Here is a 288,358-nt window from a genome sequence, read left to right as displayed (position 1 = left end):
ATTATAAAAACTGTTCTTTCTGCCTCGAAACTGGAGATTGTCCATGGCAACCAAAAAGTGTCCCTTTATGTCAAAAGTGGGTTTCGAACAGCTAGAAAACAGTGATAATAAATTAGAATCACTTGCAGAATTGAGCAATAGCGATTTGTGGGAAAATTCGTCATCAAACACTGAAAGTAATGACTGCGCCAATTCAGAAACTGAGCAAATTTCAGTGTGTTTGATTTGATTACGTTATTGAATCATTTGTATCATTATAATATTATTATTTGTTATAATTATTTATAATTAATTTATTATATTATAATTTATGATTTTGTGTTTCAAACTTTACCATACACGGGATGTTTACTAGACTCTTGTTTGGACAGATTTAAGTGAGTTATTCCTAAGAATTACAGGCCTACAATATAAAATGCCAAATTTCCATGCAAAATAATTGTACTGCTTTCAGCACCTAAAATCTGACATAATCACACCGCCAGGGAGGTTAAAAAACATCTCCTCCCCATTGCTTTTGATAAAGCAAGGACCTGCAAGAGACTTTCCAAGCTGAATCCAGTATTTTGCTATACCAGTTGCCCTACGAGCTCTTTTGGGTCTGTGCTGAAACCCTCCTGCCTTCCCTCTTTCCCCTTTCTGGTCTCCCCCCTGAAATTCAGGGACCGGAGTTAAAATCACAATCCACAGACAATCCTATGGTAGCCCCGCACTACACAAGGCTACCTAAGCCTATTGTGAGCACCTGGGACCTAAAATAAAGCCGGGGATCATGAACCTTCAGAACTTAGCCCTGCACTCCCTGACGCCGAGTAAACTTATGGTGGTTTGGAGAAAGTTATCAGAATATGCGAAAAGGAGTCGCTTGATCCTGATGTAGCTTCTAGCTCTCAGGTGAGTGCCCCAGATACTGAACGCCGAAAAGGGGTTGCTTCATCCTGATGAATTCTCTGTAAGAATTGTCTGAAGCGCTCACCTGAGAGCTAGAAGCTACATCAGGATCAAGCGACCCCTTCTCTGTAAGAATTGTCTGGGGCGCTCACCTGAGAGCTAGAAGCTACATCGGGATCAAGCGACCCCTTCTCTGTAAGAATTGTCTGGGGTGCTCACCTGAGAGCTAGAAGCTACATCAGGATCAAGCGACCCCTTTTTGGTAAGAATTGTCTGGGGCGCTCACCTGAGAGCTAGAAGCTACATCAGTATCCAGCGACCCCTTCTTGGTAAGAATTGTCTGGGGCGCTCACCTGAGAGCTAGAAGCTACATCAGGATCATGCAACCCCTTTTCGGTAGGAGAATGTGCAGGATCTGTAGGAAGACTCTGTCCCCCTCTAAGATTTATATATATAGATCTCTGTGCCCTTCCGTGGAATTCGTCTATTCTCCGAAAAGGCCTCTCAATTCCAGCAGATCTTACTTGGCAAACACTGCACATACGGGATCGCATGATACCCATCTATAGAATATCAAAACAATTGAGTCCCATGACCCCCTTCTTTGGAACACCGGATTTTCTACCAGCCTTACACTCAACTGTGTTTGGCCCTTGGTATAAACAGGAACAAAGAAGAATTGCTCAAGTCCTTCAGTCGGATCCATTATTATTAACGGTAGCCTGATCCTGATGTAGCTTCTAGCTCTCAGGTGAGCACCCCAGACAATTCTTACAGAGAAAGGGTCGCTTGATCCTGATGTAGCTTCTAGCTCTCAGGTGAGCGCCCCAGACAATTCTTACAGAGAAGGGGTCACTTGATCCTGATGTAGCTCTCAGGTGAGTGCCCCAAACAATTCTTACCGAGAAGGGGTCGCTTGATCCTGATGTAGCTTCTCAGTAAGAATTGTCTGGGGCACTCACCTGAGAGCTAGAAGCTACATCAGGATCAAGCGACCCCTTCTCGGTAAGAATTGCCTGGGGCGCTCACCTGAGAGCTAGAAGCTACATCAGGATGAAGCAACTCCTTTTCGGATATTGTTTAGTGTAAAATTAAATCCAGCCTCCTCCACCCAACAGCCGGCCAAGCCTCTTCTTTCAGTGGTAATTGTCTGGGGCGCTCACCTGAGAGCTAGAAGCTACATCAGGATGAAGTGACGCCTTTTTGGTGTTAAGTGTCTGGGGCTGCTCACCTGAAAGCTAGAAGCTACATCAGGATCAAGCGACCCCTTCTCTAAGAATTGTCTGGGGCGCTCACCTGAGAGCTATAAGCTACATCAAGATCAAGCGACCCCTTCTTGGTAAGAATTGTCTGGGGCGCTCACCTGAGAGCTAGAAGCTACATTAGGATCAAGCGAACCCTTTTTGGTAAAAATTGTCTGGGGCGCTTACCTGAGAGCTAGAAGCTACATCAAGATCAAGCGACCCCTTTTTGGTGTTAAGTGTCTGGGGCGCTCATCTGAGAGCTAAAAGCTACATCAGGAACAAGCGACCCCTTTTCGGTAGAAGATCGATCAAAATTGTTTTGATTGGTACTCACCGCCGGCTTCCAGGCCTTCAGGGAGTTTCGTCGGAGATCCGGTGACGTCACGGACACCGGCGGGGCCTGCCGTGTCCATCTGAATGGCTCCTTTGCTGTGCCTTCATATCTGCATGACGGCGGGACCTTACTATCTGCCACACGCAAGGGCTGTTACACTTCCCTCTATCACTTCCCTCTATCAACCTGGGATTCTACAGCCATCCACTGGGAGTTGTGATAGTTCCCTTCACGGGACATCTACATGCCGACAAACTGATGTTAACCTCTCCTCATCTGGATTCAGCAGTGGTATCATTGTACCCATTTTTATACCAGTATCATACTTAGCTACATGTTTTTATGACTGCTTTTGCTACCGTTTGGTATTGCTCACACCATTTTTAGTTTATGTAGCTACATCGATTTTATCTCCAGTGTAATATTTATTTTGTTACCTAATTGAAGACTATAAAAGTTGTAATGCTATTCCCATTGAGCACTGCCTGTGTGTTTTTTGTATCCTGCTATCCATGTTTCCAGTGGTTGGTAGCTGCACTGGGAATCAGCCTGCAAGGAGATCAGCTAAAAGTAGTTGGATCTGTATGTGTGTTATAATTAATCGAAATTAGTCGATTAATTGATTTAAAAAAATCGATTAATCGAACACAAACATTTTAATCAGTAACAGCCCTAATATATTTTACATTTAATTTTTATAAATAAATGTTTTTTATTTTTTTTGCAAAGCATAAACAATTACCATTACAAACATGCTATATAAAAAGAAAATATCTGATATATTTATACCAATTTTTTTTATTTTTTTTTTATGGGGGATTTTTTTTTGTTTTACAATTTTTCTTTTTCAAATTGTTAATACAAAAACCTCTATATATAAAGAAAAAATATGTTACGTTATAGGGATCATTACCACATTAATTACCATCTTCATTACCCTGAAAGTTATAACAACTCTTCAAGGTTAATGAACCGAAAAATATAATTTCCATCTTCTTTAACGTCAAACCTCCGACGTTACTGAACCACAGATGACCATTTCCAATACGCTGAATCTCAGACCTGTACATTATCATCTCTACAAGGTTAATGACCCACATATAACCATGTCCATCACCCTGAAATTCAAACCTGTACATCATCAACTCTTGAATGTACCACACATTACCATCTTGATCAACCTCAGTTTCAAACCTGTCGTCGGTCATCTCGTCCATGTTAAACTGGATTCTGCGGCCCTGTTGGGGGATAGGAGCTCGGCACAGTGGACAGGTTAACTTTTCCTCCATCCACCGTTAAATGCAGCCCACGCAAAATTTGTGAGCGCAGGTGAGAATGGTCGTGACTTCTCCAATTTCATACCCTGCAAGACAAATCGCACAGGTCACCTGCTCCTCGCCACATGACTCCATGGCCGGAGGCGGTACTGGGAGATGTTCAACAGGCCTGACGGATTCTCTTGGCGAACGTCTCCTGGGTGGGTCCTCCTGAAAAAGGCAAAACAATTATAATTTTAATAAGAATATTATAATAAGAGTTAGTAATAGTGATAAATATCAAAAATTATACAAATTGCTGTTATTTACCGTAAGTCGCTGAAAATCGCAGTGAAATACCGGAGATATCTCTCTGAATGTCACTCTGGCAACTTACTAAGGAGAAGTGAGCTGAGAGGTCCTCAGACTAAAGTGATCAACAACCTGTGACCAATTACAGTACCTCACACTGAAGTAAACAGCCTGATACCCCCTCACACCAACAGTCATATAACACAAACCCTTATCAATGTTTATATTATTTTATTGATTTTACTTATAATTAAACAGTATTGGGTGATTTTAATGGTTATTATTGAATTTGGCCACAAGATGGCAATCTCTGTCTTCTCTGGCTGTAATACCGACCCCACCATAGATGTCTCCTATCCCAAATGCTGTGATTCTATGGTTTGATCATCAGCTGTCGGCCATATTTATTACTGGATATCTCTATGAATGCTAAGGAGAGACTGTTACTGAGGGGGAGAGCTGAGAGGAACAGTCCTGGGGGGCAGAAATGGTGGCCAGGGGGAGCAGGGCTGTGCAGGTGAGGAGAGCCGGGGAGACCGCAGGAATGGTGAGGAGGAAAGTCCGGGGGGCAGTGCTGGAGACCCCCAATCACCCCCCAGTGTTCACTTATCTGCCCCCCCATCACCGTTCACTTATCACCCCCCCTCCCCATTCACTAATCTGCCTCCTATCACCCCCCGTTCACTCATCTGTCCCCCCATCACCCCCCGTTCACTCATCTGTCCCCCATCACACCCCGTTCACTCATCTGCCCTCAAAATCTCCCCCCCCCTGTTCACTAATCTGCCCCCATCACCCCCCCATTCACTCATCTGCCCTCATCACCTCCCTTATTCACTCATTCACCCCCATCTCCCCCCCCCCCATGCACTCATCTGCCCCCCATCCACTCATCTGCCCCAATCTCCTCCCTTATTCACTCACCCCCCCCCCCCGTGTTCAGCACCCCCTGAATCAGGGAACTTGGCACAGTGGACAGGTTCTGCTTTCCTCCATCCACCGTTAAATGCAGCCCACGTGGAATTTGTGAGCGCAGGTGAGAATGGTCCGTGCCTTCTCCAACTTCATACCCTGCAAAACAAATCGCACAGGTCACCTGCTCCTCGCCACGTGTCTCCATGGCCGGCGGCGGTGCTGGGAGATGTTCAACAGGCCTGACACTTTCTCTTGGCAAACCGCTCCTGGGTGGGTCCTCCTCTTGTCTCCGCCGACGTGGGGCTCTGGATCTCGCCCGGTGGGCGGTTGGTGAGTCGTCGCCGTCTTGACGTGAGCATTATTGCCGGGATGGCAGACAAGGCATCCTGTTGGTGTTGGAGGCCTGAAAAAGGCAAAAAAATTATAATTTTAATAAGAATATTATAATAAGAGTTAGTAATAGTGATAAATATCAATAAAAATTATACAAATTGCGGTTATTCGCCGCAAGTCGATGAAAATCGCAGTGAAATACAGGAGATATCTCTCTGAATGTCACTCCGGCAACTTACTAGGGAGAAATGAGCCGAGAGGTCCTCAGACTGAAGTGATCAACAACCTGTGACCAATCACAGCACCTCACACTGAAGTAAACAACCTGATACCCCTTACACCAACAGTCATATAACACAAACCCTTATCAATTTTATATCATTTTATTGATTTTGCTTATAATGAAACAGTATTGGGTGATTTTAATGGCTATTATTGAATTTGGCCACAAGATGGCAATCTCTGTCTTCTCTGGCTGTAATACTGATCCCCGCCATCGATGTCTCCTAACCCGAATGCTGTGATTCTATGGTTTGATCATCAGTAAGGATGAGCTCTGGCGTGTTCGCATAGAACACGTGCAGATAGGGTTGCCAACTCATCCCTTTAAAACAGAACACATATTAATTACACAGGTTCTGTGGCTGATTAAGGAGGTAATTAAACTCACTTGGTGCTTTATTTGCATTAAATTAGCCTCAGAACCTGTGTAATTCATATGTGTTCTGTTTTAAAGGGATGAGGTGGCAACTCTACGTGCAGAACCCACCAGTAAGTGTGCACGGCGCTGTGCGAATCACAGGCAGAGAGACATTGTCCTGATGCTCGGCTACAGAGATCGTGAAATGTCTCCCTGGCTGTTATTAGCGCAGCGCCGTGCACACTTCCTGGCGGGCTCTGCACGTGTTCTATGCGAACACGCCAGAGCTCATTCTTAATCATCAGCTGTCGGCCATATTTATTACTGGATATCTCTATGAATGCTAAGGAGAGACTGTTACTGAGGGGGAGAGCTAAGAGGAACGGTCCCGGGGGCAGAAATGGCGGCCAGGGGGAGCAGATCTGTGCAGGTGAGGAGGAGAGACAGCGGGAATGGTGAGGAGGAAAGTCCGGGGGAGACAGAGCTGGAGACCCCCAATCACCCCCCAGTATTTACTTATCTGCCCCCCCATCACCCCATCCGTGTTCACTAATCACCCCCCCCCTCTGTGTTCATTCATCTACCCCTCATTACCCTTCCCACATTCACTCATCTGTACCCCATCAACCCCCCATTCACTCATCTTCCCCCCCCTTCCCCCCCCCCCCCCCCCGTGTTCACTTATCTGCCTCCCATCACCCCCCCCCAGTGTTCACTGATCATCCCCCCCTCCCCCCTCCGTGTTCATTCATCTACCACCCCATCACCCCCCCATTCACTCATCTGCCCCCCATTACCACCCCCTGTTTACTCATCTGCCCCCCCATAATCCCCCCGTTCACTCATCTGTCCCCCCCATCACCCACCCGTTCACTCATCTGCCCCCCGTTCACTCATCCGCCCCCCATCACCTCCCTTATTCACTCATCCGCCCCCCATCACCCCCCCCATTCACTCATCTGCCCCCATCACCTTCCTTATTCTCTCAACCCCCCCCCCCCGTGTTCAGCACCCCCTGAATCAGATCGGCACCTATTCCCAATAAGTATTTCCTGTATTACTGTTGGTGACATTTTAATTGTCAGTGTAACATTTTGATTTTACTTATAATTAAACAGAATTGGGTGATTTTAATGGCTATTATTGAATTTGGCCACAAATTGGCAATCTCTGTCTTCTCTGGCTTTAATACCGACCCCCGCCATCGATGTCTCCTATCCCGAATGCTGTGATTTTATGGTTTGATCATCAACCGTCGGCCATATATATTACTGGATATCTCTATGAATGCTAAGGAGAGACTGTTACTGAGGGGGAGAGCTGAGAGGACCGGTCCCAGGGGGCATAAATGGCGGCCAGGGGGAGCAGAGCTGTGCAGGTGAGGAGAGACAGTGGGAATGGTGAGGAGGAAAGTTCGGGGGGACAGAGCTGGAGACCCCCAATCACCCCCCCCCAGTATTCACTTATCTGCCCCCCATCACCCCCTCCGTGTTCACTAATCACCCCCCCTCCCCCCTCCGTGTTCATTCATCTACCCCCCATCACCCTTCCCACATTCACTCATCTGCCCCCCATCACCCCCCCCATTCACTCATCTCCCCCCCCCGTGTTCACTTATCTGCCTCCCATCACCCCCCAGTGTTCACTTATCACCCCCCCTCCCCCCTCTGTGTTCATTCATCTACCCCCCCATCACCCCCTCATTCACTCATCCGCCCCATTACCACCCCCTGTTCACTCATCTGTTACCCCCATCACCCGCCCTGTTCACTCATCTTTCCCCTTCATCACCCCCCTGTTCACTCATCTGCCCCCCCATAATCCCCCCATTTACTCATCTGTCCCCCCATCACCCCCCCTGTTCACTCATATGTCCCCCATAACCCCCCCATTCACTCATCTGCCCCCCCCATCACTCCCTCGTTCACTCATCTGCCCCCCCCATAACCCCCCCGTTCACTCATCTGCCCTCCCATCAACACCCCCCCCCCCACACTCATCTGCCCTCAAATTCACCATCCCGTAGACTCAGCTGCCCCCAAAATCACCCCCCCCCCATTCACTCATCTGCCCCCCATCACCTCCCTTATTCACTCATTTGCCCCCATCACCTTCCTTATTCTCTCAACCCCCCCCCCCCCCCGTGTTTAGCACCCCCTGAATCAGTTTGGCATCAATTCCCAATAAGTATTTCCTGTATTACTTTTGGTGATATTTGAATTGTCAGTGTAAAATTTTGCGGGTTCAGCTAACATTTCTATCCCCTCCATGTGATCCTCCTGGGAGGAGTCTGTTTTTTTTATCAGCAGAACAAGCTGTCCTGCAGATGTAGCAGTTAGAGGGTTGAGACAAACCATTTTTTGCCACCGATAGGTGATTGCAATGATCGGCTCTTTTATTTATTGATGTAAAACCTTTATCCCAAAATATCTTTCTCTAACTGCTTGTGAGTCTAAAGTGTGACCTGGAGATTGGCTTCAATTTGGTAGTGTATCTAAATCTGCTAGTACATCTAATACCCCCTTCCCCCCAGACCAACAATGCTGCTGTCCTAAGGTGTGCCCCCTGTGCTCCTTCATCCAGAGTGTGGGCACTCTAGTACAGGATGTGTGTTACTGGTCAGGTTACCAAGGGGAAAAGCCTTACAAAAGAAAACAAATACAGCCACCACATCTAATGATTACATTAGAATTCATTAAGTGGATTCAAATAATACAGGGGTTGACAAATTTGCTTGGAATCTAGGAGCCAGCTAAAAAAGTTAGGAGCCAGAAAACGCACCCCGTCCCGACGAGCTTGCGCACAGAAGCGAACACATACGTGAGCAGCGCCCGAATATGTAAACGGTGTTCAAACGCAATTTTGAAGCGTGACATGTTGGGTATGAATTTACTCGGCGTAACATTATCTTTCATAATATTAAAAAAAATGGGGATAACTTTACTGTTGTCTTATTTTAATTTAAAAAAGTGTAATTTTTTCCCAAAAAAGTGCGCTTGTAAGAACGCTGCGCAAATACGGCGTGACAGAAAGTATTGCAACGATCGCCATTTTATTCTCTAGGGTGTTAGGATAAAAAATATATATAATGTTTGGGGGTTCTAATTAGAGGGAAGAAGATGGCAGTGAAAATAGTGAAAAATGACATTAGAATTGCTGTTTAACTTGTAATGCTTAACTTGTAATACCAACGGCCACCACCAGATGGCGCCAGCTCACATCTGGTGGTAATAACTTGTAATACCAACGGCTCACCACCAGATGGCACCAGCTCACAAGCCAAGTCGCCAGGACACTATTTCTAGTCGCCATGGCGACCTAGCGCCCGGGATTTGTCGATCCCTGAAATAATATATGGGAGACCCATGTCGGCTGTGAAATTAGAAGGAAAGTTGTCATCGTTTTTTTCAGTTCTATAGAGGTACGAGACAGGGTTGCCCCCTCTCCCCAGCGCTCTTCGCGATAGCGATAGAGCCAGTGGCAGAGGCTATTAGGACATCTTTAAATATTCAAGGACTTCGAGTGGGGGAGTTGGAAGAGAGGGTAGCTCTGTATGCCAATGTTATGCTACTGTTTCTCAGAGAAGCAGGTACATCTTTGGAGGGAGCTTTAGAATTACTGAATACCTTTTCATCTTTCACAGGGCTTAAAGTAAACTGGGGAAAGTCCCTATTATTCCCTATTGATCAGGGTGCACAGGACACCATTGCCCCAAATATACCATTGAAATGGGTGAAGGAATTTAAATACTTGGGCATAATAATATCTAGACAGGTTGAGGATTTCCGGGCACTAAACTTGGACCCAGTGATACAGGAACTTGGGTGGAAATTAAAAATATGGATAACGTTACCACTGTCCTTGTTAGGACGCATAAATCTGGTAAAGATGAAGATTCTTCCTATGTTCCTGTATGTTTTTAGGAATTCCCCACAATGGTTACCTAAAAGTTTTTTCGTAAAAGTACATGGAATGCTTTCTACATTTATATGGGCAAACAAATCCGTTAGAATTAAATTAAGTACGCTTATGAGACCGGCAGAACAGGGCGGGGTTGGATTTTCCAGATTTTCATAAGTATTATTTAGCTACACAGCTGGTAACGGTGGGGAGATGGTTGAACCCTGACGGGTTTGACTCCGCTACTATGTTAGAAGAGGTGGTGGTCCAATCGGTAGAGGCATTGCAGGGATTGTTATATAGGGGGCTAAAATCAAGACGAGAAGTGACTCCTTCAATGAGAACAACAGTTAGACCCCTTTCACACTGACACGTTTTTCAGGCGGTTCAGTGCTAAAAATAGCGCTGCTATACCGCCTGAAAAAATCGTGCCCTGCAGGCTTCAATGTGAAAGCCCGAAGGCTTTCACACTGAAGCGGTGTGCTAGCAGGACCGCTCCAAAAGTCCTGCTAGCCGCATCTTTGGAGCGGTATAGGAGCGGGGTGTTTACCGCTCCTATACCGCTCCTTCCCATTGAAATCAATGGAAAACCGTGCTAATGCCGCCCGCAATGCGCCTCTACAGAGCTGCATTAACCCTTTTTCGGCCGCTAGCAGGGGTTAAAACTGCACCGCTAGCGACCGAATATCGCGGTAAATACGACGGTATATCGGCGCTAAAAATCGCGCAGCTATACCGTCACCGCACCTCCACTGCCCCATGTGAAAGGGGCCTTAAAATATGGAAAGCGGTTATGGCAAATGAGGGATACTCGGAAACAAATTTATCCCCAAATACCCCACTATGGAGAAATCCTAAATTGCCGCACCTGGATTCTATTCAGGACCCAGGGGCTTGGACTAAATATGGAGTAAAAAAGCTTCCTCAAATAATACAGGGCAAAAGATTTTCCTCATTTACAGAAATGAGGGAGCTTTGGAACATCCCGTAGCCCTGGTTCACACTGGGTACGATTTGGAACGATTTGACATGTCAAATCGCATCTCAAATCGGCGGCAATTGTCGGCAATGGCACTGTCCTAATCAGTGCGACGCCGCATCTGCGTTTTTAAAAAGTAGTTCCTGTACTACTTTTTGGGATTTCGGGCCGCGATTTACATTGAATTGCGGCCGAAATCGCGGCAAAATCGCAGCCGCGAAATTGCGGTAAAATCGCACATTTTACCGCGATTTTGAATTCGCAGCAGTGTGAACTTAGGCGTAGAGTTATTTTTTCAGATACAGGCAACTTACTCATGCGTTATGTGCTCAGTTTCCAGGGGGGAACTCCGCAGATAATGGAAGTAGGTCTGGAACAAATGGTAAAAAGTGGAAAAGGGTCAACTTCAATTTTGTATAAGTACCTACTGAAAGATACACTATCAGATACAAGTGAATTAAGTGAACAATGGAGAAGGGATGTTCCAAATTTGGGGGAGGAGAATTGGGAGGAAGTATGGAGGTCTCCATTTCAGATATTGGTATCACTTCGAAACAAATTCATACAATTTAAAATAATATATAGGAGTCCTTATATGCCATAAAAGCTATATAAGATTTCTCCATCAAACCCTCAGAACTGCTGGAGATGTGTAGATATTCCAGGAAATTTTATGTACACATTTTGGTTATGCCCAAAGATAGTGACATTCCGGAGGGAAGTCCTGAGAATAATTGCTATAGTAACATCAATAACCTTGGAACAGAGGGCAGAGATCTGCCTACTGGGACTGGCAGGGCCGCCATCAGGGGGGTACAGGCATTACACCTGTAAGGGGCCCGGAGGTCCCCAGGGGCCCGGATGGCAACCCCCTTTAAAAAAATGTTTTTTTTTTTTTTTAGGTCAAATTTTTTTTTTTTTAGAGGTCCGGAGGTCCCCAGGGGCCCGGAGGCCCCGGATGGCAACCCCCCTTTGTTTATTTATTTTTTATAAAAAAAAATATTTTTTATATATATTTTTATTTTATTTTTTAATAAAGAGACATTTTTTTTTTTAGAGGTCCGGAGGTCCCCATATATATATAATATTATTATTATTATTATTATTATTATTATTATGAAAGGGCCCAGAGGTCCCCAGGGCCCCGGATGGCAACCCCCCTTTTTTTATAAAAAAAAATATATATTTTTTATATATATTTTTTTTATATATATATTTTTTTGTCTTTATATATATTTTTTTATATATATATATATATATTATTATTAAAGGGGGGCTCAGAGGTCCCCAGGGCCCCATATGTGGCAAACCCCCCCTTTTTTTTTTAATAAATGTTTATTTTTTTATTTATATATATATTTTTATTATTATTATTATTATTATTAAAGGGCCCTGAGGTCCCCAGGGCCCCAGATGGCAACCCCCTTTTTAAAAAACAAATATATATATTTTTTTATATATATTTTTAATTTTTATTAAAGGGCCCAGAGGTCCCCAGGGCTCGGATGGCTACCCCCCTTTTTGTATATATTTTTTTCTTTATTTCTTCGTTTTCGTGTAAAGGCCCCCCCCCCCCGCTTCTCAATCCGCGGCAGCCCCCCCCCCCGCTTCTCAATTTATGGCGGCAGCACCCCCCCCCCCTCTGCTCCAGGGGGCCCATGCCTGAAGCTGTGTAAGGGGCCCCATAATTCCTGATGGCGGCCCTGGGGACTGGTAGGAAAGGAGATCGACCTGACAGGAAGAAGAATACAGGTGGGCCTTCTATTGTTTTATGCCAGGAAAACTATAGTTTTAAACTGGAGAAAGGTAGAAGCCCCTTCGGTAGCACGCTGGAAAAATCTGGTAAATGACAATCTGCCACTATACAGGGAGACGTACTGCAATAGAGGACATGGAGAGAAATACGAGAGGGTATGGACAAGTTGGATAGAAAATCCTATGACCGCATCAAGATAGATAGGGTATGAGGGGGAGGTTAAACACACCACTATTTAAAAAAATGGTAAGGAAGTGAATGTAAAGCTAATTGTGTTAGATGAAATTAATGTTAGTAGAATTGTTTGGAGGTTTAAGGAAGATTAGATAAAGGTTATTGTTAGGATTCATTTTCCATTTCGCCTTTGGGCTGCTTTAGCTGATTCTGTGTTAGTAAAAGACGATTCACGCTTTTTTGTCTGTTACAGTGTGATGAATGTGCTTACTCCATTATGAATGGTAGTTTTACCAGAACGAGCGCTCCCGTCTCATAACTTGCTTCTGAGCATGCGTGGGTTTTTTTACGTTGTTTTAGCCCACACACGATCATTTTTTACAACCCGAAAAATGACATAATTTAAAACGACGTTAAAAAATGCAGCATGTTCGAAAAAAAAATTGACGTTTTTCAGAACCTGAAAAATGATGTGAAGCCCACACACGATCATTTTAAATTAAGTATTTGAAAAACAACGGGGTAGATTCAGAGAGAATTTACGCCAGCGTATCTATAGATACGCCGCGTAAATTCAAATCTGCGCGGGCGTATCTTCTTTCTGTATTCTGGCCTCACCCAGGAAGAAGGGGGAGGGAAGGGGGGTAGAGGAGAACCCCGGATGGCCCGACTACCCCAAGAGGTAACGGCGCCCCCACCACTCCAGGAAAGGAGAGGCGGGAGGCCCCCTACTTACCGCTCGAGCGAAGTGCACAGGTAACACTCTGAGACAGATCCTCCTCGCCACCGAAGTGGGGGCTGTCGGCCATGAGGAACGCTGCAACACAGGCAGTATGCGACCTCGCGAGACGTTTAACTCGCACCTCGGTCGACCTAGCGGGTAGCTGAGGTCTGATCGCGCTCACTGGCCGGACTGAGGTGGCTACAAGGATCTATATTATCCAGCCTGTCACCCAGCCGACAGTTGATAGAAGAATCACAAACATAGCTAGGCAGAAAAAAACTGAGGCTGCATGCAGCAGGGCGGAGGGTTATGTCCAAAGGGACCACCACCTGGCTCCATCCCTCCACCTGCCTGCACCCCCTCCTGTCCACCTGGCTCTATCCCTCCACCTGGATCAGTTCTGGTGCTAAAATAATTGAATTAATTTAGATTTTTTTTTGGGGGTGGGGCACAAAATAATCTAGCACCGGCCCTGGAAGGTTGTGTCCGTCCATGGACAATAAGAGAATTTTTTTTTTTTCTCAGTTTAGGCTGATATGTATAAAATGTGAAAGTGTCTGCGCTGTGAAAAACCTGGGATGGGGGAGGGAAGGGAAGGGGTGAGTGGACAAAAATCCGTGGATCCGTGGACCAGTGGGATAGTAGGTGTATTGACACAATGGAAGTGACCCACAATGGAAAATAAAATAGGTGTGGTCTAGTCTAAACTGTGTAGCAGAAAACACATAGAAAAGTCTTCAAAATATCAATGGTATGTGAACAGTTCAAACAAGAAACCTCCTAAGGTGAATAGTGGGAATAAGCATATATAAAATTGGTAAGACTTGAAAAAAAGGTGGAATCTTGTAGACACAATATTGGAGTGCAGTCCAAAAAACAAACAAATAAAAAATAAAAAATAAATAAAAAGTGACTGGTAGGTAAATGAGTGATTGAGTATAGGAAATGCCAAACTCAGGTGAATGAAGGTGTGTGATCAGGTAAGTCCACACACCGTGCACCCTTCACCAATAGTGAATCAAATGGCTTACCTCTCTACTCACATACAGACCCAAATCAGTCACTGTACCAGCTGGCTGTTAAATGGATATCTGCTTGTCTCAATCGTGGTGCATACATGTAAAGACAGCGATATAGATGTTGTAGCTTTATCTTCTTACAGGCAACAAGGAGACAAAGTACCCAAAGTAAGGGGTGGCTGATTGTCCACTTAGGCACACGCTCCTTATACACTCCTGTAAGTTGTGTAAGTGCTTTGTGAAACAGGCACTTGCGATAAAAACTTGTGGCGGTGTAACGTATCTACGATACGTTACGCCGCCGCACTTCTACGTGAATCTGGCCCCAAGTGCTTTGTGAATACTGGTCTTGCCTCTCTATGTTACGTCGGCGTAGCGCATATGAGCTGTGCTACGCCCGCTCACATATACGCCGCTCTACCTGAATACGGCTAATAGTGCCTAGAAAATAGGGAGTAGTTTTATGGCATTTTTTTTTTTTTTTTTACTAGTAATGGCGGCGTTCAGCGATTAACACTGGGGGTGACTAAAATGATCCGCTATAAAGTGTGAGCTGGAGTTTGCCTTAAATGTATTGCAGATTTAAATACAGAAAATAAATTAAACATTTCCCTCCTCCCAGACTGACATTGGTGCTTTCTGCTGTGCCTCCTGTGTTTATTCATCCAGAGTTGTGTACCTAACAAAGATGGACTGGCCATTGGGACTACAGGGAGTTTCCCGGTGGGCCGATGGCTCAGTGGGCCGGCTTCAGTGACAGTGGACCGCTGCCCCCCCCCCCCCTGCTCCTCTGTCTCTCCCTCCCCGCAGAGCTCACCTCCTCTCCCTCCCCGCAGCACTCACCTGGGGGGGGGGAGAACAGAGAATCAGGGAGAGGACCAGATGAGCAGGGGGGACGGCAGAGGAGCATGGGGGAGGGGACAGACAGCTGACTCAACAGCTATGGACTGGGAGTTTCTCACTTCTGCCTAATCTTGTCCCATAAGTAAGGGGGGCACCGAACTGATTCTTTGCCCCGGGTGAAAAAATGTCTAGCTTCCCCACTTGTACTGCCTATAAGAGTACCAGTACCAGCCATTCTACTCTAATAAAGTAGAACGGCTAGTGGCTAGTGAAGGGGGAAAGGGGGCTTGGGTGGCGGGAGGGGGGTGCAGGAGTTGTCCGGCCGCCATAGGAGAGACATGTCAAAGTGGGCCAGTCTGGATGAAGTCCAGGGCCAAATTTTTGTCCCAGTCCAGCCCTGGTACCTAATATAGGAGGTGTTACTGGCTAGATCACCAAGTTATAACAGAGGGGGGGGAGCCAAAGAAGAGAGAACTGATGCAGCCATCATGTCTAATGATTGGTAAACTGCATTAGAGTATATTTTTTGCTTTTGGGTTTAACCACTTGGCGCCCGCGCTATAGCCTAATGGTTAGATTTGGGATCGGCGTGTTTAAGTTACCTCTTACTGTGTCTAGGGGTAATGGAAGTTCTGAGAGCAATAACAGAATGTCCAGGACCGTTGGTTGACTTTTTCAAATGCTTTATTTTTCCCGGTCCAACACGACCAACATGTAACTTGAGGTAGACAGGATAGGTTGGTGAAGGTAGAGCAACTTCACAGTATCAGGCTATGGATAATAAAGCCAGTCCTGCCCTTTAGCAATGGTATTTACATGCGTCGCTACTCCAGTCGGAGTGGGTGAAGTGCCCCTGGACAGACCTCTCGCACAGGCCTGGCAGCCAGAGCGCCACTTAAAGCTTCTGGGAAAGGAAAACAAGTCTCTGCCACAGACTTGGCTCTAAATTTGATTTGAGCGTCCAGATGAGACCTCTGCCACAGGCCCAGTGCTTGGAAGTTAGGACGGTAGAGCAAATCCTCCCAGTATGTTCTTTGGGGTCACCGACTGACAGCTTGAATGTTACCTGTCAGTGTCCAGTGCCCAGATCCCCGGTGGTTCGTTCAAGCCCTGTTGGATCACCTGCCCCCGGGTTCTCCTCAGACCGATCCCTCACCGAACAGCACCCAGCTTCTCAATAGAAGAGGGGACCCAGTAAGTCACTGAGGCCCCGTTGCAGCATCGGTTGTATGAGAGCCCAGAGTCAGGAACTCCGCGTAGCACGCAACCCCGGCCTGGTAGGCCATAGTGGTGGGGCCCGTGATGTGCGCACACCCTAAAGGTGGGTGCCGCACCTGGAACCCGCGAAGAACCCCGAACAACCGCCTCCGCCACAGAAATACTCCTCCCCAGCATCCCCTGCGAGGGAAAACTCCTCCAATTGGCTGCTGGGAAAAAGCGGCTCCGCCTGGACCCCTTTGGCGCCACCTTCCGCCCAGAGATGAGACCGCATCTCTGGGGCACAGACTGACCCACAGGACAATCCAGATTTGGCGACAGCCAAATTTGTAAAATTACAGAATGAGAGCAACATAACTCTCTCACTCTCCCACTAAATTTAAGCATAGCACCTGTACGAAAGTACACAGGCGCTACATAAACAAAAGCCGGTAATCGTTTTTTTTTTCCTCACACAGACAGCATGGGGAGAAAGAAAAGCTGATCACAGGCTTATGTGAAAGGGAAAAAAGGTGGAGTTGCGCTAACAAATAAAATAATGATGTGTATCCCCTAATCAAGGGAATGAATCAAAAAAATGTATCCAGTGATAAAAAAGAAAAAATGATTTTTCTCAATGGTGAAAACTAAAAAGTCTTAACACAAAATGTGATAACTGTGATCAAAAAAAAAAAAAAAAAAAAAACATAAGTCATTCGTGTAAGTAAATGAGAACATAGGTGATTTGTTCAAAGGTGGTGAAAAAATCTGGAAAGAAATCAAACGGTGAACATGGATCCCAAATGTCTGGTATTGATGACCCTTACCAGATAGATTGATCCTTAAGGATCAGGCCAAGCAAGCAGCCACACACCTGGACTGCACAGGGGATCGGAGTCTTTAGGATCCTCACAATAGGTTCTCCAGCAGAGTTTCCAAGAAAAAACAAATATACAAAAAATAGTGTGATACTGTATGGAACACTTAATGGTAAATATCACCCAGTGACTGGCAGACCAACAGTGAAACAAAAAGACCACCACCACAGTACACACTGCTCCTTACCAGAGCCCTAGGGATGGCTAGCGCAAACAGTACAAGAGATGTGTGCAGCAGGATGGGGAATGGTCAGATCGATCCTCAAACGAATGTTCAGATGGTGTATACACATGTGGAAGAGAACTCACAATAGTGTGACATCATTTAAGGATTTATTAGGTAAAAGGTAATGCACTTACAGCATAGTTGTGATAAAACAGCATAAAACAATTCCGGCCGGTAATGGAACGAATTCCTCTCTCGCGGTGACGTCAGCACGCCTCCTCCCAACGTTTCGTCCAATCAGACTTGTTCACGGGGTATGAGGAGGCGTCCCGCGTCACCGCGTTATATACACAACAGCGGGCGGAGCAAATGATGGACACATGTCCCAAATGGCAAGCCGTCCGCCATCTTAATTAAGGGAAAACTTAAGGGAAACGATCAAAACAGAAAAGGAAGTCCCATAAGCGCTGCGGACACCAATGATTTGGCATATCACTAGCATCCGTCGGAACAGAAGCCGCAAGAGTTACGGGAACCTGGGTTAATTAATAAAATATCGTCTGCCAGACTAGGGAAATATCCTCTGTCACGGACAGTCAATTATGTGAAAGGGACATCGGTCCCGAAGAGGAAGGAGGCACATCTGCCTCCTCTGTGCAGTCAGTACCCCCTGCCAGTGCCACCTATCAGTGCCCACTAGTGGTGCCAATCAGTGCCACCTATCACTGCCACCCATCAGTGCCCATCACTGTCAGCTATCAGTGCCACCTATCTATGCCACCTTTTAGTGCCACTTCTCAGTGCCGCCTAATTTGCAAATTACCCTTTTGCAAAATTTTATGTAGCGCCCCTTACTTTCAGTATGGGCACTACGCTAAAGTTAGTGGGGAATGGGAGAGTTATTTTGCTCCCATTCGCAATTTGCTAAATTGGGACTTCTGTCGTTCCAGAAATGTCCACTGGGCCAGTCTGTGCTCCAGGGATGCGGTGCCATCCCTGGCCGGCAGTTGGCACCAGAGGGGTTCTGGCAGAGCAAGTTTTCACCAGCAGCCAATCAGAGGAGTTTTTCTCTTGCGGGGCATGCTGGGGGAGAGTATATCTGTGACAGATATCATGTGCTCAAAATCTTTGCGGGGTCCCAGTTCCAGGTGCGGCATCCACCTTTAGGGTTTGCGCATCCATGGACCCCGCCGGCGCGGCCAACCTGGCCAAATTTGCAGGCTACACAGAACCTCATTCAGAGGTAAAAAGGGACTCCAATGACTTACTGGGTCCCCAGTTCTATTGAGAGGATCCCAGGCTGAGTGCCGTTCGATTGGGGGGTCGGCTTGTAGAGAACCTCAGAGGCAGGTTGTCCAACAGGGCTTGAACGAACCAATCTGGGATCTGGTGACCGGAATGCTGACAGGTATGCTTTGCTGTCATCCGGTGACCTATGCTAAAACTTACTGGGAGGATTCGCTTCAATCATCCATCTAGCTCGCTTAAAGTAATAGGCCTGTGGCAGAGGCCCTAGAGCCAGGTCTGTGAGAGAGATCTGTTTCTCCCAGCAAAATCTAAAGTGACACCTCGGCTGCCAGGCTGTGAGAGGGGTCTGTCCGGGGGCACTTAACCCACTCTGGCTAGAGTGGCGACGAACCACAATCTGATACTACTGAGAGCAGGACTGCTCGATTCATATCCAGGCCTGATACTGCAAAGTTCTTTTTTTCTTCATCAACCTTTTCTTCATATTTGATGTTGATGTTGGCCGTGTTTGGCCTGGAAATAAAGCATTGGAAAACCCTTTATTCACTGTTTGGACCTTCGCTCATTATCCTGTTTCTCCAACTGCCCCCCTAGACCACATCAAGGTAACTTAATATGCCGATCCCAACAACAAATCAGCGGCTCCTGCAGGGGTAGAGCTACATTTGTAACAAAATATAAAAAAACATTATATAATTTTTTATTTAATTGTTTTTTTTTTTTAACAAAAAATAAAAACCGCAGAGGTGATCAAATACCACCAAGCTCTATTTGTGGGGAAAAAATGATAAAAACGTAATTTGGGTACAGTGTTGTATGACCGCGCAATTGTCATTGAAAGTGCATCAGCGCTAAAAGCTGAAAATTGGTCTGGGCAGGAGGGGGGTTTAAGTGCCCAGTAAGCAAGTGGTTAAAGGTTCGGATGACGAAGCCACCCGCGATAGTGTGAACTGAGACGAAGGCAACAATACATAATCTGAAATTAAAATGGAGAACCTTTAATTGAAAGCAATAATGCATACACCAAATGAAGGGAGGGGCAGGATTTAACACTTAAAACGTGTCACCTTACTATTGTATAAATCACAACATTGGCTGGATGGAATTTTAGATTATTTATAATTCTACTCTGTTTAGCTGTTTGTGTGAGTTCAGTCTTTGAGTGTTTTGTTCCTTTTATACAATAAGTTAACCTAATGCCGTTGTATTATACCTTCTCATTGTTAGATCAGGCCAGACATACAAGTATACAAGCTCTACATCATGGGTGCCCAACCTTTTGAGGAGCGAGGGCCACTTTATCGACACAATGCGGTGGAGGCAGAGGGGGGACTCCAGGCTGGCCGCGATCACTGATGGGCCAACCCCGCTGCCGCCGCTGCACATGACCCCATTCTTGGCACTAATGCTCAGAGATGGCGGGTCGGGAACCCGCAATCTGGGCTTGCCGACCCGCCATCTCAGAGCAAGACATGGCTGGCCACATAGAAGGGCGCCGCGGGCCAGCAGTTGGGCACCCCTGCTCTACGTTATTCTCAACAACTTCCTGCTGAATGGAGGGCTATTGCACATTCCACCAGCTGGACAAGAAGAGAAAGGTCTTCAGTGTAACCATTCAGTGTTTCCATAGGAAATGCCTTCCGTTTTCAAGTGTCCAACCTCACCAAGTAGAAGCTCTGTAATTAACCGCTTCAATACCAGGCTTTTATACCCACCTCCATACCGGGCCTATTCTGGCACTTTTCTCCTACATGTAGAAATCATCATTCTTTTGCTAGAAAATTACCCAGAACCCCCAAACTTTATATATGTTTTTTTTTTTTTTTAGCAGACACCATAGGCAATAAAATGGCTGTCATTGCAACTTTTTTCTTGCACGGTATTTGAGCAATAATTTTTCAAACACCTTTTTTTGGGAAAAAAATTGCTTCATGAATAAAAAAATAACAAAACAGTAAAGTTAGCCCAATTTTTTTATAAAATATGAAAGATGATGTTGTGCCGTGTAAATAGATACCTAACATGTCGCGCTTTTAAATTGCGCACACTCATGGAATGGTGCCAAACTTCTCTACTTAAAAATCTACATAGGCGACTCTTTGAAAAATTTTACAGGTTACCAGTTTAGAGTTACAGAGGAGGTCTAGTACTAGAATTGTTGCACACGCTCTAATGCATGCAGCAATACCTCACATATGTGGTTTGAACGGCGTTTACATACGTTGGCGGGACTTGCGTTTGCGTTAGCTTCTGAGCGCGAGCTACCGGGGACAGGGGCATTTTAAAAAAAATTATGTATTTTGTTTTTTTTGTTTACTTATTTATTTATTTTTTTTACACTTTTTTTTTTTACATTTTTTTATTTTTTTTTATCACTTTTATTCCTACTACAAGGAATATAAACATCCCTTGTAATAGGAATAGTGTGTGACAGATCCTCCTTTATGGAGAGATGTGGGGTCAATAAGACCCCACATCTCTCCTCTAGGCTGGAAAGCATGAGATTGTGAAAAAAAATTCACCAATCTCATGCTTACTAGCCGCAATCGCGGCATTGTTTACTTCCGGGTACCCGGACGTGACATCATCGCATCGCGCCCGGGCCTCCGAGGGTCATAAAGATGACTGGTGACCATCTGGTCACCAGTCATCTCTATGCTTCCCATCCGGCGCTGGACGATTCTTTCTCCGGGCCCCTGATGGCACGGGAGAACCCGGAGAAGCACCTATAAGAACGATCAAGCGGCGGAAACTGCCACTATGTTCGTTTTTCTGGTGCGCAGGATCAATGATATCTGGATGATGCCTCTAGCTGCAGGCATCATTCAGATATCCCCTCACAAAGCCCAGGACGTCATATGACTGTATCCATTTTTAGGCGATCCCTGAAAATATTTATTTTCAGAGAAGCCTATTCCGCCTCCACCCAACAACTGTACTTTCATTTTCTTCATCAATTCATCGCCCACAGTTATTACCTTTTGTATCGCTTAACCCCCCCTCCCCCCTCCTAGATTGTTAGCAGGACCCTCTAAATCCTCCTGTATTGAATTGTATTGTAACTATACTGTCAGCGCTCACGTTATAAAGTGTTGCGTAAACTGTTAGCGCTATATAAATCCCGTGTAATAATACTAATAATGAAAAATAAAAAGGAGGTGGCAGAACAGAAGCTCAATTAGGGAAGGACTAGGGGTCACTTTCTCTTTTTTTGGGGGGGTTTTACGAAGATGATTTAACTAAGCACCAGAATCAAGGCCGTAAAGATGTTGTTAATATGTAGGAAAACTGTTCAGCAGATGTCCTTCCTCATCACTGAACAGATATGGAAGTATTCCCTGCAGTTTTCTCTACTGTTCCAGATAAAGACATGTGGGGAAAATGCCCTGCAGTGTACTCTTGATAATAGTGTACGAAGTGCAGATTATAGGTCCCACAGGTTCTGTGGGTGCTATTGGTGCCTTTTGTCAGACGCATTGTTGTTCCAGTATTAATCTATGCAGTATTAATACATGCAGAATTGTTATCTGTGTCAGTGCGTCACTTGTGAATACCAACTATTCCCATCGCTAGTGTAAGGCCCCTTTCACATGTGCGGACCGTATGTCCGCTTTTTCATCCATTCGTTTGCGGATGAAAAAGGGACATACATTGGTCCCTATGTGATTGCGGTTGTCGGAACACACTGACACACTTAATCACCCACCTCCGCAAAGATCCGATTTTTGCGGACAGAAGAAAACCCTATTTTTTTTTCTTCCGTCTGCGGATCGAATCGGATGAACATGGACACAAGGTCCATGTTCATCCGATCCCCCATTGGGGAGAGCGGAGAAAAGACAGGGCGGTCCCTGCACAGTGTGCGGGGACCGCCCTGTCAGCCGCCGGCTAAGCGGGGATATACGGAGCGATCCCCGCTGAGCTTACGGACACACGGAGGCGGATCATTACTGATCCGCCCCGTGTGAAAGGGCCCTAATACTAAAAAGGACACAGTTATGTGGGTGATGCTTAATACTGGTCAGGAGTATAATAATAAAGCACAATGGCCGCTAGTGATTAGGGGAGATATATTTAGTCAGAGCTGGGCAGAGTAGAAGCTTGAGTGATCTTATTATTATTGTTATATTGCAGTGTGTGTTTTTGAGGTCACCTGATCACATATGCAACATTTCTTTATATTACCAGGATGTGTTATGTGGGAGAGGGGTGAATTTCTCACTTTTTATACTTACACCCAGTAAGGCTGAATGAACTTAGGGCTGGTTCACATTAGTGCCCTGTGCGAGATCGCAAGTGATTTGCACCGCATTGCTGTTCAGATCACATGCGATGTCTGTGCAATGCGATTTCAGCCATACAAACTGTATGGCTGAAATCGCATCTCATTTGGTCCACACCAGAATCCGATTCATGTCCTGTCAGTTCGCAGTGCGATATGCGAGCTGAAATGGAGGTGACATTACCATTGTTTGACACTCCCCAGCAGTTCGCATATGGCAGTGTGAACTGCTGTGCGAGTTGGGTGTGATGTGGGAACCCGCAGTGGATTCGCAGGGTTCCCGAATCGCACCAGTGTGAAACGAGCCTTGGTGGGAGCAATCAGGTGACATTTGTAGGCTGTATGATTGGAGGCTTGGTTCACACTGGTGCGATTCAGGAAACCTGCGAATCCACTGCAGGTTCCCACATCGCACCCGACTCGCACGGCAGTTCACACTGCCATATGCGAACTGCTGGGGAGTGTCATACAATGGTAATGTCACCTCCATTTCAGCTCGAATATCACAGTTGTATGTCTGAAATCGCATCGCACAGACATCGCATGTGATCTGAACAGCAATGCGGTGCAAATCACTTGCGATCTCGCACAGCGCACAAATGTGAACCAGCCCTAAGTTTATTCAGCCTTACTGGGTGTAAGTATAAAAAGTGAGAAATCCACCCCTCCCCCACGTAACACATCCTGGTAATATAAAGAAATGTTCCATATGTGATTAGGTGACCTCAGACACACACACTGCAATATAACAATAATATCTCACTCAGGCTTCTACTCTGCCCAGCTCTGACTAAATATATCTCCCCAAATCACTTGTCTATGTATATTCTGCTGGCTGTTCATTGCACCATACATTACCTCTCACAATGAACTGTGGATCACCCCCCATATTATGATAAACATCCAGGAATGTGCATGTGTCCAAGCTAGTGCACGAGATATGTAAATAACCTGTCACTCGAAGCAAGGGGACGGAAAGGACTTTTTATTTAAACAGGTTTTTATCTGGAAGTCTGTTAATTTTTACTGAACAATAAAAGAGGATTGCTCATAGCTGGATTAACTCTGTGTGGCAAGACTGGGCACAGATGATAGGAAATCTTATTCTCTACATTGTGACATAAAAAAAAAACCTCTCTGGTAATAGAAGAAATACATTTTTAAAGGTTTGAAAGCAGCTTGAAGCTCCAACACATTAAAATGTATTAGATCTGGGCCTTAAATTCCACGAGTATGAATCCCTTGACACTTACAGGTCTTTCCACTCCCCCAGCCTGTGACTGGACATCGTGGTAAATGCATGCAGCCAGTAAACACTCTGGGCCGGATTCAGATACATTGGCGCATATTTATGCCGGCGAAGCGTATCTTATTTACACTACGCCGGACCAGCGCGGCGAGGCATGTACTGTATTCAGAAAGATATTACTCACCAAGATGCGCCAGCGTAACGTATTTTCGACCACGTAGGGCAGCGTAAGTGTAAGTGGGCGTCACCCCATGCAAATGATGGTCCGACCGCGTCGCAGTGATTTACGTTGGGCGTATCTTAAACGGCGCATGCGCTGTGACGTGGACGAATTGACTGCACCCATCTGCGCATGCTCACAACTACGCCCGGCGTAACCCCTAAGATGCGCCGGCCCAACGCCTATGCCCAGTGCATAAATACGCCCAGACATGCGCCTGTCAAGTGCAAAAGTACACAAGCATTTTTTAGGACTGCTAGTACTTTTGTTCTTTTCTTGAGACATGTCTGCACCAGTGGCTAAGACTCGGAGGAAGCTCAATTACTCCCCTGAGGAGAAGGCTCTTATTATTGAGGGCCTCAATAAGTATGGCGCGTGCCTCTATCGGGCACAGACTGGCACTACCAGCAAGGTGGAAAAAGATAGGATCCTGCTGGAAATAACCACCCAGGTAAATGCCCTTGGCGTTGCGGCTCGGACCACCAGGGATATCACAAAAAAGATGAACGATCTGCGGCGTTTTGGTTAAAGAGAAGCTGGGCAAGATCCGTAGGCATGCCAGTGGCACAGGAGGTGGACCAGCCACCAACATTACCCTCACTGCTGATGATCTGATCATTGCCAGGTGCTTGGAGAGGGAGATGGTTGAGGGCCTGGAGGGCTTTGATTCGGTCGATCAGCCCTTGAGGACAGGTAAGTGTGTTTCATCTTGTCTCCGGTGTGTAGCATGTGTGGGGGGCAAGGGAACATGTAACACGTGTGTGGGTCCACCAACATGTGAATGTTTTGTATCATCCACAGATGTCCAGGAGGTAGCTGGGCTGTCGTCGGCTGCTGGGCGACCGACCCCATCCCTGGCTGAGAGTCACCCCACCTCACCTGTAGAGGAAGTGGAGGAAGAGCAGGTCACTATTGAGGAAGGGTTCTTTATAGTGGAGGAGTCCCCCATACCTGTTCCCTCCCCAACCTCCTCCCCATCAGGGATAGCCCCTCAAGGGCCACCCCCCATCAGGGATAGCCCCTCAAGGGCCATCCCATCCAGCCTGCCCCAAGCCTCTCCTGCCCCAAGGAAGGCTACCCGTAAAACAAGGGGTGTCCCGGAGGCATTGGAGGAGAATTTGGCGAGGAACCAGGCCCGCCAAACCCATCATATGTCTGCCTTAGTGGGGGACCTGCACCATGTGGCAGAGAGCCTGGCTTCCTTGGCCCAGACCCAGGCTGCCTGTACGCTATCTGTGCAGCAGGCCCTCACCCAGCAGGCGGGTCATAATGTCGCCTTCAATGAGAGCCTGCAGGATGTGAGTGTCAATTGCACTGGGATTCTCACGTGTCTGGGGGAGCTGCAGGCCACCACATCAGGCCTTGTAACGGAGGTCGGGAGCCTGGCAGAGGCAGTCCAGGCCAATACGGCTGCCATGCAGGTGGAGGGGAGAAGGCTGGCAGAGGCAGTCCAGGCCAATACGGCTGCCATGCAGGTGGAGGGGAGGAGCCTGGCAGCTGCCGTACAAGAGGAGGGGAGGCAGACACGGCGCAACCTGCGCAATACCACCACCCGCCAGCTGTGAATGCAGGTGGTGACCAATTCATACCTCCACCGCATTGCCCTGGCAATGGAGGGCAGCCAGGGAGAGACCGGGGGATGTACCTCCACCAGACAACCCCCCCCCCCTACCTGCGCCTAGGCACCAGGTGCAGCCCACGCCAGGGCAGATGATTTTTTTTGTTGCTTTTCTTTTCTGCTCAAATGATGAGGTTTTTTTTTTTATTTGTATACTCAGGTGATGAGTGTTTTTATTTTTTTCACTCAGAGTATTTTTTATTTTATAATCCCTGCACACGGTCAGTAGTGCAGGCTACAGTGTGACTGGTGAGTGAATGTGGGGGTGACACTCCTGCCAGTAAGGGGTGTCACCCTGGCTCGTCGGGGAGAATTTATCCCCACGGCCGTGTGAATGTGATATGAATGGACAGCAACATACTTGGAGCCTTGGCGTGGCATTGCTGCTCCCAAATCCTGCATGGTGAACTTGGGCTAATCCAATGTGATGTGGATGTGGGGTGTGTGCTAGGGACCACAGTGGTGTGCATGCATGCATTCTCCTTGTGCCATGATGAATGTGTGTGTTTAACTTGTAAATATGCATTCCACGAGGTATCTCCTGACTGCTGATCCCTCAGCAGACGGGGTTGCCTTGGGCAGGGGGGCACTTTGGGGTTCGGGGGTCAGGTCATCACGTAGGTCAATCTCCAGGCCCTTTCTCATGGCGTAGTTGTGCAAAATGCAACATGCACCGATGATCTGGCACACAAAGTTTGGGGAATACAACAGGGTCCCCCCTGATTTATCCAGGCATCGGAAACGGGACTTCAGGATGCCAAATGTGCGTTCCACCACTGCACGGGTACGTATGTGTGCAGCATTGTATTTGCTCTCTCCTCTGGTTTGGGGATTCCTGAATGGAGTCATGAGATGGGGCCCAAGTGCATATGCAGAGTCACCTGGAAGGGAAAAGACAGGAGGATGTTAGTCGTGCATGTGACCCTCGTGATGTCTGCATCATGGGGTCGGACAGTCATGCCTGACTCCCATGTCACTCACCAACCAGCCAGCTGTCCCCATACACGTTCTGTTGGGATGGTGCTTTGACGGTATATGTAGCTGTCGTGGCTGGCCCCGGGGTGTTTGGCACGGACGTGCCATGTGAGGCATTGGGCATCGGCTATCACCTGTACGTTGATGGAATGCCAGTGCTTACGATTGCAGTATATGTGCTCTGTGTCACGGGGGGGGGGCCGTAGTGCCACGTGTGCAATCAATGGCCCCCGACGGTGCATGGGAATCCTGCAATTCTGACGAAATCTGCCATTGCCTTCTGCTGCAGATGCTCCTGGGTGGGTCTGATGAAGTGGTGGGACATGCGTCTGAGGATTGCGGGGACAACCTGGTGCACGCATCTGCTCATGGTGGATTGTGACATCCCAGCCACAACTGTTCTTTGAAAAGATCCACTTGCAAGGAAATGCAGTGTTGCCAGGACCTTGACCAGTGGCTGCACTGCATGTACGCGGTGTGTCTTGCTGGTGATGTCATCATGCAGAGTTGTGGCTAATTCCATGATGGCTTCAGGGCTGAATCTGAAGATGCGATACACCCCTGATTCACCCATGCCAAAGACATCGGCGTATCTCACTCATTTGCATATTTGAATACGAAATCAATGGGATTTCACAGATGCGTCCAGCGTAAATATGCACCTACGATACGCCGGCGTAAGAATTTAACGCCGGTCGGAAGAAGCCTATTTTACGGCGTATCTAGTTTTCTGGGTACGGCGCAAAGATACCACGGTGCAAATTTACACTTACGCGGCGTATATCGAGATACGTCAGCGGAAGTGCTTTCTGAATCCGGGCCTCAGAGTCCAGTTGCAGAAACAGAACTGTATTGAAGTTAAAGTTTAGCAAAGCACAACTAAACCAGTGGGGGAGACAACCCAACCGGGTACACTCACAGAACGTTACAGTGTTGGGTGTATCAATAGGCCTCAGGTGTGCAGACAGCGTCTGTATCAAAGGAGCGTAATGCATCCTGGTTGGTTTCCACCCCAAAAAGAGAGGCTTCCAGGAAGGATGGCATGTCCCTGCACTTTCCCTACTCATCTGGAACCTCTTCCTGCCGTTAATTACTGTTCCTGCCAGACAGGTGACCTGTCCTTACACTACCCACACGCAAAATGCCCGGGAGCCAGACACTTAAATAGACTCTGCCTGACTCAAGATGGCCACCAGACTCACATGGGGTACCCGTATCCAATTGGATAGTTCTCCCAGTGACCCATGAAATCATAGAGGAACTATGTTCCTGTAGAATTCCTCTCTTCTTCCTCTTTGAGCACCACCTGCAGTAGAGAAGGCATACTGCACCTACCTACACATGTGCCATCAGGGACTATGCTAACAGGAGAACAGAATGAGCATTGGCATGAGTCTTTCACTCCAATGCTGCTCCTTCACTGTGCATTCACAGACAGTAATTGTAGCAGAGAAAAGTCAGTTCTCCAGGCTGCTAGTTCTATTTGTGTAGCACTCCATGTAGCTACTCTGTCTTAAATTTATTTTTTGGCCTCCCAGGGAGAGCAGTATTTGACTAGTTAGGTCTGCTCTGGGCTCTCTAGGTATGAGCTCAATAAATTACCCTCGTCTGCCAGGGGACCCTGGGACATAGTGGGTGGGAGAATATAACCTCAGCCTGCATGTTAATATCTCCCCAGCCAATCCCTGGTCAATATGGCAGGTGACCAGCAGGGGGCTGAGGGGGGTATAAATGAGCTAGAGTCCAGAGCAGAGGCCCTTTGTTCCTGGGGTAGTAAGACTCAGCCTGAGGGAGATCTGCCCAGAACAGCCAGCATCATTTGTGGGGTCCCACCTACTGATTAGTTGGGGGACCTCCGTTCTACCTTACTGGAGCATTTACAGAAAGCCTCCTAAGGATCCAAGACACAGGCGACTGTATTACAGAAGCTGTCTGACCTTGCACATGGCTGCACTGAGATCAGGAAACAGTAAGTACCAGCCTTCTGGACCTAAAGACTTTCCTAGCTTCTCTGGGAGATCAGTAGTTTCTATTTTGTACACTCAGGACTGTATTCCTGTTGAGGAATTCCTGTTTGGTACTTGTAACGGAATGACCCGTGACACCCAAAGACTTTTGAAGGATGGGGGGTACTCCTGTGCCAGCGTCACTAATGACTCTTGGGTCACCCTGTGCCCCTTTTGGGCATAGGGTGACTGATAAATGATAATTCATGTTTTGCAGGATATCTTGAAATATTACAAGTTGTTCTGAACTCAACAGGTTAATTGAAAGATGTTAATTCCCTGGCTGTAGTGATGAAAGCTGTGATTGCATTCTGTTGTGCTAATTAGGTCTGCTCCTAAGACATTCCATTGTGTGATGCTAATGACACTGTGTGAAAAGTCTATTGATGATACTATGTGATAGGAATAGCATGTCAGAGTCATAATGTCTGACTTCTCAGGCGTAGTAATTAGGTCATGTTAATTATGTCAGACCGGTGCCGAAAAGTCTGTGGAATGTGTATGAAGTTCATTGTGTGATGCAGTGGGTGGAGTGTGTCTTTGTTCCTTTGATTAACTGTAACATGCTTGTACTGTATATAAGAAAGCTAAGATACCATTAAAAGTATTCATTCATACATTTTGAAACCAGAGAACAGAGCGTATGTCTCGTTTATTCTGGGGAAATCCATATGGATCGTGTCTGCTCGATTGTCGGACTGTCGGATAAGCTGTCGTGGGGCGATGGAATGGGAATATCGTAAACGGTGGTGACCGTTACAGTACTGTTCACTAGGGATGAGCTTCAAGTTCGAGTCGAACTCATGTTCGACTCGAACATTGCCTGTTCGCCTGTTCAGCGAACAACGAACAATTTGGGGTGTTCGCGGCAAATTCGAAAAGCCGCGGAACACCCTGTTAAAGTCTATGGGAGAAATCTAAAGTGCTAATTTTAAAGGCTAATATGCAATTTATTGTCCTAAAAAGTGTTTGGGGACCTGGGTCCTGTCCCAGGGGACATGTATCAATGCAAAAAAACACGGACGTTTTTTCGGGAGCAGTGAATTTAATAATGCTAAAAGTGAAACGATGATAAAAGTGAAATATTCCTTTAAATTTCGTACCTAGGAGGGGGTGTAAAGTTAGCATGTGAAATAGCGCATGTTTCCCGTACATAGAACTGTCTCTGCACAAAGTGTCATTTCTGAAAGAAAAAAGACATTTAAAACTGACTCACGGCTATAATGAATTGTCGGCTCTGGCAATTCAGAGAGAATTCATTCATAATTTTTTTTTAAAAAAAGCATGGGGGTCCCCCCAAATTCAATTACCAGGCCCTTCAGGTCTGGAATGGATATTAAGGGGAACCCCGCCGTCAATTTAAAAAATAAATTGACGTGGGGTTCCCCCCAGATATCCATTCCAACCCCTTCAGGTCTGGTGTGGATTTTAAGGGGAACTCCACCCCAGATTTAAAAAAAAATGACGTGGAATTCCCCAAAAATCCATACCAGACCCCTTATCCGAGCACGTTAACCTGGCCGGCTGCAGAAAAGAGGGGGCGACAGAGTGCGCCCCCCCTCTCCTGAACCGTACCAGGCCACATGCCCTCAACATGGGGAGGATGTCCCCATGTTGATGGGGACAAGGGCCTCATCCCTACAACTCCCCACAACCCCCACAACTCCCGGTGGTTGTGGGGGTCTGCGGGGGGCTTATCAGAATCTGGAAGACCCCTTTAGCTTCCTGCTCCAACGTTGTCTGTGTCCAGCGACGGGCAAGGGTTGTGGGGATGAGGCCCTTGTCCCCATCAACATGGGGACATCCTCCCCATGTTGAGGGCATGTGGCCTGGTACGGTTCAGGAGAGGGGGGGGCCGCACTCTGTCCCCCCTCTTTTCTGCGTCCGGCCAGGTTAACGTGCTCGGATAAGGGGTCTGGTGTGGATTTTTGGGGGAACTCCACACTCCACGCCATTTTTTTTTTAAATTTGGGGTGGAGTTCCCCTTAAAATCCACACCAGACCTGAAGGGTCTGGAATGGATATTTGGGGGGAACCCCACGTCATTTTTTTTAATTGACTGCGGGGTTCCCCTTAATATCCATACCAGACCTGAAGGGCCTGGTAATTGAATTTGGGGGGACCCCCACGCTTTTTTTTTTATATGAATGAAAACTCTCTGAATTGCCAGAGCCGACAATTCATTATAGCCACAAGTCCGGTTTTAAATGTATTTTTTTCTTTCAGAAATGACACTTTGTGCAGGGACAGTTCTAAGTACAGGAAACATGCAATATTTCTCATGCTAACTTTACACCCCCCCTAGGTACGAAATTTAAAGGAATTTTTCACTTTTATTGTTTCACCTTTGGCATTATTAAATTCACTGCTCCCGAAAAAACTGCAGTTTTTAAAACTTTTTTTTGCATTGATACATGTCCCCTGGGACAGGACCCAGGTCCTCAAACACTTTTTAGGACAATAACTTGCATATTAGTCTTTAAAATTAGCACTTTAGATTTCAAACGTTCGAGTCCCATGGACTTTAATAGGGTTCTAATGTTCACACGAACGTTTGGTGTGTTCGCAAGTTCTGGTGCGAACCGAACAGGGGGGTGTTCGGCTCATCTCTACTGTTCACCTATACACTTCAAATGGGGTGCCATCACCCTGAAGTCCTAAAGACTTTCCCTAGCTTTTCTGGGAGTTCACCAGCTACTACTTAGTACATTCAGGAGTGTACTCCTATTGAGGGGTCCTTGTGTGGTACCCAGTGTTGCCAACCTACCAGATTGAAATTTACTGGCACGACACCCAAAATTTACTGGAGCAGCATGTTTTTACTGGCATTTCACAAAAGTTACTAAATTACATTTTTAGTGCACATTTCAGTATTTAGGCTACAAACAAGTACACTAGGCAAACAGCAATGTGATTTAAGGTAGATATTAAGGTAAAAAACATATTTTTGTTATTTTCTATCTTATAAGGGCAAATTATTTAGTCAAATTATTTAGTCACATGACCACCTGCCTCCATCCCCCTCTGCCACCAACACCCCCTGCCCTCATTCCCCTCTGCAGTGCCACAATCTCCCCCTGCCTCCAATCTCCCCCAGGCCCCCTGCCTCTAATCACCCCTACCTCCGTCGTCCCTTGCCTCCATCCCCCTCTGCGGTGCCACCGCAGCCACCATCACCCCCTGCCTCCAATCACCATCTGGCTCCAATCTCCATGTGCAGTTCCAAGCCGAACCGATTTCGGCTATTTTTACTGGCACATTCCCGCAACCACGGACATTTACGAACGGGGGGAAAAAAGTGCCAGTTTTTACGAACTGTCCATAAAAATACGGACGGTTGGCAACACTGGTGGTACCATTCATCTATACACTTCAAAGGGTGTCCTCATCCTGAAGTCTTAGTGCAGAGTTAGTATCCTCATTTTCAATTGTATGTTGGAGTATTACTGGGCTACCCTCATCCAATCCAAGTTCTACCCAAAAATAAAAACCACAGAAAAAAACATGCACAGTCTGGTTACTGGCTCAAGTGTGTGTGGAAATGCAGTGTGCTTGGCTGCCCTGTGCCTATCAGGGAATGGAAGCTGGGATCAAACTGCCAAAACAATCCGGTCAGTGTTCTACATTTGTAAAGGCTATTTAAATCACAGGAATGGATGGTCAGAAATACAAAGCAGGTAACTTCCGTAAAAAGTGACATTAGCACACAAGTATCTAAGGTGTCGTCAGAATATTAGGGCATGAATGAGTCTCACATACTCAATGATGAAGCCCACCAAAGTCCAACTGAAAGAAAGCAGTCGACTTTGGCGAAGTTACCTAATAACGTACACGTTTTTATTATAGTCTGCAACTTATTTTTGTAACACAAGCAATGCACTGCTCTACTTATGAACACAGATTGTTCATGCACAATGGAAAAATCTATGCAAGCCTTGATGAGAAATTACTCCTAGTAGAATTGCAGCACAGATCTGGAATGTGTCCATGCTGTACAAAGCTGCTTTCCACACTTTATTGTCCGCATAGTGCGCTTCGTAAGATGTTCTGCTAAATATGATGGCCCAGCAATGGAAATAATGAGCTTTTCCAGACAGCCAGGGGTTATGGAAGCCGAATCCGTCAGCTTGTATTTTGTGAACACATCTGCCTGGATGTGGTTGGCTGCTGGCAAAGAGCTGGGAGGACTCAATGGGAAGGAATGCAGCTTAATGCTGGAGGAGGGAGCACTGCAGCTGGAGGCACAGGCTATGAAGGAGCTGATGGATAGCAGGTTGAGAAAATGTTGTGCTTGTTAGGATGGGGATACCAGCTGGTGGGTGGCGACTTGTAGTGGATTTTACACCACATGCACTGCTAGATAATAACAGCTGTCACTACACTGTAAATAGTGCCTGGGAATGTGTGAAATAGATACAAATGATCACAGTTGTAGGACTGTAATTAGTTTAAACAGTTGGGTTAAATTAACAAGATCATGCGAGTTGTGGTTAATCGACAAAGCAGTACAAACAGCAGTGCATAGTGTAAAGCCCCCATACACATGGTCGGACTTTTTGCCAACAAACTTCAAAATGAGCAAGTTTTCCAAAAAATCCGACCGTGTGTACACTCCATCGGGCAAACTTTTTCGGTTTTCATCAGACAAAAGTTCGCTCTGCAAACGGACAAACTTTTCGGGAACAAAAGTCCGATGGTGCAAAGTCCTATCGTGTGTACAGAAATCCATCGGACTTTTGTCCGAAGTGCAAATACACATGCCCAGAACCAATGTTAAAATCAACCAACAATAGCAGAAGTTGACCAAAGGGTGGTAGTAAAGAGCAGAAAAGAGGAAAAAAACCATGTGATGTTGGTAAAGTTTTAGGAAAGTTTGCAGAAAAGTCCGAGCGTGTGTATGCTATGGGTGTGCCCTGCCAACTCCCTTTGGACAAAAATCCACGGAAAAGTTTGTTTAAGCCCAGGTTCACACTGGGTACGATTTCCTTCGATTTGAGATGTGATTTCACATGTGAAATCGCATCTCAAATCGGCTGCATTTGCCGGCAATTGTCGGCAATGAGACTGTCCTAATCGGTGCGACGCCGCATCTGCGGCGCTGCACCGATTTCAAAAAGTAGTTCCTGTACTACTTTTTGCGATTTCGGGACGCGATTTACATAGACATCTGTGCAGAAACCTGCACAGATGTCTCTTAAATCGTGGCCGAAATCGGGACTGCCGGCGGGAGTGAAATCGTGCGAGTTCAGCTGAACTCGCACGGCTTCACTCCCGCAGTCCAGTGTGAACCAGGGCTGACTACCTGAACCAACCACTTACCCATATCTATGTCCTAGTCTCCCCCCTTTCCATAAATAAAAACTCCACACATATTGTCCTTGAATGGACGTAGGGGTCGGCCACAGCTTTATTTGTTAAAACATAAACAACATCTGTTTAACCTTAATACCATCTTATGGTAAATTACCAAGGGGGGGGGGGAAGCAACCAGCCAGCCGCCGGCCTAAACCGACGGGCATAAAAGCCTTCCCCCTTTTCCTTTATTATTATTACCGCCAGCTGTGACTTAACAATAAATATCTCACTTAGACCCGATAACAAGGCCTGTAAAACCAAAGCCATAAAACGTAAACCGTACGGGATAACCACCGTCATAACACCACCGTAACATTTGTTACTCGCACATTTCCATAATTTTTTTTATTTTTTTTTTTAAAAACACCTAAGCTGTTGGATAAAACGGGAAAAAAACAGGGGAGGGAGGGCGGGAATCTCACTTGCTGGGGGCTGCTGCAGGTAAGAGGAAGAAGGTGGGAGGGAAATCCCCCCCTTAAAGCCTTGGTCACATGCTCCCCAAAACCCACCCCATGAGCCGCCTGTTGTCCCCTTCCAGCTGCCTGTGCCTCACCACTACCCCTGATCTGGCCCTGACGTACCGGGACATGTGTGCATTACTTGTCCTACGAGCCCTCTCAATTGCTGCCGCATCCCTATCCTCCTGCCAGGTGACCCGAGGGATAATTTCAGACCAGACCAACATCATTTCTGAAAAAAGAAAAACCATCCGTTCCAAATCCATTCTCATCAGGGTAATGATTTCCGGAACCCGCAGGGAGCGAATGTCGTTCCCCCCTGCATGGATAACCAACACCACCGGCGTCCGAGACACGCTGCCAATTTGAATTGCTTCCATCAGTATCCGCGACCAGGGGAGACCCCCAATACCTCTCCAATGAACCTGCACCGGAAATCCCAGGGACCTGCCGCCCGGCCGACAAATGGCCCTCTGCGCGGCCCGATGGATATAAGAATGGCCCAGAATGTGCACCACCGGCGCACTAGGACCTGAAAAAGGGGAAAAAACATTATAACAACAATTCCGGGCGAACATAGCCTGCATAGCACCCCGACTTCCACCTACCAATTCTTTGAATGTCACCCATCGCCAATCCGGCCCTTGCCGCTTCCGTAGCCGCGCCAATTCTGAACGAATGTGTGCCAAAATCGCTCGCTGAAAACCCCGCAGCCACAAGGCAGCGTTTGAAAACCAAACTGAACTGGTACCGCGTAAGGGGGGGCCCCAGAAGCATGCACCAAAAACTTTTTCCCAACAGGACTCACCTTCAGGAACTCCGTTACCATGGCAACTGGACAGAGCGTCCCCCCCACCGCCCCAAGGCGTAGCCAAGAACCTTTCCCAAGCTGGTCTGTTTTGGACTTTCTCACCCGGACTTGTACCACCCCGTTAGACAGTAGGATGTCATCCCTAAAAAGGCCCCGGGACCAGTAGCCGAGGACGCCACAGGTTCGCTTACCCGTAACGCTCCGAAAAAAGCCAAGCAAAACGCCGTAGAAAAAGGAGCCCCTCGTAAGGAGAGGAACATACCGTAAACGTTGCCCCGACAAGAGAATTCAGCAAGGCAAAGGAGATTGGACGCCTACCGTCCCTTTTCCCGTGCACCTTCCGCCAACCCTTTAAAGCTTGCAAGACACTGAAATGTTTTGTGCAATCCTGTCAACCGCGAAGCTTTAGGTGAAAACCAACTCCCCCCATGCGGCGTTGAGCCACCGCAGCGGAACATCCAGAAAGCTCCAAACACAAGAGACAATCCACCGTACCTGAAAACGGACCCTCCCACAGGAAGCCACGTCCCTGTCACCCGTCACCCCCGACCAGGCATTCCATGCCTTACCATGATTGGACCAGGTAGCCGGAGTCACCGAAGCAGCAATGAGGGGCATCAAATTCCCGACACCAGGGTCCACAGGGATCTCGGGCAAGGCAGACCATCCTGATCCGCCCACGGGCAAAGATTCCGAAACTCCGGGAAACGAAAACGAGACAGTAAGTCAGCGATAACGTTATCTACACCGGGAACATGACGAGACCTGAACCAGATATTATATTCCAGACACCTGAGTACCAGGTGACGGAGCAGGGCCAAAACCGGCAGCGAAGAGGAAGACAGACCATTGATGCAATGCACTACACTGCTATTGTCGGTCCAGAAGCAGACCTTCTTGTCCCTGAACTGCTCCCCCCAAAGTTCAACCGCCACCACGATGGGAAAAAGCTCAAGGAGAGTCAGGTTGCGACATAAACCCTGCTCCTGCCACTCTAAAGGCCACGACTCTGCGCTCCAACTTGACCCGGGAATAGCGCCGTACCCAACCGAACCAGCCGCATCGGTGAAAAGAGACAATTCCTGATTGCCTACTTCGTCCGACAGGAAGCATGTGCGCCCGTTGTATGTGCCCAAAAAACGCCGCCACACTGACAGGTCCGCTCTTAGTGAAGAAGTCAGTCGTATGCGATGCTCCGGCCTCTTGGCACCCCTGGTGGCCAGAGACAGCCGACGCGAAAAAACCCGACCCATTGGCATGATACGGCATGCAAAGACGAGGAGGCCCAACAGCGACTCCAATTGGCGCAGAGTAACTTTTTCAACCGTGCAAAACCCGTTAATCAAACCCAATAGCTTCTCGAGCTTGTCCGCCGGTAACCTAAAGACCATCTCGAGGGAATCGATTTCAATGCCCAGAAAAGAGGGCCCTCCGTTTTTTCAGCGGAAAGCGGAACCCCAAACCGGCTCATCAAAGCACAGAAAGAGTCAAATAGAAAACGACACTGAGAGGATTCGGCCGGGGCAACTATCAGGAAGTCATCCAGATAGTGAATGATGGATCTACAACCCGTTGCACATCGCACCATCCATTCCAAAAATGAACTGAACATTTCGAAGTAGTGGCACGATATGGAACAGCCCATAGGCAAACAAGTGTCATAATAGAAGAGGCCATCCACACAGCAACCCAGAAGGTGGTAACAATCCGGGTGCACCGGCAGCAACCTGAAAGCAGATTCAATGTCAGTTTTAGCCATCAGGGCACCTATGCCAGCCCGTCGGACCAACAATACAGCCTTATCAAAGGAGACATAGGAAACAGACGCCTCCTCTTTAGAGATGCCGTCGTTAACCGATGAACCCCTGGGATAAGATAAATGGTGGATTAACCGAAACTTACCGCTCTCCTTCTTGGGTACCACTCCCAAGGGAGAAACCCTCAGATTAGGAAACGGCGGGGATAAAAATGGACCCTCAATGCGACCCAAATTGACCTCCTTACTAACCTTGTCCCACAGAGCATCCGGGTAAAGAGTAGCCGATATCAAATTGCCAGACAGTTGGTGTGAATCTGAGGGAATGAAGGGGATAAGAAAACCATACAAAAAGCCGATGCGCAACAATTCTGCCTCGGATCTATTGGGGTAACGGTCTAGCCAGGGGAGCATCTCTTCCACGCTCACCGGCGTCTTTCCCTTCAACAGGCCCTGCAACCCTTTGCGCCGGTTTTGCTCCGCGGGGCAGCGAACTGCTCCGTGGGCACCACCGCAAGAGGAACACTCGTGCTTAAACTTGCACAAGCCGTAGAACTTGCAATGACCCTCGTTAAAGAGCCAGCACGTTCCGGGTCTCTTTGTGGCCGCTGCGCCCTGCTGGTTTGCTGAGGAGGCAGCGGCCCCGCCAAGAAAGGGAGTCTGTCTCTGCGCCATCATAAGCCGCAGCCAGACATCCGTCGCTTTTGAACCCTCATCCCACCTCGGGTTGTAACGCCAAGCGCCTTCTGAACTCTTCATCATATTTCCACCAGGCGCTGCCGCCATGTGACTTGTAGGCATTGTATACTGAGTCCAAATAAACGAAGAGCTCCGAACAGCGTTCGGGGTGTTTTTCCCCCATAATACCCCCCAGCACAGCGAAAGCCTGCAGCCAGTTACCTATCGTCCTGGCCACCCGGGGTCTACGCTCGAATGACTTGTCAGTATATGGCTTGCGCTCCCTATCAATGGTGTGCTGATCAGCTGAAACCAAAGACCATATATCTATGTACTTATTCTCCCATATCTTTTGTTTGATGTCTTCACTAACGTGCGCCCCTAGCGGGCTAATCCCACAGAAAAAGGCCTCCTTGTGCACACCGGCCCTTGGCGGAGACGGGGGCCGTTTACCCGGAGGAGGCGAAACCACCCCCTGGGAGCCGGGCTCCAGCTGCGTCAATAAAGCCCTTAAAGCCGGTACCAAAGCATGCGCCCCACCCCCGGCCCCCCAGGCCCCTGCAAAGTCAAACTCACCGTTAACTGCCGAAGATGGAGGAGGAGGAGGGACCACTGGAGGTATGGCAGCTGACACCACCGAAGAATCGGATGCGGGAACGGGCGGAAGGAAAGCCGGAACTGAAGAGGGAGCCACCAAAACCGTCGTGGCCACGGGAGCCACAGAGGATGCTGGCACGCCGGACGGCTGGTCCGCGTGAGGCCGCCTGGAGCGCCTCGATGAACCCTGTCTAGACCTAAGCCTGCCCTCGCGGTCCCTGGATCGGCTCCTGGAGGAACCACCAGATGAGGATGGTGACCCCCACCGGGAGGATCTGGATCTCCGCCAGTACCTGTTGTGACGCCTGGGGGATCTGTGGCGACGGCTTCTGCTGTACCGGCCGTGCCGCCCAGAGCTGCGCGATGAGGATCTGGAGTGTGACCGCATCTCCCGTCTACGGGACCGATCGCTCCTGTGACTCGCGGAACGGGGGGGGGGGGATGGGGGGGACAGCGGGGGTGTTCAGCCGAGGAGAGGGAGGCACTATGTCCGGATCTGGGCCTGCAGCTGAAGGTGCCTGGGGGGGGGTTGTGAGCACATGGCCAGGATGGGACAGCACATCCACTGCTAAATCAGTGGAGGGAAGAGCTGCAGTGGAGGGGACAACTGCAGCAGCAGGGGTGGAGGGGGGGTCAGCAACTAAGCCAGCCTCCTCGCTACTCGAGGAGCTGGAACCACTCACCACAGCATTGCCCATGATGGAAAACAGGGAGGGGGGCAGGCACACACTTTGTGCAGGCACCCGAGGATCAGAAGAGGAAGGGGGCGGGGCTATGGCACCGCCGTGTGCTCGGGCGGAGGCCACGCCCCCTCCACCCGTTTTTCCAAAATCAGGTACAGCGGTGCCTCTGCGCCGCTGTAAAGCCTTGGGGGGACTGGGACTCAGCCTCACAGGCGGTCGGGATGCCCTGCGAGGAGCCCGTCGACCCCTTACCTGATCATCCGCAGTCGGGCACGGCGAGGGGGACGGTCCAGGCATCCCCAGGTCGGCGGTGATGCGAGCCAGGAAGCCTCCATCGGACCGCACCCGCTCCCGGATCAAACCCAGCAGATCTTCAGCCATGACACAGCCGAGGAAGGTAGGTAATCTCACTTGCTGGGGGCTGCTGCAGGTAAGAGGAAGAAGGTGGGAGGGAAATCCCCCCTTAAAGCCTTGGTCACATGCTCCCCAAAACCCACCCCCTCGTTCTTGTTTAATTGGTCCTGTCTGCCTTGTAAAACCCACCCTCCCAGAGGGAGGGAGGGAGGAAGGGGGGGAACTAAAGGGGAGAGACACATTTAACCCTTTCCTGGACTGTCCCATTACCTCAGGCAGTCCGTGGCACCTAGCCCTACTTGGGCCGGTGCCCACCAGAAGTCCGATCGTGTGTACGAGGCTTAAGAGTTAAAAAAAATTATACAATAGGGATAAGAGCGTCTGTGATGCTTTTATTGCTTCCCATTTGGGATATTTTACTCTCACTTGCTGTTGAAGGTGGGAGCAAAGTCATAAAAAACCAACAGTAGCTAACCGGCTATATCCAAAAAAAAAAAAAAAAAAGGTTCTGCCTAGATTTTGCTGGCCCATTCACATAAAACTGCAGTACACCACAGTCTGAGTTTTATTGTGTATTAACTCCTTCAGGAAGGATTGGTGGCCATGTAATCATTGTGATTGGCTGTAACAGTGGTCACATAATCAGGAGCCAGTCTTACCCGCTACTGATCGCTAGCAGGGATCGAGAGCTGTCTTTGGGAGCTCAGTCCCTGTGCTGGGAGTGCACAGTAAGCATGTGCTCTGCACAGAAACATTGGTCACCCAGTGATTCATATGTGCAGTGTGCGAGCGTTAAAGCATACCATTTTGTTGCTGCATAGATGTGTTAGGCTGGGTTCACACTACGGTTTTCCCGTCCGTCAGCCGCATACGATTTCAGTATTGAAAACGTACGGGCCCGGACGGGAAAACGTATAGATAGAGAATGCATTGCAAATCGTATGCACTCAGATGCATCCGGGTGCGTACGATTTGCTGGCAAAACGTTTTTTAAACGTACGCAAAACCGTGTTCAACCACGGTTTTGCGGTCGTTTTTAAAACAGTATGGCAACCGCATACGTTTTCCTTTAACATTAATGTCAATGGAAAACGTACATATGTGCGGTTCCATACGTTCCCGTCCGTTTCAGCCGCATACGGTTTTTCATATAAATCGTATGCGGCTGACGGACGGGAAAACCGTAGTGTGAACCCAGCCTTATGCGGTTAACAAGTAAAAATGCATTGTGGTGCACTGCATTAGGCAGCATATTCAAAATTAATGCACTTCAATGCAGTTAAAAAATAGGTCCTTCTATATAATTTTGCAGCACATAGTTTTGGTGTGTTGTTGCACAGCTACATTCTGAACATGCATTTGGTTGCCATTCAAAATAAGTTGACTGTAATGCACATCAATGCAGGAAAAAAATTGTCCTGCTAACCCACTGCATTTGTTTTTTTCAGTGCATTGCAACACACATCCGTGATATCTACTGTGTTAAAGTATCAGAATAACTAGTCTGTAAAATGACTCCAGCTGAACGCTGTATTATTTTATTGTTAATAATATAAATGCCTCACAAGGATCCAGGATTTATGACTGTTTTAGAACACAGTTGCTTTTGGTTGTGTAGCGCCTGGCTACTTTCATAGCAGGTGCTGCTGTAAATTTAGAGGGTGGCCAGAGAGTTAATTCCCTCTAAATGTGTTTATTTGACTAAATTGTAGGGCCTCTGTACCAGCTTTGGCTGTACTGTGTGTCCACTGTCGTTGTCTGGGGGGCCTCACACCCTGGACCGAGAGGTGGCAGCAGTGGAGTCAGGGTAGTGTGGATACTTCTCCTTGGCAGCCAATCAGGAGGGTTGATTGCCTCGCTGTGAATGCTGGGGAAGGGCATTTAGGGGGCGGACGCCATTGGTTCGGGGTCGTCTTCACCACCATCCCGCCTGGGCAGTCATCCCACCAACCCCGTGTGTCGCCCTCCTGGCCGGTGTGTGTGTTGCAGGGTTCCTGGCTCTGGGACCATGTTGGTCCGGAGCAAATGTTTTGCTTTGCAGGCTTAGTGTGTAGACTGAGTCTGCGGCTGCAGAGTTGTCCTGTGCTGTCCGTCCCGAGGGAGGAAGCTTAACGATGGAGAACCTGTCTGGGAAATACCAAGCACGTGGCTGGTATCTCAAGAGAGGCCCACTGCTTCATCAAAGGACACATCATTTATAAGAGGTTGGATGAAGGTCGCCTATCAGTATCTGAAATTTAACAAGCTGTTCACATGAGATCCAGGTGCTTAATCCAGTGTTAAGAAGGATTTTGGACCGAGAACATCTCCGCTCTTTGGGAAGGTCTGTAACAGAGACTTTGCTAAAGTTCCGAGTGACACTCTGGCTGCTAGACCGGTGAGAGCGGCCTAGCCAGATGCACTATACCCACTCTCGCTAGAGTGGCGACTGCTTCCGAAACCCTGTTATGCGCCTGAATCCATTATCTATCACTTCTTCTATCATCTTACCTACTACTACTTTTATCATTTTTACCCCGTTGGGTAGAAAAGCACAAGAAAAGATACCTACAGTGTGGACATTGACTTAATTACAGCTCTCATCCAGTACCCTAGACGGCGGAGAAACAGAGGTAACGTGCCACCCAAATTAAACCAGCAGCTCCTTTGGGGGTAGTGCTACAGTTGTTTTTTTTGGTAGTAGTTACTATTACATGACCAGAACTGAGGTTTGTGTTAACACGACCTTTCCTCAACAGACTTTAGAAGAATTAATCATTTTACTGGAAGAAATTACATCATAGAATGTTGTAAACCCACTTTGGGAAAATAAATAAAAAATAACACCTGCAAGACAAAGGCATAATGATGCATAGTATACTAGCTCATTATGCAATACTCACCTGGGATCGAATCCCCCGTTGCGGTGCCTGACACAGCACTGGCTGGCGACATGTCGTCCCGGAGTTACTTCTGGGTATCGCGGAGCCGCCGGTATGCGCATGCGTGCAGGAGCCACCGGTAACAGGATGCTCACTAAAAGCAACGGCACGTATGTGCCATTGCTTCAGTGCGCATGTGCCGATGTCAGCACATGCAAATACAGGGGATATCTCCTAAACGGTTCAGGTTTAAGAGTAATCTAGAGTTGCTACAGGTAAGCTTAGTATAGGCTTACCTATAGCATAAAGTGTGTTGTAAGGGTTTACAACCACTTTAATGGTTGAAGCCTTCCCCATGGATCACAAGTTCGATTTCTTTGTTGATTTATAGGTTGCTCTATTATGTGAAGGGGATATTAATGGCTTTATTATCTTAACATGTCCCTTGTTATCTTTCTCCAGCATCTACTCTCCAATAAACTGCCTTTATGTTGCAGGTCAGTGGAGAACAGAGGAAAGAGAAAAAATAAAGCAAAATCAAAGTGGAACTCCACTCAAATGTGACCATCGCTTATAGAAATATACAGTATAAATAAAATATCCGAGAGAGAAGAGGCAAAAAGTTCAATTCACAACAGAGCTCAAGCTATCTCAATGGATATAGGTGGAGATTCTCTCCAAGGCCATGGACAGCAGAAAAGATCTGGCAAGGGATTTTAATTTGCCCAACTCCATTCAAAAATTAAAACAAATTAATTAATTAATTTGGGGCTGAGATTGTCAGATATGGGAGTGGCAGACACTGTTATACACGAATAGCAACATTGACGGTTTTAGTATGTATATATTTTTTATGTTTTATGGAATTGTTTTATGTATAAACTTGTGTGATTAATTGACATCTTTGACAATGTTTTTGTCTATGTTTATGTATGTCTTCTATTAGACTTCCATGCTCCTGATGAAGCATTGTCACACAAAACATGTTGAGCAAAGCGAGAACTAACATCCTGCATACTAGACCCAGTTTCAAGGACACAAATCCTATATGCACTTTTATTGTTTGATGTTTATGTATTCTCATGATATGAGCGTACTTGCATTACTATAAGGTTTTGGAAGTGTTATTGGAATACCCGCTGGGTTCCCATGCTGATGTAATACTGTATTATAAGTCTAGATACTTTTTTATATACATATTTTCTACAATAAATATCTATAGATTTTTATATTCATTACTCGTGTACTGCCAAAAGTCAATTTTTTCTAGTTTAGATTAGTTTTCTTATGTCATATTTGATATGATCTAGTCAATAAACCCATTGCCTATATTATACATTCTAATTACTACTGAAACTGACTTTTGTCAGTAATTATTCCAACAAATAGAAACATTTGCCAAGACTTCTTGTTATAGAAACATTGTAGCCTGGAGCAGTGATTGAAGTGAATCTAAATTCAGGACTTTTAGAATAAGATGGAGTTATTTGAGGTTAAGTTGAAATATCAGTCGATTTTTTTTTGCTGAAAGTGCATCATTTGAAGATATTCCACCTCACTAATTGTCCAGGAAACAAGTGTCAGACATAACAGGAATAAGGAGGACATCAAAAATGCAGATGGATAAAACCCCTTTTTTTCTGTGGGAAGACTTTAGAACCCTTTGTCAGGTTTCCCCACTGAGTAGAGTTCCACCATATAGCTGCTAATAGATGACAGGCTTGAAAAAGAGGCATTGCTGCCTCCAAACATGTAGCAATGCCATCTCCACGTCCTCCAGCATCTAATGTCATCAGCTAAGTTCCCATCCTGTCAGACTGGCTCCTACTTCATGTGGCATTTATATTTTTTGTACTAATAAATTATTCAATCTGCTGCACTTAGAAGTCCTCTTCTTCATATAACTCAGGGGTGCCCAACCAGTGGCCCTCGGAGCCCTCTGATGTGGCTTGCGACCTCCTGCTCTGGAATGGCTGGTTGCCGACCTGCCACCCGAGAGCATCAGTGTTGTAAATTAAGCCAGCTGTTAAAGGAAGCAAGCGGCTTTTCAGAAAGTGCGCCACACCTGCAGGATATAATAGACGTCGTTGGCAAAGTGCAGTTAATCTGGCGGGAAAACCACATGTATGCTGCGCCGCACCCACGGTGTGGGTAGACTGCAGACATTCAGTTTAAAAGCAGCCTTAAGCCCCTTTCACACGAACGGTCTAACCCAATCGGACCCTCCATTCACCTCTATGAAGCGGCAGATGTAAACAGACTTTTGTCCATTTACACCTGCCTACCTCCAATCCGATTTGCTAAAAAAAACAGAAGTGGATCTGTCTCCTTCCATCTGATTGGGCTGTGTCTGTGTCTGCTTTGCATATGCAGACTGGACACAGATCTGTCATCTGCCCACTCTGCTCATTGTGGCCCGTGACTGGTTACTAAGTCACTTAAGTGGCCCTCGACCTTCAAAACGTTGGGCACCCCTGATATAACTTCTACTGGTTACATTTGGCTTGGTTGTCTAGAATGGCTAAGTTTTTGTGTAGGTGTTGAGATGGTTTAAAGCAAAACTAAAGGCAAAACCTTTTTTTGCTTTACTTAGAGTGGATAGGGAAGAGAACCCCTGTCAGATTTTTATTGTTGTCTGTGCCCCTGTTAGCAGGGCCAGTACAAGGCAGGGGCGGAAGGGGCGAGTTCCCTGGGCAGTACAATTTCCTATAGGAGGGGGGGGCGCAGCCGCAAGTTCTGCCACGGCCGCCAGCACGGCCAGCGGCACTGTACAAATTGTGTGCCGAGTGCGCTCCTCCGTCACCTCCCGGCTCACTTTCCTGTCTGCTGCAGCCTGCACTGTTTGTCCCTTCCAGCGGCGTGACATCACTCCACTCAGGAGAGGGAGGACTCGGAGCGCTGCGCAGGGAGCTGTGTCGGCGCTGCCGCTACCTGTGACGAGCTAGAGAGGAGGAGGACTAGTCTCGACTCTCGAGGAGCCTGCCTGGACTACTGGACTTGTGTAAAAGTAAGGAGAACCTGCTAGAACAAATAATTAAATGACTGGATTGGGGGGGGGGGGCTGACTGAGGTGAGGTGACCAGCACTTTTTTTAATATAAAATGGCAGAAAAAAAAATGTTTTTGTGTTATTTTAAATGAGCCATGCTTGCCTTCTCTGACTAGCAACAATATATATAAATTGCAGCCTCACTATGCCACCAAACGCAGCCACTGTGCCATCAATTGTCGCCACTGTGCCATCACACGCAGCCACTGTGCCAACACACGCAGCCACTGTGCCATCAATTGCCGCCAGTGTGCTGCCAGTGTGCCCCATCAGTTGCCGCCAGTGTGCTGCCAGTTTGCCCCATCAATTGCTGCCAGTGTGCTGCCAGTTTGCCCCATCAATTGCCGCCAGTGTGCTGCCAGTTTGCCCCATCAATTGCCGCCAGTGTGCTGCCAGTTTGCCCCATCAATTTCTGCCAGTGTGCTGCCAGTTTGCCCCATCAATTGCCGCCAGTGTGCTGCCAGTGGGCCCATAAATTGCCGCTAGTGTGCTGCCAGTTTTCCCCATCAATTGCCGCCAGTTTGCCAGTCTGTGGCTTTTAAAGTCCCACTCAAGGGGGGACAGTCCTTTGTTCTATTGCTTTAAGTATATTCTTGTTTTGAAACAACATTGATTCTTTCTTAAAAATGGGGGGGGGGGGGCGCAATTTGCCATCTTTGCCCTGGGCACCAAATGGCCTTGTCCCAGCACTGCCTGTTAGAATTGCTGGCCATATACTCCACGAAAAATCGTCTGAACGTACTTTCGAAAAATGAACGTTCGGTCATGAGCGCAAACGATAGTGCCATCATGTAATGACCGATAAATCGTTCAGTGGACATAAATTAAAAAACACATTAACCTTCCGATTTATCGTTCATTCGGCAGAAAATTTCCAAATGTGACCTTCGTTTTTTCGACTCAAAAACGTCCCAACGATTATCGATTTTGTGCCCATTAACTGGCCAAAAAACAAAAGAACTGTCTGAAGGACCGTATTTCGGCTGAATTTTCGTATAGTGTATGGCCAGCATTAGATTCATCCTCTATCTTTGACCTTTTTTAGTTGAAAGTGAAAGTAAAAGAAAATCACAAATTTTGGGTTGTCCCCAGAACAGTAATAAAGGGAACCACCAGATATTCTCTCACTTTGGAGGGAATCCTTTTCGCTTCGTGTTTTGGCTATGGTACAGGAAGTGAAGGGAAATCTCTCCAATAAGACACAAAAAAACTAACAGGGTTACTGCGCTCCCTTACTCTATCCAAAATGGGAAAAATAAGTTTTGCATATAGATCTACATTAAACATTTGGAGCATTTGGTTCTACTTTAATGCCTACTACAGGCAACTTTTTATGATTTTTTTTTTTTTTTACTCCCTTTGTGTTTATACCTTTCTTGCTATGTAGTATTATTTTCTTACACAAAAATAATCTGGCAGGTTGTTTTGTTGCCTGAACTGGTCAAAAAATACACTATATTACCAAAAGAATTGGGACACCTACCTTTACACGCACATGAACATTAACGGCATCTCAGTCTTAGTCCGTAGGGCTCAATATTGCTTTGGTCCACCCTTTGCAGCTATAACAGCTTTAACTCTTCTGGGAAGGCTGTCCACAAAGTTTAGGAGTGTGTCTATGGGAATGTTTGACCATTCTTCCAGAAGTGCATTTGTGAGGTCAGGCACTGATGTGGACGAGAAGGCCTGGCTTACAGTGTCTGCTCTAATTCATCCCAAAGGTGTTCTTTTGGGTTGAGGTCAGGACTCTGTGCCGGCCAGTCAAGTTCCTCTACCCCAAACTCGCTCATCCATGTCTCTATGGGCCTTGCTTTGTGCACTGGTTCAAATCATTTGGTGGGGGGGGGGGATTATGGTGTGGGGTTGTTTTTCAAAGAGGTTGGGCTTGGCCCCTTAGTTCCAGTGAAGGATAATTTTATGCTCCCAATTTTGTGGGATGGCCCCTTCCTGTTCCAACATGACTGTTCACCAGTGCACAAAGAAAGGTCCATAAATACATAGATGAGTGAATTTGTGGTGGAGGAACTTGACTGGCCTGCACAGAGTCCTGTCCTCAACCCGATAGAACACCTTTGGTAATTAATTAGAGTGGAGACTGCGAGTCAGGCCTTCTCGTCCATCATCAGTGCCTGACCTCACAAAGGCGCTTCTGGAGGAATGGTCAAATATTCCCATAGACACACTCCTAAACCTCGTGGACAGCCTTCCCAGAAGAGTTGAAACTGTTATAGTTGCAAAGGGTGGGCCAACTCAATATTGAACCCTATGGGCCTAAGCCTCGTACACATGATCGGACTTTTCCGTGGATTTTGGTCTGAAGGGCGTTGTCCGTGAACTTGGTATGCATACACGCGGCAGAACATTTTCACCCAACATTCACCAAATCACGTGTTTTTTCAGCTCTTTACCGCCACCCTTTGGGCAACTTCTGCTATTGTTGTCTGATGTTTAATATTGGTCCTGAGCATGCGTGTTTGTACTTTGGATTTTAGTCTGGTGTACACACAATCAGATGATCCTTCATTGGACATTTGTTGTTGGAAAGTTTGAGAGCATGCACAGCGAACATTTGTCAGTTGAAAAAATTACAACAATTGTCCGATGGAACATACAGACGGTCGGATTGTCCAATAAAACATGTCCGTCGGACCGTTGTTGTCGAAAAGTCCAATTGTGTGTATGGGCCTTAAGACCGGGATGCCATTAAAGTTCATGTGCATGTAAAGGCAGGTGTCCCAATACTTTTGGTAATATAGTGCATCTCTGTGTATCTCATGTGGTTTGAGGGTCAGATGAAGCTAAGAAGCTGTGTCTATGCAATCTGAGGATTTTTAAATATAACAGCTACAGAACACACTTCTACACAGATAACTTGTAGACTAGTATGGCACTAGCAACTCTAGTATATAAAATAAATCAAGTTGTAGTAGGACACAATTTCTTTTAATTTCAACACAAGGTAAATGTTTTTTTTGTTTTTGTTTTAAAAGCCACCTACAAAGAGTATTGTTCCCAAATATATTTTCTCAACTTTGCATTCTACAGACTTTGTACTTTCTGCACACTGTTTATTGGCCTGGGGTGATCTTAGGAAACTCTTTTGTGTAATACAAAAGGTAACTTCTCTATAAGGGCCTGTCTCTAGCCAGCAAGTCCACAAATTCCAAAAGAGGGTGGAAGTTCGCCAGCTTGGCTATAGCCAGAAGTTTCCCAATCTCCTGGATAGTTTGCATGATCAATTGATGGTGTGTTTGCACCCTTGGGAAAATGATGACCTGTCTAAATTCAGATTTGAAATTCAGCATTGAGCACTTGATTATGGATAATATGATATATAATAAGAAAACCTCACAGCATTTCATTTTTTAAATCCACCACCAACAGTGTGTGCTGTGAGGACAGGGAGTTCTCTAGCACAAGAGTGTTTTAATGAAGCAGTAAAAAAGGGCATTTGTCCAGAGTCTGCCAGGGGAGAGATCCAAGGAACAGAGCTTTTAGTAATTGTAACAGATCCTAATAGTTGCTTTTAACCTAGCCTGTATCCAAGCCCCTCTGTGTCCTAACAATGCAAGTGATTTTTTTTTAAAACAGTCTCTTCTTTTGTGTGGATAATTCCATGAAAACCCTAGTTGAATAAGAAAAAATATTGCTTTAAGCCCATGCAAATCACTAATGCCCTGTACACACGATCGAAATTTCCAATGGAAAAAGTCTGACTGTGTGTATGCCCCATCGGATTATTTTCAACGGAAATTCTGTTGGAGTTTAGTTCTCTTTTACTTTTTTCGGAATTCCGATGTGATTTTGGTCGGACAAAGGTCCGACCGTGTGTACGGGGCTTTAGACTGTGCAGCCTTGATCTTTTTTCACAAATTTTAACAAGAAATCATTTGCATATACAGTAGTGGGTCTGGTTTAGTTATCACTTTAGTTTTCACTTATAAATGATGGTTTGTAGACCACCAGCAAGCATTTATGCATTAAGCATTAATTAATTAAAGTGGAGGTTCACCCTAAAACCATTATATAACATTACATCCAGCAGTCGGATTTTTTTTTTCGCCGTACATACCGTTAAAATTGTTATTTCCCCCCCGGCTTCCGGGTTCCGATTCCCGCGGAACTGGGCGTCCTATTGAGAGCTTAAATGATTGACGTCTGGTGAAAAACTTTCTGTTGACGTCTGGTGAAAAACTTCCCATGGCGCATAAAGAGCATCACCAGTTTTCTGTAAATAGCCGACCTGCGAGTCGGCGCTATACGGCGCCTGTGCCCGCCATGTAGAGCTGACTGCGCAGGCGCCGTATAGAGCTGACTCGCAGGTCGGTTTATTTACGGAAAACTGGTGACGCGCTTTATGCGCCATGGGAAGTTTTTCACCAGACGTCAATCATCTAAGCTCTCAATAGGAACGCCCAGACCCGCGGGAATCAGAACCCGGAAGCCGGGGGAAAAACAACAATTAAACGGTATGTACGGCGAAAAAAATAAAATACCAGCATACTGTACATGTCATTAGTATGCTGGATGTAATGTTATATAATTGTTTTAGGGTGAACCTCCACTGTAAGTATTTATTTGAGTCACCTCTCACATCCACACTGGGACACAACTCAGACTTTTGTCCGAAGGGAGTTGGCCATGAACTTGTCTTGCATACAAACGGCACACAATTGTCGGCAAACAAACGCGAACGTAGTTACGTACTACCTGATTTTTCAGCTCTTAAGCGCCACCCTTTGGGCACCTTCTGCTAATGTCGTGTTTGGTGAGCATTGATTCGACAACAGACCATTGTCCAAGGAAAATCTTAAAGCCTGCCATCCAGGATTTGTCCGCAGAAAATCCGACAACAATTGTCCGATGGAGCGTACAAACGGTCGGATTTTCCGCACAACAGCCTGTCATCACACAATTATCGTCGGAAAATCCGATCGTGTGTACGAGGCTTTAATGTGAGTGATGTTTGCTGTTTTAAACAGGCATTATGCAGGATTTTTTAAAAAGCTTTCTAAAAGCTTGTTTAAAGTTGCTACCAACACTGCCATTATTATCTGTATTCAGCACTCCCACCCTGGAGGAGAAGGGTGTTTTTAATTTAAATTAGACCTGAAAAAAAAGGCTTTTATTGGGTCATGATAGCTGAAGTTTAAGGCCTGTTTAACTGTAACATACTGAACATTGGAGTGACCACACAGAGGGACAATGTTTATAATTATTCAACATGCACAGCACATGCAGCGTTTTTTTCACATAATTTTATTTACCCTAGTGTGCTCGAGTTCTTTGAGTTTGTTTCCAACCTTTATCAGGCTAGCAATAATAATTTGAGTTCTTCTTCTAAAGCAGGGGCCTCCAAACTTTTTAAACAAAGGGCTATTTTATTGTCCTATTAACTTTAGGGGGGCCGGACTGTGGCCAGTGGGAATGGAAATTTTCTTGGCATGAGTGGGAGTAAATATCATCACATTTGGTATTAGGGGGAGGAATAATGTCCCATTGTTGGTATCAATGAGAGGAATAGTGCCCCATTGTTGGTGTCAGCAGGAGAAATGGTACCCCATTGTTGATGTCAGTTGGCAGAATAGTGTCTCCTATCAGTAGGGGGGGGGATAGGTCCCTAAGGGCCGGATAAAGGCAATCAAAGGGTCGTAGTTTGGAGACCATTGTTCTAAACCCTGCAAAGCACAGCACAGCAGTGTCCCACTGAATATTTGCTACTTATGAACCCTTATACATGTATTTAATAAATCATTGCGAAAAGCAGTAAGTCATAGTAACCAATCACTACAGTCAGATAAGTTAAATTGATATCTGATTGGTTGATGTGAAAAACTGTTCTTTGAACATAGTGGTTGTACAACTATTAGTGCCTACTATTTGTATCAAGAGTATGGGCAAAACGATATTACAGGCATAAAATGGCATTAAAGTGTTCACAGAACATCAATCTCTAACACAAAATATGTAAAAAACACACACTTTGGGTAAAGTTCACTAATAATATTGAACATTAATTACTCCAATTCCGAAAAGTTTCTTCTTTTGGCATGGGTGACCATGTTGACAATGGGAGGCTAATGCCGCGTACACACGATCGGGCTTTTGCCTGGCCAAATCTCATTGGAATTCCGACGAAATTCCATCGGAGAAAAATAGAACATGTTCTATATCTAAACATAGATGGAATTCATCCGAATCTCCGATGAAAAAACTCAGATGGGGCTACACACGATCGGAATATCCATCGGAATATCCATCGGAAATTCCGATCGTATGTACGCGGCATAAGGATGTAAACAGTATCAACAATGCTGTGCCTTGAAAATATATCTCATTCATCTGAATGAGTAGGAAAGAGTGAATCTGCCTGGGTTTATTTTGTAATCATTTAAAAAATGTAATTCTAAGTTTGAAGTTCACAAATTTTGCAGTGAACCCTATTGAACTCTATGGGCAACAAATCATGGTATTCAGTCTGGGCACTGCCATAGGAGACCTGTACCAATGTCAAATTGACTCTCATGATTCAGTTGGCTAAGGGAATAGGTTTGCACAGCCTATTGCAGTAAGTTATGCACCCCTCACGTATATATACGGAAGTTGTCAGTAGGGTAGTGGACGGTGTCGGTAGTTTTTATTTTTATCATTTTCTTTTTTTACAATTTTTTTAGGAACCCCATTAAGGGGCTTTGACAAAGTATCAGGGGTCTAAACTGGGAAAATGTGCACAACTTGGAGTGATTAGGGTGTGCTTGGGCACACCTGGCACACTCTGCCTATGGGCATAGGGTATGCTCTAAAATAAATTATATGTGTTGCTTATTTCTGGCGGTGAACATGCAAATATAAGCGTTTTGCTAATTTTTCAGCGTTTCGGGATTTGTCACAAATGTTTGGTAGTGCTCAACCCGAACCTCATTCCTATGAATGAAAAGTGGAACTATTTTAGATCTTTACATAAACTGGCCAAAAACAAGCCAGCACCCCAAAAGTGAGGAGGATATTCAGATCCCAACTACTCTACTAAATGTAACTTTTAGTTTTGTTTTCATGGACTTAAATTTCAACTAACCGACTGAACCACCTCCATCACACATAAAGGTAAAATGTTAATACTGACTGGAAACAGCAATATGCTGTTAGTGTGGTGCTAAACATGTAACTTCACTATTATTATTAGGACCCAACTTGCCAAAAAGCATTCTGCCCAAATCCTGTCTGCGTATAGCGTGTTTGATGTAATCATTACTATCAGCTGTTTTATTATGTCTAGTATTGTCATCATGTGGTGTACCTTTTATCTATATACTTACAGGTTGTTGGATAACCAAAACATCTTTATAATCTGTACTGGGCCTCATTTATCAAAGTTTCTTAAAAGGATCTGTATGGGCTATATGCACTGTTCTCCCATTTGGGAATAGAAATATAAACCAAATGACAAATATATTGCATCTTAGCAGTCATTAGACGTGCTTGGCTGCATTCATTTTCTTATTTTTCTTTTTTTCTTTATTTTCGCCCCGTGATCCTGCCAGTAACAATTATCCTGTCCTAGAGTGCCCTCCTGATTTGGATTACAAACACCTCCATTATACAGGGAAGAGGGATTGTGTATTTCACATAAAATAAGATGGAAGGCTTTTAACATAGTTTGTAATTTTCTGTGCACAGGAAGTAACAAGGACTTTCATTTCTATCGGGAACAAGAGGTATTTTTTTTGTTAATTGAGAAAAAAACTGAGCTTAAAAAAAGTATATGAATGCAGCCATCTCCACTAAAAACATGTAATAATATATATTACCTTTTTTTTAACTGGCAATATAATACATTTTTATTCTTGAGTTTAGGTATACTTTAATCTCATTTAAAGATCTTAGCATAACAATTTTACAATTTTCTGCATTAAGATCTCCCTTTCTGATATAGCCAAATTTTCTTCCTTTACATTATTTTATTTTATCGTTCACTTTAGCAAACAGCATGAGTCTTATTATTTATTGTTTTACTGTAGCAAGAAGTGTGGCTGTTTTAGAGGTAAAACTGAAAATTAGCACTGAGACGCTACTGAGGTTGATTTACATGTTCAGCTTGCAAAATGAATGTTCTCTTAGCTTAGAAAATGAGATGAAAGTAAGTGAAAATACACTTTGCAAAGAAAATCTTACAATCATGTGCTATGAATTTTTGCTTTCACATGATTGGATTATTGAAGTCAGCACAGCTTAAAGCGGAGCTCCACCCAAAGGGGGAAATGTCACTTGTTTGCACCTTCCACTGCCACATTTGGCACTTTTTTGGGTGGGAGTGGGTACCTGGTTTTTGAGAAGTACCCTCTCTCACTTCCGCCTCAGATGGTCGTGGCATCTGTGGCTGAAGTTCGACCAGCCCTCCTTCCCCTGCAGTCTTCTGGGACACATAACCGGTCCCAGAAAACCATTCACAAAGAGCAGTGCGACTCGTGTACACGCAGTAGGAAGTTTCCCGTACTTTAGATGCCAGCAAACCTGCTGATTTAATAAATGGCTCAGGAGAGGACATTGCTGGATCCCTGGACAGGTAAGTGTCCTTATACCAAAAGGGAGCCTGGAGTTCCTCTTTAACCCCATTGTCCAGTAAAAATGTACTTGCTAAATGAACGGCCCACTGTGCGTTGTCTCATGTTTTGATATGTGTGATAGATGTCCCAAATAAGTACAGGTTTGTATTAAAAAAATTGTTTACTATTTCAATTTCACATTCTAAAATTGTTTTGACTGCCTATATTTGTATTTGCAACCAGTGAGATTCACACTGTCTCTGGGAAAATGGTGGAAGGGGATTGATATACCAAAGGATTAGAGCATGTTCGCTTCCAAAGTGAATTGTTACTGTAAGTGAAATTTTAATTTAGCTAAATGAATGAGATGAGGTTGTGCTGACGTCAATTATGCACGTGCAGAGATGCTGTTTCTTCCATTTTTCTTGTGCAGGATTGAGTATTCTTTGCAAAGCAAATTTTCATTCGTTTCATCTCATTTACTAACATAAGTAAAAATTTACGTTAAAAGGGAACATATTCTAGTCCTTTAGTAAATCAGGGTCAAAGTCACAAAAGACACTTTGATATAAAAAAAAAAATGCCCCTAAAATATGTGTAAATTACTCTTAATTTTCAGAACACAATAATCAATCTTCAAACCAGAACTAGCTTTTTTAGAGTAAGCATCTATCCAAATGTATATATTTTATTTCATTATTAAAGCGTAAGACACAGCGCAACCACAGGAAACTGAAAGGAATAAAGGAGAGAGATTTTTTAATCTTTTATTCTTTGTGGAGTCCTGTGCCTCAGTTTCGATGAATTAATGCCAAATTTTCTAGAAAAATTTAAATTAACATTCCAGATAACCCAGCCTTGTGCGTGGCTTAGATGGGAACTTCCCTACACCAAAGAATAAAGAAGCTCCTGTCTTATGTCAGATCCCGCCACCTGCCTGACCCCGGGGTATGAGTCAGGTGTTAACCCCTTCATTGCTGAAGTGTCTCTGCAATAATTGGGGGCTACTCCAGCAGGGAAGGGGTTAAAGTCCAGCTTTAACGCTCCCTTATCTTTAATTGGCTATCCCTGAACTAGAACAAAAAATGGTAAGCAACACTGGAACAGAAAAGTCTTTGCTTTCTTGAAGTTGGAGTTGAAAGCCATTCTATTCAATCTTTGTTCCCAGGAGAGTGAAAGAGCATGAAAGTCAGGAATTGAAGGGGTGTAGAAAGCAGAGAGGAAGAGAGAGAAATTTGAACTGGATGAACAATGAAATTATGAGCGAGTGGTGACATGCTGTCATCTCCTCCAATCTCTAATGCGTCTTGCTCCGAAGGTCTTTAGCACCGTTAATAGAACCTGTTCTAAGTTAGCACCATTTTTTTGTCTTTTTGCCACCCAACCCCGAGAGACAAATATTACAAACTAGAGTGTGAAAAAGGAGATACGAAATAAAAAATTACACAAATAATTTCAGATGAGACAAAAAAATAAAATAACTGGAGTGGCTTAGACGATCATGTCTTGATCCACGTCATCTGCAATAGAGAAGTAACGATATGTGTAAGTTCTTTTTTTTTTTACAGTCTCATGGCTTTAGAAACACTGTAAAACATTCATAGTAAACATTTAATTCAAACCAAACTAGATTTTGCTCTGAATTCATACTTTAATCCCTAACAACAAATGGATACAATAGGGAAATCAACCAATCAGATATTTTTTTCCTTAGACTCTAAAGCCTCGTACACACGATCAGTCCATCCGATGAAAATGGTCTGAAGCACAGTTGTCTTAGGTTAACCGATGAAGCTGACTGATAGTCCGTCACGCGTACACACGATAGGTTAAATGACGTAAAAAAAACGACGACGTCCTGAAAAAAACGAAGTTCAATGCTTCCAAGCATGCGTCGACTTGATTCTGAGCATGCGTGGGTTTTTAACCGATGTTTTTGCATACTAACGATCGGTTTTGAGCCTATCGGTTAGCAATCCATCGGTTAAATTTTAAAGCAAGTTTGCTTTTTTTTAAACCGAAGGTTAAATAACCTATGGGGCCCACACACGATCGGTTTTGACCGATGAAAACGGTCCGTCAGACCGTTCTCATCGGTTTAACCTATTGTGTGTACGCGCCCTAACATTGCTCTGATCAGTATCCAAAATGGTTACCTAAATACTCGTTTATACCTTTTTAAATTAAGTTGGAAATCCACTTTGAATTTCTTTAAATGTTTTTATCTACAGGAAGTGAAAACGACTGCTTCACTTTATGTTTGAAACTATCACAATCTGTTGTACATAAGATGTCTGCCTGTCTTGGGGCAACTGTAGACTCGGCTTAAGTACAAAAAAAAAACTACTGGACAAGTCTTATAGGAAACACTGTAAAAGTATACACTGGGGTAGATTCAGGTACCGCTGCGCACTCCTTTTGCCCTGCGCCCCCGCAAATTATTTGCGCTACGCTTCATTCACGAAGCAGTAGCCACGTAATTTGCGTGGGCGCTCCTCAAAAATGCCCGGCGTAAGGGCGCGTAATTTAAATGATCCCGTAGGGGGCAGGAATCATTTAAATTAGGCGCGTTCCCGCGCCGAGCGTAGGGCGCATGCTCTGTCGGGAAACTTTCCTGACGCGCATTGTGGCAAATGACGTCGCAAGGACGTCATTTGCTTCAAAAAGAAACGTAAATGGCGTCCAGCACCATTCACGATTCACTTACGCAAACAACGTAAAATGTAAACTTTGCGACGCGGGAACGACGGGTATTCGTAACATTGGCTGCCCCTGCTATTAGAAGGAGCAGCCTTACGCGAAACCCGACGGACGGAAACGACGTAAACTGCGTACGCAGGGCTCGTGTAACGTTGTGAATCGGCGTTAGTATGCAATTTGCATACTATACGCTGACCACAATGGGAACGCCCCCTAGCGGCCAACGTAAGAATGCAGCCTACGATATGACTGGCATAAGAGCCTTAGTCATATCTTAGGCTGCCGTCGGCGTAACGAGGTTCCTAAATCAGGAGCATTCGTAACGCCGGCGCAAGTAAGCAATTGCGCTGCGTAACTATGGTTACGCAGACGCAATTGCTTCTTGAATCTAGGCCAGTGTTTATAAACAATATTTTGGTCTGAGCTACAGGATAGGGTTGTTGAGGGAAGAGTTTAGGGTATAGGAGGGCTTCTTCCAGCACATATGTAGACATTACTGCAGTGTAAAGTGACTGTTTACAACATTGGTATACCAATTTCATTGTTAGTGGCCTGTATAAACAGTGAGGGGGGAAGGGAAAATTGGAGAATGGGTATTGAAGGCTCAGGATGCCAAAAGGTAAACAGATGGAACCAGGAGGTGAGCAATGGACAAGGACAACTTAAAGCCCCAAACACACTAGTATTTTTTTTTTTTTTACGTTCAACCCAGCAGGGCTCAACGAAAAAAAACTGGAACACATGATGCCACCCAGTACACATGATGCCACCCAACATTCGGCCCATGCGTATTAGGCTTAAGTGTGATGGTCTTATTTTTATCACTCCGGAGATCAAGACTTCAGCAGGTGAAGTCTGCTAACAGCTCACAGAAATAAATTGGAACTCCGCCAAAAATAAATAAAGTTTTTACATGTACATCCCGATTTCATGATCTAACTTTTGTTAATATTCCATACTATTCTGAACCGAAGGAGCCGGAAAATTAGGCAAGAGCGTTGTCACTCTCACAACTGGAACTTTCCTACATGTAATTTGGGTAGATGGAGTCACTTCTAAATGTAGACATGCTGTACTGTACATGTTTTGTAACACTACGTACCATCCTTGATTCCAAAGCACTTAGCCCATTCATCCAATGCAATGTATTTGTCACTGTCAAGGTCACACTCTTCAAAGAAACGGGTGGTGCAGTGCTCCATAGGGATGAGGGGGGCACGGAGAGGAGACAGCTCGGTGTGGGAGAGGTATCTGTAGGTAAATATGGGACATACAGATAAGCAGAAATAATAAAAATACATGTGACAGGGTCGTTACTCTTGTACTCCTTCCTTTTCTATAATATTACCTACTCTGCATTTACATTATGCACCCTGTCTCGTTTCTCTGGACTGAAAAAAAACATAAGCTGATAGACAATGCATCTAAAAAATACAAGCCGTACTTTTAGGAGTCCTTACTATTGCTATGAATGTACACACAAATTACTTGGCTACTTAGGACCCAATGTACATTGTTGTGGTTCAGTAACTTGTGCAATACTGCAATCCATAGTAATGGTACCCTAAGACACCTTGACAGCACACCTGTGTTGCAATACATGGTACTGCACTTGTGTGTGTTGTGATGTACTGGGTTGCAAAAAATAAAGCATGTTTAATTTTTAATGCAGTCTGGTATGGTTCACATGAATGGGCTGCCTTAACACAATACATGTAAAAACTTTGCAAAAGGTACTTTATTGCACGTGTCTTAACACAATGCACCAGAACCAAACAGTGTGAAGGGGCTCCTAAAGCCTTTGCTCCTAGAGTGACCTGACCGACTTTCCAAATCTACTTTTTTATACGACTTCTCCACAGGTTTTTGAACTATCCCTGTGGGAAATCTTCAAATTCTGCTCATGCAGATTGTAAAGGAATGGACTCATTAGTCTGTATGGCCATTCCATAAACAACAATAGATCACTGAATTAGCTGTGTCTGCAGAATCTTTATATGAGGGATCTGCAAAAAGCTTCCGCCTAAAAAAGTACACATATAATAATGTACCAAACAGAATAAATGCCATGAAATATTGCTCCCACTTATATACTTTAACTATAATAAAAGGTTTTACATACCCATCAATTGGGTGCTGGTCCAACTGTCCAAACTGCCAGTGAACTGGGAAGATGTACATGTTGTAGTTCTTCTCAAAGTCACGAGCAAGCAGCTCAACGGGGTGGCTTCCAGCCTCCAGACGCTTCTCGTTTTCATGGATTTTCTTTACCTATTATAAAGGATCATATTATTACAGTTAGAATCACTGTCAGACTTCTGGGAAGCCCACTGTGCCCTAAGCCATTAGTACACTTAATAGTATTGCTAACATATTATTGCAGTCAACATCAACGAGTGTTGTGGGCTTTTTTATGGAGGGTTTTTAAATATTAGACCATGGAATCCTAAATGTCAGTTTGACAATGCCTTAAAGTGTTTGAATGGGTCTTGCTAAACTTGCATAAAACACAGGGCGACTAATCACTGTGAATGCACCTATTTTAGTGTACCAACGTCCCGATAAAGTGACAATGGAAATTAATGGACTAATAAATTGGACTTTTGGTGGTACAGGTAGTTAATGTAAAAGGTCTATAAATATTTATTTATAAAAAACGCATAAATAGAAACTCGTATACACAATTTCATAAGATAGTGACAGCATATGATTTTAGTCCATCTAACACAAAGTAAGAAGAGGGTCTATACTTATGCAAATACATTCATAACATAGGAACGCATAGCATCAGAAAGGTAAGAAACTCTTATGCCGCGTACACACGATTGGTCAAACCGATGAGAACGGTCTGATGGACAGTCGTGCCTACACACCATCGGTTAAAAAGCACAACGACGTGCTGAAAAAAACGAAGTTCAATGCTTCCAAACATGCGTCGACTTGATTCTGAGCATGCCTGGATTTTTAACCGATGGACGTGCCTACAAACGATCGTTTTTTTTTCCTATCGGTTAGGTGTCCATCGGTTAAATTTAAAGCAAGTTGGCTTTTTTTTAACCTATGGATAAATAACCGATGGGGCCCACACACCATCGGTTTGGTCCGATGAAAACGGTCCATCAAACATTTTAACAATTGCATGACAGATGTACTTTGAGACAAGATTTCCTTATCACATCTGATTCCATACCCTCAGCTTCTGCTTCTCGTTGAGTAAATTGTTGTTATCATCGCGCTCATACAGGCTGACCAGGACGTTCTTCAGCCAGTCACGCATACGCAGAGGGAATTCAGTTAGCTCAGAATCCATGCAAGCAGGGATGTCTGAAAGACCAAGTGGAGAAAAGTTTATATTTCTTAACTAATGAGATAAACAAAGAGCTCAGCCACCTGGACAATCTTCATATACATTGTTAACGTATTTCCAAAGTATGACAATATGAGTAACCATGTCTGTACAGCTGGTTCATAAGCCCAGGTTTGTTGTATACAAAGAAGATATCAAGAAATGTCATCACTACAGGGGATTAAGCAATACACTTTGCTGAAATCCCCATTGGAACTGTTTACATCCTCCAAGGCTCCCTGAAAGGAGGTTTTTTGTTAGGTCAGTTCTTGACTCTACAGCTCAAGGTTCTCAATCGAAACAGAAGCCTCATTGTTAGAGCAGTAGCATCTACTATTCAGCCTGTTATTATCTGAATAGTTACTGTAGAAGAATTTCAGTCAAAATTGATCTTTTGTTTCCCCTCCTGATCTACTGCCTCTCTTAGTGGTTTGGAGTACTTCACTAATTGTATTTCTTACTTATGATGACAGAAACAGTTCACATACCACAGTCATTAGAAAGAATCTCATTGACAGCAAGATATCTATACCCAAGAACCCACCTTCTTAGCTAAAATGAGAATTTTACAGAGATGCAGATATCTACAGAGGAATGTTTGAAGAGGGGTTCAGTGAAATGTGTGGATTATGGTAGGATAAATCAGCCATTGGCTTCTTAAAATGTCTTGGGAACTCCAACAGTATGTCTATGCTAGTCTTCCACACTCTTAAAATAACTGTGGTAGGTCAACATAGGTGGGAACAGAGATCTTGCTACCTTTTATCTCTAGGTTTGTAGACAATGAGTGATTCAACTTGTCAACACAAAATGAAAGTAACTGAAAGTAAAATTTCAGGAGTTTAATAAACAGGACCGACCTCTGGTCATACCAGAGATGTCTATACAGCAGAGGTCTTAAATAGAGGGCTTAGGGCGTTGATGGGGAGAGGTAGGACATTTGAATGATACCTGTACTAAATGTAAAGTTTAATAGGTAGCAACATTATTTTTTTTAAAGAAAATTTGGTGCATTTTTGTAAGCATTAGAAAGAAAACTGGATTTATTTTGCACAGACATCCATCTGATTTAAAGAAACTGGAGAGAATGTTCTATATAAAGCACAGCAAGCCTAAACACATCTGTGTATTGTAGGAATTAATCCCTAAGGGTGGCTTCACTGATTGTTGGCTGAGCCAGCAGGAAACTGACGGCTGACTCCCAGCAGCTGGATATCACATCTTCCCTCTTGGGACCTACGCTTGCTGGAACCAGTCATTTAAAATTCAGTCACCCTGGGGCCCTTTTACAACATTCTATTGGAAAATGTCACTTAGGGGCTTACATTTCCAAACCATAAATGGGAGCAATCATTTTACTTTAATGACAAGGTTACTGTGTGTTATAAGTATCTAACTTTGTTCGGCTTATTATTTTTACTCTAATAAGGAAGCTTCACACGTACATCTATATTACATTTTCAACAAAGAGAGTCACCGCTCAAGGATACTAATTATGGACCTCTTCACCAAATCCAAAGCCACACTTGCTGAGATGTATTGTTCTATGGCCTTGGTCAAGATCAGATATTTGGATTTTACTATGAGTACCTCGGTCATGATGAATGCACCTCATATATGCAAGTGTGTGACATGGCATTGCATCATGTGTGGAGGTTCTGCTTTTTTCCAGGTTGCTCATCCTGTCTCTATATTTATCTTTATCCCCGTTCCTAGTGGTTATTACAACAAAGTTTACCTTCTGATTATTTACTGAGACGGGGATCATGAGACACGAAGTGCACATCTGAAGCATTCCTTTTATAGTGTGTGTATTTCTTTGTTTAGTGCTCAATGTTTAGAGAAGTTTGTGTTGTACGTGATACGTTTTAATTTACTTTATTCTTATTTATTTATCCTAGTTAGTTGGATAGCGATTTTCATGTGTAGTGTTTTTATGTGTGTTAGCTATGATTAAGCACTAAAGTTTAGTGTGAAATGCGTCAGCTTGTACCCTATTTGCTGTGGCATGTATCCTGTGTTTTTTATTTTACAATAAAAGCAACAAGTTTTGGAGTGCGGCTGTCCAGAAATCTTTCCTTCATTTTGCTATATTACATTTCATTTTGGTAAAAATGTATGATTACCTACTGGTTTTTATATTTTGACGAAAATATCAGAGTAACAACCCTGGAACCTGACATTTAAAAAACAAATTATGAATGGCAGATGCAATATTACTGTCATCATGTCCCATCTAAGTCCTAATGTTTTATGACTAAATAAGAATATGCACTTCAGCCCTATTGTCTTTTTATAATTGAAGAAGTCACAAGTTTTATAAAAATTGGACCAACCCACTTCTAGAGCTTCTTGACAGTATCTCTTTCTGTATCTCTCTGATGTGATGTGTCAACTTTATAAATCCAAATGGAGAAATCTGACACCCGGAGAGACATTGACGTTGGCAACTTGTCGTAGAGTTGAATGGCAAGGGAAATTGCCACATGCAGATTGGGGTACTAGGACCAAACAGGTAGTCAAAGTTCAATTCATCGCTCTCATTTTACAAGGCTGATGGTATTTTCATAAATGTTTTTGGTGTGATTTGATTTGCTTGTATTTATTTTCACATATATGTGACTTACAAGAATATGCTCAGTATAAAAAAAAAGGTGCACACTGATGATGCCTTCACAGGCAGAACTTTAATCAGCCAACAAACTTCCCCCAGGACCACCAAAACCTATAATAAAGCCCATCGGGTGAAATGTGTTGGAGGGTTAGTTATGGGGGGTGGCACCATGTGTTTAAGCTAGTCCACTTATTAAAGTTTTGCCTGTGACAACATCATCAATGTAAGGCTTTTCTTTTGGATTATACTGAGCCATGTGTGGAGAAGTGAGAGCCAGCACCTGATACCAGCATATGAGGGGAGCGCTTAAAGGGTTGGAGCAGTGAATTTGTCCTTGACGCTACAAACTTTTAAAATAGTACCCTGTTATTAAATAGATGCATGACTCACATTTGCATGGTCCAATGTAGTCAAGGTGCAGTTTGTGGCCCTTCTTTGTGCCCTCCAAGGTGCACTTGGTGGCAAAGAAGTGGCATGAAGAATCATAGGTCTTGTTGTCATTACCACAGACCTGCAGGAGAAAATTTAGAAAGATAATTTTGTAAGCAACAGCTTAACAATAGATACATATTAGCATAACTGACATCCATTTAATCGGACACTAAAATCCTTTTCTCTTTTATAAGGTTTACTCACTGGCACTCACTTATGTGATGTAACAGAAATTATATTCTGGATTTGTAGCACACCATTCAGAATGTACATAGTGACACTAATGAATATATACTAGTCAATTCATGACAACTTTTCTTTAATTCTTATCCCATTTTGTAGTCTGCTCTTACAGTCATATAATTTATGCCATGGTTTGTACACTAATATATTATCACTAATATACTGTAATTTTTTTTTTTTAAGTATTATTACAGTAACATGTATATGCTTTATTTTGTTTTCTTACCTTCTCAAACTCTCCTACACTTTCAGGGCAGGAAGAAGGATCTTGGCACACGCACATTGGTTTGTTGCTCTCATCAACTTCACACACCTTGCCATGTTTGCAATGGTGGTTAAGGCATGGATCTGTAAAAAATAAATAAAACCATTTGGTGAAAAAGCTGCAAAGGTCACTGTAAAACATAAGTGGAACTCCATCCAAAACATTGTTTTCTGAATTTCAATTAGAGTGAGGAAAGGTATTCCAGATTTTTATTGTTGTGCCCCTGTTGAGGTAGCTGCATGTTACAATGTGGATGCATAAGCTTTGAATTTAAAACATGGTGGTGGAGGAGAAAGTTCCAGCACCAGCATATTTTGCAGTAATCAATATCAATAGGAACATTTTCTAAATCACTTAGTTCCTTAAGAACAGTCTTGCAGAATTATTTGATGGTACCCCAACGCTGGACAGAAAAATGTCAATCTTAATGCGGCTTTCCATGGGGGCACGTGCCATAGAGGAGGAGCCTGGAGCGTGGGCAGAGGACCCCAGAAGAAGAGGATCTGGTCTGCTCTGTGCAAAACCATTGCATAGAGCAGGTAAGTATACCATGTTTGTTATTTTACTTTTACAAGTATCAAAATTCAGCCAGTTCAGAAGGAATCTGACGAATTATGATCTGTGTGTACCCCCTATGTTCAACAGAATCTAGTAAGACTGACTTCTGTGGAATAGTCCTGCTGGAAAACCAACATTGAATCAGCTGCTGCAGCCCATAGCTGCAGTGCTGATCAGTGTATGAGGGGGGGAGGGTTTGGGTGGTTAGATCCCGCTGGTGGGAGGAAACATTTTTTTGTAAGTGTATACATAGCTGTGGAGGCTATAATCTAACACCTTTGGAAACTTTAATGTAATAACTCACACATTCATTCACACCTTTGATGCTCTAACTGAACATTTAGACTAATTGAGGTTGATTTACTAAAGGCAAATCAGTTGCTCACTTTGCAGGTGGGCTTTCCCTCAGTGCCGGGTCACACTGGGGCGACCTGGCATCCCACTTCAAGTCGCCCCAAGTTGCCCCAAGTCGCGCGGTCGAGAAAATGAATGGAAGTGAATGGGAGCTGTCTTAATGTACACTACTGGAGTCGCTCCGACTTGAGAAAAGGTTCCTGTACTACTTCAATCCGACTTGTAGGTAACTTGTAGGCAACTTGTACCTATTGATTTCAATGGAAGTCGCCTCAGAAGTCTTAACTGAAGCAACAATACAGGAAGATAACATACATTTCTCAGGCAAACCCCTCCCTCCCACAGAGCTGATTGTTATTTGATTGGCCACTGGAAAGCCTCCTGTCCTGGAGGCGACTTGAAGTTGCCTTGTACGGTCCTGGAGGCAACTTGAAGTTGCCTGATGACTCATACTCAAGTCGTGTCCAAGTTGGCTCCCAAAGTCGTTCTAGAAGTCATGTTGCCCCTGTGTGAATGGGCTCTTAGCTTAGTAAACATAGTAAAAGTTCACTTAACAAAACAAAAACAAAAAAACAATATATCTGCTTGCACATAATTGGATGATGAGCTTCCCCTCATTCACTAAGCTCTGAGGATAATTTGTTATGTGTAAATCAACTCCATTAACTCTAATAACTAACTATAATTTAAGGTGACATTTTACACCATACTTACTCTCACTTGTAGTCTCCTCCTCTTCATCTTCAGCAATTGCTTCATCGAATTCGCCAACTTCTACCTGCACAGGATTTGCTCCAACTACTGCCTCCTGTAATCAGCAAAGTGTAAATGTGAAAAAACTGCATATTGTAACTTCTTCCTTTAGGAGGTTGGCATTGATGCCTTACAACATTAGCGTCCTTAGTGTAATTCCACTTGGGGGATAGCTTTCATGCAGTTTATTTGTTATCTCCTTATTTGTGTGGGACTTTTTGGGCAATGTACCCATTGTTATTACTATCAAATGTGCCGTTTTACCTGAGACCTTTTACTGCCTCTCCAATGAATGTACAGTATTTAAAACTGCCCTCCCACAACAGCCCTTTAAAACAGATAAATACACAGATACAATTCACATAGTAGTGCTTGCGCTGTTTCTCCACCAGTCAGAGCTCTGTATAGGGACTGCAAAAGGCTAATCCCAAGCCAAATTTAGGTACTTAAACTCCTTATATTTAACCAAAATTAAGAATATATTAGGGCTCATTTACATTTGCATTGCTCTCTGACGATACATAGTGGATCGCTTTTCAGAAAGCATTATGCAGGAGAAGCTGACAGGCATTCAGGAGGTGATAATGCTGCTTCCTGAATGCCTGTTTTTTTTATGGGAATACAGAGCTGCAACCGCAAGTCTAGCAATTATGGATTGGTCCAACCAACGCAAATTGATGTCAATATTCCCATTGCACAGGCTCCTGGAATGAGCTTAGGGTAGTGAGTGTTGTAGAAATAGCCAGCTGCAGACTAGAAGCATCACAAATCAGTGTACATATTTACCAGCACACCACAGATCTTCAAATAACATCTAAAGTTGTTTTTTTAGAAGAATGATCACATCATGATAGGAAAAGTGCAATGTTTCGGAGCCACGCAGAACCCCTTACTCAAGTATGTGATATCACATGCCTAAGAAAGGGGTCCTTTACGGCTCCGAAAAATTGCACCTTTCCCACTGTGATGTGACCATTCTTCAATGGAACCTTTGGACCTTATTTTAAGACTTGAAGGTATGCTGGCAAATTTGTACACTGAATCACATGAATGAATCAAGTTCAGCAACAGTCCTGCCCGCTGAATGCGAAAAGAAGGTAATTTTTGGCGTGCAACAAAACAAAGCATTGTAGTTATGGCATGTGTACGACCCTATCTGTCTGCGGGGGGGCTGCGATAAAATCTGTATTTTAAATCTGCAGCTAGACTTGGCCCTAATTTCCTATTTGAAGACAGTGCAGGACCCTCAAAACCAGGCAGACTTCATTAACTGGTATTGAATACAGCAGGTCTGTTTATAAGTTCTTTTTCCCCAGTATTTGCCTTGCTAAATAAGCATGCCTAAGACAAAGATATGTGTAATTGTACCTCTGTTACAACATCTTCAATCACCTCCTCCTCTTCCGGCAAAGCATCCTGTTGCTGTGTAAGAGAGTTAGGTTAGTTACTTAAAAAAAGACAAATTCTAACTACTATTATTTAATAACCATTACTGTAAAAAACAATTGTATAAATGCCACTTACAGGTGCAGCTAGTGCTCTGCCAGCCAGGCACAAGACGAAGAAGATCCAGACCCTCATTGTGCAGTTAGACCTGAAGACAAAAGGAACTTTTCGTGAGTATCTGGTAAAAGGTTTATGAAGATTCTCATTTATCCATCTCATGGTAGTTAGTCACATTCAACTGGACTTTTTCTATAATGTTGAAGACTTTTCTCAACTTTTCCAAACCACCTCTTCAGTTGCAACAAGTGGCAAGAAGATGTCTCAGCCTTTATTTCCACACATCTGAGGTCTGCAACACTATACAAGATATCCAGTTGAATGCGCCTTATTACAACTAGCTAGTATCCAGTTAAGAACTGACACTAGTAATATATACTCTATGATGGAAAAGTAAGTGTAATTATGATAGACACATAGGGGTTGATTTACTAAGACTGTAGTGCAAAATCTGGTGCAGCTGTGCATGATAGCCAATCAGCTTCTAACTTCAACTTGTCCGATTAAAGCGGTTGTAAACCGAAAACAAAAAAAATGCAAGACAAAGGTATAATGTGCCAGTATGCATGAATCAAGTTGACCATGTTGACTTTTTTTAGTATATACTGTATATCATGTTCAAAATCCTCAAGTGGTTAAAAATGGCTCTCAAACATACAAATACAGCGGGTGTCAAGGGACCTTTGCTGCAGTGTATCACAACACACACGCTGCAGGTCTGGATTTGGTCCCTTGATGGGTGGTTCAGGTGCCTTAAGACCATAACAGACATCAAATGATTTTAGGGGCCCTAAATACAACAAAGAACAATATGTGATGTGCAGTAACCAACAGCTACCAGTCAGTTATTATTTTTCATTATGGCACTAAATGGGTGAATCCGGAAATCTGATCATTAGCTTTGCATTATTAAGCCTGTGATTTGACTCTTAGATAAATACCAAGACAATTAAACTAGTTACAAAAATATACAAATTGTAAACACATAATTAAATTTAAAATGAAACCTATATTATAGTGATACCTGATAAAATACATTAATATCCACAATCAGGTATAATAAATCAAATATTTGGTACAAGGATTTTGAAACTTGTAGTTGGTAGTTGGGCTGAACTACAAAGCTAGAGACATAAAAATTGCCATGGATAAAGGTCCAGGACATAATCTGCATTGGACTCCAGGACAAAAAAAAAAAAGAGAGTAAATCTCTGTAACAAGATACAGCAATAAAAATCTACCAGCTATCTGGTGAGGGGTTAGACTATTCTAACCCCTCACCACCCTATGCATACGGTAAAATAGGACACTTTACAATCCACCTCCGCCTATTAATATATATCATCATTTTAGTGTGGTTTCTAGCAAATTGGGTCATATATTGGCTTCCTATACCTCTTAGGACTTCAATGGTGGAAATTTGTAGCCAGATGGAAGAGTGACACTTTCAAGGTGGCTGATGAAAGGGATGAAGTACAGCTGGGAAATCTTATTTTTGCAATGGGTGACAGAAGTAGCAAGCCAGTGGTGATTATTTCCCAGAGACAGGTGAAATAGTATTTTTTTTAATGAGTAGACCCAAAATAGTTAATTTACAAAAGCCAGGCTTGGATGGAAGGGAAGGAAGGTTAACATGTACAGAATGTGTACTCAAAAATTGAAGGCTAAATTAGTTATGTGTACATTATTATTTGCACTCTTTCATTACATAAATTCCTAAAGCAAATGTATCATATTTAAAGAATTGTATTTATAAGGACTTTTATTCTCCATATGTTAACTTAGGATTTGTCTACACATGTATCCTTAATGTTTTTTCCGGGCAGTGTTTTTCTTTGTCAGCTGCCCCATACACCATGTAAAGTGGCCTGGCTTGTACAGCCAGCAAACTTCCTTTCATCCTATTTTCTCTGGCCACACCATCCCCTCTGTGCTCTGTCTCTGTGCTTTTTCTCTCACACTGAGGTCACTTCAGCTTTTTTGAAACTTTGATGAGTGTCTGGGTGGAAAATTACTGCCACCGTTGGCAGAACTCATTGCCCCTTCCCTAGTATGCACAGGCTGGGGCACCTTGTTTTATTTGGATCCTTCCTGGCACACAGTATATGCATGCTGGGAGTACATTCCTTAAGTCCACAGCTAGAAGATAAACATGGTTATTTAATCACATTGCAGATCAGAGCGCAAAAAAACACTTTGCCTGACCAAAATCAACAGCAGGCTGGAGATGACTGTGGTGTCCCCAATATTTTCGAGACGCTGTTGGAAAGGTTTTTCTTTTAATCTCACTGCCTCTTCGAGGTTATCCCAAACATAAAAATGAACTCTGGGCTCAAATAGTTTAATTGAAATATAATCCTCTATAGCCAAAGAAGATATGCATTAACTTTGTATGCACCAATTGCATTTGCAAGTTAATTTCGTGGTTTGTAAATATAGTAGTGACATCATCACTGTGCTGCACATTGCTCGCCTAGAGATCAATCCTGTGGGAGGACCCAAACAGCTCTACCTACTACAGGCTGCCTGCAGAAAACTACAGAGGGGGCAGATACAAGACCAGTCACCCTGCATAAGGAAAGAGAGCAGCAATGACTGGTCTACAGTATATTACAGGAGGCTCTTACACAGTTTTATGCCAGATTGCTGCACAGATCTGGAAGAAATACACAAAGCACGCCATGATTCAAGTAAGAATATGCATGATTTTTGTATTTAGACAATTATTTGCTTATGAAGTTCAGCTTTAAAGTGTATACTAAGCCAACAAAAATTCCTTCCATTAGGAGTTAGTAAGGAATGACAAGAACTAGATTTTTGTTGCTATGTGGGGCTCTGTTAGAGTGATTTACCCTCACTTCCTGTCCTGCTGACAACAGTTTCACTAGGCAGGAATTGAGAAAAAAGCTGTAATGGGGACACAAAAGGGAATAAAAATCCAACAGGTGTTTTATCCCCTTCCTATGCTACTGATGAAAAACATTGGTATATCTGTATGTGCTGCTGCTGAAGAGATTCTCAGAGGCTGGATTCACACTTGTGCGATCACAGACATTGCATGTGATTCGCACTGCATTGCTGTGCAGATCGCATGCAATGTCTGTGTGATGCGAATTCAGCCATACAAAATTTATGGCTGAAATTGCATCGCATTCACACTGGTGCACACTGGAATCGAATTGCATGGGTGTTCATACCTATGCGATTCGATTCCTGCACCATTTGACAGTTCGTACTGCGATCTGTGAACCGATCAGGGGGCGTCATTAACTTTGCATTGACACACGCCGCGGTTCGCAGATGTCAGAGTGAACTGCTGGTTCCTGCATTGCATATATGTGAACCAGGACTAATGGTCACTGACTATTATGGCCAAATTGACAGCATGACACTTGCATAAGGGCCTGTGTGGATGGGCTTTTGTTCACTTCAAACAGACAAACCAGCTTTCTAGAGCGTGCCAACATCAAAAGTAAACAGAAGAAAAGATTATTTCACATGGAAACACCTGTGAGTATAGGTGGACTTTAAAAAGGCACATGAGACATGTACACACGTAATTTCTATAAAAATTCAATTTACTTAACAAATTAAAAATGTACAGTATGAGTAACAAACGGGCTTTAAGAGCAAAGCCAACAGGTGAGGGGAGAAGTAGCGCCCCCTACAAAGATGTATGTTTACCCTTAACTCAAACAGACAAGAGTGACAGTAAATACACATATAGCAACCTATAACGTTCAATCCTAATAGAATGCTTATGGTCTTCGGTTGAACGTTATACACACTAATTTCAATATCTTCTATATTTAAAACTCCCACCTGCCTCCATGCACTTACACTTGAGTTTGCCAACTTGAGCTCCTGTGTCCGCCCCACAGCATGCTTTATCAAAGACCACGAAAGTACCGCTAAATGTAAGCCATATAATTATACTACATAATCTTATAGATGGAATTATGTAAAATGATTTGTACAATTCTTTACAAATGTTTGTTTGCTTTACGATAACTTTGCCTGTACCCCCATAACCAAACGGTCTTGAAGAAGCTACTGCTCAGTGAAACGCGTTGACTGCCTATCAGACAAGAGTATTTGGATGTTATGCATCAATATTTTGTGTATTTACTATCACTCTTGTCTGTATTTGACTTGAGGGTACACATACATCTTTGTAGGGGGCTCTCTCCCCCTGCCTGTTGGCTTTGCTCTTAAACCCCCTTTTTAATGATTTCTTAAATAAATTACATTTTTATAGAAATTACTTGTGTACATATCTCATGTTGTGCCTTTAAAGCCCACCTATACTCACAGGGGTTTTCATGTGAGATAATCTTTTGTTCACTTCAAACATTTGCATTTTGCATTTCCATATAAGTCTAAGGGAAAGAAAAACCCATGTGAAGCAGATCAAATATAGGTTAAAAGAAACTGCAGGTCAAATAAACCTGCAAATGCATTCTAAATGATCTCAGAAGTGCCTTAATCTGATGTTAAACTGATGGCATCAAGCCCATCAACACAAACCCTTAAAAAATATGTGGACCGCCATTGCTGGGCTCTGATTTTGAAAATGTTAGGCCTCGTACACACGACCGAGTTTCTCGGCAAAAACCAGCAAGAAACTTGCTGGGTGATATTTTTTTGCCGAGGAAACCGGTCGTGTGTACATTTTTGTCGAGGAAACTGTCGTGAACCTCGACGAGCCAAAAAGAGAGCATGTTCTCTATTTCCTTGACGGGAATGGAGAAACTTGGCTTGTCGAGTTTCTCGACGGCTTCACAAGGAACTCGACGAGCAAAACGATGTGTTTCGTCCGTCGATTTCCTCGGTCGTGTGTACGAGGCTTTAGATGCATGGCTGTCAAGGTAACCAGAGGCCTTCAATACTTTCTCACTGCCTTGGAACAAATAAGCAGATCGGTAGTACGACCATTTTCAGTCAAGTCAACAATGGCAAGCATATTCTTTTATTCTTTACTTCTTTAAAAATAAGTTTTCTTTAAAGTGCATGTTCAGCCCAAACCTTTTTTTTTATATATCAGATAGAATTGGAGAGGGTAAGAAACTATATCAGATTTCTCATGCTATCCAGGATCTCATTTAAAGAAATTCACTCTCACCTCCTGTCCTGCTGACAGTGTTATACTAGGTAGGAAGCAAGGAGATCTCTCCAACAGCAACACCAGTAGATATAAAAAATATTTTCTTTAGTAGAGTAGGGGAAGACTAGAACCCCTGTCAGATTTATAATGATGTCCCTGTTATAGATATTCCCCCACTTCCTGTCTGATGAGACAATTGTCAGTAGGGCAGCTAATGCAGGAAAATCTCTGTAACAAAGCCTCAGGTAGCAGAAAAAAACAAAAGATTTCTAATTCTTCATCTCTATCCAAAACTAAATTAAAACTAGGCATACAAAAATCTTTTTGGCTCTTTCAGATTAGCCAGACCAATCTGCCACACTCAACTGTATTTACTATCAAATGAACTATGCCCAATAAAAAAATATATACACTTAGAAATGTATATACAACCAATGAGGGCTAAATAATCAGGAGGAATAATGTCCAATTAATTGTTTGATTACATAATCTAAAACTAGCTATTGTAATGCAATGTTTGACTCAAAAAATAGTCAGAAGTTTTGAACATGTGGTCAGGCCTACATGTTCCCAGGAAACTTAAACTAAACCTGTGTGTTCTTCTGGCATAGGGCATGTGTCATCAGTCTTGTCCTCCAAATATATATTTGTATGTGTCTAACAGAAGACTGAAGTAGCTGGGGAGGGAAGATATGAGAGGGGGTGCATTCAGGGCCAACTTAAAAGCATCATGGGCCCTTGGGCAAAGTAACGCACTGGGGCCCCAATTTACGCACCTTCAAGAAATTAAGTATAAATAGGTGATAGAATTAAACATATATTCCTTAGTACTTTTACAAAAGGAAAATATTCCATAAATCAATGACTAGGGCACAGTACAATGGGGGGGGGGGTCAGGAGGGCATGATACTGTGCTCAGGAGGGCACAATACTGGGCTCAGGAGGGCACGACCATATCGGGACAGTTTAGTAAAAAGCATGACTGTGCCAGCAAATCCTGGGCACTTGGCAAGTTTGATGTAATGCAAGATTATTGTGGGGGCTCCCCTTGTACCTGGGGCCCCTGGGCAGTGCCCAGAAGTGCCCTTGCATTAAGATGTCCCTGGGTGCATTGTGTGAACTTTTGTTTTACCCTAATAAGCCAAAGTAAAGGTAAAATAAAGGACATCCAGACACATACTTGAAACAGTCAAGAATAACATACAAAATGTAACCAGGTCAACAAGGCCAAGTCAAAACCCCTAATAACCACTAAAACTAATGACCTTGCTCTTACCCTAAAACTGATTACTTATGCTGATCTGAAATCACAAAAAATATATACTTTAAACAAATGAGAGCCAGCAATAGTAGCTCCCATAATTCTCGGAATTTAGGGTTCATCCAACTAAGTAGGACCAATCCCCGAAAAGCAAAAAACTGGTTGCTCTTGAGTAAATGTAACCAAGCAGGTATTTAATTAGGGTCTCTCCATTTACAAAATAATATTATATAGGGTGATTTTTCTTTTATTTTAAGCCATAATGTTTCATCTGTGAACACCATTATATTGAACTGTTTATTTCCAACTGCCCCCAGCAAAGTAACAGATGGTCCTTAACTGCTGAACCCATAGACACAGAAGTAAAGAACTTTGTGTGTTTTGGTTGGAAAGCTGTGAAGAGGAACCGTGTCCTGTAGCAAACAAACCTCAGGTCCACATGATCTCATTGCAAGGAAAAAACAAGTTTATTTCAGAAGAGTAAACTAAGTTTATGAAAAGAGACTTATGCCTGAGCCTCATCTATGTCTGGAAATACTTCACTTTGTACACTTCCAGGACAGAGAAATACACATTGGCTGGTTCATCATGGAAGATTGAAAAGAAGATCCAATTAACCCAATATGAACATTGCTAAGCATGAGCTTCCATAGAGGGGTAGAGATTTGACTTTCCTACTCTATAAAAAACTGAATATAACATTTGAGAAATTTCAAGTTTTTCTGTCATATAAAGCCTATAATGAATTTTTTTTTATAATTTTTTTATATATGAGTTGCAAAATGATATGAAAAATCTAATCAGTTGATGTGTAGAACACAGTTTTTAAAATACTTTTTTGGTATGTGAGGTCCACTGGGAGTTGAAAAATACTCCTTGTTTGTCACATAAATTTGGCTTCACTCCACTTTACCAAATCATATCTTCAAAGATCAGTACACAAACATCCTGATGCCATGCTTGGCAAATCAGTACATCATTATCAGTAACTAACTACAGGCATACCCCACTTTTAAGTACACAATGGGACCAGAGCATGTATGTAAAACGAAAATGTACTTAAAATGAAACAATATATTTTTTCACTTCTAGGGTGTAGTAGGGGGTCAGGGGCTGTAGTGGGGGTGTCAGGAGCTGTAGTTGAGGTCTCAGGGTCTGTATTGGGGGTGTCAGGGGCACACTGGAACAGGAAGGGCTATGCTCTCGGAGCTTTAGCTCCTTCTACTGTGGCTGCAAAATGTCTGTACAGTACTTGTAAGGCACTTTACATACACTCGCGGGTATGTCCTTACTCGCGAGTGTATGTAAAGTGAGTGTACTTAAAGCGGGGTATGCCTGTATGCAATTAGCAGACTGCAGTGAGTTCCCTGAGCCTAAATTTTCTACAATATTGTATTTTAATTGCCATTGGGAGTTTAATTAATCCATCAACAATGCATTATCATGTCTGAGTTAGGACATTTTAAGGTGTGTTCAGGTACGCATGTTGGCAAACCATTTCCTGCCTCTCACACCTCAGCCTATAAAAATAAGTATGGGGTACATCGTACCCCTGCCCATTCACCTGGGGAAACGTGTCAAGAAAAAAAAACACACTACACAGGTTTTTAAAGTAATTTATTAGGTAGCTCCGGGGGTCTTCTTCCAACTTCGGGGGTCTCTTCCGATTTCGGGGGTCTTTTTCCAAATTCGGGGGTCTCTTTCGACTTTGGGGGTCTTCTTCCAACTTCGGGGGTCTTTTCCGACTTCGGGGGTCTTATTACGAATCTGGCGGTCTCTTGCGACTCTCCGCTCTCTTCTCCGCGCTCTCCGGTGATTTATGCCGGGCCCCTCCAGTATCTTCTTGCACCTCTTTTAATAGCGGGGGCCCGGTCTTCCCTGCCGTCTTTTCCGCTGTCTTCTTCCCTCTTCTCTTGTCCCGATGTTGACTTGACGCTCTCTTCCGCTGTAATGCCGCGTGTGCGGTGCGCAACCATTTATATAGGCATGGGGTGTGGTCACCGGGTGATGTCACCCATTGACCCCGCCCGTATGATGTCACAGTCCCGGGGCATGATGGGACTGTGACATCATACGGGCAGGGTCACCGGGTGACATCACCCGGTGACCACGCCCCATGCCTATATAAATGGGAAGATAGTGGAGGGGCCCGGCAGAAAGCACCGGAGAGCGCGGAGAAGAGAGCAGAGAGTCGGAAGAGATCCCCGGAGTCGGAAGAAGACCCCCGAAGTCGGAAGAAGACCCCCGAAGTCAGAAGAAACCCCCAAAGTCAGAAGAAGACCCCCGGAGCTGCCTAATAAATTACTTTAAAAACCTGTGTAGTGTGTTTTTTTTCTTGACACTTTCCAACCAGGTGAATGGGTAGTGGTACGATGTACCCCATAACTCATTCACATAGGGTGTGGGGCCGTTATCTTGGGGCCCCCTCATTAAAGGGGGCTCCCAGATTCCGATAAGTCCCCCGCCTGCAGACCCCGACAACCAATGGCCAGGGTTGTCGGGAAGAGGCCCTGTCCTCATCAACATGGGTACAGGGTGCTTTGGGGTGGGGGGCCGCAGGGCGCCCCCCTGCCCCAAAGCACTTACCCCCCATGTTGAGGGCATGCGGCCTGGTACAGTACAGGAGGGGAGGCGCTCGCTGGTCCCCATCCCCTTTCCTGACCGGCCGGGCTGCGTACTCGGATAAGGGTCTGGTGTGGATTCTGGGGGGACCCCCACACCGTTTTTTCAGCGTAGGGGTTCCCCTTTAAACCTGTACCAGACCCAAGGGACTGGTATGCCCTTGGAGGAGAAACCCATGCCGGTTTTTTATTTAAAATTTGGCGTGGAGTTCCCCCTCAAGATTCATATCAAACACAGTGCCTGGTATTGGTAGGGATCCAAGTCGGATCCCCGTTCATTAAAAGTCGGACTAATGTCGGCTTTAAGTCGCAGGGCAAAGTCGGATCCAAAGTAGTACTAGCGTCGTGTCGCACCAGTGTGAACACGGCCTAAAAAGCTGACAGGAGTTCTAACCTTCACCTACTCAAAAAGTAATATCTGTGTCTTGAAGGGAAATCTCTTGAGCAGGGCCTTAGTCTGGCAATATATTATACAGTTTTCTTGTACAATTTGTCTTTAGATTTACTAAAACCATATAATATGAAATCAAACCTTTCAATTTGTATCCAATCAGGCAGACCCTTATATTACATTGTTGAAGGTAAATCTAAAGGAAATTGAATAAGAAAATTGTATAATGTATGGTCAGCCATGGCTGCCCATAGATTATTATTATTTTTTTTTTTTTTGGATTAGCCAGAAAATGAACAGAATCCCCCATTCACACAAGCGAGGTGGATAAAGGAATCCTCCCTATTGTGTCGCTGTAGTCTGACAGCAGACACTCCTCCACTATCAGAATACACTAATCAGTGCCACAGCCAACAGACTGCAGCCCACTGTTTGGCAAAGATTTTCGAACAGTCCCTTTTGACAAACGTCAATTGCTAGATCATCTTCTGTCAGGCGGGAAGGGTCATAGATGGATTTAAATTCAGCTGGTCTCTGCTGAACCGGTTGTCTTTCGATCCATCTATGGCCAACTTTATAAAATATAAAACAAAATGGCTGCAAATGTAAATTAAAAATTTTGACTGTCTTGTTTTGAACCTATGTTAGCAGACTTCTCCAACTTTCTTTATGTACACCGATGATAGAAAGTTGTAAGATCAGATATTATGTTCATATTCTCTTCTCCTCTGCTGGAGACAGGCAGTAAATATCATGGTTGGAAGATGCACTTCTTTGCTTATAGAATATGCTCCCTGATGAGGTGTTTGTATGTGCGTTGGTTTTACTTTTAGTCATAAAAAAAAGAAATAAAAGTTGAACACTTTATATCATCCTACATTAGGTCAAGCAAAGTTACTTTTGTTAAACTTGCTAATAATTTTGCTGTCTGGTTCAAGTTTTTCAAAGAAAAAAAAATAAAAAATAAATTTTGTCTAAAGTGACATGGCTACAAACACAAAGGATCGTTGTTTTTAGATAATAAAGGGGAGAAGGTCCTTTGAGCCTCTGGTTCTTGCAAGTAGAACTTCTATCACGTACTGCTGTTTCCTTTGGAAAAACAACCATGGCCTACTTAAATGAGACTATATGAAAATTAAAAAAGAAAATATATTAAAAAACATTGAAGAAAATATATAAAAAAAAAAAGAAGAAAGCATAGAGTCCATGTTTTAGTAGCAACCAAGGAAATACCTTTTTATCTTCTATCTTACAGACATAAAAACAACAGCTGAACTCTGATTGGTTGTTATGCCCAACAAACATTCATCAATGTAAATCAGCCCAAGTCATTTATCTGAGTGATATCAGAGCCGTAGTTTTTATTCAAGAACCACAGGTTTATTACACTTGCATGTCCATCATGAATGAGGTAAGGATGGAAAAGGAAATTTATCTTGGTCTGCAGCCCAAAGACATCCACCTGTGAAACAGAGCTGTGTGTACATTCGGATCATCGCACTAACATCATCGCCCAGCGAAGTCATAAACTGAATCATGCCAGGGAAAGTGTTTGGGCATCTCTACAAACTGAAGTGTAACATTAGATTACTAAACCATCCAGAAGTATGTTATGCTAAGATTATGTCATGGGGGCAGGGGCGGACTGACAACTCATGGCGCCCCCAGGCAATAGGAGATTATGGGGCCCCTCGGGCAATAGGAGAGTATGGGGCCCGCGGGTCAATAGATAATGGGGCCACACAGTATACACACACACATACAGTATACACTCACAGTATACATACACACAGAATACACATATACACACAGTATTCACATGCAGACACATAATATACACACACAGTATACATACACGCTGAATACACATATACACATACTGAAAAGGTACTGGAGAGGCGGGGCAGCTATAATCTTGGGATTTAAAAAAAAAAAACACAGATTTTGACATACTGTCCCTGGTTTTACTGAGGCTGTCAACCCTGATGGGGCCCCCTAGTGGCATGGGGCCCTCGGGCAGTGCCCGGTTGCCCGAATGGTCAGTCCGCCCCTGCATGGGGGTGGGTACTGGGGTGATTCAAAGAGGAGGAGAAGCCTGCACTTGAGGGATACACAGTGTGTGTATCTGTCAGCGCTGTTCTGAGGTATGTATAGGGGTGTCTGTACTGAGGGGGGTCTGCACTGAGGGGGTGTCTGTACTGGGGGGTGTCTTTACTGAGGGGGGGTGTCTGTACTGATGGGGGGTCTGCACTGAGGTGGGGGTGTCTGTACTGATGGGGGGTCTGAACTTGGGTGGGGGTGTCTGCACTTGGGTGGGGGGTCTGCACTGATGGAGGGGTCTATACTGAGGGGGAGGTCTATACTGAGGGAGGGGGTCTATATTGATGGAGGGGGTTTGTACTGAGGGAGGGGGTCTGTACTTGGTGGGGGGGTCTGTACTGAGGGAGGGGGTCTGTACTTGGTGAGAGGGGTCTGTACTGCGGGAGGGGGGTCTTTAGTTAGTGGAGGGGTCTGTACTGTGGGAGGGGGGTCTGTAGCTAGTGGAGGGGGTCTGTACTGCGGGAGGGGGGTCTGTAGTTAGGGGAGGGGGTCTGTACTGCGGGAGGGGGGTCTGTACTAAGGGGGGACTATAGTTGGTGGGGGGACACCATTTTTTTTTTCGCACCAGGTGACACCGACCCTAGTGACGCAACTGGCAAGAGGTTTCCCCTCTGCATACTAAAGAGTTTGGCACTACCACCATTCATGGAACACCTAGTATTTTTTCATTAAAAATAAGTGTTCTCTGATTTCACGAGGCGGAGAGGATGGGCAGTAATGTCACAATCTCCATCTCACACCAACTACTAGAGTGATTTTGCCCTGGGGTCCATCAGAAATGAGAAATGAGCCAAGCTGGACCAATGTCTCTATGTAACACACACAATTCCTGGAGTTCAGCTTTAATTCCAGCATAGTATTGCTGGTGTATACTGTAAATCACTTGTAAGGCCATATTTTATATGAGGTGCACTGTGTGCAGAACTTTTGGAAAGGGGACAAAGGTGGGCAACTTAATAAAAGGGTCTCATAGTAATAAGGTTAGACTAATGTATCTTGTGTTGTTTTGATTTAAGATATTATTTATTAAATACAGTTTAATTTAATAAAAATGACAAAAGGTTTTGTGACAAAAAATTATCCCAAGAACTGTACACAGAGCAAAGGGACATCAGTTTGGAATGAGCTTAGATAGCATCTTCAAAGGTGAAAACGGTTAAGTGTGGAAGGAAAGCCATACCCTAAAGAAGTATTAATGGAGAAATCTACAACATAACTTAATGACACTACAAATACCCAAACGTTATGAAAGGATTTTGTGGGAATATTTTAATCAATGGCCCAACTTTCTGTATGGACCCAAACTATTGGGATTAGTGGTGGTTGAACTAGATGAACATTGGCTTTTCTTTGTCTAGGTAACTATAGCCATCAAACAATGCTTGCATGCTGTACAACTTGTAATGAAGGTGAACAGCGGAGAAAATAACTTGTGATGGAGGTGGACAGTGGAGAAAATAAAGATTTGACATAAGCGTGCTCCGTCATACCATTTAGGACCTGACTATGTTACCACAGCAACTAGCATTCCTCAGGGCCTGAGTAATGCGAGAGGGGAGCCAGGCAGGGTGGAGCTCAACTAAGAGCAAGTTTGAAAAGTTGATTCTCTCCCACACAACATCAGCTCCCCCCCTCCTTTCTTTTCTCTCATCCCACCCATCCCCCTTTTTCTGCCTATGTGGCAGACAATGGCTGTGTTAACCCCTTTTTACAACTCTATATAGGGATCTGCCACGCAGTGACAGGCAGGCTTTATGGCTACTCTTGCTGTCCATCATCTGTTGACTATTGGCAATATATTTTGCCATTTCTGCTTCACCAATTAAAGAAAAACATGTTTAAATGTTTTATTATTATATTTAGAATTATTATTAAAATTTAACGTGATATTACAAAATAGCATAATAGTATGTCTTCTTTTTTAAAAACTTTTCTACGTAACATTGTTATACTCAATATCAGTTGTTCATCACTGGACTATTTTCCAGTCCCTGCTCCTCAAGGGCATGCTTAAAATACTTTAATAAACATTCCAGTGATAGAACACACTCCTGCTTGTCCTCATCCTTCTCTAACATCTATTATGTGATCCCCAACAGACCTCTCTATATTGCATATATCAACTAACACCTCCTATGGAACTTGCATTTCAGAGTGAGATAAAAGGTTTAAGGTTATGATCAGAGAGAGGCTAATTTTCTACACATAACAGGGCTGTAAGTCTCACCAAAATTTCTCACCGACATTTCCAAACTTATTTTAAAAAATATATTTAAAATTGTAATTTTAAATAAAGTATTTAAAATAATGGTGATAAAATCATAATTTGTGTTACGTTAAAAGACTAAGGATGTTATGTAGGTAGGCAACTATAGGGAGTAAAGTACTACATCTGACCACACCACCTGGATAAAGGGGATATTTCTAATACATACTTGTACATGTAAATAAAAGTAAGTAAAAAAAAAAAAAATCTGTATAATATTTATATAATAACTTAACCAGTTTGGCTGTTTCTTTAAAGCTTATCTAAGATCATTGGCTGACATCCTTTAGAGAAATACCCCATACATTCCAATAAAATGTTTCAGTAGATGTTTGTATATCTATCTATCTATCTATCTATCTATCTATCTATCTATATATATATATATATATATATATATATATATATATATATATACACACACACACACACATACACATATATATATATATATATATATATATATATATATATATATATTTCCCTTTACTGTTGCAATCACACCATTTTTATGAAGAGGATTTTTCAAATTCTTGTGCATCTCTCCAATGTTGCCAATATAATTCCTTATCTCTAGAATTTTTAAAACATGTCATCTTAAGACCAGAAAAAAAAAAACTTATTAACCCCTTAGGTAACTTCAAGCAAGAGTAAAAGTGTGCCTATCAGTGGCAGACAAAGAACACTGGGGTTCAATTACAATTTTTGGTGAACAATGCAAAATTATTTCCCTTTTGACATATTTAATGCAATGGATTAAAATGATATAAGCATAAATATAACAATTAATTAAGAATAATTAATGAAGTATTCCAGAAAATCAATACAATATATAAGATGGAGCTATAGTAATTATGTCGCCACACCTATAAGTCAGGTCGGTAATAGTTACGCTTCCCAAGTTGTACCTATTCCCTATAGAGCAGCATTTCTATACTTAGTTCCCAGAGTGAGAACTTGCAGTTCTACTTGGAAAGTTCCAGGATGATAGAAGCAGCTGCATTATAATGCAGATATAGGAATATAGGTATAGGGTATAGGAAGCTTGTTCAGGAGATAGTTCATACCTTGCAACACGAGAGGAGAAAGCTTGAGCCTCAGGGATGGTCTGAAGAAATCTGAAGGGTGCACAATAACTTAGCACAGAGCAGAAGCAGGATGGGTGGGACTGAGCTGTCTGTCTTTCTCATTCTCTCCCTTCTTTTTTTTTTTTTTCAGGGGAGGCTGTGAAAACTCATCCAGCCCCCTGACAAGCCTATTCTAAGGATGAAGCCAAAAGTACATAAAAAAAAAAAAAAAGTAACCGCAGATTTCAGACCAGAACAATCCATAGAGACTCCCAAATCTAGGAGAGGAAATGGGTAATATGAATAGAAGGTGTTTGGTCTTTTGGTTGAACAATGTTAGTTTGATGAAACTTGTATAGTTTGTAAGAAACAATGGCAATAAATAACAACAGTGTAACCAAACTTTATGAATGTTTTGCCAGGTGTTGGTAACAAAAGCAAATATAGTAGAAGTGTAAAAAATTCAAACAGCGTGAAGAGTTTGAAAGAGAAGTATGTGAAAAAACAAACAAACAAACAAACATACAGTACATACTCATCTAGATGGCTACATCATCAATCTGATGCTGCAGCTGTCTCCTGCTGGTTCTACAGTGTGAACTGAGCCATCAAAGACTGCTGATTGCTCAGTTCTCGGATTTGCTCTGAGCGCAGAGCCATGACAGTTAGGCCTAGTACACACGACCAGGTTTCTCTGCAAAAACCAGCAAGAAAACTGCTTCTTGCCGAGATTCCCGTTCGTGTGTACGAGGCATTCAGGTTTCTCGTCAGGAAATCTGGCCAGAATCTCGACGAGAAAAAAAGAGAACCTGCTCTCTTTTTTCTCATCGAGATTCTTGTCGGCCTGTTTCCCGACGAGAAACCCGAGAGTGTGTATACTTACCTGTCGCCGTGGAAACCTGCGCATGCTCGAAATGACTTTGACGCATGCGCGGTAGCTTCCACGGCATAGGTAGGGTGAAGCAAGATGGTGGCGACGGCATCGAATGTGACGAGCGCATGCTAGTCATACGCGATGACGTCGCCGCGTTCTTTCCTTTCAAGAGAACCGCGGTTCTTTTGAAATGAAAGTCAGTACAATCCGGTGGCAAGAGTTTCTTGCCAAGAATCTCGTCAGGGAAAACGACAGTTTTTTTCTGACGAGATTCTCGGACGTGTGTATGAGGCCTCAGTTATCGTTCTGTACTATGCCTCTTCAGCGCTCAGTGGGGCACCCGGACTGTGGAGGCAGGAGTGGCTGGCTTGGGCTCTCAATGGCTTTGTGTTGGGATCCCGATATTATTGTTTGGTATCCCTGCAGAGCCTGGACCTGCTCTGTGATGTCTAGGTCACAGAAGTGCAGAACAAAGTGTGCTCCTATGATCAGGGCTTTTTTTTATCAGAAACGTGGGGAAACACAGTTTTGGCACCTTCAGCACTGACTGTATGTAATGGTAAGGGGTGTTGGAGTGTCCTGCAGGGTCTAGTGATGCTGGCTGCTGGGGGGTCTATTCTAGCTGGAGGGGATCTATTTTTGCAGGGGAGTCTATTGTTGCTGGGGGTGGGTCTTATATTGCTGGGGTTCAGGTATTGCTAGGAGAGATCTACTGTTGAGGGAGCGATCTATTGTTGCTGGCGGCTAGAGAATCTATTGATGCTGGCTGTAGGGAGACCTGTTGTTGCTGCCAGGGGTCTATTGCTGCTGCCAGGGGGATTTTGTTTTGGATGGTCCATTGTTGTCAGGGGGGATCTATTGTCGTTGAAGGGGGCTCTAGTGTTACTGGCTACATGGGATCTATTATACTGCTTTTCTTGTTATCATTAACAAATCCCATGCAAATTACTTATCACCACAAAATAATACTTGGTTCTGTATTCTCTAAAAGGGCAGTAATGATAGGTGGGTAGGGGGTAAAACCAAGGAGCGGTCGGTAGGGGCAGGGAAAAGGGGTGACTAAGAAAGGGGGAGTACCTGCACCTATTCACTGAGGAAAAAAAACCCTGATGAGAAATATGGCCATAAGAGCTTTGTCCATACTTCTCCTTTAACAGCATAGATCTTCTGCGAGTTGGAGGCTCTTTTATGTAGGGATCATCTCACATGCTAGAGGCAACCATTTTTCCTTCTGTGGATAAAAGGGTATGGGCCTTTATGTATTACAGGTTTTTGCACAGCACCTTACATTTTGTGCATTGCCTGCAAGTCCCTGCTTCCAAGAAGTTTAGAATCTGAGGTACCTACCTCAGATGCATGCATATACTAATACCAGCATGTCTTTGGTGTGTGGGACGAAAGCCATGTAAACAAAAGAGCAAAAGCAAACTCCATGCAGGTAGTGACCTGATTGGGTTTTTCACTGAAGACCCCAGTGCTGTAAGGCAGAAGTGCTAGGCACCAAGCTGCCCCCAGTCAAATATTTTTTTTTGGGTGATTTGGATGGAGTGGGAAAGTTTCAGAACTTCTGTTAGGTTTTATTGTTGTTTTATAGTTCACCCTCACTATTTATCTTAGTGACCATTGTCACCAAGACAGATAGCGAAGGGAAATCCAAAATGTTATAGTTGTTACAAAGGCCATGTATAGACATGCAGCAAACATCGCTGCACATCTGAAAAGTAATCCATGGTGGATTTCTTTTCAAAGGCTTTTGACAGGTGATGAGAAGGCAATATGCTTGGTTCTCTACTGCTTGGGAATCTGTATGCATTACACACAGTTGCATGTGCAGCTCTGTTCACTTGAATGGGGCATGTTCGGCAGCAATACTGTCTGCGACATGGAGGATCATTTTTGCCCTGGCTTTGAAGTAATCATCATTGCCACAGTATGTATACATGCAAGTAATATTCTGGTTGGGATTTGAACTGAAGACCTAAGTGCAGCAAAGCAGACTCTAGACCAGGGGTATTGATTTAAAATTTAAGAGGTTTGTTAAGTAAAATTTTGTTCCAGTAGAGGTCCACATCTCATGTTTGTTCTATTACTCAGCCCCCTTTACATCACAGCACCAATCTTTATGCATCACAATCCCCCTCTTTACATCATAGTCCCTTTAAAATACAGTCCCCTCTTTACATCACATTAGCTACATTTTTGCATCACAGCCCCACCCCCCTTTACATTGCTTCTCCATTTACATCACATAACAATCTTTTTGCATCACAGTCCCCCCCTTTATATCACAGTCCCCCCCCCCCCTTTGCATTGCAGTGCCCCATCTTTACATTGTACATTGCAGTCCTCCATCTTTACATCTCAGCCCCTCTTTTTACATTACAGTCGCACCCCCCTTTACATCATAGCCCCCCATCTTTACATGGCAGTCCCTCTCCCCTTTACATCATAGTCCCTTTTACAATATAGTCCCCTCTTTACATCACATTCCCCTCATTTGCATCACAGCCCTGCCTCCCCTTTACATTGCAGTCTGCCATCTTTATATAACAGTCCTCCCCTTTGCAACTCCCAGTTCCCCACTTTTACATCACAGTCCCCCACTTTTGCATTACAGTCTCCCCTCATTTACATTGTCTCTCCTTCCATCAATGTAAACCATGGGCCAACATTTCGTGATGCCTGCTGTAGTCAAAGCTTTTCTGAGTTGTGGATGAGAGTTGGAAAACATTGGAACCTCTGTGACGCCGCGTACACACGACCGTTTTTCATGACGTGAAAAATGCAATTTTTTTAATTGGTCATTGAAAACGATCGTGTGTGGGCTCCAGAGCATTTTTCTCGATGTGAAAAATGGCCATTAAAAATTTAGAACATGCTCTAATTTTTCTCGTTGTGAAAAACAGTCGTGTGTAGGCGTTAACGACGGGAAAAAAACGCTCATGCTCAGAAGCAAGTGATGAGACGGGAACATTCGTTCTGGTAAAACTAGCGTTTGTAATGGAGATAGCACATTCGTCACGCTGTAACAGACTCAAAAGCACGAAGACTGAAAAGCGCGAATCGTCTCTCACCAAACTTTTACTAACAGGAAATCAGCAAAAGTAGCCCAAAGGTTGCGCCATCCAAATGTAACTTCCCCTTTATAGTGCCGCCGTACGTGTTGTACGTCACAGCTTTTTTTTTCACGAGTGTATGCAAGGCAGGCTTGACAAGAATCACTTCGAGAAAAACTTTGTTTTTCCCATGACATGAAAAATGGTTGTGTGCACGCGGCTTTAGATTTTATTGCTGTCTATGTAGTTCACCTTCACTATTTATCTTAGTGATCGTTGTCAAGGAGACTCTTGATGGAATCTGGAATACTTAGTAAGAAATATGCATGTTATTACATCCCCCCTCTCACCTGTAAAGCAGGGTACACATGGACTGAAAATCGGCCGGTTCAGCAGGATTTTCACATTTTGTTCTGTGTATACCACTACCTGTTCAACAGAAGACAGCCTAATGACTGATTTCGGTCAAACTGTCCTGTTGGAAATCCAGCATTCGATCAACAATCACAGCCTATGGCTGTAGCGCTGATCTGTGTATTCTGATGGGGGAGTAGTCCCCGCTGTCACCTGTACCAGCATTCGATCAACAATCACAGCCTATGGCTGCAGCGCTGATCTGTGTATTCTGATGGGGGAGTAGTCCCCGCTGTCATCTGTACCAGCATTCGATCAACAATCACAGCCTATGGCTGTAGCGCTGATCTGTGTACTCTGATGGGGGAGTAGTCCCCGCTGTCACCTGTACCAGCATTCGATCAACAATCACAGCCTATGGCTGCAGCGCTGATCTGTGTATTCTGATGGGGGAGTAGTCCCCGCTGTCAGAATACAATAGTGCAGAATGGGGGATCCCTGCATTCATTTGGCCAACACTCCACATCCATTTAATCATGTTCCACTATAGAAATACATTTTATTTCCACTGTCAAAAAATGTCGACCATATCCTCGATTATTCTCTTACATTAGTGGACAGTAGAGGTGTAACTAAGAATAACAGGACCCATATAAACCAAAAGTCAAACAGGTATTTAAAAATAAGGCTGGTAGGTTTTCTGTGACAACAAGACAACAATTGTCAGCAGTTCCGACCCTTCTTCACTGTACTACGATTGTGTTCTTGTCTGCGTCCCCATTGAAGAGATTTCCCATCACTTCCTGTCCTGACAGTAAAAATATAATAATAGTGTCTCCAATCCGTCTTCACTCTTTCCAAAACAACATGCACAGCCTTCTTGTTTGGATAAAGGGGGAGGGGGGGTGCAGATGGTATGGACCCATAACCTGATGGGCAATGCCTCAGATATATTTCTTCACCCGCTAGTTAAACCTCTGCAAAATAATATGCTAGTCATACTACAATTCACATTAAGACTGAGTGCGATCGTGGGAAGAACATACAGCATACAGCACTGTATACATTTTTACCTTGCTCAGAAAGTTGAACATTATACAGGAACCGTGGGTGCCCTGGCACCAGATTGTGGAGGCGGGAGAGCGCAAGAGAAGTACATTTTGACTGCTTAAAATTTGTTACCAACACTTCATATTCCTGATATGTGCCTGCTGTACCATGTACTGTTCTCTTTGTATTGTTTCCTTTATGTGAAATCTCTGGTGTTCCTGACAGTCCCCTGGCTTTCCTAATAAAAACTGACCCCACTAAGCGGAAGAACACACCATAGTCAGTTCTCAAGCTATCCTGGGAACTTAGCCTGCTCTCCTCCAATAAGATCAGGCTTGTCCCGACCCCCCCCACACACACACACAACCATTCACTGGAAAGCTCAGTGTACTGTTGCTTCTCCTCCCAGCTCATATGCAGCTAAGAACAGAGGGAATGTGATCACTATACAAAAACGTTTTGCCTTTCATTTCTATTCTAAACATAATGGGTTGTATACAATCACTTTAACATCCCTCGTGTAAAGCGGACCTGTCATCTTGCCTATTATAGGCAAAGTAAAATTTCACTGTAAGTTGTATTTATTAAACACTTCCAACCAGTTTGTGATTGTCAATGAGGCCTTACAAATCCTATGTCCTACTACAGGGATCTGAGTTTTCAATAGACACTTGCTTGTAAGAGCGGAGCTGACAGTAGTGTGAGTTATACTTCCTGCCTGGCAGTAGAAAATATACAAACCTACACCAGGCTATTCATATATTTGGTCTGAGGTTTTTCCAGATGTAAACATGTGGTTAGACATCAACCACAGCTCTTGCACCCCCATAAATAGATAGGAAGCCCATTACCTGTACTGAGACTTCAATGTCCTCTGAATGATCTGTTTGCTGCACTGCAACATTTTATTTGGCCGGAGAGTAAACGATCATATCATATAAGGGAATCGTTTATAAAAAGCATTAAATAAAAAAGGAAGTTTTGTGCATATAAATCACAAGCTGCTAAAATTTTAAAGTTACTGAGGAGTTGATTTACTAAAGACAAATAAACTGTGCAGTTGCACTCCGCAAGAGCAGTTGCTCCAGAGCTTATCAAATGAGGTGGAGCTCGGCTGACTTCCATCATCCAATCACGTGGAAGCAAATGTAGTACACCCCCGAGGGAGCTGCCTTTGTTTGTTCAGTCCGTTACTCTACCTTTCAACCCCAATGAACTGTCCCAACCCCTCTGGCACACCTAGCAATGCGATTAATGGAATAACTCAGCAGGAATACACAACACAGTTCTTCTTGTAGTTTACTTGAAGAAAAGTAAAATTCAGGTTAACATTAGTCAGCCAGGACCTGTGTAAGTACCGAGGACTTGGTTGAAACAGTTTAAAGAAAACAGTCAGGAACACTATGCAAACAACTAAAGCAATAGGTAACAATGTGTACAGATTAAATAGACTCCCCAATAACTTTTGGTGTGTGTGGGATTTTGTGGCTAAAGGGGAACCCCAGGCCGGACTCCAATACCTCTAGTACACATTAGCCTTCACCAAATCATGTACACCCTCAGCGGTCCTCCCCTGAGCGATCGATCAATCTCAGATGCAGGTGTGTCAAAGTGACATTCAGTCCTTGAGCTGTTGCAGGATGTCCTTCTTTAGCATGGACAGTCTGTTCCTCTGGGCTGGAGCTGCATGAACAATCTGTTCCTCTGGGCTGGAGGTGCATGAACAATCTATTCCTCTGGTCTGGAGCTGCATGAACAATCTGTTCCTCTGGGCTGGAGTTGCAGACTGTGTGTCCCTTGGTAGGCCGCAATTCCACACACACATAGAATAAAGATGCTCTCCTGATGGGGTGCAGGCAAAAAGAGGCTCTGGCCTAGTTTCTCTAGCTTTTTATCCTTTCCCCCACAGTCCTTCGCTGTCTAATGATTGGCTCGGGTTCTTCCAATAGGGAGTTCACACACAATTTCCAATAGGGAGTTTACAAACAAACAATTTCTGAGTGTCTGTGTGAAGAGAGAAGGGGGGGGTGAAAAAGCCCACGCTGCTGCAGCAGACAGCTGTCCCCTAATAGATTAGATCAGTCTGGAGAAGTACCTGCTACACAAAAATGCTGTTTTTTTTTTTTTATTTACTTGCACGTGATTGGATGTTCTTTGCAAAGTGAAGCTTTACTTCATTTCAACTGCACTTGGCAAAGTGCACAGTCTATTTGCCTTTAGTAAATAATCCCCTTTGTCTCAATGCTAAGTAAAGTAGAGAGAAAGCAAATACTACTGTGCTTGTGCCTCTGTCATGCATAGGCCATGTACTGTGGTGGATATAGGGACTATAACATCATAATACAGGAGAGGAAGATGTCCTTTATTGTCAATATTGGCTGTAACAATAATAGTAATAATCGGCACCGCTTGGGGCACATTTTTTAAGCCAATTAGAGCCTCGGGTTGTAATCATGTGCTTAAAAAAAAACCTCATTAAAATCCATGCATCCGGCGACCTAAATGGAGATTAGAGGCTTGGTACATGGATTAGGGGGGCGGAGCCCCATGTCCCTTATGTGTGGCCCCCAGGTCACTGGTTTGAAACCCAACCACGGCACTACCTGCCTGCAGTTTGCATGTTCTCCCTGTGTTTGCATGGGTCTCCTCCAGGTACTCCAGTTTTCTCCCACACGCCAAAGACATGCTGGTAGGTTGATTGGCTCCTGTCTAAATTAGCCCTAGTATGTATATACATGAATGTGAGTTAGGGGCCTTAGAATGTAAGCTCCTTGAGGGTCTGATGTGATTGTATAATATGGGCTAGATTCAGGTAGGGGGACGTAAGTTTGTGCGGGCGTATCGTATGTTATTTACGCTACGCCGCCACAATTTAGAGAGGCAAGTGCAGCATTCACAAAGCACTTGCTCCGGAAGTTGCGGCGGCGTAGCGTAAATCTGCCGGCATAGGCGCGCCAAATTCAAATTGTCAAGAGGTGGGCGTGTTTTATGTAAATAAAACATGACCCCACGTAAATGACGTTTCTCACGAGCGGCGCATGCGCCCGCGGTGAACGTATCCCAGTGCGCATGCTCCTAATCACGTCGCAAATAGTCAATGCTTTTGACGTGAACGTAATTTACGCAAAGCCCTATTCGCGAACGACTTACGCAAACGACGTAAAATTTTCAAAATTCGACACGCGGGAACGATGTCTATACTTAACATTGGCTATGCCTCATATAGCAGGAGTAACGTTATGCCGGAAAAAGCCTTACGCAAACGACGTTAAAAAATCCGCCGGGCGCACGTACGTTTCTGAATCGACGTATCCAGCTCATTTGCATATTCTAAAAATTCTGAAATCGACGGAAGCGCCACCTAGCGGCCAGCGTAAATATGCAACTAAGATACGACAGCGTAAGAGACTTACGCCAGTCGGATCTTAGCCTAATTTCGGCGTATCTTGCTTTCTGAATACAGAAAGAAGATACGCCGGCGCAGCTTTGAATTTACGCAGCGTATCAATAGATACGCCGTCGTAAATTCTTGCTGAATCTAGCCCTATATGTGCTGTAAAGTGTATGTAAAGTGCTGCATAACAGCACTATATAAGTACTGTACCTGTAATACATAAAGTAAAAACTGTCCAGGCCAAAGATCACTCCAACTGTCAGTTCCTCCTTTTTTTCTGTGCCAGGTGTTAGAATGCACAGAGGGGTTGAGTACCCGACACACTGTTGCTACTCTGCACACATGGCAGCAGCAGTGCACTGTTTGGGTGGTGTTTAAAAAAAAAGGCAGGGCACACGTGTGATGAGGAGGTGCGGCTTGCTACGCAGTGCCCCCTATACACATGAAAACATTGCACTTGGAGAAGCTGCCCTTCCTGGTCCCCTCCTTGACCCAGGCCTGCCTATACTGACTGTAATCACAAAAACATTTTATGATTTTAAAGGAAATACAACATGTTAACATGGTCATGTTTTAAAAAACATGGCTGTGTGGTGGGTACATAGGGGTGGAATTTGGACAGTTGAGTTGCATTTAAAGTATTGATTTTGGGAATACAAATTATGCATACAATATTTACAAGAGGTTTCCATGTACTATACTAATATTTTAAAATATAAGTCTGCTTAGGACACTTACCTGTCCTGGAGTCTATCGATGTCAGCACTGCAGCTGATGTTTCCGTCTGCTGTCGGGTGCTGCCGCTGCCATCGCCGGTAAGGGAACCCAGTAGTGAAGCCTTGTGGCTTCACGGCTGAGTCCCTAATGCGCATGCACGAAGCTCACTGCGCTCTCTTACTGCGGGGAGGAAGGAGGCGGGAGCCTGACTTCTGAACGTACCTTGCTGCGGCGAGGTCCAGCGGAAGTGGGGGCAGGGTACCTGTCAAAAAAAGGTCCTGGCTCCCCCCCAAAAGCTGCCAAATAAGGCACCAGAGGGGGGGGGGGGGTGACAGATAAGCGGAAGTTGCACTTTTTGGTGGAACTCCGCTTTAATTTTATAGTTAGGTATACAGTATGTTGCAGATGTAATAACTTGCCAGAGCGGACCTTCCATTTTCTAACAACCGGATATAGCTGACACTTTATGTTCTGTCTAAGTGCCGAAAATTGTGACCTCTTCACCTTTGTCTGCACAAGAGTTATTGCTGAGAGTAATAAACACACAGAGGAGCTCATTATACTAAGTGTTTTACACTGCATACTTTTCTAACAGTTACCTTAAAATGGATATATTTGCTTTGCTATATGTACACTGCTGATATTTTCTATTTTAACAAACACATTCATTTTATTATCAAAAAACAACGATCCAAGTGATCCACTGGGATATCCATTTTTATATAAATAAAAGCAATAACGAGTGTCAAAAGGAACTAGTATCCTTGGACCTCAAATTTGTGAGGCCCCTCCCTTAAGGCTACCAGCCAAGCACACCAGCCATATACAGTGGGTACAAAAAAATATCAACCCCCCTTTAAAATAATCACATTTTGTTGCTTTGCAGCCTGAAATTAAGACAGACACAGTTTTTGTTTTATCCAGCTGTATTTATTCAAAATAACATCCAAGTGAAAGATATAACACCAACATGTCAGAAAAAATCTAAATCGAAAAAACAAAAACAGAATCACTGAGTTGGAAAAAGGATCACCCCCTTGTGTCAGTATTTTGTTGAACCAGCTTTTGTTTTAATTACAGCTGTTAATCTGCTGGGATATCTCTCTAGGCCCGGATTCGCGTAGAGCGGCGCATCTTTGTGCCGGCGTAGCGCATCTCATATGCGCTACGCCGACGTAACTCTGAGAGGCAAGAGCAGTATTCACAAAGCACTCGCTCCCTACGTTGCGCCAGCGTAACGTAAATTGGCCAGCGTAAGGCCGCTTAATTCAAAGTAGGAAGGTAGTGGGCGTGACCTATTTAAATGAAGCTTGACCCCATGCAAATGATGGGCCAAACGAACAGCGCATGCGCGCGCATGCTCAGAATCACGTCGAATTTACGCCCTAAGATACGACGGCTCAATGCCTACGACGTGAACGTAACCTACACCCAGCCCCATTCACGTACGACTTGCGTAAACGACGTAAAATATGACGGCTGTTCCCTGGTCCATACCTTAACATGACTTACTCCTGCTTTATGAGGGATAACTTTACGCCGGACGTAAGCCTTACGTAAACCGCATATATGAATGCACCGGGCGCAAGTACGTTCGTGAATCATCGTATCTCCCTCATTTGCATATTTAGAATCGTAAATCAATGGAAGCGCCCCTTGCGGCCAGCGTAAATATGCACCCACGATACGACGGCGTAGGAAACTTACGTCGGTCGGAAGAAGCCTATTTTCAGGCGTATCTAGTTCTGTGGGCACAGCGCACAGATACGACGGTGCACATTTACACTTACGCTGCGTATCTCGAGATACGTCGGCGTAAGTGCTACGTGAATCCGGGCCCTAGACTGCAATATTTGCCCACTGTTCTTTGCAGAACTGCTCAAGTTAAGTTAAATTTGATGGTGACAGTTTGTGGACTGCAGTTTTCAAGTCATTCCACAGATTTTCAATGGGGTTTATATCTGGACTCTGACTGGGCAGTGCAAGAACATTCACCTTTTTCTCCTTCAACCACTGTGTGGCCATTTTTTCTGTGTGCTTTGGGTCATTGTCATATTGAAAGGTAAACCTTCTTCCCATTGGCAACTTTCTGGCAGAGGACAGCAGATTTTCCTCAAAATTGTTACTGTACTTTGCCCCATCCATTTTCCTTCTAAAACACCTCATAAGAGGATATTACCACTGTAACGGAACGTCCCACACTCCACTTGTGTTTCCGTCATATACCGCTTCCTATCAGTCTGGTTATAGATATTGGATATTCCAGCTGCTCTCAACACACAACGAGACGAGACTTGTTTGTGTGCTAAACATGGAGTCTTTAATAGAACCAAGAATGCAACCTTATATACAGTTTAAAGAGGAGATAACCAGAACATAAATTAACATGAGCTAATTAACTAATCATTTACCCATACGAGGCCACTCCGATATATGAACTTTCAGAGTAGACGTCACGTCTCCTCGCTCACCTGCCAAAACAATACACATTATCATAAGTGTAAACACAGGACATCTTTACACAATAGCAGAGTCAATTAGCACAGAGAACAGACAGATGGCTGGAGGTGACGGCATTAGCATCTAACAGTATGAATGAGTCACTCTTACAATTAACCCGTTGAGTTCAGAATCAACAACCATTAAATAGTTCTTTACAGATATCCCGGAATATATTGTGGATAATAATTACATAATAATGCCATCTCAGGTAGTCCAAGATATCATTTCTTAGTCATCCTATGCCCCTAGCGGACATAGGATGATTTTAGACATAAGAGGGTCCGAGTCTGTCACAACCACCTCCATGCTTTACTGTTGGAATGGTGTTATTTGGATGTTGCGCTGTACTGGATTTCCGCCAGACATTTGTGTTGAGGCCAAATAATTCAATTTTAGTCTCATCTGACCATAACACCTTTTTCCATGTGGCCTCAAAATCTTAAAGATGCGTTTTGGCAAAGCTCAGTCATGACTCCATGTGGCCTTTCTTGAAGGGTGGCTTTTTTCTTGCAACCCAGTCCCATACAAGCCACATTGTAGAGAATTTGTGATATCGTTGTCACATACACACAATGATTTCTCTTTGTCATAATTCCCTGCAATTGCTTCAGAGTTGTAGGCTTCTTGGTAGCCTCTCTGACTGGTTTCCTCCTCGCTCTTTTATCCAGTTTGGAGAGACGCCCTAATCCAGGGAGGGTCTGTGTTGTACCAAATATTTTCCACTTCTTAATAATAGACTTCACTGTGCTTCCAGGCATTGATATAGCATTTGACATTTTTTGTATCCATCTCCTGAGTTGTGCCTAATCCCGGAGATCTTTTGACAGAGCCTTGCCACCCATAGTTGTTTGCTACAGTTGAACTAAATGCTCCAGGAAAGCTTTTTTCATGCTGAGCTAATCAAAATGACCACCTTTGATCACAGTTGAATGTCAAATGGCTTTGTGTGTCATTTAGAAGGTAATTAGCTACAATTGATTGAGTTAACAGGTCACCCCCCCCCCCCCCCCCCAAAAAAATCTGACATGCTGGTGTTATTGCTTTCAGTTGGATGTTATAAGTTGCACTGAGTAAATACAGCAAGATAAAACAAAATGTGACTATTTTAAATAGGGGGGGGGGGGGTCTTTTATATACCTACTGCAGGTTGCTATTCTGATGGCTGAAATATGATTGACTTTAATTTTATTAAAAATTGAATTTTCTTTTTAATCTGCAGCGCTGTAATTTTCTGTAAAATACAATGCAATATGGCCACCTAGAGGTGTTCTAGACACAGATGGTATACAGAACACCCCCTGAAAATGTAATTTCCTGCCTGTGTGATTGGCTCACTGATTTTCCCAGTTTGCACTAAGATGCAAGTCAGAGTTTTGGCATCCCCCTGCAATAAAAATATAATTTTTTGGTAAGATACTCCCAAAAGGATATCGTGTCTAAAGGGATGCAGATCTTTCTACTTTACTCATTAGAGCCCTGCAGGCACAGCAGCTGATTGATAATTATAAAACCACTCACATACAGATTATTTTAGAACATGGACACAGACAAATAAACAGATATTTTTATCAGAATAACAAAAGGTAGGAATCTACAACAAAGCTTATTAAAAATCCCTGTACATAGTTCACCTAGAGAGGATTGTTTTTTTTCTCAATAAAAGTGGAGTTATTCTTTAAATATTAGTGTCCTTTGTATTTTTCCTTTTGATCTATCTAGATCTAGATAGATTTTTCACTAATATGCCAGGCAGCATGGTGGTGATTACCTGCGTGGAGTTTGCATGTTCTCCCTGTGCCTGCGTGGGTTTCCTCCAGGTACACCAGTTTCCTCCCACACTCCAAAGACATACTGGTTAATTGGATACTGTCTAAATTGGCCCCAGTATTTGTATGTATGAATGTGAGGGCAGGGACTGATGTGAATGTACAATATATTTAAAATGTTAAAGGAGTTGTAAAGGAAAAAAACATTTTGCCTAAAATTAATGTCTGCAAGGTAGACAGACAGAATAGTGTAATGATTCTGTTAAAAAACTAGTAAATACCTATTAAATTCCTTCATCTATATCACCTCCGGCGTTCTAGTTTCTGTTCTCTCATGCACTTCCTGGTTTGCGGTGCTCGTTCATGTAAGAACTACATTTCCCAGTATGAATTGCAGCACGCTCAGTAATTCACACCTCCTTGAAGTCTCTAACACGTAGAGAGCATGCTGCCGCACAGATGTAGTTACCAGAAGGGGGCAAGGACATCACTGACCACCGCAGTAAAGCCTCCCTTCACGGTGGTGAGTAACAATCAGACAAGCAGGAAGTGAACAGAACAAAGAAGAAATAGAGCAACTTCTGAGCAAAAATGAACAATGAGGAAGTGAAAAGAGGAATGTCTGCAGGTAAAGGATGCTTATTATGAAAAAAAAAATCCTTTACAACCCCTTTAAGTGCTGCATAGATTGTGGGCGCTGTATAAGTACCTGTAATAAATAAATAAATATGTAAAGAATGGTATTTGTCTTAATGATACATATGCAAAAAGACAATAGGGACTCAAAGAATAATGCCGCGTACACACGATCATTTTTCGGCATGAAAAAAAACATTGGCCCAGATTCAGGTAGATCCGCGCAATATTTGCGTGGGCAAAGGGCAACGATTTTTGCTCTGCGCCCACGCAAATATTTCGATTTGCCCGCGATTCACGGAGCAGTAGCTCCGTAAATTGCGCGGGCGCTATGCTAATTAGCCCGGCGTAAGGGCGCCTAATGTAAATGATCCCGCCGGGGGCGGGAATCATTTAAATTAGGCGCGCTCCCGCGCCGAGCGAACAGCGCATGCTCCGTCGGGAAACTTTCCCGACGTGCATTGCGGCAAATGACGTCGCAAGGACGTCATTTGCTTCTAAGTGAACGTGAATGGCGTCCAGCGCCATTCACGAATCACTTACATAAACGACGTGAAATTTAAATTTCACGAGCGGGAAGGGCGGCTATACTTTAGCATTGGCTGCCCCTACTATTAGCAGGAGCAACCTTGCGCTAAAGTCGCCGTACGGAAACTCCGTACCTTGCGTGCGCAGGGCCCGCGCAACTTTTGTGAATCGGTGGTAGTATGCAATTTGCATACTATACACTGATCACAATGGCCGCGCCCCCTAGCGGCCAACGCAAGAATGCAGCCTGAGATATGAAGGCATAAGGAGGCTTATGTCTGTCATATCCTAGGCTGCAGTCCGCGTAGCGATGTTCCTGAATCAGGGGCATTCGCTACGCGGGAGCAAAACAGCTATTGCGCCGCGCAACCTATGGTTGCGCGGGCGCAATAGCTTCTTGAATCTGGGCCATTGTTTTTCAGCATGTCCAAAAAACAACGTTTTTCCAACTAAAACGATGTTGCCCACACACCATAGTTTTTGAAAAATGATGAACAAAGCACGGTGACGTACACCACGTACGACGGCACTCTAAAGGGGAAGTTCTATTCGCCTTTGGGCTGCTTTTAGCTGATTCCTTGTTAGTAAAAGACGATTCACGCTTTTTTGTCTGTTACAGCGTGATGAATGTGCTTACTCCATTATGAATGGTAGTTTTACCTGAATGAGCGCTCCCGTCTCATAACTTGCTTCTGGGCATGCGCGGGTTTAAAACGTTGTTTTTGCCCACACACGATCATTTTTAACAACACGAAAAACGACATTTTAAAAAACGACGTGAAAAAAATGCAGAATGTTCACTTTTTTTTGTGAAGCCCACACACGATCATTTTAAATGACGTTTTTAAAAACGTCGTTTTTTTTCATGCCGAAAAATGATCGTGTGTACGCGGCATCAGTATTGAGGTTTTGTTTTTATTCCTTTTAGACCAAAAAATATAAATTAACACAGACCATTTAGTTTTTTTAGGCCACAACAACAGTAATGCCATGGATAGTATTTTTTATTACTTTTTTAGTTTGCATAATAATATGTTATTTTTCTACCATTATTTAGCTATATTTTATTAATATGTCATAGTTACAATCAAACTACTTTTAAAACACTCTTAAGCCCTGTATACATGATCGGATATCTGATGGAATCTTGTCCGATGGATTTTTTCGTCGGATGATCTTCAGTCTTGTCTACACACCATCAGTCAAAAATCCGACCGTGCCAAAACGTGGTGATGTAAAACACTACGATGTGCTGAAAAAAATGAAGTTCAGTGCTTCCGAGCATGCGTCGACTTGATTCTGAGCATGCGTGGATTTTTGACCAATGGACTTCCACACAGACGATCGTTTTTTTTTAATCGTTTTTTTATCCATAGGAAAAATGTAAAACATGTTCTATTTTTTTTCACCGATGGAAAAAAAAACGATGGGGCCTACACACGATTGTTTTTTCCGATGAAAACAGTCCATCGGTTTGTTTTCATCGGACAAACCGATCGTGCGTACAGGGCTTAAGTCTATGGGTTACGACCATAGTTAACAATTTGAAATGCACAAAATTGTGCCTACAGTGTTCAAGTATGTGACAATAAAGGCTAAGACTAAAAATTCTCAACCCCAGCTGTTCAATATGACACGTGCTTGCATTCTTTCCTACAACGTAACTGTATGTCCTTTAAAAAAATGTGTTTGAAGCTTGCTGAAAGCTTTGTAAATGCTGTGCAAAAGTTTGTTTTGCCCACTTCTCTTATTCAAGCTTAATCCTGTATAAGGAAGGTCTAAATGTATGGTGCAGGACCTGTGACTTTATTGCACAGGAGCCCATGATATTTTGCCATGGCCTGGATTGAGTGTTTTCCGAAATGGATTATTACAGTCTGTTCCATACACAGACCTGATTATAGCCTTTACAGCAGCAGCTGCTCATACAGTACATGTCTCTACAAGACACAAAACATCTGGGCTGAAGCTTACTTAAACATTCAGTAGAGAGCTGATTGGGCTGAGGACGTGGCAGAAGGGATATCCTCCCATTCTTGGCCCAAAGCTCACCCCTCCTTTTTTTAAACAGAACCAAATGGCTGGGATGCAGATGTCAGCCGATGTACGTGGCGTCTCTGCCACAAGATTGCAGTTTATTTTATTCGAAATTACCTTTTTAAAAATAGTCAACGTTTCTGTGTGCAATTTTAAATCCAGGCAGCTAGCGCTAACACTACAGGGATCCCTCAAAGTGTCAGATACAGTGTTAAAATATGTTCTGATTAAGGGGAAAAAATTTGTAATAAAATTGTATTCCACCATTTGTTTTGGAAGTGCATTTCATAAAAACTATGTCCATGAGTAACTAATCAGGTTCCTTGCTGAAGAATGACAGTTGGGAAGTTAAAGCCTGATTTTCACTGGTTGTTGCAGGAGAATATAGACAGATCTTATTTTTAACTCATTCATAAACTAGACCTTTAAATAATGAGTTTGCCCCTGTAGCGCCTGTGTACTTCCAAGTACTGGTGTTATTACAAGTTAGGGGATGATCAGAGTGTAATTGCAATTGATTGCAATTTTACAAAAGGGTCTCTGTTTCGGCTGGGCTGCGCTGTGGGTTCATTCTGTTGTTCCTGGGGTGTTATACCACCCCGGGGAGACAGGTGGCACCAGTGAAGTTCAAGCGGGGTGCCTCTTGCCAGCAGCCAATCAGGAGGGAGTTTCTCTTGCAGGGCATGCTGGGGGAGGGTACTTCTGGAGCAGACGCCATTAAGGCGGGGTTCTTTCCTGAGGTGGCACCCACCTTTAGGGTGACCACACATCACGGCCCCCGGCGAGATGGCCTACCAGGCCGGGGTGCGCGTGCCAATGCGGTGTTCCTGGTTCTGGGACCAAGTTGGCCCGGAGCATTTAAAGCCATGGCTGGGCCCCAGTATTCGACTGGGTCCCTAATTCTGAGGAGATCCCAAGCAAGATAGCTGTTCGGTGGGTAGTCCGCCTGAGGAGAGCCAAGAGAGGCTGGCGATCCAACAGGGCCTAGACAATCCATCGGGGATCAAGGTAACTGGACACTGGAAGGTTATATATCAGCAACCTGTCAGTCGGTAACCTGATTGAAGATACTACCTGAAGGCGATTCTAGCACAAATTCTACCAAGGAGGCTGGTCTCCATGATCTAAGTTCAAGGGAGGGTCTGTGGCAGAGATCTTTTCCCTCAAAGTTCCGAGTGGTACTCTTGCTGCAAGGTCGGTGTGAGAGGCCTGTCCAGGTACACTATACCCTCTCTGGCTAGAGTGGCGACGAAAAGTAGAGTATCGTTGGAAGCAGGACTGTTTCCGTATCGTTAAGCTTGAATCTGCTATTTCTTCTCCTCATCCATCCTTGCTATCTACCTCAAGTTTTACTGTTTACCGTGTTGGGTAAAATAAAAGCACAAGAAAAGACACCTGCTGTGTGGACATTCCATTGCTTTGGCTCTCATCAACTACCCTAGACGGCGGAGTCACAGAGGTAACATGCCACCCAATCTATAACCAGCGGCTCCTTCGGAGGTGAGCGCTACACCCCCTTCACATGAAGGGTCCATTTAAGTCTAACTGTCAGTTTTTCAGGTGGACCTCATCAGGCCCTCCATTAAGCCCTATGGACCAGTGGGTTACACAGACCTGTGTCCATTTAAACCCATCTACTGCCAATCCAATCCGGTCCACTAAATAAAAACCGAAGGGGATCTGTCCCCCTCCATATAGGCAGATCAGAGCAAAGGGTAGTCAGGTATTATTGGACAGCAGAGTCAGTGGTCGGAGGTAGAAGGGAAGCTGTCGCCACAAAGTGACCAACCACTTTATTACCAGGGACCACAGTGAGTAACTGAAGCAAGTACTGGAGCAGCATTCTCACCAAACAGGCACAGTGGAGAATCGTGAAACTTCAGGCGGTGATCAGTGACCCAACCAGCAAAGGTGACTCTTGCAGAGCAGCCTTGTGAGTCAAGCTTGAGGAGTATCTGGAGTGCCAGCTAGGGACCCAGCAGGGAAGCGTGGGTGACGCTTGTGGGAGATACCACCGCAAAGTTCGGAGGAGCTCAAGGGATTCAAAGTCAGTGAATCAGAGGGTCTAGTCAGAGAATGGGAGCTCAGTTTTTTTACATTTTAAATGGGGATACTTCAGGATTTTGCATACTTTTAAAGGCTGGCGCTACTGAAATAAGTTTGAGAAAAGCTGCTCAAGGAAACAGTAGTGATGTAGCATTCACTTTCACAATAGTTTTAAATCCCCCAACAAACAATGCTTAGAAGTCTTCACCTTATATGTTGTTCTTTTCTTGTGGCATCAAATAATCATTTTTTCACCCTCATCACATGCTTGTTACTGATTCCATTTCATACCAATGAACTTCTTTCTTGAGCTGGTATTTTGCAGCTCCGCCATGTTGCTGGCAATACACTGGCTGCTGTCAAGGCTACTCAATTTATTATAAAATAGCCAAGGACCATCTCAAGCATATCAAACACGGCTGTATCCTTCTTCAGGATTCCAAGGATTCCAGCCCTTACACTTGATAACTTTTCTATTTTCTTCCTGTCATGGTTATGCAATAAGGTCTGACAACTTACCTGTCTCATGTGTCCATTAGAGGCCTGACCCTCTTTCTGGCTGTCTTTTATCACCTTCCTCCCTGTATGGCCCCACCCAGGCCATCTCAGGAAGTCTATATTAACTGTTGCACTACATGTCTGCAGTGCTGTTCAACCTTTGTTTGTAGCTTGTTCCTGTCTGCAGTGTGTTACGTTTACCTCCCTGTGTACTGACCTTGGCTCGTCTCTGACTTCTCCTGTTTGCCTGTTTCCCTGACCCTTGGCCTGTTCCTTGTTTATCCTTGTCTGCCTGTTGCCCCGACCTCGGCTTACCCATCACTATCACTTGTCCTGGTTGCTGCTTCCCCTCTCTCCCTGCGGAGCGTGACCTTGGGGACCCCAGTGGTCGTGACCTGGATCCAGCTGCGGCGAAGGCCATCCTCACCACCAGAGGCTCTGGTGAACACAAAGCTGGGTCTTAGACTCCGAGCCCTGGGGAATCTTGGGCTCACGCTTCCTCTCTGATCGCAGCAGTCGGCCATAGGGTTCACTACCCTGTGGTGCATCCCTGACCCCAACGGATTGCACTTGTCACCTGGTCACAGGTGACCTGACACTTCCATTTAAATCCTGCCTGTAAAAATAGCAGTTTAAATGAAAATCAGTGTTATGACCTTTGGATTGAAATACTTCCAACTTGTAAATACACTATCATTTTTGTTATAATGTTTTCATAATATTTCTCCCTCCCCAAAGTATTTTAGCCTTTTCTATCTTTTTTTATATATTTGAACCAGTTAGGTGACAATTGTGTACTTTCAGGTGCCAATATCAGATTTATAGCCTTTTTGGTATTGATGTTCTCTGCAGTATGTAATGTAGCCTTATAATTGATGATGTGTCCTTTTATGTATTGAAAAAGACAGCTAATATACCTTCTTTCTGTGTTGCAGATGATAAAAGATGCATTAACTTTAAAGCCCCAGAATGCTGAGATGTGAAGGGGAGCTTAAGGTTTACCCCCTACTTGTTCATTGAATTGATGGTGCAGGAAAAAAAAGTTTGTAATTGTGTCTACATATCTTTTATAATTTTCATCCCACTATTAGATACAACAGCTATTAGACACAACATGGCAATCTTTTCCACCTCATCTATGCATATGAAATATTTGGTCTGTAGAGGATTTTATCTTTTAGTGATCTGTTCAGGCAGTCTGTGTGGAATGATGATACTGACGCCTAGACAATACAGCTAGTGTAACGTGGCTGCTGCTTTGAGATCATGGACAATCTGTACATGTAAAAGCCTTTCTGAATAATTTATGTGAGTCACTTTTATGGAATGCATTGAATGAATGTGATCTAGCTCAATGCTCTGCAATGCACTAAAAACGAACACTGCTGTGGGATTTAAAGGGTTCCAGTAAATGTATACCTGTAAACAAATCAATGGTTAATGTCTATCTGAACTTTGTTTACCACTCTAAAGCCTATTAGCTATATGCTAAATATATTCTGTATAAATATCAAAAGTTCTCACTAGCAATAGTTGCATGGTGTTGCATAAGGCATGTTTCCTGATGGTGAGAACAGTGAACAATGACTACGGTACTAATTTTGGGTTGGAACAACCACTTGTAGCCTCCATTGGAAGCTTGTGTGATGGAAGACAATGCTGGAATCCAATTTGAAGACAGAGACAAGGCATTGTCACCTTATAACAGGAAAAGAAAACTGCAGATTTAAAACAACTTTCAAAATGACTTTTGTAATTACACTAACATGTTAAAGCTTATATGAGATTTTAGTCATTGGGTTTACATAAAGTTAAAAGTGGTTGTAAACCTCAGACATGAAATATGAACAAGGCATATCCATCTATAGGGTGTACTTGTCTCAATAAGAGCACTAAGTGGAGGGGAGGGAACTCCAGCTGATTGACAGCCTTAGCTCTGTTCCTATGTACTGTGTGGAGGGAAGGGGAGCGTGCCCCTTCCCTTCTCTCTTCTCCCCTCCAATTAGCTTTCAGAGCTCTCCTCATTGAGCTCTGCAGAGTGTAACTTCAGCTCTCCCCCCCCCCCCACCCTCTGCTTTTTAAAGCTTAGACAAGCCATAAAAATTATACACTTTGACGGTAGAGGATACTGCAGATAAACAGATACAACTTATGTACTGCAGGGGTATTTGTTTCATCTCTGTGTATCACCTTTACTGGGTATATGTAAAAGTTTATAACCACTTTAAGGTGCTCACCGATATAAGATGAATCCCTCAAGAAAATTGAAAAACAGGAAAAATTGGCAACAGGAAAAGTAATATATCAAGAAACTGTCATAATAAAGGGTATGTTTTATTGTACAAATGATAAATTCACAAAAAGATTTTTTTTAAATATGAACTCTGGTCACAAATATCCTCCATTCAGCCTATCGGCCATAACAACAATAATAATACCGGCAGGTATACTTATATACAGATATACAGAATGAACATTACAGTATTGATCCTGCCCTAAGAAATGCCCCAACGCGTTTCAGTCATATGTGTCATGGTTAGGCACACCTATGGCAAGTAGTTTCCAATGTTTTGAAAACATAATATGCAAATATAAATTTGTTAAAGGATACACATGGATGCACAAAGGTGGTCTGTAAGAGTATTTCATCACTGTTCATAGCTATCTCACTGGACAGATACTAAGTAATATATCAAACGAATTGAAGTTAGTTGCCCTGATAGAGAGGCCATTAAAATCTTACTTCTGGCTGTATTTATTTTTGTTAGCCAAGGTAATATTATGTATAGCCTTTTAAGTAACATGGAGTAATGTTATATAGAGAAAAAAAATACTTTATTATTTATAAAAGCTTCATTGGTTTTATAAATGGTTTGTCTCCACTTGCTTTCTGTATGGGACTCTACTGTCCTCTTTCTGGGGGAATATCCATGGCTAATCCATTCAAGGTAAAAACAAATTGTATATAACATTACTTAAAAAAACTATACATAAAATTACCTTGGCTAACAAAAATAATTACAATCAGAAGTTAGGTTTTAATGTCCTTCTACTGGGGAAAATACCTCCAATTCTTGAATTATTTTGATATATTACTTAGTATGCGTCCAATGAGATAGCTACAGTATATAAATAGTGAATCTCAGTGATTAAATACTCTTAAGGCCCATACACACGGTCTGACTTTTTGACAACAAATTTCAAAATGAGCACGTTTTCAAAAAAATCTGACCGTGTGTACGCTCCATCGGACAAACTTTTTCGGTTTTCATCAGACAAATGTTCGCTCAGCAAACGGACAAACTTTTCGGCAACAAAAGTCCTACGGTGCAAAATCCTATCGTGTGTACAGAAGTCTATCGGACTTTAGTCCAAAGTACAAACACGCATGCTCAGAACCAATGTTAAATTCAACCAACAATAGCAGAAGTTGATGAAAGGGTGGCGGTAAAGAGCAGAAAAGTGCTGAAAAACCACATGATTTTGGGAATGTTTGTTGAAAAAGTCCTGCCGTGTGTATGCATACCAAGTTCACGGCCAACGCCCTTCAGACAAAAATCCACAGAAAAGTTTATTTGAAGTCCGATCGTGTATTTGAGGCTTAACAGACCACCTTTTTTTAATGTATACTAAACAAATTTATATTTGGATATTATATTTTCTAAACATTGGGAACTAAATGCCATAAGTGTAACTAACCCCGCCTCCCCCAAGCACCCCACACATGGTTCCTTGCAAGCCAGATATTTTGGACCCTGTTGTGTGGATGGTCAGAACATTATGAGATGGATCTTGGATGTTTTTGTACTCTCTGGTTCCAAACCTTGCCTTCCATTTGTTGGAGGTAATTATAGATTGGACTCATTGCTGCTATACCATTTATCTTGATATGTAAAATGATATGTATTCAAATGTAAACAACACGGTCCCCCTGAAGAAGACCACAACACATATGGTTGAAACATGTTGGAGCATTTCTTAGGGCAGGATTAATACTGTAATGTTAATTCTGTATATCTGTATATAAGTATACCTGCCTGGATTATTATTGTTGTTATGGCCGACAGGTCAAATGGAGGATGTTTGTAACCAGAGCTCATATATAAAAAAAAAATCTTTGTTTGATTTTAAAATTTGTACAATAAATTAACTGTAATGATAATGATATGTTTTAGGCCCTGTACACACGACCGAACATGTCCGCTGAAACTGGTCCGCGGACCAGTTTCAGCAGACATGTTCAGTCGTGTGTACGGCCGACCGGACAATTGTCCGGCGGACCGGACAGGTTTCCAGCGGACAAATGTTTCTTAGCATGCTAAGAAACATGTCCGCTGGAAGCCTGTCCGTCGGACATGTTCGGTCGTCTGTACAGACTCACCGTACATGTCCGCTCGGCCGAAAGCCCTCGCATGCGTCGTAGTGATTCGACGCATGCGTGGAAGCATTGACCTTCCAGGGCCGTATCGTGTACGCGCGGATTTCTGTCTGATGGTGTGTACAACCATCAGACAGAAATCTCGAGCGGACATGTCCGCTGAAATGGTCCGGCGGACCGTTTTTAGCGGACAGTCCGCTCGTCTGTACGGGGCCTTAGAGGCAGATCTTTAGTCAGTTGAGCGCTGGATTGATGACAAATCTTTTCTCCAGAAAACATCTGGCCAATGAGTGTAGCATTATATCCTCTCATGTGACTGGGTGGTAATTAACCCTTTACCCTGATCTGTGATCAGTTTTGTCTGAAGGACACACCGGTCACAGAGTGTTCCCGATGCATGATGCAGGAGGCCTGTGGGGGGGGAAGGGGGGTTCTGGGAGGATGTCTATGGATGTCATCCCAGAACTATAGTACCGTGCTGTAGCCGTCTTTTTGTTTTTACCTCGATACTAAAATGGTTAAAGCAGTTCTTCGGCCTTTTTAAAAAACACAAATATTGTAGCTGCTGGCTTCTAATAAAAGAACACTCACCTGTCCAGGGGTCCTGCACTGCGCTCACCTGAACCACTTTTTCACCGGCCTTTAGGTCCCTGGTGCTGGCATGTTTACTGTTGGTAGCTGACTGTGATTCCTTGCAGCTTCACAGGCGGCTGCTGATTACACATGTGGTAGCTGCAGTGCGCTTTGGTAATGGTCCCACGGCCTTTTTGGACCTGTGACGTGTCCCAAAAGTTTGCGGGTGGGAAGGGGGGAGAAAAACGTCTTGTGGATCGCTTTGGCAATCCGACTAGAAGTTGGAGCAGGTACCTCTCAAAACCAGGTACCCGCTCCTCCCTGCCCCAAAAAGTGCCAAAAATAGAAGGGGAGGGGGAGGGCATGAAGAGGAATTTTCCCTTTGGGGTAAAGTTCTGCTTTAAAGGTAAGCCATACTATCTGCCAAGGCTTGTGCTATCTTGCAAGAACTCAAGCACTATCATGCAATACTTTATTGCCTAAGGGTGTGCGAAAGGCAAGTGTTGGATAAGTTGGGGAGTCATTTGGTGGTCTTCATCTTAGGCCGCGTACACACGATAGGATCGCCAGAGGAGAACGGTCTGAAGGACCGTTTTCATTAGTCCAAACCGATCGTGTGTAGGCCCCATAGTTTATTTAACCTTCGGTCAAAAAAATGAGAACTTACTTTAAAATTAAACCGATGGACTGATAACCGATAGGCCAAACCCGATCATTAGTATGCAAAAGCATCGGTTAAAAACCTGCGCATGCTCAGAATCAAGTCGACGCATGCTTGGAAGCATTGAACTTCGTTTTTTTCAGCATGTCGTTGTGTTTTACGTCACCGCGTTCTGACACGATCGTTTTTTTAACTGATGGTGTGTACGCACGACGGACCATCAGTCAGCTTCATCGGTTAACCGATGACAACGATCCTTCAGACCATTCTCCTCTGGCGATCCTATCTTGTGTACGCGGCCTAAGTGTAGTATTGGTTAAGATTTCAGTTTGCAGGGAGAGGTGTGGGTGAAAAATGCTCATTTGTATTTTGGTGGGATTGTGGTGTGTCCTTATCTAGCTGAAGGAAAATAAATAGTGAGGTAAAGCCACAGAAAACATGTAGCAGTGCTTGTTTGAGCTCTATAGTTGCCACATGAGGTTATGAACAGCCTCAGATGTTGCAAAGGGGTCTAGCCCTGGATAAGCCTTATATTGTATCCAGGATTTGGTGCTTCCCAAGGTGAAGATTTGGCTGGAGTCTTTCTGTCTAGCATGCAGATACACCCCTGAAATATTAGGCTTTAATTGGCATAGCCCACTAGCGCTTTAATTGGAATGGACCCACAATTATCTTAAAGAGGTCTTGCTTGTATTTATACATTTTACTTAGCACATCCTTTTTCAAAATGGTCATATATTATTTATCATTTCACTTCCTTATCTATTAATGGTTCTAGGATTACATGCATGTGGCTTAAAATGCTACCAAAATGGTCTAGTTTGTCCCTCTCACACTACTTTCCTCCTGAAGCATCTGTGAGCTGCACAGTACACAGCTGCCAGTCAATATAAGGCCAGGGTAATTCAAGGACCATATTCAGGGCTCAAGTCCTGCGGGAACGCGTGGGAACGGAGTTCCTGCACTTTTTTTTACAGCAGGAACTCAGTTCCCTTTGCAGGCAGGGGCGGACTGACCATTGAGTCACTCGGGCACTGCCCGAGGGCCCCATGCCACTAGGGGGCCCCATCCGGGTTGCCAGGCTCAGTAAAACCAGGGACAGTATGTAAAAATCTGTGTTTTTTTTAGATCTGTCCCTGATATGTCCGAAAATGACATGCTTTTAATGTGAATATCCCAAGATTTTAGCTGCCCGCCTCTGCACTACCTCCTGGCGTGGTGGTCATCTGTAAGCCAGAGGGGCCCCATAATCTTCTATTGCCCAGGGGCCCCATGAGTTGTCAGTCCGCCCTTGTTTGCAGGACTAGAGCAGCCAAGCCGCTCAAGCCAATCCTTCACTAAGCGTCGATGCCCAGCTCGAGTCACTGTCAGGGGCAGGCGAACCTTATTAATCCTTTATGTTACTGGCCACTTCCTGTATATGGATTCATCGGGTAGTGTGCGGGTATTCCGTCACTTCCTCGATGCCGCAACGTCTCCTGGGAGCTTTTGTCATTGTTCCCAGGAGACATTGCGGAGGTCTTCCGTGAGTTATCCGGGATTTAGAAAGAACTTACTAAGGTACAGTGGATCGAAAAAAAAAAAATATGCGGTTTAGTAATTATGCATATGACAAAAGGTGGAGTTGCGCTAAAAAATGAATATGCCTTCACAGGTCATATAAACATAAGTGAAAGCACCAAACATATATATAATAGTCCAATAAGTGACAAAATTGATTAATGTAGATAAAGTCCAACAGTGAATTAAATCTGTGTAGTAGCGCACTACTACACAGGTGAGGGTAATGATCTGGAATCACAGCTCGCTGATAATGCTGACCCTTATCGGAATGAAAGATCCTAACGGATCAGAAAGAGCAAGTAGCCAAACACATGGACTGCAAACGAGACCTGAATCTTGATACGATCATCCCAGGAGTCCACCAGCGAAGCAACCAGAAAAACAAAACTAATATAGTGTAATACTGTATATTGTTCGAGGCACACAGAACAGTCCTTTCACTTATGTTTATATGACCTGTGAAGGCATATTCATTTTTTAACGCAACTCCACCTTATGATTTTTATGTTTGTATAACATTTTTGAGTTGGCTGCTTTTTTTGCATTGTTTATTTGGTAAGCGCACTGTCTTCACATTTCTAATTATGCATATGAGCGTATCATATTTTTTTTTGGTGGGGGAGTAGATCTTGGGTGGGAGTTCCCACACTTTTTTCCCCAGGACTTGACCCCTGACCATATTGATGGGCAAAACCTCAAATGTTGGTGGGGGATCGAATGAGCATGAAAAAGGGGAAAGGAATGTTGTTACATTAGGCTGACAAAATCAAAAATTTGCAGCAGATAAATGACATGCAGAACATGTGAAAAAGGTAAAGAGACATGACATCAGGGTGTGATAGATTGTAGGTGAATGGTCTATGAAAACATGGAGAATTCTGTTTACCTCCAGCTTTGTTTACCTTTCTCACCCCCCCTGTACTGCCAACTACCAGTCTCTATCTTCATTCTATTCAAAGGTGAGGACAGGGATTGTTCAACTCTCAATGGGAATCTGGAATGTCTGTTATTTAAACAGCTGCTCTTTCCATGTAGAATGTGCTGTGAGGCATGTGAGTGTTCTATGGTCCTTGCTGTAAACCCACCCATAGAATGTAGATGGTGGCAGGACACATACATTCTATACACACATATCTAAACCCCCTGATTTTCCACCCTTATACCGAAAAAAAATAAAGTGACTATTTTAGCCTCATAGTTGTCCATGCCTCACAGTCCTTAAAAGTTCCTGATAAACAGGAGCCTTTACTGCTAGGAGCTTAGCAATCAATGGATGTACTGGATAAATGCATTTCAAAGAGACTTTATAAAGCCCACCCCCTGAGCCATAAACATCTTTCCCCTGCATCTTATTTGTTCCATTGGAGCTTCTGAAAAATAACTTCAGCTCCTAGGTATTGGGGCTATACATGCCACCCTACCATGATTCAGTGCTTGGGTCAGGATTTATATAGTGCTCAACCAACAGTTTGTGCAGACTGAGCATTGCTAACGTGTTTCACCGAAAATAAGCCCGGGTCTTATATTAATTATGCCAACAAAAGACACAGTAGGGCTTATTTTCGGGGTAGGTCTTACCATGTAATGTGCTGTCTTCTCTCCCCCTCTCCCTCCCTGCCTGTCAGGAATCCCAAGTGTGAACCAAGTTAAAATGCTTGTACAATCCTATAATCCACTCTATTACAGTAGTATATAATGTACAATGTGTGCGTTTCTGTAATATAATTGTGCCAAATAAATTTGTTATAGCGCCGCTCTGCACTTCTGTTACCCGCCGGAGCTTTTCCCCCCGCAATTACATTACAGAAACACACACATTGTATATTATATACTACTGTAATATAGTGGATTAGAGGATTTTACAAGCATTTTTAACTAGGGCTTATTTTCGGGGTAGGGCTTATATTGCAGCCCTCCTGGAAAATAACGCTAGGTTTTATTTTCAGGGTAGGTCTTATTTTTGGGGAAACAGGGTAAGTAAAGGGAGACAGTGCAGTTACAATACAATTTAATACAGGAGTGTTCAGAGGGTCGTGCTTGTGACAGGTCACAATTTCAAATTATAACTGTAAAGAAATCCTTTGGAAAGATGTTAGAAAATATACTCTCCCTACACCAGCTTCTGCCCGCAACTCCTATGTGAACGTGAGGGCAAAATCCTTCAGTGATTTCTTGATAATGTGGAGGATCCCAAATCACACATGAAAACACTCCACCACAGTGCAAGTACATCTTTTCAAGAGCTTGGAATTCTCAGCATTCCTAAGATCTCGCCAGAGAGATTGTGATGTAATGCTTGCTTAGGTGCTGCAGACTGTAGCCAGGTTTGTTAAAGAAGTTGTAAACCTCAGACATGAAATATTAACAAAGCATATCCCTCTATAGTGTGTATGTGTCTAAATCCAGAGAAGACCACAGATAAACAGGTACAACTTATGTTTTGTTTCATCTCTGTGTATCACCCGAGGCCAGTCACTTCACTGGGTAATTGTAAGGGTTTACAACCACTTAAACCTCTTGGCTCCAGCTCCTCCTGGCCCTTTAAGGCCCCGTACACACGGTCGGACAAAACCGATGAGACTGGCCCGTCGGACTGTTTTTATCGGTTCACCTCTAAAGTGGCCGTACGGCCTGATGTGTGTACACACCATCAATTCAAAATCCGATCGGATCAGAACGTGGTGACGTAAAACACACGACGTGCTGAATAAAACGAAGTTCAATGCTTCCAAGCATGCATCGACTTGATTCTGAGCATGCGCGGGTTTTGAACCAATGCTTTTCTGTACTAACCATCGGTTTGGTCCGATCGGGCAGCGGTCCATCGGTTCGGTTTTGAAGCATGTTTTAAAATTTTGGACCGAAGGAAACCAGACTGATAGCCTATACACACGGTCGGTTTGGTCCGATGAAAATGAACTTCGGTCCATTCTCATCGGACCAAACCGACCGTGTGTACGGGGCCTAAGAGGTTTATGATGCCAGGAGGCAGGGTGTGGCTTAAGATCACGTGATTAACTGTCACATCTGTCAGATGGTTCGAAAACTTGGGATCCTTGTGATTAGGAGCTTTCGTTTAGGCGACGGTAACTGTGCCAGGAGTACGCAGCATGCGCGCTATTGGCACAGGTGTATTGGGAGCAATTAACACAAATACAAGGAGGAGAAGTCTGATCATTGGAGGAGAGCTAGAGCTAGAGAACATGGTGTGTTCTCCTGCTTAGTGTGGTCAGTTTTTAATAGGAAAGCAGAGGAACAGGGACACCAGTAATTTCACATAAAGGAAGCAATACAAAGAGAATAGAATACATTCTCATTCAAGTACATGGTGCAGCAGGCATATATTAGGAATATGAAATGTTGGATTTACATACTCTTTAACCACTTAAAGACCCCTTCACGCCGATGTACGTCGGCAGAATGGCACGGCTGGGCACATCAACGTACCTGTACGTGACCCGGTCCGAAGCTCCGCGGCCGCAGGACTCGCGGACCCGATCGCCGCTGGAGTCCCGCGATCGGTCCCCGGAGCTGAAGAACGGGGAGAGCTGTATGTAAACACAGCTTCCCCATTCTTCACTGTGGCGCCGTCATCGATCGTGTGTTCCCTTATATAGGGAATCACAATTGATGATGTCACACCTACAGCCACACCCCCCTACAGTTGTAAACACACTTCAGGTCACACATAACCCCATCAGCACCCCCTTGTGGTTAACTCCCAAACTGCAATTGTCATTTTCACAGTAAACAATGCATTTTAATTGCATTTTTTGCTGTGAAAATGACAATGGTCCCAAAAATGTGTCAACATTGTCTGAAGTGTCTGCCATAATGTCGCAGTCACGAAAAAAATTGCTGATCGCCGCCATGAGTAGTAAAAAAAAAAAAATAATAAAAATGCAATAAAACTATCACCTATTTTGTAAACGCTATAAATTTTGCACAAACCAACCGATAAACGCTTATTGCGTTTTTTTTTTTTACCAAAAATAGGTAGAAGAAAATGTATCGGCCTAAACTGAGGATAACATTTTTTTTATATATATTTTTGGGGGATATTTATTATAGCAAAAAGCTCTAATCAGAGCTTTAAAAAAACAGCCCCTTCACATTGGAAGGCAAAAGAAAGAATTCTTCTGGACAGCCGCACTCCGAATAGAAATTGCCTTTATTGTAAAATCCAAAATCCAAAACAGCACTACAAGTCACAGCACACCGGTAAAGCTGACGCGTTTCACACTGTACTAGTGTTTAATCATAATTAAACACTAGTACAGTGTGAAACGTGTTAGTTTACCAGTGTGCTGTGACTTGTAGTGCTGTTTTGGATTTTGGATTTTACAATAAGCCCTGGCTCACATTGATGCTACTTTGAAATCGCCCTACTTCACTTGAAGTAGCGCGATTATAAAGTAGCAAGGTCAGCGGGATTTTCAGTTGCTACTTGATAGACATCTGGGTGGCTTCATACACAGATGTCTATTAAAGTCGCAGCTGAAATCGGCAAAAGTAGTGCAGGAACTACTTTTGCAAATTGGTGCGGCAATGCAAAATTGGTGTTGCGCCGATTGGAACAGTGCCATTGCCGCCAACAGGCTGCGACTTGCCATGCGATTTGATCTCTCAAATCACATGAACAAAAATCACTCCAATGTGAACCTAGGCTAAAGGCAATTTTTATTCGGAGTGCGGCTGTCCAGAAGAATTCTTTCTTTTGTTTTGCCTTATACGTGCATTGCTTGCACCCGTGGTTCTGGGAGGAGTGATTACCTTGAAGAGATCCACCCCTGAGCGGTTTTCCCTCCCCGCCCTTTACATTGGAATCAGTGCGCTGGTGTCCTGAAAGGGGCCGGATGCATGTATGGGGAGGTAACGATGGACAGGACAGGGGGGGGGGGGGCGTCGCTCCGTGCACCTTAATGGACTTGGCGCGCCTGGATGATTGGTTACTATGCGCAGCTTTAGTAAATCTCCCTCTGAGTTTCACACTAGATTAATGCAGAGATCTAGGAAGAAATGGACAAAGCACAACATGATTCAAGTAAAACTACACATGCCTCTTGTATATAGATAGCGATGGGCTCGGGCGTGTTAAAGCGGGGGTTCACCCTATTAAAAAAAAAAAAATTTTTTTTTTATTCTAGCATAAAATTCGGCATCGTAGTACTCACTGTGCTATTGTACATTGAAGATTCCGGGGAATGGGCATTCCTATGGAGAGAGAAGGTGATTGACGGCCGGCCCTGGCACGTCACGCTTCTCCGGAAATAGCCGAAATAGGCTTGGCTCTTCACGGCGCCTGCGCATAGCCTGTGCGCAGGCGCCGTGAAGAGCCGAGACCTACTCCGGCTGTCTTCGGGGAGCGTGACGTGCCAGAGCCGGCCGTCAATCATCCTCCCTCTCCATAGGCATGCCCATTCCCCGCGGGAGTCGGAATCTTCAATGTGCAATAGCACAGTGAGTCCGGGGATAAAAAAATACAGATAGGCATACTGTAGCTCGCGCTACTATGCCGAATGTAATGCTAGACTGATGTTAAGGAGGGCGAACCACCGCTTTAAGGTCGAACCCGCCAGGAAGCTGGCACTACACACCTCTAATTAAAGGCCCATCATGATATATAGATAATATTTGCTTAGCTCATAATTCAGTTTATTTTGTTTGGATATATTTAAAGTGATTGTAAAGGCAGAAGGTTTTTTATCTTAATGCCTTTTATGCATTAAGATAAAAAGCTTTCTATGTGTAGCAGCTCCCCCAGCGCCCGTAATACTTACCAGGGCTCCATCTCTATTCAGCGATGTTGCAGGAGAGACTCTGCCTCGTAATTGGCTGAGGCAGCAGCAGAGTGCCATTGGCTCCCACTGCTGTCAATCAAAGTCAGTGAGCCAATGAGGAGAAAGGGGGGCAGGACCTAGCCGCGGCTCTGTGTCTGAATGGACACACAGAGCTGCGGGTCGGCTCGCGTGCCCCCCATAGCAAGCTGCTTGCTGTGGGGGCACTCGGCAAGAGGGAGGAGCCAGGAGCGTTAATACTGGGCCCGAGAAGAGGAGGATCTGGGCTGCTTTGTGCAAAACCATTACACAGAGCATGTAAGTATAACATGTTTGTTATTTTTAAACACAAAAAATAAGACTTTACAATCACTTTAAATATATTCCAAAAGTGACCACTCCTGGTGTAATCCTAGTGTGAGCTCTGAATCGCTCCATTGGGAGCTTACACAGGGCTGAACGCTCTCCCTCATGTGACAACAGTGCAGCAAACACCAAGAACCAAAGTTGTTATATCAATGGAAATGAGTCTTGTGCTTCTTCATGCTGCCCAGATGTATTGGGCATTATCTTAGCTTCCAGCTGTGGTGGATTTACAGTTAAATAAAGGTGGCAATATGCTGCTGGGGAAGGGGGAGAATTAAAATGAACCTATAGCTTTGCCCTTAAGCAAATCGCAGCCAGGTTAACGTTAGGTTATTTTGCTGGATATTCTTACATACAATATCCCAAGGGGACGCGGGAAAGTAAGACAAATTATTGCTTATGATGGTCTTATGGTAAATGGACTACACGCAATGCTCAGATAATGGCATGCCGGATTATTCCAGAAAAACATGAACTCTGTACACAGTGTAATCTGTTCTCTGACACCCTCTGCTGAACTGATGCTGGGAAATGTCTGCATTGACTGGTTTCTTTGGCTGCAGGGGGTATGTTTGGAGTTAGTGGCTGAGTTAACGATGTCTGTTCAGCAACGTGTCACATCACTGGGGAGGAACGCCCAGAAGCCATGCTGTAAAAATGATGATGCTGTACAGCTGGCAGTCAGCTCATAGCCTAGAGTCAATTACATACTCAGATGTTCTCTGTACACTTTAGTTAGCTCTACTAAAAGTGTTGGGTGGAACTGTTAGACAGTGATGATCCAATATTGCCATACATTTTGCCACACATGCCGCCACTGTAAATATCACCACACTGGGCTTATTCATGAAGGTCGTGCAGAAAGTAGTGACAACCAGCACAGTGCTGGAAACCAGAATTCATCACTCATGTGTTGACTATAGTTAGTGTACCAAAGCCCAAAAATATTATTGTTACAATTATCTGTGTTCAGTGTATTGTTTTTTAATCAATGCAGGCTTGCTCTTACTGGTAGGATCACCTAGCACAAGTAAAGTAAGAGACTCCCCAGCAACTTTCCTTGAGTGTCTGCTTATGCAGGAGCAGCGTTGTCACCCAAGGAAGTACGCTACAGTTGTGAACTACAACTTGTGAAGCTAGCATTCGTAATGCTGGCAAAGCTGGTCAAGTCACTCATAAGAGATATGCATTCATGTTTAGGATATAGCCTATTGGATATAGCCAGTAAATAAAAAGGTCAAAAGCTCATTCAGCAGAGGGAGGGGGTAAATATGGGTGCTGCTGAACCTAAAATTGGGCTTTAGGAAATAAGTTTAAAGTTTGTGCATGCAGTTCCTGCCTCTGGGTTGTTGGGTTAAAAGCCCCAGAAGGAGGAAGTGGAGAGATGAAAAGAAAGTCTGAGGTCACTTGACCTTAAACGCACAGGGGGTGCCGTGTTTCACCCAGGCCAAAAGCAGAGGCTATTAGGCAAGTATTCCTATGTACTAATAGTTTAACTGCAGCTGCCCATAGCTTCTTGCTTCTTGAGTGTGTATATAAATTCTTATGACAGACATATCCCTGTCCTATTGTAATTATCTCATATACACAGTGCCAGTTAACTAAGTCTGTGCTACTGCGTGTGTAGTAGTCAACTTCCAGTATATTAGTAGGTGGACTGGTCTCAGGTTCTTTAGCTAGTTTTAGCTTAGGGCTTAATAACCAACATAGGCTAGAGCATAGGTGTGTGCACAGGGTGTTCCAGGTGTGCCTGGGCACACCCTAATGACCCCATGTGGTGAAAACTCCCCCTGTTTAGACCCTGGATATTTCTCTCCAAAGCCCCCTAACAGGGCTCCTAAAAAAAAAAATGATAAAATTATCTGATGGTTAAAAAAACGATAGAAAAAAACGATCGTCTGTGGGCACGTCCATCGGTTAAAAATCCACGCCTGCTCAGAATCAAGTTGACGCATGCTCGGAAGCATTGAACTTGGACATGCAGATATACTCTAGCCATGTTCAGGTAGAACTATCTTTACACTACTCTGCACGTTTATGCTTATAAAAGAGAAAGAATGTGGAAATATAGTTGTCTTTTCTCCTGAGATAGTTCTCTACTGTTAATCAGGGCCGGGCTGGCCACTTTTGCTGTTGTATGACTTTTATGTTTTTTCTTACCTTTTTTATTTTTATTTATTTTTGTATTTATTTTGTCAAGTATCATGTTTGTACTATGTTTAAAACTTCAATAAAAAAATTGTCACAGCTCTGACAATAGCATATCTTGAGAAAAAACAGCAATTAGTAAACTTTTCAAATCTATCCTGTCAACCATATTCCCTGAAGAATGGTAGTACATTAGGTCTTAGAAGTACATAATTGTGGTGCTGTTTTGGATGTGATTTTAGCCCCTAATTTAACATAAGTGAACAAGCTACAATTAGAAAAAAAAAACACTTAACCATAGACCTCAAAAAACCCAACTCCTTTAAGTCATCCTAACCATATACCCTAACATGAGCCCAACACCTAAACCCAAATCTGACAACCAATTCTAGCTCTTCCTTCGCCTAAACATAATAATAGTGTAGGTAGTGGAAGGTATCTCTCTGCTTGACCAGTAGCTTTTCCTCCATGCAGATTACCTTCTCGATAACTTCTGTTTTATAGTGAGTTTGGAGTAGGTTAGTAATGGTAGGGTAGGATTTGGCTTCTACAGAGTGAGATGGCCATCTGTTACTGGTGACCATAGTCTTCAGCAGAGTGGGGTGGCAAGGTGTTACTGGTGGCCATAGTCAGGAAGGAAGAAAGGAGTTCTTAATGCCTCTATCTGGATCTTTAGTTAGATCTCCTTTTATACACTGTGTCCAGTTCTGGAGACCTCACTTACAAAAAGATATTGGTAAGAAAGAACAAGTCTAGAGAAAGACATCAAAATAATGAAAGGTCTGTGGTTTACAACATATCAGTAGAGACTGCAGGTTATCTGTCAGATTAGGTGACCCGTCAGATTTCATAACGGAAGTGACGTTGCGTTACGGCCATTTTGGTACAATCCGTACTAGGCCACATTAATGCCACATACACACGATCGGTTTTCCCGTTGGAAAGAGTCAGATCTGAGCTTTTGGACAGGAATTCCGACCGTGTGTATGCTCCATCTGACTTTTTCTGTCGGAATTTCTACCAGCAAAAGTTTAAGAGCAGGTTCTCTATTTTCCCAACGGAAAAAATTCCTAGCGGAAAAAACGTTTGTCTGTATGGAATTCCGACGTGCAAAAAAACATGCATGCTCAGAATCAAGCAGAAGAGCCAAACTTCCTATTGAACTTCATTGATCTTGGCTCGTCGTACGTGTTGTACGTCACCGCGTTCTTGACTGGCGGAATTTGGTGTGACCGTGTGTATGCAAGACAAGCTTGAGCAGAATTCCATCAGAAAATTTGAGGGGGTTGTGCTGATAATCAATGTGCTGATTATTAGCACATACCCCCCCCCCCTGACAGGGATAGCCGCCGATCAGCTCTCCCTGTCAGCGCGAACCGAGGAATGCCGTTTACCGGCACTTCCTGGTTTATGCAATGATCTGCTGTGATTGGTCACAGCTGATCACGATCGGAAATGTGGAGTGTCAGACTGACACACCGCACTCGCGAACACCGCGCTGCATGCCCCCATGGGCGTGCGCCGGCATTTTATCCTGCTGTAAGTCAAATGACTCCCAATCAGGTTAACAGAACCACTTCCCAGCCATCATTCTGCATACGGCGGACGGAAAGTGGATGTAAACCTGATTCAGGAAATTTGAGCTGGGCACATCTATCTGTAGTGTTTTCTTATCTCTCTCCAAAGCACTGAGTTCCATGGCTTTCTCCTGCTCCGTAGCTCTGTTATCAGCCTGATAACTTCTGACTAGTTTTCCAACACAGGAGATAAAAGCAGCCTAAAATTTGTGTCGTGGGAGGTTGCTATAAATAGATTAGCAGACAGCAGAGCTCTGCACATTCCTTCCTTCCTTTGCCAATGTGGAGTGGGGGTGTGGGCCTTTCCTCCAATCAGCTGTCTTGGATGTACGCTCAGACTTCACACTCAGTGTTGAACAGGAAGAGAAAATCTGTAATATGATGAGCACTTTCTAAATGATATATAAAGCTAAAGACAGCAGATATACATGTAAACTTATGTAGGAGGATTTGTTTCATCTCTGTGTATCATCTGAGGCGGTTTACTTCACTGGGAATACTGTATGTGAGGGTTTACATCCACTTTAACTTGAAATAAAGATTAAAAACACAGGGACATGACCTCAAACTAACAGGAGGAATTTCAAAACCAATGTTAGACAATATGTTTTTACTTAAAAAAATTGTTGATGCTCAGAACAGACTTCAAGCAGAGGTAGCTAGTCAGTCAACACCAGCGGCAGCTGGGGCTAATTTTTTTGAGGGGGGCGGTAAACAACCTGGCCCCTCAAACCCCCACCCCCGTCGCTCGATCAATCACCCACTTGATCGCCGATTTGCTCGTTCGTTGCCCGCCAGCCCCGCGCTTACCCCATCCAGGTCGCAGCTTCCCCCTGCATCTCCTCCCAAGTCCCGGAGGACATTTCTTCTCCCAGTCAATTGGCTCTTAAGACTCCCAGCCAATCAGGTCTTATCTCGCTAATGTCACATAAGTGGGTGGGCTTGGGGTGCAGTGCTCTGCGAGCCAATTAGAGCCTCATGTTCCTAAAAAAATTTTAATTAAAATCCATGCATCCAGCGCCCTGCATGGAGAATTAGGGGCCATGCGCATGGATTAGGGGGGGCGGCGCCCCTGCTCTCTTTATGGTTGGGCCGCCACTGGTCAACACTGACTTAATTTTACCATGCTTGGAACAAACATACTGTATATCTATACTCAGACAAAAAAGAATAGAAAACAAAACAAAAGTCCAAAGAGGGCAGACTTAATAGACCATTTTTTATTTTATGTTGTCATTCTTTTATGTTTCTGCAAAGTGAGGTGACCAACTGCTGTTCGAATGGAGACCATAGTATTCTGCAGAGTGAGGTTGTCAAGTGTTACTGGTAACCATAGCATTCTAGCCAGGTAAAATCACCACATGATGATGTTTTGCACTGTGGAATGGCCGACTGTGTAACTATTGGATTTTGTAAGGTGGAGTGGCTGAAAACCATACAATTCTGTAGCGTAGGTTGATCAGATTAAGCTAGAGAGTGAGACCATAAGATTCTGTAGACTGAGATGGCTGGGTGTTCCTAGTGTTCATAGTGGAGAAGGATCTGGGGGTTTTGGTTGATCATAAGCTCAATAATTTCATGCAATGCTGCCAAGCTGCGGTTTCCAAAGCGAGCAAAGTCCTTTCTTGTATTAAGAGAGGTATTGATTCCAGAGAGAGAGAGATATCATTTTTCTTCTATACAAATCCGTAGTAAGACCTCTTCTGGAATATGAAGTTCAGTTTTAGGCACCAGTTCTCAAAAAGGATATCGGAGAACTGGAGAACATGCAGAAAAGGGCAACCAAACTGATAAGAGGCATGGAGGAGCTCAGCTATGAGGAAAGACTAGAAGAACTAAATGTATTCACTCTTGAGAAGAGAAGAATAAGGGGGGATATGATCAACATGTACAAATATACAAGGGGTCCATATAGTGAACTTGGTGTTGAGTTATTCACTTTACGGTCAACACTGAGGACAAAGGGGCACTCTCTACGTCTAGAGGAAAAGAGATTTCACCTCCAAATACGGAAAGGTTTCTTCACAGTAAGAGCTGTGAAAATGTGGAACAGACTCCCTCCAGAGGTGGTCTGGCCAGCTCAGTAGATTGCTTTAAGAAAGGCCTGGATACTTTCCTAAATGTGAATAATATAACTGAGTACTAAGATTTGTAGGTAAAGTTGATCCAGGGAAAATCCGATTGCCTCTCGGGGATCAGGAAGGAATTTTTTCCCCTGCTGTAGCAAATTGGATCATGCTCTGCTGGGGTTTTTTGCCTTCCTCTGGATCAACTGTGGGTATGGAGTTGGGTGTATGGGATTGTACTATGTTTTTTTTATTTTTTTGTTTATTTTTTTGTGGTTGAACTGGATGGACTTGTTTCTTTTTTCAACCTGACTAACTATGTAACTATAGGATTCTGTAGAATGGGGTAAATGGGTGTTACCAAAGATCATAGAAATCTGTAGAGTGATGTGGCTGGGTGTTCCTAGGTGTCTGTAGAGTGGGGTGGTTGGGCATAACTAGAGACCATAGGATTCTGTATATTGAGGTGACTGAGTGTTCTTAGAGATCATAGAATTTTGTAGTGGGATGGCCGATTTTGCTAGAGAGTATAAGATTCTGTAGAGTGAAGTAGTTGGGTGTAACTAGAGAGTATGGGATTATGTAGAAAGACAATGCTTATGGATGTTACTGGCATCCATTATATTCTGTAGAATGGGGAAGCTGGGTGTTACTGAAGACTATAGGATTCTGTAGAGTGGGGTGCTTGGTTATTATTGGAAACTGTAGTATTCTGCAGGATGGGCTGGCATGACTGTTCATGAACGATACTAAAATTAAAGTTTACTAGAGTGTACCTCTAATTGCCAATTTTGGAAAGTAATATAGCAAACATCTAACCAGTGTTTATTGTACCTACCACATGCTGGAACACAATATGCCAGAATGGCTGCAAGGCTGCAGAATTGCTGGGTGTTTCTAATGTACCAGCTTAAAAATAGCTCTCAGTGGTTGCCAGGATCCTTTGAGTGGCTTACCATGGGACACATCTGTCAGTTTGCCATTGTCACAGAGGATGGCAATCTTTTCTTAGGTTTGATCAGCAACAAAAATGAAAATGTATCTGCACTCTTGTGCAAACTTATAACAATTTAATTGTCCTTAACTGGCATCTTGTAGTTATGTATGTATGCCTTTAAATGCTAAAATGTATGCTCTACCAAAATTCAATTTTTTTTTTTTACAGAGTTGGGAAGGATTGAAACCCCTGTCAGTTTTTTTTGTTAGAGAGATTTCTCCTCACTCACAGTAATTTCACACGAGGATTACATCTCTCTCTGTTTTTCATCCAATCGTTGACGAATGAAAAAAAAAGACAGCGATGCATTCCTATGGAGAAACAAATGTAAACGGATGACCATTTACATCTGCATCTGTTCAGGTCTATTTTTTTAAATGGAACAAATCTCTATTTTTGTTCTATTTAAAAAAACAGAAGATGACCCAAACGGATGTAAATAAACAAACGGTACATTTTTTATTTCGTTTTTTTTTGCATTGGTTGTTAAAAGCCTGCACCCGTCGGCATCGTAACAACATGTGACTCATCTCTGCTGTTAGAATTTAGCCATTGGTTGTTAAGGAGCTGACACCCGCCAGCTTCCTAACAATGATAAGACAACGCAGCTGTCAGTGAGGAATGAAAACAAAAGAGCCATCCAGTAAATTTACCTTTTGACCCCACCCGTTTGTTTACTTTAACGACGGGACTGAATCACAGCTCCGCTTCTCCTGGCACTAATGTAAACAAAGAGGAGGGGTCACCAGGTGACACCACCTGATGGTCCTGCCCCTTATTACATCAATGGCTGTATACAAAGTCTGTATGCAACGTCAAGAAGGGGCAGGGTCACGCAGTGACATTGTGCCTTTGTTTATGTTAGCCACGGGGGTAAACCAGCATTGTCATTTGGCACCGGCCAGCTATGGGAGCAGTGGGGTTTGGCGGGCAGCATTTTTTTTCTTTTTTTACGACGGCAGCCCTTGTTCATTGTGAGTGGTATGGACCTACAGTGGGTGACCACGATATTGTGTCAATCTCGCTCCCTTTCTCGGCGAGATTGACCACCTACGAGCCCTATCGCGGGAGCCAGCGCCGAGCTGGCTTGCTGCGATGGAGACAAAGCCGTCATAGAAGCGACGGGGATCCGACTTGGATTCCCGCTAATTCTAGCTGTGGCTTTTGGTATGAATCCTGAGAGGGAACTCCACGCCAAATTTTAAATAAAAAACGGGCATGGGTTCCCCCCCAGGGGCATACCAGGCCCTTAGGTCTGGTATGGGTTGTAAGGAGACCCCCCTACTCTGAAAAACCGGCGTGGGGGTCCCCACAATCCATACCGGACCCGTATCCAAAGCACGCTGCCCGGCTGGTCAGCAAAGGAGTGGGTGCACGCACCCCCCCTCCTGAGCCGTACCATACCAGGCCGCATGCCCTCAACATGGGGGGGTTGGGTGCTCTGGGGCAGGGGGGCGCCCTGCGGCCCCCCCACCCCAGAGCACCCTGTCCCCATGTTGTTAAGGACAGGGCCAGACGGCGGTGAAGACCGACACCCCCCCGCCGAAGAAGAAGGCCCCCCTGGTAAAAGAGCTAAAGAAGAGAGGGGGGGCCCCCCGGAGCTGACTAATAAATTACTTTAAAAACCCTGTGTTGTGTGTTTATTTTCTTTTACACTTTGCCTCCAGGTGAATGGGTAGGGGTACGATGTACCCCATATTCATTCACCTAGGGTGGGGGGCCGGTATCTGGGGGCCCCCTTATTAAAGGGGGCTCCCAGATTCCGATAATCCCCCCGCCCGCAGACCCCGACAACCAATGGCCAGGGTTGTCGGGAAGAGGCCCTGTCCTTATCAACATGGGGACAGGGTGCTCTGGGGTGGGGGGGCCGCAGGGTGCCCCCCTGCCCCAGAGCACCCAACCCCCCCATGTTGAGGGCATGCGGCATGGTACGGCTCAGGAGGGGGGGCACTCGTCCCCACTCCTTTCCTGACCGGCCAGGCAGCGTGCTTTGGATACAGGTCTGGTATGGATTGTGGGGGGACCCCCACGCCGTTTTTTCGGCATGGGGGGGGTCTCCTTACAACCCATACAAAACTTAAGGGCCTGGTATGCCCCTGGGGGGGGGGGAACCCATGCCCATTTTTTATTTAAAATTTGGCGTGGAGTTTCCTCTCAGGATTCATACCAAACGCCGCAGCTAGAATTGGTGGGAATCCAAGTCGGATTCCCGTCACTTCTATGACGCGCTCCCTGGAATGTGCTTTGTCTATTCCAGCGAGTGCGAGATGTCGGCACCCTGTCGCCGAGAATCAGCGTGATGCTGTCGTGCTGGAAACACATTCTCGGCAACAGGTACTGTACATCGCAGGATGACATAATTGATGATGAATCTATATCGAGGGACAAAATTATTTTAATATAGGACTATGTTCTGTGTTTGTTTACACAAAAAAATGTTGGTGACTCATTCATTTGGGTGGGGGGGGGGGTGATTTGTGGTCCCCTTGTTAGGAGCTCCCATATCCTCATAAATTACCCCTGCCCCCCCAACCACCAGGCCAGGGTTGTGGGGAAGAGGCCTTCGTCCTCATCAACAGCTGGCAGCAGGGATGAGTACTGGTTGTAAGGACGCCATTGAGTGTCGGTTCCTAACAACCAATGCAAAAACTGATGCAAAAATTTACCATTTGTCCATTTACATCTGTTTAGGTCCGCGCCCTCAACAGACACGGATGTAAACTAATTATCATCCGTTTATATTTGTTTTCCCAACAGATACACAGATTTAATTTTTATGTGTAAAAATATTTATGAATCTTGGATGTCCTTGGAATCCATGGATCTAATGAACCTCCTAAGTACTGCCCCTTCCTCTTGGGAAATGTGTTGATGGCCCCCCCTGTTCTTGGCTGATGTCTTTTTTTTCTCCCCTCAACCCCTTTTTTATTTCCTTTTCTTCTTCATTACATTCAATGTTTATACTGTTCCCCACTTCCCTATGGGAGCAAAGTCATTATGCCAGGACTCAATAGCTGTGATCAGTCCTCTGGCTGTTCTAGTGATTTTTGAATATATCTGTATACTCATGCTGGATGTTTTTTGGACTTTGTATGTATGTACTTTATACCTTTCTGTTACTGTATATAATGTGAACAGTTATTTTTCTTTCCTTGTATAATGTGATATATTCTCCTTTAATAAAGAATACCTGATTGTTAAAAGTATATATATTTAATTCAGTTAAATAGGGAAAGGCTAGAGCCCCTGTAAGCTTTACATTTTTGTTTTGTCCCTGTTGCAGAATTTCCCTGAAGTCCTATCTGTTTTAACTGTTATGCCACGTACAGACGATCGAACATTCCGACAACAAAACCGTGGATTTTTTTCAGACGGATGTTGGCTCAAACTTGTCTTGCATACACAAATGTTGTCGGATTTTCCGATTGCCAAGAACACGGTCACGTACAACGGCACTATTAAAGGGAAGTTCAATACCAGTCGTGTTAGTAGAAGTTTGGTGAGAGACGATTCGCGCTTTTCAGACCGTGCTTTTCAGTCCGTTACAGCGTGACGAATGTGCTATCACCATTACGAAAGCTACTTTTACCAGACTCGTACTTGATTCAGAGCATGCGTGGAATTTGTGCATCAGAATTGTCTACACACGATCGGAATTTACGAGAACGGATTTTGTTGTTGGAAAATTTGAGAACCAGCTCTCAAATTTTTGTTCTCGGAAATTTAGACAGAAAATGTCCGATGTGGGCCTACACACGGTCGGAATTTCCGAGGAAAAGCTCCCATCAAACATTTGTTGTCGGAAATTCCAAGCATGTGTACGGGGCATAACAGTAAGAGTATGTAAGAGGAAATCTAATGAAGCCCCAGAAAAAATTAAACATGATAGGAATTCCAATTCTGCCCTTCTATCCAAAACTTAAAAACACAATTGACTTTGTGTGTCCTTATTGCAGTGCTTCCCTCACTTCTTCCTCTATAATAAAAGACTTGTCATTTTGACAGTAACTGAGGGGAAATCTTTCTAATGGAACCCTGGATAGTAATAAAATCCAAAACCTTTCTTTTAAATCTAAACTCTTACTTGAATCTTAGTGTGTTTTGTGTATTTCTTCCAGATCTGTTCAGTGTGAAACTTTGCATTGGCGCAGGAGCTTCCAATAATAAAGACTAGTCACTGCTGCTCTTTCACCTTGTGTGGGGTGGCTGGTCTTGTCTCCACCCAGTCCGGTTAAACACAGGGCAGCCTTTAGTGGGTGGGCCACGTACAGTAATGATGTCACCACTAAATTTCCAAGGTAATAACTTGGTTTGCATAGGCATTTGGTTCACATAATGTGAATTTATATCCGTTGTGGCTATTGAGTATTATATTTGACAAAAGTTTTGTGCCCAGAGTTCAGATATAATCCTTCCCCACTCTAAGGCCTCATACACACGATAGGATAGCCAGAGGACAACGGTCTTAAGGACCGTTTTCATCAGTCCGAACCGATTGTGTGTGGGCCCCATAGGTTATTTAACCTTAGGTTAAAAAAATGAGAACTTGCTTTAAAATTCAACCTATGGATTGGTAACCGATAGGTCAAAACCGATCGTTAGTATGCAAAAGCATCGGTTAAAAACCTGCGCATGCTCAGAATCAAGTCGACGCATGCTTGGAAGCATTGAACTTCGTTTTTTTCAGCACGTCGTTGTGTTTTACGTCACCGCGTTCTGACACAATTCTTTTTTTAATTGATGGTGTGTACGCACGACGGACCATCAGTCAGCTTCATAGGTTAACCTAGGACAACGGTCCTTCAGACCTTCAGACCGTTGTCCTCTGGTTAACCTATCGTGTGTACAAGGCCTAACTTAAACTGTTACTAAAACCACAAAAGTAAAATCAGTCTGTATATGCAGTAAAGCATGCTTATAATACTCATTGTGGAACCTAAGGGGTTAAACCTGTGCATTGTGTAAAAAGGCTGTCACCCCTGATCCTACCCTTCTTTACCTGTCCCCAATCCATCTACTGATAGAACAGAGCCTTGGAGGCACTCTGCACATGCTCAGTTTGGTGTGTATTACTAGTTTTTTTTTTTTGAGAGGGTGCATGTGATCAGCACTGTCCAGACAGAAAGTCAGGAGTCATACAGTCTCATAGGACAGTCAGAGAAGAATGAAAACTCCTCCTACAAGCTTTAACCAGTGCTTGGCCGGACACTGGCCGAAGTCACAAGACTGCTACATACTGTTGATGAGAAAAGGTATTTAACAGTTTATATTTAAATAATTGCATTTCCATGTTCTGTGTACTGTGGGAGACCAGATATAGAGAATGCAGAGCCCTGGGTTTAGTAACACTTAAAAAGTAAAGAACATTTTTTTTTTTTGTCTTCTTTTAAAAAAACATTTCAAACATCATGCTATTGAGAAATGTCATTGTGCGAATGTAGTGCAGGGTACATTACTATATAAATAAATGTAATTGTATTTTGGAAATGGTACAATTTATCCACTTACTTTAAGTTTGATATGGAACGTGCATAGTTGCCAAAACATTTTCAGACATGTTTTTGCACTGTCTCTGAGTTGATCACGCATTCCTGTTCAAATCACATGTGATTCTTTGCAGTGTGATTTGAGCACATTCATTTTGTATGGCTCAAATTGCATGCACTTTTTCCCCCCCCCACTCGAATTGGATCGCATTGGGGGTTCACACTCATGTGATCTGATTCTGCCAATCGTGTTTTTCTAACCGTCTTTGGGGTGCTGTTTTGGGTAGTTGTTCCATGTGTGAACCAAGGCTCACACATGAAATGGTCTTCCTCCTATTTCCCTCTTACAAACTTGTAGATAGTGTGATTTTGTTATGTTGAATACTGTTTTATCTGTGCTGCCTGGCACATCCTTATTCCTCTCCTAGGTGAGGATGACACAGATCGGCCACCTGCTGGGATATCCAATCAAAATCACAGATGTAATGGGACAACGCATTGTGAGATTTTGAGCCTGCTCATGTGCATTGTTAGGGTTTACATACACTTTAATTCCCCCCCACCTCTCTGAATGCAGACCACCAACTCACATGCTTACCGTCCTCAATTTTCCAGCACAGCATGCATAGTTTGGACATGAGAGGTATAGAACATACAGCCAACCAAGCATAGTAGAGAGGTGAGGAGTACAGAATGTGCAGCACAGCATGAAGAGTGAAAAGATAAGGAGTATAGAACATGCAGCACAGCATGTAGAGTGAGAGGATAAGGGGTACAGAAAATGCAACACAGCATGCATAGTGAAGAGGTGAGGAGTATAGAACGTGTAGCACAGCATGAAGGGTAATGAAGTGAAGAGTAGATGTCATGCAGCACATCATGCAGAGTGAGAAGATAAGGATTATAGAACATACAGCACAGCATGCAGAGGCGACAATAAGGGGTACTGAACACACAACACAGCATACATAGTGAGAAAATAGGGAGTACAGAAAATGCAGCACAGTATGCATAGTTTGGAGATGAGGAGTATAGAACATACAGCCCACCAAGCATAGTGGAGAGGTGAAGAGTACAGAATGTGCAGCACAGCATGCACGTAGCTGCGCCCCTTCTTACAGCGGCGCAGCGTATCGTATTTACGCTGCGCCGCCGTAAGTTTGAGAGGCAAGTGCTGTATTGACAAAGCACTTGCCTCGTAACTTACGGCGGCGTAGCGTAAATAGGGCCGGCGTAAGCGCGCGTAATTCAAAAGATGATGAGGGGGGCGTGTTTTATATAAATTATGGTGACCCCGCGTTTTTTACGAATGGCGCATGCGCCGTTCGTGAAAGAATCCCAGTGCGCATGCTCAAAATTCCGACGCAAATCGTCATTGCTTTCGACGTGAACGTAAATTACGTCCAGCCCTATTCGCGAACGACTTACGCAAACAACGTAAAAAATTCAAATTTCGAGGCGAGAACGACGTCCATACTTAACATTGGCTGCGCCACCTAATAGCAGGAGCAACGTTACGCCAAAAAAGCCTTACGCAAACGACGTAAAAAACTACCGCCGGGCGCACGTACGTTTGTGAATCGGCGTAACTAGGTAATTTGCATACTCTATGCCAAAAACTATGAAAGCGCCACCTAGCGGCCAGCATGAGAATGCACCCTAAGATACGACAGCGTAATAGAATTACGCCAGTCAGATCTTAGGCTAATGTCGGCGTATCTAGCTTTCTGAATACAGAAAGTAGATACACCGACTCAGCTTTGAATTTACGCGGCGTATCTATGGATACGCCGGCGTAATTCTTTGCTGAATCTAGCCCAAGGAGTATAGAACATGCAGCACAGCTTGCAGAGTGAGAGGATAAGGGGTACAGAACATGCAGCACAGCATGCAGAGAAAGAAGATAACGTGTACAGAAAATGCAACACAGCATGCATAGTGAAGAGATGAGGAGAATGTGCAGCACAACATGCAGAGTGAGGACATGTGCAATAGAGAATATATGGGTAACCACCGGAGCTCAGCATTCAGGTAGCGATGTCCAAATTGTACCTAGAATTAGAACCTGATACCATTGGGCCAGATGGGTTACAGAGCATCCTTTGATCACTATCCAGCATTCCGAAAAATCTCTGGTGTGACCTGGGCTTTTTTTCTCAAATAATAGGTGCTGGAACTCAACCACGATGCCCCAAAACCCCTCCCCAACCACACCCTCCAAATCACATCAAATAGTGGGTGTGGTCAGTCAAATTTCACAAACAGTAAGAGGGTCTTAAAGGTCATGAACCTCTTCCCGCCCGCACGGTGGGTTTTTACGGCCACAATGCGGCTCTGAATTGCCGGGAGGCCGTCTGTATATGGCCTCCGGCCTCTAGGCCACTGGCTATGCCGTACCTTCCCCCACCTATTTTAAGGTGAATCATCCTTTATTCCTTTGCGCTTTTTCCCTCATCTGTCCTCTCTGGCGTCCCTTTGAGGACTGCAGTTTGGGGTTGCTGGTGAGGATGCCGACTCGCCCCAATCTACCCCCCCTATCCCAACCCCCCCGCCATCTTCCTACTTCTGTCCGGCCCCTCACCTTGGACCCAGATACTCTTTCACCTTTATACAGACTCAATAATGAGCTATGCTGCTTATCGCTTTTGTTTCTATTTACCTATTTGGGGAGACATAATCTGTGACTTTTTCAACACATTCACTGTTGTGTGCGATTTTTTTTATTTTTGATTGTATGCTTATCTGTTCCGATCTAAACAGCAACAATTTTTATCTATACAGATATGCTGCCATGTACCTTGTCCCTGTCTCTCTTTAATAAACTATTTTTGGAAAAAAAAAAAAAAATCAGTGAGGAGGTGATACAATGCCTCTTCACCGAAAAACAAAGAAAAGAGGGCGCACCAACCTTGTGCATTAACCAAGTGGTATCTTCAATAATGCATAAAAAGAAGGTTGATGCGTTTTGAGGAGAGATCCCCCCCCCCCTCCTCAGAGCCCTGAGGAAGAGGGGATCTCCCCTCGAAATGCGTTAGTCCTCTGTAAGGTCCTTCGAACTGCTGGGCACAGTCTCGGTGACCAGGTAGCTTTACTTCTACTATGGACTTTGATATGCTTTTATCATTAATATGATTCTGAGTATATTTCCTTTTATACGTTATTAAAGCGGGGGTTCCGTTTTTTTATTTGTATCGTTCTAGCACTATTACCTGTAGTAGTCGGCAACCCATGTGTCCCACTCCTTTAGCCGGCTGGATCCGTTTTGTCCCGCAAACTATATTTTATAAAAACGAGTAATGGACGTTTCAATCTTAAAGCGGGGGTTCACCCTTAGAGGGCACTTTTCCCCCTTAGATTCCTGCTCGTTATTACTAGGGGAATCGGCTATTTATTTTAAAATATGTGCAGTACTTACCCGTTTACGAGACGCATCCTCTCCGTCGCTTCCGGGTATGGGCTTCGGGAATGGGCGTTCCTTCTTGATTGACAGGTTTCCGAGAGGCTTCCGACGGTCGCATCCATCGCGTCACGATTTTCCGAAAGAAGCCGAACGTCGGTGCGCAGGCGCAGTATAGAGCCGCGCCGACGTTCGGCTTCTTTCGGCTACGAGTGACGCGATGGATGCGACCGTCGGAAGCCTCTCGGAAGGCTGTCACTCAAGAAGGAACGCCGGCTCCCGAAGACCCATACCCGGAAGCGACGGAAGAAGATGCAGCTCGAAAACGGGTAAGTACTGCACATATTTTAATATAAATAGCCGATTCCCCTAGACCGAACGAGCAGGAAGCTAAGGGGAGATTTTTTTTTTTTTTTTAAATGGGTGAACTCCCGCTTTAACTGTGGGCACTCTGAAGCCCACAGGGTAGTCTTCCGGGATACGGTGAATGCTGATGTCCCAGCATTCACCGCTCTATCCCGCGCATTTGCAGTGTTGAAGGCGAGCGTCGCCGTCAACACTACACGGTTGCCATAACAACAGCCGGCGTAATAAGCTCACACCCCGTTGTGAAGACTTCCACCTTTTCTATTAGCTATAGTTCAAAACGGTCACTGAGCAGCTGATAGCTGATCACGTGACCCGTGAGATATCGCGGGATTTCAGCACAGCGCGTCTCCTGGGATTCTCATGACTCACTCCCAGGAGACAAAGCGCTGGTCGGGGGAAAAGGATGATACACTCCCGCGGGGAATCGCGATTGACAGGAGGGAAACTGCTGCAGTACCAAGGTAAGGATCGCGATAAAAAAAAAAAAAAAACAACGGATTAGTTATCGTCTATGCCTGCTAGTTGACCTCAGCCAAAGTCAAAATTTAGGGTGAACCCCCGCTTTAAAGATACTGCTTGGATAATGCACAAGATTGGTGCAACCTCTTTTCTTTGTTACAGTGTCTCCTTTGGGTTTCTCCCCCGACCCTTGGAGAGCAGCAAAACCTGTGCTCTCCTTTGTGCCACCAAGAACCTTTGATACATCCATTACTACTACACCACCCTCGAGCGCAAGAGAATACTTTTGTACTATTTGTCAATGCCTCTTCACCTGACTATTGATGTCTGAAAAGAGGATTCTGAATGTAGATTGCACTTTAGATAGCAAAGCAAGTCTAAACATGGCTAATGCTATCATGGTTACTGAACTACATACTGTACATGTGTGTCTTCTATATCTGTTCAGCTTTAAAAAGCAAACGTGACCTGAAGGTTTAGGTTTGCTGTAAAGGAAACCTGAACTTTACAGCCTCATCCTCTAAAACTATAAATTTCCTGGCTGCTAAAGTGATCCAATAGCTTCAGTACTTTGGGCCAGATTCTTGTAGTTCCTGCGGCGGCGTCGCGTAAGCCATTTACACTACGCCGCCCCAACTTACAGGAGCAAGTGCTGTATTCCCCAAACACTTGCTCCGTAGTTTGGGGCGGCGTAGTGTAATTGGCCCGGCGTATCCCCGCGTAATTACAAGGGGGTGGCTTGTATTTAAATTAAGCGCGCCCCCGTGCCGTTCGAACTGCGCATGCGCCGGGCTTAAAATAGCCCAGTGCGCATGCTCCAGTTCTCTACGGAAAACGTCAATGACGCCGACGTGTGCGTCATTGATGTAAAGTCGTATTCAAGAACGACTTAGTAAAATGACGTACCCGACGGGAAAAGACGACGCGGACCCGACGCCATACTTAACATGGCATACGTGGGACTGGCGTAAGGTTACCTCTCATATAGCAGGGGTAACCTTACGCTTATGCAAACGACGTAAGCGACGGTTACGCGACGCGATTTCGTTCGGGAATCGGCGTATCAGGCTCATTTGCATAAACAAATGAGACCTGAACGTAAATGCCACCTAGCGGCCGGTGGCGAATTACATTTAAGATCCGACAGTGTAAGTGACTTACACTAGTCGGATCCTAGCCTAAATCCGGCGTATCTTGTTTTGTGAATACAAAACAATTATACGCCGGCGGGAAATTCGATTTACGCCGGTGTATCAGTAGATACACCGGCGTAACTTGTTTGAGAATATGGCCCTTTGTCAGTATTGACTGGAACTGACTTGAAACGAGCCTACATATGAGTTCTGACTTTTCTCTGTCTTTCCTGCATATTTGTTTCTGGCCATTGTTTAAAAAAAAAAAAAAAGCCAGAGTCAGCTAGACAACTAGGTTTTTCAGAAGGGGGTCAGTCAGCAATGACAGCCTCATTTAGTTCTCTCACGCAGTTTTCTAAAATATGTGAATGCATTTAAAAGCAATAAGCGCCATCTACTGGTTATTTTAGCTTACAGTTATTTGAACTTATCATGATCCTAAGTTTTATGGGGTCTACCCCCTTCTTCTCAGTCCAAGCAGTAGTGATACATAATATGAATTTATATATATATATATATATATATATATATATATATATATATATATATATATATATATATATATATATATATATATATATATCTCTCTAAGGGTACTTTTTATGCACATTTTAGGACAGTAATTTCTAATGGCAATTCTATTATTCTGAATCGGCTGCAAAGGCTATGAATGTATTTTTCAGTAGCACATGGAGCTCATTGCCCTGAAGAGATTATCCATCCCAAATCACCTTTCCAGATAGCTTACTCAGTCACAACTCACATGAAAGAAGATCTGGCGATGTTTATTCGTCGTATGATCCGTAGAATGCAAGTTACAACAGGTAAAAGAACGATTCTTACATGCAGGTAGAAGAAACATACAGGTCACATGAAGTACAGCATTGAAATGACTGATACAGAAAAGAGGGGGAGGAGACTGAGCAGCATGCAAACTAAGGAATGCCACAAGAGTCAAACTAGATAGGGATTAAAGAGACAGTACATAATAAAAATAATATCATGTAACATGACACTCCCCGCCTGAAATCTTTAGATTTCAAAGTCTATTACATATATAAAGATAAGTCCAACTTGAACCTGTAGGGGAAGAAACGTTAAAGGTAAAACTGGTGTGTAAACCATAGATACGAGATACCCGCAAACACAAGAAGGTACGCAGTAAATGAACAATGAAACATGACGTCCAAAAAAAAACAGATGGCTTGAGTCCTGCAGTCTATCGTTTGTAATCGTGGGACTTCAACAGTAGCACAGTCAATAGTGATAGTGATATTCTCCCCGCCATAGCGGGTATAGCCGGTACTCCTGCCTAAGTCACTCATCATGACTTCAGCTATTTCCACTGCTAGCACAGCTGCACAAAGTTCAAGTCTGGGTATGGTATGTGTGGGTTTTGGTGTTAGCTTTGTCTTGCCTAGAACAAAGTTGCAGTGTATGTCTCCATTAACTCCTGAGGTCTTCAAATAGGCCACTGCAGCTATAGCTTCAACTGATGCATCAGAGAAAATATGGATTTCCCTCTGGACAGCGGCTGAGATGGAGACTGGGGCATAGCAACGTGGAATTTGGAGCTGTTCTAATGTCTTCAGAGAACCTCTCCATTTCTCCCATCTTTGTTGTTTCTCAATAGGTAACGGAGTGTCCCAATCTAGGTTATCAGTAGTAAGCTGTCTTAATAACATCTTACCTTGGATGGTGACTGGGGCTATAAATCCCAGTGGGTCGTAGATGCTGTTCACTACGGACAAGACTCCTCTCTTGGTGAAGGGTTTGTCACAGGTTGACACCTGGAAGGTGAATGTGTCTGCCTTGATGTTCCACAGCAGACCTAGACTTCTCTGTATAGGGGGTGTGTCTGACCCAAGGTCAAGGTCTTTCACACTGGCAGCATAGTCCTCAGGGTGAAATGCATTCATTAGCTCTTGGCTGTTAGATATAATTTTGTGAAGTCTCAAGTTTGCTACAGCTAGCATCTCCTTTGTTCTGGTAAGAAGATTAATTGCTTCTTTAGCAGTAGGAAAGGATTTGAGCCCGTCATCTACGTAAAAGTTCCTTTCAACAAATTGACGAGCATCGGATCCATACTCAGCTTCTCCAAGCTGAGCTGTCTTTTTTAGTCCATAGATTGCTACAGCTGGGGAAGGGCTGTTCCCAAAGACATGTACCCTCATTCGGTAATCAATTACCTCTTTGTTGATGTCGTTGTCCTTGTGCCATAGAAACCTGAGGTAATTCCTGTTATCTTCCTTGACGATGAAGCAGTGGAACATTTGTTGAATGTCGGCCATCACCGCTACAGGTTCTTGACGAAAGCGAATTAGGACTCCAATGAGGTTGTTGTTCAAGTTGGGCCCTGTGAGGAGCATGTCGTTAAGTGAGAAGCCTTCATGTTGGGCACTGGAGTCAAAGACAACTCTGATTTGGTCTGGCTTTCGTGGGTGATACACACCGAAGGAAGGGAGGTACCAGCATTCTTCTCCTTCTTTCAATGGGGGTGCGGGTTCGGCATGACCCCTGTCAAAGATATTCTGTATGAAGTCCACAAAATGTCTTTCCATCTCTTGCTTCCTGCTTAAGGTACGCTTTAAGGAGGAGAATCTTTTGACTGCTTGATGTAGATTGTTTGGTAGCTTCTCTCTCGGGAGGCGAAAGGGTAGGGGTGCTACCCAGCTATTGGAATCTTCCTGAAAGAACTCATTGTCCATTACTTTAAGGAATTCTTTGTCTTCTGCCGAAGGAGCCAACTTGTCGTCTTCACTGCTTACGTTGAAAACTGTAGAACCAAAGCTGTCATCGTAGGTGCGGGAAAGGTTTGTGTTGCAATGTTGCAACTTGCAGCTAGTTACCTTCTCCTTTACCCAGTAGTGATGTGGGCATGGCTCAAAGTGAGTATTACGACCATTTGGCAATACATTTGTCTTGAATGAAGAAATGTTAGTAGGCCTTTTCATTTTGCCTATACAGACGTTGCCTATGATGACCCAGCCTAAGTCCAGGTACTGGGCGAATGGGGCCTCTGGAGGTCCGCTGACCTGCCTGTGTACCTTGTGGATCCTTAGAATATCTCTTCCCAGCAGAAGAAGGATTTTAGCATCTTTGTCAAGTGGTGGGATTTCACTGGCTATTGACCTTAGATGAGGGTGGTAGAAGGCAACTTCTGGTGTAGGTATTTCTTCTTTGTTGGCTGGTATCTGGTTACACTCTACAAGTGTAGGTAAGGGTAATTGTAGGTTATTTTCTAGGGAGGACACAATAAATCCATGAGCCCTTCTTCCAAAAACCTCTGTAGTTCCACTACAAGTGCCTAATGTGTAAGGGTGAACCTCTCCTTTTGTGCAAAATAGATCGAACAGTTCGGATCGTGCAAGCGATCGATTGCTTTGATCGTCTAAGATAGCATACACCCTTAAAGTCTTTTCTGGCTGATCCTTGTGATGAATATTCACTAGGCATATTTTAGCGCAAGATTTGTCACAGTGGTCTTCCCCACAGACTTCAGTGCACGAAGAAAATACCATGGTGGAATTAGATACGTGATCTGTACTCTTCCCGCTGTGGTTCTGCCCAGGAGGAAGGTCTGCATGTTGTGAAGGATTGGACTCAAGGGGATGGAGTGCTTGCACGTGGTCCTCGGAACCGCACTCTATGCACTTGATAGGAGTTTTACATTCCTTGGCAAAGTGATCGGTGGAAGCACAGCATCTATAACATACCCCAAAAGTCTTTAGGAGTTCCTTTCGTTCTTGTAGGGGCTTCTTTCTGAAACCGATACATTTTTTGAGGGGATGAGGCTTCTTGTGGATGGGACATAATCGGTTTGGGTTTTCGATCTTGCCGCTCTTGTTTGGGGCGGGAGTGGGAATAATGTCTGTCTTCCTAACAGACACGGGACCTCTGCGGTTCCTGTAGCTAGTATGTAGGTTGTCACCTTTAGGTGAGGGAGTATTGAACTCGCTGAATGCAAAACTAGGATCGTTCTTGGTGTCAGCAATGTTCCTGACGAAGTTGCAGAAGTAGGAGAACGGGGGAAAGGAAACCTTGTTTTCCCGTTTGTATGATGACCCAACTTGGATCCACTTTTCTTGTAGGCCATGCGGAAGCTTGCAAACGATAGGGTTAACTCCTCGAGCAGTGTCCAGGTAACTGAGGCCAGGTAGCTTAGGGTCAGTTTTGGCAAGCTGGACTTCGAGAAGAAGGTCGCTGAGTCTCTGGAACTCTATATTGTCCTTACCAGATATCCTTGGGAAATTTTCCAATCGTTTGAGCAATGCATTCTCTATGGCTTCAGGACTACCGTAAGTCTGTTCTAGACGCTCCCATGCTGCGGTGAGACCTGCAGTTGGATTGTCGATGTAAACTGACCTGAGGCTCTTGACACGTTCTGTTGACTGTGGGCCAAGCAACCCGATCAGCAGATCCAGCTCACGATCGGCAGTAAAACCAATACCGCCTAATGTAGTTTTGAAAGCGGCTTTCCAGCTTCTATAATTTTCAGGATGGTCGTCGAAGTTTACTAGGCCTGACTTGGCGAGCTCATGTCGAAGTAAGTACTTTACTACCTCTGTTGCCTCTGACTTTACATAGGAGGTTGCTGGTTGATTGTTGTGGATAGCATTGTTTATGGTATCGTTGCAAAGAGACGTGGGAAGATATGGTGCAGCAAGGGCATTCAGCTGAATTGTTGGGTGAAGGTCTGGAACAGTACTGTTAGCAGGAGGCTGGCGACTTGCTTGCGGATTAGTGTGCCGTTTTGTGACATATGCGGGATCAGCATGACAGTCGGGAGCTGCACTGGGGTGGGTTTGCATGTAGGAAGTGGCTGGAACAGCTTTTACCTGATGATGTGGTGAAGTCCTTGCGTTGCCGTGAAACGTGGAGGTAATTGAGTGTTCACTGCTGTGGTTTAGAACATAGTTCTTAGTGCGTTCAAAAGGATCTTCTACATCTGCCTTGACGCTGACCCTTTCGCTAGCATCTTCATCTGCACCGATAGCTTGTTCCAAAACCTTTAGTTTTGCTGCAGCTGCCTCGTAGTTGCTCTGTTCCTTTAAAGCTTCAATTGCTGCCCTTTGACGCGCTGCCTCGGCTTCCATTACTGCCTTTTGATGCGCTGCCTCGGCTTCCATTACTGCCTTTTGATGCGCTGCCTCGGTTTCCATTTCTGCTCTCTTTTTTGCATATGCGGCCCGTACCTTGATAGCCTCTGCTTCGGCGCGGGCATTTATTAGCTGTTCACTAAGCGTTGAGTGCCTTGAACTTCGGGATCTAGAGGAACCTTTAGAACGTCTGGTGGATACAGATTTGTGAGATACAGTGTCCCGTGGCAGCATTAATTTTGCTTCTGCCTTTGCTTTAGTTCGCTGGATAAAGCTTTCTCTTTCCTCATTAAGAAGCTGGGCATTGTTAAGTTGCTCTAAGGACTCCTCAGTGTTGATGCTTTGCAGAATAGTTTTATATTTGTTGCTTGTAGTCTGGTACAGTTCGTATGAGGCAGAGAGATGCTTTATGGCGCCCTCTAGTTGCAGTACCTCGTGGCTGGGACATGAAATCACATCAATGTGGGTGAGGATTTTATCCCAAATCTGCTTCAAACTGGTTGCTAGTTCAGTTCTCATGGATTCATAGTTCTCTTTAACCTTCCAAGTGGGTTTCACAGAGCGTTTGGTCAATGCAGTGGACTCTGGGTCCTCATCCTGGCTTTCTCTGTGTGGTGCATGCTGTGGTGTTTCATCACACACTGAGCCCTTTCCACTCATGATGGCCTGCAGTACACAGGCTTGACTGTAGCAGTGAAGAGTGTCTGTATACTATGAGGAGCTGTAACAAGCTGTGCTGGGGTTGTATGCAGAATTCTCATGCAATACACACAGTTACACTTCACTATGATCTGTTCTGTGACGCAGTTATCTCTGTGCAGGCTGCTGGATACGTTCTTTTACTATTCTGAATCGGCTGCAAAGGCTATGAATGTATTTTTCAGTAGCACATGGAGCTCATTGCCCTGAAGAGATTATCCATCCCAAATCACCTTTCCAGATAGCTTACTCAGTCACAACTCACATGAAAGAAGATCTGGCGATGTTTATTCGTCGTATGATCCGTAGAATGCAAGTTACAACAGGTAAAAGAACGATTCTTACATGCAGGTAGAAGAAACATACAGGTCACATGAAGTACAGCATTGAAATGACTGATACAGAAAAGAGGGGGAGGAGACTGAGCAGCATGCAAACTAAGGAATGCCACAAGAGTCAAACTAGATAGGGATTAAAGAGACAGTACATAATAAAAATAATATCATGTAACATGACATCTATCAATATTCCTTACAGATTGTAGTTATTGTTTATTTTAACATGGGATTGTAGATCGCACCCATCTAGATATAGAAAACCAGAAATAACAAACAAGACAACTAGTTTGGTGTTTAAATGGCCACGGCACCTTTTTTGGTATTTAAATATATAAATATCTTTATTCAAATTTTAATCATTGAAATCCTAAATAAATATATATTTAAAACTTTAAAACAAATTCTAAACCGGCTCGGTCATAGTACTCGAGCTATAATGAATACATTGATAAACCAAAGTCCCCCCTTGATCCAAGGGTGACACAACTACATAATGGTGCCAGCGACAGGGTGGGAGGGAGGGGGAGCTCCAATCATAATTGCCTCAGGGGCTGCTGTGAGGAATTCTGTCACACAGGTGGCTTATATAACCTCCAGCCACCTGTGTCCTCACATTATTCCCGCTCAAAGCCCCGTGACTAATACATTTTTTTTTTTTTTTTTATTGTTTAATCTCAAATTTTTAGAACAAAAACTTTATAGAATATGTGGCGATCACAATCCCATGTTGCGGGCTCCTTATTGTGCCCACTGCTCATCAGCATTCTTATCGTATCACCAATAAACCAATGTTTCATATACATGTCATTTTATTTTTTTTCTACCCTTCTCTATACCTTTCTGGCCCCTGAAACGCATCAGATGTGTTTTGCTTTGTTGCAGTTGTTGTAAATATATAAAGAGGTAAGTGGTGCTACCCAGGCACCAACTAATGGTAAAACAAAGCCTCATGTAAATTAACTCTAAAGTGCAACACAATCAGGGGGACCAGCAACTGAGGGTAAAAGTATGACCATCCTGTCTTTAAGTAGACATAGTGGAAAGTTTTGCCAATGCAGAGCATACCCAGGCTAACCCCCCAATATCTCCCCCGGGGCACCTGCCGTCGAACCAAGTCCCGCAGGCCCCCCTTACCTGCTCCATGCCGCAGGACAACTGCATAGCAAGTGGTCCAATCTTCCCCCATCTCCATGGGTAGCGTACTAGACCTTTAGGTACTGGGGTCCAGGAAGGAACACCTCTGCCCTGGACCTATACAGCACCCTGGCAGCAGGTACTTTTGGACTTTAAAAAGCTCAAAGCCCTGGGCCCAGGGTCCAGCCCTCCAAGGGCTGGACAGATCCGGTTAGCCTGCCTTGGTCCCAAGGACGTGGAGGCAAAGCTATCTCGTGACCAAACATCTAAGACACTGGCGAAAAAACTGAGGTACTCCCACTATGGGAGGGGGTTATATAGGGAGGGGACTTCCTGTTTGAGATTGCCAGTGTCCATAACCTGAAGGTAGATTCTATAACCCGTATAGTAATGACTATGCCGCTCTGTGTCCCGTGATGTACGATAAAGAAAATCTGATTATTGATGGTGAAATTACACTTGTGCTCCCCTCTTGGTTCCCCACTCATCAGATCTCTGCACCCCTACAAGGGTAAAGCGCATGTAGTCAGGTCTGTTTTTGATCCTGGTATCCTCCGTGGCGTGTCACATGGTAGTGTATCCTCATATATGTGGACATAAAGAATGGGCACTCAGTGTAAAACTGAATTGGTATATTTATTATAGCAAATTTTTTATTAAATTGTTAAAAAGGGGGCATTCCATGTGCCCGATTGGTAAGAAATGGAAACAAGTCCGTAGGTCTGGACGGCGTGCATTCCACAGACCAGGAGCACGAGTGTCACTTCACTTTTTGCACGGAAGTTGTGATAAAGTGTATGCACAAGTCACTTTGGATATCTGCATACAAGGACATATTTGCATTAAACAGTTTGAGAGTCACCCAAAGGATGACTTGTTTGTTGTTGTTAATATATATATTTGGTATAATATCTACCTGTTTTCACACTTTGGATATATACACGTTATTTTCTTACACGATTTTTTGCACTTGCAGTGCACCATCAGGTGTGGCACACGTCAGTAATTTTTGCAATTTAGAGTTAGTTTACATGAAGCTTTGTTGACTGAACATTGCATTTAACAAGTTTTTTTGGATTCACTCACTTTGGTCACTTGCCTTTGATATACATATACATTTTTTTCACACCGGTACCTGCACCCAACATAATAATGTGTAGTGTGATTCACCTGTAGGGGTAAGTTTTATTATTAGCTGGTGGGCAGCGCCACTTATATATTTACAATACTTTACTTCACATGTGGAGTCTTCTAGGGGAGGCAGCAGCCCAGCTCACACCTAAGCGCGGAATATTAATTATTTATATATTCTTGCAGTTGTTTTTGAACTATTAAAGACATTGGGGCAGATTCACGTACAGCCGCGCAAAATTGTGCGGGCGTAACGTATCTGATTTACGTTACGCCTCCGCAACTTACACGGGCAAGTGCTGTATTCTCAAAGCACTTGCTCCGTAAGTTGCGGCGGCGTAGCGTAAATCACCCGGCGGAATTCAAATTCGGCAGGTAGGGGGCGTGTATCATTTAAATCAAGCGCGTCCCCTGCGCCGAACGAACTGCGCATGCGCCGTCCGTAAAATATCCCAGTGTGCATTGCTCCAAATAAGATTTTGACGCGGGAACGACGGCCATACTTAACATTGGCTGCACCTCATATAGCAGGGGCAACTTTACGCCGGGAAAAGCCTAACGTAAACGTCGTAACTTTACTGCGTCAGCCGTGCGTATGTTCGGGAATTCGCGTATCGAGCTAATTTGCATACTCGACGCGGAATTCGACGGAAGCGCCACCTAGCGGGCAAAAAAAAAATGCAGTTTAGATCCGACGGCGTAAGAGACTTACGCCTGTCGGATCTAATGGATATCTATGCGTAACTGATTCTAAGAATCAGTCGCATAGATACGACGGCGTATCTGGAGATACGCCGTCGTATCTCGGTTGTGAATCTGGGCCATAGACTCTTATGGCATTTCTCGTTTTGATGTGAAATTCTTAATCTGGGTGAGCCCCCCATCCATCCCTTCCCCAAGGGGCTACCTGTTTGTTAGAGAGCTTCTGAATCCAAACCATCAGGTTCAAGTGATGATACTGTTCACCTTTTTAAGATTTGAGTCCCGCTCCTCACCTCTAACTTTCCTCCCACCAGGGCTGGGACAAGGGGTGGACAGGAGGGAAGGCTGCCCTGGGCACTGTGGTATCGTGTGAGGTGGAAGCACACCACAAGGAGATTGGGGAGGCGTTTTGTGTTGTGTTTTGTGGGGGGATTTGGGGGTGGCAGGGGGTAGGTATTGTTTTAGGAGGGGAAATTTGGGAGAGGGGGTATTAGGAGATGTGATTTAGGGGGATTTGTGCTGGCAGAGGCGATGGGGGGAAGATTAGTGCCAGGAGGGGGGATTTTGTGCTAGGTGGGGGCAATTGAAGTGGGGGGGATGTGTACTGAGGGGATATTTTATGGATAGATGATTTGTGCTTGGAGAATTATTATTTTTTTTGGGGGGGGGGAAGATTCTTTCAGGGGATTTCAGCAGGGGGGTGGATTTGTACTGGGAGGAAGCGGGATTTATGCTTAGGGGGTAAACATGCAGATTAATGCTCAGTGTTTTTGTGAAGGGGAACTAAGATGCGCCTAAAAATAGGCTTCATCCCACCGACGTAACTTGCCTATGCCGGCGTAGCGTGGGCGCATATTTAGGCTGGACACATGGTGGCGCTCCCATTGATCAGCCATTCAAATATGCAAATGAGGAAAATACGGCGATTCAAGAACGTACGTGCACCTGGCGCAGGCTACGAGTGGTGCGTGTAAGTTGTACGTCCGGCGTAAAGTTAAGCCCCATAAAGGAGGTGTAACCCAACAGCAGACATACAAAGGTCTGCACCAAGGAATACAAGCCTGCGTATTTTACGTTGGACGTGAGTCTGGCTGGGTGTAGGATACGTTCATGGCGTAGGCAGGGATCCGGCGTATCTTAGGCAGTTGTTCCGACGTGGTTGTGAGCATGCGCAGGGGGATGCGTCCACGCCACTTCCACCTACGCCGACTTACGCCTTCGAAACCCAGCGCAGTTTTGGCCGCATTGGCTTTGTGAATTCCATGCTTGCCTTTCTGCGCTGCGTCGACGTAGCGTATATTATTTGCGCTACGGCGGCGTAATGTGCGCCCGCTCTCTGTGAATCCAGGCCTATATTTTTTCCTACAAGATATAAACGTGTCAAACCAAAGAGGGACAAAAGTGGCAAAGGACAGTTCTAATAAGCGAGACTAGGCCATAAGGTACTAGAGACTTCCCAACAGTCCCAGATTCTTTAGAACTATCCTAGGATTTCAAAACAATCATAGGGCCAGATTCACGTAGATCAGCGGATCTTTAGATCCGCTCGATCTACCTGATTTAAGATCCGCTCCCGCAAGTTTGCGAGGCAAGTGGGTTATTCACAAACCACTTGCCTCCAAACTTGCGGCGGCGGATCGTAAAACCCCCGGCGGAATTCAAATTCCGTGGCTAGGGGGAGTGTACTATTTAAATCAGGCGCGTTCCCGCGCCGATTTAAATGCGCATGCGCCGTCCGCGAAATTTCCCAGCGTGCATTGCTCCCACTGACGTTGCTAGGACGTCAGTGGTTTCGATGCTTACGTAAACGACGTCCATCTGTATTCGAGAACGACTTACGCAAACGACGTTAAAAATTTCAAATTCGACGTGGGAACGCCGGTTATACTTAACATTGGCTACGCGTCATAGAAGCAGGGGTAAGTATACGCTGGGAAAGCCGCTACGGAAACGATGTAAGAACACTGCGTCGGGTCCGCGTACGTTCGTGAATTTGCGTATCTCGCTGATTTACATATTATTCAACGTAAATCAGCGGGAACGCCCCCGCCGCCATTTTCAAATTGAAAATAAGATCCGACAGTGTAACACTGTCGGATCTTAGCCATATCTATGCGTAACTGATTCTATGAATCAGACGCATAGATAAGACCAGTGTAAGTCACAGATACGACGGTGTATCTGTAGATACACCGTCGTATCTCTTTGTGAATCTGGCCCATAGTGTCCCACAGATTCGGGCTGTGTCCACCTGTCAGTCTGGCGTTACAAATGCTTATCCTAGAACCCGGCCCAGGCTCAGTTACTGCTCTGTCAGGCAGAGTGATCTCCTGCCTGACATGAGCATTACACTTTCAGGTAGAATGAGGCAGCAGCACAGAAAGCAGAGTGTGGAAGGTTTGATTTCACCGAAAACCAGTGTACTGCACCTAACACTTATGTAACCTACTGGAGCCAATGTACCGCACCCTAACCTCACTAAGCACTAGTGCCCCCCCCCCCCCAAAAAAAAAATGCCAGTGCCCCCACTCCCCACAAGGTAGCAAAGTCTCTCTCATTCCCAAGAAAGCATCAGTGCCCCCTCTCCCCTTTTCTTCAAACCTTGAGTTACTTACACAGAACAAGTACGCATAGAATGGCTTTTTTCCTAGACGTAAAGAGTGCCCTCTTGTCAGTGACGGTCCATAAGGGCACATAGGTGCTGCCCCCTCTCTCCAGTCACCCCCTCTATGACCAATGGATAGATTTATGCATAGCATGAATCTATCCATGGCCACCGCTGCCACCCCCTATTTAGGCACCCATACCTTTTCGGGCACCTGAATAACAGAGCTGGGGGGGGGGGGTGGTTTCAAGCACCCGATTAGAGCCAAAGACTCTAATAGGGTTCAAAATAGTTCACCCAGGTGTGATAGAAAAGCGAATATCAGCTTTCCTAACACTAAACCGCCTGTCCACTAATCAGGTGCTCGGGTCTGTTACCCGTCACCTGATTGGCTGAAACGACAGGTGCCGCTATTGGACGCCTATCAGGAGGAGAGGACGGGAGGAGAGCATGGAAGGAGACACATGGAGGACCCCACTCGTCGCCCGCTGCCCCAGATAGGGCAAGTACCGGGCAGATGGTGAGCGGGCAGGGGGGGGGTCACAGTGGTAGCATTTGATGGGCACAGTGGCGCCATTTGATGGGCACAGTGAGGCTGCAATTGATTTGTTTTTTTTTTCATAACCTTTTAGTTTGTTTGTGCCCCCCCAAAGGAGCATTGCCCCTTGTCCTCTTTGATGACCTTAAAGTGAATAACTCAACATCAAGTTTACTATATGGACATCTTATGTATTTGTACCTGTTGATAATATCCCCCCCCCCCATTTATCTCCTCTTCTCAAGAGAGAATACCTATTTCCTCATAGCTGAGCTCCTCCATGCCTCTTAGTTTGGTTGCCCTTCTTTGCACTTTCTGTTCCCCGATATCCTTTTTAGAACTGGTGCCCAAAACTGAACTGCATACTCCAGATGAGTTTTTACTAATGATTTGCACATTATATTTTTCTCTCTGGAGTCTATACCTCTCTTAATACAAGAAAGGACTTTGCCCGCCTTGGAAACCTCAGCTTTTTTTCAAACTTCTGCTAGAATAGTAGATTGGTAATACCCCTGTAAGTCTATTTTTGCTGTTGGTGTCCAGTTGAGGAGATTATCCTTCACTTGTTGTCTTGGGGATGCAACATGATGTAAGAATTATCTACAAAAGTGAGTTGAATTTTCTTTTTAGACAGTTGTCATCAGAACAGGGGTCCCTCTTTGGGAAGTTTAAAACTCATCCTGTTCTGGAAAACTGATTTTTTTTAAAAATAACACCACTGTCTTTCTCCGTGACAATGGTCATCTGGGAAAATAGGGCAAATTTCCCCAGCAGGGAAAAATATAGAAATAAAAGCCTGACAGAGGTCTTAATCCTTCCCAACGCTATCAAAAACAAAACATGGGTTTGGCTATAAATCCACTTTAGGCCAGAGGGTCAACATAACAGTCAGGCAAATACAGAATGAAAGTCAGAAGGAACTCAGTAATGACAGAGGCCATATTTCTTTCAAGACCGTTTTTACTTTAAGTTTTCTGCTTGGTTTTTACCTTGTGTGGTAGAAGTCTATTGCCACAATTTGTATCCGTCTTCTGAAAAATAAACACTAGGTGGTGCTGCTGCAGCAAGCATGTGACAAGCTTAAAGTGATTTTAGAGGTGTATTTTTTTTTTTTATAAACAAACATGTTACATTTACCTGCTCTGTGCAATGGTTTTGGACAGAGCAGCCCTTAATGTCTTTTTCTGGGGTCAACCGCCGATGCTCCTGTCTCCTCCTCCCTTCTGAGTGCCCCCCTAGCAAGCTGCTGTGCATGCTCAATCCCAAGCTAGGTTGTGTGCATATATTGTGTATTCTCCCTTCTCACAAGATGTGAGCAGCAGGGGCCAATGTTTCCAGCTACTGCCTCTATGTCCTGTGAGGAGAGAGATTAAGCAGAGCTGCTGCTCTTGGGCACTTGTACTGGACTGAGATCGGGCTCGGGTAAGTTTCTGGTGGGCTAGCAATAATTGTCACCTATCCAGCAACATTACTAAGCTATTAAATGCATGCTTGTACTCGGGGGGGGGGGGGGGGGGGGGGACTAGTAGACAACTGAAGGTAAGTCGGCAATGTAAATAAATAGCCCACCTCTCCTCAGGACAGCAGTAGCGGCAGCAGAATAAATCAATAGGTGCAGTGGAGGGCACAGAAGATTGATTCTTTACCAAAGCAATGGTCGGAAGCATGGGCAGTAGGAGATGCAAATATTTTGTTTCTACTTTGATGTAGGCTACTACAGTAAAACCTTGGCTTGCAAGCATAATTCCGAAAACATGCTTTTAATCCAAAAACTCGGATGATTTGTTCCACAACCATTTATTCACAAGTCCTTCAGTTTAGAGTACATATAAAAAGATTATAGCAATATGATTAAGAATATGAGGTTGTGTAACCATAAAACGTTAATCCGCAAATGGAAGCCCCCTCAAGGGGATTAGAAACAAAACCCAGCAGGAACTAAAGCGTATAAAAGAGAAGTGGGGCGCCTCTAAGTGTAGCAATATGGTTACATTTAATGAAGGTACAACATTTAGCAACTCACATGGTTGATGATTAAGAGGCACATCTAAGTATTCAGGTGCCCGGGGGAAAAGCTGTCCACATAGACCATCCTCTGCACTGCCGGCTCTCACCGCTTTAAGTCTGCAATCATGACTACCCTGCAGTAGAGCGATCTGAAAGCGAGGCTTGAACCGCTCGTGGAGCGCAGAGTGGAACAGTTTTACCCCGGGTTACTGCATACTTAGATGTGCCAGTTTTAATCATCAACCATGCAAGTTGCTAAATGTTGTAAATGTACCTTCGTTAAAATGTAACCATATTGCTACACATTTAGAGGCACCTCTCTTCTCTTTTGTGACATGACGCTACTTGTAAATCAAGACAGCGCTCGTTTGTCAAGTCAAAATGTATTTGTCTTGCAAAACACTCAGACCAAGGTATTACTGTATATGCTTTTTTTGTGATAATTTTTTTTTAGGTTTCCTTCCTCGACAGAGCTGCCAGAATGTTCCAATTCTGGCAACTCTTACATAAGAGCACCCCTGTTTTCTGGATTCACAGTAATAATGCAAAAAAATAAAGTAAAGAAAAAACAAATCACACTCCATTTAGTAATTTATTTAATACTACAAAATACCAGCAGCCTTTACATCCATTATGTACATTTAATTAACTGGGAGACATATCAAAACAAGGCAACCGAGGCACTTGAAGTGTACCTGTCCCTTCCAAACCCAAAGGAGGCCATTTTTTGGGGTAGGCTCGCTTTTCAAAAGGTAGGGAAGGTGGGGCTTTAAAACAGTCACATGATGTATTGCAAAATGCAGCAAATATTTTAAATCCTAGTCTCACTGCCTCTACAGGTGGACTGGTGTGGGACTTTTACAGGCTCCAGCTCGTATTCATTTACAGAGGTAGGCGCTGCTTTGTGGTTAAGGGTGGAGATGGGCGTCTGTCTTAGGTTGAAAAGTATTCCATACAAACCTAGCTGGTACAGGCCCTCTCTCTTCCCTATCATACCTCAGCACATAACTCCTGTTGCATGTACAATTGGTTGTAGCATACAAAGGCTTCCTCATAGACCTAGTACGCCACCTAAAAAGGCAAAGAGTTATTCTGCTGCATTTAACATCATTTTGTCACCATTTTCAATAAATTCCTTTAAATTAAATACGAGCTTCCAAAAATAGTCTGCCTTTGGTGTAAGGGGGACAGATAAATGCTAAACTAGCTTAACAATAACTGTTGCTTGTCACCGACTTTATCTAGGTTAGTGTTATGGAGACATGTATACATAACTGGTTCCCATGTATAAAATTATCTTAATTAGGAACTCCCTGTGCAGTCAAAAGTGAACAGACAAATTTTCAGATACCAATTAGGATTTGGAATTGTCTAGTCTGAATACAACTGCTGATCGTAGGCAACACAGGAAATTTATATTTAACAAACTTTTGTTAGGTCCATAGTAAGACCCTGTGGTGTATACTTGTTGGGGTCATCTCTGATTGTTGGAGAAAATTCTTCATGGAATGCCATCTGATCCCAATCACACAGCTTCATTCTAAAGGGAAAAGATGAACAGTTAGTTACCACAGAATTCTTTAATCAATTGCATTCTTTAATTTATTTGCTTAGAAATGTAAAGATTTTTTTTTTTTTTTTGCTGAAATTACTGTTTACAGGGTATAGAGACATAATAGTTAACCGATGCCTTTTAAAAATGATTAAAAATAGATAAAAATCAATCATATAATGGACATACAGTTTGTTTCGTTTTTGCATGCCGTTTCCTACAGGGCAGTGATGGTTTGTAAAACGAAAACTGATTGGTGTTGAGGGGTTTTAGACACACAGTAATCACACCTCCTTGATTAGTGACCACAGAGAGAAAGCTCCCATGACTTTTTTTCATCAGGAAACAGACAACCAGGAAGTGTCCAGAACAGAGCAGTATTACAGCAACATCAGAGCAAAAACTAACAATGAGGACATGAAACCAGGACTGCAGTAAGGTAAAGAAAGCTATTTAGCTAAAAAAAAAAAAAATTCCTTTAGTGACCCTTTAAATGTTTAATGTCATTGGTTTATCAGACAGAAATGTTAAAAAGAAAGATGCACTAATACACACACACACACACACACACACACACACACACGATGGCCAACTGCTTGCTTTGGCCAGTTCCTACACCACTGCAAAATGCCAAATACTTGCGTGCTTATAGCAGACATTAATCAGACATTTAATGGACAGTGCCAATATGGCGCAAACTGTCAGAGTTGGAGGTCAGCTTCGGACCTGTAATGAAGTTGGCCAGCTTGAACATGTATTGCAACAAAAAGCCGAGGCCCAAAAAAAAATTAAATGACACAAATATAAAATTTTCACAAAGTCTGCTGCTTGAGCGTTTTTAGAACTTTTTGTCAGATGTTACTATGGTATAACTGAAGTATAATTACAATAAACAATGCAATTTAAATGCATTTTTTGCTGTGAAAATGACAATGGTCCCAAAAATGTGTCAAAATTGTCCGATGTGTCCGCCATAATGTCGCAGTCACGAAAAAAATCGCCGCCAATAGTAGTAAAAAAAATAAAAACTAATAAAAATGCAATAAAACTATCCCCTATTTTGTAAACGCTATAAATTTTGCGCAAACCAAATCGATAAACACTTATTGCGATTTTTTTTTTTACCAAAAATAGGTAGAAGAATACGTATCGGCCCAAACATTTTTTTCAAAATTGTCGTTCTATTTTTGTTTATAGCGCAAAAAATTAAAACCGCAGAGGTGATCAAATACCACCAAAAGAAAGCTCTATTTGTGGGCAAAAAAGGACGCCAATTTTGTTTGGGAGCCACGTCGCACGACCACGCAATTGTCTGTTAAAGCGACGCAGTGCCGAATCGCAAAACCTGGCCTGGGCATTTAGCTGCCTAAAGGTCCGGGGCTTAAGTGGTTAAAGAAGATTGACCACAAGTTCTCAATGAGATTAAAGTCTGGGAAGTTTCCTGGCCATGGACCCAATTATTCAATATATTTGTTTTGTTCCCCAAGCCACTTAGTTATCACTTTAGCCTTATGGCAAGGTGCTCCATCATACTGGAAAAGGCATTGTCCATAACCAAATTGTTCTTGGATAAATGGGAAAAGCTGCTCTCGAAGGATGTTTTTATACCATTCTTTATTCATGGCTGTGTTCTTAGGCAAAATTGTGAGTGAGCCCATTCCCTTGGCTGAAAAGCAACCCCACACATGAATGGTCTCAGGATGCCTTACTGTTAGCATGATACAGGACTGATTGTAGAGCTGACCTTTTCTTCTTTTCCGGATGCCCCAAACAATCGGAAAGGAAATTCAGAGAAAATGACTTTACCCCAGTCCTCAGCAGTGTAATTAATCCCTGTTCCTTTTGCAGAATATCAGTCTGTCCCTGATGTTTTTCCTGGAGAGAAGTGGCTTGCCTATGCTGCCCTTCTTGACACCAGTCTTCTCCTCACTGTGTGTGCAGATGCACTCACACCTGCCCCTTGCCATTCCTGAACAAGCTCTGCACTGGTGGTGCCCCCGATCCTGCAGCTGAATCAACTGTACGAGAGGTTCCTGGCGCTAGCTGAACGTTCTTAGGTGCCCCGAAACCTCCTTCACAAATGCAGTGGAAAGGTTTTTTTATGGGATTAAGGTAATATTCATGGCAAAGAGGGACTTGATCACTCTTCATAACATTCTGGGGTATATGCAAATTGCCATCACAAAAACTGAGGTAGCAGACTTTGTGAAAATTAAGATTTGTGTCATTATCAAAACTTTTGGCCACTGCTGAAAAGTTTACAACCCCAAATCCTTGTTTTTATGAAAAAGTTGTTTAGAAGCAAGGCTCCGCTCACATATATATGTGAATTGGATGAGTTTTGAAACGGATGACATGTAAAACAAACTGGCTTTCTAAGGAGCCAGTTCACATATATGGTGCATTCGTAAGGTATTCGCAGCGCTCTACTTTTTCCACATTTTGTTATGTTATGGCCTTATTCCAAAATTGATTATATTCATTATTTTCCTCATAATTCAACAAAACAATACCCCATAATGACAACGTGAAAGAACTTTGTTTGATATCTTTGCAAATTTATATATATATATATATATATATATATATATATATATATATATATATATATATATATATATATATATATATATATATATATATATATATATATATATATATATATATATATAAAGTATTCATAGCCCTTGTCATGACACTCAAAATTGAGATCAGGTGCATACTGTTTCCACCGATCGTCGGTTCACACTGGGGAGACACGACTTGAGCATGAACCACAGGGCGATCTGGGGCGATTTACAACACGACTTGAAGTCGTCTCCAGGACAGGAGACTTTCCAGTGGCCAATCAAACAACAATCAGCTCTAGGGGAGAGAGGGGGAGGGAGAGGTTTGCCTGAGAAATGTATGTTATCTTCCTGGAAAGTCGCTTCAGTTAAGACAGTGATCAGACTTGGAGGCGACTTCCATTGAAATCAATGGGTACAAATCGCCTACAAGTCAGATTGAAGTAGTACGGGAACCTCTTCTGAAATCGGAGCGACTCCAGTCGTGTGTATTAACACCGCTCCCATTCACTTACATTGTTTTTCTCTACAGCGCGACTTGGGACGACTTGGGACGACCTCAAGTCGGATCCCAAGTCGCCCCAGTGTGAACCGACTCAGAGGTTTCAACAATTTGATTAGAATCAACCTGTGGTAAATTCAGTTTATTGGACAAGATTTGGAAAAGCACACACCTGTCTATACAAGGTCCCACAGCAGCAGCGTAAGGAGAACCTTCAGAGGCCCGATGCAAGAAACCATGAAGGGCCCCTGACCCGTATTATGATTGGGGTGGGCAGTATGATAGGGGAAGTGTGACAGCAGAGGGCAGTATGATGGGGGTATTGCGACAGGTGGGGGGGCAGTGTGACGAGTAGGAGGGAGTGTGACAGGAGGGGACAGTATGACAGGGGGCTATTGTGACAAGAGGGGGGGCAGTGTAACAAGAGGGGGGGCAGTATGATGAGAGTAGTGTGACATGAGAAGGGTAAATATGACAGAAGGGGGCAGAATGAAGGAGGGGCAGTATGACAGGAAGTTATTATGACAAGGGGGCAGTGTGACAAGTGGGGGACAGTGTGATAAAAGAGGGTCTGTGTGGCATGTGGGGGGGGGCAGTGTGGCAGGTAGGGGGGCCAGTGTGACAGTCGATGGGACAGTGTCACAAGAGGGGGGGGGCAGTGAGACAGGTGGGCATTGTTATAGTAAGATGCACAGAATGCTCAGGTCCCAAACTTACCTTACAGGAAAAACCTAGATGCAAAACGGCTAGGAGTTCACTTACCGTTTTATACAGTGGAGAGGGCCTCTGACCCAGGCATGCATCGGCAAAAGTACAAGCAGAGCGACTCACTTATGCACTGAATCTGGTGCCTGCCCAGGTCTGAGGCACCTCGTCTCTCCACTGTATACAACTGACACTCAGGAAGTGAACTGCTAGTTGGTATTCTGTGACAGTGAACAGTGCACAGTGAACTCCATCATCCGTAAATAAAAGAAGTTTGGAACCACCAGGACTCTTCCCAGAGTGGGCCACCTGGTCAAACTGAGCAATTGGGGAGAAGGGCCTTAGTCAGGGAGTCCACCAAGAACCCAATGGTCACTCTGACAGAGCTCCAGTGTTTCTCTGTGGAGAGAGGCGAACCCTCTAGAAGAACAACCATCTCTTCAGCACTCCACCAATCAGGCCTGTATGGTAACGTGGCCAGACAGAAGCCACTTCTCAGTTAAAGGCACATTACAGCCTGTCTGGAGTTTGCCAAAAGGCACCTGAAGGACTCTCAGACCATGAGAAACAAAATTCTCTGGTCTGATGAAAAAAAGATTGAACTCTTTGGTTTGAATGGCAGGTGTGATGTCTGGAGGCACCATTCATGTGGCCATCATGGTGTGGGGATGTTTTCCAGCTGCAGGAACTGGGAGACTAGTACGGATTGAAGGAAAGATTAAAACAGCAATGAACAGAGACACCCTTGATGAAAACCTGCTCCAGAGCACTCTGGACCTCAGATTGGGACAAAGGTTCATCTTCCAACAGGATAACGACCCTGAGCACACAGCCAAGATAACAAAGAAGTGGCTATGGGACAACTTTGTGAATGTCCTTGAGTGACCCCCCAGAGCCCAGACTTCAACCCGATTGAACATCTCTGGAGAGATCTGAAAATGCCTGTGCACAGATGCTCCCCATCCAACCTGATGGAGCTTGAGAGGTCCTGCAAAGAATGGGAAAAACTGCCCAAAAATAGGTGTGCCAAGCTTGTAGCATCATACTCAAAAAGACTTGAGGCTGTAATTGGGGCCAAAGAGGCTTCAACAAAGTATTGAGCAAAGGCTGTGAATACTTATGCACATGTGATTTTTTTTTTTTAATTTGCAAAGATTTCAAACTTCTTTCACGTTGTCATTATGGATTTCAGGTTTGTAGACTTTTGAGGAAAATAAATGAATTGAATCCATTTTGGAATAAGGCTGTAACATAACAAATTTGTGAAAAAGTGAAGCGTTGTGAATACTTTCCAGATTCACTGTATGTGGTGTAGTGGCAGTGCGAATTCTCTGCAAATTTGAAAAGAGCCCTGTGTGCATTTTCTGAGCACTGTAGTGTGATGCAGAAGCAAATTCCATACTCATTGCCCTCTATGGAAACGCATCTAAATTGCACATCTGGTCAGTTTTGAACACAACTGCAATGAGAAAAAAAAGAAAAAAAAACTGCGTGATGTGAAGTGCTGGCTCATATTAAAGAATGAACAGTGTGCAACTGATCCTAACACATTTTAACTCTGTGGGTGAGTTGGTGTAAAATGAACAGAACGGCAAGCAAAAGGTCAGAGGATTCTAAACTGTAAGTTATGCTGCACCAGAGTTCTTAAAAAAGCTGTAAGGAAGAAATATGAAGGCTATCATTATTGACATTTCCACTCGAAATTACAAGTTCCACGGCTATCATGCTGATCTAAACGCTTCAAGTACTTTTATAGTAAAAAGGTCCTTAATCAAGCTTGCCAATTAGGAGTTCTGAAGTTTTTTCCCCATTATGGTCAGTGTCTAAGAAACTACTGAATTCAGATATAGTCAAGAATCCAGCACTTTCAGAATGAGGTCTGCAAAGGCAGCCCCCGCTTTTCTTCCAGTACGGGCGTCTTTTTGTTTTACTGATCATTCATTGTATGGATACTAGAAGTAATTAATGTTTTGTTTGGAATAACATGTACAGTGGTTAGAAAAGTCTACACACCCCCTTAAGAGCCGGTTCACACTGGGGCAGCACAACTTGCCGAGCGACTTAGCAAGGCTATCTGCCCGTGACTTGCAAAATGACTTCTTTATTGAAGTCAATGCAAGTCGCCCTGAAGTCATCCCAAAGTAGTACAGGAACCTTTTCCTGAGTCGGAGCGACTTGAGTCTTTCCTATTAGAACGATTCCTTTGTACAGAACGGAGCGCGACTTGTTAGGCGGCTAAGTCAACCTGACGAGTCGCTCCTGTGTGAGCGGCTCATAAATATCAGGTTACTGCCTAAAAAAATGAGACAAAGATAAATCATTTCAGAATTTTTTCCACCTTTAATGTGACCTTAAGACTGTACAACTCAGTTGAACAACAAACTGAAATCTTTTAGGTGGAGGGAAGTAAAAATAAAATAATATGGTTGCATACGTGTGCACACCCTTACACTAGTACTTTGTTAAAGCACCTTTTGATTTTATTACAGCACTCTGTCTTTTTGGGTATGAGTCTATCAGCATGGCACATCTTGACTTGGCAAGATTTGCCCACTCTTTGCAAAAACACTTCAAATCTGTCAGATTGCGTAGGGCATCTCCGGTGCATGGCCCTCTTCAGATGTTCAATCGGATTCAGGTCTGGACTCTGGCTGGGCCATTCCAAAACTTGAATCTTCTTCTGGTGAAGCCATTCCTTTGTTGACTTGGATGTATGTTTTGGGTCATTCTAATGCTGAAAGGTGAAGTTCCTCTTCACATTCAGCTTTCTAGTAGAAGCCTGTAGGTTTTGTGCCAATATTGACTGGTATTTGGAACTGGTCATAATTTCCTCTACCTTGACTAAGGTAGATCCAGCTGAAAAAAAAAAAAAACAGCCCCAAAGCATGCTGCCACTACCATGATTCACTGTGGGTATGGTGTTCTTTTGGTGATGTGCAGTGTTGTTTTTTGGAATTATAGACAAAAAAGTTCAACCTTGGTTTCATCAGACCATAACACATTTTCCCACATGCTTTTGGGAGACTTCAGATGTGTTTTTGCAAAAATTAGCCGGCTTGGATGTTTTTTTTCGTAAGAAAAAACCTTAGTTAGACTTACCGGTAACGGTATTTCTATGAGTCTTTCAGGACAGCACCTGGAGAGAGAGCGCAGCTCCACCCACTTCCCAGGAAACACTGCAGTCAATGCTATAAATTCCGCCCCCTTCCACCATGGCCTCAGTTGTTCACGAGTACCTCCGGCCACGCTGAAATTAGATAAGCAGAACATAGAAACTACACACATTAGCATATATATATATATTATCTTTAATAATAAAAGGGCGGGTTATCGGTGCTGTCCTGAAAGACTCATAGAAATACCGTTACCGGTAAGTCTAACTAAGGTTTTCTCACCTCGTCTTTCAGGACAGCACCTGGAGATGATAACCGAGTACTTACTCTAGGGTGGGACCACCGCTTGCAGGACCTTCCTGCCAAAAGACTGCTCTGACACAGAGAGCAAATCCATCCTATAATGACGAGCAAAGGTGGAAAAGCTCGTCCACGTTGCCGCTTTACAGATGTGTTCTGGTGAAGCTCCAGCCCGTTCTGCCCAGGAAGTTGCCACCGCCCTAGTAGAATGGGCCATTACTCCCGGAGGGGGATCCAAACCTTTAGCTTTGTATGCCTCATGGATAGCCATGCGTAACCATCTAGCCAGAGTACTCTTGGAAGCCCCATGCCCCTTGCGGGATCCTGAAAACAGAACGAAAAGCGAATTCGCCTTTCTGTACTCGCTAGAGACCTCTAGATAGCGTCTAATGCATCTCCTGACATCTAAGGAATGGAATTCTCTCTCCTTCGGACAAGAAGGAGTTGGACAAAAGGTAGGTAACACTATTTCCTGCGTCCTATGAAATACTGACACTACCTTCGGAAGAAAACTCGGATCAGTTCTTAATACTACCCTATCAGGGAAGATTGACAAAAAAGGCTCCAAAACGGAAAGCGCCTGAAGCTCGCTAATCCTCCTTGCTGAGGTGACCGCCACCAAAAGCACCAATTTTAAAGTTAGAAACTTTACAGAGGCGTCTACCAGTGGTTCGAAGGGTTTTTGAGTCAAACCCCCCAGGACCACTGATAAATCCCACTTGGGGAAAAATTTAAACGGGGAAGGCCTAGCCCTGGCTAAGGCCTTAAAAAATCTGATGACATAGGGCTCTAGAGATAAACGTCTCTCTAGAAACACTGACAAAGCCGCCACCTGCGCTTTTAAGGTGCTGGCTGCCAGACCCTTATCCATACCGTCTTGTAAAAACTCCAAGACGGAACAAGTATTCAAAGGAGAATAATTTTTAACTTCACACCAAGAATTGAAAACTTTCCAAGTCTTGAAATAGATGGCCCTCGTGACCTCTTTCCTACTACTAAGTAGCGTATCTACCAACCGTTTGGAAAGACCCTTCCTGCTAAGAATCGGCTCTTCAGTAACCAGGCCGTGAGCCTTAACCGACTCACGTCTGGATGCAGTAGAGGGCCCTGAAAAAGTAGATCTCTTCTGACTGGTAGAACCCAGGGGTCTTCTACCGCCAGTTCCAACAGACTCGAAAACCAAGGCCTCTTGGGCCAGTATGGGGCTATCAGGATCAGAGTAGTCTTCTCCTCCTGAAGCTTCCGTAACACTAAGGGAATGATCTGAACCGGGGGGAAGGCATAGCACAGGCGGAAGGGCCAGCGTTGAACTAACGCATCTAGACCCTCTGCCTGATCCATTCTGTTTAGAGAGAAATAAGCTGGAACCTTGGCATTGGACTGGGCCGCGAACAGGTCTATCTGAGGAGTTCCCCACTTGTTTACTAGCTCTTGGAAGACCTCCGGGCATAAACACCACTCCGATTCCAGAACCCTTGTCCGACTTAAAAAGTCTGCCAGCATGTTTAGGCTGCCTTTTAGGTGTACTGCCGATAGGGAAGCCAAGTTCACCTCTGCCCAGGACAGAGTCTGTAAGGCCAGACCGAGGAGTACTCTGCTTCTCGTGCCCCCCTGTCTGGAAACATACGCCACTGCTGTGGCGTTGTCTGACAGAATCTGGACATGTTGGTCCAGAATCAGCTCCTGAAAGGCCCTTAGCCCTAACCAAATGGCCCTGAGTTCCCTCCAATTGGAGGACCTTCTGGACTCTTCCCTCGTCCAGGATCCCTGTGCCATCTGCCCGTCCAGGTGAGCACCCCAACCCCACGAACTCGCGTCCGTAGTTAGGACCCTTGTAGTGGGGAAGGACCAAGACAGACCTAGGCGCAGATTTGCCTGGCCTCTCCACCACCAAAGTTTCCTCTTCACTGAAGACGGAACTCTGAATCTCTTCTCTAGGGATTCCCCCTGGGTCCAATTCTGAAGGATCACCTGTTGTAGGTCCCTTGAATGGAGCCGAGCCCACTGCACCGCCGGAATGGCGGCCGTGAGTAAGCCCATAGTGGACATGGCTGAGCGCACAGAAATCGGCACATTCGTCTGAATTGTCTTCACCGCAGCCTGAACTTTCTCTATCTTTTCTTCTGGAAGAAAGATTTTCCCCTGAACAGAGTCTATAACGTATCCTAGAAAGACTATCCTCTGGGAGGGTACTAGACTTGACTTTTCTTTGTTCAGGATCCAACCGAGCCCTTCCAAATGAGCCTGGGTCCTCCTCAGGTCCAGGAGAAGCTGCTCCTCCGACTTGGCGAACAGCAGGAGGTCGTCCAAGTATGGAATTATAGAAATCCCCCTGAGCCTTAGGGGTGCCAAGGCCTCTGCCACCACTTTTGAAAAGACTCTGGGAGAGGAGGAAAGGCCGAATGGGAGGGCTCTGAATTGAAAATGTCTCACCCCGCTCTCTGTTCTGATGGCTAGACGCAGATGGCGCTGGGAGGAAGTCCTGATCGGGACGTGCAAATAAGCATCCCTTAAATCTATTGAGGCTAGAAAGCACCCCAGGGGAAGAAGCTTTCTCACCGAGTATATAGAGTCCATGCGGAATCTCTTGTACCGGATAGCTAGATTCAGGACCTTCAGGTTTAAAATTAACCTGAATTTGCCCGACGGCTTCTTTACAAGGAATATATGGGAATAACAGCCCTCCCCCTGTTCTCTCTGGGGAACTGGCGTAATCACCCTCTGTTGGAGAAAATCCTCCACCAATGTCAGCATAGCCTGAGACTTCTCTTGCTCCCTGGGCAATTGGGTCACATAAAACCGCGACGGAGGCTTTCCCGAAAACTCCAGTGCGTATCCCTCTGCAATCAGCTTGAGCACATACGGACTGGACGTCGCCTCTACCCACTGTGGAAGGAAGGCTTGGAGCCGACCACCCACAGCTGGGAGACCGTCACTGGGGCTTAGCAGGTTGGCTGGGGGAGCGAAATAACACCCCAGGCTTCCCGCGGCCCCTCTGGGACCGCCAGGGTCTACCACCCTGACCTCTTTGTGCCTCCTTAGGACCCTTGGCTTGGAAAAAAGGACGAAAATTTTTCTTGGGCCCCCGAATCTACCTTTTTTAAAGGAAGAGCCTTCTTTCTATCCGCCGTCCTATCTAGGACGGTGTCTAGTCCTGTGCCAAAAACCAAGTCTCCTTCAAAAGGTAACCCACACAGTTTCAGCTTAGAGGCTGTGTCCCCCTGCCAGGTCTTAACCCATAAGGCCCTTCTGGTTGAATTTATCAACGCCGAGGATCTGGCGGAGAGCTTCACGGATTCAGCCGAAGCATCCGCTATATAGCCTACCGCTTTCATAAGGACTGGAAAGGACTCCAAAAGCTCTCTACGAGAGGTACCGGCCTCAATGTGACCTTTGAGCTGATCCAGCCAATGCTCAAGGTTTCTGGCCACCACAGTGGATGCCATAGCTGGTTTAAGATTAATCAAGGAGGTATCCCAGGCTTTTTTGAGCAGGCTATCTGCTCTTTTATCCAGGGGATCCTTAAGGGCACCTGTATCCTCAAAAGCTAGGTCCGTATTGCGGGAAACTTTTGAGAATGCTGCATCCAGTTTAGGCCTTTTATTCCAGGCCTGCGTTGGATCTTCATCGAAAGGAAATCTCCTTTTCAGAGATTTAGAAAAGAAGGGTGCCTTCTCTGGGTCCTTCCATTCTCTTTTAATTGTCTCAGACAATACTTTATGTACCGGGAAGGTGCGATGTTTTACCTCATCCAAACCCTGGTACATCCTGTCATGCAACGACAGCTGAGTCGCATCTTCTTTAATGTTTAGGGTAGAATGAATTGTCCTTAATAGGTCATCAACCTCCTCTAAGGACAGTTTATAGCGTGAGGAAGAAGTATCCTTTTCTTCTTCATCCTCCGCCTCTGATCCTGAAATAGCATTTTCAGGTTCCTCCTCCTCGGACTCACTGTCTAACCTTCTAGATGTGGAGGGGGTACTGGCCCTGGCCTTAGATCCTTTGGTCGGACCCTTGTCCAGGAAGGAGCGAAAAGACTGGAAAGTCTGGTGCAACTCCTCCCTAAATGAAGAGAGCAACTCCCCCGTTCCCTTGACGGTGGTCTGCTCAGAGGCCGAACTAGTAGAGGCTTCCCCCCTGACAATCTCCGCAATACAAGTTTTGCATAAAGGTTTGGTCCAGTTCCCTTTAAGGGAAGCTTTACAAGTAGCACACCGCTTCTTGGAAGGAGGAGGCTCTACCACTTTAAGTTTTTCTTTAACTTTCTGAAACGACACAAAGGACAACAACGCTATGTTTAACCTTTGTACGCCAGCCAACAAAACACACAAGTGCACACAGCTAGTGAACAAATAAAAAACCAGCACCCATCACCACTGTACCAAAAAAAAAACTACACGCACCCACAGAAGTGACTAGGGTGAGTGAGGCAGGCTCCCCTCCCCCGAAGGGGCAGAAAAGAGGGACATAACAACACCCTGGTACATTGACCCTCGCTGGGTCTCCTACCTGGGCCGGGCTGGTGCTTGTGGCTCCTGCTCCCGCCACCTCCGCTGCGTCTTCTGGCTCCATGGTCCCAGAACGCTGCGGGCGTGCGACAGCTGTTTTAAATCTCCCGGGTTCCTCTCGCCGCTGCGAGACCCGGAAATAGCACCGCCGAAGCTCACTCCCCCTCTTGCGTTCCAGGCGGCCGGAACCGGAAGCCGCCACGCGCCGCCGGAAGTCCCGCCTCCACCCGGAAAGGACGTCACTACGCCCTCCGCTCCGGAGCCTCGTATGCCGGAAGGACGGCACCTGACCGTCCCCCCGCAAGCAACGATGCCCGGACTAAGGGAGCGGGACCTCCAGCAGCCTCTGTCCTCGCCGGACCGAAGAGGAGAAGCACCCGACCTTCACCCGCGCGTCAGGGGAGAAGTCGGGTCCGCCTCTGGAGGATCACCTCCTAACCTAAAACACCGGTATGCTCAAAACAATCCACCTTCCCCGCCTGGGGAGAGAACAGCACACCCCTGGTTCCCTGCAGCGCTTCCACCATGGCCGGAGGAAACACTACAACTGAGGCCATGGTGGAAGGGGGCGGAATTTATAGCATTGACTGCAGTGTTTCCTGGGAAGTGGGTGGAGCTGCGCTCTCTCTCCAGGTGCTGTCCTGAAAGACGAGGTGAGAAAAGTCTTCCATCTTGCCACACTACTCCATAGCCCAGACATATGAAGAATACGAAAGATTGTACCACACAGCCAGTACTTGCCAGATATTCCTGCAGCTCCTTTAATGTTGCTGTAGGCCACTTGGCAGCCTCCCTGACCAATTTTCTTCTCATCTTTTCATAAATTTTTAGAGGGACGTCCAGTTCTTGGCAATTTCACCATTGTGCCATATTTTCTCTACTAAATAATGACTGTCTTCACTGCGTTTCATGGTGTATCTAATGCCTTGGGAATTCTTTTGTACCCTTTTCCTGACTGATATTTTTTTAAGAATGAGAGCCCTCTAAAGCTTTGGAAGCTCTCTGCGGACTATGGCTTTTGTTGTAGGATGTGACTAAGAAAAAGTCAGGAAAGACCTACTAGAACAGCTGAACTTTATTTGGGCTTAATCAGAGACACTCTAAATGATGGCAGGTGTGTACCAACTCCTATTTAAACATCAATTTAAGGCTGGGTTCACACTAGTGTGATTCGGGAACCCTGCGAATCCACCGCTGGTTCCCGCAACACATGGCATTTGTGAATGAAACACAGGTTTCCTGCACTGTGTTGTGGTGTGAACGAACCCTGCAAGAAACAAAACCAACTTTTGCTTGCATTATTCACTTTCAATCCAAAGATTTGCCCTGCAGTACTTTTTCTGCCTCTAGATGTTCTCAGTCTGATGGCCAGCATCATTTACCCACTTTATTTAACCCTAGGTCATCCTGGACCTGACCCAGCCTATGACAGGACAGCGAAAGGATAAGCAGCACAGTGGGAGCAAATTTTTCCCCTTCACATTGTTTTCCTCATATCAGCATGTTTTTTTTGTCAGCACATTAACTGATGACTTACTGTACTGCTCCTTCCTCTCATACTCTTTGCTGTACAGGAGCTGCAAGAGGTTGACAGCAAGTAAAATGCAGGTACTTACACTGGTTGGATTAACCCTTCGGCTCTAGCGGGAGGGGGTTAACATGTGTTACTGACAAGCAGACTTGTCTGTTAGATGAAAGCAGTCCGGTGCCTCCAGATTGCTTTCATACCCCTCCAGATAACGTGCAACCCTGCATACACCCCCGCCACGTAGCCAGGGTTCTGCTTGACCATCCACGGGCCATAGACTGGCATAACGGGTGCTGCCAGATGGAAAGGGGGAGCTGAGCCAACACGTCCACTCTCATCCAAAGCTTGTCACTGACCCAGAAAACGACAGGTTTGATGTCACATCCGGGTCACCCTGGACGTTTCCCTTGCTAGCATGGCTGGGAAAGAATGTGATGCGATGTGCTCAGCACTGCATTAAAATTCAGTGACGCACAGGGAACACATCCAGGGTCTTTTAAACCCTGGATGTCTCACTAAAGAGTACCTGTCAGCAAAAAAAAACAACATAGGGGACGTTGTAATTAAAAGAAAAAAAAAAAAAAAAAAAAGTTACACCCAAACATATATCCCCCCCCCCCCCCCCCAAGGCCCACCCCCACATAATCACATGCGCAAGGGGTGCCTATACATAAAAACGTTGATTGCAATACATATTGCCACACACACAGGAGAGAGCAATGTTTCTAGCACCTGACCTCCTCCATAAAACAAACCCGATGACCTAGGGGGCTTTTAAAAGCATCGCCTATAGAAAATATACAGTACTGAAGTTTGTCGCCATTTTACAGGTGCAAGCAGTTTGACATGTTGGGTATCTATTTACTCAGTGTAACCCCACTCATTTGACCATGAAATCAGATAATTTATTGCATCTGTGGGCCCTAAAATAAAACTTGTGTATTTTTACTGAAATTTTGCTTTCCTTAGACCTCTGAGGTAAGATCATGTAACATACAAAATTGGAACTACCATTTTATTCTCTTGGGTGCCTGCTTTCAGAAAATATAGAGGGCCGGATTCAGCAAGAATTTACGCCGGCGTATCTATAGATTCGCCGCGTAAATTCAAAGCTGTGTCGGCGTATCTTCTTTCTGTATTCAGAAAGCAAGATACGCCGAAATTAGGCTAAGATCCGACTGGCGTAAGTCTCTTACGCCGTCGTATCTTAGGGTGCATATTTACGCTGGCCGCTAGGTGGCGCTTCCGTCATTTTCGGCGTAGAATATGCAAATGATCTAGACACGCCGATTCACAAACGTACATGCGCCCGGCAAAATTTTTTTACGTCGTTTGCGTAAGGCTTTTCCGGTGTAACGTTGCTCCTGCTTCTATGAGGCGTACGCAATGTTAAGTATGGACGTCGTTCCCGCGTCAAATTTTGAATGTTTTACGTCGTTTGCGTAAGTCGTTCGCGAATAGGGCTCGACGTAATTTACGTTCACGTCGAAACCAATACGTCCTTGCGGCATACTTTGGAGCAATGCACATTGGGATATGTACACGGATGGCGCATGCGCCGTTCGTAAAAAACGTCCATTACGTCGGGTCACCCATTTACATAAAACACCCCCCCCTCATCCTCATTTGAATTAGGCGCGCTTACGCCGGCCCCATTTACGCTACGCCGCCGTAACTTAGGAGGCAAGTGCTTTGTGAATACAGCACTTGCCTCACTTACTTACGGCGGCGTAGCGTAAATACGATACGCTATGCCGCCGTAACAATGCGCGATTCTACCCGAATCTAGCCCAGAATGTTTTAGTGGTTTGAGGCAATCTTCAGGCCCAAAATTATTTTTATTAGCGTGTGTTGTCAAAACAGCTCTGGCAGCGCAAGGGTTCATTTTTGATTTAATGATGACAGAGCTGCATTCATTTGTATCTTTTATATTTTCCCAGAGTTCTGTTTGAAAGTTAATGATACAAATGTGTCCAAATGAATTGTTTGGTCAGTTTTACTAGAGAAAAAAGGGAATACAATAATAATGGCTGGCGTGTCCATCACATATAGCCTTCCTTCATCTCAGTTACAATACAGGAATCTGCAACCCTCTCCCAGACTCTGTGATTAAGCTCTTGACAGATTAAAAGGTGTTGGTGTGCAGATGATCAGGTGGAAACAGCCTCTGTACTGAATAATACCAATAAATATTCATATATGATTTTACGATGTAGGGCGACTTCTTTTTTCTCCTTGGATGGTTAGGACTATGGAGCGGGTGGCAAATCACTTGAAGCCAGTGCCCATCGTTCGGGGAAGCAGGGGGTAACTGCCTTAAGAGGAGTAATATAGTTTCTCTGCATCATGGCTTTATCTAGATGCATTTTCAAAGTGGCACATGTGCACAGGGGATTTTCGGATTATGGCTCGGCAGCCGCCTGACCATGCCGGAAAGAAGTCTCCCCGCGCATTCGCGGGAGTGACGACATTGCGGCTCCAGCCACTCACAGCGCTGGAGTCGCGATACCCGGAAGACACGCCGAGGCGGAAGACACGCCGAGGGCGAAATGTCAGCTGCCTCGGCTTCTAAGGTAAGCATTTCATAATGAGCTAGTATGTGGTGCATGTGGGTTTACTACCGCTTTAATGCATGAAAAAAAAAAAACCACACACCTGCAGCGTTTTCTGCCAGGCAGCGCGCCACAACGAACACTATGAAAATAGTTACCATATGCTAGTTCCTTTCATTCTGTAGTTCAGTCCTTACAGCCCAGGTATTTTGCCTCTTTTCCAGTCTTCTTCAGGGTCTCCAACAATTGGTCCGCTGAGTGTTGGTCAGATTGTATCAGCACTTTCTTGTTCGGCAAGTCAATTTCATACTTCACATCTATAAAAGGAAAGAAGCCTACATTAATGCCTCCATTCAAAAGGGTCGTTTTTTGTTATGTTGTATACAGCCAGGCTGTAGCACAAACCAGTTCTTGTATCTCTGTGACGTGTCTCTAGGACATTAGATCCTAACCAAAGGCATTCATATTCCTTTGGAGTATGGAAACCAAATTACAGTATTGGGACGCTCGCCTTTACACAAAGTTTAATGGCATCCCTAGAACACCTTTGGAATGAATTAGAGCGAAGACTGCAAGCCGGGCCTTCTCATACACATCAGTGCCTGACCTCACAAATGAGCTTCTGGAAGAATGATCAAACCTTCCCACAGACACACTCCTAAACTTTGTGGACAGCCTTCCCAGAAGAGTTGAAGCTGTTATAGCTGCAAAGGGTGGGCCAACTCAATATGGAAACCCTATGGACTAAGACGCCATTAAAGTTCATGTGTCTGTAAAGGAAAGCATCCCAATACAATATAGTGTATGTAGGTATATTAACAGGTCTCTGGATTCAGCAAAGGATGATGTTATTAGTTTCCAAAAAGACCCCCCCCCCCCCAAAAAAAGCATATAAAACGCCTGGGTTCGATATTGCGCAGGTTATCCTAGCTTAGGGATACGGGCAAAGAACGTTTTGGTTCCCTTCACTACCTATCCATGTAAAACCGGATTCTCTGCCCAACATTATTCAACTAGGACCTCTCCACCACAAAGATTCAGACAATAATAAAAAATAAATAAAGTACAGCTTCTAGCCCTTGCTCACATAACCTGCTTTTCTATTGGCCAGACTGCAGATTTTAGTTTCCTATACCTTCCTATGGAAAAGTAACAGCTATACATTTTCCTCTACTTTACTGCTCCAGCCTTCTGTAATCAGGAAGCTTCCATATGGGCCAATATCCACCAGTATAATGAAGAGCTCTGGTCTCGAATATTTACTTGTGTTCTCAATGCTTGCTTGTCCTGATTACTTCCTGTGAACAAACAGTTTCATGGCTCAGAAAAAGGATTCAAAAGCCAGGGAACAGGGACAAAAGCAGAGCTGGAACCATTTCAGAGAAACACTAGCCTTGGCAGAAAGCAACTTGAAAATTTTATTAACCCACCCCCCCCCCCCCCACCACCATTCTGCAACAAATCAGAAATCATCCATCATTGTTGTGACCATGCTGAACTGAGGGAGGCATGGGCAAATCTGATGGCTGGTAAGCACCCGTGCAAAAACACAGACTTGTGCAGGGGGCAATGAGAAGGGTCAATGGATCACATTTGTGTGCCGTACCCTCATTTGACCATATAGTATGTGCCATCTATATGATATGTAAAGAGATATTTTACAGCCTTGAGGGTAAGGGATGTGTTATGAATGCCCCAAATATGAGCAGATTGGGTATAAATCAACTTATTCTGTGATATCTGTGCAACTGGTTCATTTTAATCTCCTCCTCAACATCTCAGACTCCTCTTTTCTTCTTCCCCCATGACTCTGTAGCTGCAGGGGAAAAGGGAAACTGCCCTATGTAAGTTTCTATAAGTTTCTCAAGCATGAGTAGCATATACAGGGTTATGGACTTTCCCCATGTGACAGCATTAGTGCTTGAATATAAGAACTGCACAGCGCCTATGGATATGAGTATGTACCTATAATAACGAATTTCAGCTGCAAAAATAAACTTGCTGAGTATTACCAAAGCAATAACATGTATAAGAAAACAAAAAATTGCACTAGAAATAGTTAGATATAAGTAGTAGACAAATCATTGGACAAACAAAAAAATATATTAATGAAAATGCATCATTAAAATAATGACATCAGATAATTCCATAAGGTGCTCAGTGCTCAAAAGATGTCTCCTACAGATTGGCTGGATATGGACCACCTATCTCTAGTATGGTCTTATGCGCATGTGGGGGACAGGTATTTGCACCCACTTCCGGGCATAGACTCCCGCGGGGGTCACGCATAAGCCCCCATTTCTTCTGCTCCTGGGAAACACACAGGTCCCAAAAGACAGCGGGGGACCAGTTCGATGCAAGTAACTTTAACTTTTGTGGAACCAATACATTTTAATACGGCATTGCACAACTGGTCCCCCGCTGTCTTTTGGGACCTGCGTGTTTCCCAGAAGCAGAAGAAAGCAGGGGGGCTTATGCGTGACCCCCGCGGGAGTCTATGCCCAGAAGTGGGTGCAAATACCTGGATTATACAGGTATCTGCACCCCCTTTCACCCCTCAAAGGTGCCAAATGTGACACCGGAGGGGAGGGGGTTGCAAAAAGCAGAGGTTCCATTTTCGGGTGGACCTCCGCTTTAATTTCCATGCTTGCACTCGCTAGATAGAAAAGCTGGGATGAACTTGACACCCGTTCTCAGCAATGGCAGCTTTCATATTCTTGTCCTCATATGTTCACTTTAAAGGTTGAATCCACCTAAAACCAATGCTGGATATTTTAGCAAACTAGCTATTCATATAGATTTGACTAGTCAGCCTGCCATGGCTATGTCTAGGTGTCAGCTTTACTGTGGTTTTCTTTATTTCTTATTATGGAGAATGTGGTAGCAGGGGTAGGAACATCCTAAGGAATGTAGAAAGACACAAACACCACTGTGGGTTGGCATTGAGTCAGGAACTATGGCAGGAGTGGGAAGTAGTGATATCACCATGAAATACAAGAATCCAAAAGGTTCCTCAACACCCCAGCATATACCTGAAGTATAACATATGGGTGTACAATGCAAACTTTTTTTTTGTACTTGGAAAAAAACAACTTTATTGATATAAAGCACATTTTACAAGTCATTCAGATGCATATAGGCACGGAAGGTCAGTTACACATTATGACCACAAAATCAAATATGCAGGTATAGTACAGGATGTGCATACATATAATCACGGGTGCAGAGAGTCAGGTGACTATTTAATCCAACCTATAAATAGGGCGCGCCGCCAATACAGGGGAACACTGCACTGGGTACGGAACAATTATACACAGGTTTCCCCCGTCCTCCAACCATCTGTCCCATATCTTGGAATACTTTTGTGTAGACCCCCCGTGTGCGTAGATCAGGGCAGGGCAGGGTGTCATTCACCACTTTTTTCCATAACTGTAGTGTAGGGGGCATGTTTTGCATCCATCTCTGAGCTATCACTTTGTTCACCTTTACGTCTGGCAGCAGCCCCAGAATACAGAACTTAGGGTCCAACACCACAGGGGATCCCATATTGTCATGGAGGAAGCGGACAACCTGCGCCCAATACGTCTGTATATGTGGGCAGCTCCACATGAAATAGTAAAACGTGCCTGGGTCAGGCTGGCATAAGCGACATGTTGTATCTGGCATGTGCTGAAACTTTGCCAATCTCATCGCCATCATGTAGGCTTTGTGTACTGTACACACATTTGTGTCAGTCTATCAGACAGCTTGGGGGACACTGTCTTGGTCCACTCCAAAATCTCACCCCAGTCAGCGTCATCTATGGGTCTTATGTCCTGTTCCCATACCGTTTTGGCCCTGTGAGAAATAGCAGCTGCACCCCGTTGTCTGATTGCGTAATACAGGTGTGATATAAGCTTGGAGGGGTCATCTCCCAAAACTATATTCAATAAAGAGGGGTATTAAACGCTAGTTGGGAAAACTCTTCTTTAACCACTTAACCCCCGGACCATATTGCTGGTCAAAGACCAGAGCACTTTTTGCGATTCGGCACTGTGTCGCTTTAACTGACAATTGCGTGGTCGTGCGACATGGCTTCCAAACAAAATTGGCGTCCTTTTTTCCCCACAAATAGAGCTTTCTTTTGGTGGTATTTGATCACCTCTGTGGTTTTTAGTTTTTGCGCTATAAACAAAAATAGAGCGACAATTTTGAAAAAAAATGAATATTTTTTACTCTTTGCTGTAATAAATATTCCCCAAAAATATATATAAAAACATTTTTTTCCTCAGTTTAGGCCGATACGTATTCTTCTACATATTTTTCATTAAAAAAAAATAAAAAAAAAAAAAATCGCAATAAGCGTTTGATTGGTTTGAGCAAAAGTTATAGCATTTACAAAATAGGGGGTATTTTTATGGCATTTTTATAAAAACATTTTTTTTTTTACTAGTAATGGCGGCGATCATGATTTTTTCTTTGGTACTGCGACATTATGGCGGACACTTGACACATTTTTGGGACCATTGGCATTTTTATAGCGATCAGTGCTATAAAAATGCATTGGATTACTATAAAAATGCCACTGGCAGTGAAGGGGTTAACACTAGGGGGTAGGGAAGGGGTTAAGTATGTTCCATGGGTGTGTTCTAACGGTAGGGGGGGGGGTGGCCTCACTAGGGGAAATGACTGATCTTCTGTTCATACATTGTATGAACAGAAGATCAGCATTTCTCCCCCTGACAGGACCGGGAGCTGTGTGTTTACACACACAGCTCCCGGTCCCCACTTCGTAACAAGCGATCGCGTGTGCCCGGCGATCGCGCCCCCCGAGCACGGGAGTCAGGGGCGAGCGCGCCCCTAGTGGCCTGCGCGAAAGCAGACGCATAGCTACGGGCTCTCGCGCAGGGGAGCCGACTTGCTGCCGTATAACTGCGGCGGCTGGTCGGCAAGCAGTTAAGGGTCTGAAACTGCTTTAGCCTGGAGGAGGACAAGACCTGATGGAGATACAGTATTCCATGTCTAGCTCAAACTATTGAGTCTGGAATTGTTTCCAGTCCCGGCATGTGACTATTAAGCCACAATGGGGTGCGAGCAGGGGCGGACTGACAACTCATGGGGCCCCCCGGCAATAGAAGATTATGGGGCCCCTGGGCTTACAGATGGCCACCATGCCAGGAGGCAGTGCAGAGGCGGTGAAGCTAAAATCTCGGGATTTTCACATGAAAAGCATGTCGGTTTTCAGACATATCAGGGACAGATGTAAAAAAAAAAAAAAAAAAAAAAAAAAGATTTTTACATACTGTCCCTGGTTTTACTGAGCCTGGCAACCCTGATGGGGCCCCCTAGTGGCATGGGGTCCTCAGGCAGTGCCCGAGTGCCTCAATGGTCAGTCCGCCCCTGGGTGCGAGAATGAAATTTCCCCACATTCTGCTTTTTAAGAGTTATTTCCCATATCCTTTGGTGATGCAACAACATGCCCGAGTTGTACCGCGCAGTGGGACCAGATTTTTTTCCCCACGAAGGACAGCCTGAATGGGTGTATAAATCGGGTGTGCCGGTTTGTCACTGCATTTCCAACTTGTGGAAATGGTACATGTGGGATAGTTGCAAGGCTAGGTAGTAGTCCTGTGAATCCGGGGTACAATGCAAACTTTAACCAACAGAATGACACAATACCGTTACCTGGAAGTCGGGAGAGAACCCGCGTCACAGCTTTTGAGCAACCTTCACAGGTCATGTCCACAAAAAACTCCTCTTTCTGAAAGCAGAAAAAGAAACAAGAAAAGTTTATACACACTCTGGTATGTATTGCTCCTTGCATGATTCAGTGTTCAAGTAGGTATTCCTTTCTAGATTTGATGAAAACAGAATTTCCATACACACAATATTCCTGATAAAAAATAAAAACATGCACAATGATCCCCGCCCCCCCCCCCATATTTCCCCTCTTATACATGGTTTCTAATGCAGCATATCAGTGTCCTTTTTGGCACATCCCTGTGAAGAAGAAAGAAGAAAGAAAGAAGAAAAGTTACATACCCTGGCAGAATTTATGATTTCTTGGCCATTTTTCAGAGGATATGAATATCCAAAATTTTTCACTCATAGTTAGTGTTTGGCTGAAGCCATTTATTATCAGTCAACTGCATTTACTCTTTAAATCCTAATGGCAATAGAAACTACTCAAATGACTCTGATCAAAAGTTTACATACCCCAGTTCTTAATACCGTGTATTGCCCCCTTTAACATCAATGACAGCTTGAAGTCTCAACATGGGGACATGGTGCTTTGGGGTGGGGGGGCGCAGGGCCCCCCTGCCCCAAAGCACCCCCCATGTTAAGGGCATGCGGCCTGGTACAGTTCAGGAGGGGGGTTGCTCACTCATCCCTACCCCATCGGCGGTCCTATGCTGCATCTGTGCCCCACCTCTTCTAAGACTGAGAACCGAGCGTTCAAATACAGCTAATCGCTCAGTTCTCAGCCACCGACTCTCTGCTCTGCCCCTTCAGCCCTCACTGGAGCGCTGGACTGTGAGGGGGGCGGAAGGGGCTCACTCGGGCTCTTAGTAACTCACTAAGAGGTTGAGTTAGCTGCTAGTCCAGGCTTCTGGGTGGATCCTGACAGTATGGTCTTAACCGGCTCTGTGATGTCAGCCGACAGTGGGCTTTAGCACACAGGAACTGCACTCCTGTGATCCATAGAAGTAAAGCCAAAAAAGCTTTGGCTATACGGTAAACCGTGCCAAATGTTTATTTTTATTTTTTTTAAACCCTGCAAAGTAAAGGCATAATGTGCTAGTATGCATCGCATACTAGCACATTATAAAATACTTACCTGAGAACGTAGCCCTGCGCTGTGAGCTCTGACAGACGCTTTCATCTTCACCCGGGCTTCCTCCTGGGTGTGAGTCCTCCGGCTGTCTGATTGGCCATGTTGAGGATGTCACTCCCACGCATGAGTGGGAGTCACGGACCGCGGCCTGGAGCTCTGAAGGGATGGCACGGGTATACCGTCCTTTCAGAACACATGTGTTGTGACATCACCGGCTGCATGAAGAGTGATTATCTCCTAAACTATGCAGGTTTAGGAGATATCAATAGTACCTACAGGTAATCCTTATTATAGTCTTACCTATAGGTACAACTGTACAACCTCTTTAAAAGGTTCATTTTAGGGTCAGTTGTATAGAAAAACCTGCCCATACTCCCTGCATTCTGATTGAACAATCCTTTTAGTTTTGCCAACAGCTTTGCAGAACAAGAGCCTACCTGACTAGATAAAAATGTAATGTACCGTTTAGATGGGGTAGGTAGAAAGGAGAATATAGAGATTGCACATTCAGATTACCAGTATTAATTTTGGCAGCACATTTCAAATTTAGTTTTAGTCTTAAGTACATTTTAGTCGACCAAAACTAATTTTAGTTGTCTAAAATTAAATGGGCGTGCATTAGTTAACATTTCTCTGCAATGTCCAAACTCATTATATACTTCTGGAGTGAAAAATCTAATATGTTATTATTTATGGTATTGAGGTATGATCATGCACTACAGACCAGTGTTCATTTTTAAAGCGGTGGTTCACCCTCCTTAACAACATTATACCATTACATTCGGCATCGTAGCGCGAGCTACAGTATGCCGGTCTTAAATTTTTAATCCCCGTACTCACTGTGCTATGGATCATTGAAGATTCCGACTCCCGTGGGGAATGGGCGTGCCTATGGAGAGGGAGGATGATTGAAGGCCGGCTCTGGCACGTCACGCTCCCCGAAGACAGCCGGAGTAGGTCTCGGCTCTTCACGGCGCCTGCGCACAGGCTATGTGCAGGCGCCGTGAAGAGCCAAGCCTATTTCGGCTATTTCCGGAGAAGCGTGACGTGCCAGGGCCGGCCGTCAATCACCTTCTCTCACCATAGGAACGCCCATTCCCCGGAATCTTCAATGATCCATAGCACAGTGAGTACGGGGATAAAAAATGTAAGACCGGCATACTGTAGCTCGCGCTACGATGCCGAATGTAATGGTAGAATAAAACATTTTTTTTTTTTTTTTTTTAATAGGGTGAACCCCCGCTTTAAGTCAAATTTCAATTTAGTCTTAGTCTTTTGACTAAAATGGCATTTTAGTTATCTCAATTGTTTTAGACGTATTTTAGTCGACTAAAATAGTATTCACTTTGTCGACTAAAATGTTTTAGTAGTTTTTGTCGACTAAATTAACCCTGCAGATTACAAGGTGTATTGCCAGCTTTACTTTTAAATGAAGGATTAAAGTGTATGTTACCCCCAAATGCCCGTTTCCTAATAAATGTTAGGATGTACCCGTATAAAAAAATGATTCCATTTTGTTTGCATTGCTCCCTGGTGATCCTGCCAGTCTCTCAGCTTTTCTATTTCAAACTAACCACACTAGGCTAGTAAGGACATGCATCCCAGGAGTAGTCAGTTTGCTTCATTGCATTTTACTTAGGAGCACTGTCCTTCAATAGTCAGACTTGTGCTGGCACGCCCCCCTGTACTGCCAGTCACTGGGAAGATCCGTGTACTGCCGTTTCTCTGCCTCTTGCTGACATGTCTCTCTGCAGTCTTCACTCCTAGCTCTACAAGCCCCAAGCGTAGAATAGAAGTCATGTGATCACTTATTAAAATTATTTTATATACACAAACATTTAGCCTTGCATTTCTATTTTGAACTGAATGGGTTGTTTCACATATACTTTATGGTTAAGACTTGTTTCAATGATTAAGCCCAAGTACATTGGGCCGATTTGGAATGCGATTTGACATGGAGCCTATTGCCGACACCGGATCAATTTCCAAAAGTAGTTCTGCACTACTTTTGGCGACTTCAGGGGCGATTTCAATATACATCTGTGCATAAACCCGCACAGATACCAGTTAACCACTTGACGACCGCCGCATGTATATGTACGTCCACAGAATGGCACGTACAGGCATATGGGCGTACAGGTACGTCCCCGCCTTTCCGCGGGTCCGATCGGGACCCCCCTGCTACATGCGGTGGTCGGATCCCTGCGGGGAGTGATCCGGGATGACGCCGCGACTATTCGTTAAAAGCCGCCCCGTCGCGATCGCTCCCTGGAGCTGAAGAACGGGGAGAGCCGTATGTAAACACAGCTTCCCCGTGCTTCACTGTGGCGGCTGCATCGATCGAGTGATCCCTTTTATAGGGAGACTCGATCGAAGACGTCAGACCTACAGCCACACCCCCCTACAGTTGTAAACACACACTAGGTGAACCCTAACTCCTACAGCGCCCCCTGTGGTTAACTCCCAAACCGCAACTGTCATTTTCACAATAAACAATGCAATTTAAATGCATTTTTTGCTGTGAAAATGACAATGGTCCCAAAAATGTGTCAAAATTGTCCGAAGTGTTCGCCATAATGTCGCAGTCACGAAAAAAAAAACGCTGATCGCCACCATTAGTAGTAAAAAAAAAAAAAAAAATAATAATAAAACTATCCCCTATTTTGTAAACGCTATACATTTTGCGCAAACTAGGGTTGTCCCGATACCACTTTTTTAGGACCGAGTACAAGTACCGATACTTTTTTTCAAGTAGTCGCCGATACCGAATACCGATACTTTTTTTAAATGTGTCCCCAAATGCAGCCATGTCCCCCCCCCCCATATGCAGCCATGTCCCCCACATATGCAGCCATGTCCCCCACATATGCAGCCATGTCCCTCTAGCCATGTCCCTCACATATGCAGCCATGTCCCTCTAGCCATGTCCCTCACATATGCAGCCATGTCCCTCTAGCCATGTCCCTCACATATGCAGCCATGTCCCTCTAGCCATGTCCCTCACATATGCAGCAATGTCCCTCTAGCCATGTCCCTCACATATGCAGCAATGTCCCTCTAGCCATGTCCCTCACATATGCAGCCATGTCCCTCTAGCCATGTCCCTCACATATGCAGCCATGTCCCTCACATATGCTGCAATGTCCCTCACATATGCAGCAATGTCCCTCTAGCCATGTCCCTCACATATGCAGCAATGTCCCTCTAGCCATGTCCCTCACATATGCAGCAATGTCCCTCTAGCCATGTCCCTCGATGCGGCGGCGCGATGCGACGGCAGCGGCGGGGGGGGGAAGGGGGGGGGGAAGTATTCTATTTAGGTATCGGGGGTATTTGCGCGAGTACGAGTACTCCCGCAAATACTCGGTATCGGTCCCGATACCGATACTGGTATCGGTATCTGGACAACCCTAGCGCAAACCAAGCGATAAACGCTTATTGCGATTTTTTTTTACCAAAAATAGGTAGAAGAATACATATCGGCCTAAACTGAGGAAAAAAAAAATGTATATATGTTTTTGGGGGATATTTATTATAGCAAAAAGTAAAAAATATTGAATTTTTTTCAAAATTGTTGCTCTATTTTTGTTTATAGCGCAAAAAATAAAAAACGCAGAGGTGATCAAATACCACCAAAAGAAAGCTCTATTTGTGGGGAAAAAAGGACGCCAATTTTGTTTGGGAGCCACGTCGCACGACCGCGCAATTGTCTGTTAAAGCGACGCAGTGCTGAATTGTAAAAACGCCTTTGGGCATTTAGCAGCATATTGGTCCGGGGCTTAACCGGTTAAATCGCCCCCGAAGTCCGACTGAAATGCCGGTTTGAAATTGTGCGAGTTCAGCTGCCCTCAGTGTGAACAGGCACTCTTTAAATAAACATTTGTTCTGCATCAGAATGATAAGTTTAAAGGACACTGGTACTAAAGTTCATGCTTGCATATGTTCAGTCTACGTGCAGCAGATCCACGCGATAGCGTAGAACGGTTTGCGCAACTACCCTGAAGCTGATGTAAAAAAATCTGAAATATGAAACGGATTTATCAAAGTGTTATTAAAAGGCAACTCCTGTGAAACAGCAAAAGTACACAACTAAAAACGTATAAATAGCAACTATTCAATCTGCTGAAAGATTTTGCAAGTAATGCCCCTAATGCTGATGCGCAACATAAAAGGTGTACCGGCCCACCATTTTATTATAAGGAGGGGGTTTGATCTTCCACTTTACTGCTTATTTTGTCTTGATGAAGATCTTGTTTACATGAAAAACACACTGCTGTGGCTTTTCGGAAAACTGTACCTTGTCTGCCGCTTTGTCTGGCTTTGCCCTGCCATGTACTTTTCATCACTGTCTAATATCCTGCCTGCTTCCTGTCCGCTGACCCACATTCTCAATTCTAAACAGAAGCTGCAACTGCCGCCAGTTAATTGAAACACAAGAAAACATTATGGACACAGGGAGCTATAAAAATGCTGTGCATGGTGTTTTTAAAGGTTTCTTCCTTCTAGAAAAGCTATTCGAGCAACACTAGTGATGTGAGAGCACAATTCGTTGGGGGGGCACTTATCAATATTATCTTAAAGCGGGAGTTCACCCATAAGACAATTTTTTTCAAAATCTCCCCTTAGCTTCCTGCTCGTTTTGTCTAGGGGAATCGGCTATTTGTTTTAAAATATGATCCGTACTTACCCGTTTTCGAGATGCATCTTCTCCGTCGCTTCCGGGTATGGGCTGCGGCAATGGGCGTTCCTTCTTGATTGACAGTCTTCCAAGAGGCTTCCGACGGTCGCATCCATCGCGTTACTCGTAGCCGAAAGAAGCCGAAAGTCGGTGCGGCTCTATACTGCGCCTGCGCACCGACGTTCGGCTTCTTTCGGAAAATCGGGACGCGATGGATGCGACCGTCGGAAGCCTCTCGGAAGACTGTCAATCAAAATAGGAACGCCCGCTCCCGAAGACCCATACCCGGAAGCGACGGAGAAGATGCATCTCGTAAACGGTAAGTACAGATCATATTTTAAAACAACTAGCCGGTTCCCCTAGACAAAACGAGCATCCATCTAAGGGGAAAAAGTGTTCTGTACGGGTGAACCCCCGCTTTAAGCCAGCCATAGACGGTTCGAATCTCGGCCGGTTCAGCAGGGACTTGCCGAGATTCAAACCATGTATGGGCAGGCTGAATGTACCCAAGTTGATCGATTGATCAACTTGGGTACAACCAGCCCATCGGATTTTACATGCAATAATTACTAGCAGCTGTTATAGCCGTTAGCAGCAATTACTGTGTTCTCCTAACGGAGACAGCAGGAGGGATTCCCCCATCAACACTGACTGTGTTGATGTGAGAAATTAAAGCAACCATGGTTGCAGGAAAGAAGATCGCTCCATCTATGGCCAGCTTTAAAGCATTAGTAAACCGCATCCTTTAACCCCTTCCTTACCGGCGCATTGTAAAATGACGCCGGCAGGAACCCTCCCTCGATCAGAGTGGACGTCATATGACGTCCTTTGTTCCCGGCGATCTCGGGCGCCCGCGGTACCGCTCATGACCCGGCGCGCGTGCCCGGTGGCCGCGATTGCCGGTGATCACAGCAGGAGTGTGGATCTACAGATCACAGATCCACCTCCTGTCAGAGGTGAGGTGACTGATGAGTTTTCCCAGTACAGAGGAACACACATCGGTCTCCTCCCCTTGTGAGTCCCCTCCCCCCTACAGTTAGAACACAATTTAGGGAACATTTTAACCCCTTCAGGCCCCCCTAGTGGTTAACCCCTTCCCTGCCAGTCACATTTACACAGTAATCAGTGCATATTTATAGCACTAATCGTTGTATAAATGTGAATGGTCCCAAAACCGTGTCAAAAGTGTCCGATGTGTTTGCCGCAATGTCACGGTGACAGTAAAAATAAATTGCAGATCGCCGCCATTACTAGTAAAAAAAAATTATAAAATAAAAATGCCAAAAAATCTATCACCTATTTTGTAGACGCTATAACTTTTGCGCAAACCAATCAATATACGATTATTGCGATTTTTTTTTTACCAAAAATATGTAGAATACGTATCGGCCTAAACTGAGGAAATTTTTTTTTTTTTTTTTTTTTAATTTGGATATTTATTAAATAAAAAAGTAAAAAATATTGTGTTTTTTTTTTTAAATTGTCGCTCTTCTTTTGTTTATAGCGCAACAAATAAAAACCGCAGAGATGATCAAATACCACCAAACGAAAGCTCTATTTGTGGGGGGGGGAAAAAACGTAAAGATTTAGTTTGGGTACAGTGTAGCATAACCACGCAATTGTCAAAGTGCAACAGCGCTGAAAACTAAAAATTGGTCTGGGCAGGAAGGGGGTGAAAATGCCCTGTATGGAAGGGGTTAAAGAAGAAGAAGAAGAAGAAGAAAAAAAAAAAACACCCTGCAAAACAATGGCATAACGTGCTAGTATGCATTGCATACTAGCATATTATGCAATGCTTACCTTCGAATGAAGCGCTCCAGCAGAACGCGGTCACCACTGACAGGGCTTCCATCTTCATCTGGTCTTCCTTCTGGGTTTGAGTGCTCCAACTGTCTGATTGGCCTAGCCGCAATGACGTCGTTCCCGCAGCACGGAACCCTGAAGGGTATGTGGTCCCTTCAGAGCGCGTGCGCTGGTGACATCACCGGCTGCCTGCAGTGTGAATATCTTCTAAAACGGTGCAAGTTCAGGAGATATATTCACTGTCCCTACAGTTAATCCTTATTATAGGCTTACCTGTAGGTACAATTGGGAAAAAAAGGCTTTAGAGCACTTTCACACTAGCAGTGCTGGCCGTTAGCGCTAAAACGCTGCTTGTTTTAGTAGCGCTTTAGCAACACAAAATCGCAGCTTTTCGGCCGTTAGCTGGCGGTTTTTACCTCCCAAAAAAGGGTAAAAACTCCAGCTTTCAAATCGCTTTTCAGGCGCTTTGGAAGCACTGCCCATTCATTGCAATGGGCAGGGCGTTTTGGGAGTGCTAAATATAAACGGCCCCAAACCCGCCCCAAAGATGCTGCTTGCAGGACTTTTCATAAAGCCCCGCAAGCTCACCGCCAGAGTGTGAAAAGACACACTGCAATGAACGGGAGGTGGTTTTCAAGTGCTTTGCAGAGGCTATTTCTAGTGCTAAAGCGCCTGAAAACCATCCCAGTGTGAAAGGGGTCTTACCACCACTTTAATGATGGCGATTGCTTATCCGTCGCATCTTAGGGCAGGTTCACACTTGTGAAGACAGCTGCATTTCCCTGCACTACTCCATAGGTCTCTGTGCGACCCTGCATTTTTATAAATGCTCGCTCTGTTGAGCAGCTGGGCATAAAAAAAAAAAAAAAAAAAAAAGATTGAAAAAAAAAAAAAAAAACAAGAGGGGTGAACCATGCCTTGTGTTGTAAAAACAAAAAGGCACCTGCCCCCTTGGCAGCTGAGATCACTACCCGCAGAGAAAATAAATAAATAATAATAATAAAAAAAGGGGATTAAAGGGGTGCTCCAGCCTTTTTTTAAGTTTATTAAAAGTCAGCAGCTACAAAAAGTGTAGCTGCTGGCTTTTAATAAACAGACACTTACCTGCTCCACGGTTCCAGTGACGCGCCAGACGGGGCTCCGCTCCTCGCCCCCCCTCGCCGGCCGGCGTCTTCATTCCTAGTGTGGGCACCCGGCAATGACAGCTTTCGGCTTCGCGGCCAGGAACCCACTGCGCATGCACGAGCGGCACTGCGCATGCACGAGCGGCGCCGTCCGATTGGACAGGCGCAAACCTAAAGGGAGGGGCTGCAATAAGGCGATTAAGCTATTCGCCTTACCAGCCCCTCAGCGGAAGGAGGAAGTGGGACAGGAAGTCCCACTCCTCCTGAAGCCCCCACTCCCCCCCCCCCCCCCAAAAAAAATTACATGCCAGGGGGCAAGGAGTGGATTAAGCGGAAGTTCCATTTTTAGGTGGAACTCCGCTTTAACTGCTCGCATTTGCAGCAGAAGAGTAAATAGGCAGGCAGTGGCTATTTGGCTGCACAACCATGCAGAACTAAATTTGATACTTTGATCGCAAAAAAAAAAAAAAAAAAAAAAAATAATCACACCAACGTGCTTGCACACCAATTGCGCAATAATTATTTAATAAATGTCTGTAATGGTCGCTCCTGTACAGATGGCCAGAGAACATAGCTGGTCAGTACAATTTCATCTATAGCAGCCTTAAAGCAAGCAGGCCTACTGATACTTGGTTGCCCCCCCTGGACCTTTACGTAGCGTTATACTCCAGCTGCTAGCACAAGAGGCTGACCAAAATGTAGAAAAAGGAGTGCCCGTCATAAAGGGAGATGCAGGCGTCTTCAATCATCTAGTTAAAGTAATTGTAAAAGTATTTTTTTTTAAAAACAAACATGTCATACTTACCTGCTCTGTAGTTTTGCACAGAGCAGCCCTGATCCTCCTCTTCTCTGGTCCCTCGCCAGCACTCCTGGCTCCTCCATCCTGCCGAGTGCCCTTATAGCAAGCACCATGCTATGGGGGCACTCATGCAGGCTCACTCCCTGAGCCATGCTTTGTGTGCCCATTGTGTCAATGCACTGTGGCTCAGCTCTGCCCCTCTCCCTCCTCACTGTCTGATGAAGAGCAGCAGGAGCCAATGGGTCTCCTGTTGCCTCTGAGCCAATGAGGAGACAGAGGAGAGATTTTCTGCTTTCATACACAGTGGTGGATCAACATCGGGCTCAGCCAAGTATAAGGGGGTGCTGGGGGGAGCAAAGGTATCTTACCTTAATGCATAGAATGTATTAAGGTAAAAACCTTCTGCCTTTTGAACAACTTTAAAAAGTGGTTGTAAACCCCACACATGAAATATGAACAAAGAATTCCCCTCTAGTGTGTACTTGTCCCAATTAAGAACACTTAGTGTCATTTCTGTCTGCCGCTTCATTCCTCTACCATCAGCATGAGTCACTTCTGACAAGTTTTCCTGACACCAAGAGTAAAAAAAGTGACAGGGGAGGGATTTCCAGCTGATTGACAGTCTCAGCTCTGTTCCTGTGTAAAGCTGGATTCACACCTATGCAGTTTTAGTGCTTTTTGCAAATTTGCACTACGATCCATTTACCATGGTTTCCTATGGAACACGTTCTGTAGTGCAAATCTGCAAAATGAATAAAGCAATAAAAATGCCATAGGCGTGAATCCAGCCATAAGGGGTTTGTCCCTTCCCTCCAATCAGCTCTCAGTCACGATTTTTCTGACAGGTCAGACAAGCTTTACAAATTCTGCACTTTGAAAAGGATGTAGAGAAGATAAACAGGTACAACTTATGTAGGAGGATTTGTCTCATCTCTGTATCACCTAAGGCCTATCACTTCACTGGGTAAACAACCACTTCAATCTGAGTGCACCTGTTTTGCATTGCCTTTCTGTGCTACAGAACTATTAAATGGCCCAATCCTTTCTACTGCTTACTGACACTTGTGTAAGACGTCTTCAGCGTTGCCTGCAATATCCCCAGCCCTGCCTGTACCGGAACACGCTCACTTAGGACCCTTTCACACGGGCTAGACTGTTCAGGTCGCTCCGTGCTCCTCTATGGAGCCACGGATGTCAGCGGTGACATGCCCGCTGACATCCGACTCGCTCCGATCCGCCAAAGTGCGACGGAGAAAAACCTACTTTTCCATCCGTCTGGTGGATCGGATGATGGAAAAAAAGTACCACTCCAAGCCCTGCGACCTATGCTGTGCTCCCGCCCTGTAGCACTAACAGGTGCAGACTCTGCGCTGATCCATGGAAAAATAAATGATCCTGGACTGCCGCACTCCGATAGGCGATTTATTGAAACAAAATAAACAAAGGATAAAATCCAAAGCTGTATGACATCCAAAAATTCATGCAACACTGCAATCAATAGTAGGAAGTGGACACAGGGGACTCTACAGTCCGTCGCCATCCGATCCCCCATAGGGGAGAGCGGCGCTCTGACAGGTCGGTTCCTACACATTGTGCAGAGACAGGCCCATCATCTGCCTGCTCAGCGGGGATCGACAATAAAGCGGCTGCACTACTTTTCTGCCATTAATTGCTCGTTAATGTGTTGCTCCTATTTAAAAAAACATCTGCGACCGTTTTGTTTCTGACAGCGACTTGTGTGCCAAGTTCAGTTAGTTCCAATTTGCTCCACTTCTACATTGTGTCACAATACCTGCGTCATATTCCAAATAAAAAAAACGGACAGTTAGGTAGATAGGACTAGAGTTACGGCGGCGTAGCTTAGCGTGTTTAGGCTACGCCGCCGTAAGTTAGCTAGGCAAGTACATGATTCTCAATGTACTTGCCTGCTAATATACGGCGGCGTAGCCTAAAGCGGGCAGGCGTAAGGGCGCCTAATTCCAATGTGTTGGAGGGGGGCGTATTTTATGGTAATGAGGCTTGACCTCACGTTTTTTTTTAACTGCGCATGCGCCGGGCCCCTACATTTCCCAGTGTGCATTGCGGCTAAGTACGCCGCACGGGCCTATTGATTTAGACGTGGACGTAAACTACGTAAATCCCGATTCGCGGACAACTTACGCAAACGACGTTAAAAATTCGAATCTCACGGCGGCCATACTTTAACATTGTTATTCCACCTAATAGATGGAATAACTTTAGGCCTGCTAATGCCTTACGGAAACGGCGTAAATCGACTGCGGCGGCCGGGCGTACGTTCGTGAATCGGCGTATCAACTAATTTACATATTCTACGCCGACCGCAATGGAAGCGCCACCTATCGGCCATCCAAAATATTGCAATCTAAGATAGGACGACGCAAGCCGTCCTATCTTAGATATGTTTAAACGTATCTCTGTTTGAGCCTTCCCCCAAACATAAGTCGGCGTAGATTCTGAGTTAGGTCGACTTATCTACTGATAAGTCGGCCTAACTCTACCTGAATCTACCTATTTGTATCTTACGAAAGTGGAGCTAATTTAAAAAAAAAACAAAAAAAAAAAAACGTCCTTTTGATGTACAGAGACAGATTTTGCAAAAATGTGTCTTGTGCGTTCTAAGAGCAGTGCAGCATGCGTCAAATTCAACAACGATTTCTAGACGGGTACATGACTTTGCAGCACGCTAAGCCACAAATCTCTTTGCCAGCCTTTATGAATTCCAAGGATTATCTCTAAATCTAGTTTCTCTTTTATTTGATTGAGAAAAGTAATAAAGATCAGATCATAGTTACAAAAACAGCGAGGTACATGCATAGAACACACCAAAATGAGCTACCAATAAAGTATCAAACATAAACATCATTAGTGTAGGCCAGGTAAAATAGAAAGTGGATCCAAAGTGGACCAACATAGAGGGTACATTCATTCATTTCAGTACACCCTGGAGGGAGCACATCCTCTGCAATTCTAAATCAGACTGGTCTCCATCAGCTAGGATTTGGGGTTCACTAGTATAGGGCAGGAGAAAGAAGATAAACTAGGGGTGGGAGGAGGTAGTAACTAAGCAGATAAAATAGGGACTTGCATCAGGGGCCAAATAAAGGCAAGGGAGACTAAGTAGCCCAGATTTCCAGAGAGCCAAGTTATAGCCAGTCAGAGCCGCCAGATCTTCAATTTGGTGTCTAGGGTCACAACTGAAGGGAGCTTGCCTTAACCCAAGCATCACAGACCTTTCCAAACTTCTCGGGAACAGCTCGGCTGAACTTGGAAACCCTCAGAAAGGCTCGGAAACACTTGGGGACGGAGTGTTTTCAAATGGCTCCGAACCATTCCGAGTGTCACCGGTGCCCCCGCTCCTCTGGCCAAATGCGGTACTGCACACCCCATTGGCTCAAAGGGGTTGTAAAGGTTCGTTTTTTATTTTAGAAATAGGTTCCTTTAGTCAATAGGTTCCTCTAAAAATAGCGCTGCTATACCGCCTGAAAAACTCCTGCACTGCATACTCAATGTGAAAGCCCGAGGGCTTTCACACTAAGCCGATGCGCTGGCGGGAGAGAAAAAAATCTTCTGCCAGCAGCATCTTTGGAGCGGTGAGAGGAGCGGCTCGTATACCGCTCCTTCCCATTTGAAACAATGGGAAACTGTGGCAATAACGCCCGCAATGCGCCTCTATAGAGGCGCATTGCGGGCGATATTAACCCTTTATCGGCCGCTAGCGGGGGTTAATACCGCACCGCTAGCGGCCGAATCCCGCGGCAAATCCAACGGTATAGCGCCGCTATTTTTAGCGGCGCTATACCGCCATTGCGCCTCCCGCCCCAGTGTTAAAGGGGCCTAAATGTTTTTTTTCTTTGTCTGAATTTCTCACTTCCTGTTACTCCTCAGTAAGCTGTTCTGGCTGACTAACCACCGCTCGGATAATGGTGGAAAGCTTACTGAGGAGAAACAGGAAGTGAGAAATTCAGACAAAGAAAAAAAACATTTAGAAGGGAAATGAAAGGAAAAGGTAAGTGAACCAACAATGCACTAGCTTAAAGGAACCTATTTAGAAAATAAAAAAAAAAAACCTTTACAACCCCTTTAAATCCTGCTTGTTTTGTGAGACAACACTCACAAACCGAGTCACGATTAAAAAAAAAAAAAAAAAAAATTGCTCGTCTTTCACAATGTTCGTTAACCGCGTTATTCGTAAACCAAGGTTCCACTGTACTGGTCCGACTTTCATGCAACTTGATGGCCATAAACTTCAATGCTAACCATCAATAGTTACATGACAGTCGTACCTGAATGTTTTACAATGCAACAGTTGTCCATAATCACTGGTCAAAGCCAAGTCGCACCCATCCAAAGTTGCACTCCACAGCCGGCGCAACTTTGGAGTTGTACAAGTGTGAATGGAGCCTTATACCTGAGTGCATACAACCCTACAGCATCCGGCTGCCACATTTTAAAGTGGAGGTCCACCGTTTTTTTTTTTTTAAAGCCAGCAGCTACAAATACTGCAGCTGCTGACTTTTAAAAAATGGACACTTTCCGGTACAGCGTGCCCACGATGTCAGCAGATGAGGCTGAGAAATCGCTCGGTCCGGTGAGGGAATCAGGAAGTGAAGCCTTGCCTTGCGGCTTCACTGCCCCATTCTCTACTGCGCAAGCGTGAGGATTGCGGCGCGCCGTCACTGGTCCCCGCTCTCTCCTGGGAACAGTGTTTCCCAGAAGACAGCGAGGGTGTGACGTCACAAGGCTGAACCCGGAAGTGATGCAAATACCTGTCTCAGACAGGTATCTGCACCCCCCTCCCCCTGAAAGGTGCCAAATGTGACACCGGGGAGGGATGCAAAAAGCGGAGGTTCACTTTTTGTGTGAACCTCCACTTTAAGAATCGCATTGACTTTTGCATGCTGCCAAAAGTGGGTCTAGACTGTGTACCTGTGCCTTCTGCTCACAGCAAAACACTAGAATCTCAGGCACATGGGCTAAATGCCGAAGTACACAAGGCTTTATTTCCATGTCCCCATATAACAGAGATAAACAAAACGAGATATGCTTGTAGACCTAATCGAGAGCAACCATAGATCCTTCCATTAGGCTTCATTTCCATGGACGATTTTACAGCCACTTTTTTTTTTTGCCTTTTTTACAGCTTAAAAATGCCTGTCCGTGTTTTTTTTTTTTTTTTTTGAGCTGGAGCTCAAAAACGCTGCGGTAGCGCTTTTGCGCGTTTAACGTCTGGCGTTTTTACAGCTCTAAGGCTGGAGCTTCAGAACGCACTGGTCCTGGTTTTTTTTTGCAGCTTAAAAACGGCTCAGCCATCTACAGCTCAAAAACGTCATGGTGGGCATGAGGCCATAGACTAACATGGAGAGGCGTTTTTAAGCTGCAAAAAAAGTGGCTGTAAAAACATGCAAAAACGTCCATGGAAATGAAGCCTAATTAGTGAATGTTGTCACCCTAGGACAGAAAGTGTGTTACTGGCTGCATCACCAGATGAAATAGAGGAAAAAAAAAAAAAAAAACATTTAGCCACAGCATCTATAGACTGGTGAGCTGCAACATAATACGTTTTCTTTTGGGATTGCATAAGCTTTAGGTGTACCTATGTGTACACCTCTGCAAAGGGAGGTACAGGCAGGGCCGATCTGCCCTATAGCCCAGGTTCACACTGAGTACGATTTGAGATGCGATTTGACATGTCAAATCGCATCTCAAATCGGCGGCATTTGCCGGCAATGGCACTGTCCTAATCGGTGCGACACCGCATCTGCGGCGCTGCACCGATTGTAAAAAGTAGTTCCTGTACTACTTTTTGCGATTTCGGGCCGCGATTTACATTGAACCCTGCACAGATGTCTCTTAAATCGCGGCCGCGAAATCGCGGTAAAATCGCGATTTGGAATTCGCAGCAGTGTGAACCTAGCCTTAGGCTCACTATGCGAGGCGCTTAGGGCCCCCAAAATTACTAGAGGCCCAGCCTGGTGAGAAGTCATTTTCAGCCCCTCACCCCGCTTCTCAACTCGCTGGCTGTATGGGAGAAGAGGCAAGAAGTCAGCACCCCCCGCTTCTCACTTTAATGTAAGATGTCATTTCCCCCTCCCCCGGCTTCTCAACTTTAATATGACATGTCACTGTCAGCGATCGGCACTGGGTACAGGTGTTCCATACAGGCAGTCCCATTCATGCCTACTGGGACATGGGAGCTGGTCCCAATATGACAGCTGGCTGAGTGTCCCTGGATGCACACTATTATACTGGAACCGGCAGATGTGTCTGGGCAGCTTCTGCATCCCAAAAGTGAGAGAAAATCCCCAAATTTGGGAACAGGAATAGAGGGGAAATATTCTAATAGAGAGATCAGTTCTGGGATTTTCCTGAAGGGAGATCTCTCCAATGGGACACTGATGGCAAAAAAGAAAAACTAACAGGGCTTATACTCTCTCTATACAAAAAAAAAAAAAATAAAAAAAAAAAAAAGGGGTTTGCACTTTGTTCAACTTTAAAACGGAACATCACTTGAAAGCGGAAGTTGCGCTCATCCTGAACGGCACTCATGGAAAACTATGTTAGTAAAATGACTTGCGAATTTGAGCAATCGCAACGGATCAAATTCGCAAAAGAATTCGCAGCAGCGTGAACCGGCTCTTATGTGATCCGATTTTGGTGCGGCAAAAAAAAAAAGCCTGCACCTTTTTTGCGCAGTATGATGCGAATTGAGCCAATACAAAATTAGGGCTGGTTCACACTGCTGCAAATTCTATTGCGAATTTGAGCTGTTGCGATTGCTCAAATTCGCAAGTCATTTTACTAATATCGTTTTCCATGAGTGCCGTTCACATCAATGCGTTGCGAATCTAAGCTGCGTTAAAAAAGGGTCCTGTGCGAGTTTGATCCGTGTGCGATACGAATTCAGCTCGATAGACTGGCATTCCCTGAAATCGCCGCCAAATCACGGTAAAATCGCGCGATTTTGAAGACGCAGTAGTGTGAACTGGCCCTTAGCCTAGGTTCACGTTGGAGCGATTTGAGAGATCAAACCGCATGACAAGTCGCATCCTATTGGAGGCAATGGCACTGTTCCAATCAGGGCGACACCGATTTGCAAAAGAAGTTTCTGTACTACTTTGGCGATTTCAGGTGCGACTCCAATAGACATCTGTGCATGAAGCAACACAGATGTCGATCACGTAGCACCTGAAATCGCACTGACCTTGCTACTCTGAAATCGCACTACTTCAAGTGAAGTAGCATGATTTCAAAGTAGCATCAATGTGAACCGGGGCTAAATGTGCTCAAATCACATGCCAAAGAATCGCATGCGATTTAAATAAGAATGTGATGCAATCACATGCTGTGTCCCGCACCAGCCAGACAGATATAAAATAAACAGCTTTTACAATACAAACCGTCTGTGAAGCGAACCCTCGTTCACGCCAATGCCATTTGTGTCGCACCCGATTGACTGGTTCCATTGCTGCAAAATTGTTGCGACAGAAGTCGCAGCGACTTAAAAAAAGCTCCGGAATTTTTCTGCGATTTCATTGCGACTTGCATCCTGTTAAATGAAGTTACAATAAAAAAATCGCACATCCAAACGCCACGGATCGGCGGCTTTGAAACTGCGCTGAAGAAGCGCAATCTCAAATTCGTACTTGGTGTACACACGCGTGCGTCTCACCAGCTGGGTTCCCAAAGACCAAGATGGCAGCAAGGGGGCACCAGAAGACCAGCGAAAAAGCTGCCTGGGTGAAGACAGCGCTGGGGTGATTTGTATGATACAAGGCAGCAGATACAGGGATTGCAGCTGCTGACTTATTTGAGAAATAACAGCAGTTCCTCTTTCAGCGTCAGATGTAATGGAGGAGCAATGACAAGCTCAGTATTCAGGTATACAAGTATAAGCCCAGGTTCCCCCCCTGTATAAAGCAGCAGCACCCCCTCCCCCCATATCCTGCCCATAGGGCGCCTCACCTACCGGCATGATGCAGAGCGGAGATGTACAGACACAGGACGTGTGACAGCTCAGCCCTAGAGGATGCTCCGCCCCCCCCGTCCAGCTTCCTGTGTGATGTCACGGAGGAGGGAGCGCCTCCTTCCCTTCCCAGCTCATAGGACATGAAGATGCTGCCATCTTGTGGTGTACATGGTCAGGCTGAGGAGCACACAGTGATCATCATGGGAGAAGCCGACACAAAGTATGTACACAGCGCTCCTCGCTCGCCTGCCCACCTACCTTAGCCCGGTGTGGGAGTCTGTGGCTGTGCTGATCGGCCGTACTAAGCTCCTGAGCCCCGGGACAAGTTGTCCGCATTGTTTGTGTGTCTCTCCTTCCTGTTTGGTGACTTGTTGGGACTTGTATCCATGTAACACAGCTCCAGTGCCAGGAGGGGGGGCAGTGTGAGGAGCTGACCCGAGGGGGGTGTTTACTGTCCCACAGCCAATCACACCCCAAACTTCACACTTTTATTAAAGTTAGAAAATGTTAGCCAACACTTGATTGGCTGCTGGGGCCCAGCCTGTCCTTTGACCCATAAAGATCAACAACAGAGAAAACAATTGCTGTCCATGGGTCCTATTCACACCTACCGATGAGCCCAGGTTAGGAGGCCGCCACCTGTCCGGGCCAATCATCTGCAGCCACACATATACAAGAAGGTGTATACATACAAGGAATGGCCACAGATGATTGGCCAGTACAGGTGACATCTCACTCATAAATTTCAATCCCAGTCCAGACACACCCAAGTTTATAACCAGTGAAGAGATCACACAAATCTGAACCCACCTAAGCTGTCCCATCGGGGGGAGCTGTCAGAGCCGACAGCCAATCATAGGCAGCCGAGGCATTCCCCACCCGACTGCCTTCACCTCCTATGATTGGCTGTTGGCTTTGACAGCTTCCTGGCGGGATAGCTCAGGTAGGTTCAGACTCAACTTGAATCAAAAAGGACTGGCAACTCGGATGCTCCTGAATAAAAGTACTTTATTGGTTACATGGGTACAGGCTATACGCTGATGCGTTTTGGCTAAGAAGCCTTCGTCAAAGCATCAGGTTCAGACTCAACGCCTGAGCTCATTCACATCACACGGGTGCGCTGCGCAAAAATATAGCGTGTACCTGGATGCTTTTTTCATACATAATAATGCACTGTGGTGCAGAGATCTGAACGACGTGTCCTATGGTGACGCATCAATTAAGTAAAAGAAAAGGTAACAATATGTTCTAACAACACAACACCCCCCTTACAAAGTATAAACCAGCATGAACATGGCCGAGTAAGGCTGTACACTGCCCAGATCAGTGCATTTCTGTAGCGGGTATGGCCAGGCGTTTCTGATCGGCCGCAGAAAGGAAGGCTGACATTGCCGAGCGATCACCTGCAGTTAGGCTGCATTCACACCTGAGCATTCACACCTGAGCGTTTTGTCACCTGAAACGCGATGCTCAAAAACGCTAGAGGGGAAAAAATACATTATTCCCTATGGAGATGGTTCACATCTCCACTCCAAAACGCCTGACGACGAACGCCTGAAGCTCAAACAAGTTCCGGACCCTTTTTTGTCGCGCGAATCGGGCGGTTTGGGCATTTTTGAGCGTTTCTATTTCCCATAGAAAGTAATGGAAACGCTCGATTCAAGCGACTAGCGCGACAATGAGCGTTTGCTACGGGCATTTTGTCGCTTTAATCAATAGAACATTTCACCCAGGCAGAAGATAAAAAAAATCTACCAACATAGCAACAAGTGATGAAAAGATGATCATTTTTCCTATTGGTTAAAATAACGTCAAAGTACAAAAACGTCGGACGACGCTGTATGCAAATGCGCAAATAAGCGCGACAAAACGCCGGAAAAACGACCGAACGACCTACGCTCAGGTGTGAATGCAGCCTCAGGGTCTGATGTGCGCCCCTGGATGTGAAGTGTCTGCATCCTGGGGTGCACAGCCATCCCAAACAGGTAATGGCTCCAAGTGATTACATGTGAACAGCCGCAAACAATGTCAGCCTGGCATTGATTTGTACAGGCTTCCTGTCAGCAGCCAATCAGAAAACACCTGGGTCATTCCCGCTACAGAAATAAACTGTGCTGCAGGACTTTCCTTAGACTCCATTCACACTTGTGCAACTCCAAAGTCGCACGATTTCCGGTGCAACTTTGATCGAGCTTCACAATCTCCGCATTAAAGTAGTGCGGCCACATTTTCAAAGTTGCACCGATTTGAATGGGTCCTATTGAAAAGAATGGGCTGCGACTTGTCATGCAACTTTGATGTCCAGAGTCGCATGACAATTTACTCAAGAGTAAATGAAGCCTTAAAGGGGTTGTAAAGCTTTGTGTTTTTTCACCTTAATGCATCCTATGCATCAAGGTGAAAAAACACCTTGCAGTCACCGCCCATCGCCCCCCCCCCGAGCTGCTGTTTTACTTACCTGAGCCCCGAATCTCCATGGGCGCGATCCCGTGTTGCTTTCCCCCTGGTCTCGTCGGCTCTTCATTGGATAGATTGATAGCAGCGCAGCCATTGGCTCCTGCTGCTGTGAATCAAATCCAATGATGGCGCGCCGGGGGGTGGGGTCGAATCATACACTCGGCGGCTATGGCCGCCTACTGTTTGACATGGGAGCGAGCTTCCCAGAGGGGGTTAACTCTTGTGGGGAGAAGCCGCGAGACCCCAGAAGAGAACGTTCGGGACCACTCTGTGCAAAACGAAACTGCACAGTGGAGGTAAGTATGTTTGGAGGTCATGCAACACTGTACCCAAATGACATTTTTAATAATTTTTTCCCCACAAATAGAGCTTTCTTTTGGTGGTATTTGATCACCTCTGCGGTTTTTATTTCTTGCGCTATAAACAAAAGAAAAGGGACAAGTTTGAAAAAAAACACAATATTTTTTATTCTTAGCTATAATAAATATCCATTTTTTTTTAAACACATTTTTTCCTCAGTTTAGGGCGATACGTATTCTTCTACATATTTTTGGCAAAAAAAATCGCAATAAGCGTATATTGATTGGTTTGCGTAAAAGTTATAGCGTCTACAAAATAGGGGATAGGTTGATAGCATTTTTATTATATATTTTTTTTTTTTTTACTAGTAATGGCGGTGATCAGCGATTTTTATCATGACTGCGATATTGTGGTGGACACATCGGACACTCTTGACACATTTTTGGGATCATTCACATTTATACAGGGATCCCTGCTATAAAAATACATTGATTACTGTATAAATGTGAATGACAGGGAAGGGGTTAATGTATTCCCTAATTAGTGATTCTTACTGTGGGGGAGGGGAGTGACTGGCGGAGGTGACCAATGGTTGTCCCTATATACAAGGGACACACAATCGGTCCCCTCTCCCTGACAGGAAGTGGATCTGTGTGTTTTACACTGTGTGATCCACTTTCCTGCTCAGTAAGGATGAGCTCCGGCGTGTTCGCATTGAACACGTGCGGAGCCCGCCAGGAAGTCGGCACCCGCGCTGCGCTAATCACAGCCAGGGAGACATTTCCCGATCTCTGCAGCCGAGCATCGGGAAATGTCTCCCTGGCTGTGATTAGCGCAGCGCGGGTGCCGACTTCCTGGCGGGCTCTGCATGTGTTCAATGCGAACACGCCGGAGCTCATCCTTACTGCTTATTTACTGAGCAATCGCGGGTGACGCGCCCTGCGACTTCATGTCTGACTTCCATGCGACTTCAATGAATGGGATCAGACAATACCAGGCCCTTTGAGTCTGGTATGAATCTTGGGGGGGGGGGGGCGCCACGCAGGCATAGGGAGAAAATGCAAACTCCAGGTAGAGCTGGGCGATTTTGGCCCCAAATAAAATCTGAGATTTAAAAAAAAAAAATGGATTCGCATTGAGTTTTTTTTTCCTGATGGAAGCCGCGGCCTTGCCTAAAAACTTAGGACCGGCGCTCTGCAGACTAGGCCAAAGCCACGGCCTCGCCTAAAACATCCTGCCCACAGCTCGCCGTGATCCTGGGAAAAGGCAGCGTCCGGCCTTTTCCCAGGATCGCAGCGAGCTGTGGGCAGGATTCTTTAGGCGAGGAGCGCCGGTCCTATGGAAAAAAAAAATCGATTTGCCCTCGCAACTCGATTCAAATCGATTTTTTCCCCTGCCCTAACTCCAGGCAGGTAGTGCCATGGTTGGGATTTGAATCGACAACCCCAGTGTTGCTAGGTGGAAGTGCTAACTACTTCATTAGCATGTTTATTTTCCCAAATCATCTTCCAGAATGGCTACTTTAGAGATGACTGGCTCCGCCTTCAACAGGAAACACAAACCAGAAAGATTAACCATTTGCCAACCGCCGCACACCGATTTACATTGGCAGAATGGTATGGGCAGGCAGAAGGACGTACCTGTACGTTCCTTTGAATCTGCCAGCTAGCGGGCGCGCGCCCCACAAACTCAATGTTCGCTGGCGGCTTGCGATTGCGGCGGGGAGAGGCAAAACGGGGAGAGATGTAAACAAGGCATTTCCCTGTTCTGTCTAGCACCATAACAGGGAGCTACTGCACCCTGTCATCGGGAGCAGTGATCTCTGTCATGTTGTAGTGAGACCACACACCCACAGTTGGAACACATCCAGGGAACACACTTAACCCTTTGATCGCCCCCTTTTGTTTAACACCTACTCTGCCAGTGTCATTTATACAGTAATTGGTGGCTATTTGTAGCTCTGATCGCTTTATGAATGTCAATGGTGTCAAAAGTGTCCGATCTGTCCGCTATAATGCCACAGTCCCGATAAAAATTGCTGATCGCCGCCGTTACTAGTAAAAAATAATAATAATAAAAATGCCATAAATCTATCCTCTGTTTTGTAGACGCTATAAGTTTTGCGCAAACAAATCAATATGCACTAATTGCGATTTTTTTTTCTTTCTTTAGCCGCGCTGTCCCATTGATTTCAATGGGCAGCAGCGGTGGAGGAGCGGTAAACACACCACTCCTTCACCGCTCTAAAGATGTGGCTAGCAGGACTTTTTCCAGTGTGAAAGACGTCGGGCTTTCACACTGGAGACAATGGAGCAGCTGTTTGAGGGCAGATTGCAGGCGCTATTTTTAACGCTATAGCGTCTGCAATACACTCCAGTGTTAAAGGGGTCTTACTAAGGTAAGCCCATACAAATATATTGGGGTGCACCTAGTTTTGCTACCTGTACAGGAATGACCCAGACAGTCCGGGTTTTGACACTTATGCCCGGGCTTCTGTCCTACTGAAACCCAGACACAGCAGCATACCCCCAGTCCCACTGGAGCCAGTGTGGGAACTCATTGGGGCAGATCCATCAATGCTGATCCCTCACAACACAGCCCCAATGGAGCCACTGTGGGTACTCATAGAGGGCTATCCTACTTTCCTTCAATGCAGCGGCTCTGGCTTTGTCTCTCTCTCTCTCTCTCTCTCTCTCTCTCTCTCTCTCTCTCTCCTTGCCGACCAGCCGCCGCAGTTATACGGCCGCAAGTCGGCTCTGCTGGGCGAGAGCACGTAGTATAACGTCACCTCACCCAGCAGCCAATGGGGGCGCGCGCGCCCCCGGCTACCGTGCGCATGCCCGGCGGGCGTGATCGCCACCGTGCAACCGCGATCGCTCGTTACAGAGCGAGAACCGGGAGCTGTGTGTGTAAACACACAGCTCCCGGTCCTGTCAGGGGGGAGAAATGCTTGACCGTCTGTTCATACAATGTATGAACAGCGATCAGTTATTTCCCCTAATGAGTCCACCCCCCCCTACAGTTAGAACACACCCAGGAAACATACTTAACCCCTTCCTCGCCCCCTAGTGTTAACCCCTTCACGGCCAGTGGCATTTTTATAGTAATCCAATGCATTTTTATAGCACTGATCGCTATAAAAATGCCAATGGACCCAAAAAAGTGTCCAAAGTTTCCGCCATAATGTCGCAGTACTGATAAAAGGCTGATTGCCGCCATTACTAGTAAAAAAAAAAAAAATATTAATTTAATTTTAATTTATATTTTTTTTTATGAAAAATATGTAGAAGAATACGTATCGGCCTAAACTGAGGAAAAAAATCTTTTTTTTTATATATTTTTGGGGGATATTTATTATAGTAAAAAGTAAAAAATATAATTTTTTTTCAAAATTGTCGCTCTATTTTTGTTTGTCGCGCAAAACCTAAAAACCGCAAAGGTGATCAAATACCACCAATAGAAAGCTCTATTTGTGGGGAAAAAAGGACGACAATTTTGTTTGGGAGCCACATCGCACGACTGCGCAATTGTCAGTTAAAGCGACGCAGTGCCGAATCGCAAAAAGTGCTCTGGTCTTTGACCAGCAATATGGTCCGGGGGTTAAGTGGTTAAAGAAGAGTTTTCCCAACTAGTGTTTAATACCCCTCTGTGTTGAATATAGTTTTGGGAGATGACCCCTCCAAGCTTATATCACACCTGTATTACGCAATCCGACAACGGGGTGCAGCTGCTATTTCTCACAGGGCCAAAACGGTATGGGAACAGGACATAAGACCCATAGATGACACTGACTGGGGTGAGATTTTGGAGTGGACCAAGACAGTGTCCCCCAAGCTGTCTGATAGACTGACACAAATGTGTATATAGTACACAAAGCCTACATGATGGCGATGAGATTGGCAACGTTTCAGCACATGCCAGATCCAACATGTCGCTTATGCCAGCCTGACCCAGGCACGTTTTACTATTTCATGTGGAGCTGCCCACATATACAGACGTATTTGGCGCAGGTTGTCCGCTTCCTCCATGACAATATGGGATCCCCTGTGGTGTTGGACCCTAAGTTCTGTATTCAGGAGCCGACTGTTTAGCTGGCTTCTGTTGAAAGAGCATGAACGAAAAAGGGTTTGCTGATCGATTTGATCAACTTTTTCAGCCAATGGCTGAGAGTGGTGATTGGTGTGTTCTGGGGGGGGGCGTTCCTCTGTCAGAACACAATAGCACAGCAGGGGAGATCACTGTACTAACATTAAATAGTTAGTACAACAGCTCCTCCAAAACTATTCATTTTTTTTTTTCGTTCAGTCCGCCGGGTTGAAATAAAAAATAAAAATAAAAAACGAATAGTGTGTTAGGCTTTGGTTCACCTTTTAGCCTAGGTTCACACTTGTGCAATGCGGGAACCAGCGCGATTACAGCGGCGGTTCCCACATCGCATCTCTCCTGCAGGCAGTTCACACTGCCCTCTGCGAATCACTGCAGGTGTCAATACATTGGTAATGACACCCCCAGATCGGTTCGCAGCTCACAGTGGGAACTGTGAACTCGCACAGGAATCGGATCGCACACCCATGCGATCCAATTTCAGTGGGGGGGGGGGGGGGGCAATGCCTGCACTTTTTTTTCCCTACGAATCATCGTAAGCGAGTTCAGCCATATAAATGCATGATCTCGCATTGCACAGACATCGCATGTATTCAGCATCTGCTGTGCAAATGGAATTCAATGTCTGAGATGGCCTATGTGTGAGCCTGGGCTGAGGGACATTTTTCACAACTTCCCCTCCCCCCCAATGCACTGCAGCATTCCAAGCACATTATGCCCCGTACACACCATCACTTTATGTGATGAAAAAAAACGATGTTTTTAAAAACGTCACTTTAAATGACCGTGTGTGGGGGAAAACGTCGTTTTATGTCTTGTAAAAAATGACCAAAAAAAATTGAAGCATGCTTCAATTTTATGTGTCGTTTTTCAAAACGTCGTTTTTTACTTCACAGAAATTGACCGTGTGTAGCAAAAAACGTCGTTTAAAAAGACGTTTTTACACCCGCGCATGCCCAGAAGCTAGTTATGAAGCGAGCTTCAATGGAAAAACGTGATGAACGTAACCGCGCTTTGCTAGAACATTGTGAGAAAAACGATGGTGTGTAGGCAACTTCGTCTTTGAAAATTGAAGTTTCAAAAACGTCGTTTTTTACTTCACAGAAAAGGTCGTTTTTTTTCATCACATAAAGTGATGGTGTGTATGCGGCATTACAATTCACTCTTCAGCCTTTAAATAAAAGTACATCTTTGTTATTCCATACCTGTTCATAGTCTGGGCACAGGCATACAGTAGCATTAGCATGCCAATTTTTGAATGTACATGGCAAGTCAGCTGGCATCAGGAAGTAGTGGGAATCCAGCTGTGACATGAGATAAAGGAGGACCAACAAAGAGTGGAGAGGAAGAGAATGTTGTTTGCACTTGGTGTGTTGTGTTGTAACGTTACTTGTTACCCATTATTTATTTGTGTACTAGGCTAGCAAAGGCAGGGACCCTGAAAGGTTTCATAGCTGATCCTCTGTATGTTGTAAAGCAGAAAGCCCTTTTCTATAGAGCACATCCACACAGGCCAAGAGGACCATACAGCATGCAAGAGTCCCTTTCTAACATCTTGGACCGCTGTGCAGACAGCTGTGTTAGTCAATGAAGACGGCTGTTTGGACTGGCCCTGAATGACGACAGTGTGCCTCGGGGGTCATGCACCCGTCCCTGCACAACTGTCAAACTTGGTCAGTACAGCTGATGCGTCTCTATTGTGTAACATAGGAGCATGCAGCTCCACACTGCTTTGGACACACAAACACGTGATTGTTGCACACAATACAAAATGTGAATTTGTAAAGTGTGCTCTCCTAAAGTGGTTCTAAACCTATTTTCCTAAACTGAACAGCAGGTTTATACTTACCTTATCTGTGAAACAGTATTGCAGAGTGGCCCCTAACCTCCTCCTCTGCTTGCTAGGGGGGCACACGTGCAGGCTCACACCCCTGCTGGGCTGTGTGCTTTCATAGACACATACAGCACAGCTCAGCCCCGCCTCCTGCACCTTTCTCACAGGATTTGTTTGACTGCAGCAGGGGCCAATACCTCCCGTTGCTATTAGCAAAACCTGTGAGACCAGGAGGAGGGGGAGAACATCTGCTGCAGACAGGCACAGCGCTGGATTGTGAATGGACCCAGCTAAGTGTTGGGGGGGGTTGTTACTATTAAAAGTTTTTGTATGTACTGTTGATAATGCATTAAGTCACTTGCCTTTAAAAATCCCCAACAGTACATTTTAAGTAGTTCTACAGGGTATGTTATTTTAGTCAAGTGAATACTTCCCCCAATTTGGGATTTTATTGGTATGCTGTGTGTGTGTGTGTGTGTGTAAAATATATATTTAGGGGTAGATTCATGTAGGAGATACGATGGCGTATCTCCAGATACGCCGTTGTATCTATGCACCTGATTCATAGAATCAGTTACGCATATATTTGACTAAGATCCGACTGGCGTAAGTCTCTTACGCTGTCGTATCTTAGTTGCAATTTTAGGCTGGCCTCTAGGTGGGGCTTCCGTATATTACACGTTGAATATGCAAATTAGGTAGATGCGCCGATTCAGAAACGTACGTTTGCCCGGCAATTTTTTTTACGTCTTTTACATTAGGCTTTTTCCGGCGTATAGTTACCCCTGCTATATGAGGCGTATCCTATGTTAAGTATGGACGTCGTTCCCGCGTCGAGTTTTAAAAATTTTACGTAGTTTGCGTAAGTCGTTTGCGAATAGGGCTGGACGTAATTTACGTTCACGTCGAAAGCAATGACGATTTGCGGCGGAATTTCGAGCATGCGCACTGGGATTTTTTCACAAACGGCGCATGCAATTACGTGGGGTCACAATTAATTTAGATAAAACACACCCACATCATCTAACTGTCTGGCTATCAGTATTTGTTTATTCCTATATTACATAATCTATACTGCATTGTATTGTATACTTTGCTGTGCGTTACTTACAGAGGAGCCTATCCTGTACGTATTTTTCAGAAGATTGTTAGTCCTAATCCTTGAATTGGGGCCTGCAGAATAGTTGACTGGTCCCTTAAACATCAGAGTGTAGGACAATCAACATTGGATGGTCCCTCCTTAGGCATTGGGGAGGTGAATGGTATTGGTTTTGCACACCACTTTCTACCCAGCAATTGCTTTTATTTACTCATTCGTTTAATATATTTTTATGCTTTGTATTGCTTTATGGTCCAGTGAGTCAATTGTTACAGAAAGGTCACCTTGGACTTCAGTGTGCATTTGGCACCTGCTGTTTTACACGTCTTCTTCTGGTCCTTACATTCTTGGAATGTTTCTGTTTCTATTTTTTTTTTCTAATTACATTATTCCAGGCTCTTATATTCAATGAATTTTTTTAATGTTTACAACTTGTAAAGCTTGCATAAAAACCGGAAGCATATACATTATCAATCTAGGCCCTTCTATCAGCTAAGATGACTACCACTTTTTAAACCACTAATGGTGGTTAAAGTGGTTGTTAAAGCGGAGTTCCATCTAAAAATGGAACTTCCGCTTAACCCACTCCTTGCCCACTTACATGCCACATTTGGCATGTAATTTTTTTGGGGGGGGAGTGGGGGCTTCAGGAGAAGGGGACTTCCTGTCCCACTTCCTCCTTCCGCTGAGGGGCTGGAAAGACGATTAGCTTAATCGCCTTCTTGCAGCCCCTCCCTGTAGGCGAGCGCCTGTCCAATCGGACGGCGCCGCGCCGCTTGCGCAAATGCGCAGTGCCGCTCGCACATGCGCAGTGGGTGCCCGGCCGTGAAGCCGAAAGCTGTCACTGCCGGGTGCCCACACTAGGAATGAAGACGCCGGTCGTCGGGGGGGGGCGAGGGGCGGAGCCCCGGCCAGCGCGTCGCTGGAGCAGGTAAGTGTCTGTTTATTAAAAGCCAGCAGCTACACTTTTTGTAGCTGCTGACTTTTAATAAACTTAAAAAAAGGCTGGAACTCCCCTTTAAGCTACTACCATTAAAAAAAACTCCCATCCCCTCTGTAACCATAACAATATGTGTCCCTGTGCCTGTGTTATAAAAATATGCCAATCTGTACCTTATATCAGAGCGGCTCCCGGCACTCATGTGACTCTGGCTCTCTTCTCTGCCTGGCTGACAGCTCTAGCGGGCAGGGCCGAGCACTCCCGATGATGTCAGTCGGGAAGGAGGGAAAACGAGGAGAGAGAGCGTCACATGAGCATCGGGGGATGCTCTGATATAGGTACAGATCTGCAGATTTTTTATATAACACAGGGACACATATTATGTTACAGAGGGGATGGGAGGATTTTATAGTAGTTAAAGCGGTTCTCCACCCTAAAGTGGAGTCCCGCTGATCGGAACCCTCCCCCCCTCCGGTGTCAGATTTGACACCTTTCAGGGGGGAGGGGGTGCAGATACCTGTCTAAAGACAGGTATTTGCACCCACTTCCGGCCAGACGCTACGGGCAAAAGACGGGCATTCCGTCACATCCCGTCTGTCGCCCGTTGTGTGCTGGGAACACTCGGCTCCCAGCACACAGCGGGAGCCAATCGGCTGGCGCGGCGCGACTCGCACATGCGCCGTAGGGAACCGGGCAGTGAAGCCGCAGCGCTTCACTTCCTGGTTACCTGAGCGTGGATGGCGGGGGGAGCAGCAGAGAGACGAGCGATCGCTCGTGCTCTGCTACGATCGGCGCTGGACTCCAGGACAGGTAAGTGTCCTAATATTAAAAGTCAGCAGCTGCAGTATTTGTAGCTGCTGGCTTTTAATATTATTTTCCCGTGGCACATCCGCTTTAAGAGAGCAGCAGGAGGGAACGGGGCAGATACTGACTGGCTGGGTCGGACTTACCATTGGGCTTGACTGGGCTCAAGCCTATGGGCCCCGACCGTTTACGTTTCATTTTTTTCAATAATATGCCAGTCATTTAATTTTTAATTTAAAGTGTGTTGATTGGTCTAGCATTTTTACCTCTTTTAGGGACATTGATCATTTTTGTCCTCCGTCCAAGTAGACAAACTGTCTTTCTTTTATTATTACCCTTGTGAAGCTATTTTTGCAATAGTATGCCCGGTGTCTGTTCTTTTGCTGGATGTGGCATGTTACTTTGGCTCCAATTGCTGGATATTCCGTTTGAATACATTGCACTCTGACTTGTGTCAGTGTTTTTTTGTGCCCATGCGCAGTATACATCATGTCCTTCGGGACAACGCTATGTTTACTATTGATGACTACGCGTCATCATTATGCGACACGGTGACGTCATTACGCCGGTCATTCTTCTGCGCATGTGCGGGCATCCGAATGAAACTATTTATAGCTGTGGCGGCTACCGGTGGACAGACGTGGCGGCTCGTATGGCGTAATTATATGATTCCTCTCCATCTGACAGGTACAGCGGAAGCTCTTTCCTTGCCAGGCTCTTTGTGGTGATATTGGGTTATTTATCCCCATACATTAATTTTATGCTGTTTTGCTTTCCTAGGCATACCCTCCACTTTTTGTTATGGGTTGCTTATACCAGTATAATTGAATCTGATCCTGGAATTTTGGATACGCTGACCTTCCCTCTGTGCCTCTCCTTTTTTTTTTTTTGCAGATTTAATATACTGGTGGGTGTTTTTGCCTTTTTTCATAGCATTTTTATGTAATTTTGTTTAGTTGTTTGTTCAGAATCGTGATCTCTATTTTTATTCTCAGTTTATCCAGAACTGTGTAGCTCTAATACATAGCTTGTATATGTATCATTTTGTTCTATTTAAAGTAATGTATAGAAGGTAGGGTCCAAAAAGTGACTCAAGCCCAGGGCCCCCACCACCCTAGGTCCTGCCCTGCTGACAGGGCAGACAGGCGATTAAAGGGGGGGAAGGGGGGGGGGGGGTAGAGAGGAGGACAGAGAAGGGCTACGGATGAAGGAGGCACGTACAGTGAGGGAAAAAAGTATTGGATCCCCTGCTGATTTCCTACTTTATCCCACTGACAAAGACATGATCAGTCTGTAATTTGATTTGTAGGTTTTGTTTTGTTTTTAACAGTGAGAGCAACAACAAAAAAATCCAGAAAACCACATTTCAAAAAAGTTATAATTTGGATTGCATTTTAATGAGTGAAATAAGTACCGGTATTTGACTCCTTCGCAAAACATGACATAGTACTTGGTGGCAAAACTCTTTCTGGCAATCACAGAGGTCGGACGTTTCTTCAGGTTTGCACACATCTCGGGAGGGATTTTGTCCCACTCCTCTTTGCAGATCCTCTCCAAGTCATTAAAGTTTCAAGGGTGCCGTTCGGTAACTCGAACCCTCGGCTCCCTCCACACATTTTTTATGGGATTAAGATCTGGAGACTGGCTAGGCCACTCCAGGACCTTAATGTGCTTATTCTTGAGCCATTTCTTTGTTGCCTTGGCCGTGTGTTTTGGGTCAATGTCATATCGGAATATCCATCCACGAATATTTTCAATACCCTGGCTGAAGGAATGAGGTTCTTTACCAAGATTTGATGGTACGTGGCCCCGTCCGTCGTCCCTTTGATGCAGTGAAGTTATTCTGTCCTCCTAGCAGAAAAACACCCCTAAGGGCTCTTTCACATGGGCGGACCGTATGTCCGCTGTTTCATCTATCCGTTTACGGATAAAAAAAAGGGACATACATTGGTCCCTATGAGATTGCGGGTGTCAGCGGATGAATATCCACTGACATCCGATCTCACCCGGTTCCGCAATCCTCCGATTCTGCAGACGGAGGAAAAACCCTATTTTTCCATCTGTCATCGGATCGGGTGAACACGGACAGACGGTCCGTGTTCATCTGATCCCCCCATAGAGGAGAGTGGAGAAAAGACAGGGTGGTCCCTGCACAGTGTGCGGGGACCGCCCTATGACATCCGCCGACTCAGCGGGGATCAGCAAAAAAATCCCCGCTGAGCAAGCGGAGGTTCACGGGGGGGCGCGCGGCGATCAGTAATGCGGGGTGTCAGTCTGACACCCTGCATCTTCGATCTCGGTAAAGAGCCTCCGGCGGAGGCTCTTTACCACGTGATCAGCCGTGTCCAATCACGGCTGATCACGATGTAAACAGGAAGAGCCGTTGACCGACTCTTCCTCACTCGCGTCTGACAGACGCGGGTAGAGGAGAGCCGATCGGTGGCTCTCCTGACAGGGGGGGTTCGTGCTGATTGTTTATCAGCGCAGCCCCTCCTCGGATCCCCACACTGGACCACCAGGGAGTGCCCCCCCAGTGCTCAATAGAGCACAAATAGATTTAAAAAAAAATAGAATTTTTTTTTTTTTTTAATGCAATCATGCCAATCAGTGCCCACAAATAGGCACTGACTGGCAACATGGGCACTGACTGTGCCCAGCAATGCCATCAGTACCACCCCTCAGTGTCACCCAGTGTCCATCAGTGCCACCTCTTAGTGCCCAGTGCCGCCTATGAGTGCCCATCAGTGCAGCATACCAGCGCCGCCTATCAGTGCCACCTCATCGGTGCCGCCATATCAGTGCCCATAATTGAAGAAGAAAAATTACTTTTTTACAGAAAAAAATAACATATTTTTTTTTTCAAAAATAAAAATCGCAGAGGTGATCAAATGCCACCAAAAGAAAGCTCTATTTGGGGGAACAAAATGATAACAATTTCATTTGGGTACAGTGTAGCATGAGCGCGCAATTGTCATTCAAATTGCGACAGTGCTGAAAGCTGAAAATTGGCTTGGGCAGGAAGGTGCGTAAGTGCCTGGTATGGAAGTTGTTAAGCATAATGCAGGCACTGCAGGATTTCAGTTCTTCACGGCGTAGTGTGTTACCAATTGTTTTCTTGTTGACTATGGTCCCAGCTACCTTGAGGTCATTTCTCTCCTGTAGTTCTGGGCTGATTCCTCACTGTTCTCATTATCCTTGAAACTCCACGAGGTGAGATCTTGCATGGAGCCCCAGACCGAGGGACATTGACAGTTATTTTTTGTTTCTTCCGTTTACATATAATCGCAACAACTGTTGTCACCCTCTCACCAAGCTGCTTGGCGATGATCTTGTAGCCCATTGCAGCCTTGTGTAGGTCTACAATCTTGTCCCTGACATCCTTGGACAGCTCTTTGGTCTTGGACATGGTGGAGAGATTGGAATCTGATTGCTTCTGTGGACAGGTGTCTTTTATACAGGTAACAAGCTGAGATTAGAGCACTCCCTTTTAAGGCTGAGTTCACACTACTACACTACTTTCATCCTACTTTGCTCTGTGTTCAATGTTTCCCTATGAGAGCGTCTTGTAGCGTCCTACACAAGTCGGTCCGACTTTGAAAATGCTCCCTGTACTACTTTTGGTCCTACATTGATCCTACTTCAACCCATTGAATATCATTGAAGTCGCACCAAAGTAGTATCCTGTTCATGAAAGTAGGATGGATGTAGGACCAATGTAGGATAAATGTAGGACCAATGTAGCAGAGCAAAGTAGGATGAAAGTAGTGTAGTAGTGTGAACCCAGCCTCAGAGAGCGCTCCTCATCTCAGCACCTGTATAGAAGACACCTGGGAGCCTGAAATATTGCTAATTGATAGGGGATCAAATACTTCTTTCACTCATTAACCACCTCCAGCCCAAGCCAATTCTGGCACTTCGCTTCTACATGTACAGAAAATTACTCAGAACCTTCAAACATTTATATATGTTTTTTTTTTTTTTTAGCAAAGACCATAGGGAATAAAATGGCGGTTGTTGCAGCTTTTTATGTCAGTATTTGCGCAGCAGTGATTTTTTTTTCAAACGCATTTTTGTTTTTTTGGAACAAAAGGTTAATGAATAAAAAATAAAATAAAAAGAACAGTAAGGCCCCTTTCACATTGAGGAGTTTTTCAGGCGGTACAGCGCTAAAAATAGCGCTGCTATCCCGCCTGAAAAACTCCTTCACTGCAGACTCAATGTGAAAGCCCGAGGGCTTTCACACTGAGGCGATGCGCTGGCGGGAGACAAAAAAATCTCCTGTCAGCAGCATCTTTGGAGCGGTGAGAGGAGCGGCATGTATACCGCTCCTTCCCATTGAAAACAATGGGAAACCACGGCAATACCGCCCGCAATGCGCCTCTATAGAGGCGCATTGCGGGCGGTATTAACCCTTTATCGGCCGCTAGCGGGGGTTATTACCGCACCGCTAGCGGCTGATTCCCGCGGCAATCTCGGCGGTATAGCGCCGCTATTTTTAGCGGCGTTTTACCGCCACCGCGGCTCCCGCCCCAGTCTGAAAGGTTAGTCCAATTTTTTTGTATAATGTGAATCTTTCATATTATACAAAAAAATTGGGCTAACTTTACTGTTTTTTTTTATTATTCATTAACCTTTTGTTCCCAAAAAAAAAAAATGCGTGTTACGGCGAGTAAATAGATACCTGTCATGCTTTAAAATTGCGCACAGTCGTGGAATGGCGCCAAACTTTGGTACTTAAAAATCTCCATAGGTGTTGTCTTTAAATTTTGTTACAGGTTACCTGTTTAGAGTTACAGAGGAGGTCTTGTTGCTCTAATGCACACTACAATACCTAACATATATAATTTGAACACACGTTTACATATGTGGGCATGACTTACGTATGCGTTTGCTTCTGTGCGTGGGGGCGGGGGCGCTTTAAAAAATGTTTTATTATTTATTTGACAATTTTTTTATTTATTTTTTTACATTTTTATATGTATGTATTTTTTGGTCACTTTTTTTATTCCTTTTATTCCCATTACATGGAATGTAAACATCCCTTGTAATAGTGCGTGACAGGTCCTCTTTATGAAGAGATGTGGGGTCTATAAGACCCCACAACCCTCCTTCAGGTTGGAAAGACCAAGATCAAAAAAATAAACTGTCTCGGCCTTTTCAGCCTGAGCCCCCGGCATTGTTTACATCCGCCAGCCCAGACGTGACGTCATAACATTGCACCCGGGCCCCAGAGGGTCAACTTCTGGCGGAGACCGATATTGTTCTCTGGCTCACCGATTGCACGGGCGAGCCCGTAGAAGCAACTGGCACACTCTGTGGGGGGGGGGGGGGGCCCCCTATAAATCGCTGATTGCCGCCATTACTGGTATAAAAAATGATTCCAGTATATGTACCATAGTTTGTAGACGCTATACATTTTGTGCAAACCAATCAATATACTTTTAGACTTCTCTTGTACCTAATTGTAATGTAACTGTAATTTCTGCCTCCATTTTGTTAAGCGCTACGCAAACTGTTGGTGCTATTTAAATGCTGTATAATAATGATATGCGCTTACGGCCCTTTCACGTGGACGTGTCCGTATGCGGGTTCAGCTTTGCTCAGCGGGGATCCCCGCTGAGCAGGCAGATGGCAGGTCTGTCTTTGCACACTGTGCAGGGAGCGACCTGTCAGAGCGCCGCTCTCCCCTATGAGGGATCGGATTCAGACGGACCGTAGAGTTCGCCTTTATCTGATCCGATCCGCCAGATGGATGGAAAATAGGGTTTCCATCCATCACACTTGGCGGATCGAATGTCAGCGGGCATGTCACCGCTGACATCCGTGGCTCCATAGAAGTGCATGGAGCGCCCGTGTGAAAGGGGCCTAATTGGGATTTTTATTACCCAAAATATGTAGCAGATTACATATTGGCAAACATTTTATGAAGAAATTTGTTTTTTTTTTACATTTTTTATATTGGGTTTTATAGCAGAAAGTAAAACCTATTGTGCGGTGTTTTTTTTTTTTTGCGCAAAAAATCCAAAACCCAGGTGATTGAATACCACCAAAAGAAAGCTCTATTTGTGGGGGTGGGGGGGAGACATACATTTCATTCCTGTGCAGCGTGGCAATTGTCTGTTAAAATAACGCAGCGCCGTATAGCAAAAAATGGCCTGGTCATCAAGGGGGGTAAATCATCCAGAGGTCAAGTGGATAAGAAGGTGATGAAGCCACTGGATCACCACGATGGCCAAGCAACTATCATTTTCAGAAGGAGACGTTAACAGGTTTTCTTAAAAAGGTTAGCTTGGGGACAAAGAGGGATTGTTTTCAGTATGACAGACTGTCAGGTTATACACACAGACATACTGTATATGCAGGAGAAATCCGAAAGTTCATCATTGTTTCTATGGAGACCAGATCGTGACAATATATGAACACTATTCTCATTATGTGAACATCAAGGGCCAGATTCACAAAGAGATACGACGGTGTATTTCCTGATACACCGTCGTATCTCTGAGTTGTGCCGGTCGTATCTATGCGACTGATTCAGAGAATCAGTTACGCATAGATATGCCTAAGATCCGACATGTGTAACTGTGTTACACCGTCGGATCTTAGGCTGCAATTCCAGGCTGGCCGCTAGGTGGCGTTTCGCTTTATTTACGATTATACAAATGAGGAGATACGCCGATTCCGAAACGAACGACCGCCCGGCACTTTTTTTTAACGTAGTTTTGCGTTCGGCTTTTTCCGGCGTATAGTTACCCCTGCTTCTATGAGGCGCAGCCAATGTTAAGTATGGCCGTCGTTCCCGCCTCGAATTTTGAAAATTTGCGTACGTCGATTCACAAAAGCGCTGGACGCAAGTTACACTCACGCCGAAACCAATGACGTCCTAGCGACGTCATTGGGAGCAATGCACGCCAGGAAAATTTGCGGACGGTGCATGCGCAGTTAAATCGGCGCGGGGACGCGCCTGATTTAAATACTACACTCCCCCTAGCCGCGGAATTTGAATTCCGCCGGGGGATTTAAGATACGCCACCGCAAGTTTTGAGGTAAGTGCTTTGTGAATTAGCATTTGCTTTAAAAAAATTGCGGCGGCGGATCTTAAATCACATAGGTTACGTGGATCTAAAGATCCGCTAACCTATGTGAATCTGGCCCCAAGTTTTATATGTGTTTTTTTTTTGTTTTTACCAAATCACATTTAGAAACCTCCAAATGTAATAGTAACATTGATCACATAAAGTGACCCTGCTGCCAGCATAGTAAGCGTTATAAACTAAAGCAGAGCTATAAAAGAAGATGTTGGTGCTGAGATGTCTGCACTGAAGTCATCACATCCAGTGGGTACTCCTTCTGAACTGAATGGCACTCATGTAATATTAGAGGGGTGCATGCAGAAGGTTTGTTTAATTTAATGCGTAGATTGCATTAAGGTAAAATACTACCTTTAGTGCCTGGAAAGCGGTGCATCGTCTATATCACGTGACCAGTGTTGCCGACCTACCAGATTAAAATTTACTGACCCAACCCCCAAAATTTACTGGCACAGCCAAGTTTTTACTGGCATTTCCAAAAGTTACAAAATTTTAAGTCCAAATTTCAGTATTTAGGCTACAAACAATTACAATATGCAATAAGTAGGGGTGCAACGGATCAAAAAACTCACGGATCGGATTGATCCTCGGATCAGGAGTCACGGATCGGATCATTTTCGGATCAGCAACATTGCCCCCACATTAGTAATACTAGCCACTAGCCAGTAGTTTAACATTGCCCCCACATTAGTAATAATAAATTCAAGGTACATCTATAGCCACTCAGTAGTAAAACATTGCCCCCACATATTAGTAATAATAGCCAGTAGTTTTTGCATTGCCCAACAATCATGATTCAACTCACTGTACTTGCATTCTTGCAGATGCATTCAAAATAGATCGCGGCGCGCGCTCTGGTAGGAATAGCAGAGGGGTGATGACGTCAGCGCGCACCGCCGCTGGGTGTACCAAGATGGCCGACCGCTCCGGAGCTAGGCCGAAGCCGCGGTCTTTCCTAAGGCCACGGCGGGGGTGCGTTCCGCCGATCGCAGTCTGTGCCGATCCGAACTGGTCGACCCGTTCGGATCGGGCACGATCCGTTGCACCCCTAGCAATTAGCAATGTGATTTAAAGGGGTTGTAAAGGTACAATTTTTTCCCCTAAATAGCTTCCTTTACCTTAGTGCAGTCCTCCTTCACTTACCTCATCCTTCTATTTTGCTTTTAAATGTCCTTATTTCTTCTGAGAAATCCTTACTTCCTGTTCTTCTGTCTGTAACTCCACACAGTAATGCGAGGCTTTCTCCCTGGTGTGGAGTGTTGTGCTCGCCCCCTCCCTTGGACTACAGGAGAGTTAGGACGCCAACAAACACACCGCTCCTTTCTCTATCTGCAACGTAGAGAGTGTCCTGACTAGGGCCGAGACAACTAATCGATTCAGGCCGGGTACACACGAACAAACATGTACGGTGAAAGCGGTCCGTCGGACCGTTTTCACCGTACATGCCTGCCAGAGGGCTTCTGTACGATGGTTGTACACACCATCGTACAGAAGTCCGCGCGTAAACAATACGCGGGGCGTGTCCGCGTCGTCGCCGCGACGATGACGCGGCGATGACGCGGAGACGTGGGCGGGCCTGCCATTTAAAGGCTTCCACGCATGCGTCGAAGTCATTCGACGCATGCGAGGGACGGCGGGCGCCTGGACATGTACGGTAGGTCTGTACTGACGACCGTACATGTCAGAGCGGGCAGGATTCCAGCGGACGGTTTTAAAACACGTCCAGGAATATTTGCCCGCTGGGAAAAGGCCCGGCGGGCAAATGTTTGCTGGAATTCGGCCCGCTCGCGCCCACACACGACCGAACATGTATGCTGAAACTGGCCCGCGGACCAGTTTCAGCATACATGTTTGGTCGTGTGTACGGGGCCTAAGAAATTAATCGATTAATAATCGATAAATCGGCCAGTAACATAATGGGGTTAGAAAAAAAAATTAGCCCTTTATAGTACAAAAAAGAGCCAATCGCTACTGTAAATATTACTTTCACTGTCCCACAGTAAAAAATGAACCCCTTACAGTAGCGATTATTTGCTCTTTTTGTACTAATTTTAGTTTTTTAACTCTGTTATGTTACTAAATATCTCAGGCCTGGGGTCACACCTCGGTGCTTTTTGCAGAAACACACTACAGTTCATTTACATGGTTTCACATCCATGATTTTTTCAGCTGCTGTGTATTTGGAAAGGGCAAGGACTTTTTTTTTTTTTTTTTTTTATGCAAAAAGGTGCTATTTTTTGGGGGGGTTTAATATACTTCAATGGAGAAGCTGCAGAATTTTTTATTTTATTTTTTGGCAATTTGTGTTTTCTAATCCACACAACAACAAATTGGCCAAAATAAAATAATTTTTTTTTTAAGGTTATTAACCGATTATTCGATTAATCGGCCAACTAATCGATTATGAAAATAATCGTTAGTTGCAGCCCTAGTCCTGACTCTCCGGTAGTCCAAGGGAGGGGGCGAGCACGACACTCCACACCAGGAAGAAAGCCTCCCATTACTGTGTGGAGTTACAGACAGAAGAACAGGAAGTGAGGATTTCTCAGGAGAAATAAGGACATTTAAAAGCAAAATGGAAGGATGAGGTAAGTGAAGGAGGACTGCACTAAGGTAAAGGAAGCTATTTAGGGGGAAATAAATTGTACCTTTACAACCCCTATAAGGTAAAAAAACATATTTCTTATTTTACTTTCAATTTAGTTAGTAAGTGGCTCAGGGACAGGACTCAGGAGGACAGGAAATTAGAACGGGCAGCACACACACACACGAAATGGACTCTCACAGTGACACTGACAGTAGTGTGCAGCAGCACAGATCACCGGCACGTCCTCTCCTGAGTCACAGTGACAATCTCTCTCCATGCCAGGTGGTCCCTCCGTTCCAAACAGCATTGACAGTTCCGCTTCCATCCTGCAGACCTGCACACTGCTCTGCCAGCTCCCCTCAGCTCCCTTGCACCATGTTATCACATGACACGCTCAGGCACCGCCTCCGCTAGACCCGCCCCCCCACGGTACCACCCAATCACACTGTAGCAGGCACTTGGATGGTCTCGGCCATCTCCGGACCTGAGCTGTGCAAGCGCAGTTCTGAGCCACATGTCACAGCCATATTTTTTACTGGCAACCTTTTCCTCTTACTGGCAGGAGAAAAGTGCCTGTTTTTTACTGGCTGTCAGTAAAAAAAACTGACGGTTGGCAACACTGCACGTGACAACGGTCACTTGTCCCAATGGCTCCTGATTAGAAGCCTTGATGGTGACTGCTCGGTCAGTGTGCAGAAAGTGCGCTCTCAGTTCACAGCCTCATGCCATCATGGATGCGTATGTGCAGAGGGTGGGTGGGTGTTAAAGCCCACCTTACTTGATGCCGCATGTAAGCCCTACAGACCTACATAGTTGGCAAGTAGTTAAGCAAATTAAGCATGTACTTTGTGTCACCAAGGGCAGAGGACATCACATAAAAGATAATTGCACTTTAAAGTGGAATTCCAGGATCGATCTACAGTGAGGGGGGAAAAAGGTATTTGATCCCCTGCTGAATTTGTTTGTTTGCCCACTGACAAATGATCAGTCTATAATTTTAAGGGAAGGTTTATTATAACAGTGAGAGACCGAACAACAAAAATATCCAGAAAAACGCATTTCAAAAATGTTATAAGTTGATTTGCATTTTAACCGCTTCAATACCAGGCACTTACACCCCTTCCTGCCCAAGCCATTTTTCAGCTTTCAGCACTGTCACACTTTGACAATTGCGCGGTCATGCTACACTGTACCCAAACAGAATACAAAAAAAAAAGATTTTCTTTTTGTTTCTGTTGTAAATGTTGTAAATAGGGGCCCTTTCACGCAGACGTGTCCGGACTCCGCTTTGCTCAGCAGGTATCGCTCTGTCGATCCCCGCTGAGCAGGCAGATGACAGGTCTGTCTCTGCATACTGTTCAGGGACCGACCTGTCAGAGCGCGGCTCTCCTCTATGGGGGATTGGATGAAGACGGACCGTAATAGGGTTTCCATTCGTCAGACTTAAGCGTATTGGAGCAGGTCGAATGTCAGCGGACATGTCACTGCTGACATCCATCGCTCCATAGACCTCTATGGAGCATCCCATTCAGGTCCGCCTAAAAAACTGACAGGCAGACCTAACCGGTCTGCCCATGTGAAAGTATTAGGTAGATTCAGGTAGAGTTAGGCCGGCTTATCAGTAGATAAGTCGACCAAACTCAGAAGCTACGCCGACTTATGTTTAAGCGTATGCTCAAACAGAGATACGCTTAAACATATCTAAGATAAGACGGCTTGCGCCGTCCTATCTTAGATTGCAATATTTTGGATGGCCGCTAGGTGGCGCTTCCATTGCGGTCGGCGTAGAATATGTAAATGATTTGGTACGCCGATTCCGTAAGGCATTAGCAGGCCTAAAGTTATTCCACTTATTAGGTGGAATAACAATGTTAAAGTATGGCCGCCGTTCCAGCCGCGAGATTTAAATTTTTTACGCCGTTTGCGTAAGTCGTCCGCGAATCGGGATTTACGTTGTTTACGTCCACGTCAAAATCAATAGGCCCGTGCGGCGTACGTAGCCGCAATGCACACTGGGAAATGTAGGCGCCCGGCGCATGCGCAGTTAGAAAAAAAAAGTAAAAACCGTGAGGTCAAGCCTCATTACCATCAAACACGCCCCCCTCCAACACATTTAAATTCGGCGCCCTTACGCCCGCCCGCTTTAGGCTACGCCGCCGTATATTGGCAGGCAAGTATATTGAGAATCATTACTAGCCTAGCTAATTTACGGCGCCGTAGCCTAAACACGCTAAGCTACGCCGCCGTAACTTTAATCCAATGTACCTGAATCTACCTATATGTTTTTTAGTATGTTTTCTCCTTCACTGATGGGCACTGATGAGGTGGCACTGACGATGGGCACTGGTAGGACGGCACTGATATGCAGCACTGATGGGCACTTATAGGCGACACTGAAAGGCTGCACTGATGTGTACTTATGAGTGGCATTGATAGGTGGCACTGATGGGCATCACTGATGGCACTGTCAGGCATTGGGGATGGCCACTGATTGGCAGCTGTCTGGGCACTGAATGGCATTTCCCTGGTGGTCTAGGGTGGCATACCTGGTGGTCCAGTTTTGTGGCCTTCCCTGGTGGTCCATTGCGGCATCCTGTTGGTCCTGGGCGGGCATCCAAGGGAGGGTTGCACTGATAAACAATCGGCACAGACCCCTTCTGTTAGGAGAGCGGCCCCCCTCCTCTGTCAGACGCGAGTGAGGAAAAGCTGATTAATGGCTCTTCCTGTTTACGTCGTGATCAGCCGTGATTGGACACGGCTGATCACATGGTAAAGAGCCTCCGTCGGAGGCTCTTTACTGAGATCGGTGTAACAGTGTGTCAGACTGACACGCGCATCACCACCGATTGCCACGATGCACGCCCCCACGGGCGAATGGCGCCTGTTATCCTGCTGGACATCATATGACACCCAGTCAAGATAACGGAACCACCGCCCTGCCATCATTCTGCTGTAGGCCAGGCGGGAAGTGGTTAATGAGTAAAAAAAAGCATTTGATCCCTTCACAAAACATGACTTAGTACCTGGTGGCAAAACCCTTGTTGGCAATTGGAGGTCAGACGTTTCTTGTAGTTGGCCACCAGGTTTGCACACATCTCAAGAGGGATTTTGGGCCACTCCTCTGTGTAGATCAGACCTGGGCAAACTACGGCCCGCGGGCCGTATACGGCCCGGCGGACCTTTTAATCCGGCCCACCCCCGCTGCCACGTTAATCACCGCGCATAGACACTCCCCCTTGGACGGATCTGTCCAATCGCGAGCAAGGGGGAGTCACATAGACACTCCCCCTTGCTGGCGATTGGACAGATCCGTCCAAGGGGGTGTGTCTATGGCATAGACACTTCCCCTTGGACGGATCTGTCCAATCGCGAGCAAGGGGGAGTCACATAGACACTCCCCCTTGCTCGCGATTGGACAGATCCGTCCAAGGGGGAGTGTCTATGCGAAGCGGGGAAAACAGCTGTTCAAACGAACGCTGTCTGTTATGTTCCCCGCCGCGGTGATAACAGTAGGCAGGGCCGGGAGGGGTCACTGTGCCCATCACACGCAGCCACTTGTGCCAACACATGCAGCCACTTGTGCCAACACAAGCAGCCACTTCGCCACCATAAATTGTCGCCACTGTGCCAATCACATGCAGCCACTGTGCCAATCACACGCAGCCACTGTGCCAATCACACGCAGCCACTGTGCCAATCACACGCAGCCACTGTTCCCATCAAACGCAGCCACTGTGCCAATCACACGCAGCCACTGTGCAATCAATTGTTGCCACTGTTCCCAAACACAGCCACTGTGCCAATCACATGCAGCCACTGTGCCAATCACACGCAGCCACTGTGCCAATCACACGCAGCCACTGTGCCAATCACACGCAGCCACTGTGCCAATCACACGCAGCCACTGTGCCAATCACACGCAGCCACTGTGCCAATCACACGCAGCCACTGTGCCAATCACACGCAGCCACTGTGCCCATCAAACGCAGCCACTGTGCCCATCAAACGCAGCCACTGTGCCAATCACACGCAGCCACTGTGCCAATCACACGCAGCCACTGTGCCAATCACACGCAGCCACTCTGCCCATCAAACGCAGCCACTGTGCCAATCACACGCAGCCACTGTGCCCATCAAACGCAGCCACTGTGCCCATCACACGCAGCCACTGTGCCCATCACACGCAGCCACTGTTCCCATCAAACGCAGCCACTGTTCCCATCAAACGCAGCCACTGTTCCCATCAAACGCAGCCACTGTTCCCATCAAACGCAGCCACTGTTCCCATCAAACGCAGCCACTGTGCCAATCACACGCAGCCACTGTGCAATCAATTGTTGCCACTGTTACCAAACACAGCCACTGTGCCAATCACACGCAGCCACTGTGCCAATCACACGCAGCCACTGTGCCAATCACACGCAGCCACTGTGCCAATTACACGCAGCCACTGTGCCAATTACACGCAGCCACTGTGCCAATTACACGCAGCCACTGTGCCAATTACACGCAGCCACTGTGCCAATCACACGCAGCCACTGTGCCAATCACACGCAGCCACTGTTCCCATCAAACGCAGCCACTGTGCCAATCACACGCAGCCACTGTGCAATCAATTGTTGCCACTGTTCCCAAACACAGCCACTGTGCCAATCACACGCAGCCACTGTGCCAATCACACGCAGCCACTGTGCCAATCACACGCAGCCACTGTGCCAATCACACGCAGCCACTGTGCCAATCACACGCAGCCACTCTGCCCATCAAACGCAGCCACTGTGCCCATCAAACGCAGCCACTGTGCCATCACATGCAGCCACAGTGCCAACACACGCAGTCACTGTGCCATCAATTGTTGCCACTGTGCCCATCACACGCAGCCACTGTGCCATCAATTGTCGCCACTGTGCCCATCAAACGCAACCACTGTGCCATCACATGCAGCCACTGTGCCATCACATGCAGCCACTGTTTAATCAATTGTTATTGATTAAACAGTGGCTGCCTGTCCCCAGCCTCTGTCCCCCTCCTGTGTCATGTCCCCAGCGTCTGTCCCCCTCCTGTGTCATGTCCCCAGCGTCTGTCCCCCTCCTGTGTCATGTCCCCAGCGTCTGTCCCCCTCCTGTGTCATGTCCCCAGCGTCTGTCCCCCTCCTGTGTCATGTCCCCAGCCTCTGTCCCCCTCCTGTGTCATGTCCCCAGCCTCTGTCCCCCTCCTGTGTCATGTCCCCAGCCTCTGTCCCCCTCCTGTGTCATGTCCCCAGCCTCTGTCCCCCTCCTGTGTCATGTCCCCAGCCTCTGTCCCCCTCCTGTGTCATGTCCCCAGCGTCTGTCCCCCTCCTGTGTCATGTCCCCAGCCTCTGTCCCCCTCCTGTGTCATGTCCCCAGCGTCTGTCCCCCTCCTGTGTCATGTCCCTAGCGTCTGTCCCCCTCCTGTGTCATGTCCCCAGCGTCTGTCCCCCTTTTGTGTCATGTCCCCAGCGTCTGTCCCCCTCCTGTGTCATGTCCCCAGCCTCTGTCCCCCTCCTGTGTCATGTCCCCAGCCTCTGTCCCCCTCCTGTGTCATGTCCCCAGCCTCTGTCCCCCTCCTGTGTCATGTCCCCAGCGTCTGTCCCCCTCCTGTGTCATGTCCCCAGCGTCTGTCCCCCTCCTGTGTCATGTCCCCAGCGTCTGTCCCCCTCCTGTGTCATGTCCCCAGCCTCTGTCCCCCTCCTGTGTCATGTCCCCAGCCTCTGTCCCCCTCCTGTGTCATGTCCCCAGCCTCTGTCCCCCTCCTGTGCCATGTCCCCAGCCTCTGTCCCCCTCCTGTGCCATGTCCCCAGCCTCTGTCCCCCTCCTGTGCCATGTCCCCAGCCTCTGTCCCCCAGTTTTCCAACAATGATATTTACTGCTTTTTATAAAGAAATACAATTGATTTTATGCAGTATTGAGTTTAGCCTTTTGGCCCGGCCCTCCAAAATATTTTTAGTTTCTCATGTGGCCCCATCGAAAAAATAATTGCCCACCCCTGGTGTAGATCCTCTCCAAGTCATTAAAGTGTTACTAAACCCAGTAATATGAAAATAGTTCATCTGCCCCCACCCCCCCCCCACAGTGCCCACAACTTATAAATCTTCTTTTTACATTCAAATATTGCCACTATATACCTTTTTGGAGGACCTGTATACCACGGTCAGTGATAAACTGCAGAGTTTTTCCAGTGCTGAGAGTTCAGGAAGGAGGAGACTTCCACTTCAGCCTGAATACACGCCCACATGTGTGATGCCAATACCATATGACCTGGCTAGCTCTGAGAACAAGAAATGATTCTCTCCAGCATAAAAGACACAACTGAGCATGTGCAGGTTGGCTACCCTGCCTATGTTAGCTGACTTTCCCCAGATAGACAGTGCAGGAGAGGGATCTGTGTTCCCATAATAAAACAGTCTTTTTACACAATGCAGCAGATTAACTTCTTAAAGCGGGGGTTCTCCCTAACGCTCTTATTCAGCATAGTAGCGTGAGCTACAGTATGCCTTTATATATTTTTTTGGCGCCGTACTCCCTGTGTAATCGCCTACGAAAGTTTCCGGGGAATGAGCGTTCCTATTCAGAGGGCTTGTGATTGACGGCCGGCTATGGTGCGTCACGCTTCACGTAAATAGCCGAAATAGGTGTTTGCTCTTCACGGTGCCTGCGCAGTCAGCTCCGATGTCTGTGCGCAGGTGCCGTATAGCGCCGGGAAGAGCTGAGACCTACTCCGGCTATTTTCGTGACGCGCCATAGCCGGCCGTCAATCACGAGCCCTCTGAATAGGAACGCCCATTCCCCGCGGGGAGTCTGGAATTTTACTACGCGATATAACAGTGAGTACGGCGCCAAAAAAATATATAAAGGCATACTGTAGCTCGCGCTACTATGCTGAATGAGATGCTAGAAAGTTGTTTTTAGGGTGAAACACCGCTTTAAGTTCCACAGTGGGTATAACAAGCATGCTATGCTATGCTGCATATACAGACTGATTTTACTGTTGCGGGTTTAGTATCACTTTAAGGTTTCGAGGCTGACGTTTGGTAACTCGAACCTTCAGATCCCTCACATATTTTCTATGGGATTAGGGTCTGGAGACTGGCTAGGCCACTCCAGGATCTTCTTGAGCCACTCCTGTGTTGCCTTGACCGTGTGTTTTGGGTCATTGTCATGCTGGAATACCCATGCATGACCCATTTCCAATGCCCTGGCTGAGGAAAGGAGGTTCTCACCCAAGATTTGAGGGTGCATAGCCCCACGTTCATCATCCCTTTTGATGCAGTGAAGTTGTCCGGACCCCTTAGCATAAAAAACAAACAAAAACAAAGCATAATGTTTCCATCTCTACATTTGATGGTGGGGATGGTGTTCTTGGGGTTATAGGCAGCATTCCTCCTCCTTCAAATATGGCGAGTTGAGTTGATGCCAACGAGGTCAATTTTGGTCTCATCTGACCACAACACTTTCACCCAGTTCTCCTCTGAATCATTTAGATGTTCATGAGTAAACTTCAGACAGGTCTGTACATGTGCTTTTTTGAGCAGGGGTACCTTGTGGGTGCTGAAGGATTTCATTCCTTCATGGCATTGTATGTTACTAATTGTTTTCTTGGTGACAATGGTACCAGCTTACCCGCCGCCACTGCTGACCCCAAAAAAGTGCATGCTATGTCAGTGATGTCACAAGGGGCGGTGCCACCAGGTGACTTTGTCTGGGTGACCCTGCCTCGTAGCTATTGAAGAAATTTCAGACAGCGGGAGCCATTCCTTCTTTTTTTTTTTTTTTTTAAGTGATCACATGTCCTCTGTTCTCAGCTGCATAAGACCTGGGAGGAGATAGAAGAAGCAGCACACTGAGCTTTTTCGTGAATGGCTGTGCAGCATGGGCATTTCAGGACAAGTCTGATCATTAGCAGATTGCAGCCTGAGTTCCCAGCATAGCTAGAGAACTGACCACGGTGTGCTCGCTCTTGCTTAGTGTGGTCAGTTTTTAATAGGAAAGCAAGGGGACTAAAAAGGAAAATAGGGGATTTCACATAAAGGAAGCAATACAAAGAACAGGATGCTTTCTCATACAAGTAAAATAGTACAGAAGGCACTTATTCGGAATATAAAATGTTGGGGTAACAAACACTTGAAACTGTTTTATTTTATTTTTTTGTATTAAAATAACAAACCTGCTTATACTTGCCTGCTCTGTTTAATGCTTTTGCACAGAGCAACCTCGATCTTCTTCTGGGGTCACCTCGCCGGCGATCCAGGCTTCTCCTCTTCATTGCGTGCCCTCACAGAAAGCCCCTTTCCATTGGGGTACCCATGCGGGCTTGCTCCCGAAACCAGCGGCTGCGTCTCTTGACACAGACAGCAGGACTCGGCCCTGTCCCCTGCTTCCGTGTCACAGGATTTGATTGACAGCAGTGGAAGCTGCTATCAATCTGTCCAATGAGGAGAAAGGCTGGAGCCGATGCACAGCGCTGGATGGGATGAGCTCCGGTAAGAAAATGGATAGTATGCATTAAGGTGAAAAACCATGAGGCTTTACAACCACTGTAAGTGCTTCTCAACGTGTCATTGAAGCATGAGAAGTCAGGGCCATTTTGTGAATTTGTGAATTATTTATTTATTTTCAGGCACAAGGCCATTTTGTGTGGTTGTTGTGTATATTTGTATCTCACATAAGTACCATTAGGTAGATTCAGAAACAGTTAGGCCGGCTTATCAGTAGATAAGCCGACCTAACTCAGAATCTACGCCGACTTATGTTTAAGTGTATTCTCAATCAGAGATACACTTAAACATATCTAAGATACGACGGCTTGCGCCGTCCTATCTTAGGTTGCAATATTGAAGCTGGCCGATAGGTGGCGCTTCCATTGCGGTCGGCATAGAATATGTAAATTAGTAGATACGCCGATTCACGAACGTACGCCCGGCCGACGCAGTACTTTTATGCCGTTTACGTTAGAGATAGGCCGCTAAGTTAAAGCTAGGCCCTAGTTAGAATAGTAATGTTAAGTATGGCCGCCGTTCCCGCTTCAAAATGTTTACGTCGTTTGCGCAAGTCGTCCGTGAATCGGGATTTACGTTGTTAATCAATAGGCCCGTGCGGCGTACTTAGCCGCAATGCACACTGGGAAATGTAGGCGCCCGGCGCATGCGCAGTTAAAAAAAACGTCAAAAACGTAAGGTCAAGCCCCATTGACATAAAACACGCCCCCTTACACACATTTGAATTAGGCGCCCTTACGCCCGCCTGCTTTAGGCTACGCCGCCGTAACTTGGCAAGTACATTGTGAATCATGTACTTGCCTTGCTAACTTACGGCGGCGTAGCATAAATGCCTTAAGCTACCCTGCCGCAAAGTTGCGGCATTGTATGTGAATCTAGGCACATGGCACTGGGATTCATTTACTAAAGCTGGAGAGTCCAAAATCTGGTGCAGCTGTGCATAAAAGCCAATCCGCTTCCAGGTTTAAAGGAACACTAAAGGCAAAAATTAATTTTTTTTAAAATAACAAACATGTTATAGTTACCTCCACTGTGCAGATCGTTTTGCACAGAGTGTCCCCGAATCCTGTCTTCTGAGGTCCCTCGGCGGCTGTCTCGGCTCCTCCTTGCAAAAGCTTTCCACCTTCATGCGAGCAAGCTTGCATGGTGGAAAGCTTTTGCAAAAGCGTTCCCGTGATACAACGGTGGCCATAGCTGCCGACTGTATCACTCGGCCCGGCCCCTCAGCGCGCCGCGTCATCCGCTGTGATTGACAGCAGCGCCAGCCAATGGCTGCGCTGCTATCAATCCGCCCAGCCTAGCCAATCAACGGCCAGGCTGGGAACCCAAGAACATCACATGGACGCGCTCGGGAATTTCGAACGGTCAGGTAAGTAAAACGGGGGGGGGGGGCGGGCGGTCCCATCGGATGTTTTTTCACCTTAAGCATAGGATGCATTAAGGTGAAAAAACATTTACCTTTACAACCCCTTTAAGGCTAGATTCACACTAGTGTGGGCCGTGCATCCCATTTGCTCGGGCACGGCAGCCCATCCATTTGAATGGGCTGCTGTGCCACGTGAACCACACAAAAAAGGTGCATGCACCTTTTTTTTAAAACGCGGTCGCAGGGAAACTGCCCCTGCGGTTCCCGCAATCACGCTGCGGACTGAGATGTGTGGGGGTGCAATTCAGAATGAATGTCATCCCTGCATGTCTTGCAAAACCAGTGCGCTGTGGGTGGTTGCAAGTATCAATGCGATTCCTGCAACCGGAATGCACAGTCCATACATGGGTTAAATTCCGAACACATTTTCTTTTGAAAATCAGAAATTTTGTGTGTTTTGTGAACCGATGACGTCATTATCGATTTCGAAATTTGACCAACCCAGCCATCAATTTCACCTCCTGTTACTACAGAAAAGCATTTTCTTTTTTCCTTTCCAGGTCACAGCTCGGGGCTCGACAAACTCCAGGTTGCATTGGCGCCTGGGCTACACTGCCGCAGGGGTCTTGTCCCTATGCGGGGCATACAATGCAGATGCAACCACCCACAGCGCGCTGGTTTTGGAAAATGCGCTCTGTTTACTAAGGGCATTGCCCTTACATTGCTTACACTGACAGGGGAACTAACGCCCTCTTCTGGTGGTCAGGGCTGCGACGTACAGTTACTGACGGCCCTGAGGGCTTCCCCTTCTTGCTCTCACTGCCCAACAGCTGGGAAGAGGTTGAAAGTGTTGCTGCGTCATCTGGCACCCTTTCCATAACAGTGAGCGGACAGGGAGTGTGGGGCAGCTGGTTGGAAAGGCTTCAGTTCCATTTACACTCCCCCCCCCCCCCCCCCCCAAAAGATGGAAACTGTTTTCCATTCACTATTATTTTTTTTCCATTAGAATACATTTTTATTCTTTTTCATTCTCTTCAGTTTCGCACTCTCTCCTTGCCATGCCGGCCATTCAACCATCTACTGTTGGACGAGCATGCTGGAAAACCAGCAGCCGATAAGTGCTCTCAACCAATGGCAGAGAGCGCTGACCGGAGTGTTTTATGGGGGGCTGTACCCCTGACAGAACACAACAGTTCAGTGGGGGAGATCTCTGTACCAACATTTGGATTGTTGGTACAGCAGCTCTGACCTAAACTGTTAGATTTTTAACATTATCCCCCTTTCCCCTCAGAGATGATCTTTTTTCTTTGTTTCCCCCATCTCAGAGATGATCTTTTTTTCCCCCCTTTCCCCTCAGAGATGATCTTTTTTCTTTGTTTCCCCATCTCAGAGATGATCTTTTTTTCTTTGTTTCCCCCATCTCAGAGATGATCTTTTTTTCCCCCCTTTCCCCTCAGAGATGATCTTTTTTCTTTGTTTCCCCCATCTCAGAGATGATCTTTTTTCTCTGTTTCCCCCATCTCAGAGATGATCTTTTTTCTCTGTTTCCCCCATCTCAGAGATGATCTTTTTTTCCCCCCTTTCCCCTCAGAGATGATCTTTTTTCTTTGTTTCCCCATCTCAGAGATGATCTTTTTTCTCTGTTTCCCCCATCTCAGAGATGATCTTTTTTCTTTGTTTCCCCCATCTCAGAGATGATCTTTTTTCTCTGTTTCCCCCATCTCAGAGATGATCTTTTTTCTCTGTTTCCCCCATCTCAGAGATGATCTTTTTTCTTTGTTTCCCCCATCTCAGAGATGATCTTTTTTCTTTGTTTCCCCCATCTCAGAGATGATCTTTTTTCCCCTCAGAGATGATCTTTTTTTTTTTTTTTTCCCATCTCAGAGATGATCTTTTTTTCCCCCCTTTCCCCTCAGAGATGATCTTTTTTCTTTGTTTCCCCCATCTCAGAGATGATCTTTTTTTCCCCCCTTTCCCCTCAGAGATGATCTTTTTTCTTTGTTTCCCCATCTCAGAGATGATCTTTTTTCTCTGTTTCCCCCATCTCAGAGATGATCTTTTTTCTTTGTTTCCCCCATCTCAGAGATGATCTTTTTTCTTTGTTTCCCCCATCTCAGAGATGATCTTTTTTCTTTGTTTCCCCCATCTCAGAGATGATCTTTTTTCTTTGTTTCCCCCATCTCAGAGATGATCTTTTTTCCCCTCAGAGATGATCTTTTTTTTTTTTTTTTCCCATCTCAGAGATGATCTTTTTTTCCCCCCTTTCCCCTCAGAGATGATCTTTTTTTCCCCCCTTTCGCCTCAGAGATGATCTTTTTTCCCCCCTTTCCCCTCAGAGATGATCTTTTTTTTTTCCCATCTCAGAGATGATCTTTTTTTTCCCCCTTTCCCCTCAGAGATGATCTTTTTTCCCCCCTTTCCCCTCAGAGATGATCTTTTTTTTTCCCCCTTTCCCCTCAGAGATGATCTTTTTTTTTTCCATCTCAGAGATGATCTTTTTTCCCCCCTTTCCCCTCAGAGATGATCTTTTTTTCCCCCCTTTCCCCTCAGAGATGATCTTTTTTTTCCCCCTTTCCCCTCAGAGATGATCTTTTTTTTGCCCCATCTCAGAGATGATCTTTTTTTCCCCCCTTTCCCCTCAGAGATGATCTTTTTTTTGCCCCATCTCAGAGATGATCTTTTTTCCCCCGCTTTCCCCTCAGAGATGATCTTTTTTTTCCCCCCTTTCCCCTCAGAGATGATCTTTTTTTTTTTTTTTTTTCCCATCTCAGAGATGATCTTTTTTTCCCCCCTTCCAGCCACACAGTCTCGGGTAAACTGCGGGCATGACATCACCTCCCCCCGTTGTGGTCTGGGAACACTCGGCTCCCAGAACACAGCGGGAGCCAATTGGCAGGCGTAGCGCGACTCTCGCATGCGCTGTAGGGAACTGGGCAGTGAACCCGGAGTGCTTCACTTCCTGGTTCCCTCACCGAGGATGGCGGGGGGGCAGCAGAGTGACGAGCGGTCGCTCGTCCTCTGCTGCGGACGGCGCTGGACTCCAGGACAGGTAAGTGTGCCGATAATAAAGCGGAGGTTCACCCTAAAACAATTATATACCATTCCAACCAGCATACTGCCGACATGTACAGTATGCTGTTTTTTTCCCCCCCGCTGTACATACCGTTTTATCGTTCTTTTTCTTTACGGACTCCCGCGGGGAATAGGCGGGCAAATAGGCGTGACGCGCCTTAGCCGCACGTCAATCATCTACGACTCTTCATAGGAACGCCTATTCCCCACGGGAGTCTGGAAAGAAAAAGAACGATAAAACGGTACAGCTAAAAAAGAAAAAAAAACCAGCAAACTGTACATGTCGGCAGTATGCTGGTTGGAATGGTATATAATTGTTTTAGGGTGAACCTCCACTTTAAAAGTCAGCAGCTGCAGTATTTGTAGCTGCTGGCTTTTAATATTTTTTTTTTCAGCGCACATCCGCTTTAGGGTCTCTGGACCTCAATTTGCATGAAAGTCAGACCAAAGTAGTACAGGGACTACATTGAAGTTGGCAGGACTTGAAGTCGCACATATATGAATGGTTAGCATTGGAAATCATGGGGAACGACTTGTCATGCGACTTTGCAGTTCCAAGTCGCACAAGTGTGAAAGGGGCCTGACGGACAGTACTCGATTGTTTCTGATTTTCGGAATTCCACCCATGCTGATTGGTTTCTATGCAGAGTTGCATCTGATTTTGCACTCTCCAGTTTTAGTGAATCGGCTGCGGTGTGTTTTCCCAGTCAGACATGGTGATGGAAGGTGGTGTTTAGGTGTCTTTTATAGTGGACATGGTGAGGTGGAGGGCAGAAGTCATTCCTTTGTTCCTTGTGGTGTATTGTCCCAGCTTTGTAGGGTCTGCTGCTACTAATGGCTCAGCTTATGTGTTCCTCACATTGTGTATTTGAGGCCAGCTGCTCCTCTCCAGTAGGTGGTAATACTGAGGAAGCCCGTCTCTTTTTATGACCATGTATGTGTTCATGCAAAGGGTTACTCTAGCTTTAAGACACCCTTTCTTCTCCTGTCACTCATCTCCAACCCTTCACTCTGATTCGCCAGCGCGCCCTTTTCCCGCCTCTCTTTATAGCCATGCCAGGGTTTCCTGCTCTATTTCGCAGGGGTCCCCCTTTCTTCACAACCACACTACTTTCAGTGTGGGAACCTCCACGCGCCAACCCAGCCCGGGCTCTCTTTGCGTGCAGCGAGCCTCCCCGCTAGCCACGCCCTCAGCAATGTGATGTTCGTTGCCATTGGCAGTCCTTCGCGATCTATTCCAATTCGAACCCGCCTACGGAAACCTTTGTGCACGATTATTGGTTAATAGGCACGTCAGTCACGCCGTTGTCCCGCCCGTCATGCGCTGATAGGCGAATGAGCTTCCGAAGTTCTTGGGATAATTGATGCGATTGGCCCGTGAGGCTTAGCAGGTTAGGTTGTACACCTAGTATATGTAGCCGGCAGCTGAGCACGCCGTTGCTTGTGCCGACGCTGTGAGAGAAAAATCGAGGCTGCTTCGGAGCGCATAGCCCGCCCCAAGCCGGATCTTTAGCAGGTAATACAATCTTTTGACCGCTCGGTACGCTAAATGAGGGCGGGGGGTGAGGGGTGTGTACGGGGTCCTGTAGCGTGGGCCTCGTTTGCTTTATCCTTGAGACGACTCGCAGTGTAACCTGCGGCCTACCTGCCGGTGTCCGCCTCGCGGCCTCTACCCGGACGGCTTCCCCTTGCTGTGTGTGCGGTGACCGAGCCAACCCCACTAGGGGAATGGGGATGTTATAGGGGGGCTCCATTGGGGGTTATCGGACTGGGACCATGAGCCTCCCTCATTAGTAGGGTGTCTCCTCATCTGTACACTATTATGGATGGCTGTGGCCATGTACAGGGCGAGATATGAGGGGGAGTGAGACTAACAGACACCCCCAAAATAGGCCTTATTCACATTTTGCAAATAACTTTATTTTTTTTATTTTTCGTGTGTTGCTACGTAAGTAGCTCTTCATGCCACACATGCACCACAGAAGCTCATGCGCCTTTTTTACGTGCAGATCCTGGCGCATACGTTGCACCGCAAGCGCAAAGTGGGCTTTTTTTTTCCCGCGTGTTCCAGAAACGCACAGATGTGAATGCAGCCTTGACGTGATCTCTGCTATTCTCATGTACCCCCAGATGTGGGTACATTATTTTAGGCTTCTTCTCAAAAGTGTGTAAGGGTTAGAACCCCTGTCAAGTTTTTGAGATCTTTCCCCATTTTTCTTGGGGCCCGTTTACACCCCTGCGCCATAGTAATGTACGTTTCGCGCACAGAGGAGGTGACCATTGTTATGGTACCCCCACGAACACACCTGAGTTGCAGTGCACTGCCATTAGCTTTGCTGTTCTTGGTACATTTTTTTTTTAAGCAGTCTATTCAAATGCACAATGGCAGACTTTCCATGCGAATGGGAGGTCTGCTTTCCTGCCACCAATACAAAAAGACCTCCAACGATCTTTGCCTTAAAGCGGAGCTCCACCCAAAAGGGGAAATTCCACTTTTAAGTCGTCCTCCCCAGCTCCTGTTTGCGAAACGGCTTTTGGGGGCAGAGGGTACCCAATTTAGACAGGTATCCGCTCCCACATCCGTTCCAGTCACCTTAAGTCAGTGATGGCAAACCTTGGCCCACCCAGATGTTTTGGAACAACATTTCCTACGATGCTCCATTACACTGCAGAGTGCATGAGCATCATGGGGAAATGTAGGTCCAAAATATCTGGGGTGCCAAGGTTTGCCATCACTACCTTAGGTGATTGGAAGCAGAAGTTCTACCACTCCCCACCCTTCTCCCCGAAGTCATCTTGGATTTATGACATATCCCAGAAGACTTGCAGTGAAGTTCCACCCAAAAATGGAACTTCTCTAAGTGCAGGTAACCCCCTGACATGCCACATTTGGCATGTAATATTTTGGGAAAGGAGCGGGTACCCTGTTTTTACAGGCACCCAGCCCCCACTTCCTCCCCTGACTCCATGGCACCAGAACTAAGACCCCCCCCCCTTCCTCCCTGCAATCTGCTGGGACATGTCCCAGATTTCCCGGCTATGAAGGCACAGCCGGGCGCCCACAGTTAGAATGCCAGCGCCTCGGAGAGTATCGCGGCTTTGTGCGCCCACATAGCTACACTTTTTCTAGCTGCTGCCCTTTTTTAAATGGGTGAAACTCCGCTTTAAGGACCAGTCACAGAGCACATTGCCACTCGCGCTCAAAGCCACCCAGGCTTTGAGCCTGGGTTCACATATGCCATGAGTGCTCAACCTGTGGCTCTCCAGCTGTTGCAAAACTACAATTCCCATAATGCCTCAGCCTTTGGGAGACATGCTTGTACCTGTCAGCGGCTTGCAATGCCTCATGGGAATTGTAGTTCCGCAACAGCTGGAGAGCCACAGGTTGAGCACCCATGAGTCATATGCGAACAGATTTCACATGTAATTCGCACTTGCATTGCTGTGCCGATTACATGCGATGTCGTGCAATGCAAGTTCAGCCATATACCACAAAAAAGGTGCAGGAGCTTTCCCCCCCCACACTGGATTTGCATGGGTGTTCACATGCTGGTTCCCGCATCATATATGTGTGAACGCAAGCTGTTACAGCCGGATGCCCATAGTAAAGAAATGCGACCCCCGCAGAGGAGGGACAAAAACGGCTGGGTTGAGTGCCTCAGATGGATCGTGGGGCAGGTGAGTGGCTGTTTATTAAGGCGTCATGCACACTGGACATTATAAACATGCCTGTAAAAAGCTGTAGCTGTAGAATGAGTTTTGCAGTAGCGTTTTTTAGCAAAGCTATACTCCCACAAAAGCTTAAGGCTCAAGTCAAAAGCACTGATAAATGATGAATGGCTGAGTTTTTAAGCTTTTATCAGCGTTGGAGCGTTTTTACAGCTGAGAAACTCTCTTGGGCCTCTGGAGTCCGCCAGCTCAGCGGAAGATCTCTCCGCTGAGCCAGCGAATGACAAGTCCCTTTCTGCTCACTGAGCGGGGAGGGCCTTGTGCAGCGCCGCTGTCTCCTATGGAGAGATCTGATGAAAATAGACATCGTGTCCGTTTTCATCAGATCTCACCCGATCCGCCATGGACGAATGGGCACGTATATCGCCATCCGTCTGATTTTGGCGGTTCGGATGTCAGGGGACATGTCTCCGCTCACATCTGACGATCCATAGGACTGCATGGAGCAGCCGTTCAGGTCCGCCGTCAAAACTGACAGGTGGACCTGAATGGTCCGACCGTGTGAAAGGGGCCTTAAAGCGGTTCTCCACCCTAAAGTGGAGTCCCGCTGATCGGAACCCTCCGGTGTCACATTTGACACCTTTCAGGGGGGAGGGGGGTGCAGATACCTGTCTAAAGACAGGTATTTGCACCCACTTCCGGCCACACGCTACGGGCAAAAGACGGGTTTTTCTGACTTCCCGTCTGTCGCCCGTTGTGTGCTGGGAACACTCGGCTCCAAGCACACAGCGTGTGAGCCAATCGGCGGGCGCAGCGCGACTCGCGCATGTGCCGTAAGGAACCGGGCAGTGAAGCCGCAGCGTTTCACTTCCTGGTTCCCTCAGCGTGGATGGAGGGGGGAGCAGCAGAGAGACGAGCGATCGCTCGTGCTCTGCTGCGATCAGCGCTGGACTCTCCAGGACAGGTAAGTGTCCTAATATTAAAAGTCAGCAGCTGCAGTATTTGTAGCTGCTGGCTTTTAATATTTTTTCCCCATGGCACATCCGCTTTAAACAGTAGTTCTGTTTTTCCAATAAACGTCCCTGCCTCAAACGTTGATAAAAGCCTACGTGTGCATGAACACATAGGATAACATGCTGGGGAGTTTACTGTCTGCAAAAAAAAGCCTGAAACCAAAACAGCAGCTGTATAAAACGTTCAGTGTGCATGATGCCATAAAGTCAACAGCTACACTTTTTGTTGCTGCTGACTTTCAATAACCACAAGTGACTAGAACTCCACTTTAAAGCCAGAAGCTACAAATACTGTAGCTATTGACTTTAATAAAATGACATTTGCCTGTCCAGGGATCCAGCGCTGTCCTCATCTGAGCACCCTTTTAAAGCAGGGTGTTAAAAATCCTACTTGGTGCATATTTTGTCAGCACCTCCACATTGAAAATGTAGCAAGGATGCATTAAAAATGCAGCCTGTATTGTGTTTTTTTGATGGATTTTTGAGTCTCTTGATCTAAGGAAAAGCACACCATTGGCAGCACGTCAAAATTGCGGGCCTTTTCAGAAGCAGTTATTGTCATCTTTTTTGCTTTTGTCTCAATGCTGAAAACCCTATTTTCGGCGGCCGATAATTTCGGTGCATCACTACTGGCAACTATTTATTTCCAGGGCATAGTGGACAGGTGGTGAGGGGGAAATCCTTTCAGTGGGGAAACTTGTTCTTGTGATGTCCAGAAAGGGGGGCATCTATAGCTTTGGGACAGGAAGTGATACAGATCCATCGAACAGGACACATGCAGCAATGGTGAAACTGACAACATTCCAACCCTTTCTTGCACTGTCAGAGGAAAAATGGCTTTTTACACCCTTAAACTTTGGCACAGTGTTTCCTGCAGCCCCCCATGCATTAGGTCACCTGATCAGAATGATCTTAAAGCGGGGGTTCAGCCTATAAAAAAAAAAATTTTTTTTTTCCTCTAGCATAAAATTAGGCATAGTAGCGTGAGCTACAGTATGCCTGTATTTATTTTTTTAGCCCCGTACTCACTGTGCAATCGTATATTGAAGATTCCGACTCCCCGCGGGGAATGGGCGTTCCTATCCAGAGGGAAGGTGATTGACGGCCGGCTCTGGCACGTCACGCTTCTCCGGAAATAGCCTAAATAGGACTTGGCTCTTCACGGCGTCTGTGCGCAGGCGCCGTGAAGAGCCGAGACCTACTCCGGCTGTCTTCGGGGAGCGTGACGTGCCAGAGCCGGCCGTCAATCACCTTCCCTCTGGATAGAAACGCCCATTCCCTGCGGGGAGTCGGAATCTTCAATATACGATTGCACAGTGAGTACGGGGCTAAAAAAATAAATACAGGCATACTGTAGCTCGCGCTACTATGCCTAATGTTATGCTAAAATGTTGTTATGGAGGGTGAACCACCGCTTTAAAGTGGGTGTTCATTTAAAAAAGTCATACCTGCTCTATGCAGTTGGTTTTGCACAGAGCAGCCCAGATCCTCCTCTTCTCAGGTCCCTCTGCGTTGCTCCTTCCTCCTATCGAGTGCCCCCACAGCTAGCAGCTTGCTATTGGGGGCATTCAAGCAGAGTCACAGCTCTGTATATCTAGATAGAGCTTTCTTTTGGTGGTATTTATTCACCCCTGGGTTTTTTATTTTTTGCTTTTTTAATGAAAATTTTATTTTTGTTCACTGATCAGTGTAAATGATGTGCGGACAGTCTTGCCAGTTATCTGCTTTCATTTCCTCCTACAGACACTGTACATAAAGGACTCCTGATAACCAGCCAGTCTATTAACCTTGTGATCAGCTGTGATTGGACACAGTTGATCACATGGTAAAGGGCCGCTGTAATGGGGGGACAGAGTGGGTACCTGGTTTTGATGGGTACCCTGTTACACTTCTGGGTAAGATGTCGTGGCAATCCAAGAGCATGTTCAGGCCCTCAACAAATTGAAGCTTAACTACAGTAGATTTGTATTTTTTTTAATTTTTTTTTGGGATAAGGTTTTGCATGAATAAACAAAACATGACCCTTGTAAGAACTCCTGTCAGTAGTAAATAGTTTCTCAATAACTGATAAATCTGCAGGACAGCTTGTTTTGAAAAACTGACATACTGGTCAGATCACCAGGTGAAAATTAACAAAAGAGCCTGAAAAGGAAAACGAATGCAGCCATCACAACTTGGAATGTATAAGCTGCAATAAAGCAAATATTTTTGGTTTAATGTGGCTAGTTCAGAACTTAACCATCCTATCCTTTACAACCAAGGAAGCTGCCATCTTGGCCTCTGGTTGATCTGCAGTAGCCATGGTGCTGCACTTGTGATGAACTGTAACACCAGTCATTTGATGGCGTGACAAATCGGCGTAATTCTAACAGCTCTTATCCTTGGCATGCCTCCTGTAACATAGGGTTGTTTAGTTCATGGACTCCATTGTAGTTGCTAGTGGACCCTGATTCGGTGGATACCAGAATCGTCCAGTTTAGGCATCCCATTGCTAAGTGGTAAACACTGGCACTGTGAAAGGCTAGTTAAAGGATTTGTCAGGGGTTGTGTGTGTGTTTTTATTTTTATATATATATATATATATATATATATATATATATATATATATCTCTTTTTATACTTGCCTGAGCCCCATATCTGTCCAGCAATGTCCACAAGACCCTTGGCTGACTCTCCCTCCTGATTGGCTGAGACAACAGTTGCCCTATTGGCTCCAGTGGCTTTCAATCAAAGTCAGTTAGCCAATCAGGAGAGAGAGGATGGTGTCCGAATAGAAACAGAGAACTGTGATTCATCTTGGGTGCCCCCATAGCAAGCTGCTTGCTGTGGGGGCACTCGACAGGAGGGAGGGGCCAGGAGCACAGAAGAGGAAGATCTAGGCTGCTCTGTGCAAATCCACTGCACAGACCAGGTAAGTATAACATGTTTGTTTTTTAAAAACTAGACTTCACAATCACTTTAAAGTGGGAGTTCACCCGAAAAAAAATTTTTAACATTAGATTGATGCTCATTTTGTCAAGGGGATTCGGTAGTTTTTTGTTTTTTTTTAAATCGAAGCAGTGCTTACCGTTTTAGAGAGCGATCTTCTCCGCTGCTTCCGGGTATGGTCTTCGGGGCTGTGCGTTCCTATTTCATTGACAGACTTCCGACGGTCGCATACATCGCGTCACAAGTAGCCGAAAGAAGCCGAACGTCGGTGCGGCTCTATACGGCGCCTGCGCACCGACGTTCGGCTACTTTCGGAAAATCGTGACGCGATGTATGCGACCGTCGGAAGCCTGTCGATCAAATGGGAACGCCCATACCCGAAAGCGGCGGAGAAGATCGCTCTCCAAAACGGTAAGTACTGCTTCGATTTTTAAAAAAAACTACCCGACCCCTTGACAAAATGAGCATCAATCTAATGTTAAATATTAACTTAAAGACATTGTGCTCCTTGACAGAACATAGCCAGGCAAGAAGAATTGTTTCAGTCTTTTGGCTAAGATCAAGCATAGTATTCTTATTATTGTCCAGTGGGGGGTGCTCCACCTCTTTTTGGCAGGAATGGCCATCTGTATAGTATGATGGGTCCTGATGGACTTTTTTTTTCCCATGAGAAGGAATCCAAATTGCGCTCCCATCTGCTAAGCTGGGGATTGGTTAAACTGCCCCAGTGGGGAAGGTTTTGGGGATCCGTGTTGCCTTGCCTGGTCAAGGGATAGGAAGGCACCGTCTTCGGTGTCAAGTGGCAACATGGGGGTGCTAGTATCACTGTGGGTTTGGGACTTCCACTGTGAGAATAAATGTTAAGCCATGATGACACCAGGGCCTTTTGGCTCAGACTAGGGCAGTTTACATGGAGGTTACAGGGGCTAGCCATTGTATAGCAAGTTGGCATTTATTTTACTCTCCCTGATTGTTACAAGATGGTAGGGTGTAGGGGGGGGGTGGCTCTCTAGTATCTTCCTCCCCTCCCTTGGAGGTCTTCTCTTCAGCCAGGACCATACAGTTGTCTTTGGCTAGCCATAAAGAGGTGTTCACAAGCCCTCTTGTCTAGGTGGACTAGAGCGTCCTGGTGCCCCATCCTTGGGGGGCACCCTGGTTGCTGAACAGGATTGGCATTTAAGCACCTAGAAGGTGCCTCTTTATTCCGGCAGTGGTTTTTAGTTTTCCTACCAGATAGGACCTTATTGCACCAAATGACACTAAATGCAGTGGCAGGACAAGGTCGGTCAGTGCCCAGGGCCAAGATGTCAAATTGTGCATTTATAACTCCCAGCAATTCTCCCCCTCTCTACATTGGCAGAGCCCCTTTCTGCCTCTGAGGAGCGATCGCGGGCGGAAATCAAATGCTGGGCACGCGCATCGACTTCCGCGCCCTGTATCTATTACACAAAACAACATACAAGTACATTGTTTCGCACAATAGAGCCACCCTGCCGCTGTATATGTGCAGTGGTCAGACTTAAGTGGATAACTCATTCCAGGCTGCTTCAGTCTCATTCCCTTAGTACAGGGAGCAGGAGCAATGCCATAAAGTACAACCAGCTGAGCTTACCTCGGCACACAAGCTCCCATTCAGCTTGCATCTCTCATAGAAGTGCGGGCGATCCGGCAGTTCGGGCGGGATCTCCAAAGCTGGCAGTGTCCACATCCAGCCTTCACCAGAGCCAGCAGCCTCACTCCTGCCAGTCAGCTGGCGAACTGAGCATTCATCTGTTCTCAGTGCCCCCTTCTCCACATATTTTCTCCATGCCCAGGGCAGGTGCCCCTTCTACCCAGCCTTTGCCCTAGCAGTTGGGTGCGTTTTTTAAATGCAGTATGAATGCATATGCAAAGAAATGCATTCCAGTGAGCCTAGTTTACATCATTGCAGTGCTTTCATGTGTGTTGCATTGTTTTTCACTGCAACCCACGTATATGTGTGCAATCGCACTGAAATTGGAACAATTGTGGTATAAATGAGCACTTAGTGACAGAATTTGCTAAAAAAAAAAAAAAGTCTGCATTGTGCAGAAATGGGTGCATGGTGATGCACTTCTGAGTTCCAACCTATGGAGCAGCGGATACATGTCTGCTGATACCTGCTGCCATCTGATCCTATTTTCCATCCAATCTCCCCATAGAGGAGAGCAGGATTGTCGGCTCCCAGCAGAACGGGCACTGACCTGTCATCCATCTGCTCAGCGGAGCAAGCAGTATCTGCTACGTGGAGGCGGCCGTGTCAATCGCTGATAATCGGGGCACGTGTTGTGTGTGTGTGTGTGTTTTTTTTTTTTTCCCCTCTTTGTTTTGGCAACTAAAAAAAAAAAAATTGCTGGTTATTAAATACAACCAAAAGAAAGCTCTGTGTAATAAAAAAAAAAGTGACTGAGAAATTGTCATTCTAATGCCGCGTACACACGGCTTTATGTGATGTAAAAAAAACGACTTTTTAAAAACGTCATTTTAAATAACCGTGTGTGGGGAAAACGTTGTTTTATGTCTTCTGAAAAACGACAAAAAAAATTCGAGCATGCTTCAATTTTTTGTCGGTTTTTTATGTGTCACAAAAAATCACCGCGTGTAGCTAAAACAACGTTTTTAAACCCGCGCATGCTCAGAAGCAAGTTATGAAGCGAGCTTCAATGGAAAAGAGTGGTGAACGTAACCGCGCTTTGCTAGAGCATTTTGAAAAAACGATGGTGTGTAGGCAACGTCGTTTTTAAAAATGAAGTTTAAAAAACGTAGTTTTTTTACTTCACAAAAAATGTTTTTTCTTCATAAAAAAAAAAAAAAACGACCGTTTGTACGCGGCATAAGACTACTTTCACAATGAGGTGGTTTTCAGGCACTTTAGCGTGAAAAATAGCATCTGAAAACCGCCGCCTCCCATTCAGTGTCTATTTTTTTTTTTTTACACTGGGGTGGTGCGCTTGTGGGATGTTACAATAAGTCTTGCAAGCAGCATTTTTGGTGGGTTGAGAGGAATGTATTTAGCACTCCCAAAATATTCTGCTCGTTGCAGCGCTTCCAAAGCACCGCAAAACTGGACAGAGCTACCTTTTTGTAGGAAAGGGGTGCCCAACCAGTGGCCCGCGGAGCCCTCTGATGTGGCCTGCGACCTCCTGCTCTGAGATGGCGGATTGTCATAAGCCTATGCTTCATGTAAAGGCCATCTCCTGTCACAGGTGGAGTGATGCCAAATTCTCTGCCTGGGACAGCAACAGCTGGTGATACCTGAATGGAAGACTGTTATTAAAAGTACTAAAATCACAGTGTGTATATGGACATATCTGTTCTTCAGAGGTTATTAAAGCGGGGGTTCACCCTATAAACCTAAAAAAAAATAAAAATGTTTTGTTCTACCATAAAATCAGGCATTGTAGCGTGAGCTACAGTATGCCTGTCCCGATTTTTTTTTTTTTTTTTTTTTTTTCCCCGTACTCACCGTTTACTCCTACATCGAAGATACCGACTCCCCTCGGTGAATGGGCATGCCTATGGAGACGGAGGATGATTGACGGCCGGCTCTGGCGCGTCACGCTTCTCCGGAAATAGCCGAAATAGGCTTGGCTCTTCACGGCGCCTGCGCATAGCCTGTGCGCAGGCGCCGTGAAGAGCCGAGACCTACTCCGGCTGTCTTCGGGGAGAGTGACGTGCCAGGACCGGCCGTCAATCATCCTCCCTCTCCATAGGCACGCCCATTCCCCGCGGGAGCCAAAATCTTCTATGTACGATTACAAGGTGAGTCCGGGGTTAAAAAAATCGGGACAGGCATACTGTAGCTCGCGCTACAATGCCTGTCTCGATGGTAAAATCATGTGAGTGAGGGTGAACTACCGCTTTAAGCTCCTTTCAAACTGATCTGCAGGGGCACCTGCGGGTTACCTGCACTGAGCCATAGACTTCTGTTATTACCTGTGGGTTGGTGCACCAAACCTGCAGGATATAATAGAAAGTGCAACTAACCCACAGGTGCACTGCGCTGCACCCTCTGTGTGGTTATACCACAGCGCATCTTTTGACATGATCAATCTGACCCAATTGTACCCTTCGCTCACCTCTATTGAGCTACAGATGTAAACGGGCTTGTGGCCATTTACACCAACCTACCTCCTAATTCTATCCGCAAAAAAAACAGAAGGGGGAATCTGTCCCTTTCCATCTGGGCAGATTGCATTGGAGGGCCAATAGAGTAGAGTGGGCTGTGCGCATGTCTGCTCTGCGTATGCAGAGTGGACATGGACCTGCCATCTGCCTGCTCTGTTCATTTGTGGCAGCGACCAGCTACCAAGTCTCTTAAGTGGCCCTTGCGCTTCAAAAGGTTGGGTACCCCTGTTTTAGGATACCACTAGCCCCCCTCATCTGAGACCCAAGTATATTTCAGTACTTGTGTTCAGCATAATGTTTGGACTGCTGCAGCATGAACAGAATCCAGTGTTTTGCCTTGCAGCTGCTGTGAAGTTACCTGTTATAGAGTATTGGCCATATCTGCAGAATATTTATTGGCTCTAATGTGGTGCTGAGTTTCTTGCAGGAAAACTTAGTTGGCCTCAAACACAGTTGTAACACCAAAGCAATTTTGGTTTTCCGTACATTTTTTAATTGTGGAATTTACATGGCTCTGGTGCTCAGTCTGGCAGGGTTGAGGAACTGAATATTCTCTGTATGGTTTACTTTTCCATACATGGGGTCTTCCTACATCCTAACTGTTGCTGGAGCATGAAAAATTATAACTGAGTTCATATCCATTTCTCTGCCCTCCTACTATGAGCAAGCCCTTGCACTACAGAACTCACCTTACTGGTTATTTGTGCTGCTTTCCTCCTATCACTCTGTTATACAAGAACCTAATGCCAGGTCAGTTTTGGCTTCTTGCCTTCTATTTAACCACTTCCAGTCCAGGTAGTTTCTGGCATTCCTTTCCTACACATTAAAACTTTTGTTTTCAATAACTGCGGTTTTTCAAACCAAAATGCAAATTGTTTGGAATTTTTTTTAATGGATTTTTTGGGGGGAAACACCATCTATTACCCAATTGTTTTATTAAGATATAAAAGATGTTACGCCGAGTAAATGGATGCCCAACATGTAATGCTTTAAAAAAAGCATTCGCCTGTAAACCTAAACATATTACGGTACCTAAAAACATCTCCATAGGCAATACTTTATAAGCCGTTACCAGTTTAGAGTTACACAGGTGGTCTGGTGCTAAAATGATTGCTCTGGCATTCAGTGTTTTGTGTGGTGCAATCGCCGTTTGCAGGACCTGAAAGTATTAACCGCGCTTCACTTTTTCCACATTTTGTTATGTTGCAGCCTTATTTCAAATTGATTTAAAAAATTCATTATTTTCCTCAGAATTCTACAAACAATACCCCATAATGACAGCGTGAAAGAAGTTTGTTTGAAATCTGCAGATTTATTAAACAAATAAATAAATCGCATGTCCATAAGTATTCACAGCCTTTGCCATGACACTTAGAATTGAGCTCAGCTACATCCTGTTTCCACTGATCATCCTTTGTTTCTACAACTTGATTGGAGTTCACCTGTGGTAAATTCATTTGATTGGACCTGATTTGGAAAGGCACACACCTGTCTATATAAGGTCCCACAGTGCAATTCAGAGCACAAACCAAGCCATGAAGTCCAAGGAATTGTCTGTAGACCTCCAAGACAGGATTGTATCAAGGGAAGGGTACAGAATTTTTTATTTTATTTTTTTTGCAGCATTGAAGGTCCCAATGAGCACATTGGCCTCCGTCATCCATAAATGGAAGTTGTTTGGAAGCACCAGGACTCTTCCTAGAGCAGGCCTCCTGGACAAACTGAGTGATTGGGGGAGAAGGGCCTTAGTTGGGGAGTGACCAGGAACCCGATGGTTACTGTGACAGAGCCCCAGTGTCTTTCTGTGGAGAACCTACCAGAAGAACAACCATCTCTGCAGCACTCCACCAATCAGGCCTGTATGGAAGAGTGGCCAGACATCAGTAAAGTGCACATGACAGCCCGCCTGAAGTTTGCCAAAAGGCACCTGAAGAACTTTCAGACCATGAGACACAAAATTCTCTGGTCTGATTAAACAAAGATTGAACTCTTTGGCCTGAATGAATGGCAAGCATTGTGTCTGGAGGAAAATGGATACCACTCATCACCTGGCCAATACTATCCCTACAGTGAAGCATAGATGTGGCAGCATCATGCTGTGGGATGTTTTTCAGGTTTGAGGGAAAGATGAATGAAGCAATGTACAGAGACATCTTTATTGAAAACCTGCTCCAGAGCGCTCTGGACCTCAGATTGGGGCAATGGTTCATCTTTCAACAGGACAATGTCATTTTGGCTGTGTGCCTAGGGTCAAAGGAGTGGCCCAGATCTGAAAATGGCACAGACGCTCCCCATCCAACCTGATGGAGCTTGAGAGTTCCTGCAAAGAAGAATGGGAGAAACTGCCCAAATAGGTGTGCCAAGCTTTGAATCATACGCAAAAAAATTGAAGCTGTAATTGGTGCCAAAGGCACTAGGGCTGCAACTAAAGATTATTTTCATAATCGATTAGTTGGCCGATTGTTTCGATTGATCGCATAATAGCCTTAAAGAAAAAATTGGCATTTAAAAAAGAAATTGGGCCAATTTGTTGGGTAGATTACAAAGCACAAATTTCCGCAAAAACACATTACATGCTTTTCTGCAGCTTCTCCATTGAAGTATATTGAACCAAAAAAAAACAAAATGGCACCGTTTTGCGTTAATAAGTCTTTGCCCTTTGCAAATATGCAGCAGCTGAAAAAAAAATCATGGATGTGGACGTGTCCCATAGGAAAACATGTAAATGAACTGTAGTGTGTTTCTGGAAAAAGCACCAAAATACAAAATTGCTACTGTAAGGGGTTCATTTTTTATTTATTTTTTTACTGTGGGACAGTGAAAGTAATATTTACAGTAGCGATTTGCTCTTTTCTACTATAAAGGGCTAATTTTAGTTTTTTTTTTTTTTAACCCCATTATGTTACTGGCCGATTATGAAATTAATCAATCGATTAGTTGTTTCGGCCCTAAAAGGCACTTAAACAAAGTACTGAACAAAGGCTGTGAATATTTGTGTGCATGTGATTTTTTTTTTTCCCTTTACAAGTGATGAACAACCTTGGCATTACAGGCCCTCTTTATGGAGAACTCTGGGGTCCATCAGACCCCAGATCTCTTCTCTGGCCTCTAATGCAGCCGATCAGACACAGATAACCAAAACGGAAAGTGTCAAAATCCTTGCATCTTCTGTTTCTGACATCACACAGAGGGAGGAACAACATCCGTTCCCCTCACTGTGTGCTTAGAGCTGGATGCTGCTAGTCACTATTGGGCTCTCCGATTGCACACTCGGATTACTTTAAGGCTGCATTCACACCTAAGCGTTTTGTCGCATGAAGCTCCAAAACACTAGAGAGGAAAAAATACATTCTCCATGGAGATGGTTCACATCTCCACTCCAAAACGCCTGAATTGAGCGTATGTGGGCGTTTTTCTGTTTTTAACATTGGTGACCCTAGACCTGTCCAAAATCGCGGCAAAACTCTACGATCGGGTGTGAATGCAGCCTTACTGTGTGCAGAATCGCTGGCCCTAAACGAGGATGTTTTGATCATTGCAGTAGCGATGACCAAGATATCGCCCTCCCCGTCGCAGGACATTTATAAACATACATGGTATAGGAAGTGGTTAAAGTGCACTAGCCCCTGGTTCACACTATAAATGGCACAGAGTGCATTCCTGTGTGATTTGAGCCCATTCATTTTGAATATGCTCAGATCGCAGCAAAAAATGTGTAAGTATTTTGGTGTGTGTGTGTGGTGTTTTTTTTTTTTTTATATATATATATATATATATATATATATATATATATATATATATATATATATATATATATATATATATATATATATATATATATATATATATATATTCTTACCTGCTCTGTGCACTGGTTTTGTACAGGGTCGGCCCAGATTCTCCTCTTCTTGGGGGCCCTCTTTGCTGTTCCTGGCCCCTCCCTCCTGTCAAATGCCCCCACAGCAAGAGAGACAGAGCTGCTCCCTCTCTTGATTGTCTGAGTGAGTTTGGCAGCAGGAACCAATGGGGCTGCTGCTGTGTCTCAGCCAATCAAATAAATTGTTATTCTGGCCATTGAAATTAATGCTGAAGTGCTAGACGCGCCTAGCATTGGCACACATTTAGACATGTTTACAAGCATTGTGTGTGTTTTTTTTTTTCCCTACCCAAACTCTGCTGCTCCTGGATCCATTGGCAGGTTTTTTTTTTGTTTGTGTGTTGTTGTTTTTTTTCTGCCACTAAGGCCCATTTCAGACGTGCGGACATACCGTATGTCCGCATTTTCATCCATCCGTTTGCGGATGAAAACGGGACATACATTGGTCCCTATGTGATTGCGGGTGACCATCCGCTGACACCCGAAATCACCCGCCTCCGCAAAGCTCTGCTTTTTCGGACGGAAGAAAATCCTATTTTTCTTCCGTCTGGCGGATCGGGTGAACATGGACATACGGTCCGTGTTCATCCGATCTCCCTATAGGGGAGAGCGGAGGAAAGACAGGGCGGTCCCTGCACAGTGTCCCTGTCAGCCGACGGCTCAGGGGGGATTTTACGGAGGATCCCCGCTGAGCAAAGCAGACACACTGAGGCGGATCATTACTGATTCGCCCCGTGTGAAAGAGCCCCAAAAGCTGCTATGTCTGTGTGCATGAACACGGGCTCACATGCAGGGAAATGCCTGACGCCCGAGGAGCCACTGTAAAAACATCCAGTGTGCATTAAGGCCTTAGTATGCAAGCAGAATGAACTTCTACTGACCTTTTGCCACTTTCAGGGCCTACACTATACAGGTGCATCTCATAAAATATTTTTTATAGATACGTTGCACACAGTGATGTATTTCAAGCATACATTTTTCCGTTTAGTTGTGATTATGGCTTACAGCTATTGAAAACCTAAAATTCAGTATCAGAAACCTAAAATAATAGGACCAGAAAAAGCATTTTTAATACAGAAATGTTGACTTGCTGAAAAGGATGTCCATATACAGTATAGCAGGGATATGCAATTAGCGGACCTCCAGCTGTTGCAAAACTACAAGTCCCATCATGCTTCTGACTCTGGTGTCATGCTTGTGGCTGTCAGTCTTGCTATGCCTCATGGGAATTGTAGTTCTGCAACAGCTGGAGGTCCGCTAATTGCATATCCCCGCAGTATAGTATGTAGGGCTGCAACTAACGATTGTTTTCATAATCGATTAGTTGGCCGATTATTGTTTAGATTGATCTCTTAATCGCGGAAAAAAAAAATTGCCGCAAAAACACATTGCATACTTTTCTGCAGCTTCTCCATTAAATTATATTGAACCAAAAAAAACAAAGTTGCACCATTTTATGTAAAAAAAAAAAAAAAAGTCCTTTCCAAATACGCAGCAGCTGAAAAAAATCATGGATATGAATGTGTCCCATAGGAAACCATGTAAATGAACTGTAGTGGTTAATTTTTTACTGTTGGACAGTGAAAGTAATATTTACAGTAGTGATTTGCTCTTTTTGTACTATAAAGGGCCTTGTGACAATACCCCACAGATTCTCTATGGTGGTTTTCTGGCCAATCAAGCGCAGTGATGCCATGATCCTTAAACCAGGTATTGGTACTTTTGACAGTTTGGGCGGTGCCAAGTCCTGCTGGAAAATGAAATCGGCATCTCCATAGTGCTGGTCAGCAGAGAGAAGCGTGAAGTGCTCTAGAATTTCCTGGTAGAGGGCTGCGCAGACTTTGGACTTTATAAAACACAGACCAACACCAGCAGATGACATGGCTTCCCAATCCATCACTGACTGAAAATTTCACACTGGACCTCATGCAACTTGAGTTCTGTGACTCTCCACTCTTCCTCCCGACTCTGGTTTTCAAATGAAATGCAAAATTTTTCACAGTCAGTGATAGGGTTGTCCCGATGCCACTTTTCTAAGACCGAGTACAAGTACATTCCCCCCCCCAATGCTCAGTATCGGTCCCAAAACGATACTATTGGGACAACCCTAGTCAGTGATTTGGGAAGCCATGTCATCTGCTGGTGTTGGTCTACTGTGTTTTATGAAGTCCAAAGTCAGCGCAGCCGTCTACCAGGAAATTCGACCGCTTTTATGGAGATGTTGATTTTATTTTCTAGTAGGCACCTGACCAAGTACAAATACCTGGTTTAACGATCATGGTACCGCTGTGCTTGATTGGTCAGCCAACTCGTCAGACCTAAACCCCATAGAGTATCTATGGGGTATTGTCAAGAAGATGAAACCCAACAATGCAGACAAGCTTAAAGCGGATGTTCCACAAAAAAAATATTAAAAGCCAGCAGCTACAAATACTGCAGCTGCTGACTTTTAATATAAGGACACTTACCTGTCCTGGAGTCCAGCGCCGTCCACAGCAGATGACGAGCGATCTCTCATCACCCTGCTGCTCCCCCCTCCATCCACGCTGAGGGAACCAGGAAGTGAAGCGCTGCGGCTTCACTGCCCGGTTCCCTACGGCGCATGCGCGAGTCGCGCCGCGCCCGCCGATTGGCTCCCGCTGTAAGCTGGGAGCCGAGTGTTCCCAGCACACAACGGGGGGGGGGGGGGCGACGGGATGTGACGCAATGCCCGTCTTTTGCCCGTGAATGCCGGAAGTGGGTGCAAATACCTGTCTTTAGACCGGTATCTGCACCCCCCTCCCCCTGAAAGGTGTCAAATGTGACACCGGAGGGGGGGGGGAGGGTTCCGATCAGCGGGACTTCACTTTAGGGTGGAGAACCGCTTTAACACCTCAGCAGTGCCACATACCTCCATGCCACCCTGCACTGATGTAGTAATTCATGCAAAGGGACCCTGACCAAGTATTGCGTGCATACTATACTGTACATGGACATACTTTTCAGTAAGCCAACAGTTCTGTACTAATCTTTTTGTTTATTGGTTTTATGTAATCAAAATTTTCTGAGATGCTGAATTTGGGGTTTTCACTAGCTGTAAGACATAATCCTCAAAATTAAAAGGAGGGAATTCTTGAAATGTATCACTGTGTGTAACGCATCTATATAAAATATTTTAGTTTCACTTATTGAATTGCTGAAACAACTTCTTGATCTTCTTCAAATTTTTTGAGATGCACCTGTATATTGGCCAATGTGCTTTGAAGCTTTAAAAAAAAATAATAATAATTACTTCTAATCTAACTTGATATTCGTAGCGACCATCTTTTGCGCTTTTATTTTCCTGGCTTGCCATGAATAACGTAGCAGCTCATAGAAATTTGAGAACAAGTTATTTCCAGTTGCCATAAATAGCCTGTCCTTCTGTAGATAGACTTTCAGTTGTAGCATGTTTCACTCTAGCCTGCATTTTTCTCTCCTGTGGTTTGATTTAAGATTGTGTTTGAATATAGACCATTTAGGCTTTCCTTGTTTTAACAGATTAACTCCAGATAACCATTGAGCAATGCGCTTTTTTTTTTTTTTCTGTACTAAAAGTGACTTTACCAAAAATTGTGCTGTTGATACAGACTGTAATGTTCTTTACTTCCCTGACTGTGTAATGGCTTACCTTATTGTCCAATGTGTGGTCTATTTGCATGGTCACTAAAGGATAAGTGCACTTATGGAAAATAAAGTAACTGTTCATGACTCTTGCATTCTTCTGGTACAGAAAGTCTTGATTTGAGCTACCACAGCTTTGACCTAGGAGTAAAAAATGTAGGGAGATATCCACCATGCACATTTCAGACATACATACACAAAAATCACTTGGATTAAATGGGGGGGATCTTGTCACTACATGGCTTCATGAGTAAGCGCTGTCTGGCAACTTCTGTTTATGGAAGTTATGGAAGCTTTTCTAATTGTCTTTCAGTGGGAAAATTCATAGAATGTCAGTGTCAAAAAATGCACTGCTTATTTTTTGTGAACTTTTGCCTACCTCAGGTTAGGATGTGCCAACTCTAGAGTAAAAACAGATGGCAAGTGCTACAGTAGCAGCAGGTGCAGTCTTATAACAGATTGTAGCTTATGTCTTGTCTTCCAAAACCCAGACATTCAGTCCTGCAAGGAATACTTGGGCTGTGTGATTTATGGTTTTAGTGGCATGGCTTGCTTCAAGAGCTAGATATTCCCTACATATAGCCCAAGGTGAAAGCAGCTTATGATTGATTTGGGATCTCAGTAAATCACGAATACAATTCTTGAACAAACTAAGCCCCCTTTCACACTTGTACGACTTCAAAGTCGCACGATTTCACTGCGATTTCGCGGCTGCGATTTTGCCGAGATTCACGGCCGCAATTTCAATGAATGCCTGTGTAAGTGGCATCAAAATCGGACCAAAGTAGTGCAAAGACTACTTTGAAGTCGGCACTAAAAGTCGTGCCAGTATGAATGGTAGTCATTGAAAATAATGGAGAATGACTTGTCATACGATTTTTACAGTCCAAAATCGTGAGACAAGTCGTATAAGTGTGAAAGGGCCCTTATTGTGATCATGGTTTGTTGGAGAGTTGTGTGTGTGTGGTTGTGTGTGTATGTGTGTGTGTGTGTGTGTGTGTGTGTGTATATGTATATATATATATATGTATATGTATATATATATATATATATATATATGTATATGTATATATATATATATATATATATATATATATATATATATATATATATATATATATATATATGTATATGTATATATATATATATATATGTATATATATGTATATATATATATATATATATATATATATATATATATATATATATATATATATATATATATATATATATATATATATATATATATATATATTATACACACATACACATTTTTGTTTGGGAGCCACGTCGCACGACCGCGCAATTGTCATTCAGAGTGAGACAGTGCTGAAAACTAAATTTGGTCTGGGCAGGAAGGGGGTGAAAAGGCCCGGTATTGAAGTGTGGGTGTGTAGATATGTGTAAAGTGATTATCGAGCATTAGCCTGTTGGTAGCCAGCTGGGTTATTTGACAGAGACTACATCTAGTTTGGTCTACACTTTTGCTTCTTCTTGAGCAGATTTCAAGCGGAGGTCCACCCTTAAAAAAAAAAAAAAAAGTCAGTCTTCCTAATCTGCCACTTCCTTCTCCGGAGCTCCTCATCCTCACGTTGCCTCCTGGGAAATGGGGCACGCTGTCTTCTGTGACCTGTGTCCCCCCAGAAGACAGCCGCACGTTCACAAAGTGCAGCGCGACTCGTGCAGTAGAAAACGGGCAGTGAAGCCGCAAGGCTTGGGGGGGGGGGGGGGGGGGGTGACATCACAGGCTCCCTGGACAGGTAAGTGTCATTAAAAGTCAGCAGCTACAGTGTTTGAAGCTTCTGACTTTACAAAAAAAAAAAGAAAGCGGCTGGAACACCTAAGTTGAACTCTATGCACTTGGCTCAGCCACTTGACTCTTATTCTCGAGTCCCTTGCCGACACTCTGCTCTGCCTCCTTTACATGTGCCCCCATAGGAAGCTGCTTCCTATGATGGCACACATTTGGGCGTGCTCCCAAGCCAGGTTGCGTGTCCATAGACACAAGCTGAGCAGCTTGATCCCATCCCCTTGTCCCTTCTCACAGGATTTCACTGACAGCAGCAGGCGTACTTTTGTTACCAACGCTTAATGAATTTAGAGCAGGATTTGGCAAAAATCCGGGCGCTCAGTCACAATAGCGTATAGAATTAGCGACCTGGCTCCTGGGGAAGGAAGCTTAGGCCTGCAGAAGGCTGCAAAGCCGCGGCCTTAATTACCTGTGTCTCCGTGCCCCCCCACCTCGCAATCGCCTCCGGCCAGTAATTCAGGCTGCAGCTTTCTGCAGGCCTATGCTTATATATATATATATATATATATATATATATATATATATATATATATATATATATATATATATACGGTGCAAAAACCCAAATGTAAGCCGCTGAACACCAGGGTCAAATTTCAAATCCCTCAGATAAAATATACATAAGAAGGTGTAGTGCTAGAGAAAGTAAACAATGAATAAAATGTTTTATTCATTGTTTACTTACGAACTGTTTCTCTAGCGCTACACCTTCTTTTGTATATATCCTTCCCTCTAATTAGAACCCCCAACATTAGATAGATTATATCTATCGCACCCTAGAGAATAAAATGGCGGTCGTTGCAATACTTTCTGTCGCATCGTATTTGCGCAGCGGTCTTACAAGCGCACTTTTTTGGTACAAAATACATTTTTTTTTTTATAAAAATAAGACAACAGTAAAGTTAGCCCAATTTTTTTTTTTTTTTATATTGTGAAAGATAATGTTACGCCGAGATACCAAACATATCGCGCTTCAAAATTGCGTCCGCTCGTGGAATGGCGACAAACTTTTACCCTTTAAAATCTCCATAGGCGACGTTTAAAAAATGCTACAGGTTGCATGTTTTGAGTTACAGAGGAGGTCTAGGGCTATAATTTTTGCTCTCGCTCTACCAATCAGGCGATACCTCACATGTGTGGTTTGAACACCGTTTACATATACGAGCGCTACTCGCGTATGCGTTTGCTTCTGCGCGCAAGCTCGGCGGGATGGGGCGTGTTTTCTGGCTTCTTACTTTTTTAGCTGGCTCCTAGATTCCAAGCAAATTTGTCAAACCCTGATTTGGAGTAATTCGTAGCACAATGGGGGGTGTTTCTCTCTCTCTCCCCCCCCCCCCCATGTACAGTAAATCCTTGGTTTTTAAGCATAATTCGTTCCAGAAACGTGCTTGTAATCCAAAGCACTTGTATATCAAAGCATTTTTTTTACAGAGTATAAAAGAGAAGAGAGGCACCTCTAAGTGTAGCAATAAGTTGCTAAATGTTGTACCTTCATTAAATGTAACCATATTGCTACTCTTGGAGGCCCCTCTTTTTTATATTCAGTTTTGACATGACACTACTCTTATATCAAGACATCGCTTGTATATGAAGGTAAAATTTATTAAAACCATTTTGCTTGTTTTGCAAAACGCTCTCAAACCAAGTTACACTCAAACCAAGGTTTTACTGTACTGTGGTTTCAGAACAGCGTAGCAGTCCATCTCTCGTAAGAGGTGGACAAAAACTCCTGCATATCTGGCCAGGTTTATTTAAAGCGGGAGTTCACCCATTTGTAAAAAAAAAAAAAATTTCTCCCCTTAGCTTCCTGCTCGTTCGGTCTAGGGGAATCGGCTATTTGTATTAAAATATGAGCAGTACTTACCCGTTTTCGAGCTGCATCTTCTTCCGTCGCTTCCGGGTATGGGTCTTCGGGAGCGGGCGTTCCTTCTTGATTGACAGCCTTCCGAGAGGCTTCCGACGGTCGCATCCATCGCGTCACTCGTAGCCGAAAGAAGCCGAACGTCGGTGCGGCTCTATACTGCGCCTGCGCACCGACGTTCGGCTTCTTTCGGAAAATCGTGACGCGATGGATGCGACCGTCGGAAGCCTGTCAATCAAGAAGGAACGCCCATTCCCGAAGCCCATACCCGGAAGCGACGGAGAGGATGCATATCGTAAACGGGTAAGTACTGCACATATTTTAAAATAAATAGCCGATTCCCCTAGTAAAAACGAGCAGGAATCTAAGGAGGAAAAGTGCCCTCTAAGGGTGAACCCCCGCTTTAATGTTGATTCAAGCTAATTTTGAAACAATCTCTTTTTATTTAACCACTAGACCCCTGGAAGATTTTTGCGCTAAAAAACGCCTGAAAACAAGTTTCTCTGAAAGGGGGTCTAAGACTTGTGCTGTCTAGAGCCTTCCCACATCAGGTTTGATTTTTTTTTTTTTAAACTGTGATAGGTGGGAAAACATGGTGGCCTGAATATTCTACTATTTTTAGGTAATGATGCTAATGCAGAGACACCCCTGCAGGAACTCAAAGCTACCAGACCGTCAATGTTAACTGTTAAAGGATATGTTTTGACACTTGTTGATCTTTTTATGTCCTTTCTTTTCTTTCAGATTTCAGTTGACCAAAGAAATGGTGATGGAGAAGCCAAGTCCCCTGCTTGTCGGGCGGGAGTTTGTGAGGCAATATTATACCCTCCTTAACCAAGCACCAGACTTTTTGCATAGGTAGGTCTTGTGTTGGTCTTCCTTGCACAGGTGTGTGGGCAAATCGCACCTTGATGGTTATCACTGAAGCAAATGTCCCCAATAGAGAAACTTCTCTCCTGTTTTCCCTGAAAATTGTAAATGTATAGCTTTGCCCTTTTTGTCTTCAGCTGGACAAACGGTGTGTGCATCTCCCCTAATGATGATGCAAATGGCAGTATTAAGGACTTGACATAAGTTCTGATTCTTCCCTGATGTTCAGACATTAATGGGGTTGGGGAGAGGGGTTGACTGGTGTTCTAGTTTAAGGGTTATACTGAAGGCTGTTTTTCTTGCTATCAAGCGGTTTTTACCTCGCTGACGGTCTGGTCTCCCTTTTTAAAAAAAACAAAACCATAAACAATGAGGTTGAAATATGTTTGAGACTGTTTTCATTATTGTTTTTGTTAGGTTCTATGGCAAAAGTTCTTCGTATGTTCATGGTGGCTTGGACACCAATGGAAAACCAGCAGATGCCGTCTATGGGCAAGCTGTAAGTATTATATAAATTGAAATAGTTCTGTACAGGGGGAGGGGGATATTTATTTTTTTTCCTTTCATGTAGGAGCACTAAAATATTTTGTTCTACAGGAAATCCATAAAAAAGTCATGTCCTTGAATTTTAAGGACTGTCGAACAAAGATCCGCCATGTTGATGCCCATGCCACTCTTAATGATGGGGTCGTGGTACAAGTCATGGGAGAGCTGTCCAACAACCGACAACCTATGCGGCGCTTTATGCAGACCTTTGTTTTGGCACCAGAGGTAAATAACCTGCCTTGCAGCACTATTTTACTAGGTTTGGTATGTGAAACCGTTAAAATTGTTCTCCCTCCCTGTTTCTATTTTGTCAGATTTCCCAAGGTATTTCAGTCTGATGTTGGAGAATCCTCCATGTAGAATGTACTGGAATACTGATGGCAATAGGTTTAGTCAAAAGGAAGGTTCTAACTTCCAATTGGCTTGCTCCCTTCTAATTTCCAGTACAACAGACTTCTTGTTGCATAATAATCTTTATGCAGCTTTAATATGCACAGGTGTTGCTAAATCTTTTTTTAAGGTGCCCTGCGACTACCTGTCTTGTTTGTGTGCCCCATGAGAATAATCCTTATAGCTGCCAGCATCTCCTTTTTGAATACCTATTAAAATGCTGGCTGATGTGTTTTTATTCTGGTATTGACCTCTTTGGAACCCAAAGATGCTTTTACCACATATTTGTAAAATGGGTTAGTGTGTAACTGCAGCAGCTATCTAAAAGGGATTTCTTAAAAACATACGTTAATTACTTTACCCCCAGGCCAATTTTTTTCCTACATGTTTAAATCTGATTTATTATTATGTAAATAGAGTAAATATGTAAATAGAGAGATAGCATGGGCCGTGACGGGACCTTTTTAGGGGTAGATCTGGGACCTTTGAGACCCCATCTCACTCTTCATGCCTCCAAAGCAGTCGATTTAAACTCGGTACAAACCTGTAACTGCTTATAAATAACCTGTAAGTGACTTATTGTCGCTTCTGTTTTCTGATCTCAGAGGGAGGAACGTTCCATTCCCCCATTACTCTCTCTGTTCAGTGCAGCCGATGCCACACGCAAGCTCAGTCCCAGCCCCCCAATGGGATGTCAGAGGCCAGGAAAAGCAACAGGTTCGGATCACTTTTATTAAAGAGAATCACTGGCAGAAAAAAATAAATGGTCCCATGACTGTGATCCCGACTATAACCACCTCAATACGAGGGTGTGTGTGTGTGTGTGTGTGTGTGTGTTCTTTATCTATCTCTCTCAGTATTGTAGTGATTAGGTAAATTTGAACTCTAGCCAAGTTCATGGTTTCCAGGAAAATGTCAGTGGTTCACGCAAGTTTCACATTTTTATGATTTGTGACTTTTTTTTTTCGTGATTTAAATTTGTTTTAATTTTTATTTAATTTTTTTTCCTATTTAGGGTTCTGTGGCAAACAAATTTTATGTCCACAATGACATTTTCCGTTACCAAGATGAAGTTTTTGGCGACTCTGATACAGAGCCCCCAGAAGGTATGTAGTTTCTAATTCCTTCCTATGACATTGGAGTATATAGATTGATAGATGTCTATCTCTCTTTCTCATACAGTGTTGTGCTCGTGAGTTTACATACTCTAGCAGAATTTGATTTCTTGACCATTTTTCAGAGACTATAAATAATACAAACTTTTCTTCACACATGGTTAGTGTTTGACTGAAGCCATTTATTATGAGTCAGTTGTGTTTTTTTATTTATTTTTTTCATAATTTTAACAGAAATTACTCTGATCAAAAGTTGCCCCCTTTTAACATCAATGACAGCTTAAAGTGGTTGTAAAGCTTCCCGTTTTTTCACTTTCATTTCATCCACCTCTGTGTTGCACAGTAGGAATGGTGTACCTTTCATCATGGGTCTTGTTGACTCCTCTCCAAATGTAGCGTTTATGGTTGTGGCAAAAAGCAAAATTTTGGTTTCATCACTCCAAATGACTTTGTGCCAGAAGGCTTGAGGCTTGTCTCTGTGCTGTTTGGTGTATTGTAAGCAGGATACTTTGTGGCATTTGCGTAGTAATGGCTTTCTTCTGGCGACGCAAACATGCAGCCCATCTTTCTTCAAGTGCCTCCTTATTATGCATCTTGAAACTGCCACCCCACATGTTTTCAGAGCCCTGCATTTCACCTGAAGTTATTTGTGGGTTTTTCTTTGCATCCCAAATTTTCCTGACAGTTGTGGCTGAAATGTTAGTTGGTCTACCTGAACGTGGTTTAATAGAGAAGTGGGAAATGACGGGTTCTGTTGAAATCAGAGTTTTATACAGTTCAACTACCTTTTCCCACAGGTCCTTTGACAATTCTTTTTGCTTTCCCCATGACTCAGAATCTAGAAAAGTTGTGCAGCACTGGATGAAAGACACAAGGGGTCTGTCAGGTGTCCAGAAACCAATTTACCTTTTACCCTCGCTCTTCCCCCGCCCCCAAACAAATCACAGGTGAGGATGGTTATCTTTTAATAGCCATTCAAACCTCTGTGTCAACTTATCAGGACAAAACCACCCGTATGTAAGCTTTTGATCAGGGTAATTTTGGGTTGTTTCTGGTGTCATTATGATTTAGAAAGAAGTAAACACGATTCATGATGACAAATGGCTTCAGCAAAACACTAACAATGAGTGGAAAAAAAAAATTGTGTTGTCATTCATATTCTCTGAAAAATTACCAAGAAATCATAAATTCGCCCAGGGTATGTAAACTTAACAGCACAACTGTGTGCATGTGTATAATTGTATTATATAGTTCATTCTCTGTTACAGAAAAAAAAAAAAAAGTTGTAGGTAATGTGCTTTAACTTCTTCCCGCCCCTTATTTTTTTGATTTCTGTGTTCTAGAATCAGATGAGGAAGTAGATGAGCCTGAGGAAAGGCAGCAGACTCCAGAAGTAGTTGCCACAGATGATGGTGCATACTATGACCAGTCTGGCAGGTAACTGTTATCTCTGCTTTACTTTAATGGAATATGTAATGCATGCACAATGTGTCCTGTAAGAAATGCTCTTAATTTTTTTTAGATATAGCATTGCTAAATTCACAAAGTTTTACTTGAGGAGAAGCTTCTTTATTTTTAATACTGTGCGTGTCAATTTGACATCTCAAAAGTCAGTTGAGCGTCTTTCTGCTTTGTGAACTGAATTATTTGCGTTGTATATTCTAGTCTTCTTGAGTTTCAGATTTGGTTCTTGCAAACAGACTTTATAGACATTGATGATCTTTACCTGAATTGTATACAACTAATCCTATTTTTAGTAACAATGATTTGGATGAACCACTGGAAGAACAGATAGTAGAACCAGAACCTGAACCAGAGCCTGAACCTGAGCAGGATCCAGAGCCAGAGGTGGTGGAAGAAAAGTGTGAACCTGTCTCTGAGGAACCAGCCCCAGAAGAGGAAGAGGTGCTGGAAAAGAGCCCATCCCCACTTCCTGCAGACCCCGCACCAGCAGTACATGAGGACTCTAGGGTAAATTGCATTCCTATTGATTTAGCTTGTCTTTTTAGAAGTACTTTAATAACTGTTATTAACTGTTAGCTCTCTTAACCGCCTTAGACGTTTTCCTGGGCCTCTGTGACAAGCAAAAATCTCCCACCTAGTGGTGCTGTCCCAGTGTCTGGAATCCCTCCCCACGTTGTCAAAGTTCAACCGTCACAGGTAAACTTAGACGTTTTTGTCACATTTTTATCTTGAAATAAGACTTGCTAGTTGTCCAGTTTTACTGGATTCTTGCAGCCTTAACGCAAAAATAAAAAACAGTATTTGTGAGCTGCTGGGGAGTTGAGATGGAAGTCGGGGGCTTTTTTGGTTGAGTCTCAGAATGACAGATTCTTCCACTCTAGTACCAACCACTGCAGTACCCACTCCTCCTGCCCATTAAAGTTGTAGTTCTTCAGTGGTGTTTTTGTTTTCAGAGTAAATTCACTAGTGTGTGTGTGTGTGTGTGTGTGTGTGTGTGTGTGTGTGTGTGTGGAAAAATATACTTGGCATGCCATAGAATGGAAGGTCTGAATTTCCCTAATTTTTGTTTGCTCTGCTCATTTCATCTCAATTCTACTGTGATACCCATGGATGGATGCAAGCAAAACACAAGCTTCCTCTGCCCCCTAGTTATTCTGGCTCTGTTATGTAAATTACATTTTTTTTTTTTTACATGTTTCTTCCAACTTTAGATGCTGGGTCAGAATGAGCTAGGTTATAGTTAATAATTTGTGGACTTTAAGCATGCTACACTTCATCAAAGTAGTCCAGGCGTGTAGTATACCCTGCCCTTCTGCCATTCCACCTGTGCATTTCCTGGCTTCAAAATGATGGCTGGGAGTTGCTGTGTAAATGCAGTAGCTATTAGTTGGGGTGTGTGTATTTTAAAAAGGGGAAAGGAAATAAAAATAATAGTCTTACACAATGCAGGGCAGAGGGATAAAACCTTGTTGCATTAATTCTTTGTATTTAGAGCCTGTTCACATCTGTGCTTTTGCTGAACTAAAATGCACCTACTTGGCATGTCAAAAGGGCATGTAAAATGGCCCTCTTTAAATGCTATGTAATTGTTCACACCATCAGTGTGTTGCGTTTTTAATGCTCCTGAGGAGCTGCGGGCAGTAGTTTTTAGGCAAGTCTGCGGCGTCCGGCCACGTGGACTAGGCCGTGCCACGGCCTCGCCTAAAAATTCCTGCCCGCAGGACCGGGGCGGTGTCAGCGCTGGTCCTGGGGGGGGGGGGAGATTTTTGTCTAAATCGATTTCACCTAACGGGATCATAGAGCTTCTGCAGTGTTGCCAGGGTGTGCATGCTCCATCTTTTCTACACACAATTTTACTGTGTGGGTGTAAACCTCCCAGCTGCTTGCGTCGCTACAGCAACGCCTGTGGGGCATATCATTTTCCTGATGGACAGCTCCACACCGCATGGCCTGAGGGAAGAGTGTGAGAAAGCTGACCAGGACATGTGAGGTGCTGTCACTTAGCTCAGCCGCTAATCTGGCCAGAGCTGAAGAGGAGGGGGGGTCATCTGACTTGCACAAGGTATTTGTACAGAAATTGCTCTGTAATCTAATTGGTGTAGGATTGACCCCCTTATTAGCCGTGCCTTTTTTTTTTTTTTTTGCCAGATGAGCCAAAGTAAACATTTTTTATAGTTCATAAAGGGTGTATATGTAAAGAGCTGAAGTGTAGGTCTGGGCAAAAATATTCACATCTCCAACACTACAGCCCATATGAGGGGAACAGCCTAGGTTGACCACCATGGTTCCCGCCATAGATACAATGGAGGAGTGAAAAATAACCCAGGTTTAGGAAGTGTTTACAGGATTACCAATTTAAAATTAGTTCAGTTTAGAGCCATAATAAGCCAATAAGCATACAATTTCCAGGTTTCCTAGTCTGTAGCCAGTTTTTAGTTTTGCAGCTTACAAAGGTCTGAAACTAAACAAAGGAACACAAAACACGGTCTGACAAACTAATTTTCCTTTTTATCATACAAAATTTGTGCATGGATAGACATGTGTGAGGGTGTTGTAAGGGCACTTTTTTGTGTCCCGGCGACTGGATATAAGATGGCCTTATACCAAGAATGTGGGGTTGTTGTTTTTTTTTGTTTTAAGTACGCCAGAACTGTTCAAGGCATTGATGCTGGCTATGCCAGGAGGACAGTTTGAGTCATGGGCTTCCATTCACCAGCTAAATCAATGTAACAGCAGAGATCATAAAGATAATTGCATTGTACAGTAATAATTGTTTCCTCATTCTTTTATAGCCCCGACCTGAAGCTAAAACTGAAAACCAAATACAGAGACCACCACAGAGAGATCAAAGAGTCAGAGAACAGAGGACTATGATAGTACCTCCCCGGGCAGGGCCCAGACCAGGTAAAGAAATTTCTGAATAAGACATTCATTATAGTCGTGATCTCTTTGATGTGACCCCCCCCCCCCCGCACACTTAAGATGTTTTGCATGTGATTTATTTTTATTTTTATTTTATTTAGTACGAGAGGGTGAACAAGGAGAGTTGGAGACACGGCGCATTAACCGATACCCAGACAGCCATCAACTGTTTGTGGGCAATCTGCCGCATGATGTGGACAGGACTGAACTTAAGGAGTTCTTTCAGAGTAAGTTTGTTTCATTTTCAATAGATGAAATGTTTTGAAACTGTTCTTTTTCTTTTAAACCCAGTTATTGGTAGACACTTGTTCTGTAGGGGTATGGTCTCCTTTCCACTCACATTTCCTTTCTTTTTTTTTCTTTTAAATCAAAACGACTTTTATTGAGCATAAAGAAAAAATAGATGAACAAACGGGTCATAAGTGCAACATGCACTACAAGTACAAGTGATATCCATTTGACATTCATAAAGACTTGCATGATAATTATACACTAGAAAGAAAAGGGGAAGTGGGGAATTAGTGGGAACAAGCAACAGGAGAGGATGTGGATGTGGCATAGGCCGCGGGTCGCCAGGCAATGAGAACTGCAATTAAAGGAAACCAGGGGGGGGGGGGGGGGGGGGATGGAGGGAGTGGGCAGACAGCGGGCGGGGGCAACGTCTAGTCCACTGCAGTGCAAGTGGAGGAGTCTTCCAGCCACCTGTCCCATATCTTGTTGTATTTCTTCGGGCATCCCCTGCGGGTGTACATCACTTTTTTATAGGGAAGTGTAATGTTGACAGCCCTGATCCATTGCTGTAAAGTGGGTGGTGCTCCTCTCATCCACCTCCTAGCGACCTGCTCACATTTCCTTTCTAACCTACACAGGGACAGGGTGGTGGTGAGGCTTGGCGCCTCCTATGTTGGTTTGCACCTCTTCCAGGATGTTGTTTTTGTGCTTGGCCACTGCTTCCATCAGTTGAACTGATTTTGGATGTCCTGACAGTTTCTGAATTCTTGTCCCTCAGTGAACCATAAAGGGGAATTTTTTTTTTTTTTTTTTGTATAATGTCCTTTTCTTGGAATTTGAGGGTCATGCTCTTGGGGCTGCTTTATGGGATTATATGGGGCTGACCATGTGGGGATGTGTAGGTGTTTTTTGACCCCAGTCCTTCCATATCATACTGTGGGCAATAGTATAACAATCCATGTGTCTCTTCTCCCAAGGAATGGATTTCATGGTTAGGGGATCAAAATCTATTTCAATAAAGATCTGGATTCGTATGATTTTTTTTCTTTCTACTAAAGAGTGGAGGTGTATTTGTGTGTGGTTTGAGTTATTTTATTTTTTATATTTTTTTGCAGGGCTAGATATGTTCAAGTGACCACTATAGCAAACATCTCTGCAGTAGTTCTAAGCCCTTTTGCTCTTTTTCAATACGGGGGGGGGGGGGGGGGGGTGAGATGTTGTTCTGGGGTGTGGGCAGAATGCTATGGTTGGTTAAGACTTGGTACTCCTATGTGGATCCACATAGACGAGCTGCAAGATTGGGTTTCAAACTTCTTAGGGCTAATTCCTTTTTTGTTTTTCATTTCTAGCTTATGGCACCGTTGTTGAACTTCGTATAAACAGTGGTGGAAAGCTTCCGAACTTTGGTTTTGTTGTATTTGATGATGCAGAGCCTGTTCAGAAAATCCTGAGCAGTCGGGTAAGGCATAGCTATGTGACTACCATGAAAGTGTGTGTGTGTGTGTGTGTGTTTTTGTTTTTTGCTATTCTACACTTGGTGTAATACATAGTCTGAACTGCAATAGTCAATGTCCTATCTTTTTCACCTATAGCCCATCATGTTCCGTGGCGATGTTCGTTTGAACGTAGAAGAGAAGAAAACACGTGCAGCTCGAGAGGTTGACCGTCGAGGTGACAGAACCCGTGGCCCTGGAGGACCACGTGGAGGTCTGGGAGGGGGTCTGAGAGGTCCGCCACGTGGTGCAATGTCACAGAAGCCTGGTTTTGGGGCTGGAAGAGGCATTCAAGGTCCACGCCAGTGATTTTGTTTTTTGGTTGTTTTTTTTTTCCCGTGTGTTTTGAGTGGCATCTAACATCAAAAGGCAAATCGCCCTCTTCTGTCCTGCAGCCTTCTGAAACTTGGGGTCTTGGATGTCTTGGCATATTGTCCCAATGTGATGGACTGCTACACTTCACCTATCCCAACCCTTTTATTTGTGTTGCGATTTTATGGATTTTCTTTTTTTTTTTTTTTTTTTTTTTTTTTTTCTTGATCCTCTTCCCAGAATCCAGCATTTGTTGGACTATGTCTTTTAGAGGGGGGGAGGATTTAAAAATCAAGCAAAACAAAAACAAACCATGTTTTCAGAAGTAAAACGCGATGGAACATTTCCTGAATTTAGGCAAATCCAGAAGTTTTGATTGGGAATGCTGGTATAGGCTCCGTTTCTGACTTATCAAACCTGTTTTGGCTCTCTACACAAAGCCCTACTTTGGGGGGAAAAGGCTAGTCCTTGGCACAGTATTCTGGTCTTGGTAGTATATATCCATTGAAGCTGTGAGTAGTGATGAAGATGCGGGTGGCTTAGAGCAGCTGCTTACAATCTCCATCCAATTTACTGCAAAAAATAATAATAAAAGGTGTTCATTGGAATTTCTGTACTAACACTTTTTTTATACAACACCATCAAGGAATTGTGGAAAATTATGGAAATTACTGTTTTACCACTCAAATTTTGGATTTTGGGATAGGTTTTAAATGTCTAGCTACTTGACTTTAAAACTCATTTTGAATTTGTGAAAATATTTTTTTGATAGGGAATTTTTTTTCCTCATGGTTTTTAGTTCGTATTTGTAAAAAACAAAAACTTCAAAAAAGAAAGCAAAATCGTTGTGCCTTCTATTTATCTCTCATTCCAGTCTCGGCAAGTTATAAAAATAAAATGCATAAAAAATTGATGTTTGTCTTCAAAGTCCTGTCTAATGCTACTTCTCCCCCTTAACAGTTTTAAAGGACTGGTTAGATTGGACACTATTAGAAACCAATGCTACAATTTTGCCTTCCTCTTGTTTTGGGGTTGGTGAAGGGCACTTGTGGATAGAAAAAATGCAGAAACTGCACTGGTGTTTTTGAAGTGATTAGATTCTGTTGCTACATTGCTAAACATCTTGTGCTATCGGTTTACCACATCGGGTCACATGTCTCTATCAAACTGTGTGATCGTAGCAACATGGTGATTTTCAATGAACTGGGTAATTTAGAGTAACCGTGAAAGGAAATCTGCAAGCTTTAGGCTTCATGTACACAGGATTAAAACTTCTCCTGAATGATTTAACTTTACAGATAGTAACCGACTTTAAAAATATCCGTTGTGCCGCGTTAGTGTTTGAGAAGCTTTTTTGCATTGCAAATAGTCAAAAATGTATCTCCATTATAACCACTTAAGCCCCGGACCAAAATGCTGCCTAAAGACCCAAGGGGTTTTTACAGTTCGGGACTGCGTCGCTTTAACAGACAATTGCGCGGTCGTGCGACGTGGCTCCCAAACAAAATTGGCGTCTTTTTTTCCCCACAAATAGAGCTTTCTTTTGGTGGTATTTGATCACCTCTGCGGTTTTTATTTTTTGCGCTATAAACAAAAATAGAGCGACAATTTTGAAAAAAATGCAATATTTTTTTACTTTTTGCTGTAATAAATATCCCCCAAAAACATATATAACATTTTTTTTTCCCTCAGTTTAGGCCGATACGTATTCTTCTACCTATTTTTGGTAAAAAAAAAAATCGCAATAATCGTTTATTGGTTGGTTTGCGCAAAATTTATAGTGTTTACAAAATAGGGGATAGTTTTTTGGCATTTTTTTTTTTTTTTACTACTAATGGCGGCGATCAGCGATTTTTTTTTTTTTTTTTTTTTTTTTTTTTTTTTTTTTTTTTTTTTTTCGTGACTGCGACATTATGGTGGACACTTCGGACAATTTTGACACATTTTTGGGACAATTGTCATTTTCACAGCAAAAAATGCATTTAAATTGCATTGTTTATTGTGAAAATGACAGTTGCAGTTTGGGAGTTAAACACAGGGGGCGCTGTAACATTTAGGGATCACTGTGTATGTGTTTACTAGTGTAGGGGGGGTGGCTGTAGGAATGACGTCATCGATCGTGTCTTCCCTATAAATAGGATGACGCGATCGATGCGCCGACACAGTGAAGCACGCTGAAGCCGTGTTTACACACGGCTCTCCCCGTTCTTCAGCTCCGGGGAGCGATCGCGACGGAGCGGCTATAAACGAATAGCCGCGCCGTCGTCCCGGATCGCTCCTGAAGCCACGGGGACCGCCGCATGTACGGGGGGGGGGGGGTCCCGATCGGAACCCCCGACCCACGTCAAGCAGGGCACGTATATATACGTTGATGTGCCTGCCTGTGCCATTCTGCTGACGTATATGTACATGAGGCGGTCCTTAAGTGGTTAAAGACCTGTAAACTAAACGGGAGTCACTGCATTTTACATACTGTAACAGGCATTTGGCGTTTCAAATGCCCCTGAACGTGATCTCGATTCACCGGGTGCGTCCATAGGAAAGTCCCCGGTTTCGGCCTAGCTTCCGGAGCAGTGGCCATCTTGGTACACCCGGCGGCGGCTGTCTCGCCAGGAAGTGACTTTTCGTTGCTCCACCTCACACTCAGTAATGATAGTGAGAAGGGGGCAAGCGGACATCTTACACCCAACAGTTATTTTCAACACAAAACGGAGCTTATGTGGTTAAATACAGTATATGTCAATCTGACGGACTGTTTACATGTTACATTTTAACATGTAAGGTGTTCTTTCACATTGGCAAGCATTTAAGGTCAGCAGGTTTGCTGCGGCTTTTAAAATTTAACATGTAAACAGTCCGTCAGATTTACATATACTGTGTTTAAGCACATAAGCTCAGTGTTGTTTTTTTTTTGTGTGTTGAAAATAACTTTAAATAAATTTTTTAAGAATCATGATCTTCATTTTATATAAAAGAATTGTGATTCTCATTTTTCCCAGAATCATGCTGCTCTACTGTGTACATGTACTGATAAGAGAACATTGAGAGTTCAGGGGCAGCAGTGTACATGAGGCCTTGCAAATTGTTTGTATGCTTGCAAGGATTACATGCGTTAAGGGTTTCTTTTTTCTGTTATGGTGGTGATCGGTGACTTCTATAGGGACTGCAATAGGTTGTAGGTGAGGTTGAAAAAAAGTCAAGTCCAAAAAAGTTCAACCTATGTGTGTGATTATGTATTATCTTGTATATGCCTGTATGTTGTGGTCCTTCAGGTGCTTATCTAATAGTTTCTTGATAACATTGATGCCCCCTCCTGAGACCACCGCCTGTGGAAGGGAATTTCACATCCTTGCAGCTCTTACAGTAAATAACCCTCTACGTAGTTTAAGGTTAAATCGTTTTTCTTTGAATTTTATGGAGTGGCCACGTGTCTTCTTAAACTCCCTTACACAAAAAAGTTTTATCCCTATTGTGGGGTCACAGTATGGTATTTGTAGATTGAAATCCTATCCCTTCTCAAGCGTCTCTTCCCCAGAGAATAAGTTCAGTGTTTGCAACCTTTCCTCTTCACTAATATCCTCCAGACCATTTATTAGCCCTTCTTTGTACTTGCTCCATACCCTGTACTGGAGGACTGGTTCCCAGAACTGGACAGCATACTCTAGGTGCGGCCGGATCAGAGTCTTGTAGAGCGGGAGAATTGTTTTATCTCTGGAATTAATCCCCTTTTTAATGCATGCCACTCTTCTGTTTGCAGCAGCTTGGCATTGCATGCCATTGCTGAGCCTATCATCTACTAGCTCCCCCAGGTCCCTTTTCCATCCTAGATTCCCCCAGGGGTAAACTTTTATGGGGAGCTGTGTGGCAAGGCAATCTGATCCGAACGGACTGACCTCACCAGTGCCAATATTGCAATGTTAATGATATGCACTGTTGCTGTACTAATGACGCAGGGCAGGAAAGAGTTAACATCTAGGGTAATCTTAATGTTCAAGAGTGGAAGTGTTATAAGCCCTGTCTGCACTACAAAACACCTTACCCCTACAGAATAAGGTGGGCACATTCTGTAGTCCAGGGCTCGACAAATCCCGGTCGCCATGGAGACTAGAAATAGGGCCCTGGCGACTTTGCTTGGAAGGGGGGCAAATTTTTTTTTATTTTTTTTGTGAGCTGGCGCCATCTGGTGGTGGCCGTTGGTATTACAAGTTAAGCATTACAAGTTAAACAGCAATTCTAATGTAATTTTTCACTGCCATCTTCTTCCCTCTAATTAGAACCCCCAAACATTATATATATTTTTTATCTTAACACCCTAGAGAATAAAATGGCGATCGTTGCAATACTTTCTGTCACGCCGTATTTTCGCAGCAGTCTTACAAGCGAACTTTTTTAAATTAAAAAATAAGACAACAGTAAAGTTATCCCCATTTTTTTTTTATATTATGAAAGATGTTACGCCGAGTAAATTGATACCCAACATGTCACGCTTCAAAATTGCATCCGCTCGTGGAATGGCGACAAACTTTTACCCTTTAAAATGTCCATAGGCGAAGTTTAAAAAAATTCTACAGGTTGCATGTTTTGAGTTAGAGGAGGTCTAGGGCTAGAATTATTGCTCTCGCTCTACCAATCGCACCGATACCTCACATGTGTGGTTTGAACACCGTTTACATATGCCGGCGCTGATCACGTATGTGTTTGCTTCTGCGCGCAAGCTCGTCGGGACGGGGCGCGTTTTCTGGCTCCTAACTTTTTTTGCTGGCTCCTAGATTCCAAGCAAATTTGTCAACCCCTGCTGTAGTCCTGCAGAACTTGGGCAGGGCATAGAACATGTGCATGTATTGCAGAGATGTAGTGTGTTTTGTGTGGGAGATGAGCTCTGCACTAAGATACAAGTCAGATTTCTGGTATCATCCTCTGCAAAAAAATATTTTTGGGATAAGATGCTCTTTGAAGTGGAGGTCCCACAAAAAAAAAAAAAAAAAGATTAAAAGCCAGCAGTTACAAATACAGCAGCTGCTGACTTTTAATAAATGGACAACTTGCTTGTCTAGGGCGCCCGCGATGTCAGCAGTCGATCTGCCGCTCATGGATTGGCTGCAGCCGCCACCATACTCGGGAAGTGAAGCATTGCGGCTTCATTTCCCACTTCCCTACTGCGCATGCGCGAGTCGTGCTGCGCTTCTTTACTGGTCCCCGCTGTGTTCTGGGAGTTGTGTGTCTCCCATAAGACAACGGGGGGTACATAGTAGGCGCCGGAAGTGGCATAGATCACTATGCCAGGAAGTGGGAGCAAATGCCTGTATTGGGGGGAGGGTTCCAAAAAGTGGAAGTTCCATTTTTGGGTGGAACTCCACTTTAAGGCTTAATCACATCTAAAGGGATAGTGATATGGCAGCTTTCCCCTTTCGTGTACCAGCTGGTTAAAATGCGTTGGCGGTTCCCAAAGACTTGGTGGAAGATGCAGCTTTATGGCATAAAGGTAGGAATCTAAGTTTTGTGACAATCCCTGCAATGTAGACTGATCACCTAGAGCAGTGGTTCTCAACCTTCTAATGCCGTGACCCCTTGATAAAATTTCCCAAGTTGTGGGGACCCCTAACAGTAAAATTATTTTCATAGCGTGGGATGAAAGCACCCAAGGCAAGACAAGTGATTTGCGCCCCGAACCCACGGACATTTAGCGTTCCCTGAGTGCTTTCCACTTGTACAGTATTAAAACCCCTTATGGTACATTTTAGGATGCACCACTCTTTGTTCAACTTTCTTTGCCTTTCATCTCTCTCTATCCTAATTCCTTGTTTTTTCCCCCATCCCTCCCTTTAACTGTCTTTCTTGCTCTCTCTCTTTTTTCCCTTTCTCTCCCTTTTTCTTTGTTCCTCCCCCTCTTATCGCCCTTCCTGGGAGAACAGTGCAGGCTTCAGGAACAGCCCAGGATTTGGTGGCCCCTGGCAAATCATCATTTGACCCCCGATGGGGTTCCGACCCCCAGGTTGAGAACCACTGACCTAGAGGGATGTTTTCTTTCAAAAAAAATTAAGTTTTTAATTTTTATGGCTGCCCAGACTTAATTTACAGCCTTATACTGGGGCTAATATCTATATTCTGACTGGGAGATAAGTTTTATGAAGGGAGAAAAATCCCTGCTTCACCTGTCTGAAAAGGTAAGTGCAAATCCCCATTATTGACTGCTTACTTGACCACTTAAGTACCAAGCCTCTTTCTGAGATTCAGCGTTTACAAGTTAAAAACAAGTTTTCTCTTTCTTCCATGGACGGACACAGCTACCTTTTATAATCTTGACTGTAGGGTTATGTTCTGTCTATCAGGAGAGGACTAGGCAGACATGTTAATAAAACATGTAAACTTTAGTAAAGCTGAACAGTCCCTCTGGTCATAACCCCCCCCCCCCCCCCCCCCCCCACACTCAGCAGCTCAGTTTTTTTTTCTGCCTACTAGAGAAGGACCTGGCTCCCTTTTGGGCCCATGCTCCTGAAGAACTTTTTTTTCTTTCTACGTGGTGTGTACTGCCTGTGTCCTCTGCAGTGTGCCCCTAAAGCTACGTGGTGTGTGTGTGTGTGTCTGTCTGCTATTTTTTGCAATGATTTTCATCCATATTGCAGGGACCAGACATTACATTAACCACTAGCCGACCAGCCACCGTCATTATACGGCGGCAGGTCGGCTCTCCTGGGCGAAAGCCCGTAGCTATACGTCCTATCGTATAGCCGCCACTAGGGGGCGCGTGCGCGCCGCCGGAGGCGCGCGCGCCCCCCGCTCGCCCCCGACTCCCGTGCGTGTGCCCGGCGGGCGCGATCGCCGCCGGGCACACGCGATCGCTCGTTACAGAGCGGGGACCGGGAGCTGTGTGTGTAAACACACAGCTCTCGGTCCTGTCAGCAGGGGAAATGCTGATTTTCTGTTCATACACTGTATGAACAGAAAATCAGTGTTTCCCCTAGTGAGGCCACCCCCCCCCCCACAGTAAGAACACACCCAGGCATACTTAACCCCTTCCCCGCCCCCTAGTGTTAACCCCTTCACTGCCAGTGGCATTTTTATAGTAATCTAATGCATTTTTATAGCACTGATCGCTATAAAAATGCCAATGGTCCCAAAAATTTGTCAGAAGTGTCCGCCATAATGTCGCAGTAACGAAAAAAAATCGCTGATCGCCGCCATTACTAGTAAAAAAAATATATTAATAAAAATGCCATAAAAATACCCCCTATTTTGTAAACGCTATAACTTTTGCGCAAACCAATCAATAAACGCTTATTGCGATTTTTTTTTTTTTTTTACGAAAAATATGTAGAATACGTATCGGCCTAAACTAAGGGAAAAAAAAATTTTTTTTATATATTTTTGGGGGATATTTATTACAGCAAAATGTAAAAAATATTATTTTTTTTCAAAATTGTCGCTCTATTTTTGTTTATGGCGCAAAAAATAAAAACCGCAGAGGTGATCAAATACCACCAAAAGAAAGCTCTATTTGTGGGAAAAAAAGGACGCCAATTTTGTTTGGGAGCCACGTCGCACGACCGCGCAATTGTCAGTTAAAGCGTCGCAGTCCCGAATCGCAAAAAGTGCTCTGGTCTTTGACCAGCAATATGGTCCGGGGGGCAAGTAGTTAAAGCCGCAAGCAGTTTTAAATTACCTTTTTCTTATAGTAATCTCATTTTGTGCAGGGACCGTTCTAAACACGTGCCACTTCACAGGCATACTTTAGACACCCAACAGGTACGATATTTAAAGGAATTTTTAATTCCCCCCCCCCCCCCCCCCCCCACTTTAAGCATCATTAAAATCACTGCTCCAGAAAAACGACCATTTTTTAAAACTTTTTTTTTTTTCCAATGATACATCTTCCCTGGGGCAAGACCTGGGTTCTCAAAGACGTTTTGCGACAATAACTTGCATATTAGGCTTTAAAATGAACACTTTTGAATTCGAACGCTCGAGTCCCATAGGCGTTAATGGGGTTCTAAATGTTCGTGCGAACGGTCGGTCCGGTCGAAGGTTCTGGTGCGAACCGAACGGGGGATGTTCGGCTCATCGCTACTAATGACCTCTTACCTAGACCACCTGGGCTTTTAAGCTCATAAAGGTCAAATGTAGTATAGCATAATATATGATTGAGGTACTGTTGTGCTGAAAATGAATGACAATTATCATCTTTAACCTTTTTTAATTGTCTGGATGGGTGGGCCATTGTTCTCTCCCATTTTTTGGTAAATTTTTGACAAATTTTGTATAATAAAGTCTATACTATCACATGATATACCATTGTTGGTTCTCCATATGCAACTCCTTGTTCTTCCTTCCCATTGATTGCGACTTTAGGAAAATTGACTGTGTACCCTTCCAACTCCTTCTGGAGTCTTTGGATGGGCAGAAACCCCAGTATCTGTTTGGCTCCCCTCTGGATTGTCATGACCTTTGGCGTCTGGACCGTGGGTGGATATTGGGATAGAAGACCTGATCTTCCTCCTGTAACCCTGGAGATGACCATCTCCAGTTTTTGGCCAAAAAGGGCTTTTCCATTAAAAAGTCGTTTACAGCAGTTTTTTTTTTTACTTCAATAATTTTTTTTATTTCCGTTCAAATGCAAAAGAAAAGTGCATATCCATATTTTACACTCAGTACATTTTATGTGCATACAAAAAGTTATTTACACAAGCTAAAAATATCCATTAGTCCCATTCCCAGCCCTCCCCTCCCTCCAATCTCACTTTTAAAGTGCATACACGTTTTTAACCCTGTATTTTTCTTAATTTATTCTTTACACGTCTTTCCTTAATTAAAGTGAGCGACCTATTTTACATAACCAGTGCTCCCATATTGCTTTAAATTTTTTGAGGTTTCCACGTCTAATCCATGTTCCCCTCTCCTTCCCTATTGTGTTGTTCACTACATTAAGCCATTCCTCTACTGTGGGTGGATTTTGTGCTTGCCATTTTAGTGCTATCAGTTTCCTCGCCTAGAACAGACATCTTATAACTGCTTCTAATGTATCCCTCTGCCCCATACTTTCCTCAATACATCCTAATAGGCAAACCCTGGCCTTAAGTTCCAGAGTGATTCCAAAGGTTGCATTTATAATGTCCAGAATCTTAACCCAGTATCTGCAATTTTGGGCATTTCCACATCATATGGAAAATATCCCTGTATATTGACATCTGGGACATTTATCATCTGACTTCCATCCAAAACTATATAATTTCTTGGGGTATAATAAACCCTGTGAAGCAGGAATAAATGAGAGACCCGTTGTGACGGAGCTAATGAAACCACTGTCCCCAATTCCAATATCCTATCCCATTGGTCGTTCGTTATGAGGCCAATATCCTCCTCCCATCTCTGTTTGTTTCTACTCAACTTCTCTTTTCCTATAAGCCGATCACTAATCCGTTCATACAATTTTGAGATGAGACCTTTCAAGACCCCCATCTTAATCAATCTTTGGACATGTGTAAAGCTTTTGCCATCTTACCGGCTGTAGTTTAAATTGGGCTTGTAGTGTATGTCTAACCTGCAAATAGGTAAAAAAACATGGAATTTGGAATGCTGTATTCACTGCTTAGCTCTGAGAAGGGTTTTAGTGTGCAACCTGTGTACAATTGTGCCAGTCTAGTTATTCCACGTTTATCCCATTCTTTTAATTTCCCCATGGCCAGGATTTCTTTTAAGTTATTATTTTCCCATAATGGGGAATATTCTGTCGGTCCTTTATAGCCCAAAGCTAATTTTCCTGCTTGCCATATTCTTGCCATCATTTTTACTGTTGGACTTTTTACCAAGAAAGAATTGGCCTCTAAGGTCTCTATTACAGATCTGTATGGGGACCCTCTTAACATAATTTTCCCACTTGCACTTCCTCCGCCCTCTACACTTTCTACATGTTTCTGCCTAGTCACTCCTGAATGAAGACTCCGTCGGAGTCTGTAAATACAGCCTTCTTATGTTCATACTCGTGGACCGATTTGGAATACATCCAGATTGATCTGGATGTATTAGTTTCTGAATATGTTTATTTATTCTCGTTGCCAATACCTTGGCCAAAATTTTTACATCTGAGCAAAGCAAAAATATCGGTCTATAGGATGATGTCTAGTTGATCCTTCCCTTCCTTCTGGGAGCACTATAATAGTTGCTTCTAACATTGAGGGGGGGTAGCCTTCTTCCTTCTATCGCCCAGTTCAGCGTTTTTAGTAATTCCGGAAGCAGCACCTCACCGTATTGCTTGTAAATCTCTGCTGGTAGGCCATCTGGTCCTGGAGACTTTTGATTGGAAAGTCCTTTGACTGCCTGTTGTAATTCCAATAATGTAATTGGGGATTCCATAGCATTTCTATCCTCCTCTGATAGAACGTTTACAGCAGTTTTGCTTTGAAGATGGGTCAGCAGCCCACGGTTTTGACAGAGCTCAGCATTGCCCTGGAGGACCATCAAATTATGTCTATAGCTGCCTCCCCTAAGAAGTCCACTGAGAGTTATAGCTTATCAAGAGCTTTGATGATTTGTTTTTTTAGGCAGCTGGCTTTTTATTGCCTAGCCCAAGTTATGCTTCCACACTCTCATAGCACTTGCTACAGATGTAAGAGCAACAGGGGGCTTGCAAGCACCCCCTGCTGTAAGATGGCACTTTTGTAAGGCCCCTTTCACATTGAGGAGTTTTTCAGGCGGTACAGCGCTAAAAATAGCGCTGCTATCGCGCCTGAAAAACTCCTTCACTGCAGACTCAATGTGAAAGCCCCCGAGGGCTTTCACACTGAGGCGATGCGCTGGCGGGAGACAAAAAAATCTCCTGTCAGCAGCATCTTTGGAGCGGTGAGAGGAGCGGCATGTATACCGCTCCTTCCCATTGAAAACAATGGGAAACCGCGGCAATACCACCCGCAATGCGCCTCTATAGAGGCGCATTGCGGGCGGTATTAACTCTATCGGCCGCTAGCGGGGGTTAATACCGCACCGCTAGCGGCTGATACCCGCGGCAATTCCGGCGGTATAGCGCCGCTATTTTTAGCGGCGTTATACCGCCACCGCAGCTCCCGCCCCAGTCTGAAAGGGGCCTAAGTGTGTGCCAATGCGCCTGTCTAGGATGTCGTGAAAACAAGTCATCCATCGGAGGCGTTGCGTTCTTAGCCTGTGGTGTGACTGTCACATTCTCCTCCGTCAGTAAATATAATTTCTCTTTCGTTCATGGACGGACACAGCCTTAATCTTGACAAAGGGGTATTGGCCTTCATTCAGGAGTGACTAGGCAGAAACTTGTAGAAAGTGTTAAACACATCACACCTAATGCAGTACCGCCCAGGGGGTGGTTCCTCTGGGTATAACCCCTCTCCGTATCTCGCAGATCAGTTTTTTTTTCTGCCTAGCAAAGAAAGACACGGCTCCCTCCAGGTCCATAGGCCTGGAGATTTATTCCAAATTGATTTTTTTTTTTGTTCCTGTGATCTACGATCAACTGCCGACTGAGTGACAGGCTGGATCCCAGATCCTTGTAGTCCGTCCCCCCCCCCCCCCAGTTTCGGGCCATCGAGCGTGTGCCGACCGTAGCTACGCACTGGGTCATCTATAACATGCCCGTTGCTCTACGGGTGTCCGGTGAGCTACACGCTCCAGGGCACGCATATGATCGGTTTAGAGGGCCGAGTCGCAGCGGCCGGGCCGACAGTCGCCTCTAACCATACAGAAGATGGTCTGTCTGGGATGCTTCCAGCATAATCCACACAGGAATGGTGCTGTACGTCCACTTACAATGCTAGTGAGCTGCCATGAAAAGTTTTGCTTACCTGTGTGTTCTCCCTCCATGCTGTCGGCAGCTATTTTGGCGGCGCCTGTTTGCCCTCTATCTACTAATCGGTGGCCATTTTCTTGTGGTCTGCGCTGTTTGGCCTCTCTGCTGTTCGGTGGCCATTTTATTGTATAATAAAAATCAATAAATCCTGCGCTTATAACCAAGGCTGCTGCCCCCCCAAAACCAATCCCACAAGAGGGATAGTAAAATTAGTGAAAGGATATGAAAAGGGCTGAAGGCGCTGCCTGCCCTTAACCCCCTAAAGCAGGTAGGGTAAAAGAGGGTCCAGAAAAAGGGTCCAATAGTGTGAACTACTAATAAGTGAGCTTAATAAGAATATTCAGTATGTGAACATCCACATCAAATACCAGTGACTAAATATTAAAACAAATAAATAAACATCAATTAATATAGTACAGTGCCTTGCGAAAGTATTCGGCCCCCTTGAACTTTGCGACCTTTTGCCACATTTCAGACTTCAAACATAAAGATATAGAACTGTAATTTTTTTTGAAGAATCAACAAGTGGGACACAATCATGAAGTGGAATGAAATTTATTGGATATTTCAAACTTTTTTTTTTAACAAATTAAAAACTGAAAAATAGGGTGTGCAAAATTATTCAACCCCTTTACGTTCAGTGCAGCAAAACTCTCTCCAGAAGTTGAGTGAGGATCTCTGAATGATCCAATGTTGACCCAAATGACTAATGATGATAAATAGAATCCACCTGTGTGTAATCAAGTCTCTGTATAAATGCACCTGCACTGTGATGGTCTCAGAGGTCTGTTTAAAGCGCAGAGAGCATCATGAAGAACAAGGAACACACCAGGCAGGTTCGAGATACTGTTGTGGAGAAGTTTAAAGCCGGATTTGGATACAAAAAGATTTCCCAAGCTTTAAACATCCCAAGGAGCACTGTGCAAGCGATAATATTAAAATGGAAGGAGTATCGGACCACTGCAAATCTACGAAGACCTGGCCGTCCCTCTAAACTTTCAGCTCATACAAGAAGACTGATCAGAGATGCAGCCAAGAGGCCCATGATCACTCTGGATGAACTGCAGAGATCTACAGCTGAGGTGGGAGACTCTGTCCATAGGACAACAATTGGTCGTATACTGCACAAATCTGGCCTTTATGGAAGAGTGGCAAGAAGAAAGCCATTTCTTAAAGATATCCATAAAAAGTGTTTAAAGTTTGCCACAAGCCACCTGAGAGACACACCAAACATGTGGAAGGTGCTCTGGTCAGATGAAACCAAAATCAAACTTTTTGGTAACAATGCAAAACGTTATGTTTGGCGTAAAAGCAACACAGTTCATCACCCTGAACACACCATCCTCACTCTCAAACATGGTGGTGGCAACATCATGGTTTGGGCCTGCTTTTCTTCAGCAGGGACAGGGAAGATGGTTAAAATTGATGGGAAGATGGATGGAGCCAAATACAGGGCCATTCTGGAAAAAAACCTGATGGAGTCTGCAAAAGACCTGAGACTGGGAGGGAGATTTGTCTTCCAACAAGACAATGATCCAAAACATAAAGCAAAATCTACAATGGAATGGTTCACAAATAAACATATCCAGGTGTTAGAATGGCCAAGTCAAAGTCCAGACCTGAATCCTATTGAGAATCTGTGGAAAAAACTGCTGTTCACAAACGCTCTCCATCCAACCTCACTGAGCTCGAGCTGTTTTGCAAGGAGGAATGGGCAAAAATTTCAGTCTCTCGATGTGAAAAACTGATCGAGACATACCCCAAGCGACTTACAGCTGTAATCGCAGAAAAAGGTGGCGCTACAAATTAACTTAAGGGGGCTGAATAATTTTGCACGCCCAATTTTTTTTTTTTTTTTGTTAAAAGAAGTTTGAAATATCCAATAAATTTCGTTCCACTTCATGATTGTGTCCCACCTGTTGATTCTTCAAAAAAAAATAGTTTTTATATCTTTGTTTGAAGCCTGAAATGTGGCAAAAGGTCGCAAAGTTCAAGGGGGCTGAATACTTTTGCAAGGCACTGTATAAGTGAATCTGTATCAGTCCTTATGCAGGTGCGTGCAATCCTACCAGCACAATACCAACCACAGTGACAGTCCCTTATTGGCACAATATAAAGTGTCATAAAAAACGTATTATCCAATGTGCCCTATAGAATTATGTAAATAAGATATATAATAAAGGTGATAACCAAAAAACAATATTGAACAGTTGCGACCTCAAAGCTTTAAGGCTATATAGTACAACAAGCAGGTCGCATGAAGGGAATGATTGTTTCTAGTGAATCTAGGAATAAAAGTTCTATTATTTCCAATCAGGACTTTTAAGGTGCGGATTCTTGCAGTGAGGAGATGTGTTCCTATACCACAGATGGTGGATTCGCAGTGGTCCTGGTGCTCCCCCACAAGGGTCCCCATTTACCAGATCCAACTACCAGGGGTGTACAGCAGCATGTAGTATAGATCTCCCAAGATTCCACTGCTCCAGGCCTCCTTTGGCAAGTCAGAACCAACCGTCCACGATAGAAGTTTTCCAGCACCAAGTTGTATGGAAGTCCCTCAGAAAGAAAAAAGTTTGGCTCCCATAGTGTAGTACTCAAGTACGGTTTATTGTGGCCATAAAATGCCAGTTAATACAAATTGTTGTGCCACTGTATAAACACAGTAGCGGCTCAAAGTTAAAAGATAAACAAAATATAAAAAATTAAAACAAAGTAAAAAAGACTTGGCTGTTCTTAACAGTCAGGCTCATAAAACCATCTGTCCGGGTTATATGAAATCAGCGCCTATACTATGGACTGCAGCGTGCGCTCCAGCTGCGTTCCACCTGGCGTTTACCCGGAAGTTACGTAAGTGTGCAACTCCGTCTTGCGTGTTTCGTCATCAACGTCTTCTGAGGTGGCCATTTATTGTGGTCCGTGCTGTGTTTGGCTTCTACCTGCCGCTCAGTGGCCATCTTTCTTGTGGTCCACGCTGTGTTTTCTTCTATATGCCGCTCGGCGGCCATTTTCTTGTGGCCTGCAGCGTTTTTGGCCTCTATATGCCGCTTGGCGGCCATTTTCTCGTGGTCCACACGGTATCACAGCACTTGAACTGCGCAAGCTTGCAGACACACGCTGCAGAGTGGTCAGACTGACACAGACAGCTGACAAGGAGAAGCAGCTCAAGTAGGAAGCGGACGGCAGCCGTACGGTACTGTTCCAGGGTGGTGAGTCCTCTGGGGGGGGAGAAAACCCCTCGTCTGTCGCCGCTAGGAGGGTGGGTTGTTGTTCCTTGCCTTGGAATCCCTGTGGGTGTCAGGCACGTGGGTCAGCATGGCTTCAGAAGCAGATGCTTTTTCACCTGAAACACCTGAGTTAGCAATTGATGCCCTTGCACCCGATGTATCGGACGCTATGTTGGCAATCCTAAATGCTTTTGTTGCCAATGTGGAAGTGGCTCTGATGTATCTGAGGATGCGGACCAAGTTTGACCCAACAGTGAGGATGAATCCGGATCCAGGTCATCATGCAAAAAGGCTCTGGTAGGTGATCTTGTCACCGAAGTGCGACATACTCTAAAGATAGAGGCGTCTGTCCCTTTCGGGTTCCGTAAGTTGACCCGCATGGCTAAGGTGTTTCCTTGTGTGTCTTATTTAGACAAACTTTTATACAAGGAGTGGTACAAACCACAGAAGGTTTTTTCAGTCCCTAAAATTTTGGTGGTGCGTTACCCTCTCGGAGGAGAGGTCAATTTTTCAGGAAACTCTCCCCGATAGTGGACCCTCCGGTGTCCAGATTAAACAAGGTAACCACGATTCCGGTGGAAGGGGCTCCTACTTTCAAGGACCCTGCGGACAAGAGGGCTGAGGCCGTCACCCGCAACCTATACACAGTGGTTAGCCTCGGCTGTGCGCCCAACGATGGTTGGGGCCCTGGTGTCTCAAACACTCATTGAATGGGCAAAAATGTTGCACAATGGATTGAAGGCATGTCAGGCTCCCTCTGGACTAGCTCTGGCCGACCAGTTGGTACAAGGCCTAAAATAAAAAATGTATAAGAAAGAACCGGGACGGCCGCACTCCAAAAATAAAAATGTGTTCCTTTTTAATAAAAACTGGTCACAACATGGATGTCACAGCAAAAAAATCAGGAGAAAGGGCTAACGCGTTTCACACTCTCATCCAGTGCGTATTCATAGCTATACATTTTTGCATACTATTGCAAGGACAGGATCCCTCTGCTGGCCAGTGCCTCAAGCTACGCTGTGGTGTTACGCCGTCTACTTTGGCTAAAGTGTTGGTCGGCAGACCAATCTTCCAAGAAGGCCCTGATGGATTTGCCCTTTAAGGGTGACAGAGTTTTCGGGGGCATCCCTGGTTGACCTTATAAAAGATGCCACAGGAGGTAAGAGTACGCTGCTCCCACAATCCAAAAAGTGTAAGGAGCCACGCCGTAGGCAAGGGCCCTCCTTCAACGCGCACGAGCGTTTTTCCTTCAGCCCAGTGCGGCAGGTAAAAGACCCCAGGCCGATAAATCGCCTGCTGAGGGACAGAAGTGTGGCTGGTTTCGCAAGCCCAACAAGGTTGGGAACAAATCTACGTCCGCATGAAGGTCTTTTCCCACCCATCTTTCGGGTAGGGGGACGTCTTCGCGACCCGGTGGACATCTCGGATATCTGACCGGTGGGTTTGCGACGTAGATTCCTCAGGGTACAAATAGTTTCGCTCTTGCCCACCTAACAGATTTTTTTCCCTCCACCCTCCTGCTTCAGCCGACTCGTCGGGAAGCCCTTTATGGGGCGGTTCAAGACCTGCTGATAAGCAGGGTAATCATTCCTGTCCCAGTACAGGAACGGTTTCAAGGGTTTTACTCAAATCTGTTCGTAGTACCAAAGAAGGAGGCGTTCGTCCAATCCTGGATCTCAGGGCCCTCAATTGCTTTGTGAAGTTACAAAGATTCCGGATGAAATCGGTTTGCTCTGTTGTCCCTTCCCTCCATCCGGGGGATTTTCTGGCATCCTTGGACATCAGGGATGCATACTTGCATGTCCCCATATGCACCAGGCATCAGAGGTGTCTGCACTTTGCGATCGGGGAAGACCACTATCAATTTGTGGCTCTCCCCTTTGGCCTGGCACCAAGGTGCTCGCTCCGATTCTGGCCCTACTAAGACAGCGTGGCATCGCTACCGTGGGCTACTTGGACGATCTTCTGAGGGCCACTTCAAGCTCAGAATTAGAGGTGAGCGTGTTTATAACCTGTCAGACCCTCTGAGACTGGTTGGGTGCTAAACATTCAGAAGTCAGTATTGCTACCGACGCAACGCCTAGTGTATCTGGGGTTGATTCTGGCGAAAGTTTTTCTCCCTATGGAAAAATTGCAGACCCTTCGGGCTGCGGTGCGGAAATTGACATCCCAAAGATGGTCGTCACTCTGCTTTTGCATGCAAGTCCTGGGCCTCATGGTAGCCTTCTTCGAGGCAGTACCATACTGAAAAGAATGAAAAGATAGAAATTATTAGGAACAATATCAAAGTAGTAGATATTGAGGAATATTGTCCTATCTATGAAGGTACAAGATTCTCTAGTTTTGTGGACGTCTCTACTTTAGATATTCTGAATATCCTCAAGTCTCTTAGAGCCATGTCCTCATCATTTGATCCTTGCATTGCGCAACTAGTGAAGGACGCCGCAGAGACATTGGCCCCCTTTATTGCCGACATTGTAAATACTTCCTTCTCCACTGTAACAGTGCCGGGTATTCTGAAGCGGGCGGTGATTATTCCCCTGCTGAAGAAAGCTAACCTGGCACGCTCCGTGTTGAGCAATAATCGTCCCATTTCAACTCTACCATTTCTGGCAAAAATCATGGAACGAGCCGCAGTGTGGCAAATTCAGCCCCATCTCGAGTCCAATTCCATTCTCGATGATTTTCAATCCTGGATTCCGACCAGGAAGAGGTCCTGAAACCGCCTTGACCAAAGTCCAGGATGATCTACTCTGGGCCCTGGACAGAAATGAGGCTTCGGCCTTGGTATTGCTGGATCTGTCAGCAGCATTCGATACCATCGATCATTCTAGACTGCTTGATCGATTAGGGACTGTGGCAGGCATTGATGGTATAGCATTGGCATGGATGACCTCATTTCTGCTGGACAGGGTTCAGAGAGTAAGGCTGGGACTGCACTGCTCTTCTGATAGTCCCCTGTTCTGTGGAGTCCCTCAAGGGTCGGCGTTATCGCCGCTCCTGTTCAACATCTATCTGAGGCCTCTGCTATATATCATCCGCCGCCACAACCTATCTTTTCATGTCTACGCTGACGACACCCAGTTCTACATTCCTCTGCCCAGGGATGGGGGGGCACAAATAACTCTGGCCACCTGCCTGGAGGAAATTCAAGCCTGGATGGGGGCCAATTATCTTATGCTCAATGGCTCCAAGACTGAGTGCATGGTTTTATGCAATCAGCCATGGTCGGGCGGTTTCCCTACCTGGCCGGACTCGTTTTCATCGGTCCCAGTGCCAGTCACCCAGGTCAGGGATTTGGGAATCATCTTGGACGAGAGATTGACGCTACGACCACAGGTAAACCAGGTGGTGAGTTCTTGTCACTTCCACTTGAAACTCCTGAGGTCGACTTTTCGCTTCATTGAAGAATCGCATAAGATCTCCATGGTCAATGCCATTATTGGAAGTCGATTAGATTATTGTAATGCTTTGTACCTAGGTTTACCTAATAACATCATGCACAAATTACAGCTTATTCAGAATGCCGCTGCGAGGCTACTCACGGGTGTTGGTCGTCGTGACCACATCACGCCATCGCTGAGAGCCCTGCATTGGCTACCCGTGAAGGAACGGGTTCTGTTTAAGACTGGATGCATGGTGCACAGGGCTACCCATGGCAAGGGGCCAGTGTACCTGCAGGAAAAATTCACCAAGTATGTGCCCAACCGTTCCTTAAGGTCGGCTAATTTGGAAACTTTGGTGATTCCTAAATTTCGTAAAAAAAAATGCGGAGGGAGGACGAGTGCGGTCCAGGGAGCACAGTTTTGGAACTCCCTGCCTCTAAAATTAAGGCTTGAGAATGATCTTTTTAAGTTCAGGAAGCTTTTAAAAACTGAGCTTTTCAGTCTAGCCTATGGAATTACATAGGTTTTTATAGTGCTTTGATCTGCTACTATTTTAAATTTGATCTGTTCCGCTGCCTGTGTGTGTTTTTTGGTTGTTGCTGTATTGTTGTTCTCGGCGCATCGAGGCCTACGGGTAACTGACTGCGTTTTGTACTTTTTTTTGTACTTTTAAGAATTTTAATAAATAAATAAATAAATACCATACGCTCAATTTCACACGCGAGTGTTGCAGAAGGAAATCCTGTCCAGATGGGACAAGTTCCCATCATCCCTGGATTGTCAAATCCGAGTGAGCCACCTAGTCAGGACCTCCCTAGTTTGGTGGCTGACATTACTGGCACTTCTGTCCGGGAAAGTCGTTCCTTCCTTTTCACTGGATGGTGGTCTTGACGGACGCCAGCCTTACCGGTTGGGGGGGGGGGGGAAGTCTAGGGGGTTTAGTCGACCCAAGGTCACGGGAGTCCAGAGGATTCCCACTTGCCGATCAATGTCCTGGAACTCCGGGTTCCACATGGTCTCAGAGGCGTTCAGTCAGGATCCAGTCGGACAACGCCACGGCGGTGGTGTATGTCAACCATCAAGGAGGAACAAGAAGCTCTGCTGCAGCATCAGAGGTCGCTCATATCCTAAGGTGGGCAGAAAGGAGCGTGTCGGCCGTATACATTCCGGGCATGGAAAATTGTCAGGCGGACTACCTGAGTCGCCAGATGCTGGACCAAGGAGAATGGTCTCTGCACCCGGATGTGTTTCAGCTCCTTTGCCAAAGATGAGGCATGCCAGACGTAGATCTCCTGGCGTCTCGACTTAATCGGAAGGTATTGAGGTTTGTGGCCAGGTCAAGAGACCCATGGGTAGACGCAACAGATATGTTGGTGGCACCATGGAGTCGGTACCGGCTAATCTATGCCTTCCCTCCTCTGAGGCTCCTTCCTCATCTGATTCGCAGATCGAAGGCAGAGGGGATCCCAATAATCCTTATTGCTCAGGACTGGCCCGCCGACCTAGTGCGTCTACCACTGAGAGCTGTCGCAAGATCCCATACTTCATCCTGCTTTACAGTCGCTGGCTTAAACGGCATGGCTATTGAAAGCCAGGTGCTAAGAGACCGGGCCTGTTGGATTCAGTGATTTCTACCATGAGGCGGGCACGGAAACTATCCTCTAGGAAGATTTACCATTGCACTTGGAAGACCTACTTATCCATTTGTGAGGAAATGAGGTGGAATCCGCGCACTTATTCGGTTTCCAGAGTCATGCTGTTCTTACAAAAGCTTGCCTTAAGTACGATTAAGGGGCAGATTTCTGCCCTGACTGTCTTTTTTCAACTACCCCTCGTGGCTCTCTGGTGAGTACGTTTGTACAGAGGGTTTGGCATGTCGCCCCTCCGGTCCATCCTCCACTACCTCCGTGGTACCTGAACCTGGTCCTCTAGGTGCTTCAACAAACACCATTTGAAAACATTATTTCCCTTGTTGACACTATCAGAAAGTGGTCTTTTTGGTGGCTGTTACATCAGTTAGACGGGTTTCTGAGCTGGCAGCCTTGTCATGGCTCCCTATCTGGTCTTCCACAAGGATAAGTTGGTGCTGCATCCGCGGCCTTCTTTTCTTCCTAAGGTCATTTCGGCCTTCCATCTCAATGAGGACATTGTACTTCCATCCTTGTGTCCTCGTCCTTGTATCCTAAAGAGGCGGCATTGCATTCCTTGGACGTTGTCCGAGCTCTAAAAGTATACTGAGCTGCTACTGCTCTGTTCCAGAGGTCAGACTCACTGTTTGTTTCGGTGGCTGGTCCCAAGAAGGGCCTGACGGTCTCGTCGGCCACCATCTCGAGGTGGATCCAACAGATCGTGATTCAGGCTTATGCCATAAAAGGTCGGGCGCCCCCTTTCCTGTCACGGCGCATTTGACCAGGGCAATAGGTGCCTCTTGGACTTTCCAGCATCAAGCGTCTGTTTCCCAGGTGTGTAAGGTGGCGACTTGGTCATCCTTTCACTAAATTCTACAAGGTTGATGTGAGTGCAGATGCTTCTTTAAGCCGCAAAGTTTTGCAGGCGGCTGTTAAAGTTGAAATAGTGTGAATGAATCTGCGCAATGGAAAAAAATATTGCCTGTGAGTGATTGATTATTTGTTTTGTTTTTTAACACTACCCACATTATCAGTATTGCACTTTACATTCATGTATTAATTTCCTACCATTATACCTCACCTCAGTCATTATCGGCTGTTTAAGTTGCAACTCCTCTGTTGAGGAGCTCTGTTTTGTTTTGGGGTAAAGTTTATTTTATGCTGTTCCCACCCCTCGTTTTTGACACTGCTTTGGAACGTCCCACTTTGTCGAGATTAAGGCTGTGTCCGTCCATGAACGAAAGAGAAGACGGAAAATTGTATACTTACCTTTCCTGGTGCCTACCCATGGCGGCATACCAATGGTTGTGGCTCCGCCCCCAATCAACCCACAGAACCAATTACAACTCTATAAAAGAAAGTCTGTTCCTCCATACACCATTTTTTTTATTATTTATTCAAAGCAGAAGGAAAAACCGGCCCACACGGACCCAAACAACACAACACTTAAATGGGACAGTAGGTGACAATAAATATGTAAACAGATACATATACGGGGGTTGCATAGCACGCCATCACAGCTCAGAGTCAGATATGACATTATCGAATGCCCCCCGTGGGGCCAAGCACAGTGGGCTTTAGTGATCGCACAACCATGCAACCAAGACTCCCCCACACCATTCTGCCATTCCTGTGTCCAGGCCCGCAGGGCCGGTCGACCCTGCGTTTTCTAAGATTAAAAACGGAAAGAAAACCAGAGTGAAATTTGGAAAGCCCAGATGGCAGGAGGGCCGGGAACTACTCCGGCCTGGTAGATTGGAAAGACAAAGGAGGAAAATCCCGGGGGGGGGGGGTGAGGGGAGTGAATGCGAATCGTGGGTCAATGAGCAGGTCCCAATGGGCTCTGATTCCGCCCCTGGGTTCCAGAGGCCGGTGCATTTGCGCGTGGGCTGACCAGGTCACTGTCCTGTGCTTCTCTCCTAAGGCTTCGCCCCTCCTCAGAATATTTAAACATATTCCAATGTTGCCAGGTCTCTTTGTATGCCTCCTGTCTCTGTTGGCTAGTGAGGATTAAGTCCTCCATTCTGCCAATTTCGTCCACCTTCCTGGGCCACTGACGGAGGGCACGGGGTTTTCCAGCACAAGGGGATGCAGGCCTTAGCTGCATCCAGTAGGTGCCGTACCACCAATTTCTTATAGGACTTGGCTGGAATGGCCGCTGCGTGTAGCAAGAAAAAAGCCGGGTCCGTAAACCTCTGAGTTATGCGTCTGACTTCTCTCCAGAAGCCCTGCAACCTACTGCATGTCCAGAATATGTGAAGAAGTGAACCCTTCTCCCCGCAGCGCCAGCACAAGTCGGACGTCTCTGGGAACAGCCTGTGAAGCAGCTCGGGCGTCCTATACCATCGGGTGAGTATTTTATCATTTGTTTCTTGGACCTTAGAACTCCGAGAGGACTTGTGTGTGAAGGTGAGTACGTGATGTAGCATATTGCTGGTGAATTGGCAATTAAGGTCTCTCTCCCATTTGACAATGCAGGGGAGCGGGTCATCGGCTGGTGGTGTAATCAGCATATTATACGTCAGGGAGAGCGCATGGGGGAGCGTCCCGGTCTCCGTGCAGAGGTCCTCAAACGTCGTGGGGGGAGCAGTCGCGTTTTCAGGGGGCGGCAAACTACCCAAAAAGTGGCTGAGCCACCGGGCTCTCATATAGTCCAGGCCAAAAGGGCCAGCGGGGTCCATCAGTTCCGCCGCTCCCTTCCACCTATCACCCGCGCTGAAGTGCAAGGCCTGGTACAGCCCAGCATCCCGCAGCTCGAGGAATCTCCTGTCGCGTAACCCCAAGGGGAAGAGGTGGTGGCCTATCACCGGTCTCAGGGGGGAATTGCGAGTCGAGAGGCGCGACTCAGCAGTTGCGCGCATATTCGGGTGGTCGTGCCTGATTGGCATGGGGCTCTATGGAGTGGTATTAGGCTCTGAGACTGTTCAATTCGCTTCCATAGCTTGGTGTTCGAGTGACGGCAACAGTCTGTTAAGATGAGCCGCCCGATAGTACGTGCGAATTTCCGGCATAGCTATACCACCGTGGAGCTTCGGGCGTGCGAGCATAGAGCGGCTTAAGCGCGGGGTCTTCCCTGCCCAGAGAAACAGGGTGAAGGCGGAATGTGTCTGCTTAAAAAAGGTGCCCGGGATGGCTATCGGGAGGGCCTGCATAAGGTACAAGAATTTATGGAGGACCGTCATCTTCAATATGTTGCAGCGGCCTAACCACGTGTGTAGGCCGCTGCCCCATTGGTCTAGTAGCCCCTGCACCTTCTTCCATAACGGGGGGAAATTTAGCTGGAATATCCGGGAGAGGGACGCCGGTATATGCATGCCCAAGTACTTTAGGGCTGTGTCCGTCCATTTTAATTTAAATTTACTTTTGAGCCTTGTCAGTTGGGCTGAAGGGACATCCACCCCCATGGCTTCCGACTTGGAGAAGTTGATCTTCAAGTTCGAAAGTTGACCGTACTTCTCAAATTCCTTCAAGAGGTTCTGTAGTGAGGTGAAGGGCTTTGTGAGTGAAAACATCAAGTCATCTGCATACGCTGTGATCCCCCCACCTGTACTCCAAAAATCCCTGGGTGCTGACGTACACGGCATAGGAATGGTTCCAGGGTCAGAGCGAAGAGCAGGGGCGAAAGCGGGCACCCCTGTCTAGTCCCGTTAGAGATCGAGAATGGATCGGACAGCAGCCTGTTCGCCCTGACCCTAGCCGATGGATTAGAGTACGCCGCCTCCACCCAGTGTAGCATACGAGCCCCCAGACCTATGTATTTCAACGTCGTGAATAGAAACCCCCCAGTCCACACAATCAAATGCCTTCTCGGCGTCTGTCCCCAGGAGGACACAAGGTGTCCCTCCCTTGGACGCGACATGCAACAAATTAAGGACCTTGGTGGTATTGTCCCTTGACTCCCTAGCCGGGACAAACCCCACCTGGTCAAGGTGTATCAGGTCAGGCAAATATTGCTGCAACCTTGAGGCCAGGATCTTTGTGAAGAGCTTCAGGTCCGCATTAAGGAGGGAGATCAGCCGATAACTCCCACACTGGGACAGGTCTTTGCCCTCTTTAGGTATAACAGCAATCTGTGCTTGTAGGGTCGCCATATGGAATAGCTGCCCGTTGTCCCGGGTGTTATACAGTTTAACCAAATGTGGGCCCAGGGAGGAGAAAAGGGTTTTGTAGTATGTGGCCGTCCGTCCGGTCCCGGGGCTTTGCCCGGTTTGGTGTTTTTCAGTGCAAACTGCAGTTCCGTTTCTTCCAGAGCCTGTCTTGTTTCCTCTGACAGAGTCGGCATGTGGGATTGCTCAAGGTACTCCGTCGTGAGGCCCCCCCTAGGCGTCGTCGTCTGCAGGTTGTACAGAGAGCTGTAGAAGTCCTTAAACTCCTGCGCGATCTGCCGAGGCAGCGAGACCTTCTGTCCCGCCAGGCAGATCACATGTGGGATGTACGACGCCTGCTGTTGGGTCTGCAGCGACTGCGCCAGCAGTCTGCCACATTTGTTACCTGACTCATATCCTTTCCTCCTGCAGACCTGCAGGGCTGCCTTGGCCTTAAATTGTAAAATGTCAGTTATCTGTGTCCTAGTCACGTCCAGATCAATCCCTGTCTGTCTGGTCGGGGTCGTTTTGTGGGAAGTCTCCAGAGCCTGTAATCTCGCAAGGCGTGCATCTAGTTGTGCGGTTCGCTCCCGCTTAAGTCTGGCCCCGTGCTTAATGAGTACTCCCCTAATTATGGCCTTATGGGCCTCCCAAACCAGTCCAGGGTCGCTTTCCTCTGTCGCGTTGGTCGTAAAGTAATGGCTGATCTCGGTGACCAAGTCAGTCAGTACCTCTGGGTTCTGGAGTAAGCTGTCATTAAGTCTCCATACTGGTCGTTTGGTAGCCTGGGCTTCAGAAAGGGCATATGTCCTCATAACCGGCGCGTGATCCGACCACGTTATCGACCCGATCAAAGTGTCTCTAATCGCGTGCAGTTGGTTGTGTGGGACCAAGAAGTAATCGATCCGCGAGTACGTCCGATGCGGCCTGGAATACAAGGAGTAGTCTCGCTCCCCTGGATGGAAAAGACGCCAAGCATCGATCAACTGTGTGGAGTGTAGTGTTGCGTTGATGCATTTGCGTGCGTCCCGCGTAAGTGTTGATGTACCCACCTCTGGAGACAGGGGAACATTCAAGTCCCCTCCGACCAAAAGCTGTCCCTCAGAGTACCGCATGAGCCTTTCCATGTGCCTTTTCAGAAACATGTCCTGGTGTGTATTGGGAGCGTACAGGTTGGCAAGCGTCACTTTCTTGTCACCGATAAGCCCCTTCAAAAACAAGACGTGTCCCTCGCTATCTGTCTGCCAGTCTATGAACTTCCAGGGTACCCTTGCCAAAATGAGTATACTAACGCCCCTGGACTTGGCCTCAGTGTAGGCGGAGTGATACGCGAGGGGGAAGTACCTGCTCTTAAGTAGTGTCATTTTGAGGTTTTTGAAATGGGTCTCCTGCAGCAAGAATATGTCCGCTCTTGCGCGGCGAACGTCATGCAGCAACATCCTCCTCTTTTCCGGTGTATTTAGCCCTTTCTCGTTCAGCGATAGGATAGTAAGTAGGTCCATGTCCGCTCCTCAACAGTGGGGGTAGGGAGAGGAGGGGGAGAGGGTTGGCTGTAAGGGGGGGGTTGGGTCGGAGGGGAAGGAAAAGGAAGGGGGGCAATAATAGGGTGGGGGTCCGGGGTTACAGAGGAATAGAGAGAGAGAGAAAAGGAAAAAGAGCTACCACTAGAGTGCGTGCAGCTAAGGGGTGAACTAAGAAAGCCTAAATGGCAATGGCACTCACCAGGCCCCCTAGTGGAGACCCCGGGGTATAGAGCACCGTCCTACTTGGGGTGATGGGTGTACAGAGCCAAGGAGCGCACCTTCCGCCCTCCCCCACCCACCCCCGGCATATAAGTATAAATAAGACATACATGTTCACCGGTAACACAAAAGGCACAATAAATGTAACTACATTTACAGTAACAGCAACAAGAAATTGAGTTAAAACAACTAACAGTATATAACACATGGGCACGCAAACCAAAACAAAGTAAATGTATTGCAGTTTCAAGGTGACCACTTGTAACAATGTCCCACAGTTCCCCCAGCTCAGTGCAATACCATAGTGTCCCACCCGCCTCCCCAGCACGGCCCGGCATATCCACATCCATCCCCCCCTCCCCACGGTCACATTCCTCCCGGGGCTAGGAGCCCCCTGCCCCATCTCTCAGTGTACCTGTGTCCTGCGGCCTGTATTAGCCGTATCTTCCTCACAGCAGGCTGGGTGTACGTGAAACATATGTTCCTGTCAAGAAGCAGGGCGGCCTGTGCCTTCCACATAGCGCCACCGGCATCGTCCCAAACGTCGCTCCCCCAACAGGGGGTCCGGAGGGAGGGTGGCGACAGGATCGGGGCAGAGGGGCTCAGAAACAGAAGGGATAAAAAAGAAAAAGCAAAAAACAAAGGGGGGGGGGGGGCGGGGAAGGCGTTGGGGGTAGGCCTTAATAATTTCCACTGTATTAGCCTCAAGTGCGTTCCCCCATGGTGGATCGGGACCCCACAAAAGGGAGGAGGTCACTCAGTCAGGATCAGGCCGCAGCGGGGGTCGGCAAATCACAGGGGGGGGGGAGTCGGGGGGACTCGACCAACGGCCTACTCACGTTGCTCCTCGCGGGAAGCCGATCTGTTCCTCCTTCTTCCCTCTGATGACGTGGCGGCATAGGGCCGTGCTGAGCCGGTGGGCTGGACCTCCTGAAGAAACGGGGGAGTAGCTGCAGCCAGTCTGGAACCGGGATAGGGTCGACCTCCAGGAACTCGAACAAGGCCGGGAGGTCCGCTGCAGGCTAAAGGTGCCAGAACCTCCGCGGAAGGAGACCTACACCAGGAACCCCCAACGGTAAGTCACCTCCTTCTGCCTATCCAAGACAGGTCTTAGCAGGGCCCTCCGATGGAGCGTCGCCCTCGATAGGTCTGGCAGGATCTTTATTTGCGCGTCCCATCTCTCCATGGTCCCAGGCGCGGCGCAGCAAGGCCTCCTTCTGGGTGTAGCGGTGGAGTCTACACACCACATCCCGAGGTCTTAGTGGGTCAGTAGGCCTAGGGCCTAGTGTCCTGTGCGCCCTGTCTATCAGGATCTCCGCCTCCGGTTCCACCAGGACTTCGCGGAAGATGTCCCTCACTGCGTCCATCAGGTCTTCCATCAGCACATTCTCAGGTAGCCCCCTCAGCCTTAGATTGTTCTGTCGGCTCCTGTCCTCAATTTCCTCCATGTGGAGCTGGAGGGCTATGGCGGTATCCCGATGCTGGTCTCTGGAGTTTTCCAGCGACGCTACGCGGGCCTCCAGGGATGTCATTGAGGTCTCTCCCGCCGCGACCCGCTCCGTTAGTGTGGACACCTCTCCCCGCACCTCCTGAATGTCCCTTCCGGTGGGTCTCCTCCAGCCGGAGGATGAGGGATTCAATATCCGTATGCGTCGGGAGGGCCTGTAACAGAGCCCGGATATCCTGCTCCAGCATGGGGGCCTCAGGGTGTCTGTCCTCCTCCATATTGTCTCGGCCAGCCGCCAGCTCAGGGTCAGGGAGTGCTGGGTGGGAGGTAAGTGCAGCAGGCGATCGGATCTCAACCGCAGGAGATTGGGCTGTCTGCTGTGCCCCACGTGTTAGGATTCGCGGCACTATAGCTCTGGCTCCTGGGGATTTTCCCTGAAAAAGGCCGTAATAGCGTTGTTTCTTCTCCGATGTTTTACCCAAGGGGGTCCCACGTGTTGCTGCCCTTGTCCTGTGCTTCTTGGCCGTGTTCATCCCGGTAAATCGGCTATTTTTCCGGGTTTAGGTGGGCTTAGGCCAGGAGCTCCTAAAAAGTGCTGCCTCACTCGGCCATGTCCAGACCACGCCCCGATACACCATTCTTTTAACTAGACTCAAACATTTAGGGACTTTAGAAAAGGGAGGGTGTATGCTGCCATGGGTAGGCACCAGGAAAGGTAAGTATACAATTTTCCGTTTTCCTGGTGCCGGAGTTGACGGCTAAAAAGACTCTTCCCCCCCCCCCCTTTTTTTTAAGGCAATGCTATGAGCAAACACAGACTTCCATGGAACATGAATCTGACGTAGGATGATCAGTTTGCTGTATAACAGGGAGCTTCTGAACAGATTTGCGTTACCGCCACCCAGGGAGATGCCATTCCCCACATTGTAAGCATTTGACTGAGACCAGAGGACCACTAGCCCGATACATTCCCTGAATGAAAACGAATGGTTTGTCAAAGTTGTCCTTGATGCCGACAGTGTCCTTTCCTTCTCTTTCCTCTCCTTTTTTTTTTTTTTTTTAAAGAAGCATGATAGTATCATGAGAAGTTTGTGTCAGACCAATGACAAGACTGCGAGAAACTTCCCTATCTAGCTTGTGCAGTTTGGAAATGCTAGGACATTCCGCAGAAGCTGGAGGTATCTTATTCCTGGATAAAGTGGTTCGTAGAAGAAACTCTAGGTGTGATCTGGTGAGACCACCTTGCAAAAGAACGTAATACAAGCGATTTCCTTAAGACTTGGATTTTCGAGAAAACCTTTGGCCAGAAGAGACAGCATTTCAAAAAGAAAAACTGTTTAGAGAGTAATATCTTAGAGCAGATTCTTGCATCCATACGAGTGAAGGATCTGTGAGTACTGTTATAGGAGCCAAAGAATTTCTGGTCTGAAGCCAGACTCAATTCGTGGGCATGACTTAATCTTCCTAATTTCCTCTGCTCAATCCTCTTATGCGATTCACTCCAGAGACTCTGAATGTGAATGGAAAAAGGGTTTTCCAGAACATGCGATTGTGTGTAATCAGAAATGCTAAAGGCCCGTAGAAGGGACAGTTTGATTGGCAGAGCGACCCAAGATCTTCTTGATGGAACAAGGCACTGTAGCCGTGAGAGCAACTCATTCTACTGTCAGGAGTTGGCATGTAGTTGGATAAGAGGGTATCCTTGCAAATTTGCAAATGGGGTTCCTTCTCAAAGTGGGGGGATTTATCTAAGTGGGAGCACTACTGAGCCTGCACTTGTCTGAAGATTCTTCTTTGTCTCTTCACAGGTATGTTTGCAGCTGAATCCGCCCAGAATTGAATATTGAACGTGTTTAATTCCCCATAGTCTAAATTGCTGGTATGTTTGCAGCTGAATCCGCCCAGAATTGAATATTGAACGTGTTTAATTCCCCATAGTCTAAATTGCTGGTATGTTTGCAGCTGAATCCGCCCAGAATTGAATATTGAACGTGTTTAATTCCCCATAGTCTAAATTGCTGGTATGTTTGTACTGATGAAACGCCATCTTTAATTGAAATAATGGGAACTTTTTTGCTTATGCCTTTTGCTTAACAATCTGTAGACTATCCACATACCTTGATTTTGTTTTCCTTTCCTCCCTTTGCTTTACCCCTAAATTATGGCCTTTCCTTATCTCTATTAGCTGTCCACTTGTAAATCTGTTTCTTAAGTGAGAATTCTGCTCTGCATAGCCAGCCATTTTATTACCTTCCTAATTAGTAATTGGAAGAACACACCCCCCATTCCTAACAGTATATATCTAACCATCTCTTGGGAAAGGCACGTTTGCCTAGGGGTGGCACGTTTGCAAATGGGGTTCCTTCTCAAAGTGGGGGGATTTATCTAAGTGGGAGCACTTCTGAGCCTGCACTTCAGCGAATGCACAAAGCGTAGGAAAAAAAAAAATTGGAGATTTGTTGGACAGGTAACCTTGTTCACACTCTCTGCTCTTCCTCCCCCTACTAAAATGCTGTGTCTACCACTCCTTCTGACAGCTGCATCTTCAATCCTTAAACTGGCTTTCATTCATCCCTCTTCTCCACCCCACACCTTGTATATATCACCCTCACTTCTGTCCTCCCCTTATTACTGCGCTCACCAACTCTGGCTAACTCTAAATTTACACGCCCAATACTCCAAACCACTGGGGAATGTCCCCTCATATAAATCACATTCCCACATTACCTCTCTCACCCTTCTGCTTCTCCTATCCTCTGGTGATGTATCACCAAACCCTGGGCCTCCTAACTGTGCTCAACACACCCATTACCCTACACCCTCTGGCTGCAATGCACACAATCTAGTTCCCATTACTCTTCTTCCCAAGACCAGACTCCCTTTCTCTTGCGCCCTTTGGAATGCTCGCTCCGTCTGTAACAAACTGACCTCCCTCCATGATCTCTTTATCGCTAAATCATTTAATCTTCTCGCCGTTACCGAAACCTGGCTTCACGAATCCGACACTGCGTCTTCTGCTGCTCTATCTCACGGTGGTCTTCTTTGGACTCACTCCCCCAGAGCCAGTGGACGCAAAGGAGGGGGTGTTGGAATCCTTTTAGCCCCACATAGCACCTTTCAGGTACTTCACCCACCTCCCTCTCTGTCACTCTCCTCATTTGAGGCGCATTGTGTTCGTCTCTTCTCCCCAGTTTCTCTAAGGATAGCTGTGATCTACCGGCCCCCTGGCCCAGTATCATCCTTTCTGGATGACTTCTCTGCCTGGCTACCCTACTTTCTCTCTTCTGAAATCCCCACAATCATTCTTGGCGACTTCAACATCCCTACTAATGCTAGCACTCCTGCAACTTCAAAACTTCTCAGTCTAACCTCCTCCTTTGACCTGAAGCAATGGATACAGGCTCCTACTCACTCCGAAGGCAATACCCTTGACCTTGTCTTTTCCCACCTATGCATTCCACGTAACCTCTCCAACTATCCTTACCCCCTATCTGATCACTACCTTATTAACTTCACTCTCTCCTTCTCCACCTCCTCTCCACCCAAACGCCTAACGGCTTCTCGTAGAAACCTTCACCATATCAACCCTTCTCTTCTATACTCTGCGACTGACCACCTCTACGACAAAATCGCACCCCTGTCCTGCACTGACCTAGCCACTTCTGTCTACAACACTTCACTTCTAGCATCACTGGACAGACTGGCCCCCCTCACTACACGCAGAATAAGGCCCCGCCCCCTTCAACCCTGGCAAACAGATGATACCAGAAGTCTGAAAAAACACAGCCGTGCTCTTGAGCGCCAGTGGCGCAAGAGCAAGTCCAAGGAAGACTTCGTTCAGTATAAATCTGCCCTCCAAAAATACAATTCCAGCCTCCTCACTGCCAAGCAGACCTATTTCATCACCCTCATTAAAAACTTATCATCCCGTCCCCGTCAACTCTTCTCTACCTTCAACTCTCTACTTCGTCCCCCACTGCCTCCACCCACCAACTCACTCACTTCCCAGGAGATCGCCAATCACTTCAAACAGAAGATTGATACAATTCGCAAGGAGATCTCTACTGTTCAGATACTCTCCACACTTCCCACCTCATGCCCACAGGTACAATCTTTACTTCCCTCTTTCAACCCCACCACTATAGACGAGGTCGCTAAATTACTTGCCAACGTCCATCTTACCACCTGCGCTCTGGACCCTGTTCCCTCGCAAATGCTACGTTCACCCTCTGACTCTATTCTACATTCTCTAACCCACATCTTCAATCTCTCCCTCTCTTCTGGCATCTTCCCTAACTCTTTGAAACATGCACTAGTCAGCCCCATACTTAAAAAGCCCTCACTGGACCCATCCAATCTTGACAACCTACGTTCCATCTCCTTGCTCCCCTTTTTATCCAAACTCCTTGAACGTCTAGTCTACAACCGACTGAGCGTACACCTTGCTGATAATAACCTTCTTGATCCCTTTCAGTCTGGATTTCGTCCTCAACATTCCACAGAAACTGCTCTCCTAAAACTAACAAACGATATACTAACGGCCAAAACTAAAGGACACTATTCTGTGCTCCTACTCCTGGACCTCTCTGCCGCCTTCGATACGGTTGACCACCCACTCCTCCTCCAAAAACTTCACACCTTTGGTCTCCGTGACTGTACTCTTCGCTGGTTCTCTACTTACTTATCCAACCGTACCTTTAGCGTTACTTACAATTCTACTTCCTCCTCTCCGCTTCCATTCTCAGTTGGGGTCCCCCAAGGTTCTGTTCTTGGACCCCTCCTATTTTCAATCTACACCTCCTCCCTGGGTCAGCTGATAGCCTCCCACGGCTTCCAATACCATCTCTACGCTGACGACACTCAAATTTATTTCTCTACCCCTCAACTCACTCCTTCATTTTCCTCACGTATCACTAATTTACTATCGGATATATCACTTTGGATGTCGCACCACTTCCTCAAACTCAATCTATCTAAAACGTAACTTATCATTTTCCCTCCCCCACGTGCCTCTTCCCCTGATCTCTCTGTCAAAATTAATGGCACAACTATCAGCCCATCCCCACATGTCAAGGTCCTAGGTGTAGTCCTGGACTCTGAACTGTCCTTTAAACCTCACGTTCAATCATTGTCCAAATCTTGCCGCCTCAACCTTCGCAACATCTCCAAAATACGCCCCTTTCTAACCAATGACGCCACAAAGCTCTTAATTCACTCCCTGGTCATCTCTCGCCTTGATTACTGCAATTCCCTTCTCATTGGCTTACCGCTGCATACTCTAACCCCCCTTCAATCCATCATGAATGCTGCGGCCAGACTTATCCACCTTACCAACCGCTCTGTCTCTGCTACTCCTCTCTGTCAATCCCTCCACTGGCTTCCGCTCACCCAAAGAATTAAATTCAAACTACTAACTACTACCTACAAAGCCATCCACAACTCTGCCCCCAGCTACATCACTGACCTAGTCTCTAAATACCAACCTAATCGTTCTCTTCGCTCTTCTCAAGACCTCCTACTCTCTAGCTCTCTCATCACCTGCTCCCATGCTCGTCTCCAGGACTTCTCCAGAGCCTCTCCAAGCCTATGGAACTCCTTACCCCAATCTATCCGCCTATCTCCTTCTCTACTAGCTTTTAGAGGATCCCTGAAAACCCTCCTCTTCAGAGAAGCCTATCCTACCCACACCTAACAACTGTATTTGCATTTGAGTCCATCTGATCATCCCCCACAGCTACTACCCTTTGTTCCACTTGACCCTCCCTTCTAGATTGTAAGCTCTAACGAGCAGGGCCCTCTGATCCCTCCTGTATTGAATTGTATTGTGACTGTACTGTCTTCCCTGATGTAAAGCGCTGCGCAAACTGTTGGCGCTATATAAATCCTGTATAATAATAATAATAATATCCGTCCGTGTCAATGAAGGTGTAACATCTCTGATGTTACTAACATCCCTGATGTTCCTTTTCATGTTCCTCTCTGCAGAACGAGCACAGCTGTGCCTTGTTCAGACAGCTGCGCTCCGTTCTGCAAGACGTCCGCGTCACTTCCGGTGCGCGGACGTCTGCGTTCCACGCTGGAACGCGGAAGTGCGCCCCAGCGTCCTTTCCCGTTTTCCCCGCAAATTCGGGGCTATTTAAATGTCCCAGAGATGACGGCAGGGTGTTCCGTTATTGTGTCGGATGCCTGCCGTCACCTGGGAACACCCTGTCTGATCCTACAACCCCAGGATCTCCAGAGACCTCACCCTACCTGTATCCAGCCCAAGGTCTGCCTGTCTCCTGGTTTCCAACAGGCTCACTACTGCAGCCCATTGCACCCTGTCTGTATCACACGGATTGCTCCAGCATCCAGGAACCTGGGATTTCTCTACTCTCCACCTGCAGCCCCCACTCTGTGTACTACAGGACTCAGCAGAACCGCAAGTATCATACCGCTTTGATAACATAACCAGTCTGCATGTTATTTGCTTGGATTGAGAGCTGCAATGACCGTTTCTACTATGTGCTCAGATAATTAAGACGGACTATGCTTATCCCTGTATTAAGTCTATCAATGTGAAGTAACATTATAGCTGCCCTATACTAAGAACTGTCGCTCAAACATAATAATCTGCTGAATATTGTCTATGTTAGTTACAGAGGAACGCTCCATATTACTTGAGAGACTATAATAGAGTTTTCCTTTCCTAGTTTAGCTTATGAGACAATAAGCTAGCTTTATGTTGGTTTCGGATTGAGGACGTGATGATTTAACCCCAAACTTTCTGACTAAATAGAGAGTGTGCTGGTGGTTAGACCTGAGAAGCCTCTGCAGCTGTGATCCAACACAATTAATTCAGTACTCACATAGCAGTGTCATTACATAATAACGGAACCTCAAAAAAAAACAATGGATCCAGCAGAGCTTGCTAACCACCTTGTTGGACTTTCACAAAGAGTGGATACTCTCACTGTCACTATGAACGATCTTAGATTAGAAAATTACGCTTTACGCAACCAAAACTTTGCCCAACCCAGGGAAAGACCTGAACCTAAGGTTTGCCCCCCAGAACCCTTTTCAGGGGACCGAAAGTATTTCCGTCATTTCATCAGTTCTTGCTGCCTCATGTTTGAACTGCGCCCCCGCACCTATTATTCAGATAGGGTTCGAATTCTCACCCTTATTTCTTTATTAAAAGGAGAGCCTAGAGTCTGGGCTGACGCATATGTGGAAGAACATGGTGATTTACTTGGCGCATTTGATACCTTTCTGGATGAGATGTCACTTCTCTATGAAGACCCCAATAAACAGCTTACAGCAGAGAATAATATTAGGAGCCTTAAACAAGGGAAAAGAGGACTTTATTTCAGAATTTAAATGTTGGAGCCGAGAAACCCAGTGGACAGATATTGCTCTGCGTAATCAGTTTCGACTGGGTCTGTCTGAACCAATGAAGGATGAGATTGCCCGCGTAGAACTTCCTCCTACCCTAGAGGACCTTATGCATTTATCTCTCACCATCGACA

At 45.1% G+C, this 288,358-nt stretch overlaps 3 protein-coding genes across 6 annotated transcripts; 1 reads left to right on the top strand and 2 right to left on the bottom strand.

Annotated features, from left to right (window-relative positions):
* Positions 1-55,045: 55,045 nt before the first annotated feature.
* On the bottom strand, positions 55,046-81,989 carry SPARC (secreted protein acidic and cysteine rich). Its single transcript, XM_040345125.1, has 10 exons — positions 81,882-81,989; positions 67,093-67,162; positions 66,937-66,990; positions 65,530-65,623; positions 63,865-63,986; positions 63,354-63,474; positions 60,194-60,327; positions 59,126-59,274; positions 58,106-58,254; positions 55,046-55,823 (listed from the first exon to the last, which is right to left on the bottom strand). The coding sequence occupies exons 2-10, from the start codon at positions 67,147-67,149 to the stop codon at positions 55,795-55,797; spliced, it is 909 nt and encodes a 302-aa protein (XP_040201059.1). The 5' UTR covers positions 67,150-67,162; positions 81,882-81,989; the 3' UTR covers positions 55,046-55,794.
* Positions 81,990-147,120: 65,131 nt separating this feature from the next.
* ATOX1 (antioxidant 1 copper chaperone) lies at positions 147,121-187,437 on the bottom strand. 2 transcript variants are annotated; one of them, XM_040345123.1, is made up of 4 exons: positions 187,333-187,437; positions 169,534-169,609; positions 164,028-164,186; positions 147,121-148,082 (listed from the first exon to the last, which is right to left on the bottom strand). In XM_040345123.1, exons 1-3 carry the CDS (start codon positions 187,408-187,410, stop codon positions 164,056-164,058), a joined length of 285 nt encoding a protein of 94 aa, XP_040201057.1. In that variant the 5' UTR covers positions 187,411-187,437; the 3' UTR covers positions 147,121-148,082; positions 164,028-164,055. The 2 variants fall into 2 exon arrangements, with proteins under 2 accessions (XP_040201057.1, XP_040201058.1); XM_040345124.1 differs by lacking the exon at positions 187,333-187,437 and adding an exon at positions 187,075-187,167.
* Positions 187,200-254,445, top strand: G3BP1 (G3BP stress granule assembly factor 1). 3 transcript variants are annotated; one of them, XM_040345120.1, is made up of 12 exons: positions 187,201-187,294; positions 244,934-245,047; positions 245,477-245,558; positions 245,657-245,830; positions 247,011-247,101; positions 248,454-248,547; positions 248,868-249,081; positions 249,169-249,270; positions 251,367-251,478; positions 251,598-251,723; positions 253,077-253,186; positions 253,320-254,445. In XM_040345120.1, exons 1-12 carry the CDS (start codon positions 187,215-187,217, stop codon positions 253,527-253,529), a joined length of 1,509 nt encoding a protein of 502 aa, XP_040201054.1. In that variant the 5' UTR covers positions 187,201-187,214; the 3' UTR covers positions 253,530-254,445. The 3 variants fall into 3 exon arrangements, with proteins under 3 accessions (XP_040201056.1, XP_040201054.1, XP_040201055.1); XM_040345121.1 differs by lacking the exon at positions 187,201-187,294 and adding an exon at positions 222,631-222,759; XM_040345122.1 differs by lacking the exon at positions 249,169-249,270 and having other exon boundaries at positions 187,200-187,294.
* Positions 254,446-288,358: the final 33,913 nt, after the last annotated feature.

Source organism: Rana temporaria, chromosome 3 (genome assembly GCF_905171775.1).
Source record: "Rana temporaria chromosome 3, aRanTem1.1, whole genome shotgun sequence".
NCBI lineage: Eukaryota > Metazoa > Chordata > Amphibia > Anura > Ranidae > Rana > Rana temporaria.
This window is presented reverse-complemented; position numbering and strand designations above follow the sequence as displayed.

Coding starts and splice junctions, on each gene's coding strand:
- SPARC (XM_040345125.1), bottom strand. CDS start 67,149: ATGAGGGTCTGGATCTTCTTCGTCTTGTGCCTGGCTGGCAGAGCACTA. Junction 66,991..67,092: donor GCAGAGCACTAGCTGCACCT/GTAAGTGGCATT, acceptor TCTCTTACACAG/CAACAGGATGCTTTGCCGGA. Junction 60,328..63,353: donor CTACATTGGACCATGCAAAT/GTGAGTCATGCA, acceptor TTGGTCTTTCAG/ACATCCCTGCTTGCATGGAT.
- G3BP1 (XM_040345120.1), top strand. CDS start 187,215: ATGAAGATGCTGCCATCTTGTGGTGTACATGGTCAGGCTGAGGAGCAC. Junction 245,559..245,656: donor ATGCCGTCTATGGGCAAGCT/GTAAGTATTATA, acceptor TTTGTTCTACAG/GAAATCCATAAAAAAGTCAT. Junction 253,187..253,319: donor AGAAAATCCTGAGCAGTCGG/GTAAGGCATAGC, acceptor TTTCACCTATAG/CCCATCATGTTCCGTGGCGA.
- ATOX1 (XM_040345123.1), bottom strand. CDS start 187,410: ATGCGGACAACTTGTCCCGGGGCTCAGGAGCTTAGTACGGCCGATCAG. Junction 169,610..187,332: donor GACTCCCACACCGGGCTAAG/GTAGGTGGGCAG, acceptor TTCTGCTTTCAG/AAAGAGGAGTTTTTTGTGGA. Junction 164,187..169,533: donor GGTTCTCTCCCGACTTCCAG/GTAACGGTATTG, acceptor TTCCTTTTATAG/ATGTGAAGTATGAAATTGAC.